Source organism: Lutra lutra, chromosome 4 (assembly GCF_902655055.1).
Source record: "Lutra lutra chromosome 4, mLutLut1.2, whole genome shotgun sequence".
Classification (NCBI taxonomy): Eukaryota; Metazoa; Chordata; class Mammalia; order Carnivora; family Mustelidae; genus Lutra; species Lutra lutra.
In genome coordinates this window covers 36,305,591-36,593,948 of record NC_062281.1, presented here as the reverse complement: position 1 = coordinate 36,593,948, position 288,358 = coordinate 36,305,591, and the positions used below count along the sequence as shown (strand labels likewise).

The 288,358-nt window shown below is 43.2% G+C and overlaps 1 protein-coding gene and 2 pseudogenes across 6 annotated transcripts; 2 read left to right on the top strand and 1 right to left on the bottom strand.

The window, feature by feature from the left end:
• Positions 1-5,199: 5,199 nt before the first annotated feature.
• LOC125099418 (uncharacterized) lies at positions 5,200-5,319 on the bottom strand (annotated as a pseudogene).
• A 78,878-nt stretch (positions 5,320-84,197) lies between these two features.
• Positions 84,198-93,785, top strand: LOC125097244 (40S ribosomal protein S15-like; annotated as a pseudogene).
• Positions 93,786-123,779: 29,994 nt separating this feature from the next.
• GRHL2 (grainyhead like transcription factor 2) lies at positions 123,780-285,985 on the top strand. 6 transcript variants are annotated; one of them, XM_047725823.1, is made up of 16 exons: positions 123,780-123,867; positions 171,213-171,408; positions 176,800-176,867; positions 181,448-181,841; positions 193,107-193,162; positions 196,240-196,396; positions 200,913-201,024; positions 223,640-223,734; positions 243,898-244,056; positions 250,364-250,451; positions 250,896-251,035; positions 255,060-255,091; positions 267,180-267,274; positions 271,134-271,219; positions 280,931-280,995; positions 283,091-285,985. In XM_047725823.1, the coding sequence occupies exons 2-16, from the start codon at positions 171,241-171,243 to the stop codon at positions 283,203-283,205; spliced, it is 1,830 nt and encodes a 609-aa protein (XP_047581779.1). In that variant the 5' UTR covers positions 123,780-123,867; positions 171,213-171,240; the 3' UTR covers positions 283,206-285,985. The 6 variants fall into 6 exon arrangements, with proteins under 6 accessions (XP_047581779.1, XP_047581778.1, XP_047581774.1 ...); XM_047725822.1 differs by lacking the exon at positions 123,780-123,867 and adding an exon at positions 124,096-124,170; XM_047725818.1 differs by lacking the exon at positions 123,780-123,867 and adding an exon at positions 124,252-124,373 and having other exon boundaries at positions 267,183-267,274.
• Positions 285,986-288,358: the final 2,373 nt, after the last annotated feature.

Below are 288,358 nucleotides of genomic sequence, written 5' to 3'. Positions count from 1 at the left end.
TTTGCAAATTAATAAACAAGGAATTGAAAAGCACAGAGAGGTGTGCAGTTCCAAATCGGATTGTTTTTTTTGTTTTTTTTTAAAGATTTTATTTATTTATTTGACAGACAGAGATCACAAGTAGGCAGAGAGGCAGTCAGAGAGAGAGAGAGGAGAAAGCAGGCTCCCTGCTGAGCAGAGAGCCCGATATGGGGCTCGATCCCAGGACCCTGGGATCATGACCTGAGCCGAAGGCAGAGGCTTTAACCCACTGAGCCACCCAGGTGCCCCCAAATCGGATTGTTTTAATGGCCATTCTCCAAATTCTAAAAAAACCTCAAGGAATCTCATTCTGATTTTGTTCAGTGGATCCTCCTGGGACCTGGAGCACAAGATTCTAACGAGCCTTAATGACTGGGTGATTCACTTTTGTTTATTACAAAAACACGGTTAGCTTTGTGTGGCAAACTGCTTTATTTTGGAGCATCTAACCGGAAGTCTGGCTCTGACAGTATAATGGATTGAACTAATATGCATGCATGTCCCACCTACTGCAAACACATAGAAATGCTGGATAAAATAAAACCACCCGCTTCTCTAATTTAAATACACAGCTGAATGAATAGAGATGGCCTACTTGGTTTAATGCTCTGCTGTGGTTTTTTGGAACTCTTGATGCTGTTATCTCTGAATGTGTGCTTTATAAGTGAAGTCCGATGGGATCATGGGGTGTGCACATGACCAGAGGAGAAATATGGAAGAAAGAAAAAGCTTTATATTTTGGTATATTTAATACACTTTATTCTTGCTTCCTTTTTTTTTTTTTAAGATTTTATTTATTTATTTATTTATTTATTTATTTATTTGACAAAGAGTGAGAGTGCACAAACAGGGGGAGCAGCAGAGGGAGAGGGAGAAGCAGACTCCCCACTGAGCAGGGAGCCTGACATGGGGCTGGATCCCAGAAACCTGGGATCACAACCAGAGTCGAAGGCAGACGCTTAACTGACTGAGCCACCCAGGTGCCTCAGTTCCTACTTCTTAAGTTAGAGGCCGCTCAGTTTCGTTTTGCACTGGGCCCCGTGATCATGTAAGCAGTCCTGGGTTAGTTGCTGTGTATTAACTTAGATAGTAAGTATATAGGTGTTTGCTTTATTATTATACTTAAGCAGTTCATATTTGCTTTATAGTCACCTGTATATGTGATATTTTTTACAAGAAAAAAAGAAGAGAAAGGGGGAAAAAAGGTAAACATGCTTCCAAATCCTGAGACTCTCTTTTCTATAACTCCAATGAGGCTGGTCTTTGTTTCTTTGTTTCTTTGAGGGAGAGAGAGCATGCACGTGCTTGCAGTGGGAGTGGAAGGGCAGAGAGAGGTAGAGAGAGAGAATCTTAAGCAGGCTCCAGGCCACAGAGCCTGATACGGGGCTCCGTTTCACTACCCTGAGATCACGACCCCAACCAAAAATGATTGAGCCATCCAGGAGCCCCAAGTGAGGCTGGTCTTTCTTATGGAAAATGGATTGTATTTTTGGAAGCAGCCAAAAGTAATCTGGTGATGAGCCTGTTTGATGACTGCTAGACAATACCACCTTGATTCACATGTAAAATCATTACTATGACTGATTTTGTCATGGGGTTCACAAGCTAGTTCTAAAGAAACTCTAAAACAACTGTTTAAACATACTTCTTAATACGAAAACGTCACTGGATTGTTTAGGGCTTCCAAGTTGAATCTTCTGTTTGGAACAACAATCAAGAGTGTTTAGAAATTAAGCAAACTACTTTAAAGTAATTTTCCCACCCAGTCCTTGACTTCTGTTAAAGCACAACAAGGATATATTTCACAATTTGATCTCTTCAAAAACATTTAGAGGAAATTCGCCAGGCAAGGCAACATAAAGGCATCTCTTGCTGGTGAAATCGGTCTATTTATCATCTGACTAAAATTATGTGGGAAAAATGAACATGTGATGTCTAAGGTGTCCTAAATCTCAATCACACTTTACTTGTAGATTTAAGATAAAGTTCGAAGATAAAGCTCTTCATTTCTAGCTAATCAACACCTCTCCCCTGCTTTGTTTGGTATTTGGTAGAGCTCTAGATCTTTTTTGTTTTCTTTTCTGGGACAATTTAATTTTTCTTGCCTATTAATTTAGATCAAAATGGACAAGCAAGGCACTATGGCATCTGAATTCGAATGTGACTCCTACCACATTTAACTTGCAAACCCTGATCTGGGTAATGACTTCAAGCAGGGGCAACACAGTGGACGTAATTATGCACTAACAGCGTGCATGGGCTGCATTTTCCATGATGCTGGTGGCTTCCTTTCTCTGGAGAAGGAGTAGGACAGAAGAGTCAATAAGGTTGTTAAATAAGCTCCCCACCACCACCACCACCACAAGAGCTGTCATTTGTCTGGAGGAATTTCCTGCTTGGCCTGGCCCCTCTCCCCCCCCCCCCCCCCCCCCCCCCCCCCGCCCTGCTCACCAGGAAAGGAAGGTGTGAAATTTTGGCACCTGTCGTCAGGGAGCCAGTCCCCAGGGCTCAAGGCTGAGGCGAGCTAGAGCCAGCTCATGCCAGCTTGCTAGAACTGTTGATAACCTGCTCTTCCTAGTTCAGTGTTGAGCGACTGCACTGTTGGAAAGCTTGCAATCAGCCCTGGTAGGTTTATTAGCAAATACAAAGCTTTTCTGTGTAGAGAGCTTGTTGTGAAGATGTTCACCAGCAGCACACCAGTGGCTGACATCCTGAGAGCTGAGACCAGGGCCGCTCAGGAGTGGAGGGATGACGGGCCTTCAGTCATGAGTTAGTTGGTCACACTTGCAGGCCAAAACCTAACACAAGGACCCACCTGGCAGGACGGTTCAGAAGAGCACAGACCCGCAGCTTGGCTGATCTTATGATGCGCAGGGTGGCAGGGTGAATGAGGTGGGTTAAAATAGCCCTTCGTTTTCCACCCAGTGGTTTGGGAGAAGGGAAACACTTGTTCTAGATGCAGGTCTGGCCTCTGTTGAGAAGCAAAAAGATGTCAGCAGGTTTCCCAGAGTAGAAATAATGACCGCCCTCCCACCGCACTCCCCTCTTTTTAAAATGAAAACCGGGGCGCCTGGGTGGCTCAGTGGGTTAAGCCGCTGCCTTCGGCTCAGGTCATGATCTCAGGGTCCTGGGATCGAGTCCCGCATCGGGCTCTCTGCTCCGCAGGGAGCCTGCTTCTTCCTCTCTCTCTGCCTACTTGTGATCTCTGTCTGTCAAATAAATAAATAAAATCTTAAAAAAAAAAATAGGCACTCTGCTTTATCCAGCATCCCTGTTCCTTTCTTTACAATGCTCATTTCTCCGTCTCCAAGAGGACTATGTCTTCCTCTTTAAAAAATAAATAAATAAATAAATAAAATAAAATAAAATGAAAACCGTGTGATCCCTGACATTTGACATTAATGACTAGTTTTGAATGGAAAAAAAATTGGAAATTAGAGAACTCAATTTTACTTGAAGAAGAAAACCTGAATCAGAAGTGATCTAGGAAAAAAAGGTTTGCCTGGCATTTTTTTTTTTTATGTCCTTATCATGTTGTGAAGGTGTGTCCTTAATTTTCCACTGGACTTTGTGTGTGTTTATATATCCTAGCAGAATGTACAAATGGAAACCCTCACGAATGATAAAGTGCTGTCACCTGTGGGTGACATATCTGCTAGGAATATCTGCTGTTTGAAGGTAAATGTTGAAAAATCCAGGGCCGGGTGTATATTGGATGGTCTATCCTATATACACTCGTTCTACCCCGCTGAATTGAAATCTCCGTGTCCTGCTTCCATTCCAGCTGACCACGTCTGAACCAAACAGAGAGGATGATGGATTGAATCCACTTAACAAAACGACATAGACAAAGTAATACCCACGAGTGTATTTTTGTCTCTGCGAAAATGAAATAATTTCTTTTTCTTATTTCAAGACTAGTATCCAGTTTCTAGATGCATTAAACTGTCATTTTTTAAAATCCCAAACTGACATTTCTGGTCACATCAATTTTATTCACTTTGAAAATTGTGAATACTAAAGAAATAAAAAGTTACTTAAAGTTTCCCACTTCAGAAATGTCTGGAGATTCTTTTTTATTTCTGTGTGAATACATATGAAGAAGAGTCTGGGCAAACAGCTGTAGGAGATGTGAGAAATAGGTAGCATTTAATTAAATGTGTTCTGGTTATTTGGGGAAAACATTCCAGGTTTATTCAACATTTAGGCAACTGCCATCTTTGTGGACTACGGTTAATTTTGCTCTCTGGAGAAGAAAGCTCCTAATCCCAGAACTTATTAAATGCTAAATACCTTGTTGAAGAAAGCTTGAGTCTAAAAATGTCAACTCTAAATGTCTCATGGCAATGTTAATTTGCTCTTCTCATAAGGCATTTTGATGTTAGCAAAAATATTGTTAACAGACCAGGAAAAGGCAGCTCCTTCTGAATCATGTTGAGTAAGTTCATCTTAATTAGCCTAGAGAATTCCTCCACTTCCTGGCTGGACCCAGAAAAGACCATCATGGAGTTGTAGAACAAGAAATAGAAATGGGATGGGACGCCTGGGTGGCTCAGTGGGTTAAGCCGCTGCCTTCGGCTCAGGTCATGATCCCAGGTCCTGGGTTCGAGCCCCACATTGGGCTTTCTGCTCAGCAGGGAGCCTGCTTCCTCCTCTCTCTCTGCCTGCCTCTCTGCTTACTTGTGATTTCTCTCTGTCAAATAAATAAATAAAACCTTTAAAAAAAAAAAGAAAAGAAATAGAAATGGGTAGATGCTATGGCTGGGAAGAATCAAGGGGAAGGAAATGTCCTCGGAAAGGCTCTGAGTTCAAAAGGGCCATGGCCAGTCACACACTGTTTTATCATGAAGCAAGTTCATGGTAATTGAATTTTATGCCAGCCCCATCCACTGGGAAGGAGGTGGCCTTGGGATTCTGGTGGTGTAAACCAGATGGTGAATTAGTATGTATAGAAGCTTTTCGATAATAAGATTATTATTTTCAAAACTAAGAAGCCATGGTGTCAGGACACAGAAGCAGGGGTTTTTCAGCCTCGGGACTGATGACGTTTGGGCGGAATGATTCTCTGATTGGTGGGGAGCTCTCCTGTGCCTGGTAGGATGTCAAGCCACATCTCCAGCCTCTCCTCACAGGAAGCGCCAGCAACACTACAACCCCCAGTTGGAATCTCTAAAACTCTGTCCAGACATTGACAAAAGTCTCTTTGGGGGCAAAATACTCTCCAGTTGAGTTTTCAATTAGCAATAATTGCGCCTTGGATAAACCTCATTGGCTACGATACTGCCACTGCGCAAATCTCCAGTTGAGAACCACTATATGGATGGGATGAGCATTTTGATGGAAGAAGAGAGGAAGAAGAAATTTTGCAACATAGGGAGAGTTAGAGGAGACAGGCCTGGATAAGGTTGGGTAGAGGGGTGTCGATACCCTTTTACTTCTCATGATCCACTCGTATCTCAGCCCCAGAAAACTGTCCTCCATGTTCTGAGAGACAGGGCCTCCTGGGAAACCACAGGGCTCTAAAGACAAGACCTATCCGTAGGAAATAGTGCCTTGCACCTGCATGGAAGCTCTGTGTCCTCCAGAACCCGACTGCTCTCCTCTTCTTCACTGCCTCCAAAATGTGAGATGTTGGGAAGTTAGGGCTTATTGTGGGAGCTGTTTTGCTCCCCACCTCCCCTTTGAAAATATTTCCAGGTTTTCATGGTGAGAAAGCTACCTCTTGTGAATGTCATAAATACGGGTGTTCATTGACACAACATTGTCTCATTTACCACCTGTGAGACCATAACACATGTTCTCAAAGTTTCTTTTTTTTCTTTTTTAAGATTTTATTTATTTATTTGACAGACGGAGATCGCAACTAGGCAGAGAGGCAAGCAGAGAGAGAGGAGGAAGCAGGCTCCCCGCGGAGCAGAGAACCCGATGCGGGGCTCGATCCCAGGACCCCAGGATCATGACCCGAGGTGAAGGCAAAGGCTTTAACCCACTGAGCCACCCAGGCGCCCCTTCTCAAAGTTTCTTAATTCTAATCTGCCCAATTCTAAAGGACTCTCTGTTGCTAAAGTCTACCCCCTCCCTCAGGTCCTTTTCCCACTTTGGAGCAAGAAACTTAAAAGCTATTTTCCAAGACTGTAACCGACAGTGTTTTATGTTTGTTTTCTTCCATGTCGTTCTCTTCACCTGAGGGTCGGCTTTACTCAGGTGATGGGACCCTCCGCCCCTCTCTGCAAGGAATAAGCAGCCAACACTTTGTCCCACAGGTCCGGGAGCCAGCATGCCCATGGACGCAGGCACTAACGCCCATCCCTGGTCCCTGAGACGTCTCTGTCTCCTGCTCTACCCTGTCAGCTTCTGACCCTAATGGGGCCCCCATGTTGCCGGGAAGGGCGCTGAGTCAACAACGCCCTGACTGAGGAGACTGGCTCAGATTTAATAGAGGCTGTGTGTAGGCCTTCGGTGCTCCTCGGCCCACAAGCTTTAACCACTGTACAAACTGATTTAGAGCACTAAAACCCGACTGTTTGTTCAGTGCCTTTATTGACTCAATTCCCGCCTCTAAGGCAGGTGGCCTCTGCCAGCCACTCAGTCATTGTTCTGATCCGTTCTCCTCAGTGACACGGTGGCCTCCCTGTTGAGAGTTCTTTTCTTTATTTCATTTTCTGGTCCTTGAGAAGTCGGGCAGTCAGCTCACACTTACAGGTGTAGTGTTTCATTTTTAAAGAGGCATCATTCATTCTCGCATGAATTTGCAGCTGTAGAATTGGGGTTGTTGTAAAATAGGGACTTTTCTACTTTCCTCTTGGAAAGTGAAGGGCCAACGGCCCTTCCTCCTCCCCACTGAGAGAAGTGTTACCCTTGTTCTGGTATATTAACTCCTTCTGACCCTCACTTGTAAATGGCTTCCAAAATGCCCTAACATATGATTAAGATGGGCCAAAAAGCTTCTGCAAACTTCCCATAGAGCCTGGCTCCACTGGAAGAGTTCGCGACTTGGCCCAAAGTGGCAGCTTGGAAGAAAGAAACAGGAATGTTTTTCTGCTTGTCTGTTGGAACAATAATATCATTTATTGTTTTTTAATTTAAATTCAGTTAATTAACATAAAATGTATTATTTGTTTCAGGGGGTACAGATCTGTGATTCGTCAGTCTTCTAGAATACCCAGGGCTCATTACAACACATAACCTCTGCAATGTCCATTTAATATCATGTATTAAGCATGTATTTTGTGCAAAATGCTATGCCTAATTTTGTTGTTGTTTTTAGGTCCTTTGGCTCCTATGCTCCTCCCCATAAACTCTGTGCTGGGTATTACTGCTCTCTTTTACCAGATGGCGAAGCTGAGGACAGAATGGTGAAGGCACTTGTCCACAGTCACTCAGGGTCCAGAGGCCCAGCGAGAATTTGATCCCAGACCCGTCGGACTCCAAAGCCTCTGCTACTCCCTCACTAGCCCCTGACTGCTCATCTAGGAGGAAAGGCAAACCCACAGGACCCCCGGTGGCAGGCAGTGTACACATGGAGCAGTCCTGGGGGTGAGGCCAGCCATGGCCCCAGTGGGTCTGCCGTGGTCTGGGCGGTCAGAGTCCACTTGGCAGTGTCCCCCAGTGGCTGACGTCCTCTCTTTTCTGTGGCCAGGGCTGTCCTTGGACAACTTCCAGGGAAACTGGGAGAAACATATGTACTCACACATTCACACACGCAACATGTGCACACACAAGGACACATGCACACGTATTCCTTCAGACACACAACACGCACACACTTGCACATTCACACACATTTGTGTGAATGCACACACACACGCATAGGTAGGCGCACGCCCCCCCGCCATAGGCACAAATTCATCCAGATACATTTCCACACACATCCACCCTCAATTCACTTGCACACTCATTCGCACTTCTACCTGCACACAGTCACACGCACACATAGCACACACACACTCACAAACACACTCATGCAGTCAAACCCCTCCAACTTGCGTAGTCACACCTGCCCACCCACAGACACCCACTCACATGCACAGTACTTGCACACACATTCACACACACAGGTACACACACACTCACACACCCACTCACGTGCGTATACCTCTTACTTCCAGCATGGAAGCTGGGTACAGGCTGTGGTACAAGACAGGACGCCAAAACCCAGTATAATAAACTGGAAGAGGGCGGTGTGCTGTGGGATTTTGTGACTCCAAAGCCACTTGACATCATCAGAGAGCTTATAGCAAGGCCACTGGCTTGGTTCTAAGGAAATGTGGTCTCTACCCTCCCTTTAATTACCTCCCATTTTCATGGTCAGGTTTTTGGCACCAGGCCCTTTGCTCAGAGTACCTGCTAGTGCAGCCGCCGTAGGTGAGTAGCTTCACTTCTCTTGGCCTCCATTTCATCATCTGTAGAATGGGGATAATAACGGTGCCAACTTTAAGAGTTAAGAGCACGGGGCACGTGGGTGGCTCAGTGGGTTAAGCCCCTGCCTTCGGCTCAGGTCATGATCCCAGGTCCTGGGTTCGAGCCCCGCATCGGGCTTTCTGCTCAGAGGGGAGCCTGCTTCCTCCTCTCTCTCTGCCTGCCTCTCTGCCTACTTGTGATTTCTCTCTGTCAAATAAATAAATAAAATCTTTAAAAAAAAAAAAAGAGTTAAGAGCACTAAAGAGACTAATGCATGTGAAATTCAAGGGCCAGGGGAAAAACACATATAGTTCAATAACAGGGGGGCTATGAGTGGCCCGGGTTTGGGTATCCAAGGCAGATGTCAGTTGAGACTTTGATATGGAAGCGAGGTCCAAGGAGAGATGTGCCAAGTTGTAAAGGCTTTCTGCCCTCGTGGCTGTAATCTAGACACGCTAACACTTGAGAAAGCTTCAGGGCAGGGGGGGAGCTATCTTTTCTGCTTCTCATTCTGAGTCTCCTTGAGTCCCTTAGACTAGTGAGTGATGACTCAGCCACGCGCGTCAGAAGGGCAGCATCTCAGAGTGCTCAAAAGGCCAGCTTTGCCCCTTATTGTCCACCCCCCCCGCCAGTTAAACTAATCCTTATCTTGTGAAAATTTTGTTAAACCCTTGGAGAAGGAGCCATGCAACAAAGAAGAATTTTACTTTTGTGCCCAGCTCACTTGCATGCAGCTAGAGTTTAAGAATTAGCACACTTCATCAGCAATTCCAAGACATCTCTTCCTGAAAGTTACAGAATAAAGCAGAATTATTTTCAATAAGAGTAGTTAAACCAATGACGCACCGTTCTGTCCTATTTCTTTCCTTTGGTCAGATTCAGGATCACTTTTCAGAACTTCCAAGTCTTCATTATCCCAGTCATCTTGCTCTCCCCAGGGCCTGTTTGTTCATCTCCCAAGGGCCCTCCCGCTCCGTGCGCGCCCCACGCCCCGCTCCCCCACCGTCCGCCCCACCTGCCCACAGTTTATGGCTTTAGCAACAGCTCTGGATCATACCTTCTCTTTCTTTCTTTGCTCTGTGACGGCCCACATCCTGGTTCTGTCTCCCCTTCAGATTGTCCCCACAGGGACCTGGGGGCCGTTCCTCTCCTTCCACCCCACCTTCCGCCTGAGGAGGCCAATGCTTCAGCCGAAAGGCATGATTTGCCTTAGAATTCCAACTATTTTGTTATCAGAACACTCATCTCATCAAAGGAACGACCAGAAAAAGTCGACTTTTTTGCAGTGTCCGAAAGCGCAAGTTCCTCTCTCCTTTGCCACAGAGATAAATGGAGATTTCCCAAGCAGTTTTCCTTTGTAATTTGTTTTTTAAGCTCGCACCCATGTTTACCAAATAATTTCTATCTATGCCTGAAGACTAATTGGAATGAGAGTCATTTAATGCTAATAATAATTAGTTGGGGAGGTGATGTGGGGTGATTTTTATTGCATATATTGATTCCTGCTTTGTACTGTTTCATACCAATTGACTTAAAATGGAGTCAAATCTTAAAAACATATACACAGCAATACAGCACAAATTTTTTCAAATTCTTTAAAATGCACCATTTTTCCCCTGCAGCAGTTTTTTTTCTTTTCTTTCTTTCTTTCTTTTTTTTTTATTTACTTGACAGAGAGAGAGAGAGAGAGAGATCACAAGGCAGACAGAGAGAGAGGGGGAAGGAGGCTTCCCGCAGAGCAGAGAGCCCGATGCGGGGCTCGATCCCAGGACCCTGAGATCATGACCTGAGCCGAAGGCAGAGGCTTAACCCACTGAGCCACCCAGGCACCCCTTAAAAATAAAAATCTTAATAACAACAAAAAAAGATACACCTTAGGGACATATCTTTTTTCAGGTATTGTTTTGTCGGATTTCCCTAAAGACAACCAACATGGTCAGTTGGGAAGAGTGATAGGGGGTTACAGTGTGCGGGTTCTTCCTGGCATCTTTAAAAAGAAAGGGGGTCCTTCTGTAAATGAACAGGAGTTTTCCCTTGGTGAGTACCATCAACTCCACTTTGGAAATACATTCTTGGGGTAAATTCTATCTTTCAATCGAAGTCTAGCTTCTTTCATTCAAACTCATGTGTACAGAATTCACCTAACTTTGTATACGATTGCAGGTAATTCATTTTCTCTGTTGTGTGAACATATTATGATTCATTTATCTGTTCTACCATATGTGGTCATTTGGGTAGTTCACAGTTTCGAGCTATTATAACCCGTGAGACTATAAATATTCTAGTACAGCTTTTAGTAAACATATGTTTGTATTTCTTTTGAGTATGTGTGTAAGAGTGACATAGAATATGAAAATGTTCAGCTCTACTAAACACTACTGAACAGTTTTTCAAGGCAGTTGTACCAATTTATATTTCTCCCCGACGAGTATGAGAATTTCAACAGACTGTCTTTTCCCCAAGATTTGTGATGGATGGTAACCCTAGGGAGAAACACTGGCCTGAACCAGCAGATGATAATGCACGTGAGCCCTTCCAGGAAGTCAAACACCATTCATTCTCACATTAATTGTCAGATTCAAACATCCCTCTGAGAGAAGGAGGTATGTTGTATGTCCTTCCTCTTGAAGCTGGAGGAAATTCTATGAAAGCAACTGAAATGCTTTTTCTAAAAGCCTTATTAAGCTCCATATCTCCCACTCTACCCCAAAGCTTTGATTTTAGGTCCAAATGCCTGTCTGTTAATTTCTTACAGGAATGTCCTGCTCATGCTAGCATTTCTACCATAATGTTACTAGTTGCAAATAACAAAGTCTAATGCCGTGACCCCTCAATATTTTCCACGCAATCAACCGGTAAAAAGGGGCATATTCGTAAACTCCAGGATCTGACCTTGAAAGTTTTCAGACAGTTTTAAATGGAAAAAGAAGCCTATCAAGGTTTCCTTGTCTGGCAGCTCATCAGACTCACCTGGGGAGGTTTCAAAATACAGAGTGCCCGTTCCCACTCTATAATAATTGAATGGTATCCTTTGGGAGTGGGACATGGGGATCTGCATTTTATAAAATTTTCAAGTGATTCTGATTTGACTGGAGACTACTAGTCAAACTTTGGAATCATTTTGTCTCCAGATAGTTTAAAAAAGAGAGAGAGAGAGAGATAATCATCCAATACAAATACAATAGCAAAATCCCAAAACTAGGAAGGAAAAAATGAATGGAAGGTCAGACCTTTTCCCCTTCTTCAAAATATTCAGTTGTGGGGGACACCTAACTGGCTCAGCCAGAGGACCATGGGACTCTTGATCTCAGGATTTCGAGTTCAAGTCCACACTGGGTATAAAGGTTACTAAAATAAATAAATAAACAAATAAACTTAAAAAAAAGAGAGAAGTGGATTTAGGGGCGCCTGGGTGGCTCAGTGGGTTAAGCCTCTGCCTTCAGCTCGGGTCATGGTCTCAGGGTCCTGGGATCGAGTCCCGAGTCGTGCTCTCTGCTCAGCAGGGAGCCTGCTTCTCCTCTCTTTCCCTGCCTCTCTGCCTACTTGTGACCTCTCTCTCCATCAAATAAATAAACACAATCTTAAAAAAAAAAAAATATTCAGTTGAAGTTGGCTCTGACTCCAGAGTGATAATAATTATAAGCAACAATTACATGGCACTCAGTAGTTGGCTGAATGGACTCACATATATTATTCACTTAATCACTCGAGAATTCCTTAAGGCAAAAACAATAATTCCCAATTTATAGAAGGGGATACTGAGGCTTAGAGGTTAAGTTACTCCTCTAATGATGTACATGCATTAAATGGGAGAGCCAAGACACAAATCCAAATCAGTGGATTCCCAATTTTAGGTATTTCTCACTATACTCCAGTACTCACAATCGTCAGAAAGCTATATGGAGGCCTGCAAGAGCTAAGTGTTCCAACAAGTCTGAATGGTGCCCATGAGCCTTACTGGACCCGCTTCCATTCTGCCCCCCACAACTTTCCTGGGATATACTTCTAATGTCTCTCATGTACCAAGTACCCTGCAACATGCTAGAGAATCAGAGATTTTTAAAAGTTCTCCTTCCAGTGGAGAGAGAGACAAATGCTTGTGCGATGATGCACTGAATGTCACAGTCATATCTAGAGAGAGGACAGGCCACCTCAATCAGGCCGAAATGGGAAGGGGAGAATATGCTCTGATTGCTTGTACCGCTGAGTATGTGGATTTATACTCTACTCAGGCAAAAGGTCCAAATGATTAAAGGTGAGAAGAACTTGCTTTGATGTATTCTCATTTCAAAAGGGAACTTTTATTTTGATTATTAGTAGACCCTTCAAACTGTGCCATTCAGTTTCGCATCTATATTCTATAACATGTGTTTACCCTCTCCTGACTAAATTTAGAAGCATGCTGTCTTACTAGTAGTTCATTCCTCTTTAAGGAATTACCGATGTTCAAAAGAGGTATAGAGGCCTTAAGTAAGTGTAGGGAGAAGCTCAGGCATTCCTTCCCAGGTCTGGTGCGTAGGACAAACAGCTTCCCATATACCAGGGAGTAGCTTTGCTTGTGCTCAGCAACTGGGCTAGCCAGACAGAGGAGGGCCGGGTACGTGTGTGTGTGTCCATGTGTGTGTGGCCCAGCTTGGGGCACACAGATATTTCCAACAGCCTATTTCAATAGTGACAATAAACTACCCACTTTATTTTCAAACACCTAAGAATTATTCAACAATAATCAATAGTTCTCAGAGGCCCAGTGATCACAACGGCTTCTTCAGCATGGAGTCCGCGGTGGTGAAGGAGACAGATGTGTTCCTGTCCACAGTCCCCACTTCCCAAGTCAACTACTGAGGACCAGTTAAACATTTCTAGAAGAGTGAAGGGGAGCAGTGCTCTTAAATCTGACACTTTACCTCATTGCTTCACCCGCTTGATGTCTCTGAAGCATTGCTCATGTCTGAGGGCTCATTTCCTGTGCTCTTGGTCAAACCCTTTGGTTTCTGTGTCTCTGTTCCAAGCCCTCATTTTTATGAGTGGTTGGTCTCCTTCTTGTCTTCATTGTGTCTCCCCTAGACAACCATGACATCCTCTTGCCTGCAGTCCCTGCTCCAAGGTCTCTAACTTTTGTCCCATCTTTCACTTTTTCATTAAAGTTGTATTTTGTTCTCCCCCTTTCCAACTCAAAATAATCATAACTAACAGCTGTGGGTGTTTGAAAAACATTTACAGAGAAAGCGCCATCCATTGTCTGAGTCAACAAGTACTCTTTGAGAGCCTTCTGTGGACCAGGCATGGCACCTGGTACTAACCCCAATGGTCGGTACTGAGGTGGGTCCAAGATATGTGACGGGCTTGAACAGTCTTCAAGTTCTTAATTCTGGGTCCTTCCATCTGCTTCAAGGTGGTTCCCTGGGAAGAAGGCCCTGAGATGATGATTAGAGAGCAGGAGGGTTGTAAGGAATACTCTTGGGACTGGAGTCTGGAGAAGGGAAGGGGAAGAAGTGGGATTGGGCAGAGGGAGAAGTTGGGTGAAATTGCAGTCTCAGAGAAGTCTTAGAGTTCTGAACAGGGGGTGGCTCTCCAGAATGGTCTGCTTTGAAGTAAGACTCACATCAGGAGAGGAAGTGAGTTCTTCAGTCCTGAAGGGGATCTGGGTGTTGCCTGTCAGCCTCAACCACACCTCCCACATTGCTACAATTCAATGTAGGTGATTGGTTCAACTTGTTGCCTTGAACTTTAGATAAAGGGCAGGGAGCTCCTGGAGAAAGAAAGCTGAGTTCCTGTGGCCAGGACCACTGCCTTAGGTGATAGTAGAGCAGAAAGAGGTTGGAAAGGGTCTGATCAAGTCCAACCAGATTAATGAGCAAAGGTCAAGGTCAGGCCAAGGTGGGAAACCCTATTTCCTGGCTCAGGTCTTCCTTTACAGATGCTGTCCCTTGGCCTGGAATGTTCTTAACTCAATCTTCAGGTCTCTGCTTACAGGTGACATCCTTTGTGCTATACCCTCAGACCCAGTCTAAATTAAAGTCTTGGAGATCCATTTGCTTAATATCATAAAATCTGCTTTTGTCACACCTGTCCCTTTATGGCCCATTGGGAGACAATTTATTTAGTATTTCCCCTGCATTTTGCTGAGAGTCTCATGAAGGCAGACAGTTTTGTTTTGTTTTTTTTTTTTTATGATATCTCTCATGACTAGTGGATGCCTAGCATGTAGTAGGTACTCAATAAATACTTTGTAAATGATTGAAATTGCAAGAGGATTTGCATCAGGGTTCTTTGTTTGCATCAAATGGAAACTGACACTGTCATGATTAAGCAAAAAGGGAGTTCTAGAAAGAGTATGGGGAACCTCCAAAGTCACAGAGAACAGGGTTGAAAACAGGTAATCCCCAGCCACTCTGCAGGGACTCATGGAGCAGGAGCCCCTGGACAAAGCAACCATTTTTAATCTCTGCCATAAAGCCCAACAATCAATTTCCACAGAGGAGAAGAAGTGTCTGACTGGTCTACCCTGGCTCATATACCCTCTCCTTGGCTGGAAGAGAAAAGAGAGATGAGAATGACCCCACCAGATTATATCCAAAAGGAAATTGGGGAAGTTGAAGGAGAAGAAATGGATTAATGGCAACCAACCAAACTGAACCAGACCCTCCCATATTAGGAGCCAGAGTGAGGAAGGAGTCTTGACGACCTGGGGGTATCAGGGAAGAATCAATGATGGCAGGTAAGAGTCCCCCTGCTTTCCTCTGTCACAGTGCCAAGCTTTATGTCTGCCACCCGGCAATGTGTTAAAAATCTACGTGTTGATGGTTTTCCCATTGTAAGCATTTGGGACTCTTGTCCCTGGACCATGCTTAGTCCATGGGTGGCCCTGCTGGAGGTTTGACACCCTAGAAGCCCCTTGCAGCGAATGACAGATGGGACTTGGTGGATGAATATCTCAATTTCCTCGCCCTTGTCCTACAGTTTCACCTGGAGGTCCCACTGTGATTGACCCCCAGCTCCCACAGCAGGAACGTGCTCTTTAATGCACGCTATAGACTTCCTTCTCTTCCTTGCCTCACTTCCCCACATCCCTACTGGTGCTTCCTAGAATTACTTCCTGAAAGACCTACTTGCCTCCAAATCCTTGTCGCAGGTGGGCTTCCTAAGACAGGTAAGAAGGTGGGGACCTTGAGGAGGGGCTGGCTCTCAGCAATGACTTGAAGATGAGCAGCACGGTCAGGAGGCGTTGGAGAACATTTGGTCTCAGTTTGAGTCATTCCTGTGTTCTTCCCAACTTTGACCATGGTCACGTGCAATGATACCAGTGGGTATGTACTCAGAATGGTAACCCAGTTTGCAGAGAGTCTGAGAGAAACGTAGTCACACAGTGTCTTAGCGATTCGGGCGGCTGTAACAAAACGCCGTAGACTGGGTAGCTTACAAACAACAAATATTTCTTTCTCATAGTTCTGGAGGCTAAGAAATCCAAGATCAAGGCACCAGGGCAAATGCAATGTCTGGTAAGAGCCTGGCTTCTAGTTCATAGATGACCATCTTCTGTCTTCGTCCTCACATGCTGGAAGGGACAGGGATCTCTCGGGGGTCTCTTCCATAAAGGCACTAGTCCCATTCACAGCTCAAAACGCCACCTCTTAATCCAATCACCTCGGAGTTAGGATTTCAACATGTGAATGTGGGTGAGGGGGCAAATATCCAGTCTACAGCAGGTGGATAAACTGCTGTCACAGCAAACCCGTGGGCACTGCCGAAGCAGACTGGCCATGCTCTGGGATTTTTGCCACCTGGGGGTGCCTATCTTGTGCCCCCTCCCACTCTCCTGGGATTTCTACAGCTCCTCTCCCAAATGATGGCCCACATCACCCCTAAAGTGTGAAATCCCACGGAATGATATCCCTTCAGAGTCAGGTCAAGGATGGGGACCCTGTCTCCCAGTGATCTTTCTTAAACACAGATCTAGTCATGACCTGTGTTTGGTCCAAACAATGACTCCCCATTGTTTGTCGGATGACCTTCAGATTTCGAAGTGCGACTCTTCTGGCTGCTCATACATGCTCCCACCAGGCTCTCTAACACTTTCTTCCACCACTCCTCCCTGTGGCCCTGGGGGAACCATGCCAGGCTGCTCTTCTCACCATCCTGCAAAGGGGCAACCCATTGGTCTATCTCCGCTGCTTGGCCTCTGCTGATCCTGACTCTGGAATGCCCCTCCCTCATCTGGATCTGCACTGTCTCTTCTGTAAAGCTATCCAGAATGCCTCTTCCGGACTGAGCTGGAAATTGGGGCTCTTTCTGTCACTTTTTTTTTTTCCTGTTAGCAAACTACTGCAGTAGCTGCATGCAAATCTGATTTCCCTAATAGAACAGAGACGCCTTGAAGGCCAGGTTTGTGACTCCTGACTCTGCATGCCACTAGAGCTCCGTAAATACTTCTCTGCTTTAAATGAATAACAAGAAGCTCTTTAAAGACAACCTTTCTCCTTCCTTGTTATCATCTCTTTCAGGAAGAATAAGTTAGAGAGAAACCATTTCCACTGAGAAATCACTTTACTGTAAGTCTCCCTGAGGAATAGCAAAATTTTGCCTGAAAGAGCAAAATTGCAAGGAGCATCAAGAAATCCTAGATATTTTCCTGGTATGAACCCGAAGGCTTCTGGGGAGCCTAGCTGGCTCAGCCCGTGGAGCATGTGACTTTTGATCTTGGGGTCATGAGTTTGAGTCCCATGTTGGGCTAAGAGTTTACTTAAAAAAAAAAAAAAAAAAAAAAAAAAAAAAAAAAAAGAACAAACATGAAGATTCCACAAAGGAAATGAGGCTCCCAGTGCCAGGATCTTGGACAATTTCCTGGGATGATCTCTCTCTCAGAAAAATTTTTTAATTAATTTATTTATTTTTGAGAGAAAGAGATCGCATGAACGGGTGGGGGAGGGGTGGAGGGAGAGGGAAAGAGAATCGAAGCAGACCGCACTAAGCACAGAGCATGGAGCCTGACATGGGCCTGGATCTCACCACTCTGAGATCACAGCCTGAACTGAAACCAAGAGTTGAACGCTCAGTGGACTGTGCCACCCAGGCTCCCCTCAGAAAGAATGTTTAAAGGAAAGAAAATATTTCAAATGAAAATTCCAAATACAATCAACGCATATATTTAATTCCTCAAAAGGCACTTCACAGCATCCCTTCTGCTGATGATACCACCTTTGGCCAGGAACCCTTGGCAACTGCAAATTCAATAGTCTTCATTTTGCTCTGAGAAACTGGTACGGCCTCTGGAACAGCTAAGAGTGTTGGCACCAAAGAAAACCTAGGCTCTGACAGGACAAGCAGGTGCTTTGCTATGCAAAATGACCTCAACATGTTCATAGTCAACTTCAACAAGCATTTAAAACATCTTGCATATGAAAGCAGAATTGGCCTAAGCTACATTATAAATATATCTTCAAAGTTGGAGCACCTGAATGAACATTTGAGACCAGGGTCCAGAGGAGGGAGGGCTGGAGAACCAGGGAAAATGGCGGAGAGGGACAGTAGGGTCCACCTGGGGCTCCAAGGAGTCACCCAACCACCACAGATCATCCTTTCTTTGAAATAAGAAAGAACATCATAGGGGCTGCTTGGAAAATCCAAGCTCCTTCACTTGAAAAAAGTAATGGTACATGGATTTATAAGCATTTTCTTTCCAGTTCTCTTCTTTCTGAAAAAGAAATCATTTGTTTTTCCTATCCATTGCCTAGCTTCTGCCTCACCACGTGTTTTTTGTTGTTGTTGTTCTTGTTGTTTTGTTTTTATTCTGCTCCCTTAACCATGCTATAGATGGTCTCTGTTTAAACAGCCCCAGTCTGTTTGTTGGTCTCCTCAGCGTGATCTCCTTGTCCCCACCCCCACCTCCAGTTAAACCATTGTTTTAAGTGGTGGCCTCTTTCCTATTGTGGCCTGTGCTCATGGCCGGTGCTCCCCACATTGTCCACTGCATCCTCCTTTCCCACCTTCAGCCCACCCATGCGTGGGGCTTGGTCCCTGTGGTGGGCTGTTGGACCAGTGGTCCTCCAAATCATTGCCACCTGTGCAGCCCCTCCTACATTGACCCTGGGGTGGGCCAGGCAACTTGCTGTGTGAGCAAAGAGGAAGCAAGCAGAGGACCCATTAGTGCTTCCCCATGGAGGCTTCCATTCTGGCAGTCGTCTGCCCCACTGTAAGGTTGCCCGAGCGAGAGCAATGCATATGGAGAGAGACCCTGATGGATGAGATGCCCCCTTCGGCACCAGTCCAAGCCAAGTTCCCAGTGCAGGCAGCCATGTGACGTCTGCGGCAACAGGTGAAGCAGGAGACGCCCACCTGAGCCTGTTCAACCTCAGACCCATGAAAACACAGTTCCAAGCCACTAAGTTGTGCGTTGTTTTATGACACAGCAACAGAGAAAAAAACAACCCCCCTCTGATTTGGTTCCAAAGCAGACCGGCCAGGACATCGGCACACCTGTGGCAGGGTCAGATCCTGGGTGTCTCCCACCAAGACCTGCTGAGCCAGCTGCACCCGAACCTGGGGCGCCATAGGCAACGGCTCTGGGACAGTTGTGCATCTGGGCTCTCTGAGCAGGAAACCGATTCAGAGAAAACCGGGTGTACAAATATTCGTAATTATCACGCTGTGTTGGACTTACGTGTGACTCACCTCATTCATTCCTAAGACTGTATTATATGTCATGATGCTGAGTCATTGTTTGGAAATGAATTCAAATTTGCACTGTCTGTCAGAGGAGGAGCACAATACTTATGGTTTGGGGTTTGTTTGTTTCAAAAATGCCCTCTTTGTAGTGGTGTTGTCTTTTGTGTTGCTTTTGTCCTCCCCACATCTTTTAGGGTAAGAGCCGGTCCACAGCTTTATTATTTTTTAAAATTATTTCTTAAAGGATAACTGTTTTATTTTTTAAAGATTTTATTTATTGATTTGAGAGCACACAAACAGGGGGGAGTGGCAGGTGGAGGGAGAAGCAGGCTCCCCGCTGAGCAGGGGGCTCCATGTGGGGCTCCATCCCGGGACTCTGAGATCATGACCTGAGCCAAAGGCAGACGCTTAACTGATTGAGCCACCCAGGGACTCCTTAAGATTATCTGTTTTAAAACAACTTAAAATTTTTTTAATTTAACTCCAGAAATAATTGAGAAAAAAAATGATACTTTTCAGTAATAAAGCTACATTTTCATTTTTGAAGGGCTACTTGCAAGTTCAGGCTAAGAGACTTATTTTTGGTCCATTAAATGTGCACTACAGGGCTCCGGAATTTCGGAGGAGGGACCTTCATTTGAGAAGTGGTCACCCTGTGGCCTGAGTGATGGATTGCCAAGGTCCCGGTGAGAGTACTGGCAGCCATGGGCACAAGGGCAGAGGTCATTGGTGTCGTCTGTCCTCTATTCTCAGCCTTGGGCACAGTACAGGCACTGAGGTGTGCTTCATAAATATTTACTGCCTAAGTGAATAGATTATCTCATGTATGAGGAATGTGGTGCCTTGTATTCAATTTTCTATAGAAAACCATTCATCTTGATAAGCAAAAAAAAAAAAAAAAAAAATCGGATAAATGAAGCTGGTGCTCCAAACTTAGCAAAAACAAGTTCAGTACTTTCCTTCAATCCCTATGTCAAGTACTGATGTGAAAATAAGTTCAACGCATGAGCAAATGAACTCTGCAGAAGAAGGTCAGTAAGAAATGAACCGTATGTGTGCTCACCTTGTATTTCATTTGAAATAGGAAAGGGAAGGCGACATTTTGAAAGCAAAAGATTTGAAGTACCACTATTCTGATTAAAAGGAATAGTTGGCTTCATTTTTAAAAATACAGATATGTATAAGTGAACAAATAAAAACTACTGCTACAAACGACAAAAACAAATTCTTGTCTATCCCATGCACACATAACAAAAGTGAGCTTATGTTTTTGCAGCATGTTCTATTTTCTTATCAACGTGTCCTGCATAACTTCATTTTGTTAAATATTCCTTTGTTATCTTTTTAAAGATTGATTGATTGATTGATTTGACAGAGAGAGAGATCACAAGTAGGCAGAGAGGCAGGCAGAGAGAGAGAGGGGGAAGCAGGCTCCCTGCTGAGCAGAGTCCCAGGCCGGGCTTGATCCCAGGACCAGGAGATCATGACCCGAGTCAAAGGCAGAGGCTTACCCCACTGAGACACCCAGGTGCGCCCCACCTTGTTATCTTTTTAAGTGTTGTATTGTGTTACTCCATTAAGTGTGGGTACTAAATTATTATAGCCAATTTTCTAATTTGGGATGTTTGTAATTTTTTTACTATTATAAATAGTGCTATTTAAACAAACTTAAAAATGAATCTTTGCAAATATTCCAGATTTTTTGTAGCCAAATTCCAAAAAATGGATTTCCTAAATTAAGCAGTGTGCATTTAAATTTTTTGATACATACTGTTATATTGTCCTCCAGAATAATATTGTACGTATTTCTCTTCTCCCCACTTAACAGCTGGACATTCATCACCACTAATTATTATGAGTGTTTTTGTTATCTTTATAAGTATGATAAACACAAAATAAAAACTCATATTTGAAAATTAGCTTATTATTAGTGACATTGGGCATTTCTCTATTTCTCTGATTATTAGTGAGATTAGATATTTTAATATGTTGAGGGACCATTTATGCTGCTTCTTTTGTCAAATACCAATGCACTTCTTTTTTTTTTTTTTTTTTTAAGATTTTATTTATTTGACAGACAGAGATCACAAGTAGGCAGAGAGGCAGGCAGAGAGAGAGAGAGGAGGAAGCAGGCTCCCTGCTGAGCAGAGAGCCCGACTCGGGGCTCGATCCCAGGACTCTGAGATCATGACCTGAGCCGAAGGCAGCGGCTTAACCCACTGAGCCACCCAGGCGCCCCACCAATGCACTTCTTACAGCTATTTTTTTCTACTGTAATGTTTGGGGTTTTTTGGGGGGGGGAATGATATTAACTCCTTGTTATGTGACTTGCAAATATTTTGCCTCTGTGGTCATTTGTCTTTTAGTATTGCTTAATATTTTTACTCCTTTCTAAGATAATGCAAGAATCTTAGAACAATGTTCATGTTTTTGGTAATATCATTTGGTCTTATTTTACATTGAGTTTCAGATATTGTATATGCAAAATTATAGAATAATTTCAGGCCTATGAAATTATAGAAAGCATATGGTCCTAACAATCCAGGATCAAGCTAATCTAATTCTTGAGTTGGAGATGACTGGAAATTTATCAGTGTGAAGGCTCATCTATTTCCACATTCTGTCCAGATCAGATGGACCTTGCAGGATGCCAAACCAATGCACGGGAATTTACTAGAAGCTTCCCTTTTCAATTATCCTTGTACTCTAATTTTTGCCCCCTTCACTCCTCAGGGCTCTCAAAAGGGATGTTATAGACAACCTCTCAGCCACCTGCTTTGGAATTAGCTAACACTTTTTTTTTTTTTTTAAGATTTATTTATTTATTTATTTACAGACAGAGATCCCAAGTAGGCAGAGAGGCAGGCAGAGAGAGAGGGGGAAGCAGGCTCCCTGCTGAGCAAAAAGCCCCATATGGGGCTCGATCCCAGGATCCCGAGATCAGGACCTGAGCCTCAGGCAGAGGCTTTAACCTATTGAGCCACCCAGGCGCCCCCTAGCTAACACTTTTAGGAGTAAGGCATCTCCACATGCTAGGTTTATACCCCTCAGTTTCTTCCTTCCTTTAGACCTTGGTCATGCCATTCTTCATGGGCTTTTTAGATCTCAGATGCCGTCAAGCAATTGTATTTTATTTAAACTCTGTTCAGTTTTTAAAGTTTTTTTCAGCAGTATGATTGATCTCAATTGCTTAATCTGCCATTGCTGGAAAACTGAAGTTCTTTTGAAAACATTAATTCAGTTGGAATGTATTTAGTTTTAGGGTGAGTTATCTTTTCCTTCCCAGTATAATTCATCGAGTAGTATTTTTATGACATGAACTATCACCATTATCATACTGTAAATGATTATATAAATCATGGTCATATAAATATTTGGGTCTATTCCTGGACTTTCTATTCTGTTCTATCCTTTTGTATATTTTTGTACCAGAACCATGTCATTTACTGAGTACAGTCAATTGCTCTAATTTTATAATACATCTTAATATCTGCTGAGAGTTCTTTTTCCCTTTTACAAATTTTTTTGGCTTTTCTCATGTCTTTGTTCTTTTGAGTGAATTTTAGAATTTTTAAATTACATTTCCCCCAAAAAATCTCATTGAAACTTTAATGAGAATTTTAGTAAATTTATATATTAATGTGATAATTCACAATTTTTAATATTTAATTCTTAATGCAGAAGCATGGCATAAAATCTATCTAGACTGGTCTTTCAAAATTTATCAAAGTCTATAAGTAAGTTGTCTTTTATTCCTGAGCTTTCTTAATATATTTCTGTAGATACATTGCCTGGGGTTTTTCAAGGAGTCATTGTCTGCTGGTAATGATTAATTTATCTCATCTTTCTCAGTATTTATGCCTGATTTCCTTTTTTTTCTTTTTTGTCTTATTGCTTTAGCTAAAATATCCACTATCCAAAACAATGTTAAATAGTGATGATGATAATGGACATGGTTGTATTCTTTTTTTTTTTAATATTTTATTCATTTATTTGACAGAAATAGCAAAAGCAGACACACAAACGGGGGAGTGGGAGAGCAGGGAGTATGGAGAGGGGGAGTGCAGGCTTCCCACAGAGCAGGGAGCCCGATGTGGGGCTGAATCCCAGGACCCTGGGATCATGACCTGAGCCAAAGTCAGATGTGCAATGCCTGACCCACCCAGGTTTCCCAACATCATTGTATTCTTTCTGATTTTTAATTGGATTGCTTGTAGGCTTCTCTCGTTAAATATAATGTCAACTATTGATTTGAGAGAGCTACTTCATGGAATGAAGTTTTGAAAATAAATATTGGTGAAAGCTGAGTGATCTCACTTAAAATATAAGATGTAAGATGGATTATAGCTCATCTGCTTCCTATAGCTTGTAATTGCCTCTTAGGTTGGGGTATATTAGCTTCTTAGGGCTGTTATAAGAAAATGTCACAAACTCTATGGCTTAAAATGACAGAAATGTACTCCTTCACAGTTCCAGAGACTAAAATCCAAAATCAAAGTGCCGGCAGCCTCAGTTCCTTCTGGGGGCTCTGAGGAAGAATCTGTTCCATGACCATCTCCCAGCTTCCGGCGGCCATTAGCAAGCCATGGCGTTCCTTGGCTTATAGATGCTTCACTCCATTCTCTGGCTCTATTTTCTCCGTGCCTATGTCTCTATGTTCAAATTTTCCTCTTCGTAGGGAGGCTGCAGTCATATTGGATTTAGGGCCCCCTCTCATCCAGAGTGACCCACATTCTAATTGGTTCCATTGGCAAATAAGGTCACCCTGACAAATCCCAGGTAGACATGAATTTTTCCAGGACGATATTCAATCCAGTGCAGTTGAGTTCTCCAGAAGCAGCTCTGAGAAGAAGACTCTGTGCAAGTCATTTATCTAAGGAGTGGTGACCACTCTCAGAGGAAGCCAGTAAGGTGGGGAAAAAGCAGAAGGAGCCAAGCAAGGGTGTGACGGCAGGTCAGCTTTTTTGGAGAGACGGTGCTTTGACATCATCAAGGAAGATCAAGTCTAATAAAAATTATGCCTCACAATTGTCTCCATTTGAGGCAAGGGAGCTGGACTGTTGTACCTCTGGACCGTGTTCATCATGAGTTAAAGGCTGCCTGGGAAGGTGGAAAATCCCAGGAACTTCTGTCTCCGAATATGCAGTAAAGTCCTCCAGTAACGTGAGGCAAACATTCCAAAGCAAAGTCATAGCCACAAGCTGTTAGAATAAAAACTCAACAAAACTAGGTGAAGGGTACATAGGGATAGTGATGAAGTCCCAGGAAAGTCATCAGTATCTGCCACAACATGTGACTATTTTTGGTGTGAGTAGATTCATCAGTCGGGAAATTTCATCATGCATGTCCATTATTTTTTCTGGAAATCTGCCAAGGCTACTTAGTGTAGCTTCTAGCGTTCTTTCCTAGGTAAGCCTTAGATCCCTCCAGTTTCCTTCCTCCGTAATTTAGTCACCATTTGCAAACAAAGTATTACAAACCCTGCTTTACTGTACTCACTTGTAACTCTTCCCACATGTGTACAACCCTAACCCTAAATGTATCCAACAAAGCTCTGACATATGAAGTGACCAGAAGTCGTCAAGTAGAAATATTGGCAATGATAAGAGAGCATTGGGAGTGAAGGCAGCCAGCCGAGAAGGATACAGAAGTGGTGAGAAACAGATACTTTTCCATCAAAGTGATGGAGGCAGGGACCTTTCACAAGGCAGGAGAAAAAGAAGCAAGGATTACACAAATTCCGTTACACATCCCCCATAGACACTTACACACACACACACACACACACACACACACACACACACACAGAGCAAACGTACAAACAAACGAATCCACAAAATCCCCCAAACCAGAATATGGTAGGCCCAGTTTGGGTTTTTGCTATAATCACTCTGGAATCTAGACATTTTGTAGAACCCACAAGAAGACTCTTTGAATGAAGTCTTGTAAGGAAGCATCCATCTGAAGAGATAAGAAAGGCAGGCTCTCCCAGTGTTAGAGAGGAAGCACAATTTTATAGATAGTATGTCACAGAGCTGGTTCTTCAGCTGAGGGTTGAGTCCAAGTTCAAAGGAAGGGAGACTGTGGGTAGAAAATGAATTGACTTTTTCTCACAAAAAGTGAAATGTGACGATGGGAGCACTGGGCAGCTCTGCACAGGTACCCCTGTAATGAGGATGAGGGATTCTTCTGAGCAGACTAGCCTGGATACTTCTGTCTGCAGCAGGCATGGCCTCATGTCAGCACAGGGCTCTGATGTCTTGTGAGTCCCATAGCATTGGCAGAAGTGGGTGTCAGGGACCCCACAAATAGTAGCAGATGTGGTGCTATAGTAGGAGACTTTGGGACCATCAGAGGCTATGGTGCCGCCATCTCCCCAGGAAGCCAGGGCTGGAGCAGGAGGGATGACAGCCCGTATCATGTAGCCCGTATCGGTGAACCCATGTGAGACCATCCAGGAAGCAGCCAGGAGTGGGCGAAACCAACGTTAAAAGAGAGCAGGGTGGAGGGTCCTGTGTCTGTGCAGGTCCCCCGAGAAGCAGGCATCGCACCAGGTGAGATGTTAAGGGACCGACTGAGGACAAAACCTGCGAAGGGAAAAAGATGGGGCCGGCGAAGGCAGGGAGAGCCTTCAGACTGTGCTGCATGCCCAACCCCCATGAAGGAGAAGTTAAATAGGAAGAGTCTCGAATTGCATGACAGTCCTCAGAACGCGTCGGCCAGGCTGAGGGGAGCTCTGGAGCCAGGGTCGAGGAGCCCTGGGTCTGGCCAAGCCCAGGAACTCTGTCATGCTCAGTCGCTGGCTGGGCGCAGTCCATGGGAAACATGGCCGTTCATGACACATGTGTGATGGTAGCCCCACAGAGGCCGCGGTTGGAGCCGTCAGACAACCCTGCTCCTCTCTTCATGACCACCACAGTCCCATTCTGGCCAATGGTGCCACCACAGAGAGATATATGTCACAGTCTGTGAGGTCTGTGTGACCTACATGGAGAAACTTGGGTTGCAAATGGTTACACATTGTAAAACTCTTTGGAGCTCAAAGAGTTATACTCATAGTTATCTGGGCTCCTTTCTCCAGAACTATGCCCTTGTTCCCTCCTGATTCCTGTTAACTCTGGTGCATCTATAGTAGATAATATTAGAAGGCATCAAAGAGATTCTGGAGTTACCGATAACTTGTGCAGACATGGTCAGACAGAGAAGTTTGGGCCTCAGAATACCAAAAGATAACAGAATTGTTTGCATTTCTCTAAATGTACACAGGGTTGGCTAGGGCGATAAAAGTGAGTCTATGTGAAGGAACTCAGGTAAAAGAGAAACAACCAACAGCCCAACTCCAGCTGCTCAGAATTCTCCAGCTGTTCAGCTGCCTAAGGAATAGAAAGAATGTTTTACATGCCCTAGCTTTCAGAGCACCACTGAAGGGAAGGTCTTTCAGGGGACTGAAAACCTGACCCAGTGTGCATCCGCAATGATGCCGTTTGTCGGGACTGTCAGTTCAAGAATTATTTGTTCAACTGGTGCTTCTGCCAAATCAGGTTGAGCTTGTTCACCAACATACAGCACCTAGGGGTTCCCCCTGGAATGTGTGAGAGGTAAATATAGGACAGGGGGAAAAAGGAAGTGCCCAGTGCTAGCAACTTACTAAACGAGTTATGTCAAGAGGTGATGACAGCCAAAACCATGAATAGCATCACTGTTAAAACGTTTAGATGAGTTTTTGCCTGACAGATGATTCGCTGTGATTTGAGGGTACCCTGCTTAGGTCTTTAGAGGGTGACATCAGAGTGATTGTGCTGTTTGGGTCATAACCGTATCTACTGGGGCCTTTGTGAAAGCCAGACTGGGGGACCAGATGTATAATGGTTCTCATTTAAACATTCTCAAGTAAATGAATGAATGTGAGGAAATTCTAAGGCAGCTGCTGACTTCTAGCTTCCCATCACCACACTTTGGGCGGTGTTGCCAGGCTTTTCATCCAAGAAGACATTTTCATGGGCACCACCCAGATATCTTCATCTGCTCGGCTCTAGAGGATTCTGGAGCCCACCTAGGTTGTGAGTTTCTTTTAACACAAACTGTTGGACTAGAGGCAACAGCACCTGGATGAACAGAGGTTGTGGAAACACTTTTATTTTATTTTTTTAAAAGACTTATTTTTTATTTTGGAGGAGAGGTGGGAAGGAGAGGGAGAAAGAGACTCTCTGCTGAGCACAGAGTCCAGAGGGGGCTCGATCCCAGGACCCTGAGATCATGACTTGAACTGAAATAAAGAGTTGGATGCTTAACTGACTGAGCCATCCAGAGGCCCCTGTGGAAATCCTTTTCAAACCCGTGATTCCAACCCAAAGAAATGGAGCAATTCTGGTTGAAGAGATGGTTGGGAGAGTATCAGAGATTGAGTATAGACAGCATGTCACCCACGCCCATCCTCATTCACTATGTCTAGTGAAGTCCTCGAGACCCCTCTTATAGGGCATGTGGCAAAGGAAACAAATGTATTTAGAGTTGTTGAATTGGATGCTCTTGGACTGTATGATTACAAAATGCCACACCATACCTAGCAATCAGAGTTTTCTGGTGAATGTCGATGGCCTTTTCTGACCTGGACTTTAGACTAATAGACTTTAGAGTCAGAAGACTCAGATTCTGGTGTTGACTCTGACACTAGCTTTGTAACTTTGGCTAAGAAATTCTCCAAGTTTCACTTTCCTTGCCTTTATGATGGGGAGAATAACATCTCCCTCAAGGAACTCAAAGTGAGTTGCCCACATTGCCTTGGCCAAGAAGGGGTAGTCTTGCCCACATAAACATTCTGACAGCCTTTTGTACCTTGATTCCCAACATCCCCCTCAGGGTTCCTGTCCTTGGCCATTTGCTCTGTAGATATCACTGCAGTCCAATACCAGTGTTTCCTGGGACACAATCCTGATATCACCCTTTGACTCAACCTACCATGGCTAAAAGGCATCAGAGCACTCCTTGGTCTAGCTTTGCAGGATGCTGGCTGCTGGAGAGGAAGGCAGTAAGTGGGCCTCAGACTCTAAGGCCTGCTTGGTTTCTGAACCAGCACAGAGTCGGCCTTCCTACTGGGACTTGGATTCCCAGCACAACCCCAGCTGAAAGAACATGCAGTAACTTCACCCTCCAAACCTTCTGCCAGTTGAAATCAGGCAGCCTGACCCTTCACTCCAAATAAACATCTGTCTTGACTGTAAGCCACAGGGGGAAATCTTTAAGTCTGCAGTGGACAGTCTGCACAGAGAAGACCAATCATTAGCCAAAACCAAAGAGTAAGAAGTTGGGCTCACCCTGAATGAGTCCTGGCTGCATAGAACAATCAGAAAAATCACCAAGGAGAATCTACTCCAGCCATGATGCAACATGAGCTCTGAAGAGGCAAGAGTGGTAGCCTGAGAGTCAGGAGGCCTGGGCTCCTGTCTTGACTTGGTTAGAATCCAGCTGTCACCATAGCTCCTGCCTTCCTCATCAATAAAATGAAAAAGTTGGATGAAGTCATCCCCTGGTCTTTTTTAGGAAAGACTCTACGAATGCAGGGATTGAGTTACATGTATTATTTATTCCCCAGTGGTGCCCCTCCCCCAGCCCCATATGGACCCGTAGGAAAACGGAAGGAAAGCCAAATCTTCCAATCTGGCTTATTTGGGAAAAGAGGCCCTCAGTTCTTAAGAAATTGAGTAGAAGCAACACCTTGGCCTTATCACAATTTATGCTAAATGATGCACTACTGATCTCCATAACACATGTTCTTGTAACTCCTGATCTCAGGAGATAGGCTCCCTTCTGTTCATTGTGAGGGAGTTAGCAGAAGTGAAAGGATGTGGGTAGCAAGTAGTAGGGAAAGCAGGTTCGTCAGGCCCCATCACCGTGGATGCCTGGGAATTCAATCTGGGGAATATCAGATAAGTAAACAAATCTGTTAATGGTAGGAAATGGAGCCCAGCTCTGCAAACTAAGAAGAGACTGGGCCAGAGAGTAAAGGCCCCTTTCCTTTCCAGAGGCCATCGTTTCCATCTTCTTACTGATAAGGAAGAAGAGACAGGAGCCTACGTTTTACCTGGAACACGAGGTGGTACTGTAATCGCATGTTCCAAATGTTGAGCAGCCCGACAGGAAACCAGAATAACAGAAATTGGCAGAAGGAAGGTGGGAAAGTAAGACGCCAGATCCCAGTGATTCCAAAGGAGAGAATCGAAGGAGCCAAAAGGCATATCTCCTCTGGGATCGGCACTGAGAACTCTGGGGTCGGAGGAGGTCCCCAGCCAGTGGGGAATGCCCAGTGGGTCCTCTCCAGAATCTTGCTGGCACCTGCATCCTGTCTCTTAGCCGATCGGGGGAATTTCAGGACAACTCAAACCCATTTTACCGCTGTTTGATCAAATCATTTATGTGAAAAGTCTTCATACTGGGCCTGCCACGTATACTCCTTATATCATCAGGCTTGCTGTGTTTCAGCCTGCCTTCAGCATATTTTAGGGAACCAATAACTAATAATAATGACCATAATCATGATCATCATCCAAATAGCTAAGTGCTAGAAACTCTCCCACGCACTTTGAGTATATTTTATCACTAGGGTAAGTATTATTATCACTGTTTTACAGATAAGAAACCTAAAGCTCAAAGAGTTATTTCCTTGAGGTTCCAAGGCTACTCAGTGGTGAAGCTGGAACTCTAACCCAGAATTACTGGCTCCTATATCCATATTTTTCGTAAGCCCATATTCCCAAAGAGGCTGGACGATGCAGCCAACATCGAGCAGGGGGCATTCAGTGAGCACTCAATAATTCTCATATCTCCCACACACGTTCTGTCGATAATCTCATTTAAATATTCATGGAAGCCTACAGTGTAGGTACTATTACCATTCTTTTAAAATTATTGTTATTGTTACAGAAGACAATGAGGCTTCAGAGTTTCAGTAATTTACCTGGGATTACACCTGGGAATCCAAGCAGTAGATTTCAGATGCAACCCTGGACAGTCTGACTTGTACACTCATGCCGTTAGCCACGGGGTTATATTTAGAGAGAACCCTTCCAATTCACGGATCCAGCAACATGTGCTGCGTGTTGACAATAATCAGAATTTCCAGGGTGAATCCCGTCTGTTCTGCAAGTTCAATTTCATATTTTACCCGTTTAGGGCTCTTCCCACAAGGGAGATGTTTGGTACCTGGCTGATCACCAAAAGTATGGATCTTGGGGCAGTTGCTTTGCTCCCTGATTCGTGCATGGGCTAAATAAATAAATAAATATTTACAGCACATCACCAGTAACTTCCCAGGCAAAGGAAATTGTCTTGTGTGGAGTATAATAAGATGATGAGCTTTATCTCCTCACGAAACTTTGTATAAACCTTCCTAAAATCGATCCATGGCCAACTCCACACTCCATCCTGCCAGGCCATGAGCCCTGTCATTAGTAAAGGCCAGGCTCTCAGAACTACACTGGCTCTTCTACGAAGAGCCTCTGTGTCATAAAGGGCTTTGGGATTTTCCAGCGCTGAATTTCTATTTGACCAAAAGTTCTAATCTGTTCCAGGCCTCCTTCCCCCAGTCACCATGTCCAGACCTCCAACACTTTTGAAAAGGCCCACTAAAGCATTTCTAATGTTCACCTTCATTTCCTTCAGCGAGTTTGGAGGTAAGTTTCCAAGAATCTTATCAGCAATGAAAAATCTTGAGCCGGTTCTGGTGTGATCCGCCCACTTCCCCAATCCCCCACAGGAATCCATTGTAATCTGATTCCAGATTAAAAAAAACAAAACAAAAACAAAAAAAAAAACAAAAAAAAAACAATGATTCTGGTTCTTCCTTACAAGTAAAGGCAGGGTGCTCCAAGGGCTTCCCAATTTCTTTGTCCTTATCTCTTGTGTAACACATTATCCATTGCCATTTGAGGAAGAAGTTTCTTTTGCTTCCTTCAACTTTTGTTTACTGTTCATTGTGTTTGTCCCTCTGGATGCTTCCAAATGGCCAAATGCATCTTTCTATAACTATGTTTTTTCTTTTTGAACCAAAACTTGCCCAACCTTTAATTTCCTCGTCCATCAAGCAGTTGGACTAAATTAGGGCCCGCAACCTTTTAAATGTAAAAGACTATAGTATTTTAGGACATGGTCTCCATGGCAACAACTCGGCTCTACCCCTGTAGCGTAAAAGCCACCATTGACAATACACAAGCAAGTGGGAATGCCTGTGCTCTAATAAAATTTTATTTATGGTCACTGAAATGTAAATTTCATCTAATTTTCACCTTTCCTGAGATGCTATTTTACCAACCACATCAAAATATCAAAGCCATTCCTAGCTTGCCATTTACAAAATCAGGCAGTGGACCTAAACTAAATGCTTCTAAATTTCCTCCTTCTTCCAAGTACCATGGCATTTTAGAATTAGAAGTTATCATATCCAGTCACCCTGTGTCCCACAGAAGGAAAGAGTGTCCCTGAAAGGCAAAGGGACTGACTCACACTTACACAGCATGCAGGTGAATGATAGTTTGGGACCATCACGGGAGTCTGTTGGTTCACAGTCTGGGTCACCCTACCACTGCGCCCTGCCTATAGCATGTAGACAGACCTCCTGGGTTCCACTTATTAGCAGAGGAGATCACTTTAAAAAATTACAAGTTATAGGCACCTGCGTGGCAGGTCAGTTAAGTGTCCAACTTTTGGTTTGGCTCGGATCGTGACCTCAGGGTCTTGAGATCAAGCCCTGAGTCGGGTTTTCAGTGCAGAGTCTGCTTGAGATCCCCTCTCCCCCTTCCTCTGTCCCTCCTGCTTGTGCTCCCTCTCTCTCTCTCTCAAATAAATAAATAAATCTTGAAAAAAAAAAAGTTACAACTTAGGGTGCCACTCTTTACTCTTTCCTGGAAATTTTATATCCTAGTATTTAAGTGAAAATGTAACTTTGAACACTTTATTTGAATAAATGTATAAAGTACTCACTTCTAATAAAACTCTAAAGAATTTGTGTAGCATATGCTTTTTATCGTTGCTGTTATAGTTTGGGTCAAATTAGACAACGGCTTAAATCAACATTTGTGACACTTTGATTTAAAAAAAATAATTAAGTAAATGTGTCTAGAAATTTCTCTTGGGTGTTTTGGACTGAATATCCACACATAGACACATGAAGAAGGAAAAATTTTGACTTGTCCCCTCAAAGACATAATATTAGCACAACTAAATTAAAAACTACCTTAGATGAGCTGTATGGGACATGCCACCTCTACCCTCCAAGGAGACCTACAAAGGATTAGTGACAAAAGCCCTGTTGTTGCGACAAGACTGAGCTGATCACAGCACAGCCAGCCTGAACTAGGAGGCCTTATTATAAAATCTATCATTCTCCAGCCAGATGGATTGACCAGGCAATAAGATAGGTCATCGAAAATGCCACATTTTCCTTTCTCTTTTCTTCTGCTAAAAATGGATAAAGTGCTTTGGAGAGATATCTGTGTGTGTGTGTGTGTGTGTGTGTGTGTGTGTGTGTGTGTGTGTGTTGGAGGGGGCAAGAGGGCAGCTGTTTTAAAAATTCAATGTTCTCCCTTCCCTTTTGGGTGACCAGGAAAACAGGAAGCTGAAGTTGGGAAAAGAGGGAATTTCATGAAAAAACAGCCTAATAAAACAAGTTTTGAACGGTAGTGGAGGGAGAAGGAGGTGGCCCAGAAAGAGAAGCAATTGTTCCAGCAATTGTTCCAGCAATTCCCATCTGGAACCTGGCTTACACTTCCCGATTCTTCACACAAAGCCTACAGTTTCTTAACTCCCAGGAGGGTCCCTGCCTTAGCAGCCAGTCCCAGCGAGTGATCCAGGGAAAGACAGTATCGCCAAGAAAGAGATGACAGACACTCAGGTAGCTTTGCAGACGGCCCACATCTTTCTATGCTCACACCGTTGTGAACTGCAGGCTCACTCACCTTTCTGAACCCTTTCCTGAGGCTGTCTGCAAACCACTGGGAAGAAGAGGGATTAGGGGTTGGAGCAGCATCAGCCCCAGATGATGCAAGCTCAGATCTCCATGTACCAGACATAAGGCTGATCTCATACCTAGTCAGGCCGTGGTGATTCAAGAATTCAGCAAAATGACCTGAAACCCCCAGTCAGGAGACTGGGATACATTCTTATATGTAGAACCTGATTTTACAGGTGCTAAACCATTACCCCTCTACTCCCCAGACCTTTGGAGAGCTCAAGGCTTTATTCCACAAAAGGAAGGGATCCAGGCTTACTTTGCAGAGTTAAGAAATGATTGGCTTAGTTTTTTCTCTAGGGCCAAGTGGCCCTTGGCCTTGGTTTACCATCTTGAATGTGGTGGCCTGCCTTCTCTGTTCCCTCAGCCACACGTACCACCCAGTCAACACCTGGAAAGTAGAATCTGGGCATCTCACATCCATTCAATCAGAAGTCCTAGATTTTTTTTTTTTTTTTTTACTTTCTGCTCACCTGGCTCCATTTTTGGACATATTTGACCCCTCACCTCTCAGTGCTGTCTTCCTTTTCCTACCCACTTCTAGATCTGGGGACCGTGATTCATGTTTGTTCATCCATTTATTATGTGTTCTGCCACCAGTGCTGGACACCACCATGTGCAGACATGGCGCCAATGCTGGCGGAGAGCAAGATAAAGAAGGTCCCGGGGTGCTGGGGACGGAAAGCTTAGCGATGAACAAGACAGCTGAGAAAGAATACCCAGTACTTTTACAGCCCTTCCATGTGGTGAGTTCTATGAAGGATATCAACTCACTATTTATAGAGAACCTACAAGAGCCAGGCAGGGGACCCAGTGGTGATCCTAAGGAGACCCTCCCACCCCTGTTTTCATGAAAACAGAACATTAATTTAAAAAAAAAAATCACACTCATGAAGGCCACAAATACAGTCGGAGTATCTAGCAGGGCAACTTAGAGTCCTGGACGGACGGCAGGGGTAGCTTCTAGGAGGAAATGTTGTTGAAGCAGAGACCTGAAGGGAGGGTGGGAGCCAATAAGATGCCCCTAGCATCGGGCGTGTGCTAATTAGCGGCCATTCACTGAATAGTAATAGTTCATATGAAATAAGTAATTTGCATTTCTTTGATAACTCTCTGGTCCTCTGGGTGGGGGTCCCCACTCATATTATTCTCACAGTCATTGGCTGTCTGGGAAGAACTTATTGCTAACGTGCTTCTCTCTGCCTGAGCTAATTACTGCCCACAAACGTAAGACCAATAGTTAATTTATATTTTGGCTTCCGGGGTGGATGTCTCACCACTTTGATGAACTTAAACCCAGAGCAGTTCCATCCTTCCTTGGCCTCTGTTTGTACAAGCTGGAAGATTCAACTGGAGGAATTGGCATAGCCTGATGGATTTATAGCAATAGGAAGCTCAGGGAGCGAGCAGGTGCACAGAAATGTGGCCATGTACTCAGGGCACCACTTGGGTCACAAGTCCTCCTCTCCTTCCACTGCTTGTTCTTCAGTGCTCGCTCTCCTGAAACACAGGCCAGGCTCGGGGAGCTCAGAAACACTCCCAAGCCCCAGGAACACAAAGTTCTTGTTTTAGGTCATCTCCCAGGGGGTGTCTCTGAGCAAGCCACTTAGTGACCTATTGTACCTACCTAGAAAGAAGAGTCCTAGGACAGCTCTGAGCTGATGTCCCAGAGCGTGGAGAGGAATCCTCATTAAGATAATTTGAAGGCACTTAGCAAAGATGAAGTTCAGGGTCAGTTCTCAGTGGCTCGTAATAAAAAACCCTTGGAGCTTTTAGGAGAGCTCTTGAGGAAAGGAGGAGATGGGTAGCAGGAGGGGAAGGGAGGACAGTGCCTGGCCAGGAAACTGTCACCTGTGCTCCCTGGGACAACATGGCCCAGCCTCTTCTCCCATTATTTCACAGCAGTATTTCTGCAATGGGAACAGGCCACAAGATCTGATCCTGCTCAGAGGTCATCCTGTTCTCCTGGGCTTTATTGAGAGGCTGTAATTCATGTCCCAGCCAGCAGGTGGGTGTCCCCTTTGATGCTCACAACCACATCCTCTGATGGCCTTCCCGGGGCCCCAGTTCCTTTTATACATAAGATCTGTGATGATTTGAGGGCCTCACAGAAACTACCCAAACTGCTCAGATGTGAGCTGTAGGAATAAGAATTGTTTTAAATTATCTGCATAGGGGCGCCTGGGTGGCTCGATGGGTTAAAACCTCTGCCTTCGTCTTGGGTCATGATCCCAGGGTCCTGGGATTGAGCCCCGTACCGGGCTCTCTGCTCAGTGGGGAGCCTGCTTCCCCCTCTCTCTACCTACTTGTGATCTCTCTCTCTGTCAAATAAGTAAACAAAGTCTTTTAAAAACAATTGTCTGCATAAAATAGCCATGTTTTAGAAATAAAATAGGAAAAGAAGAGGGAAAATACCCATGATTGCATTAACCTAACATACTACTATTCCTATTTTGATGTATTTTTCCCAAATACATTTTTTACTATGCTATGATCATGTGCATTAAAATCAGTGTTCTGTTTTGCTTTATGCTTCTATGTAGTCATCATAATAATCAATTTGAATGGTTAGATACGGTTCATTGAAACCACAATCATATTTATCTTATTTGCTCCTTATGACTTCATATTTTCTCATACCCAGTTGTCCGGTATGGCTCCGGTATAGGTCCAGGAAAGGGCCCTGAGTCACGTGGTGACTCTGCTGAAGGCTGACTCAAGTCAAGCATGCCTTCTTGGGTATCTGGAGTGAGGCTAATCACATCAGTCAGGCAGCGCTCCATATTATAGATAAGAAGACTGTTCTGGACCCTGGATTTGCAAATTCAACAGGAATCTTTCCCATTTCTCATGTCTACAGGTTCTTGCTTCATGCTCTGTGCACTTCCTTGAACACATAGTGGATGGAAATGGCCACTCCTTAGTTCCTGGGTTCAAATCACCATTCAAGAGACATTCCTAGACTGACTTCTGTCCTTTAATCTCTACTCCAAATTCCAGAGAGGGAATCTGATGGCTCCATTTAGGACTGATCTATCTCTCCTCTCTTCTGTCAAATACAAGCTAGGAGGTAGAGCCACTTGGTACCCACTAGAGGTCTACAGTGTTTCTACGATGAACACTGGGTCCCAGCCCCTATCCCAGGCCATCCTTCCAGCTGTGCCCTGCATCCTGTTCCGTCTCAAAGTCGTGACTCCTGCAACCATCCCAGCCCTCTCTTAGGTCTCTGTTTTCACATCATTCATGTCATTTTGGGGATCAGAAAACATGTGCTAGTATCTTTTGACTTCAATAACAAACTTCCCGGAGCGCCTGGGTGGCTCAGTGGGTTAAGACCTCTGCCTTCGGCTCGGGTCGTGATCCCGGGGTCCTGGGATCGAGCCCCGCATCGGGCTCTCTGCTTGGCAGGGTTCCTGCTTCGTCCTCTCTCTCTCTGCCTGCCTCTCTGCCTACTTGTGATCTCTCTCTCTGTCAAATTAATAAATAAAATCTTAAAAACAAAAAACAAACCAAAAAAACCCCCCAAAAACAAAAAAACAAACTTCCCTTGGCTCCATGTCTTTCTCCATTTAATACCCAATCCCTCTGCTCCTATTAGCTGATAAGATTCTCGGAAGAGTTATCTCTTTTGCTGTATCCATCTCCTCATCTTCCATTTTCTCCTCAGTCAGTCCCTTCAGCTGGACTTCATCCTTCCAGTCCCACTAAAATTACTCTGGTGAAAGTCACCAAAACCTCTATCTTGGCATATTTCTACTCTCCTCTATGCCAGCCTTTCAGAAATATTCCATACACCACTCCTTTCTCAAAATATTTTCTCCTCTTGGACTTGAAGTTACCACATGTAGCAGATGCTCTGGTGTGTCTCTCAGACTCCCCCAACACGGCCAAGCAACTCATTCTTCTGGTTGATAGCTCGAGGCTCAGCCCAGCTCTGGGAATTGCTCTCAGATGAACAAACTACCTTGCCCAAACTTAAGCCCCTTCCCAGGGATAGCCCATACCCAGGGACTGGGCTGATGGTGAGCTGATGTGAAGGTGCACAGTTCAGGCCGCTTGCCTCAATTTGGGACAACTCTACAGGTCCCTCCCAGCTCCAGAACTCTCAGCTGGGCTGGACAGACTAAAGCTACTGCAGCATCACATCTTAATTTCTCCCTCTGCCCAATCCTGCTTCCCTCATTTCCTTAAACATGTCGTTCCTGAAATCTCCTGACTCTCCATCTCAGGTTTTCTTTCCACAGGACCTGACCTAGGAAAACAAAGTCTCCTGATTTTCCTCTTACCTCCTTTTCCGCCACCTGGATGTCTTCCAAGTTCATTCCTGTACATCTTCATTCCTGGTTTCTTCTCTGCCTCAACAACTTAAAAAAAAAAAAACACAAAAAAACTTTTTCTTTCTTCTCCTCCCTCCCTCTGATCTCTCTTTAGCCTTCTTCTTTGCTGTGTTTGTATTATCTGGTTGTTACACAGGTGTTAAATAGAGAACTGATAAGACAGCAGTCCCAGTCTACCAGTTTTATTTAGAAATCACCACATTCTCCAGTGGCTGTACTCGGGTTGTCTGAAGCTAAGGGAGAGAGAAACCGCAGGATGGATTTTATCCGCTGGGTCAAGTGAAATGAGTGTGGCAATATTTATTCTTCCATACTTGGTTAAGTAAATAGTATTAACCCCTGAGCAGACATGATAAATAAAATCAAACCAGGGATGGTGAAATTATGCACTTAGCTGCTATTCTGTTTTAAGCGCATCTCATTCTTTCTCTTAATTCTGTAATATAGAATTAGATAGAATGACAGACTTACAGAATTCTATAGAATTCATTTCTATAATAAAGAAGAAAAGGACCAAAAGTTTGAATTTGCAATGGCTGTAAATTTCCAGTGGGGCCAGGGGACATAGAACACTTTGTCACAAAGAACTTCCCAAGCTGAGGCATCAAGAGGAAAGCAGCTTTCTGGACTATTATGTACAAATGAAATCACGTAGCAAATTAGGAAATATCCATTACCTACGTAGCACTCACGTGTTCTGCCCATTGCAAGTATGCGTATAGGTCGCGTGGATCTCTTTGCTCTGGCCAAAGCACCATGGTTATGTAAGATGCTAACATTAGAAGCAGCTGCATGAACAGTATAGGGGAAGTCTCTGCATTAGCGTTGCAACTTTTGGGGGAATCTAAAATTAAAAGTCTCAGTAATATCCAGTTCAGTCTGTAAGTCCAGTTTGATTAGTCCCTCTGTGATGCTGAAACTGGGTATTGGGTGACTCCAGCCATTTCAGGCTATTGCTGTGAATACTGAAATCAGAGAAAAAGGTCTTCACGCAGCAGAAAGCTCTCATGATCTCACAGGAAAGGTGGAGGTGTCCTCAGGCCCGCTTACAGCAGCTGTGCACAAAGATACTGAAAGGACTGGAAGCTGCTGAGAAGTACCTTCCGTAGCAGGCACTGCTAGAAGGAAAAGTACTGATAAGTGCCCAGCTGGCCAGGGACATTTGGCATACAGGCAAACAGAACCACATGTTTCATGGAGTGTGACTGCATTATAATGCATTTCAATGGAGGACATTCATGAGGATATTCTTGGATGACAAAGAAAGGGTGAAATTATTTTTGTCTCAGACAGACATGCTTCTTAGAAGGTCCTGCCCAGCTCTGCTCACACACTCTCCACCCAGGAGAAGTGCAGTGGAGAAGGAAAAACATGGGCTTTGGAGCTAATATCCCACACCACCTGACCTTGGGCAAAGTTCTTCATCCTTTTGAGTCTTCGTTTCTCCATCTATAACATGATAGATAATCCTACACAGGTTGCAGTGAAGATTCTATATTAAAAATCTTTATAAAACAGGAAGCCTGGCATTCCAAGGGCATGAAGGGTTCAGGAGGTGACAAACATTTATTTGCACACCTGACTGTGTGAGATTTAGGGTTGAAGCTCAGATCAGCTGTGGCAATTTGGGGCTCCCTTGCTGTGTGATCTCTGGGGATAGGAAGAACTGATATGGGTCAGGTCAACAATGTTGTCAAGTTCCAATGATGACGGTAAAGCTTATGGGCTGAAGAGCAAAGAGGTTAGGAGCCCTGGCATTTTTGTGGTCTTGGCTTGACTCTGAGTCATCCTCCCTCTGCATTCTTTCTTACCCTCGAAGTTCCCATGAGGCTGTCAGAGTAGATGGGTCTGGGACCGCCATTACCCTCCAGCTCTAAGATGGTGGTGGGTTGCTCATACCAGCTCTCTTCTGAGCCTTCAGAAGAAGCACTCCTCCTTTGGATTAATTGTTTCTGACCCTTTTCACCATAAGAGTGATAAGATCCAGGGAGCCGTGGAAGCCATTAGCCTGATTTTAACTGAGGTCAAAAGAGACCTCTCTGCTCTATGAAGTCCATCCCCATTTGTCAGAGCCAAAGGCTCCAGGTGGTCATTTGGCGCCAATGTCTGGAACAGAGTCTTACCTGTGGAGCTCCTTCAGAATCCTCAATGTGGAAAGAAGTAGAGGGTTCTTTCCTGACTAACATGGTTCCTTGAACTTCATCAATCTACAGATATTGCTTGATGTCCTAGAATGGTTATCTTTTTGCTGTTTTTTAGGACCTGTCCACATCCCTGGTTTGGGCTGAGCTCTGGTTTACCAGTGTTCCCATTCTATCCTCTAAGTCTTGCTGCAAAGAAGCTTGTCCCAGCCTCATGTTTTGTGTCTATGATATAATGCCCTGACAAGAAGTGCATACCCTATGCCTTAGAAAGATAACTGTTCAAAATGGCTCAATAGACAAGGACTGACAGTCAAAGAAGAAAGTGCCAGATATAATGAATATTCATGTACGTAGATGTCTTATGGATCCAGATGTTACTGAACACACAGTGGCCAAGCATATTTTCCCTGACTATGGAAAGCAGGCAATTTAGAGGAGTTGCTCAAATTCTTTGGAAAGTACCTATCATTTCCCACTTCTCACTTTGCTACTGATTTCCCGAGTCCCTGCTCATATGCCCTTACCTTCTCCACCTCCTTCTGGGACTTAGAATTGAGGTCAGGTCAATCACTTCCCAACATGCTTAAAACCAATTCTCAGCTGCCAGGCTCTCATTTCTGATCACAAATGTATGTCATCTTTTCAGGTCTAAACATGATAATAATAATACGTAAGATTTTGTTGATAGCAGTGTCGTGGTACCGTGGAACCGTCTGTAAAAAGAGGTCAAAATCCAAATGCACTGGCCATGAAGTTGTGATTCTTGTTTCCTCTGGAAGCTGCTGACATTCAAATTATTTCTTTTGAAGAAGGATGGAACAGGTTCCCATTCATTTATCACCTTGCCTCTCCCCTGTCAGATCTATCCTTGTCAATGTCCACAGGTATCTCCTCCTTATGTTAGTGGCTTCCTCAGCCCTGTCAGTTCCTTTCACTTGCTCTTTTTCCTTCACGTTCATCCTAACAGTATCACCCCTGCCTCTTCACTGAGCATAGTTTCTGAGATCTTTGGCCTTCCAGATACTCTTGCCATCACCCACCTCCCCCTGACCCGTGGGCACCATGATAACTAGTCTGGAAGGGGTAAGTAAATAGGCTTTTCTCTCTCTCTCTCTCTCTCTCTCTCTCTCTCTCTCTGAGAGGCAAGTGTGGATAATGATGGAGGGAGTCAGGAATTCTATTTCAGCCAAGCATCAGGCAATTGTCAGTGCACATTGAAAAGGTGAACCCAGGGAGCCTGAGTAACTCAGGTTTTGATCTCATAGTCATGAGTTCAAGCCCTGTGTTGGGTTCCATGCTGAACATGGAGTAAGAAAGAATGAAAGAAAGAAAGAGGAAAGAAAGAAGGAAGGAAGGAAGGAAGGGAGGAAGGAAGGAAGAAAAGAAAGAAGGGAGGGAAGGAGGAAGGAGGAAAGGAAGGCAGGAAGGAAAGAGAGAAAGAGAAAGAAAGAAAGAAAGAAAGAAAGAAAGAAAGAAAGAAAGAGAGAAAGAAAGAGGAAGGAAAGAAATCTGAACCCTATAAAAGGCTTTAGAGCATCCAACCCCACAAGTGTAAAATCAATCTATGGGAGAATCCAACTACAAACATAAAGAAATCATTTTGGTTTTTGTTAAGATGATAAGAATAGGGGAAAATGGACAGAACATGCTTGTCTTTAGCATTCCTTTCTTCACCTTCCCGTATCCACTCTTCACAAGATTCAGAGCTCTAGCTCAACTCCATTCTGCCTGCCTAAAAGCTGGACCAGTGGGATCACTTTCACAATGGAAACAGAGACTCCAAACATGTGGTAGTGTTTGAAACAGAGGAACAGGTTCCTAATGGAGAATTTAAAAGATCCTAAGTGTTGATTTATTTGAATTAAATATGGACCATGAAGATGGGAACCAGGCTTTCCTAGCCTACTTAATTATCGCATGCTGACTGTTGCTGATATCTTCTATGTAGCAAACCAGCCCAGGGAAGGTAACAAGTTAGACACATGTAGAGACATTCCAGGGTACCAAATCATTAAGGTGGGACTTTCTGAATCTTCACCCATTTTCGTCTTGTTTCCCCAATCTTCAGATGGGTGGATGGCCAAATAAATGCAAGATTCCAGGTGCTAGGGAGAAAAATATGGCTAAGCCACATTTCTGCCCCTGCAGAAAGCCGGCATTTTCATGAGAACAGATTCAAGAGAAAGAGCTCAAGACAGGACAACCACAGGAAAAGTAGAAAAAGAGATGACCAGAAGGAATAGATGTACAGGAGGGTTCTCTGCTCCAAAATATCCCAAGCCCAGCTCAGAGAATCTTGGGTTCTGCCCATCTAAGCCTCCAGAGATTCCTGGGTGGGGTGGGTGGGGGAAGAGGTGGGATCTGGTAGAGTCTCAGCTAGTTTCTTCAACTTTTCTGGGGGAAAATTCTCTCAGGGAGGCCACTTTCTCACTTTCTCTTTTTCCCATTCAACCATGTGAATTCATAGACATCTTGGCCTCTGAGGCTTGCTGTGATTCTGCTGGGGGTCGACTGACCCTCTCCTCAACACCTAGAGTTCTCAGAAGACACCAGGGCATCTTTCAAGAACATTCTATATGAAAGCTGAGCATCTCAGTAAAATAACAACCCCGTCTTTCCAGTTGTTCAAGGTAAAACCCTGGGGTCATCCTTGACTCCTTCCTTCTCTCACATTGTACCTTTAATCAGCAATATCCTTTTGGTTCTACCTCCAAAATATATACTGAATCTGATGTCTTCTTTCCATTGTTACCACCTTGACTAAGCCACCATCATTCCTCTTTTGGATATTTGGAGAAGCATCCTAACTGGTTTTCTGACATCATTGTTGTCCTTCTACAATCTATTCTCAACACAGATATCAGAAGGATCTCACCACTCCTCTGCCACAAATGCTCCGATGCCTTTCATGTTACTCAGAGTAGAAGTCAAAGTGCCACAGGGTCGTGACCAGCCCAACCCAATCTTGCTGACTTATCTCCTCCTTCATGGCCTCACCAGCCTCCTTCCCATTTCTTGGAAATAATAAGTACACTTCTGCCTCAAAACCTTTCCCCATGTTCTTCCCTTGGGTAAGACAATCTTCCCTCAGAAACCAGCCCAGCTCCTTTCCCACTTCCCTTGTGACTCTATTCCAATGTTGCCTAATCAGTAAAGCCTTCCTTCATCACCTTCCTTCACCACCACCCTGACCATGATTTCTTGTTCTCCTTAGCACTTATTACCTAACATATATTTTGGTATTTGTATTTGGTTTGGTTTTGGTAGTCTTACCCACAAGAATGCTAGCTTGGTGAAGACAGAGATTTTGTCTACTTGATTTTCAGCTGTATTTCCAGGGCCATGGACAGGAGGCACCTAGGAAGTATTTTTGAATGGCTTAAGTGAATAGACATTCATTGGGACACTGTAAGGTACAGTGAAGTATGATAATCTAGTATGATGTATGAAGTAGAAGTATGATAATCTAGATGTAGATCTAGATCTACAACCCTGGTTTTCAAACCTTCCTTAGCCGTGGAATCCCTTCTTTAAGTGAAACAAAAGGGTCGAAGAATGAGGGAGAGTAGAGGCCCATTCATTGCTCTCCCTTCCCACTCCCTGAGGAAGTCCCCAGCATGCTGTGGCTGAACCCACAATGGTCTGAGGAACACAATTTGAAGACCAGGGATCTAGGAGATAATTTTAATATTGTGACTGTTTGTAGTGGTTAAAAAATTATTTGTCTTTGGGCTATAATTTGGGCATATATATATTCTTGCAAGAGGTTCTATAATTAAATACCTTTACTTCAAAAGAAGCTCAATTTGCTTTGTAGTAATCAATTTTATGAGGCGGTCTTCTAGAACACTATGTGGTGAAAAGCAGGGACTTCTTGTGATGGTATTTTGGCAAGGTCATTGAGGTAGAACCCAGGAGAAAAGTTTACATTTGACCTTTTGGTCATAGGCAAAGAATCAGAAACCAAGGTATTTGTGTTCCAATAAACTCTCATTAAGTAGCCATCTTGGGCCAGGCTAGGTGCTGGAAACTCAGTCAAGAACTAGACAGAGTCCCTACCCCATGCAGCTTCCATTTGAGAGGGCCAGATGGATAGTAAATGCATACACAGAACATGAATTGCTGATTTTCAGTTAGCACTGCATTGTTATAAAGAAAGGAAATCAAGACCATGTCATAGAGAATATGGGATCTATCAAATAACTGTAGACTTACTAATTATTCAAAAAATTAATCAGGCTAGTTTCCATACCTCAAAACTGAATAGTAAAACTTCATGTTCAGAATGATTGCCCAGAAAGCCAGACAAATTATTTCCCTTATGCCTTTTAAGAAGGAAATGAAAGAAAATAGGAAAGAGAGAGGAAGGAAGGAGAAAGGGAGGGGTAAAACTATGTTCTAGAAAAATTTCCTGCAAGGTTGAAAAAATGCAGTTAACCAAAGCATGCCGCTCCTGAAGAATTCCAGCCAGTCAAGGATTTGTTGAACCAATTAAAACTGTATCTTATTCCTTTGGCTATTTAGATTGAAAATCTAGGAAATAGTGCTTGTGTTTATTTTTATTTCCTGATTTTTAAAAATTACTTTCTCTCTTTAATAGAGGAAATCCTGGTGTGGTTTTTATAAATGTCATTTCAATTTCAAGTATATCTCATTATTTAATCTAACTCCTTTTAGATTTACAAATAACATCCTAATCATCCATAGTCTTTATATAACTGGAAAGAATCATGTCTGCAAAAGCGACACATTTGTAAAAGTGACGATCTTTTTTAGATCTCTTCTAGATCGATTCAGTTTTTTTTTTTTTTTTAATTTTATTTAGTTGTCAGATAGAGAAAGAGCAAAAGCAGCGGGAGCAGCAGGCTCCTTGCTGAGCTATGATCTTGATGCGGGACTTGATTCCAGGTCCCTGGGATCACAATCCAAGCCAAAGACAGATGCTTAACCAACTGAGCCAGCGAGGCATCCCTAGATCAATCCAATTTAATTCAAATTGATTCACGTTATTGGTGACTTTGAAAAGATTTGAAAACACATACTAAACCATACAAATTGCTTTCATTTTTCTTGACTGACAGATAAAAGACAAAGGCATCCTTCTCAGAACAAATTCAATTAAATTGAGTATGACATGGGTCTGCATGGTTTAGATGCAATTCCCTTCCCATCCATAAATATAGCTTTTAAAGCCAAGGATAAAAAACATGACAGGGACATGAGCTGATATTTTTCAAAGCAAATTTCTGTCATACTGGGATTTGTGGAGAAAACCAAGTGCTTGGTCACAGTAGAGGCATTCTGGAATGTTCCTAGATGGTGGTGGTAACACTAATGTAGGAAGATCTAAGATCAGAACAGTGTAACCAGTAAGTTCTAGACTTTTAAAAATGTGGTTCCAAGAGATGCCTGGGCTATAACTGGAAGTTGGTTCACCTTCTCCTCCACCATCAGACACCCTTGTAATAATTGCTAACTTCTGAGTGCATAGTAGGTACCACTTGTTTTATTCATTGTCTCATGCAACTGCCTTGCCAGGTGTGAACCATTAGTATACTCACTTGCAGATGCAGAAATTGAGGCTCAGTTGGATAATTTGGACAATCTCACATACTAATAATTGAAGGAATTAGGAGGCCAACTGAGGCAAGTGGCTTTAGCAGCTGCATCCATAAAAACTCCACTTTAATCTCATTGCGTGTTGGCATCTCTTGTAAAATTTTGTTAAAAGAGAAAAAAAACATTGTGTCGTTAACACAAACCACCTCCTCCCCCTACTAAGTTTGAAGACCACCCACTTAAGAATAATCAGAACGTCTCCACTCACTGCAGCGGTACCTTGCAAATAGGGGTTAACGGTAACCTCCAAAGGGAGGCAAAAATGACCTGGGGAGAGGTCTTGGAGTCTTCTCACTGAGCCCAGATCCCTGAAAAAATAATAACAAAGAGGAGACAATGGCAGTAATTAACAACACCCATCATGTGTTGGGTGTTTGCTCTGTGCTAGGCATTAAGGCCGTATTCCAAATATGTTATGTGGATTATCCCAATTGATTCTTCCCCAAACCTTCTGAGGTCAGTACTACTATTATTCTGAATTTTAAGAGGAAGAAACTCACACTTAAGCCCTGTGCCCTGCTCAAGGTCATGCAGGACTCCTATGTGACACATATTTGAAACTTCATCTATCTGATTGCAGAACCTGTGTCCTTAACTCCTAAACTCTATATGGCCCAAAGTCAGACCAAGTTGTGCCATGAAGAGTTGGGGTCATGTTAATAGCCTGAGTCCAAAATAGACAGATACGAGCCTGCTAAGAAGAAAGTGGAGTAAGGTATAGCAGCTCAGAACGTGTATTCATCAATGTATGGATTCAATCTATTATTCAATAAGTATTGCCTTATTTTATTTTCCTTTATTTTTTAGTATTTCCTTTTTTTTAAATTAAGTTTTCATTTTAATTCTAGTATTGTTAACATACAATGTTATATTAGTTTCAGGTGTACAACATAGTGATTCAGTAATTCTATACATACTCTGTGCTCATCACAATAGTGTGCTCTTTAATCCCCACTTCCTATTTCCGCCATCCGCCCCCACCTCCCCTCTGGAAACCATTCATTTGTTCTCTATAGTTAAGAGTCTGTTCCTTAGTCTGTCTCTCTGTCTCCTTTTTTTGTCCCCCTTCGCTCATTTGTTTCGTGTCTTAACGTGCACACATGAGTGAAACCATTCGGTATCTGTCTTTCTCGGACTGACCTATTTCACTTAGCACAATACTCTCTAGCTCCATCCACGTTACTGCAATTGCAAGATTTCATTCTTTTTTACAGCTGGGTAATATTCCATTTTATTCCCATATATACTACATCTTCTTTGTCCATCCATCTTTATCCATTGATGGACACCTGGGCTGCTTCCATAATTTGGCTACTGTAAACAATGCTGTTATAAACATGGGGCTGCATGTATCCCTTTGAGTTAGTGTTTTATTCAACACATATTTCCTGCGTGCTCACTATTGGTTAAGCTGAGCTGGTTCTGCTCCTGAGCTCTTTAATTCGTTCCTCAAACATGTACTGAGTGCTTCATCCTGGAAGATAAGTAAGTCCCTGTCCCCAGAAGCTCCAGCCCACCAGAGAAGTTGTGTCGACAAATCTCTAAGAAAATAATCACTAACTCAGACAAACAAACCAAGCCCCACCGACCAAACCCCACTGCTTTCTGGATGGCTCTCTTCCCATTGATGAAGCCTGGTGTCTGAAGGAGTTACCCCCCTCTGCCTATGTATTTGCAAACTGATTTCAGAACTCTTGCTATTGATGTATGTTGCTAATGGGGACCGATCTGTGGGAGATAGCACTTTTTTTCAAAGATTATTTATTTGTTTGAGAGAGAGGGAGAGAGAGAAGGAGAGAGAGAGAAAGAGAACATGAGCTTGGGGAGGGAAGGGAAGAAGGAGAGAGAGAAGCAGACTCCCCGCTGAGCAGGGAGCCTGAGTCAGGGCTTTATCCCAGGACTCTGGGATTATGACTTGAGCTAAAGGCAGCTGCTTAATGACTGAGCCACCCAGGTGCCAGGAGATAGCACCTTTTCACTCATTTGTGAGTTCTGGATACTCAAAAGTAGACCCAGATCTTAGGGGAGGGGATGCAGCCCCAAGCTGTTGTGCACAGGGAATTGACAAGAATTAGGGCTGGTGAATGAAAGGAAGGCGGGCTGTGCAGATGGGGTTCGGGGTGAGACTCACGCCATGACAGGCCAGACGTCTAAGGAGGCTCTCTGAGGACAGGGAATGGTTGGGAGAATTTTAGGACACTTTTGCTTTTAAGCTGCTGCTGATATCATGCTTGGGGGCAATTTAATCCTCCTCCCCCCGCACAAACTTTAAGTAAAAGCTTGATATGTTGGTGTTACTGGAGGGAAGCGGAGGGCAGTGCCCCTCTGAGGACCCAAGAGGCAGCAGGAACCTGGGCGCAAACCTACTATGGGACCTGCAGCCCCCAAGTCTGCTCAGAAACCATGAGGAGGGAGCTTGACTTGCCAGGCGATAAGGAGCACATGTGGCTTGGCAGTGGCTGCAATGGGACTAGAGGCAGGAGGGCAGACTTAGCCACGAAGTCAGACGCATCTTGGAAGTCTAACTGACTCCAGACTCTACACCTGGGGGTGAGGGGAACTTCCAACATGAGGTCTTCCTCGGCTGGGCTGCGAAAAGTAAGTGCATCCCTGCAAAGACAGGGGGCAGGAGCATTCTGGGCAAAATGGAGAAGCAGGAACAAAGGCTTTGGCCAAGGATCAGCTCAGTCTGCGGGCGGAGGAGGCAGGTGCTCTGCATGGCTGAGTCTGGGCCAGGGTGGGGGACAGGTGGGAGGAGGCCAGCGCCCAAGGCTGAGCATCCTGGGGAAGTTGGTTATTCATTCACAGGCCCTGGTTCCTAAATGGTCTTTCATGATGGAGTTCCCACAGGCTTTGTTGAAATGAAAAAATTATGGACAACTGTGTCATTTAAAGAACTTTTTTTCTCCCTTACATTATGTCTATTTTTTTTTACCGTTTGGCTATAACGACCTTTCTTTCATGAAAAAGCAGCCATCATTAAATAGTTATTGTTTCAAATGACTTACTTAAGGAAAGAACGAGTTGGCAGCTCTACCTGGCTCTCCACTATTATTTTATTTTACTATTTATCTTATTTTGCTTCGCCTTAGTTTCTCCTCAAGTGCCCTATAGAACCCAGATGTTTGGGAACTGGGGTCCAGGGGAATCGGGAGGAGTTTAGCAAGAGAGTGACACAGATCTGCATTCTGGAATGACAATGGGTCAGGAGATCTCAGCCAAAGGAGAGGTGGTAAGGGCGGGATGGACAGAGCAAAGGCAAGAAATGTGTGGGAGGTACAGCTCTAGGAGCTGAAGGGCCTGTCTTGTTCATCTCTAGGTTCCTGATGTCTGAAGTCCTGCCTGGCCCAGCTGATGACCACGCCTGCTTGCTGACCATGGACAATTTTGGAGATTAGTTGAATGCAGGAAAGGAGGGACAGAACGGGTGGCTCGTGGTTCCTGGCCTGTGTGGCTGGGTCTATGATGAAGCCCACAGCTAAAGAAGGAGGAAAATAGGAAGACAGGCAGGACTGGGGGAGATGGTAACTTCGGAGGTGTTGGATGTTAAGGGTTTAGGGGATATCCAAGTGGGGAGGCACAGCAGACAGGCTCATTATAGGTTGGAAGTTCCTGGGAGGGGTCAGGGCTGGAGCTGAACTTGAGATCACGTCCTAGGACCCTGCCAGCTGGGGGAGAGGGAGGGAGCGCTACCGAGTGATATCCTCTGAAGTGACCGTAAGCCGGCAAGCTAAACTTTATAGAACATTCCAGAACACATCAGTGTGGGAAACACCTGCTCTCCCGTTTCATCTGGAAGTACAACATGGTAATATGGTATCATTGGTGATATGTAGGGACTTTGGGATGTACTCTACTATCCTTGTTTCAGATACTCAAAATCTTCATTGATATATCTATGATACACCCAACATCCTATAGCAACTTCAGTGTTTCCTAGTTTTGCTTATTATGAATTTCAGAGCTTGAATATACACAAAAGTCTTCCAAAAGATGACAAAATATTCTAAATAATTAAGTTTATACATCGTAGGCTTTATCAGACACATAGTTTGAGCAGGTTAGAAAAAAAAAATTGGGATTGTGGGACTGCCTGGGTGGCTCAGTGAGTTAAGCCTCTGCCTTCAGCTCAGGTCATGATCTCAGGGTCTTGGGATCGAGTCCCGCATCGGGCTCTCTGCTGGGCGGGAAGCCTGCTTCCTCCTCTCTCTCTCTCTCTCTCTACTTGTGATCTCTCTCTGTCAAATAAATAAAATAAAATAAAAAGTTTTTAAAAAATTAAAAAAAAATTGGGATTGTTCTGTCCTCCCAAATTCAGACTCCCTATAGGTTAACCTGGCTTCTTCAAGGTTGATGCAATATTTATTCTAACCTGCCTTTACTGCAAAACTTAGAGGCAAAAAATAAACAAGTTCATAAGCATTCGGGGTGGGAATGAGGAAGGACAGGTTGTTTGGAGCACTCAGTGTTGGACGAGCCCTGTGCTTGGCGCCTGGAATAGGCTTTCTCCCTGAATCTTGCCACATGCACTTCGGGGCAGCACCATTTAGCCCTTACAAATGAGGGAACCAGAACCTTCCAAACTTGTCCTCGTCGCATGCTCAGTAAAGTGGTAGAGATTAGGTTGGAACCCAAATACATCTCTCTAAAGCCCTTGGAAAATCCCAGCCTATACTCTGATTTCACATTTGCTATTTGCCTCGGGTCCTGTTGGTCAAGCCCTGAATCTAGACAGAGCTGTGCCTTGGGCTTATTAGGGCTTGATGTCAACGGTCACCAGGAAGGAATCCTTTCCCCAAATCCTCCATCATCAGATTATCCTACTGCACTCGAGGAAAGAGGAGATGGACAGAGAGAAGAAAATCAACGGAACCCAGCGTGTTTACATCCTGACAGCTCTGAGCCAAGAAGGCAATGCTCAGCCTATTAGGACACCTTGATTGTCATTGGGCCAGGAGACCCACAGAGGGCACCCGGATCAGGGCAGAGGTGACCTGTCCAGGCAGATAACCTCCTCACAGAGGTCACCGCAGGATCTCGGAGGGACCCCAGGCAGCGATGGAGTAGCTGGGTCACCACTCAGCATGCAAGCCAGCCACCTTGGCTCACTCGGCAAAAGAGCAGGGGAGGGAAGAGGTTTTTGGAGAAATTAAAATGAGGCATGCAGCCAGCATTTGGGGAAATACTGAAGACCTGGGCTCCAATACAGTAAAACCTATTGCTGAGGGCTTATTCACTCAACTCTTCAACAAATATTTTTTGAGTGACTGTTTTGTGATGGACGCCGGGGCCACTAGAGGTGAGTAAAACAGACACAGGCTCTTGCCTTTGTAAAAGCTTATCATCTGGACGAGAGGGCACAGACTAAACAAATCCGAACTATAAAACTACCAGTTGGCATCATTGCTTTGTGGGGAAGGTGGTGTCAGACCTTTGGGAGTCTTCTGTTCAAACTGCCATCTTGGGGAGGCCATTCGGTGGGGGATAAGTCCCCCAGCAAGAATCAGCTTGCACAACCTGGGCACTAACAGGTCTAGAAGAGACCTTCTACCTCTCGTGCTGCTCTCAGGCAAGTATGCGGGTTGGAGGAATGTTCATGAACATGAGGGTAGTAGATGGCTAATTGTTTAAGAATATTCATGCCTCGGGGCGCCTGGGTGGCGCAGTGGGTGGAGCATCAGATCCTTGGTTTCAGCTCAGGTCATGATTTCAGGGTCGTGAGATCGAGCCCCATATCAGGCTCTGCACTCAGCAAGGAGTCTGCTTAAGACTCTCTTTCCCTCTCCCTCTTCCCCTTCCCCTCTAAAGTAAATAAACAAATGTTAAAAAAAAATAAAAAAGAATATTCCTGTCTTCCCTTCCACCTCCATGGTAAGAGTACAGTTCCCTCTCCCTTGACTTCAGGATCAACTGTGACTTGGCTCGGTCAGTGGGCTGCTAAAATGCAAGCCCAGACGGCTGGGATTGCCCTTCTGCTCCTCAGTCAGGCCATGTTAAGAGCCTTCCCTTACAGCCGCTGCCCCTTTGGCTTGGACCCCAGAGAGAACACACAGACGGTTCAACCCAATCCACAGGAGAAGCCCAGTCCAGCCGGAGCTGGAGCTCAGTGCCGTCACCGCTGAGCCACGCAGACTTGGGAGACGCGCAGACTTGGGAGCGTGAGAAGAAAGGCCTGCAGTTGGAAGCCATGAGGTTTGGGGTGGTTTGTTACACAACAGTATGTGGCAATCGCTCATTGATACAACCGTGAGCAGTGCCAAGAGGTAGTTGGGAGAATTAAGCTCCTCTTACTCAAGCTATCCCAAAACAAACAACCCAGCTGAAAACAATGGGTATACTATGCAAATATAGCACCCAGTTAAAAAAAAAAAAACCCTCCGTTAGCAACTGCCTTCCTACTATATTCCAGCTCTCAGCTCCCACAGCAGCTCTGGAGCCGCCACTGTGGACCAGAGCTTCTGCCTCGGAGAGTGGGCATTGCTGCCTGGGCACTGCCATCACCCAGGGCACAGGTGACTCTTTTCCTGCCTCTCTTGGCCTTCTGGTTGCTCTGAAATTTTAGGGTTAAAGGCAGAAGCTTTCATTTCCCCCCAGCCTCCACTGTCTGTCTCTCTCCTTTCCTTCTTCCCACTCCACCTAACATTCACTGAGTAGACTCCGACTGGTTCTCTGTGGGTAAGAGAACACCTGTGGTCCAGTCAGCTGGGCCCAGGTTACAAAATCAAGTTCAAAGAGCATGACTGCAGGGAGCCAGCTTCCTGCGAATGAGTGTAGAGTGGGAAGTTCAAGGAGCATTGCACGTTGAGCCCAAAGTCCCAGAACAGTGTATTTCTGGGCAGGCCATCTCTGTTGTTTCTTAGCCCCATCGCAGACGGGGCTAAGCACACGTGTGAGACTCCCAGAAGCTGCATACAGACTGACTAAAACTAATAAGAAAGTATTAGGGGACCAAGATTTCTCATCATCCACAGGTACCACTGGACAAAGAGCCAGTTAAGTGATGACATTGCAGTCCCAATGTTTTCCCTCCAGAGTTTTAGGGCAACAGCTGAACTGAACCCCAATCACCCCTCTCAATACCCTCTGAAAGTAGCACGTTTCCCAGAAAGTCAGAGGATTCTGTTCCCCATACCCGCCCCAAGTAACCGTTACAAGTACCACTCCTCTGCTCTCAGGTAATTTTATCTATAGCAAGAGCCACTTACAGCTAAATTATATACTTAAGGAAGGCAGGCAGTTCTTGCTGCAAAGGTGTGATGGAGGGTCATAGCTTAGGTTTGCCCTGGGGTAATAAGGCCCAAATCAAGCCATGGGTCAAGGGAGCAATCAAAATCTGAGTCAGATCTCCGGCTGGGCTTCCAAGTGGAGCAGCGTTTCCCAAAGTGTATGCCAAGAAGCACTGGTTATAAGGGACAGGATGAGAAAAGCAACAACAAAAGAATCTTGTGGTTCACTAAGAACTAGGAGATCAGAATCCGCTTGCTGAGCCAGAGACTAGAAGACGGAAGCTCAGAATCCAGAGGGAAGGAGAAGCTCCAGAGGTCGGGCTCCATGGGCAGAGTAGAATGACAGCCTGGCCATGTGAAAACTAGAGATGGAGACCAAGGGCTAAAGTAAGAAAGTACTGGGAAGGGAGAGATGATTTGTACCAGGGAGACGTAGGACAATTTCCCAGATTGGGCCACAGGCCTAGCATGCAGTTGGCATTCGTGTAGAATCAGTGGTGTAGATGGGATTTGGGCAGCCCTGGAAGAATGGCCAGTAGGGAGGTGGAAAGGTCATGCTGGGCAGAGGAAACATTTGAGCAATCGCCCGGAGTGTAGGGTTAGTTCTGCTTGCAGGTGGTTGAAAGGGGGGCATGAGGCTTTAGCTTTGTGCATTCTCAGATCTCCCCAGGGAAGGAAGAGCGACTTTCAGCCTCGTGCTGTTCCAGGGCACAGCCTTGGAATGAAACAGGACCCGCCACCCTCATCAATGCCAGCTTTTGACTGAGATTGGGCCAAGACGGGGCCAGGCAGCCCCAATTCCCGCCTGGACAAAGCAGACACCCAGATTCCCCTGGGGTGCGCCACCCGTGCTCAGCAGATCGGAGTGTCCATTACTCGGAGTGGCAGGCTCCCGGGCAGGGCCCCAGTGGCTTTGTTCAAGGCCGGGCCTCTGAGCGAGAAAAGTGGTGGTGCTAGGATCTCGGCCACAGCCCAGACACTCCTTTTGTTCTGCAGGACAGCTCTACCGTTGTGCGCTCTGTCACCGGCCCCTAGGTCTTCTTCTCAGCCCACACTGCGGGCCAAGAGAGCAGGAGATGCTCTGCCCTCAGTTTAAAAGGCTTCAGAGCTCTTGGTTAGGAAAGGAGGGTGGAAAAGGATGGTGATTAAGAATGTCTATGGCAAGGGGCACCTGGGTGGCTCAGTGGGTTAAGCCGCTGCCTTCGGCTCGGGTCATGATCCCGGGTCCTGGGTTCGAGCCCCGCGTCGGGCTTTCTGCTCAGCGGGGAGCCTGCCTCCTCCTCTCTCTCTGCCTGCCTCTCTGCCTACTTGTGATTTCTCTCTGTCAAATAAATAAATAAAATCTTTAAAAAAAAAAAAAAAAAAAGAATGTCTATGGCAAGTGCAAATGTCCGGCACTGAGCCTTTTGGGAAGACTGTCCATAAAACTTCACATTCAAAATACAGCATAAAACAAAATTAGGAAGCTTTCCCTTCATTCGGTGGTACTTATGAGAAACCGAAGAAGCCTAAGAGACATGAATCAGAATCATTTTCTCCTTCAGTGATTGAACATTCATTGAATTTCTTGGCCATCTTCTGAAGCCCCTCATAGCTTTTCCTGCTTACAAAATGGACCACCTCAGGTCACAACGCACGCAGCTCATGTGACCTATGATGAAGATGTTGACCAGGCATCTCGGAGAAGATAAGCACAGCTGGGGAAGAGCAGGGAAACAGGAGGGAAGGGCTCCCCTGCAAGCAATCCTACCAGGAATACACCAGGACTTAAGTCAGGGAGACTTTCTGAGCAGCAGTCCTGGCTCTCCCATCGAACTGCTGCTCAAACTGGGTCGAAGTACTTATCTCCCCCTTCTGCCAAGTGGGGATAATCACATCTACTTAACGAATAGTTGTGAAGATTCAGTGAAACGATAGGTAGAGAGCATTTAGTGCAATGCCTGTGCCTCACAAGTGCTTGAAAACTGTTAGCACTTCCGTGTGAAAATCCACTGCCCGACCTGTCAAGGCTGTCGCTTTTATACTAAACAGGGGGTACACATATTCGTAGCCCTTGATCCCGCAATTTCCCCTCCCAGAACTTTTCCTTAAGAAACTGTACAACAAGGGGTGTCCGGGAGCTCAGTCGATCAATCTGCTCCTGGTTTTGGCTCAGGTGGTGATCGCAGGGTCATGAGATCGAGTCCTGAGTTGGGCTTCATGCTCAGAGCAGAGTCTCTCCCTCTTTTTCTGATCCTCCCCCGTTCCTTGGGCATGTGAGTACGCATGCTCTCTCAAATAGATAGATAGATAGATAGATAGATAGATAAAATCTTAAAAAAAAAAACCACAACTATACAATCAAGAGGAAATGAGGTACAAACATAAGGGTATTCTCTGCAAAGTTAATAACAATAGAAAAAAGCCTGGAACAGTTAAATGATGAAGTACACTTATTATGAAACATCCATTTTATGGACTATTCTGTAACTATTAAAAAGTTTTACGAAGAATAGCCAAAAGATTGGGTTATGGACATTGGGGAGAGTATGTGCTATGGTGAGTGCTGTGAAGTGTGTAAGCCTGACAATTCGCAGACCTGTATCCCTGGGGCAAATAATACATTACATGTTAATAAAAATAGTTAATAATAAAAAAAAAGAATAGCCAAAAGAATTTTGAAAAAGAACGAAGTTGGAGAATTTACACAACCTTATTTCAAGACTTACTCCAAGGCTACGGAAATCAAGACAGCATGGTATTGGCATCAGGACATGAATGAATCAAAATTGAGAGTCCCAAAATACACTATTATATTTATGGTCGACTGATTTTTGACAAAGGTGTAGAGGCAATTCAACAGAGAAAGGATAGTCTTGCCAACAAATGGTGGTGGGACAATCGGATAGGCACATGCAAAAAACAAAACACTTAAGCCTCACATTATACCAGACACAAAAATTAAATCAAAATTGATCACAGGCCTAAATATAAGAACTGAGACTGTAAAACTTTGGGATACAACAGAGGAAAAATCTTTGTGACCTTGGATTAGGCAAAGGGTTCTGAAGTATGATACCAAAAACATAATCTGTAAAAGGAAAAAAAACAAAACAAAAACAACTTGATGTTAGACTCCATCAGAATGAAAAAATGTTTCTTTTCAAAAAATACCACTAAGATGGGACGCCTGGGTGGCTCACTTGGTTAAGCGGCTGCCTTCGGCTCAGGTCATGATCCCAACATCCTGGGATCGAGTCCCACATCAGGCTCCTTGCTCGGCAGGAAGCCTGCTTCTCCCTCTGCCTCTGCCTACCACTCTGTCTACCTATGCTTGCTTTCTCCCTCTCTCTCTCTCTGACAAAAAAAAAAAATACCACTAAGAAAATGAAAAGAAAAGCCAGATGGGGAGAAAATACTTGCAAATTACATATCTAACAAAGGACATAATTCCAGAAGATATATATATATATATATATATATATATATATATATATATATAATTTTTTTAAAGATTTTATTTATTTATTTGACAGACAGAGATCACAAGTAGGCAGAGAGGCAGGCAGAGAGGGAGGAAGGGAAGCAGGCTCCCTACTGAGCAGAGAGCCCGATTCGGGGCTTGATTCCAGAACCCTGAGATCATGACCTGAGCCGAAGGCAGAGGCTTTAACCCACTGAGCCACCCAGGTGCCCCTCCAGAATATATTTTTAAAAAATCACTTATAACTCAGGAACAAGAAGACAAACAACCTACTTTATAAATGGGCAGAAGATTTGAAGTCATTTCACCAAAGAAGACATATAAAAGGCTAATACACATGAAGAAAAGTTCCACATCGTTAGCTATTAAGGAAATGCAAATTGAAACCAATGAAATACCACTTCCCTTCAAAGCTACAATCAAAAAGAGAGACAATAGGAGCCCTACAGCACGTGACCTTTGATTTTAGGGTCGTGAGTTCAAGCCCCACAGTGGGCATGGAGCCTACTTTAAAAAAAAGAGAGAGAGAGAGAGACAATACTAAGTACTGGTGAAGATGTGGAGATATTGGAACTTTCATACACAGCTGGTGGGAATGTAAAATGGTGCAGCTACTTTGCAACAGTTTGGTTGCTTCTTTAAAAAGTTAAACAGAGCTACCATATGACTCAGCGATTCCACTCCTACTTATCTGGACAAGAAAAATGAAAACGTTGTGTCCACACAAAGACATAGGTTCGCAGCAGCTGTGTTCATAACAGCCCCAAATTGGGACCAGTCCAAAGGTCCATCATCTGGTTGAGTGGATAAATGAAATATCCATACAATAGGATATTATTCAGGAGCAGACTACTGACACCTACCACAATGTGGATGGACCTCCAAAACATTTACTAAGGAAAATAAGCCAGACACAAATTTATATAAAATTTCTAGGAAATACCGATCTCTAACACAGAAAGAAGATCAGAGGTTTACTAGGGCAGGGGATGAAAGCAGGAGCTGCAAACAGGCACAAGGGAATTTGGAGAGTAGTGGAATTGTTCTAAAACTGGATTTTAGCGATGGTTGCACAAGTGTATAAATTTATTAAAAATTATTTAACTTTTAAATGGATTAAAAGTCCTAGAAATATACACTAAATTGTGTGGATTTTATGGTATATAAGTTACACATCCACGTAATACTTTAAAGGTTGTGTAGCAACATGAACAAATTATGATATGTTAAGTAAATACGAGAAAGCTAATGCAAAATATGTAAGTATTTAAAATATGTGAGTGATTACAACCAAAGGATGAATCATAATAAAGACAAAGAAACTTTGGAGCAATAAAATGGGAAATTTTGTGTGTGCGTCTTTTAACAAAATGTCCCTTAATCACTTTTTGTTATTTTAAAAAAGATAAAGAGGGAGACAGACTGGTTTGTATTTGGTCCTTTAGCTTTGCTGGCGGGGGTGGGGGCGGGCGGGATAATAGTTCTCTGGTTCCTTTCTTCTGCATTGCCAGAGAGCTTTACAGACATTAGCTCATTCATCCTCAACAATCCATGGAACAGGTAGAGAATAATATTACCTCCCCTACCTTGCTTATTCTGATTCATTTAATGGTAGAATTTATTTGAACTTAGGATGGGGGCTTTCTGTGAAGTCATTTGTAATCATATTTTTATAGATTCTGAATCTCCATGTATGTAGACCCCAGAACAAATGGATTACATTTGAACCACCTCCTCTCACCACGGCCCCTTCTCACTGTCCTCTTAACCATTCTGAGCTAAAGCTTCGGTGTCTTGTTACCTTAGCTTCAAAACAGAAAACGCTTGGCATGCCGAGTGCTTCTGGTGGACCAAAATGAAATATCTCTTTTTGGGATATCCTTTTTTTTTTTTTAAAGATTTTATTTGTTTTGTTTATTTGTTTGTTTTTAAGATTTTCTTTATTTATTTGACAGACAGATCACAAGTAGAGAGGCAGGTAGAGAGAGAGGAGGAAGCAGGCTCCCTGCTGAGCAGAGAGCCCGGTGCCGGGGCTCGATCCCAGGACCCTGGGATCATGACCTGAGCCGAAGGCAGAGGCTTTAACCCACTGAGCCATCCAGGCGCCCTTTATTTGTTTATTTGATGGAGAGACACAGCAAGAGAGGGAATACAAGCAGGGAGAGTGGGAGAAGAAGCAGCAGACGTCCCAGGACCCTGGGGTCACGACCCAAGCTGAAGGCAGATGTCTGATGACTGAGCTACCCAGGCGCCCCTTTTTGGACTAATCCTTAACTCATCTGGACCACAGAACTGAACGTTCAGGTACCAGCTTAGCCAGCTGATGAATGATGTCTCACTTTGTTTTGGTCAGGACCTACTTTATAGCCACTACAAACAAGTGGGATCCCACGTTTGAGAACAAATGATCCCCAAATAACAAATCCCGAAGAAGGTCCTTGTTCCACAAGAACTCCACTGCGTGTGCTGTGGCCCCTCATTTACTAAGGCACCTTCCTTGATCTTTTCAAGCCTACATCCCGTTATAACCCTTTCCTTTCTCTCCTTTGCTTCTTCTCCTTAATTACCCTCTCCCCCTCCATACTGAGAAGCACTTGTCTGCACTCTTTAATGGGTACAGACCTGGATTTTTCTCCTTATCAGGATGCATTATGAAGTATGTTTGCTTATGTGCTCATCTCCCTCTATTAGATTATGAATTCATTGAGAAGGAGTTAATGGTGTAATCATTTTTGAATCCCAGTGCAGGGGGACAGTGGTGATGGCGATGATCATGTTAGTCTACTAGGGCTGCTGTAAGAAATACCATAGACAGGGTGGCTTACACAATAGAAATTTATTTTCTTACAGTTCTGGGGACTAGAAGTCCAAGCTCAAGGTACGGGCATGGTTAATTTCGCACTCTTTCCCCTTGGCTTATAGATAACCATCTTTTCCCTGTGCCTTCAACATGGTCTTACCTAGTGTACATCTGTCCTAATCTTTTCTTCCTTTTTTTTTTTTTTAAAGATTTATTTATTTGTTTTAGGGAGAGAGAGAGTGAAAGAGAGAGCATACACAGGGTCCGGGGTAGGGGGAGGGGCAGAGAATCTCAGTCAGATGCTATACTGAGTGCAGGACCTGGCATGGGGCTTGATCTCACAACCCTGAAATCAAGAGATGGGCATGTCGCCAACCTCACCTGTCCTAATCCTTTCTTATAAGAACACTAGTCATATTGGATTAGGACCCACCCATATGACATTTTACCATAATGACTTCTTTAAAGGTCCTATCTCCAAATGCAGTCATATTCTGAGGTACTGGGGTTTGAAACTTCAATAACGAATTACAGGGGTAGGGGGGAAGATATAATTCAGTCCATAAGAATGGTGATGTAGAGAATGGTAACAGCTGCCATTCACTGAGTGCTTACTGTATACCGGACACTTGACTTTCCCCCTGCTTTTGCTTTTAATCTTCTGTAATCCTATAATTATGATCAATATTTTGTCATTCCCAGTTTTATAGATAAGGGAACCAAGGAGATTCCCTTAACTTACTTACCCAAGGTCAGAGAGCTAATGTGTAGTGGAAATGAAATTCAATCTCAAGTTATTTTGCCTCCAGAATTATACTGCCAGTCTCCATGTCCCGCCACGTGATGCTAAGAGGAGTGCAGTGCATGTCTGAAGAAAGAACAGAATAAGTGAATGAAATAATAAAGAACACGGACATGCGACATTTAGATTCAGTTGTACCACAGACCATGTCATAGTTCCAAAAATTTAAGGAAATTACCCCCGTCAAAGTTTTCCAGATGGTCATCCTAAAAGGTAATTCATTCTTGTCTTCTAATAACAGATTTTTTTAAAAGGAATTCTGTTAAGTTTAAAATTTAACAGTTTTTTGCTTAAGAAAAAAAAAAAGGCTGGGGTGCCTGGGTGGCTCAGTTCAGTGGCTAGTTAAGTGGCTGACTCTTGGTTTTGGCTTGGTCATGATCTCCGGGTGCTACAATGGAGCCCCAGGTCTGACTCCCCCCTCAAAGCAGAGTCTGCTTGTCCCTCCCCTTTCCCTTCCTCCCCCACTCACACTCTCTCTCTCAAATAAATAAATGAAATCTTTAAAAGAAATAAATAAAAAATAAAAGCTGAAATCCTACCTTCAAAGAACTATAGAGCCCCAGAAGTTTCACACATCGTCAGTTTCAAATTCTGTCTTTTTCTTTTTTTTTTTTAAAGATTTTATTTATTTATTTGACAGAGAGAGATCACAAGTAGACAGAGAGGCAGGCAGAGAGAGAGAGAGGGAAGCAGGCTTCTTGCTGAGCAGAGAGCCCGATGCGGGACTCGATCCCAGGACCCTGAGATCATGACCTGAGCCAAAGGCAGCGGCTTAACCCACTGAGCCACCCAGGCGCCCCAAATTCTGTCTTTTTCAACTGAGGAAAGGAGCACAGTGAGGTCAGCTGACTTGCTGTTACTTTTCTAGACTGACTGATAATGCATTAATTATGCATTATTGTTCTTATTATTTATCATCACTGTACTCTTAGGTGTGGAGTAATCAAATTAGGTTATCTTTTTCCCCAAGATCATTCCAGAGAAGTGGGAATGTCAGACATGTCAGGGGGTGATAATAGGGGCTAAATCAGAAACCCTTCAAAGCCACCTTCCAAATTCCTTTCCCCACTTGCCTTCCCCCCAACCCAAATGCAAATCATCCAAACTAAAGAAAGGAGGTTTTTTTCTCCCATCCACTGGCTGGGGGAAGTATTCCCTAACCATTGCTAATGAAAAGAAAAGCAAAGTTCTGCAAAATTCCCAGGAAGATTAAGCATGTACTGGAGAGCTGCCAGGAAACCGACTTCTGCTCATAGCCACCTGCTCTCAATAGCGTCTCCTACCGCGGTGCTGGGCCCCGAAACAGAATCACGGAAAAATCAGATTAGAGACAGAAAGGAACTCATTGCCTGTTTAGTCCAACTTCCTTAAAGGAGGAAATGAAGTTGTAGGGGGTAAGTAACTTACCCAAGATTGATCAGCCAGTTAATGAGAGTATTGGAACCAACTAGCCTCTTCCAGGAAAGAATGAGGCAGACTACGGGATTCCCTTGCACCCAGCAACCTCCTTAGAGCCAGGCGGTATATTCTAACATGTGGTCTGCATGCCACTCGTGGTTACATGAGATGTTTTTACATACCTTTTAAAATGGGCCAACACTTTTTTCTTGTGATAGCTATAAATTTGTTTCAATTGAGAGGGAGGAGTCAAGATGGCGGAGTAGCAGGCTGAGACTACTTCAGGTAGCGGGAGATCAGCTAAATAGCTTATCTAAAGATTGCAAACACCTACAAATCCAACGGGAGATTGAAGAGAAGAACAACAGCAATTCTAGAAACAGAAAATCAACCACTATCTGAAAGGTAGGACTGGCCGGAGAAGTGAATCCAAAGCGACGGGAAGATAGACCGCGGGGGGAGGGGCCGGCTCCCGGCGAGCGGCGGAGCAACGGAGCAAAATCAGGACTTTTAAAAGTCTGTTCTGCTGAGGGACATCGCTCCAGAGGCTTAACCAGGGTGAAGCCCAGGCGGGGTCAGTGCGGCCTCAGGTCCCGCAGGGTCACAGAAGGATCGGGGGTGTCTCAGTGTCGCAGAGCTTACCGGTATTAGAACGGGGAAGCCGGCTACAGAGACAGAGCCGAGGAGTGACTCTCAGCTCGGGGTTACCTTGAACCGGTCGCAGGCTCGGTCAGCTCGGAGCGCGGCCGAAGGCCAGGGTGACGGGAGTAATTGGGTGCTGTTCTCTGAGGGCGCACTGAGGAGTGGGGCCCCGGGCTCTCGGCTCCTCCGGGCCGGAGACCGGGAAGCCGCCATCTTCACTCCCGTCCTCCAGAACTCTATGGAAAGCGCTCAGGGAACAAAAGCTCCCGAAAGCAAACCCAGCAAACCCGAGCGGATTACTCAGCCCGGCCCTGGGTAAGGGCAGTGCAACTCCGCCTGGGGCAAAGACACTTGAGAATCACTACAACAGGCCCCTCCCCCAGAAGATCAACAGGAAACCCAGCCAGGACCAAGTTCACCTACCAAGGAGTGCAGTTTCTTTTTTTTTTTTTTAAGATTTTATTTATTTGTTTGACAGAGAGAAATCACAAGCAGGCAGAGAGGCAGGCAGAGAGAGAGGAGGAAGCAGGCTCCCCACTGAGCAGAGAGCCCGATGCGGGGCTCGATCCCAGGACCCTGAGATCATGACCTGAGCCGAAGGCAGCGGCTTAACCCACTGAGCCACCCAGGCGCCCCAGGAGTGCAGTTTCAATACCAAGGAGAGGGGCGGAATTCCAGAGGAGGAGAAAGCAAAGCATGGAACTCATGGCTTTCTCCCCATGATTCTTTAGCCTTGCAGTTAATTTCATTTTTTTTTCTTTTTCAATTTTTTTTTCTCTTCTTCTGCTAAATTTTTTTAACTTTTACCATTTTCTTTTTTAACGTTTTTTAAATAGTTTATCTAATATATATATTTTTTTCCTTTTTATATTTTTATCGGCTTTCTTTTTTTAATAGTTTCTTTTTTTTTTTTTTCTTTCTGAACCCCTTTTTATCCCCTTCCTCCCCCCTCACGATTTGGGATCTCTTCTGATTTGGCTAAAGCATATTTTCCTGGGGTTGTTGCCACCCTTTTAGTATTTTACTTGCTCCTTCATATACTCTTATCTGGACAAAATGATAAGGCGGAAAAATTCAGAACAAAAAAAAGAACAAGAAGCAGTACCAAAGGCTAGGGACCTAATCAATACAGACATTGGTAATATGTCAGATATAGAGTTCAGAATGATGATTCTCAAGGTTCTAGCCGGGCTTGAAAAAGGCATGGAAGATATTAAAGCAACCCTCTCGGGAGATATAAAAGCCCTCTCTGGAGAAATAAAAGAACTAAAATCTAACCAAGTTGAAATAAAAAAAGCTATTAATGAGGTGCAATCAAAAATGGAGGCTCTCACTGCTAGGATAAACGAGGCTGAAGAAAGAATTAGCGATATAGAAGACCAAATGACAGAGAATAAAGAAGCTGAGCAAAAGAGGGACAAACAGCTACTGGACCACGAGGGGAGAATTTGAGAGATAAGTGACACCATAAGACGAAACAACATTAGAATAATTGGGATTCCAGAAGAAGAGGAAACAGAGAGGGGAGCAGAAGGTATGTTGGAGAGAATTATTGGAGAGAATTTCCCCAATATGGCAAAGGGAACAAGCATCAAAATCCAGGAGGTTCAGAGAACCCCCCTCAAAATCAATAAGAATAGGTCCACACCCCGTCACCTAATAGTAAAATTTACAAGTCTTAGTGACAAAGAAAAGATCCTGAAAGCAGCCCGGGAAAAGAAGTCTGTAACGTACAATGGTAAAAATATTAGATTGGCAGCAGACTTATCCACAGAGACCTGGGAGGCCAGAAAGAGCTGGCATGATATATTCAGAGCACTAAACGAGAAAAACATGCAGCCAAGAATACTATATCCAGCTAGGCTATCATTGAAAATAGAAGGAGAGATTAAAAGCTTCCAGGACAAACAAAAACTGAAAGAATTTGCAAACACCAAACCAGCTCTACAGGAAATATTGAAAGGGGTCCTCTAAGCAAAGAGAGACCCTAAAAGAAGTAGATCAGAAAGAAACAGAGACAATATACAATAACAGTCACCTTACAGGCAATACAATGGCACTAAATTCATATCTCTCAATAGTTACCCTGAATGTTAATGGGCTAAATGCCCCAATCACAAGACACAGGGTATCAGAATGGATAAAAAAACAAAACCCATCTATATGTTGCCTACAAGAAACTCATCTTAAACTCGAAGACACCTCGAGATTTAAAGTGAGGGGGTGGAAAAGAATTTACCATGCTAATGGACATCAGAAGAAAGCAGGAGTGGCAATCCTTATATCAGATCAATTAGATTTTAAGCCAAAGACTATAATAAGAGATGAGGAAGGACACTATATCATACTCAAAGGATCTGTCCAACAAGAAGATCTAACAATTTTAAATATCTATGCCCCTAACATGGGAGCAGCCAACTATATAAACCAATTAATAACAAAATCAAAGAAACATATCAACAGTAATACAATAATAGTAGGGGACTTTAACACTCCCCTCACTGAAATGGACAGAACATCCAAGCAAAAGATCAACAAGGAAATCAAGGCCTTAAATGACACACTGCACCAGATGGACATCACAGATATATTCAGAACATTTCATCCCAAAGCAATAGAATACACATTCTTCTCTAGTGCACATGGAACATTCTCCAGAATAGATCACATTCTTGGTCCTAAATCAAGTCTCAACCGGTATCAAAAGATTGGGATCATTCCATGCATATTTTCAGACCACAATGCTCTAAAGCTAGAACTCAATAACAAGAGGAAATTTGGAAAGAACCTAAATACATGGAGACTAAACAGCATCCTTCTAAAGAATGAATGGGTCAACCAGGAAATTAAAGAAGAATTGAAAAAATTTATGGAAACAATGATAATGAAAACACAACGGTTCAGAATCTGTGGGACACAACAAATGCAGTCCTGAGAGGAAAATATATAGCGGTACAAGCCTTTCTCAAGAAACAAGAAAGGTCTCAGGTACACAACCTAACCCTACACCTAAAGGAGCTGGAGAAAGAACAAGAAAGAAACCCTAAACCCAGCAGGAGAAGAGAAATCATAAAGATCAGAGCAGAAATCAATGAAATAGAAAACAAAAAAACAATAGAACAAATCAACGAAACGAGGAGCTGGTTCTTTGAAAGAATTAATAAGATTGATAAACCCCTGGCCAGACTTATCAAAAAGAAAAGAGAAAGGACCCAAATAAATAAAATCATGAATGAAAGAGGAGAGATCACAACGAACACCAAAGAAATACAGACAATTATAAGAACATACTATGAGCAACTCTATGCCAACAAATTTGACAATCTGGAAGAAATGGATGCATTCCTAGAGACATATAAACTACCACAACTGAACCAGGAAGAAATAGAAAGCCTGAACAGACCCATAACCAGTAAGGAGATTGAAACAGTCATCAAAAATCTCCAAACAAACAAAAGCCCAGGGCCAGATGGCTTCCCGGGGGAATTCTACCAAACATTTAAAGAAGAACTAATTCCTATTCTCCTGAAACTGTTCCAAAAAATAGAAATAGAAGGAAAACTTCCAAACTCATTTTATGAGGCCAGCATCACCTTGATCCCAAAACCAGACAAGGATCCCAACAAAAAAGAGAACTACAGACCAATATCCTTGATGAACACAGATGCAAAAATTCTCGCCAAAATACTAGCCAATAGGATTCAACAGTACGTTAAAAGGATTATTCACCACGACCAAGTGGGATTTATTCCAGGGCTGCAAGGTTGGTTCAAAATCCGCAAATCAGTCAATGTGATACAACACATTAATAAAAGAAAGAACAAGAATCATATGATACTCTCCATAGATGCTGAAAAAGCATTTGACAAAGTACAGCATCCCTTCCTGATCAAAACTCTTCAAAGTGTAGGGATAGAGGGCACATACCTCAATATTATCAAAGCCATCTATGAAAAACCCACCGCAAATATCATTCTCAATGGAGAAAAACTGAAAGCTTTTCCGCTAAGGTCAGGAACACGGCAGGGATGTCCGTTATCACCACTGCTATTCAATATAGTACTAGAAGTCCTAGCCTCAGCAATCAGACAACAAAAGGAAATTAAAGGCATCCAAATCGGCAAAGAAGAAGTCAAACTATCACTCTTTGCAGATGATATGATACTATATGTGGAAAACCCAAAAGACTCCACTCCAAAACTGCTAGAACTTGTACAGGAATTCAGTAAAGTGTCAGGATATAAAATCAATGCACAGAAATCAGTTGCATTTCTCTACACCAACAACAAGACAGAAGAAAGAGAAATTAAGGAGTCCATCCCATTTACAATTGCACCCAAAACTATAAGATACCCAGGAATAAACCTAACCAAAGAGACTAAGAATCTATACACAGAAAACTATAAAGTCCTCATGAACGAAATTGAGGAAGACACAAAGAAATGGAAAAATGTTCCATGCTCCTGGATTGGAAGAATAAATATTGTGAAAATGTCTATGCTACCTAAAGCAATCTACACATTTAATGCAATTCCTATCAAAGTACCATCCATTTTTTTCAAAGAAATGGAACAAATAATCCTAAAATTTATATGGAACCAGAAAAGACCTCGAATAGCCAAAGGAATATTGAAAAAGAAAGCCAAAGTCGGTGGCATCACAATTCCGGACTTCAAGCTCTATTACAAAGCTGTCATCATCAAGACAGCATGGTACTGGCACAAAAACAGACGCATAGATCAATGGAACAGAATAGAGAGCCCAGAAATGGACCCTCAACTCTATGGTCAACTCATCTTCGACAAAGCTGGAAAGAATGTCCAATGGAAAAAAGACAGCCTCTTCAATAAATGGTGTTGGGAAAATTGGACAGCCACATGCAGAAAAATGAAATTGGATCATTTCCTTACACCACACACGAAAATAGACTCAAAATGGATGAAGGATCTCAATGTGAGAAAGGAATCCATCAAAATCCTTGAGGAGAACACAGGCAGCAACCTCTTCGACCTCAGCCGCAGCAACATCTTCCTAGGAACATCACCAAAGGCAAGGGAAGCAAGGGCAAAAATGAACTATTGGGATTTCATCAAGATCAAAAGCTTTTGCACAGCAAAGGAAACAGTGAACAAAACCAAAAGACAACTGACAGAATGGGAGAAGATATTTGCAAATGACATATCAGATAAAGGGCTAGTGTCCAAAATCTATAAAGAACTTAGCAAACTCAACACACAAAGAACAAATAATCCAATCAAGAAATGGGCAGAGGACATGAACAGACATTTCTGCAAAGAAGACATCCAGATGGCCAACAGACACATGAAAAAGTGCTCCATATCACTCGGCATCAGGGAAATACAAATCAAAACCACCATGAGATATCACCTCACACCAGTCAGAATGGCTAAAATTAACAAGTCAGGAAATGACAGATGCTGGCGAGGATGTGGAGAAAGGGGAACCCTCCTACACTGTTGGTGGGAATGCAAGCTGGTGCAACCACTCTGGAAAACAGCATGGAGGTTCCTCAAAATGTTGAAAATAGAACTACCCTATGACCCAGCAATTGCACTGCTGGGTATTTACCCTAAAGATACAAACGTAGTGATCCGAAGGGGCACGTGCACCCGAATGTTTATAGCAGCAATGTCTCCAATAGCCAAACTATGGAAAGAACCTAGATGTCCATCAACAGACGAATGGATAAAGAAGATGTGGTATATATACACAATGGAATACTATGCAGCCATCAAAAGAAATGAAATCTTGCCATTTGCGACGACGTGGATGGAACTAGAGGGTATCATGCTTAGCGAAATAAGTCAATCGGAGAAAGACAACTATCATATGATCTCCCTGATATGAGGGAGAGGAGATGCAACATGGGGGGTTGAGGGGGTAGGAGAAGAGTAAATGAAACAAGATGGGATTGGGAGGGAGACAAACCATAAGTGACTCTTAATCTCACAAAACAAACTGAGGGTTGATGGGGGGAGGGGGGTTGGGAGAGGGGGGTGGGGTTATGGATATTGGGGAGGGTATGTGCTATGGTGAGTGCTGTGAAGTGTGTAAACCTGGTGATTCGCAGACCTGTACGCCTGGGGATAAAAATATATGTTTATAAAAAATAAAATATAAAAATTTGTTTCAATTGATACTAGAAAAAAATAATTAGCTCACAAAGCTATGAGGCCACACATAAAACTGACTTCAAAAAGATTAACAATTTTATTTTTTAAGTATCTTATTTATTTATTTGACAGGGAGAGACACAGCCAGAGCGGGAACACAAGCAGAGGGTGTGGGAGAGGGAGAAGCAGGCTTCCCGCCGAGGAGAGAGCCCGACGTGGGGCTCAATCCCAGGACCCTAGAATCATGACCTGGGCCGAAGGCAGATGCTTAAGGACTGAGCCACCCAGGTGCCCCAACAATTTTATTAAAAATATACTCATTCAGGTTTTTCTTTTTAAGTGAATTGGTTTAAAGAAAAAAATCCGGGGACACCTGGGTAGCTCAGTCAGTTAAGCAACTGCCTGCAGCTCAGGTCATGATCTCAGGGTCCTGGGATGGAGTCCCACCTTGGGCTCCCTGCTCAATGGGGAGTCTGTTTCTCCCTCTGCCTGCCCCTCCCCTGCTTATGCTCTTTCTCTCTCTCTCTGACAGATAAATAAATAAAATCTTTAAAAAAAAAAAGAAAGAAAAAAGAAAGAAAGAAAATAAAAGAAAAACATCCACAAATAACATTACAGACAGGATGATAAGACAACAATTGTGAGGTAGTGTGCAATTTGTTGAAATGTAGGAAATGCTGAACAAGAATAATTTCCTCCTTTTTTAAAAAAAATTATTTATTTGACAGAGAGATAGAGAGAGCACAAGTAGGAAGAGTGGCAGGCAGAGGGAGAGGGAGAAGCAGGCTTTCCACTGAGCAAGGATCCTGATGTGGGGCTCAATCCCAGGACCCCGGGATCATGACCTGAGCAGAAGGCAGACGCTCAACCAACTGAGCCACCCAGGTGCCCCTAATTCCCTCCCTTTCATAAACATACTAACTGGTGGGTGGAGAAGAGATGGTATCTAACCATAAATACAACAAAAATATTTTTACTTCTACTTCGGGGATTTGATCTTTCCCTGTCCTCCCAAATAAGCACCAGGACTGCTCGTTTCTGTTCACAGGTTGTGGGATTACAATGCGTTGAACGTGGCCATTGGACAGAATGTTTCCTCTCTTAGATGAACTTTGTAAACATATTGTGAGAACAGCAGCTTTATTGAACTTTTATTGATACACGTTTGGCGCTAAAATGATGAACCAGAAAGATCCTGCTGCAAATGTTCTCATGGTGATCTGTCACTTATCAGATCCCGGTCTTTTATCTGAAAATTGGCAGATCGGACAGCAACCAGTCTACACTTGTCTACACGGCTGCCGTTCTGACATGTTTACTGTGAAAAAATACACTTTGTTTTTATAGGGAGAGTAATAGCCTCAAAGGGCAACTTAGGTTTCTCATTGCCCAATTAAAGCTGGTCCCAGAGATCCTAAGCCTTTAAGTAATCCCTTTCTTTATTCAAAATGTCTTGTTAAGTCCTCGAAAATCACAAAGCTGAGTAATGAGTTAAGGGAAAGCTTTCTGCAGAGTTTTTCTGGGGCTGTATTGTTGTTCACAGAATTCCCACCTTGAAGAGTTGTGTCTAGAACATTTGGAATCAATGAGCAGAGGCTTTATCGCCCACCCCCCCACAAGAGGAAGAACAAGCATTAAGCCTCAAATTTGAAGTGGGTGGGCCCCAAATTCTAGACCCAGAATCTTCTTCTTAAGCCCAGTCCCCGGAGGCACATGGGTAATCCGTCAAACCTCCCATTCCTACAGAGACTTATGGTAATGTTTTCTTAGAGACACGATGTCAAAGAAGGATCCCTAAACATTTGGCAAGATGTGGGTCCAGCCCTCTGGTCAGATCTCACAAGCATCTGAACGGCATGCAGAACTACAACAAATGTTGCTCTACAACATTGTAGGGCAATCCCTGGGCTGGCTTTCAAAACTTCTCAGGGAACATTATGTCCAAGGGCCCTTTCAGAATGTCGTACTCTCCTTTGTGTTAAGTATGGTTTAAGACATTTACCTGGATCCTCTTTCTTACCTCTGAAACTCCTTTCCATCCGAGGCCATGAGACCATCACAGCTAAGACCTTACAAGTGTTTAAAGTGAATACAAGCCAATGATTAGAGCCTCACGAGATGAACACAGCTCCAAGGCTGGAGAGAGCTTACATGTCTGGTACATCGCTGGTACTCCACACGGTCATGGGGGCTGAGCCCTCACCCAGTCCCGCTCTCTCATTCTACTGACTCTGTACTCTTTTCCCAGTTTCACTGTTGGCATTCTGGGACACACAGGGAAAGCAGCAGCTCTTGTCTGGTTTGTGGTCTTGGCTGGCTTGCCTCTCGCTCCTCCCCAGCTCTCTCACTCAACTCCCTTATTACTGTTATCTTCTCCCCACTCCCATGGCCTGAGGTCCTCCTTCCGCCTGCCCTCCAACTGGAAACCAGAGCCTTTTGGCTGAAACACTGCCATGTTAGTTCCCTGTTCGAATTTTATGCAACACATCTGAAGCCCCGGTGGCCATTCTTATTTATATTCACCACTGAAGGGAAATGTCCATATTCTCACAGGAGATCTTCTGCAAGGGCAAACCACATGATAAGGAATTTGGGTTGGAAATTTTCGTTAAAAACTGGATGAACATGGTAGAAAAATATACCTTAAAGGAGATGTTTAATATACAAGAATGCATCTTGTATTTTGGTATCATCAGAGGTAAGGTACCTCTTAGTGGATATTGCTAATGCTTCCTGAGTGGTCCACATCTCCTGCTGTGTGAGGCTCACATGTAGTCTATCTCTCCAGACTCAGCTGATTGTACCTGGTGAGAACATTGGCCTCCAGGATGACCCATGGCTAACCTGTGACATCACCTGACTCAACTGTCAGTCAAATCCTTCTCTCAGGATTTAGGTAAAGACACTCAGATGGAAGTTAGCTATGGTGGCTGGACCTGGATGACCATGCAGATTTGGGGACCAAATGGTTATTTGGGGCTATATGTAGGCAAATAACCAGAAGTAGTCAGCTGTCAAGGAAGAAGTTAAAGGAGACAATATACAGAGAGAGACTTTGTTGTGACAAGGAGAGTTGGAAATGCGAAAAGAACATCTCACAGAGCTGCCTTGATTCCTGCCTTTCCTGCGGCTGAGTTCCTTGGCTCCTTCAGGACTCCCATGCCTATGTGTTCTTTCAATAAACTCCATTATTTCTGGAATAACATAACTGAGTCTGTGTTCCTGATTAGGACAAAATTGGTGGTGGGGCATCTGGGACTTTCACCCATGGCCAAGTTGGTTAAGCATCTGACTCTTGATTTTAGCACAGGTCATAATCTCAGGATTGTGAGATCAAGCCCTGTGTTGGGCTCCATGCTTAGTGGGGAATCTGCTTGAGATTCTCTATCTCTCCCTCGGCCACTCCCCCCTTTCAAATAAATAAGTCTTAAAAAAAGTAAACAAGACAAAACTGGTGGAAGCACTGAATGAGTTAGTCTATAGGACGCTAATGGGTGACCATCAGAGCTCTCTCCAAGAGCAGGTTGGTTAGTGACCTCTCCTCAATGTTGGCTTGGACATTGGCCAATGAGATATACCCAACCATGTTCCATCCTCATTCCAAGACATTTGCCTCTGCCATTTTGCTTTAAAAGAGCACATCTCCTGCACATCCAATGCTCAGTCTCTCTAGTGTAGAATCACAGACCCTCAGTGTAAGAAAGAAATGATGCGGGGGCCTGAGTGGCTCTGTCAGTTAAGTGGCTGCCTTCAGCTCAGGTCATGATCCTGGGGTCCTGGTATTAAGCCCCCAACATCAGAGTATCTGCTCAGCAGGGAGTATGCTTCTCCCTCTCCCTCTGCTTTTGCCTCCTACTCATGCTTGCTCTCTTTCTCCCTCTCAAATTAATTAACTAATTAATCAATTTAAAAATAAAATTAAAAAGAATGAGATGATGCTATCATGCCCAATCACTCATCTCATGGTTCAATCATCTATGTAAATCTCTGGTCAATCATTTTCCAGTCCAGACTTGAATACCTCCAGTGATAAAAAGTTATAAGTAAATCACTTCCATAGCTACCATTTACTGTACTATTTACTGAGCACCTGCTCTGTGCTAGTCACTATGGTGATGCTATTCTATACGCATCTTATTTTTTCTGCCAACAGAAAATATATGTTTTAAAGGAGAAAGAATAAAGAACCAGCATTTATTGAGTACTCACTATATGCCTTTCCCTTTAGAGTGCTAACTCTTGTTATATTCTAAAAACCACTGGGATCATTTTCAAATGAGGGCACCAGGGTTCAGAGAGGTCAAATCATTTCCCTCAATCACAGCCACACATCTGGTCAATGATTGTGTCAGTTAGAACTTCTTGCTCATATTAAGAAAACTCCTACTAACTTAAGCAAAAATAAAGTTTATTAGGAAGACCTGAGTAGCACACGTAATTGAGAGAATGCTGAAGAATAAGGAACAGGAATGGTAACTATTCTATTCTTCAGGCAAACCATGTCACAAGGAATTTAGGTTGGAGATACAAGCCTTGATGATTCTCTTTATTTTGGGAAGTGGAGGAGGGGCTCAACTTAACTCTTTTCTTTCTTTAAAAATAATTAATTAACATATAAAGTATTATTAGCTTGAGAGGTAGAGTTTAGTGATTCATCAGTTGTATATAATGAACAGTCTTCATTACATGATTATTTTCTTTAAAGACCGGAAGCAAATAGTGGGAAAATATAACTTGAAGGAGAGGCTTGTTATATAAAATGTATCTAGTATTCTGGTATTCTCATTGGTCAGGGCACTGCTCAGCGAAGAATCAGCTCTGGCCATTTCCCACCCTCATAGATGGAGTCCTGGGGAAAAGAATCTGGCTGGGCAAACGTGAGTCTCATGCTCAACGCTGGGCCAGGGGTAAATATTACAAACTGATTGATTGTCCCAAGACTGCTGTCAGGGAAATGTCATTTCTGCAAAAGAAATAAGACCATCGCTTTTAGAATAAAGAAGAATGGACTCGGGAAAGTAAAACAACAAATGCTTACCACAGCGATGGAACAGGCATTCAACCACTCTTTCCACCACTTTCTAGTCTATGGAACAACAGACTTGCCTTTATATAGGGTCAACACCTGTTTCCCTCCAACTTCTCATTGGTCCTGGGTTTCCAACTTGGAGCCACTCCACACCAGCCTATTCTTCCTTGCATCTGACGGCCCTTCAGTTATTTGAAGGCCATTAGCATGCCCTCCTCCCTGCTCTGCCCCAACACCCCAGTCCTGGACTCCTCAAACCTGGCCATAAATATTTCTGGTTCCATAAACTCTTCCTCACATGACATAATTTGAGGAGCTTTCTCACTTTTGGGTCTCCTTAAAACCTGCTACAGATTTTTTTCTTCTCCCACTTAAAGCATGAATTCCAGAGGAACACAAGGTTAACACCGCTGGTATGTGTTGTTCAAAGCAGAGTAGAGAAGGAGCATCTCAGAATCACAAAACCTTGAAGACCAAATGGTCATTTGCTTCTCCATTCTGGCTGATGCAGAACCCCCATTAGTGCCTACTGGCCTAGTTCTGGATATTAGCCTTGCCTTTTGTTAGCTGTATGACCTCCCATGAGTTATGTATGCTTTGCAAGCAGGCTTTCTTCCCTGGTACCTGTAATCCTAATACAAACCCATGGCCACTGTAGTTATTCAAGGAGATGATGTATGTAGAGCATTTGGCACAGTGTGCCTAGCCCATAGCAGACCTTCCACATACTTACTATTATTACCATTTATTATCATTACTCTACCCCAAGTAAGTGGCCATTCAGCCTTTCCATGGCCACTGAGAGGGGTCATTGCCAGAGAAACCACGTCTGTCCTTCAGAGTTTGTTCAAAGGCACACGAAAGACAGACTGGTCAAAGAGCACAAAGTTCAGAGTTTATAGACACTATCAGAAGAAAATACCAGCGGGGAAATAAAAGTGACCTTGTGGGAAAAGGCGCAGTGCTGCAGGGTAAGGAAATTACTTTACACGGCCCTTTCCTTTGGATAAACTGCAGGCTAATTTTGCTTTTTGTTTTGTTTTGTTTTCAGGACTCACCAGAAGCAGTCATTCTGTCAGGATCTGTGAAGATCAGGTTCTAATTATCGAGAAGTAAAAACTGACATGGTATTGATAAAATACTTAGTGATTGAAGGGGCTTTCAAACTTGGATTTAATGCTGCCACATGAATTAGGCAGATAAAACAAAGCAGGCCTAGAGTAGACACGTAGTGTATGCCCTAGAAAGTGGCCATAGTCCCTTGGCGCACGATGACGCTGCCACTGAGGGTGTCTCGGCCTGGCTAGGAAGGGCAGCGGGGGCAGGGGAGTGGGGCGGTTGGGGCGCGGGGGGAGGCAGTAGTGGTTTCTGATATGGTGATCGGTGGAGCCAGACACAACTGCAGCCTTTAAAGTGTGTGCACCCATAAGGGTCCGTGTAGAGGACAGGCAAGAGAATAGATGTTGTAGTCAGAAACAGTAACTAGATTCTGTGACTTCTAATACATCCACGAAGAACCAACTCTAAGACTTCACCACGGTCTTGCAGATCCCTGGCACGGTCCCTGTCTCAGAACAGGAGTTCGAAATGGAATGAATGGATGAACTGCCTGAGTTCGGATCCTCACTCTGCACCTAGCAACGGTGTGATCTTAGACAAATTCTGGAACATCCCCACGTCTCGATCTTGTCTGTAAAATGGAGATAATAATAAAACCTGTCTCAGAATTGTGGCGGAGGGGCGCCTGGGTGGCTCAGTGGGTTAAAGCCTCTGCCTTCAGCTCAGGTCATGATCCCAAGGTCCTGGGTTCGAGCCCCACATCGGGCTCTCTGCTCGGCAGGGAGCCTGCTTCCCTCTCTCTCTCTACCTGCCTCTCTGCCTACTTGTGATCTCTGTCAAATAAATAAATAAAATCTTAAAAAAAAAAAAAAAGAATCGTGGCAGAGATTAAATGAGAAAATGGGGACCGTTTAGAGCAGCACATGTCACAAAATAAGAGCTCACGGACCGGCAGTTGTCACTGTTCTGACTTTCCGTTGTGGTCACCACCAACTTTTGGCCAGACCTGGTCAGTGGTCCGCACACAAGAATCTTCACATTACACAGAGACCTAAAGAGTTAAATAGCCAGAGTAGCAGCTGTTTTACCACCAGCAATAATCAACAATGAGACTGGCTAAGGTTTTGTTTGTTTGTTTGTCTCTGCCAATTGAATTTTAAGATCCTTTGCTTCACTATAATTAACTCTTTGAACGGGCAAAGCTCTTTCTGTGTAATCACCAGCAGCCAATCCTTCCTCGCCCTCCCATCTCACTATCAGGACTTGAGTGGTGTGCAACCAGTGGTGGGGAGTTTGGGGAGCACACAGAGGAAGGGGAGGCCCCCAACATTTATGTGGAGGTGACTTAAATAATTTCTGCAATGAAAAGAGACAATGTGAAAGAAGGGGACGTTTCTTGTTGGTTTTTAAAGAAATCTAACCTGGTAATTTTTTTTTTAAGATTTTATTAATTTATTTGAGGGAGAGAGGGAGAAAGAGAGAGTGAGTGCATGAACAGGAGGAGGGGCAGAGGGAGAGGGAGAAGCTGATTCCCTGCTGAGCAGGACCCTGAGATCATGATCTGAGCCCAGGAGCCCCCCAGGCTTTCCTCACTTGGCAAATTTTGAAAAATTAATTACTTGGAGGGGCACCTCGGTGGCTCAGTCTGTTAGGCAACCAACTCTTGATTTCAGCTCAGGTCATATCTCGAGGTCAAGGATTCGAGCCCCACTTGGGCTCTGTGCTCAGTGCAGTCTGCTTCCAATTCTCTCTCCCTCTGCCTCCCACTCACTCTCTCTTTCTCTCGAATAAATAAAATCTTTTAAAAACTTAATTACTTGGGGACACCTAGGTGGCTCAGTTGATTAAGTGTCTGCCTTCAGCTCAGGTCGTGATCCCAGTGTCCTGGGTTAGAGCCCTGCATCAGGCTCCCTGCTTAATGGGGAGCCTGATTCTCCCTCTCCCCACTGCTTGTGCGCTCTCTCTCCCTCTCTCTGTCAAATAAATAAATAAAATCTTTTAAAAGAATAAAAATAAATGAATTGCTTGGGAATTTTCAGAGTTTTGAATTTGTTTTAGCCATGTTCCCTGTAACACTGCAGTCAACTTTCAGGTCTCAATCTTCCTTGGCTGGATTCTCCCCTTTCTCATCCATGATAGATATGATACAGGGAAGTTAAAGTGATATACCAAAAACCCCTGGGAATCAAAAGGGAGTCATGTGATGCATGTGGGTCTATGTCTGGGTAGGCCCCCCATTACACTGTATATATTATATATATAATATTATCCCAATCTCCTATTATTTTAACCACAAACTTACTTTCTTTAAGTATGTTTTATCAAAACAGTATTTCTAACTTTCAAGATATACAGAATATGTCCAGTTTTTTGAGGGGAAAAAAACCCAGAACTTTACTCTCCTGGGTTTCTTCCACAGCTATGTTAATGAAAGTAGCAAACGTTACTAGACTGTCCCAAGCCAGACACCATCCTTCAAGGAGCCTATGTTTTGCTCTTAATACTATTACAGCCTCTTTAAAAATTAAAAGGGGGGGGTAGTCAGGGGAGGAGGGAATGACTTTTCACTTCTATTATCTTTGGCATTTTGTACTAGTCCAGGGTTTCTCAGGTCTATGAGACAAGAAGCGCATATTCACTTTAGACATTAAAAAAAAAAAAAAAAAAGGCCCGAATGTCTTTACAGTTTCTTCCTTGAGCTGTCTGGAGGGAACTATTTATTTTGCCTCTTTACCTTGCAAATAGCTAAAGGCTTGCTTCCAGCCAGGGCTCAGCCCAACCCTTTTGTGCCCTGCAGTCACCGCTGTGTCTTTAAAAGAAAACCGATTCTCTGGAATGCTGTGCGTGCACATGCCTGTCCGACCAGGCAGGCCCCACCTGCAGAGCAGGTAAACCGGATCCTCCTGCCAGCCTCTGCGGCCACATTCCAGCTCGGCAAGCTCCCGCTCTCTAATTGTTACCTGTCAAACAGGTCAACCAGACACTTGGGTCTGGTCCAAACATGCATATATGTTCCCACGAAACCCTAAACCTGCAAACCTTTGACCTTTGTATAGTTCCCCAATTTCCTGGATTATTTTCACCAGGGCTGACTTAAACCCCAATGATGACTTTTGCATGGGCACGGAGGTTCCATCCTCCCCTCTCACCAGGGATGGCAAAGCTGATCGTGCACCGTTTGGGGTGTCTGGACGAGCACACCGTGGTGATTTATGTTGACCGGAAAGGCAGAGACCGGAGTACCAAAGCTCCGGGGATGAAATCTGCTAGCCCTAAATCATTCATGGAAATCACAGGCTGTCCACCCTGGCCAAATGGAGAGTGAATTCCCTAAGGTGGATAAAAATGGAAGAGCTTTCCGGATGAAAACTCCCTTCCTCTTCTTTCTGGCAGTGGGCTGGCAGCAGAGAATGTGGCCTATGGGCTCAGTCTCAAACCTACGACCAGTGAGTGAGACCTTGAGTAAGTCGTGGGAACTCTTTGGGCTCAGCTTCTTCTCTCTGGTAAAGAGTGGAAGGAGGCTACACAGGTTCTCAAGCCTCTTCCAGCACCGCTCAGAGCAGGGGGATCCTGTCATAGGAATGCTGATGCTTCCTCATCCTTGCTCTCTGGGGCTGGGTGGGAGGCGTGGGTGCTGCTAGAGGGACCCCGGTTCAGCTTGGGTCCATTCTGATGAGGTTACCAGGTCTGGGGACTTTGCTCAGATGTGGGCTTCCTCCTTGGGACATCTGGATAGAATACAAGGCAGCCTCCTTGTCATCTAGTGAGTTCAGTGTCTTTTAGGTGGGAGAGGTGATTCTTTGGATAGCTTTGATAGTAGACACTACCTTTTTTATCCTACTGATAAGGAATTGAGAACCAAAACTAGGGGCTCACTGAATCCAAACGCTTCCTTTTGCAGATAAAGAATCTGAGGCCCAGACGGGGGTATGAGCCACGAGATGTCCCTCAATCAGTCAGGCTTCACGATTAAGGGACTGTGGGGCTGGTGAATATTGGGGGCTAGCAGAATCACTGCCGGAAACGGACATCAGAAGATGCTCCCTCTCCAGACTGCTCCAATTAAGGAATTTCAAAAATCCAGTCAAAGAACACAAGCTCAATGCTGAGATGGGCGGTGCTATCAGGCCAGTTTGCTGGGGCTGAGGCAGTGTTGGGGAGGTGGGGGCTGGTAGGTTGGGCTGGACAGGTTATTCTACTAAAAGCTCAGGATCTCTGCGTGCAGAGCGGGATCTGGCACTTTCTACTCATTCATCCAGCTCAGACTTGTCTGCCAGAGCCAAACCTGCAGGGCTGGCTCCCAAGAGAGAAAACTTCCTTGAGGCTCTGGGATGGTGCGGAGTCACACCGGCCGCTCCCTTCAGGGAGGGCAGAGTGCATGGGCTCAAGAAGGGAGACTCCAGCCAGAAGCTTGCCTGGCTTGATCCCTGGAGTGCCTTCACTCCTGAAGGCTGTTCCTCGCCGTGGGAGCCTTGACCCCCTGGCCCACCCCGTGCCCAGACACACGCACACACACAATGGAGAGAAAGGGCCTTCAGAGGTCAAACTGGACGGACGGACACTTTGCCTCCTTGTGAAGACCTTTGGGAATGTGTGCACCCCTCTGTGGTTGCTTTAAAATAAACATTACACGGTATTGACACAACAGGCCTGATTAGCATTATTTTCTCATTACCAGACACAAAACTTTCCACACAAAATGAGCTGCCGAGCCATCAGCTTCTACCAGACACCAAATGTCCTCATTCTCATGCTCTTCTTCCCGGCTTCACTGCACCGTGTGCATTGGCCACAGAACCTGAGCCGGGTCCCCCAGCTTCCTGAGCCCCAGCTTCCTTCTCGGCACACTGGGAACAGCGGTCCTACTTAGGGCCTGGCTTCACGGTGCGGAAGAAATGAGACAGCCGCGCTTCCTGCTGGGTATGCGGCCTCGCACCTAACACGCATTTAATATCAGCTCTTCTGGTGGTTGTTACCAACGCAAAACTTATTAAACCAGTGACCCACGTGGCCCAGTTTCAGAATGGTAGGTCTAATGACCAAAAAGTAACTTTGAAATAACTCAGAGTTCTTTACTTGTCATTCTCCAATGCTGGGAAGGGGGGCGGGCGCTCCTCACACACCAGAGCAGTTCTTTTTTTTTTTTCCCCAAAGATTTTTATGTATTTATCTGTCAGAGAGAAAGAGAGATAGACAGAGGGAGGAGTGGCAGGCAGAGGGAGCAGCAGCCTCCCTGCTGAGTAAGGAGATCAATGCAGGGCTCGATCCCAGGACTCTGGGATCATGACCTGACCTGAAGGCAGACGCTCAACCGACTGAGCCACCCTGGGGTGCCCACACCAGAGCAGTTCTCTGTCCATGCCCTGCCTTCAGTTCCAGGCCCCTTTCCCAGCTGCCCCTCATGCTTTTCCATGCCTCTACTTGCCATCTGTTGGTAAGGGATCAGGGGTTTTAAAGAGGTTTTAGGAGCAAAGGATGCAAAGCATGAATGTGAAAAGGCACTCCGAGAGAGAGGGTTCCTCCTCCGTGGGCTACCGCTCATCCAAACGACCACATGGCAGTAGCGATATTGGGTGACTGTCCTTCTCTGACCCTTTCGTTAGGTCACCACACCGATCACAAAGCAGGCTTTCAGAGAGAGGACTCTACAGGCTGAGCAATCTTCCAGCTGGGTAATCAGCTCCCAAATCCTCACGTGTTGACAGCTCGCTTTAAAGCCCTGCCTTTTCTAAAATCACAATGGCCCACGGCTACCCCAAGCACACTCCGCTGGGCAGGGTCAGAGCCCTGCCCCAGGCCAAAGCCAGCCTGGCCTCTGGGGATGGATGAGGAGGTTTGCTGGACATTCGGCCTTAGAGTTGATAAGGAAGTAAATCAGTCAAGGTCCTCCCTGGAACAGAGGGCGTGCTCAACAAACAGGTGCTGGATTGGGGATGACTGAACCTAGGACATCCAATGAATCACCAAATCCTCTCAATTCGACCTCCTAAATCCCTCTCAGATATACCCACTCCTCCACATCCTCATTGCTGCAGACTTCTGCTTAGGACCCTGAGGTTTTGCATTTGAATTAATGTAACAGCATCCTAACTGATCTTCTAAGAATGCTTTATGTGGCTGGCCTTTGGTGGTGGAGCCCGGATTCCTCTCTCCAGCCTCCCTCCTGGCCGCTCCCCAACTTTGGTGCAGGACACGCTGCCCCTGCTCTTCCCTCTGCCCGGGACACTCTCCCTGCCTAACCCCTACCCATCTCACAGGTCTCTGCTTATGCCTCTCTCTCTTCAGGAATGTCCACACTCCACCAGAACCAGTTTGTAGACCCCTCCCAGGCTCTCGGCAGTCTGAAGACAGACATGGTTTCCATCCTGGTCACTACCCCAGACTGTCTGGTGGGCCGTTCGGTATCTGTTTTCTCATCGAATCTGGAGACCCATCTCAGAACACAGGTGTGACCATGCCCACTTGATGGATGAAGAAACTGAGTTTCAAGACATGAAATAACTCGCCCACAGTCAGCCAGCTGAGACAGAGGCAGAGTCTGTGTTAATCCAGATCTATGGGGTTGAGGCCTACGCTTTTAACTTCTACAAGAAGCTGCCCCAAGAATAGTCAATCCACTCTGTAATTAGACAAGTCAGAGGTCAAATAATTAGTTAATGAGGCTCTGAGGCAACAATGAAAGAGATCAGAAGATTCTCCCGAGCCTCAAATTTTAAAAAAAAAAAATCAAGTGAACACGTGACCTTTCAAAGGCCGGTGTGTGGCCCCGGGGGAGCAGTTGATTTTTGAGCCCTTAGATTGGCCATTTTCACTCCCCTAAGTGTTTAAAAGACACTTTTACCACCACATTCTGAAGAACTTTTTTTGAAATGCTTAGAAAAGAATTCTGGGTACAGAGGCACGTTTTTGCTTTTAGTTGAGACTCTAGCAGTTAGAAAGTTTTATGAGAGAACGAGGTCTGGAAATCTGGGCTCCGAAGGCTGAGATTCGGGGAGTGGCTGGAGGGGCCGGAAAGGAGGCCACCCTAAGCCTGGGAAGCGGAGCTTGAGGGAGAATGACACCCCGGAGAGCTCTGGGTAGTGTGGGGGACACAAGAATGCCAGGTCCCTTCCAGAGACCCCCAGAGCTCCCAAGTTCAGAATGGGACGCAGAAGAAACAAGACCATCCTGGGCCTGGTGGCAGAGACAGAGCCGGGGGAGCTTGAATTTGAACTATTTTAACCAGCGTGGAAAGGACACAGCACAATTGAGTGAACCAGATGTTTTCTAATGTCTCACCCGGGTATTCCTAAGAGGGCTTCAGGACGAAACGTCTTGAGTTAGTGCCGAGAAGGACATGAGGACATTAGCTGATCTGGCCTCCTGCCCTTACGGAGAATAAAAGTCAGCATTCTTCAGCCACAGGCTTTGGTTAGAAATAAATACGAAAGGGAGCGGACAATTAAGACTCTAAGTGTGAAGAGAGGAGTCACATCTGGTCACTTTGGCTCCTTCGTGTCCTGCCTGCGCTTTGCCCCAGAGCCCTCGCCAGCCTGACCTCTGGTTTCTCTCCAGAGGCTGGGGTTCAAGATCCTGAGAATTAGACCATCAATTCAAAACTCAGAGAAGGGTACAAGATTTACTAAACAAATGATAGGAGAATGTTTTTGCTTAAACAAGCCATCGTAAGTCCTTCCTGAGACAAGGTAAGGTACAAAATAATTGAATAAAATAAAAATTAATATTGAAGTTAAAAAGGGAGAGGTGGCACCAGGGCTTATAAAAATTCCTTGGGTGGAGGAACACAGAACTACAATCCACCAAGTCATTGGTAGCACCCACAGAGTGGGCTAAAGCGAAAGTCACATCAGGAGGGGAAATAGGGGGTCGTGGGGAGAGGACATCTTCACAGAAGGCACAACGATGGTCTGCAGAAAGTGGCTTGTGTGTTAAGAGTGAGCATCATAAAAGAATGTGCAGGCCATCTCCCCACATGGAAAGTATTGCTCCTGTTTATGGAAGAAATACGTTTAAACTTGAATGTCAGAAAAGTACGTGAATCAATTAGTGGCTGAGTGAAGCAATTGAAATGCATCCAACTTCCTACCTGTAAAAGGTAATAATGTTTCATAATAATGAATGATAATGGCCTACAACGGTATGTGAGCACTGAGAGTCTGAAACGCCAGGGTAAAAGGGAAGTGTGTGTATGTTCAAACAAACACACGCATGCACAAGGACTCACACACACCAGACAGGATTTGTGCTGCTCAATGACTTCAACAGGAAGTCCTTCCACAGAAAAAGTAATAGGACTGAAGATCTATCTGCGTCCAAAGCAAATCAACGCTTGGGAGCTTGGGAGAAAAAGAAACCATACCAGCTAAAGCTGCCGACAGAAGAACACTAGCCTAACTCCTCTAGGGAAGAGAGAAGGAAAAGCTACCCTATTCAGGTTCCATTAACACATTTATACACTATATTAAAAAAGTACAATTCTTATGCAAGCCAAATTCAAAAGGACACTGCAGATTTATACAGCAGCATTCTACCAATCTGTTTTGTGTCCTTGAACTTGCCAAGGGCTTTCTGAGACGACATCATTACTTCCCTCCAATTTTATTATGGTTTCTTAAAATTTATTTTTACTTTTTCTTTTAAGTTTTTATTTAAATTCCAGTTAGTTAACATACAGTGTAATATTAGTTTCAGGGGTACGATATAGTGATTCAGCCCTTCCGTACATCACTCAGTGCCCATCACCAGTGCACTCCTCAATTCCCATCACCTACTTCCCCTATCCCCTCCCCCACTTCCCCTCCGGTCACCATCAGTGTGTCCCTCTATAGTTAAGAGTCTGTTTCTTGGTTTGCCTCTCTCTCGCTTCCCTCCAATTTTAATCAGATTGCGTACATAAAAGAAATGCATATCAAAGTCCAGGCTGTCTACAGCAATGGATGAGTGAAGGGAGTTTGTGTGGTTTAGTGCCTGGGGACACAGGGAGTCAGAGAGCAGAAGAGCACGTGCTATGGGATTAGCTAGAGAAGGACAGTCCCATTAAATAAATGGACCTCAAGAAATTTCTTAGACTTGAACTGCCCCAGCTCTGACCAGGAGGCCCAAATAATCATCACAAAGATTCTTGCTAAGTATCTCCAGGGCCTTATACCTGCAAAGTTCCTTACTGGTGTTATCCTCTTTAATCCTGCCACCACCACCAAAAGGCATGTCCTAACGCCATCCCTGCTGTTCAGGTGAGGAAACTGAGACACAGAGAGGCGAATCACCTTGCCTTAAGTGACAGAACTAGGAAGCGGCCTGTGATATTAACCCCCACTCTCTTATTAGCTGGAGAGTAAATGCTCAGTAAGGCTTCCAGTCAAGCGGAAAAGCTATTGGAAGTGTCAGCATTAACCGAATACTTCTGTGAACGTAACAACTGCTTTGGAACACAGATATTTGGTTTGGAAATCTCAGCGATATATGTACAATCCGTAACACAGCAATTACACAGAGGATTTTCAGGGAATTACTACCACTCAGGATATTTGCTGATTAAATGTTAAAGGGTCTTCTCTAAACATCCCATTCAGTTTATAACGCTCATTATAAAAAGCAGAGTTTTGGCAACATTTTTCTTTCCTAAATAGAATGTCTGATTCTGCGTAGTTATGTCAACAGAGGTTAGGTTTGATGCATACAGCCTGATTTCTGGATATGGTTTTTGCCCCTTCTGAACCTGCAAGAGATTCAGCTAACATCCACAGGAGTAGGGCGTCTTACGCAGGGACATTTTGGAACAATCCAAGAAAGGTTTACCTTTCACTGAGGTTTCATTTAAAGGGATCCAGTGGTCCCTGCCGGAGACCACCTCCTGGACTGATCCCCAGCCGGATAGAGTATCGGGATGAAGTAACACCAAGATGCCAAGATTCCCAGCTCTTCTTGCGGCATTAGGAATGTGCTATATCATTTTCTTAGAGCCACTCACACATCATGTTTGGACCCCATTATTATCGTTCATATATTACATAAATGACTTGGATTTTTCTTTTTGGTATATTGGTATTAAAGTATCCATTATGAAAAACACATAAGTAATGCAATCTAAAATACACAGCTAATAAACCAGAGAGAGTCCTTACCCCAGATAAACTCTCACGTGGGTACACAAGGGAACACACCCATGGATGGCTCTCTGCAGCACTGTAGTGTCTGGGACCTGGAAGCAATGTGGGTGAATAGCGCTGTGGGTGTGGACAGGAGAATGTGGTGGAAACACAGACTGCAATACTGCGTGGCAGACAGGAGCAACAGATTGGGTGGAGTGAAACGTGGATGGAGTGAAAAATTAACTACCGGAATGAGGTGCGATGCATTTACATAAAAAAAGTCCAGGCAAAAAGAGCAGCAAAACACATTTTTGTAAGAAGCCATCTGAACACGAGGATATATTATACCCACATTCAAACGTATTAGGATGGTTGCCCGTGACGAAGGTAAGGAACTTGGAGGGAGAATGGAGTAAAATGGAATAAATAAATAAAACGAGAGAGGGCCTCGCATGGACCAATGAAGACAATGTATTATGAACTGAAGAGTATGACAACCCCAGCTCTGCCACTGAGATCTAGAACCCAGAGAAGTACATTTAACCCAGAAAGGTCTTAGCTGTGGGTGCTCAGCCCTGTGGCTCCTGAGTGAGGTGTTTGAGAGCAAGGTTAATGATTGCTGGGTGGGTTTCTTAAGCTCCTTGGATGTGCTTGAATGCTCTTTAGGCCAGAGGCTCTCAACTTTGGCTGCCCAGGAGAAACACCTGGGGAGAAGTAAAAAAATCCCATGCTGGCCCTCCCACCCCCGTCCAGAGCTCCTGTGATGGGCCTGTGGTGAGGGCCCAGGCATCTGTATTTTTCCAGAGCTCCCCAACAAATTCTAAGTCGTAGCCAGGATTGAGAACCATTGCTTTAGGCTCTTGCCTTTACCTTTCTAGTTGCAAATGTTGCATTCTTTGGCACTGGAAAAGAGACTACTGAAATCAGATAATTTTCCTTTTGCCAAACATTAATCTCATGGTTAAGAGAGAGCACCAAAGATAGCATAATTCACATATTCATTTGATTATACAATTAAAACTTTTGGCTGGGCCACTGTGTGTGCTTAGGGTGGGTATACTGCATAATTCTAGGGGATGTGCACTCCATGTAGTTTATGCAAATGGAATGCCTTGGAGTTGACCAGTGCACAACCTGCTCTGTTATACATAGCAACCCATGTGCTATGCACTGGGCTAAGTGGCCTGGCTACATTGCTGAACAAGATGACACGGCCTCCAGGGATTTGTGGGATTTCCACAAAGTATGGCTGTGCAATGGTGGGAGAGGCATCTCAGGAGCTCAGGTCCGGGTCCCTCACCCAGCCTAGGGGTCATGGAGGGCTTGCTGGGGGAATTGAAATTTGGATCAAAACCTGAAGGATAGGGGTGCCTGGGTGGCTCAATTGTTAAGTGTCTGCCTTCGGCTCAGGTCATGATCCCAGGGTCCTGGGATCGAGCCCCACATTAGGCTCCCTGCTCAGTGGAGAGTCTGCTTCTTCCTCTCCCACTCCCCTTGCTTGTGTTCCCTCTCTCACTGTGTCTCTCTCTGTCAAATAAATAAATAAAATCTAAAAGAAAAAAAACTGGAAAGATAAATACGCAGGATGGTCAGGAGTGTGGGAGAAGGACAGTGCTGTCCACCAAGAGGAACATCCATGAAAAGGTAGAGAGATTTTACTGTGCTCATAGCATAACAGAGGAGCTGAAAGAAAGAGACTGAGTCTGATGGGTAGGTGTAAGAAACAGGTACTCCAAAGGGAAGCAAGGTCTGGCTACAAAAGGAGTTGTGGGCCAAGTTCAGAAATGTGGGCATTATCACATGGGTACTGGAGAATAAAATAATCAAATATGAGACTTAGATCATTCTGGCAACAAGTACAGTTGAGGCTGTAGGGAGGCAAGAGTAGGCACAGAGGACTAGTTATGGGACTACTGTGCAGATCAGGGTGAGAGAGGGGGTGGCTTGGACAAGGCCTGGGAAAGAAGAGAATTGGACACATGTGAACAATATCCCAGAGACAGAGAGGATATGGACACTGCCCAAGGGAGAGGGGTTGGTGCTAGACAGAGGTGAGGCCATTCACTGAGTTGAGACACAGAAAAGAGGAGAAGATGGGGTGGAACGAGGCAGGGAAAGATGGTGATTTTGGTTGAACATGTTGGTTTAGGAGGCTAGTCTTACAGGCTCTGTTCCTGGGAAATAGGCTCTGATGAAATTTGATGAGTAGGGTATTTCTTAGGGTATGCTGTTGAGCACAACACAGAAAGGAGGGGGAAGAAACAGGAGTGTGCAGAGGGAGAGACTGAGCTGTAAGGCAGGCCTAAGGACAGCCTTGGCTGTGGCAGAGTATATTTTCCAAAGATGGCCACACCAACTTGTGGACCATCCCAAATGTTCTTCTTACAGTGAGCTTGATGCTCCTCTATTAAGAGGTGGGGTCTACAGTCTACGTTCTTGAACTTGGGGGTACTTTTTAAATTTCTTGACCAGAGTGATGCTGCATGACTTCTGAGGCAATATGGCTTCTGCCTGGCTTCCCCTCTTGCCATATGCATTTTAGGAACCCTGAGTCAACAAATAAGAAGTTTGGTTTCCTTGAAGTTTCCACGTTGCCATTATCTAAAGCCATTACACTTTGGGATAGTTTGTAACACAGCATTAGAAAACTGGCCCATCAGCTCACCTCTCAGGGAGCTTTAGAACTAGGATGGCATTTCAGAACTGTTCCAAGTTGGGTCAAGATGGTGGAGTTTTATATACCACACTGATTCTTGATGGGATGTGGTGGCCAGACAAGAAGGGTCTTTTCAACCGAGACAATCCTGGAAGGGGACATAGCTGAAGGCTGGATGTGGACAGCACTCCCTGCAGCTGGGGCAGAAAGTACTTCCCTGAAGGGGCATCTGGGCAACACCTTCTTGTGACAGCCAAAGCCAAGGAGATATCAAGCCAACTACACAGTCTAGAGCGTGGAAGGACGGTATTGGGAAGTAGTAACCTGTGGCACAGGTTTCTGTGTCTGTGGTCTGAGAACTGAGAACACCCTGTACTGAGTATCTGAAGGCAGCCCCCTCCCCTGACCTGACAAGTCAGCACTCAGGGTGATGAGCGGTCTCCTTCCGATCACTAACATTGAGAATCTCTGGATAAAGATGATATCAGAGCCACGGGGGAGTAGATGAGGTAGTCCAGGGAGATCACATAGAATGAAATGAGAACCCTGGAACATCACCATTGGCCAAGAAGAGGGGTAAGAGTGGGGAACACAAGTTGTTTGCAGAAGGAGCGGGCACAAGTAGCAAACACAGATGCAAGTCCAAGAAAGGTGAGACCACTGGAGTATTTATTGGATTTGGCAACAAGGAGGTTCTTGTTGGCTCTAGCCAGGGAGTCAGGGTGGCTGTTGATCACGTGGGAGAGCTGTGGTGAGATGAGCTGCTTTCTGGCTAAGGTTCCTGGGGCAGAGGAAGGGACCAGAACTAAGAAGGACTCCTAGAGAATTAAAGGGTTGTCTTGGGATGGGCCCTCTGCTCAGAGCAGAAAGAAAGGGGCTGGCAACAAAGGCAGCACAGAGTAAGATAGGAGAGGAGCTAAAGGTAAGACCAGAACCCATCAGGAAGATGAAGGTCCGGGTAAAGGAGTTAAACCTAGGAAAATATTTATTATCAAATACTCTTCAGGGTTTACACAAACCAAGGCAATTCAGAGAAGGTGCTCATTTAAATAGTTCCATTTACAGCCAAGAGAGCAAATGTGTTTGGAATCAACAGAATTTGGTTGGGTTCCCAGCACACCAAGGAGTATCTCCTAGGAAAGCCATTTAACTTCTCGAAGCGTTCATTTCCTTATCTGTAAAATGGAGACAATTATGCCTGACACGCTACTTAGCTGCAAGGACTGTGGCTCATCCGTTCATTCAGCAAGCATTTACTAAGCTTTGCCGTGGGCCAGACAGCACACTAGACCTGAGTTCTGGAACAGGGACCAGCACAGGCCGGCCCATCCCCTCCCGGAGCTGGTGCTCTAGTGAGAAAGATCGGCATTAAATTTGTAACCACATTGACATCACAGCAGTTGTGGTCAGTGCCACAAGGCAGAAGAAAGACAAAGGACGGGAGATGCAGAGTAGAGCCTAAGACACAGCCAGAGCCGAAGGAATGGTATCGTGTTCCATGTTCCCGCACCACGCTCGGAAAAATTGGCAAAGAGATATTTTATATTCAGCGTCTGCAGCTTCCCTCTCTCTGCGGTTTTCCTCTCCTTTCCCTCCCGCAGAACTGTGGTATTTCACATTTTTCTTATCAAAATTAGTACTTAGTTAGCACTATTAAATACTTCCGGGAAGACATGAGCAGAGCAGAGCAGGACAGAGGGCGTTGCTTCTCGGCCTTCGCAAGTACTGGTGAAGTTGGAGGCTGGTGTCACTTGAAATGTAAACTTGCTCTTGACATTTTTATACATAAAAACGAAGGCTTTTAAAGTGTTTTCTCCTCATGCTTTCATTTATTAGAAACAGCACAAAGATGCTTGCTTGTGATGGTCATCTGTGCAGTGTATTGGCGTCTCTTTTAGGTTTTTTTTTTAGTTTTTGAAGTAATGTTGACATAAAGCTGACTCATTTGGCAGGAAAGTTTGCCAGTGTGAGTCAGGAGTGAGTAGGAGAGACATTTTACAACTTCTCTGCCAGAAGAGTCACTGTTCACAGCTCCCAAAGGGACAGCATGTTCACACCTTGCAGCGGATTTGATATTCTGCACAACTCGGCGACATACTAACTCCATTTTACACCTAAGGAGATCGAGACTCAGTTTACAGAGCTTGCCCAAGGCCTCAGAACTGAGACTTGACCCAGGCCACACATTTCCCGAAGCCCAGTCCACCACACCAAGCTGCGTCTGGAAACGAAAGAAGCTGGAATGGGGCTGCGATGCTGGGTGGGCCCCGTGAGGAGGTCAGCTGAGGGGCTCCCACCTTTCACCCCGACTGCCACTCACTCGACACACGCTTGCCCACTTCAGCAGCCTCCAGTCCCTCACACATAGGTGACACAGAGTCAAGGACAGTGCGACCAGGCTCTGAGGAAGACAGCAGGGTGGCTAAAGTGAGCCTGGGAAAGTGCTGACTGGGCTGGGCCCGGAAAGGAGCTTGGGCAGGTTTGTACAGCTGCAGCAGCCTTGCCAGAAGTATCTTGTGCAGGTGAGAGAGAGAGAAAAAGAGAGAGAGAGAGAGAAAGTGTGTGTAGGAATGTGTGTGTATGTGAGAAAGCGCTTGTGAATGGAGGAGTGTTCTGGGAGCTGGTGAGTGTTCCGCACATGGATTTGTTGGAGAGTCCGTGTGCCTAAGACTGGTCCCTGCGTTTGTCCCTGCGTCTAAGTGTCTGAGGGCACATGTGTGTGACTGTGAGTTGTGTGTGGCAAGTGTGTGTGTGTGAGAGAGACATTGTGTGTGTGTGTGAGAGAGAGAGAGACTTTGTGTATGAAGAACACAACTGAAAAAGTCCAGAAATCAAGGTGTTGTTTAGCTGCCCTGGGTACCTCAGAGGCCTACTCGCTCCGTAGTGGCGAGGACACCACTTTAATGTTCTTCAAGGGGGAATCTGAAGGAACCGAATCCCAGTGTTACCTGAGCCACTAATCCCCGGGAGTGAAATTCCTACACACCAGCAGGTATTATTTAGGGCCTTTCTCAATTAGCAATCATAACACCTGAAGCTTTGAACAGTTGTTGTATGTTTATCTTTCTCTTCAAGTTCACTCTGCTGGCTCTCAGAGCCAGCCAAGTTCAAACAACCTTCTGTCTGGCAGTGGTGAACACAACGCCCCCAACCCCCACCCCAAAGCAGTTATAACCAGATGGAGATTGGAACTGATTTCCGTGATCTCGGTGTGTGTTCTTCTGTCTTTTTATTTAATTGTGCTTTAAGATGTGCTCACTTCCATCACGGATTTGAGGTAGCTTACAACATTAAAAACACACACCCGACAAAAATGCTTCAGAAACACAAAAAACTCAGATCTAACCTCAAGCCACAGGAGAAGAAAGGTGTTCCGGGGTGTGTGTTCTGGTGCTTAATTTTCACGGATGGTAAAAGGGACACATCCAAAGTGCAATACTGGATCATGGCTAAGACTGAGTCGCCAGGAGTTACCCTGTCTGGATTTTAATTATTGTGCTGTTCGCTTCAATTCTCCAAGCCTTGCTGTCCCCATCCCTAGAAATGGGGACAACGATAGGACATAACTCTTCGGATTAAAAACCAAATAAGAAAATGTATATAAAGTGCTTAACACGGTGCCTGGCACACAGTAAGCAATCGATTCACTTGCGTTGTCATTTTTACTGCCATTGTGGAATTTTAATTACCCACACTGCCTCTCTTTTGGGTTGTGTGCCCAGATCCAGGTGGGCCTTCTCTCTCTTTGGCCCCCTGGGAAGACAGGTAACTCGAATGTATTACTGGAGTCCTATCACCGAGTAACCCCAAAGTGGACACTGCAGACTGCTCCTGGGCATGGCAGCAAGGTTTGGCTCTCAGGCTCTGCAATCGCCAGGTGTGCAGCTGAGCTGAGCTGAGTTGAGATGATGCCTCGAGCTCAGCTGCAGCTCAGGTCCACTGAGATTATTGCAGGAGCATAGTCCTAGAAGACCCACGGGCCTCTTTCTGGGCCAACTTGAGTTCTGTTGCTCTCTGAGAAGCAACTGCTCTTCAGAGCAACTAGTGTCAGAGAGCTCTGGTAGCCTCTTTGGTGGACACAGCCTATGGCACAAATGCCTCCATGTGGGTTCTGCACTCCACCCAAAATACCTAGACACACAGCCATCATGTCCATTATTTTTATTATCAGTGGCCAAGTGAGAGATGATCTGTTACTCCTCAAATATAATTAAATACTCAGGAGAATCCAACTGAGCCCCCCACCACCTCCCAGCTAACCCTTGGCTTTGCCTCAGTTCCCCAGATTCCTGAGGCCAGGGTCACCTGGACAGGCAGGGGTGTAGAAGTTACCCTAAGAGCTAGCCATCAAATCCTGCCCGGTATTTGTTTTCCATGTAGATGTCTCCCATTCTCCCCCTCTGGCCAGCAAGATAGGCTCAAGGGCTGCGCTGGTTCATTTTTTATCTCTGTGTGCTCATCCCCATCTCTCACCCTCTGGTTTACTTAGTGCCGGGCACGTGGTAGGTACTCTATAAATGTCTGTCGAATCAGAGTGTGAGTATAAAAGCAAGTAACCAAAGGAAGGAACATTTTCACAGAGAAAATGTTAAAGCAGAAGTAAACCCTAGAGGGGCACCTGGGCGGCTCAGTCAGTTAAGTGTCTGCCTTTGGCTCAGGTCATGACCTCAGGGTTCCTGGAATCGAGTCCCACATTGGGCCTCCTGCTCAGCAGGGAGTCTGCTTCTCCCTCTCCCTTTGCTCCTCCACCTGCTTGTGCTCTCTCCCTCTCAAATAAATAAATAAAATCTTAAAAAAAGAAGAAGAAGAAGGAGAGGGAGGAGGAAACCCCAGAGGCCATGAGGTTGAGCACCCACACGTAACAGGCAGGGACATGGAGGCTGTGGTTCCCAGAAGATATGCTGAGCCTTGGCAGCAGGACTGGGGTCTGGGTACCCCACTGTCTCTGTGCTGCTTCTTATTCGCCTTCTCAGTCTTCATTTCCTGTTCTTCTCAGAGAGACACTCCAGGAGTCTGGGGGGTGTGGGATCTGTCAGCCCCACCTCTCCCTGAAGATACCAGTTCATTAACTAGCCTACAACTTAGCCTAGCCTTGTGACAAAACCAAATCAATAAATATTGATTGAATGTCTACTATGTCACCAGCCAAGTGAGAATGAGGGAACGTAGGAAGCACAGAAGAGAGAAGCTGTGTGCAGTTTATCTGCCTTATTAATGGTAGTCAGACACCCTGGTTCATATTCATGAGACAGTCCTGAGAAAGCAGCAAGCATGCTTGTGGGCTTTCAGCTAGGAAAGATAAGGTGGGGAGGTCTCGACTGGCTCTGGAGAAAGCCCCTTTTTCCCTGAGGCAAGACAGAGTAGAGGATGTTGTGTAAATAATGAGTCCAAACCTACACCCTGCTCGTGTACTAGAATTCCAAGAATGATTAAACCTGACTATAGCTCCAGGATAAACAGAAATTTAACGTTGCAATTGGCCACGCACTTTCTCTCTGTCTCTGTCCCTCTCTGTCACACAGGCATGCACACCCACAATGTGGACATCTGCTATCTCCTAGCCGGTCCGTAAGGAAGGCAGTTTAGTCTGATAGAAAGGTAACACTGGGTACACTCAAAAGAAGTGAATGCTGCTCCTGCCTAGGGACTCGTTCACTGTGGTCCTGGCTTCCTAAGCGCTCCAGGGCCCAACTTGTCCATTTTTTAAAAGTATAATATCAATATCATTATTCATCTGCTTTACAAGGATGCTGTGATTACACAGCCTCATAGATATAAACAATCCTTAGAAGCTGAACTACTGTATGCTCCACACAGTTGAAGTATTCTTCGAAAGGTGACTGTAGACTTCAAGTGATTGATAGGATTGGTGTCCTTATAAGAGGAAGCACCAGAGAGCTCACTATCTCTCCTCCTTCCCCCCTCTGTCTTTACCTTGTGAGGACACAGTGAGAAGGCAGCACTCTGCCTTTGGCTCTCACCGAAGCTAAATGGGCCAGCCCCTTGATCTTGGACTTCTTAGCTTCTAGAACTGTGGGAAAATAAATTCCTATTGTTTAAGCTACTGTCTATGGTGTTTTCTCACAGTAGCCACAAAACAAACCTCAATAAATTAAAAAGGGTAGAAATATTACAAAGTATGTTTTCTGATCACAATGTAATGAAATTAGAAAGCAGTAGCAGGACAAAAATTGGGAAACTCACAAATATGTGGTAATTAAACAATACACTCCTATATAACCAATGGACCAAAGAAGAAACCAAAAGGGAAATCAGAAAATACTTTGAAGTGGGGCACCTCTCTGGCTCAATCAGAGGAGCCTGCAACTCTTGATTTTGGGGTCATGAGTTCGAACCCACCTTGGGTGTGAAGATTACTTATATAAGTAAAACAAACAAACAAAGAAAAGAAGATACTTTGAGGTGAATAAAATGAACACACAACATATCAAAATGTATAGAATTCAGCTAAAGCAGTGCTTATAAGGAAATTCATAGCAGTGAATGCTTATATTAAGAAAGAAGGATCTTAAACCAATAAGCCAATCTTCCACACTGAGATACTGGAAAAAGAAGAACAAAGTAAACCTAAAAATGAGCAGAAGGAAGGAGAGGATAAAGATTAAAGTGGAGGGGGCGCCTGGGTGGTTCGGTGGGTTAAAGCCTCTGCCTTCGGCTCGGGTCATGATCCCAGGCCTGGGATCGAGCCCCACGTCAGGCTCTTTCCTCGGCAGGGAGCCTGCTTCCTCCTCTCTCTCTCTGCCTGCCTCTCTGCCCACTTGTGGTCTCTGTCTGTCAAATAAATAAAATCTTAAAAAAAAAAAAAGATTAAAGTGGAAATTTAGGATGAGCTGACAAGAGGGCAGACGTGGAGCAGAAGAAGCAGCGCATCTTCCGTGAGCTCATCTGCTGGGGTGGACCTCGACCAGCCACTGGACTTGGCCTACAAGCAGTTGAGGCAGCTCTACCGTGCCCAGCAGCGGTGAGGCTCGGCTGGGTTTGCGGAGGAAGCAGTGCTCGCTGCTGAAGAGTGTGCCCAAGGCCAAGAAGGAGGCCCCTCACATGGAGAAGCCAGAGGTGGTTAAGACACGCTTACAGGACATGACCCATCCTGCCAGACATGTGGAGCCACATAGTGGATGTCTATAATGGCAATACTTTCAACTAGGTGGAAATCAAGCCCGAGATGATTGGCCATTACCTGGACAAGTTCTCCATCACCAGAAACAGGACAGGCCAGGCATCAAGACCATCCACTCCTCACACTTCATCTCTCTCAAGTAGCCTGTTCCACCAATAAAGACACAGGCTTCTCTAAATTAAATTAAGTGAAAATTTAATAAAATAGAGACTCGAAAAACCAGAAGAAGAAAATCAATGAAAACCAAAAGCTGATTCATTGAAAAGAACAACAAAAGAGACAAATACTTAGCTAGATTGACTAAAACTCACCAATAAATAGAGATTTAAACAGACTTTTTACTATAAACAGGGCCCTCAGACCCCTACTCTTTTACAATGGCCCAAGAGGCTGAACTTTTAAGAGCTGGTGGTCCAGCCAAGTCACAGGCAAGACTAGAAACCAAATGTCTTGATTCCCACCCGGGGCTTCTGACACTCTAACCCCTTATCTAATTTCTCACACAGTATCGAATGCTTGTAGGTCAACTCATATTTGAAAGGCAATAAGAAAACCAGTGAAGGGAACTTAGTCATGACATAAGCTGAGAAATACCCTTGAGTAAGTCAAATCACTGTCTCCTACTTTGTCTTTGCAGAAGTCAACAGGTGTCCTAATTTGATTCATTTGAAGAAGGGATTACTCTTCCAAGCGTTGGACCTATTTTCTCTGGTTGTTTAAGAACAACCCAAGGCTATAATAGATGTGGAAAGAGAGAATTTAAATCATGCTTGAATAAACAACTATTCTCTTTCAGGGTCATAGTGACTCTTTTGGGATTATAATCCTGGACAGGAAAAAGTTCAACAGTTGAAAAACCACGATGTGCACTTTATTAGAGACTACGGCCTATCTGGGGGGCAACAGAATCCCCAGAACATTCCCTGCATCTCTCATAATATTTCAGAAACACTGCCCTAGGGTGGGGAAGGGGTGCAAAATCTGCGATGACCCTGTGCTGTGTGATTTCGGAGAGAATGCTTGATTCTTTTCTGAGGAAAGATGAGTCTAGAATTACTTCCAAGAAGAAAATCAAATCTTGGATGCTGCTCTGATGGGAGTCCCTAAGTTAGTCTCCCTACTGAGCAAGCATTTTATGGCAGCCCCTATTATCCCATGCAGAGGCACGGCCACTCTCAAACATCTAGACTTTGCCCCTTTTAAGTGAGATTTTCTTGCAGCGTCCCAGGGACAGACATGCCTTCAAAATACCAGACGAGCTCGCTCTTCTCCTTGATAGGAATTTCATTCAGCTAATGAGAGAGTAGAACCTGAAGGCAGGGAGAGGGTTTTAGCTGCAGTCAAATAAACCTGAGTCAAAGGAAGGAGTTTTGCGGTCATATTAACAACAAATATTTACTGAGTACTTGCCATCGCCAAATCATGTTCAGAGTACTTTTTGTCGATTAACTCACTTAATCTCCAAAATTCTGATACAGGTACTAGTATTGACTCCATTTCATAGATAAGAAAACTGAGGCAGAGTAGTTAAGAAATCTGCCCAAGGTCGCAAGAGGCTGGGCTCCATTAAGTCTTTTTTTTTTTGGGAAACCATGCCACATAACCAGCCTTTTGAGGGAGTCGGCTTTAATTTGGCTATACCAAGTACTATTTGGAATCATCTAAACAATACTTCTGTCTTACAGTTGAAAAGACTGAGGTCTAGAGCATTTGCTAGTGTTAATGATAGAAGAGTTAATTACATAAGGCACAATCATATAGCTCTGGCTTCAGCAGACCACCAAAGAGCTCACTTGAAGAGCTTTATAAAAGCACTTATGCCTGGGCCCATTGAATCAGAATCTCCGGGGCAGAGCTGGGACAACTGTATATATATTTTTTTAATCACCCAGGGGAAGGCCACGCATAATGACGGTTGAAAACCACTCACTTTGCCCATATGTGCTATATTCTTGCTGCTTGGCCACACCAACACTCTACTGAGTTAAGAGCTCATCTGGAGAGGGTGAAACAGGGTTGGGGCATCTTAAAAAAGCAAAGTCAGGATGGCTGTTGGTGTCTTGAGTTCTTTCTGTGAATTAAGACTACTCACATAGCATCCAACCACTGTATTCCATATAAACATGACATTAAGGTAAAGAAGGTACGTGCTCGGGCAAACACAAGCTTTTGGAAGTAAACTGGCTTATGTCTGTCTAATCCAGAAAGGCATCAGCAGACCTACCTGATAGCCACACATATCTTAGCTTTGGCCTTTCCCTCTCTTGGCTTGCAAAGGCCTGAGGGTCCCAGACTAACTATCCGGCCTCAAAGCTAAAATCAGGCTAAAATCTAAAGTTACTCAGTTATTAAAGGAAAACAAAACAAAAAGTAAAGTGTGGGCCAAAGGAAGGACAAGCAGTCTCTCCCAACAGAAAAAAATCAGCCTGCTTGCCCAGAGGGCAAGAGCTAATGCACAGGACCAGAGGAAAGAAATGGGAAGGGAACAGAATGCCATCTCTCCAGCCTGCCCCACTCGCCCTCCGGAACTACATAAACAAACAGTCATTTGAATCACTTTGCTTCTCCTTTTTTATCCTGCACAATGATGAAGACCATCCCTGTGGCGTTTTTAAGGTTAGTTATATAAAACTGCATTTTGTCCGTTTGAATAAGTCAATTTGAATGAATCCCTTTTTTATTTTTTAAGCCTGAAATCAAACAGACGTGAAGGAAAGTGGGGAGTGGGGTTAAATGATCCATTTGAGATGCCTGCCTTGGGTTACAAGAGAGGGAAAGCAGAGCGTGCGCCACAGGGCCATGCAAAGCAGGCCTTTCCCCGCTTCCCACAGCATCATACAGCAAGAGGAGGCACAGGCTTACCCCCATCCCTAAAGCACTCAAGGCAGTACGTTGAAAGCCAACTCCCTTTCTAAGGCAGAATTAAGCTGAAGACGTGAGTTAATGAAAGCTCTCAGATGAACAGTGATGAAGCAGGGTCCGAAGAAAACAATTACAAATGGAAAAACAGCTGAAATTGTTTCTTATGTTTGTCAATGAATTACAAAGTGTGTGCTAAGAGCATTGAATGTCTCAGCGAGTTCTACCTGTGATCAACTTACCTGTGAGCAGATACTGAAGACAGACGACGTCATTAAAATGGTCACAGTAGGGGCGCCTGGGTGGCTCAGTTGTTAAGCGGCTGCTTTTGGCCTGGGGTCCTGGGATTGAACACCCCCCACCACCACCACCACCTACCCGCAACGGGTTGTCTGCTCAGCGGAAGGCCCGCTTCTCCCATTCCCCACTCCCTCTGCTTGTGTTCCCTCTCGCTGTATCTCTCTGACAAATAAATAAATAAAATCTTAAAATAAAATAAAATGGTCACAGTAGCACACTGGTGAGCCTTGCTTCAAATTCCAAAACCCGAGAATTTTTATTTGTTCTCTCTTTTGCACATTTCATAGCATGTGGAGGACTGAACTGCAACACCGTCATTCACCACCCCCCTCCCCCCACCCCCTCATCTTTCCTTTTAAGTTTTGGCCCATATGCTAATGACAAAAGGAGCACCGGGAGGGAGGGAATTCCACTCCAAGATCCTTTGGTGCCCAGCATGGGCTGGAGTCAGGGAAGGAGGGGGTTCACCCCGACCAGAGACAGAGCGTCTCAAACAGGAGCCTCTGCTTTTTTTCTGAGGGGGAAAGCCTTCTTGATGAGGCTGATCATAAGGGAGATAGGGACACTGCTGGCCAAGGTTTCTTAACCCTCTTTATTTCTGATTTGCATATTCACCGACAAAGATCCTTATTGTTGATAAGCTGACTGAAACCTTTTTATATGCATTTAACCAAAATGAATTTGCTTTCTCTAATCCCTAGAAGGAGGAAGAGAATCACTATTTATTAAATTTTCAAGTACGCCAGGTGCCTTACAAACTCTCTCATGTTAAATCCTGTTTACCCAGTGAGGTCAGCATTACTAGTTCTCTTTTATAGAGATAAAGAAAATAATGTTCAGAGAGGGGAGATAAGTTTTCCAAGGTCACACAGTAAGCCAGTGTTGGAGCCAGGTTTCAAGCCCCAAGTGTGTGGGGCTCTGGAATCCTCACTCTTGCTCTCTATACTAGGTTAAGTGCTATTTTCTTCTTTCTGTCCATTGTTATCCTACTCCAATTCTCTAGCTTCCTGTCCTAAAGGGTGGTTTTAGCAAGGACAGTATCTTCCCCCACACTCTCCGTATTCCTAATGGCAGAGCAGTTGCCCCTGACCGAGATCCCAGATGGCCTTACCTTACCTTACCACGAGTGTGGGAATTTCGGAGCAAGAGCAACCTTGAAGAACTTTTGTAACCAGAAGAAAGGATAAATGATAAGCCTGTCTTCTGATAACCCAATCTTGTATTTCTCTAGCTCTCCTCATGCTCCTTCTTGATAATATGGGCACATTTCTGTTCCAGCTTATGTCATAAAGGTTAAAAGCTTGGGCTCTGGAATAAGATAGACCCAAGTTAAAATGTACTGTATGGCTTTGTGTAAGGGACTTCAAGTTTGTAACATGACAGTGTTCGTGGGATTTTGTGAGCAGTACACAAAATAACACAAGCCAGGAGCTTCAAACGGCAACTGGCACATAGAAGGGGCCTTGGTAAGTGTTTTTCCTCCTCATCCTCAGTGTCCTCCACCTCCTTCTCCTCTTCATCCTGCCTTCCCTGGAAATGGGAGGCAGGGCAGGGGTGCAGAAGTGTTCCTCTGCCACGATGGCTCAGTCTGGTCTGCCAGCTCTCAGACATCAGCAGGTTCTCAGGGGCTAATAGGGAAGCTGAGTAGGAGACAAGGGGGAATGCAACCAAGGCAAGACCTCTTGCTTTGCCTTTCCTCTGGCTCCCTGGTAACATGATTAAGAACTGGGGCTGGAGGTTGGGGGACTGTGGGGATCAAAACAGAAAGAGCTACCAAGATTGGAACTTATGTGAAATACAACTGTATAAGCACAATGGAAATAATGTGGGTGTGGGATTTAACCAAGTATGCTCCAATTTGCCTTCATTGCTGTTGAGCATTTCTACCTTTGGGCACATTAGTTCCTCTCTCTGAGTCTCCATCTCTCCATCCTAATGTTTGTCCAGCTGCTTCATATGCCAGGCACCTTACTGATCTCTTTTCATATATACGAGGACTCACATTCACATGTTACTGATATCATAGTCTATCTTATGCCACTGCCTAGTGAGTATCTCTTGGGCAATATATTGTGCTTAAATGGGGATGCAGTGGTGAATAAGACGAGCATGCTCCTTGCCCTTATGTAGCTTGAATTCCGGGGGTGATTTCAGGCATAAGTGAGTTATGTCTAGCACACCGCGTTACTTTAGTAAATGTCCGTTCTCTCCTGCTTTGCCATCATTCACCTCAGGAGTTCCACTATCAAGCTGAGCACATAAAACTGACAGTTTTTGGATCAAAAATGGTTAAGGAGCAGCAATTGCGTATGGTCTAACAGCATGGAAGGGAGAAGGCCTGCCTTGATTTAAAGCAGTCATAGTAGCAACAACCTCCCTGCTGATGCTTGAATGGCACTATTTTCCTTGACTTCCCAGGCAGACAATTCTACTCCTTGCTTTGTTAAACCTGGTTCTAAAAGCATGGCATCAAAACAAACTGTTGAATGCTCACTGAGGTAGAAAACCAGAGCCTAACAGCAGTGTCCCACACTAGGAGCCAACAGATGGGAACAAGGGAATGGCAGGTCAAACAGCAAACAGAGGCAGGCTGGCTGGCCCGCTGCCCACCTGGACAGACTGACAGACCAGCCAGTCTTAACCCAGAGCAGGGGAATGCTGCCGGCCTTGCTCCCTGAAGCCAATCTAACCAGGAGACAAGCACTCCAGAAAAAATAGTATCGCGTTGAATCCAGGCAAGGCATTGTCAAGGGGGATGCCCAGAAAAATGTACTCTGCCCCACAGTAATGTTCCTTCTGCAAAAACTGGGCAGCTCAAAGAATTTGACTCTTTTTTTTTTTTTTAAAGCTTTTATTTATTTAACAGAGAGACAGCAAGAGAGGGGAACACAAGCAGGGGAGTGGGAGAGGGAGTGGGAACAGGGAACCCAATGTGAGGCTGATCCCAGGACCCTGGGATCATGACCTGAGCCAAAGGCAGACGCTTAATGACTAAGCCACTCAGGCTCCCCAGAATTTGACTCTTTTAACATCTAAATGCATTTGATTATCACAAGCACTTAATGATCAAATCTCATTAATAGTGCTCTCGAGGACAATTATCTATCATTATGGATGTATTGCTTTACCCTTTTTAATTAGGATGATAATGCCCAGTGTAAATAAAGGCTTCTTTGCTAATTTCAATTGTGCACAACGAATAGCCTTTTATTCTTTTCCTTTTCCCCCCTTTTCCCCTAGGGTTCTTTGGACTGAATTTACTCTGGTTCCTGAAGTGTGGAAAAAGTAAACAAGGTTTTGTTTGGATTCTACCCTTCAATTTCTCTGTACTAAAACACACTAAAGTACCAGAAAGTTATCCCAATAAACATAATTGTCCTGTGGTATGAGAATAGTTTCAGAAAATGGTTATAGAGCAAAAAAATCCAGAGCTTTCTATAATTAAAGAGTTGGGTGAGGGGATATTTGGCCTATTTCCAATCGCTTTGTATTGCCACAGAAATGTAAACAATTTAAAAATTCATGTTAAATTTTATCTACCTGGATATTTAGGTCATTACAAAAGGGATCCCACATGGTAGGTTAAATATTTCACATGATTATATCAAATCATCTGAATACAAGAACTTAAAGTAATCCATATAAAATTTCTGAAAGAGGACATGAAACAAAGGACACACACACACACAAGGAAATAAAAATCATCAAAATAAGTGACTTTAGTCTTTCCTTGTGGCCCCTAGTGATCTTAGTCTAGTGAGTGAGAATTGATTTATCTCTGGGGAATGTGCTACTGGTCCCCAGGGTACAGATGTCCCTCACCTGACACAGTCAGCTTGTCTCTGGAGAAACCCCTGGCCAAGGGCAGTCAGGAATGGACGCCACGCCTCACTTATGAGAACAAGAACATCTCCCTGGCCTGTTCTGAATGCTCTTCTGAGGCTAAAAATAGGGCAAGGCTTCTTCAAGGGTTTGACGTTCTAGAGTGGAAAATAACGTGTAACAAAAAAGCCAACAGTTAGGTGGTTAAGGTTATGAGTGATTATTGTATTTTCTTTCCACAGTGATCATTGAAATGAATTATTTTACTTTTGTAGGAAAAAATTAGGAAATAAAAAAATAAGGGATCCTATAGGGACAACTGGGTGGCTCAGTCAGCTAAGTGTCGGGCTCTTGGTTTGGGATCAGGTCATGATCTTAGAATCACGGGATAGAGCCCTGTGTGGAGCCCTGCACACAGCGAGCAGTCTGCTGGAGATCCTCCCCCTCCCTCGGACCCTTCCCCGCTTGAGAGCTCTCTCTCTCTCTCTTTCTCGGTAAAATAAATAAATAAATCTTTAAATATCTATAATATATATGTTTATCTAATATATATGTTTATATAATTATATAACATATAATATATGTTTATATATCTATAATATGTATGTTTATATGTGTTTATATATGTTTATATAAATATACATATTATATATTTATTATATATGTGTGTGTATATATATGTGTATATATATATATATATATATATATATATATATGGAATGTAGGTAACTTTTAAAACTACCATCTTGGGGTGTCTGGGTGGCTCAGTTGGTTAAGCATCTGCCTTCAGCTCAGGTCACCATCCCAGGGTCCTGGGATCAAGCCCTGCATTGGGTTACCTGCTCAGCAGAGAGCCTTTTTCTCTCTCTCCCTCTGCCTGCCACTCTGCTTACTTGTGCTCTCTCTCTATCTCTCTGTCAAATAAATACATAAAATATTTTTTTAAAACCCCTACTATCTTAATTGGTCCATTCAAGGGGTTTTATAATGGTTGGTTCTTACCTCAATTGCATTTATATAGAGACTTGCTTAATGTAGGACAAACCCTAATGGCACTCCACAAATCTATAAAATCTTTCTTCTATTTACCATTATAAAAAAATAGATTTTTTTCAGGAAGCCTGGGTGGCTCAGTGGGTTAAGCCTTTGCCTTGGTTCAGGTCATGATCTCAGGGTCCTGGGATTAAGCCCTGCATCAGGTTCTGCTCAGCAGGGAGCCTGCTCCTCCCCCACCCCTGCCTGCCTCTCTGCTACTTGTGATCTCTCTGTCAAATAAATAAATAAAATCTTTTTAAAAAATAGATTTTTCCTATTTTTTAAGTCTCTTTTACCCACAAAATCCTTGAAAATTATCTCTATTATATTTCTAACAAACATCAAAAATATATGGAGGGTGAATAATGTGTAAATAAACCTTTAAAAACCTATTGATTATAAGAATATAAGCTCACAAAAATTTTAGAAACGATAAAATAGTACCTAAGAAAAATTACCCATAAAGGTAACAACTGGAATCAACTCTTATCAGTATTTCTGTATAACAGGCAGGAAGCCCATCACAGCAGGGGGCTCCTTTCCAAGAGAATCTGACCCCCTCAGTTAAGGGGCAAGGATGCCAGCGCTCTGTTGTTTCTGTCACCAGACCTGTCTCTGCCCCTTGTAATGGAAGTAATTTACTTGAACATCAGGGAAATATGAGTGAGAAAACAAAGAGAGTCTCTATGCAAACTAGATCGAATGTTTTGGAAAGATTCCACGGAGGAATGATTTTTTTTTTTTTTTTTTTAAGAGAGAGTAACAGGGTGGGGGTGTAGAGGGAGAGAGGGAGAGAGAATCTTAAGCAAGCTCCATGCCCAACACGGGACTCAATGTCAGAACCCCGAGATCATAATCTGAGCCAAAATCAAGAGTCAGATGCTTAACTGACTGAGCCACCCAGGCACCCTGAGGCAAGATTTTTTTTAATAAAAGGGATTCTGCACTCAAGTTGCCTGGAAGGGGTCTGATTTCAAATTGAGATGGAGCTCTTCTCAGGCACTGTATTCCATGTTCCAGAACAGCCGTGGACAAGCCGGGCACACTGTGGCTGAGCCAACCACAAGCATCACTGTATACTGGGGGCCAGTCACTTTGGTCCAATACCCCAGGATCTGGAAATTAATACTGTGTGGACTTCGGCTTCCCAACCTTTGAGATAAAATCACCTGACTGGAAAACTCCAAATCCAGAAGACTGGAGAGGCTCTCAAGGGCATCTTCTAGTTCCATACACTTTTGAGGATTTACTCCCCATCCCTCAGTTGAATAACAGTTTATTTATTTATGTATTTATTTATTTTCATATACCACAACCACGTGGGATTTATTCTAGGTATGCGAGGTTAATTAAACATTCAAAAAGCAATTAACAATCAACCCATCATACCAACAGGCTAAAGAAGAAAAATCATACGATCATATCAACAGATGCAGAAAAAGCATTTGATAAAATCCAACACCCTGAATAACAATTTAAGTTAACTAAAGCTTTAACTGAATACCAGCTCAAGTTTCCCCGCTGCTGCCCCAGGGAGAGAAACCCCATCTTCCCCTCATTGCTTTTCTTTTTGGTTTTCATGATTTAGAAGGTGCTCCAAAATGTTTAGGGATGAGTCAAACTCAACCAAAGCTGTATTGGTCCAGACTCCTCTACTCTATTTAAGAATATTGGATAAAAGGAATGACATTCCTGGATGGAGTACCAGCTAGGTACCTTGGTAAGAGGCAAGAAGAGGCCTCCCAGAGACTTTTTGGCAAGCAAAATGAATGGCCTGGACAACAGCCAGCTATTTTTCCATGTGCACCTCACCTGATGGTCCAAAAGGCTCTTGCAGTAACCTCTGTCGGCTTGGTCTATTGGGACTATATTCTCTTCCCAATATTGCTGTGGGGGCCTTTACCCTTGTCCCAGTGGATGCCATTTGTTGGGTCTATCGGTCATGATGCTGGGGTGAGCAGGCAGGAGGCCTTTTGGCCAGAGCTATGCCAGTTAGATGTCTTCTCTCTGGAATCTGAATCTTGAGCTAAGGGGCAGAAAATGGTGCGCCAGCATCTTGAGGAGACCATCAATTCATGCCTGCTGACTCAGAACCCGAGAGTAGCCCCAGTTCCTGTCCCTCCTTTGCCTGAATATTCAGATTCCTCTTTGATCCTGTCAGTTATCCCTATGTTTCCACTGAAATCGGTTTCTGGCTAAAGTATCCAGAACTACTTTCTTCTGATTGAATTTTGAGGGATATAACTCATTCAGTATGTGTGTGTGTGCGTGTGTGTGTGTGTGTGTGTGTGTGTCCGTGCCGTGCGTGCATGTGGGCATGCATGTGTGCATGTATGTGTGTATACATATGTACTCATATGTGTGTGTTTTGCCCTGGAAGCAGGGTCTGTACATTTTTACAGTCAATCATATAATGAATACACATCTGGTTTACTACATGTATTCCTTTAACATCTAGGCCACTGAGCTAGGGACAGAAAGTAGAAAAGGGAGTAAGATTCAATGTTTTGCCATGAAACTGTGGTGTGTGTGTGTGTGTGTGTGTTTTGCTAGAAGAATCCCACAAACTCACCACACCACATTTTAGAAGATACCTATTAGGTTATGAGCCCAGTCCTTCTAAATCAGTGGGGCAGGGTGGGGGGTGTGGGGAATGGGAACTATTTCTCCTGCATGATCCTGCCTTCCATAAGGGGAACACCTGATCTAATCTAGACCAATCATATTTTTCTCCTAGGCACTTAGAATGGGGAAGAGGCAAGAGGGGTGGGAGGGAAGGAGAGAGACAGAGAGAGGGGCTGAGAGAAAGGTTAGGAGAGTGAGTTAGCAGGTTTCTCCCATGTGGGTCAACCATAAAAACTTGAGTGGAGTGGAAGCCATCTTCTGCCATTGAATGGATAAGTAGCAAAGAAAGGTAGTTTGCCAAGAAAGAAGAATGGCAGGACCATCAGAAAGAAACCAAGACGAGAGGCATTGAGAGGGTGCTCTGAGCTCTGTGACCACACAGCTGTGGGCCACAGCTCCTTTCTGAGACCTACCTGCACATCTGTCTTTGGATCCTGTGAGACCCCTGGATCCTAATATTGTATTCCCACTGGCATAACCAGTTCAAATACTTACAACTCAGCATCCTAACTAATACAAACATGAATTCCAAGGGCTGTGGGACCCCAACCTGTAGAACGACATTCTCTAGGGGTGAAAAGAGACTCTACAAGGCTGCCTGGATGTAGTAGGTACATAGTAGGTACGTAGTAGGTAGTAGGTGGTAACTTCATGACCTCTTCCATTAGAACCATATTTCATTCCTCTCTCATTAGAACCACAGAACATTCACCTTTCCTTACATCCTTGAATGTTACCATACCCCTTGTATTTCACATTGTGCCACTCCACTGAATCCTCTGAGATTAGATGAATTCTGTTTCATAATGGAAAACAATTATGTACAAATGTAGGTTCCTTTTTTGATATTTAGAGTAACTACTCCCAAGATACTTATAAAATTAGATATTCTGATATTGACATATCATGCTTTTGTTGTCGTGTTTTACTACAGTTCAATAGCCTCCATTTGTATGTGCCACGAACATAGAACATAGTCCCACCGCAGACTAAGATTTTAAGCAAGTCTGCCATTCACACTGCCCTTCTACAAGGACACCATCAGAGATCAGACAATGAATTTTACCAATGTAGGCTGATACTGCACAGGATGTAAAACCAAATCCCTTCCTGTGACAGTTGCCATGACCAAGAATTCCTTGATCCCATCTAAATTTTCAATGACATCATTAATAGATCTACTTAAGAGGGTACTGTTCATACCTGTACACATATCTGTACACACCACTGATGATTTTATTTTTTTTAAGATTTTATTTAGTTACTTGACAGAGAGAGAGAACACAGCAGGGGGAGCAGCAGGAAGAGGGATAGAGAGAAGCAGGCTCCCTGCAGAGTAAGGAGCAGGATGTGGGGCTCTATCCTAGGGTCCTGAGATCATGACCCAAGCCAAAGGCAGACACTTAACCAACTGAGACACCCGGGTGTCCCTGGCCTTTATATTAATTAATTAATTAATTAAAATGTTTTATTTATTATTTATTTGACAGAGAGAGAGACAGCAAGAAAGGAAAACAAGCAGGAGAAGTGAGAGAGGGAGAAGCGGGCTTCCTGCTGAGCAAGGAGCCCAATGTGGGACTTGAACCCTCAACCCTGGGATCAGGACCTGAGCTGAAGGCAGATGCTTAACAACTGAGCCACCCAGGTGCCCCTAGGCTCCATCTTTAATCTTTATTTTGGTTCTCTCCTTGTTTAGAACCTAGGTGGGGGAAAAAAGTGCAATTTTCTGGGGGTTTCTTTGGCAACCCCAACAAAACATTCCTTTCATTTTTCCAGTCCTGTTTTGCACATGCTGAGTTCCAGTTTTTCTCAGTTGCTGGCTAGGTCAGATATATTTTACAGCATTCAATCAATACTTTCATAAACTCCCATCTGTGAAGGGTTTACACCTCCTGACGTCAAATTCATAACTGCATTCTGCAGCGACTTCATTGGCTTTCTTCACACGTTAAAACAAGCTCTTGAAATGTGTATCCTCTTTTTCAGTTTGGCAATATTTTCACCCTGTATGGTCTCATTTATCCTAGTTCTAGTTTTGGGTTTTTTTTTTTTTTTTAAGATTTTATTTATTTGACAGACAGAGATCACAAGTAGGCAGAGAGACAGGCAGAGAGAGAGAGAGGAGGAAGCAGGCCCGATGTGGGGCTTGATCCCAGGACCCTGGAATCATGTCCTGAGCCGAAGACAGAGGCTTTAACCCACTGAGCCACCCAGGTGCCCCTAGTTATAGGTTTTTATGACAATTACTAATTTGTGTTCTTTAGGTAGTCATTCTAGATAGATAAAAAGCACAGCAATATACATTTCTTGTCAGAATCCTGCCTAATCCCCCAAGGGCTGCTAGTTTGCCTATTATCAGAGGCAACAAGGAGCTCGCAACGTGGCGGGCGCCTGGATGGCTCAGTCAGTTAAGCGCCTCCCTTGGGCTTAGGTTCTGATCCCAGTTGTCTTGGATCAAGCCCCAAGTTGTGTTCTTCGCTGCATGGGAAGTCTGCTTCTCCCTTTGCCCCTCCCCTTCCCCCTGCTCGTGCTCTCTCTCTCTCACTTTATGCACACTACTTCTCAAATAAATAAATAAAATCTTAAAAAAAAAAAAAAAGCAAAAATAAAAACGGAAGCTCCTAACGCGGTTGGACACAGAAGGCGATCTATACCATGAAATTTGTTGGGGTCAGGTTTGGGGCCCCTCATTGGGACAGGGTGTCTTCCTTTCACAGGGCTGAGATGCCTGGAGCAGGGAACAGAGTGGGTAGGGATGGTGGGCTGAACCTGGCTAAGGACGCATTTTGCATTTTGCCCCCAGGGCAACAGAGGCCGCGGGTGACTCACCAATCCTATCTCCCAAATTCCACTCTCAAGACTTTCCCTCCCTTAGCTTTTCTTTCCCTCCCAATCTGCCCATTCTCCCTGTTTCTATTTTTTAAACTAGAGAAATTTAGTCTCAGTTCAGATTCTGTAGACTGGTGGATACTGGTGAATTCTTACCAACTGGGGGACACAGCTAACAGCTGAAACAAAAAACAGTGGAATTAGAAAGGGAAAATGCTTGCGGTAAAATATATCAGCCAGGAAAAAAACAAAAAAGGATTTCAATTATTGTGGAGAACATCTAATCATTACATAATCCAGAGTGAAAGCTACTCTTTATAAGAGACTTGTAGAATGCTCTAAGCTCCCTGTAAAATTGATTTGAGAGACGCCTGGGTGGCTCAGTGGGTACAGCATCTGTCTTCGGCTCAGGTCATGATCTCCTGGTCCTGGGACTGAGCTTCTCCCCCTCCCCCTACTTGTGCTCGCTCGCTCTCTCTCTCTCTCTCTCAAATAAATAAATTAAATCTTTAAAAAAAAAAACCTGTTCAATTTTCTGAGAAGACCTATGCACACCTACTTATTACACAGTGTGCTCACACATGTATAAAATTTTACAAGCCTTTGTTTTAATAAATTATTAAAAACAAGTCTTTAAATCTATTTTTTATGTTTGTTGATTATTTGAATATTCACAATTTGGAATTGCTTATTCAAGTTTATTGGCTCATTTCCCATTGGATTGTCTTTGTCTTATGGATTTACACAAATCTTTCTTTTTCTCTTTCCCTCTTTCCTTTCTCTCTCTCTCTCTCTCTTTTTTTTTTCCTTTTGGTCTACTCCAAGGTCATGAAGGTGTTTTTCTGTGTTATCCTCTAGAAGGCTTATCGTTGTTTTACTTTTAACATTTAAAAGTACAATCCACCTGGAATTAACTTGTTTTGTGTGAAGGGGTCAAGTTCCTTCCTTAATTTAGAAATCCTATTGACCCAGTTTCATTTATTGAAAAGACCATCCTCTTCCTACTACACTGCATAGAGCTTTGTCATAAATGAAGAAGTCTTCTGTCCACTTGTTTTTCCAGTTTGTTTGTTTTTCCCTAAGCTTTAAAAATTACCCATATGTGGAAGGCAGCATCTCAGATGCCCCAACGATCGCCACCTCCTCACATTCATATCCTGGTTTCGTTCTCTCCCACATTGCATCAAGATCGGTTTGTGGACCAACAGAATGCAGCAGAAGGAATGGCATGCCATTTCCAAAATGAGGTTATAAAAGATGGTGATGTTTCCTTCTCCTTCTCTTTCTCTATCACTTGTTTAAGAGAAACCAGATGTCATTCATTGATGATATTCAGACATCCTTGTGGAGAGATTCACATGGCAAGTAACTGAGCCCTCCATCCAACAGACCATGGCACAGCCATGTGAAAGAATTTGGAAAGAGATCCTCTAACGTTTGGATGACTGCAGGCCCAGCGAATGGCTTGACCACAACCACATGAAAGACCTTGAGCCAGAACCACCCAGCAGACCTGATCATGGATTCCAAACTTTCAGAAACAGGGTGAGATAATGTGTTTTGTTTTTTATTAATTAATTAGTTAATTAATTAAATTTTAATTAATTTTTTTATTTTTGATGTATGATTTTTTATATATTTTTATCCCCAGGGGTACAGGTCTGTGAATCACCAGATAATGTGTTTTTTTGGGGGCTGCTATATTTTGACAGTTTGTTACACAGCAATAGATAACGAATATACCATTGTTTTATTTAAAAATGCCTACGTATTCAAAAATACAAAGAGAACTCCTAAAATTGTACTTTTTATGAGTTGCTTCTGTTGAAATGTCAAAGGCATTTTTTTTTAAAGATTTTATTTATTTATTTGTCAGAGAGAGAGGGAGAGAGAGCAAGCACAGGCAGACAGAATGGCAGGCAGAGGCAGAGGGAGAAGCAGTCTCCCTGATGAGCAAGGAGCCCGATGTGGGACTCGATCCCAGGACGCTGGGATCATGACCTGAGCCGAAGGCAGCTGCTTAACCAACTGAGCCACCCAGGTGTCCCTCAAAGGCATTTTTAAAGCAGAGAATTGTCTAGTAATTAATGCCTGATGCTCCATAAAATTCCAGGCAGCTCTGACTTTGAGCACACCATCCCTACAGAAAATATGTGGTAGCAACTGACAGGATGAGAAAAAAGCAAGACTAACCTAAGATGCCAGGATAATTTCTGGGGATCCTTCCTTCTGGACTATTTATGATTCTGGTGGAAGCTTAAGAAGTCTATTTTCTTTAAAATCCTTAGAATCAAGAGCAATCACCTTTCTTCTTTCTTCTTTTCTTTCTATTCCCATACTGACAGTCTTTTTAAAAATTAATTCATTTATTTATATTTAAGTGCTCTTTATGCTTCTATGCCCAATGTGGGGCTTGAACTCACAACCCCGAGATCAAGATTTGTAAGTTCTACTGACTAAGCCATCCAGGTGCCCCTACAGTGACAGTCTTGAGGTACTCAAATTAAACTGCTTTAAATACCCATGGAAAATTCCATGAGTACTTGAGACAATGTGCACAGCAGTCTGGAGCAGAGTCGATGAAGAGGACTGTTAGAAGGTAAGGCTGAGAAAAGTTAAGCTGATGTCCTTTCTCTCTTGGTCCATAGAGCTGGGATTAGCAATAAATGATTCTCCATGGGTTGACCTTATTTTCCCCAAGTCTTGTGTGTTCATTCTCTTCATCTCTGACTCCAGGGCTTGACCATGAATGTGCCCCTGGAAATTCGTGAGGCTCCTTTGTTTCTGAGGACTTACCTGGCTTTGGGGAACCTGTTTTCTCTACCAGTTTCTTTGTGCTCCCTTTTCTTTCTTGGTTCGGGCATCACTTGATACTTTGGGAAAGGAATTCCAGGCTGCAAAGCTGGTCCTTAGGAACCTCACCCTTAGCTCTATACTCACTGACTCCCAGTAAAGAATTGTATCATTTTGCTTAAATATCGTACTTTCAAATTGAGTGCCCACCCCAATGCATGTGCACACATTTGTGCAGGCATGCACACACATACACACACACATAGATTTCCGTAGCTCTCACCAACTCAGGGGCCAAGGAAGCATGGAGACCTCAGCTGGTTCCACAAATTCTGGTTCTTGAAAGCCTTGTTTAAAACCCACCATACCCACCTCCACCTATCTGCTCCCTTCCCTGCAGCATTTTAGTCAGACAAATACGGAAATTAAGTTCTGGATTTTTTTTTTTTTGCTTTTTTAACAAAAGTTTTGCTTATAAAAACATTAAATTCACACAACAAGTAGAGAAACAGTACAATGAATTCTCTTAGACCCATTTACCTAAACTGGATAACTGTAAAAGATTTTGCCACATTTGCTTTATCTATTCTTTCCCCCCTTTTGTTGAATTATTATTATTATTATTATTTTAGATTTTATTTATTTATATGACAAAGAGAGAGATCACAAGTAAGCAGAGAGGCAGGCAGAGAGAGGAGGGGGAAGCAGGCTCCCTGCTGAGCAGAGAACCCGATGCGGGGGTGGGGGGCGCTGGATCCCAGGACCCTGAGACCATGATCTGAGCTGAAGGCAGAGGCTTAACCCACTGAGCCACCCAGGTGCCCCTTGTTGAATTATTTTAAAGTAAATTTCAGATATGTCATTGCATCTCTACCTATTTACCCATACATTTCTGAACTGTTAGTTGTCTAAATCAAGATGCAAACCAGGTCCGCAAATTACATTTAGTCATCTGTCCTTTAAGTCTATTTTAATGCAGATTCCTCCCCTCCCCATCCCACAATCTTTTTTCATGTCATTGATTTGTTGTAGTAAGTCTGTTTCATATTGGCTCCCCAATAGTCTAGATTTGTCTATTTGGCTTCTTGGGCTGTCCTTAAATTTGTTTTCCTATCTTCCTTATTTCCTAAGGCTTAATAAGATTTGGCTTCATTTTTAGGCAATAACACCTCAAGAGGGATGCCGTAGACTGTGGTACTGCACTTTAGAAGACCTGCAGGGAGGGTCTGGTTGTTCAACTTTTAGTGATGCCAAGGTTGATCAATGAGTTTAGGTGGCGACCACCTAAGAGCTCATTCTAAAGTTTCCCATTAACCATTCATCATATTAGTTTCATCCATTGATGATCCCAAGTGAGTTTTGATGAGGAATAGTTGCCTTAATAACAGACCTGGCCCACTGGTTACAATTTGCTTACAGCAAACCACTATCGAGTTGCTCCCTGAGAACACAGGTTTGAACTGCACATGTCCATCTTATGCAGATTTTTTGGGATAAATACAGTATAGTACTATAAGTGTATTAACTCTTCGTATGATTTTCTTTTTTTTTTTCAAGATTTTTTATTTATTTATTTGACAGACAGAGATCACAAGTAGGCAGAGAGGCAGGCAGAGAGAGGAAGGGAAGCTGAGCAGAGAGCCCGATGTGGGGCTCGATCCCAGGACCCTGGGATCATGACCTGAGCCGAAGGCAGAGGCTTTAACCACTGAGCCACCTAGGCGCCCCTCTCCTTATGATTTTCTTAATGACATTTTCTTTTATCTAGCTTCATTTGTCATAAGAATATAGTACATAATGGGCGCCTGGGTGGCTCAGTGGGTTAAAGCCTCTGCCTTCAGCTCAGGTCATGATCTCAGGGTCCTGGGATCGAGTCCCACATCGGGCTCTCTGCTCAGCAGGGAGCCTGCTTCCTCCTCTCTCTGCCTTCCTCTCTGCCTACTTCTTTTTTTTTTTTTTTTTTTTAAAGGCAGCCGCTTAACCAACTGAGCCACCCAGGCGTCCCGAGAGAAGCCTTTTTTTTTTTTTAAAGATTTTATTTATTTATTTGACAGAGAGAAATCACAAGTAGGCAGAGAGGCAGGCAGAGAGAGAGGAGGAAGCAGCTCTCTGCCTACTTCTGATCTGTCTCTGTCAAAGAAATAAATTAAAAAAATTAAAAAAAAAAGAATATAGTACATAATAAAGGTAACATACAAAATATGTGTTTATGTTATTGGGTTTCTGGTCAACATTAGGCTAAAAGTAGTTAAGTTTTGTAGGGAGACAAATGTTATACATGAATTTTTGACTGCAGAGGGGGTCGGCACCCCCCATCTCGGTGTTGTTCAAGGGTCACTGTACTTCTTTGCCCTGAACCCCCAGAAGATACAGCTTCCATTCATAGCTGTATCTCCATGCTCTAGACAAGTGCTCATAAATATTAATGTGCATATGAATCTCGTTAGGATGTAGATTCAGTTCAGGAAGACAGAGACTCTGTATTCCTCATAAGCCCTCAGGTTATTCCAATATTATTAATCTGTGGCTACATGAAGCAAGGCCCTGGGGCACTTCTAACACCTAATATCCCACAGGAGCTATAGGCCACTTCGAGATTTTCAAGAAATTTCCTGATAATATATGGCAATGGCCCTAAGGATTAGGGAGAACATCAGAATTGGACAACACTATAGGGCTCTCTTCCTGGCCAATCTGCCCTCTTCTAACATGGAAACTACTACATGAGGACCAGTCATGGCCTCAGAAGCCTTCCTTTATATGGCTTTTTCCTCTAGTGCAAGAGCCCATGACCATCCCCTTGCTGCTGGGCTGGACCATCTAGACTTAGTCATCTCCTCGTCCTCTCTTCATGCACATCTCTGCGTGAACCCCTGCAAGTGGAGATGGAAGAAGTACAGTGAAAACTATACTATGCTCTGGTTTTCTCCAAAACCTAGGATACTGAGAAGAGTATGGAGCAGTATGTGCCACAGAGACCTACCTACTACCTCCTCAGTACCCGAGAAAAGGTCAGGACTTTCTGCCAGAGCCACCCAGGAAGAACTGAGATCATATGGTGCAAGGGATGGAGGGAGCTGTATCAAGATCAGGGAAGATAATAAAGGTAAATCATCCCATCGAGCAAATGCTACAGATGCTTGCCCTAAATTTTTTACTGTCTGACACTCAATGCTCCCAACTGGCTTTTACCCATGCATATGCCTTGGCTTGAGATCCTAGATCCATGGCCTAGTTTTAATATCACCTTTTGGCCCACTTACTTAAGTTTCCTCCAAATACCCTTCTGGCATTTTTGCCTCACCTTCTGATTTTCATTCTTGGTCTGTGACTTTGCTCATACTCGTGATTTTGGAGTCCCAAGCCTTGGATGAGGACAGTTTTGTCCAGCCTGTAACTCTGCAGATCTCACATCAGACCATAGTCAACCCGAGTTTCCTTAGCAGAAGACCAGTGGGGCTGGATTCAGGCAATTGAAGTTAGATTGGGGTAGGTCTCGATTCATAGATAAGATTAGATTAGACTGCTCCATGTGTACTGAGGAATTGCTGAAGGTTTTCAAACAGGGAAGGGACAGTCTCATGATACTAAATTATTTGAATATATTTTTCCAGGTTCAGACATTTTCAAGAGTATACTGAAGCATCAACAGTGAGCATGCCTCATTAAAAATCTCAGAGAGAACATTCTGTTCTGCTATAGCCCCAGCCATGGTCTCTGGGTTCTCATTTTGGCATTTTCCCTTGGGTAAATGTCACCTCTTTTCAGTTTATTTATAGTTCATTTAGACCATTAAAGCCATAATCATTCCCCAAATAGGGAGAGATGCTCTGATGATCAGTGGAAAAAGCCTTTTTATATGAAAGTGAAAGTGAAGAGAGCAGTATTACTATGATACCTGACAACTACCCTCTCATTTTCTCCTTGTGTTATTTCAACTTGTGTTACTTCCTTCAAAACCTTGCCTAAAGTGTTTTTCTTCTATGAAGTCATTCCTGACTAAATCCACCACATTTTGATACAGGAAGAACTTCTTCATATTCAAGGCTAGGAAGTGGCATGGCACAGGTTTTGGAAAAAGGCAGATCTAGGTTTGAATCTCAGATCTGCTATTTACATTATCCAAAATGAAGGTCAATTAAAAATAAAGATTTTACTTATTTATCTGATAGAGAAAGAGACAGAGAAAGAGAGCATAAGCAGGTAGAGCAGCAGGCAGAGGGAGAGGGAGGGAAAAGCAGGCTTCCCACTGATCAGGAAGCTCGATGGGGGACTCCATCCCAGAACCCTGGAATCACGACCTTAGCAGAAGACAGATGGTTAATGGATTGAGCCACCCAAGTGCCCCTAAAATGAACATCAAATTTACCATCTGTATTATGAAGCTATCAGTACTGTGGTATCTGTTAATATTTTTTTACTTTTTAACCAAAGGCCAATCTCCCATTTCTTTCTTGCTAAAATAACCCTTATTTGTTCAAATGTTGAATGGAGATTCCTTGATATCGTGCAAGGTGGATACAGCTCCTGAGTTATACTGGTCATGTGACCCAGTGCTGGCCAATGAGATATAAGAGGAAGTTTGATGGCGGATTCTGGGAAAGGCTTTCATGCCTGAAGAGAGTGCCCTATTTTTTTCCTGTTTTTAAGTTTGGTTGTGTAAGATATGATACTTTTTACTTAAGAGGTAGACAAGCACAAAGACACTGACCCAGACCTCTGAAGAGTGGAGTTGCCAATTTGATGCCAGCAATTCCTTCCCCCTCTTTCATCCTAACTTCTTGTCATGTAAGATGAATTAACCAGGCTTGGGTAAATAGCCCCTGCTAGCTGGCTTCTCTTTGACTTGCTGTCAAAAGCGTTCTTAACTATTATCATTAGCTATCTCATAGGGCACCACTGAAGCTTAAATGAGGAATCCAGTTTAGCACCTAGAATAGAGAAGGTAGTCCGTATATAATCCTGGAATTAACTTATTTATTCAACAATCATTTTTTTTTTAAGATTTTATTTATTTATTTGACAGACAGAAATCGCAAGTAGGCAGAGAGGCAGGCAGAGAGAGAGAGGGAGAAGCAGACTCCCTGCTGAGCGGAGAGCCCGATGCGGGGCTCGATCCCAGGACCCTGGGATCATGACCTGAGCTGAAGGCAGAGGCTTTAACCCACTGAGCCACCCAGGCGCCCCTTATTCAACAATCCTGATGAAAGTACTCAATTTGATGTTTCTCTCAATTGAAGTCCCCAGAACGACCATGGAATAATTGTAGGATGGAAAGGGTGTACCTAATTCAGAGTATTTGTCATTTACTCATTTATCACATATTTCCTGAAGGCTAGGTAAGGTGTTGAGACCTGGGGAAACAATGATGAGCCTATAATAGGCATAATCTCTGTCCTGGAGCTTAGAGTCTAGTGGAAGGGGTTGGCCAATAATCAAACACTACTCAAGTAAATGTGAAATTACAACTGTGATGAGTGTTTTCTACAAGAGGAGCATGTTGCTACATGGATAAATCATGGAGAAATGTATCTTTCCAATATAACAATCCCTAATCTGAGAGAGCCAGAGCACCTTCCTTGAGGATGAGATGATGAGGGGCAGTTAGGAACTAGTTAGATGAGGGAGAAAAGACAGCCAAAGTTTAGGGAGATAGAGTAGTAAATTCAAAGACCCTGGGCAAGAGGGAACATGATTTGCAGTTTGCTTTTTTGTTTTTAAAATTTATTTTGATTAAAATTGTATAAACATGGAGACGTGTGCATAAGATACATATGTGTATAAAACGATATCCATAGTTCTAAAAGTCAAATAATTAAGTAATAATATAGACTATAACACTGATTAATGCTATTAAAAAATAGCAGTCCATGCCTCACTCCACCCCACGGTCCAATCCCACTTTTTAAAAAAATATTTTATTTATTTATTTGACAGAGAGAGATCACAAGTAGGCAGAGAGGTAGGCAGAGAGAGAGGGGGAAGCAGGCTCCCTGCTGAGCAGAGAGCCCAAGGTGGGGCTTGATCCCAGACCCTGAGATCATGACCTGAGCCGAAGGCAGGGGCTTACCCTACTGAGCCACCCAGGCGCCCCTGCAATCCCACTCTTAAGAGACAACCTATTTTTATGAGCTTTCTTTTTTAAAATTCTAGCATTTACTTCCATATTTCTAAATAATATGCTGATTGGCTGACCCAGAATACATTTCTCTTTTTTTTCTTTCTGCCTGCCCCACCTTAGAGTTTGGGAAAGCTAGATACGTATTTTTAAAGCCTCCCTAGCAGAGAGGGGTGACTGTGTGACCCAGTTTTGGCCAAGGGCAGGAAGGCATCCTGGAGGCTTCTAACATCAGTGCTGGAATTGTTTTCCTGATACATGGCATTGCTGAGGCTCACACCAACTCTTTCCCCTTCTTACTGCCTTACCCATAGACATAATGGCTGAAGCTGAAGGGATCATCTGTGTCCGCAAGAAAAAGGACAAGAGAATCTCAGAGATGCTGAAACTGAGCACCAGAAGCAGCTGCTAACTTTCAAATCTTTTGTTTTAAAGTGAAGAAAACGAAATTTTATTTTTCTAAACCACTGTTAATCAACCTTGATGTAACTAACAGCTCGAAGCATTCCTGACTCATTATTTATGTCGCTAGTTTTTGATTTATGAGATTTAGGCAACAACTATTGACTTTCAGTTATAGTATATGATGATATCACCCTCCGTCATAACCTTCCACTTCCTCCTCTCCCACATGACACCACTATCTTCCTCCTTCCACCTTCCTGATTGCATTTTATCATCAGTTTTAGTAAATTATCATTCTGTAATTCCATTATTACGATTAAATGAACATCATCTGCTATCAGACCAAGTAGGTACAACGATTAGTATGATAGTATTTCCACTCTTGTATGATTTCTTTCCTCCTGGAGCTACTGAATGCTATCTATGTACTTAGTTTTCTCTGTACCTATTGCTAAGACTTTCCACACCCTCAAAGAATTTCTCAATATAACTTTCCACAATGTTAAATATAATCTTTGGATTCCACCCCTACCACCACTCAGAGACCTCTGTTGAAAGAGTTTCACTGCTCGCTGAGCCTGTAACAAGGCCACCATTCTGACCTCCCTTGAACTGCTCCTCCTGTTTTCTGAGTCTTAAAGACCACCTCTTTCTTGGTTTTGCCTTGTTCTCCTAATTTCTAGTGGAGCACATTGTCCAAAATCTTTCTGAGAAAGAGTGCACGAGAGGCACTTTGAGACTCTGCATTCCTGGAACTGAATTTTATTCTACCTTTATACATTATTGAGAACTTGTCTAGGCATAGAGTTATTCAAGGGTATGGCTTTCAGTATCTTCAAGCTAGCAATGTTGTTGAGAGAGCTAATATATTCTGATCCTTGAGTATTTGTGTCTGAGCAGTTTCTCTGCTCTTTTCATTTTATTTTTACTCTCTGGAAAGGTCAGCCCAGAAATTTAATCATAATTGCTTAAATTTACATCATTTAGAATCCACTGTACTGAGCACTACATGGTCAGATCAATCAGAAGACATGCTTGAGTTCTCAAAACCAGTATTTTATCTTTCCTCTAAAAGCTTTCTTCCCAACATTCTTTCCATTCTTTCTTTCTGAAACACCTGTTAGTCACATATTAGGCCTTCCTGACTAATCCTGCAATTTTCTTACCTTTTCTCTCTTATTGCCTATTTTGCTGTCTTTTTCTTCTATTTTCTAGGAGGTTGCTTAGATTTATCAATAAAAAGTTCTATTTCAGCTTTTATATTTCAATGTCCACAAACTCATTTTGGATCCCTGGCGATTATTTTATTGTTTTTAAATAGTATGCTGTTCTTGTTTCATGACTGTAATAATTTCTGGTATACTAATTATATAATCTTTATCCTACCCCTGCATTATTTACCTCAAAAATCACTCTCATTTTTGCTCTGGTCTTTATACTTCACGTTGGAGGCTTCTCTCACATGTGTGGTGATCCCTGGCCTCAAATATGTATTTAAGAGTGTGCCATAAAAAGCTTATTAGGAGTTCCCTGTGTGAGGATGGAACTTGCTGACTGATGGGGGAGGCGTGGGTGATGGTGTTATAAGTTAGGCTCCAGGTTCACTAAGCTGGGTGGAGAGAGCTAGGAGATGGTGTCTCCCTGATGAGTGTATGGCCTTTCACTTAATCTCCTTGCTATTAGGTCCAATGCCTCACTCTTCGATTTTGATTTTATTTGTTTATTTGTCAGAAAGCTAGCACAAGCAGGGGGAGTGGCATGCAGAGGAAGAAGCAGGCTCCCCACGGAGCAGGGAGCCCCTAGATGGGACTCCATCCCAGGACCCTGGGATCATGACCTGAGCAGAAGGCAGATGCTTAAGTGACTGAGCCACCCAGGAGTCCCTAATGCCTCACTCTTGATGGATGATGTCCCCTAGCCAAAAGTCTGCCAGGTTCCACCTGACACTTCTGTCTCCTGCCAGCATGGAGGAGGGATGGGGTTTTGGACTGAGCTGTGTCTTCCCTAAATTCATATGTTGAAGTTGTAACCCCCAGTGCCTCAGAATGTGACTGTATTGGGTAACAGGACTTTTAAAGAGGTAATTAAGACAAAATGAAGTCATATGGCTGGGTCCTATTCCAATATGACTAATGCCCTTAAAAGAAAAGGAGATTAGGGGATGCCTGGCTGGCTCAGTTGGTGGAGCATGCGACTCTTAATCTTGGGGTTCTGAGTTCCAGCCCCACACTGGGTGTACAGATTACTTTAAAATCTTAAAAAAAAAAGAAAAGGAGATTAGGACACAGATACGCATTCACAGTAAAAAGACAGTTTGAAGACATGGCCTCAAGATGGCCACACACAAGCCAAGGAAAGACACTTTAGGATGAAACCAACCCTGCCAAAGCCCTGAATCTTGGACTTCTAGCCTCCAAAACTATGAGGAAATAAATTTCTGTTGTTTAAGCCACATAGTCTGTGGTACTTTGTTATGGCAGCCCTAGTAAGCCAATACAGATGGGAGCTTGATTATGCTGCTGGGGCTGGGGACCTAGGGGCCTACCAGCTTTGTATCCGGATTTTGAATCCATCCCTCTGCTTTCAGCCCTACCACCTACTTCCATCTTCAATGATAACGGGAAACTTGATCACTCTACCTTCATGAGGTTCTGCAGGCAGACCAGGCTTGATCCGCAGGGTCTACAGATGCTCAGATGCTCGTTTCATCTTTCTTAGCTCAGCTAAGTCTCTTCCTCCTTTAGTCACTTTCCACTCCCCAGGTTTCGTTCTCATCTTTAACATTCTCATCTCCTCTCTTATTCTTCTATCAGTGGGACTGCGGGAAGAAGTAGAGATAAACACTAGAGTTCAATACACCCTGTTTTAACAGGACCACTTTTTTTTTTTTTTAAACTAAAGACTAATTGATGGCCAGTCCAAGAAACAAAAACATATGCTATCCTGAAGGAAATATGCAAACCTCAGCTGACTGCTAGCTGAATTCCACACTACTAGTTCAAGAGCCTTCATGGAATTGGTAAAGATCCAGGCAAATACATCTATCCGTGCAACTATGGAAAACAGAAGTGGCCCCAAACTGCAAGGAAATGGCTCTTTGATGCTCAGCTGGTTAAGTTATAAATGTCTATGTTGATTTCAAATTCAGAAATTCAGGTACATTTCATCCTGCCCAAGGTTTCTTCTTGGGGATAAGAGCCAATCAAACAAGTTAGTGTTTTTATAGTGTAAAACAATATGGCTCTGCAGTAGATTCAAAGACAGTCAAGCTGTAGTGGGCAAACAAGCAGCAGCTAGACTTGTGTCACTAGAACCATAACCCTTTAAAACTTGAGATTTGTGCCCAGATGCTGCAGAAGTGGCCCCCTTCTCCCAAAGTCTCACTATAAAAGATTCACCATTCACCATAGGGGTGTCTGCGTAGCCCAGTCGGTTAGGCATCTGACTTTGGCTTAGGTCATGGTCTCAGGATCCTGGGATCCAGCTGCAATGGGCTTCTCCCTGAGCAGAGAGTCTCCTTGTCCCTCTTCCTTTCTCCCTGTCTCTTCCCTTGCCCCTCCTCCTGCCCCTCTCCCTGTCCCTCTCCTTGCTTGTGCTGTTTCCATCTCTCTTTCAAATAAGTAAGATCTTTAAAAATAAAAAATACAAGATTCACCATAATAAAGCAACAATTTAGTATCAAATACTAAACTTTTTTACTTTAGGAAAGTGTAATTAACCATCATAATAGATGCTAAAGATTACTACTAAAATGATAATAAAAATAACTCTTTTTCTTGTCTGTGAATTTAACTACAACTTTAATCTTATAAATGAAATAATTTAGTTTATAAACAATACTCTTCTATGACTAGCTTTTTTTGTGAAAATTTACTTTGTTGTTGCTATCTAAAGTGACCCTCAAACTCTAAATGGTGGGGAAAATTTAAAGTCCTCAATGAATACTGTCGCACATTCCAGACTCATTTTTTTTTTGATGTCCTAATTGCTCCAATTAAAGACAGTGGTCAACCATTATATAAACAATCACTAGCTTGAGAATGGAATAATGTTGGAGAAGAAGAAAGGAATCTTGACCATCACAATGACCAATAAAAAGAAAGGTTTGGCCATAAATGCTGATTTTGTTTGCACCAACAAATTTGGGACTGACAAATTTGATAAAAGCTTTCGGATAAAATTTTTTTACAAAATATATATCTTTTAAGATTTTATTTATTTGTCAGAGAGAAAGAGAGAGAAGGCGCATGCACACAAGAAGGAGGAGTGGCAGACAGAGGGAGAAGCAGGCTAAGAGCCCGATGAGGGACTTCATCCCAGGGCCCTGGGATGACCTTAGCTGAAGGTGGATGTTTAACCAACTGAGCCACATAGGCATCCCTGGATAATTTTTTAAATGGCTGCAAATTAAAGATGACAGATTGACTCACACTAGTTTATCTTCATTGTTTCCTAAAAAGGACAGTAAAGGAACATAAAAGATAAATAAACAAGAACAAAGGGCATGAAGGAGGGATCATCTGCAAAACGTGTATTTCAACACAAGTCTGCAAGAAGGGGTGGATGGAACAGTAGAAACTGGTTTAACACAATAGCAAAAGCTACACTCTAATGTTATCCTAGAGGTCACTACAGAAAGAGCTTAATATGCTATCAAGCTTCAGAGTGCCCTAGGTCCAGAGATCATCAGAGGGAGATGTTGATGAGAGACCCCAAAATCCCAGAAGTGGAGAAGAGGCGAAAGACAGGGGCCTGAGAGTGAATGTGGGCATTTGGAGTTGTTAGATCTTCGGGTCACCAGTCCCACTTCTTGAAGCCAGGTGATTACCTCCAGCTGGAGAAACAGCAGAGAGTCTTGTATGCCAGGCACAAAGAAAGGCAGGTAAGGCACCTACAGGAAAGAAAAGAACATGAAAAATTGCATAGTAAGTAATGACTCACCTGGACCCCTTTGCCCGAACTGCTTCCAGAATATCGGGTGCCAGAATGTCCCCTAAGGCAAAAGATTGCAGATATTTCTCCTTGGAAAATGAAGAGCCCAAAAGAAAAGAAGAACCTATGGAAAGAAGAGCTTCTACCTGATCACCATACAACAAGCCCACTCCTTCCCATCTTCATACATAAAGTTTCTGGTGAGGTTTTATGACCTCATTCTTAAGTATGAATGGAGTGTCTCAGGTTTGCAGACCTTTGATAGAAGCCTTCAACATGGTGAGATTTTAGAATAGTAGAGAACTAAGGAGCATAATTATGGCATTCAGAATATTAGAATTAAAGGGACTCTTCTTCAAGTTCCTAGAAAGAAAAATTCCAGGTCACAAAGAAATGGGAATCAGGATGGCACTGGAATTCTCAATAGAAACACTGGCTATTAGACTATAAAAGAGCAATTTTTATCAACTTTTGAACGAAAAATTTCAACTTAGAATCCTACCCTTGGTCAAACTTTCCATCAAAAGTAAGCGTTGAATAAAGCCATTTCAAGTTTTGCCTTCTGTACCCTTTCTTGGCTTGTTACTGGAACATGTGCCATGAAAAAAAAAAAAAATGAAGCAATAAACCAAGAAAGAAGGCCCAGGGCAAAGCAATGGGGTTCTTGCTCTGCAGATGAAGGAATGTCCCAGGAATGACAACTGGATAGCAGGTCCTGAGAGAAATTCATCTCCTTTGGAACAAGAGGACTGGACTTTTAGAGGGATGTTTGGGGGGGAAGGTGGGGAGTGGGAGAATGGAATTGTTTGATCATTTGGAAAATAAATTTGATTGTCATTTGATAGATATGTGGTAGAAAAAATATAAGAATGGGTGCATAACAAGCTAACTAAACAGATTAAAGATTTTATAAGAAAGAAAACAACCACAGTACACTAGTTGGCTCTGTTGTCACTGGTACTTGCAGTCACCAGCTATGTACTACCCCTAAACTGGTTAAGTTTTTGTTGGAAAAATGGTGGAAGAGAAAACTGTATGCGGTCTGAAAGAGCTAAATCCTTATCTAAAGGAGGCAACAGATGGTCGATGGTCAATATCTAAATTGATAAATCAAAAGATAGCAGTATAAATTATTTGGAGACAGGGAGGTCGGGGCCCCTGGCTGGCTCAGTCTGAAGAGCATGCAACTCTTGATCTCCGGGTTGTGAGTTCAAGCCCCATGTTGGGTGTTGAGATTACTTAAAAATAAAATCTCTAAGAGAAGAAGAGGAGGAGAAGGTGGAGGAAAGGGGGAGACCAATGGCAGCAGAAATGGCTAAAAGTGGAATATGGATGCCTCTAGAAAGGAGATTAAGAAGGTAGAGAAAAGGTGGGTATTGTTTTGTCTTAAAATATTATATTATCTCTAAAAAGTGTGTGCTTATGCTTTAAAAGTTAAGCATAAAATTTTTAAATTCATTTGCTGAGCATGAAACATGAAACAACCAAACCTTGTCTCATAATGTAGTTTTCAGGAAAATAGCTGATCCATAAAGATTAAAATAGAAGTTGGGTATCATCTCTGGCAATGTAGTATTAACTTGAAATAAAATATGATATACCTTCCATGCCCTCCTTATTTCTATGATTCACATGTGTGGACTAGACTCCTGTCAGACCTTTCACCAATATTCTTTAGGAACAAGTGGTTATAAATGAAACCTTTGATAATTTGTGTTGTTCCCAACCAGGAGACACAGAACCACAAACTGACTTCAATAAGTCAGTTTCAACCTGAATTGTTTCCATAGCAACCATATTAGGCTGGAAGGATAAAGCACCTTTGTAATCGCTGCTTCTATTGAATTACAATGTAAATGTTGATGTCTGCCTGGAAACGTCAAATGACAACAGGTTTATAGAAGGGATTCAGTGGTTGTTTGCAGCTCTGGAATCCCAGGCTAGAGTTGAGATAGAAGAGACAGGCCTGGGCCATCTTACTGTCTCTTCCCCCCAGATCTTCTCACGCCATCAAAACCATCCCACTCTCCATCTGCCCAGCTCATGAGAGGATGCTCCTCTATGTGAAAATCTGTAATCTACCTGATATCTTTAACACATCGGGACACGAAAAGTGTTTGCTCTGGATAAGAATGTTAAAAATGCAATTACACAACAGACTCGGCAATCTTTGTGTCCCCCCACCCCCGCCCCCGGAGAGCACAAAGTAAACTTCAGTCCCTCACTCTTCTGACAATGTCAAACGTCCTCTTAAAGTGGGTATTCAAAGCCTTGCGGTCATGCTGCGCATTTGATTTCGGTTGGCTTGGGGTACCTTAGTTCAGCTCTCCTTAGGCCTTCCGTTTGACCCACAGTCCCTAGTGGTTGCAAGTGTTGCTTTTTTCCAAGCCCATACCCTCCCCACACACACACCCGGCCGGCCTCCGGGAAGAACGAAAGCGTGGCGTGAAGTCTGCTCCTAGCCCTGAGCCTCAGCTCCCACGGGCTGCTGCACAGCTGCAAGCGTGCCGCCGCTCCACTCAGGTAAACTGCGGAGTGAGTTACCTGTACTTGGAGAAGGGCCTTACCTGAGCGCGCTTCTGCCAATGGCAGCTCACCTGAGGGAGCTTCGCAGCCAATCACCGCGCAGCTCGTCCCTCGGGCTTGTATCCTTTAGTGAAAGAATTCAGCTCCTTGCGAGAAAGTTACCTGTGGCCGCCCAAGTCCGCCACTTTCTGCTCTGTGGCTGCCCATTGCCACGATCCAGGAGGACTCCGCGCCGCCCGGCCGCCTCCGAGCTCGGGCCCCATGTGAGGGGGCCCCCCCTTATCCCACCTTTCCGGCTAGGTGAGGGCGCGAGCGGGCGAGCGAGCGAGAGTGGTGAGGGGGGACGGAAAAGCAGAATTACCTGTAGCTCTTGTTCTGCCATCTCGGGCGCTCTCACACACCTTCACCTGCACAGACTTGAAAGTCCAGTTTCACCAGAGGCTGAGGCTCCAGGAAAAGGGGAGCGAGTTCATTGGATCAAACATGTCACAAGAGTCGGACAAGTAAGTGGATCACACGCGCCGGCTGCTTCTACTACCACTTTGGGCTGATGGCAACTGGTTTGTTATGTTTTTGTTTTTGTTTTTGTTTTTTAAGTTGCTGTTGTTGGTTTTTTTTTTTTTTTTCTTTCTTTCTTTTTTCTTTTTCTTTTTGGTGTATCCCGACTTTTCCAGATCATGTTTCTACCCTGGGTAAGGGGAGAAACCCTACAAGAATGTGAATGTTTAATACCCCCTTTGGGCCTTGATAGTAAAAGTAGGTTTTCCTCTTAACTTCCTCCCTTGCGAGTGATCTCAGCTCCCGCCTCCCAGGGCTAATACTTGCATATTGACAGGGGTTTGGGGAGACGAGGGCGGGAGGCCTGTTATTCTCCCTCTCTTGAGTCGCTCCCACCGCTTCAGGCTTCTGAGGCCATTTGGAAATTCATCTGAGTTCCTTCGATTTGTGCAGAGGGCCTGCGAGAAGAGCGGGTCTTGGCTGCTTTTGTGTGAGCGCAACAAAGAGCCTTTATTCTGGAGCAGAAACGGCCATCTTCCCGTCCTGGGGCAGGAGAGTGCGTGTGTGCGCGCCCGCGTGTGCGTCCCCGTCGGGAGGCGAGGCGCCGGGCGGCCCGGGTCGCGGGGGGTCGCACCCCCGCCCCCCACTCCCCGCCATGCCCCCCCTCCCGCATTGTTTGGCCGCCTTCCTCAGGTGCGGGAGCACAGGGCCCTACGGAAGTGAGGGGAATTGATTGGAGGCCCCGAGTTTGCACCTCGGTGGGGCGCGGAGAGGCCCCTGGCCCTTAGCGATTCTCCCACGTCGCGACGACGCGTGCACGCCCCCGGGAGCCCTCGGCCCTGCGCTGCCCGGCCGGCCCAGGCGCTCCCCGCCGACGGCCACCACCTCGGGCGTGGCTGGAGGGGCAGCGTGGGTCGCGCCGGGCCTTCTCGAGTGACCGGGATGCCGAGGCGGAGGGCCCGGGCGTCCACGTCCGGCTTCCCGCGCTTCGAAGGCAGCGCGGGCAAGCACGTCCTTTCCGTCCGGGACGGGAACCCTGGGCCCGCCCGGGATCAGCGGCCCTCCCGGCCCGAGCCGCGTGGGTCACCCGAGACCCGGTCCCGTGGCGTCCCGGTGGCCTCCCGCAGGCCTGGCCCCCGCCTCGGGGATGGCTTTGTGCTAGCAGGGGGAGGTGGGGCCAAGGGCGGGCGCGGGAGGGAGCCGGAGGTGGGTCGCGCGGCCTTTCTTGGGATTGAGTGGCGACACTCCCTTCCCCCATCTCGGGCGCGCTCGGGGCCAGGAGCTGGCTGAGTCCTCTTGAGAGCGCGAATGGGCCACCTTTTTGCTTTCCTAGGTAACTTTACAGTGGGGTTGTGGCCACCCCAGGGAGGCCATTTCGAGGGTGTCTCCGCCGGGGCCAAAACCGCTGGTGCCTCTCCTGAGTGGCTCGAATTGACGTACTGTGAGCGGGCAACGGGAATGCCCTGAGGCCCTGCCCAGGGGTGGAGGGGTGGACCGTCCTCAAAGTACAGCCGCAGGTGGAGTAGGCGTTTCTGGCAACACAGGCTGTCATACTTCAACAACAACAACAAACCCCAAAGACCACTACCAGTTAAGAGTTTTACCCACCAACGGAAAGGTCATTGCTTGGTGCGCACCGGAGGGGAAGAACTAGTGTTAAAAACGCTGGAAGAGGGTAGGAGTAGTGATAGGAAGGTGTGGGATTGTAGGCGAATACTCGCGCCCCCCCGCACCCCAACATTCTCCGTAGCCTCGGAGAAATCAGTACTCGAGCTTGAAAACTTCAGTAGCCAAAAGCCGGAGATGACAGCAGGATTTTTTTAAAAAAATTTTTTGATTGTTTTGCTCTTCGTGTGTCAACAATGGTTGCAAACCTAGTGAATATCGGATAAGACTTCTTGCAATTCCTTGATGAAATCGCACGATTAACGTTCCCTTGCACTGGTTAGTTTTGTAGTCCAGCGTGATTCAGATGAATTCCGAATTAAAACGGGTCGATTTTTATTTTAACTTGTTAAACCTAGCACCAACAGACAATCTATTTAGTATTGAAAATAAGTTCTGCGTTAACAATCTGGTTTCACTACGATGCGTTACTTAGTTTTTATGCGCAATAACTATTTGGGATTACATATACTTCTGTTTAATGAAAGTAGCTTTTATCTAGTCATGCTTTCCAAAAGTTAATTTTGTATCCTGGGAAAAGGAATGCGAGTAAGACCAATACCTACAAAAGACTGTGGGACTTGCCTGTCTCTGCCTGGACTATTGAGAAATGCTTGAAATTAATAAATGATATTTGGATTATTTTTGGGAATTCTAGCTTTGTTTTCTTAGTGTTAATATTCCAATGGAGGGCCGGAGGGTGGGTCTGGGTTTCACCCGCCTGAAGCTTACGCAATTGTGTGTGTGTTAGGTGGGGTGGGGGTGTGGGCTTTTCGAAAAAGAGCAGGAGAACAAGTTATTGGGGCTTCCTGTGGGAGCGCGGAAAGAGTCCTGAAGCTTGAGCTTGCTTTATCAGCTTTATGGTAAATCCACCTAGAAGTCCTATCTGTTTTCGAGAAGCAACCTAAAAGAATACACACAGGATATTTTTCCAGAAACCCCTCAAAGTTAGCTAATCTTTCGGATAGCATAGGAAGATCATTCCAGGTAGCAAGTCTGGACTGAAGTAGCATCATCTTTTTTGTGGTTGTGGACTTTTCAGATTGAAACGTTCTGCTTTTTATGTTCTGTAATGTTGATGCTATCAATAATTAAAGCAAAGTATTTTTAGGACAGCTTGTCTTTGTACATATTTGAAGATTGTCTGTTCCCCCTTAAATTTTATTGAAGATTTATGATATTGGTTCAGCAAGCTTGTGTATTCAAGCAAGGCAATGAGAGATTTAGAAACTTTTTTTTTTTAACCTGGCAAAATATATAAAATATATTTGGGGAGAATATAATGTTACATATATGAATATAATTTTATATGCTACCCACAGGTATTGTTCATTACACAAATGTTTTCTGGTTACAGACTATTTGCAACACATTCAGATAGGCATTATGAGAGAGTAAAAAGATGTATGATGTGAGGCATGTCCTCAAGGGGCTCACACTCTCATGGAAGGTGAGACATGAACAGACATAAGTAAATATAATGATGTATTCATCAGATCATGATATCTCAGTCCTCCTCCCTACTCACCATACTTTTTTTTTTTTTTTTTTTTTAAGATTTGGAGCGAGAGCGAGCACAGGCAGAGTGGCAGGCAGAGGCAGAGGGAGAAGCAGGCTCCCTGCCAAGCAAGGAGCCCAATGTGGGACTCGATCCCAGGACGCTGGGATCATGACCTGAGCTGAAGGCAGCTGCTTAACCAACTGAGCCACCCAGGGTCACCCTACTTTTGCCTAGGACAGTTTCTTTTAGTAAATCTTACGTGTTTTAAGGAGTCTGGCCATTATTCTAGAAAGGAAACAGAAAATGCTCAAAGTTATAGCTATTTTGTATGGTATAAACTTTCAAGTAACGGAATAAAACATTTTAATTAGACTTTCTACTCTTTAGTTTTATATATGCATATTTGTTTCCATTGGGCTGTAGAAAATATATTTTAATATCACAATATTAAGTAATCATATCTTCCTCAAATCACTAAAAATATCTACCCATTTATTCAGCAAATAAATCTTGAGTGTTACTATATATCAGGCATTGATCCTGGCACTGAAATTCACTAGCAAGGGGTGTCCTGGGTGGGTCAGTTGGTTACGCCTCTGCCTTTGGCTCAGATCATGATCCCAGAGTCCTGGGATCCAGTCCCTTGTTGTGCTCCCCACTCAGTGGGGAGTTTGCTTCTCCCTCACTCTGCTCATGCTCTCTCTCTCACTCCTTCTCTCTCAAATAAATAAAATCTTAAAAACAAAACAACATAGTGGCTTAAAACAACAATTTGTTTAAAAAAAAAATCACTAGCGAATAGAACAGAGTCCTTGCCCTCACAATGTTTACATTCTAGTAGGGGGAGAAACAGATAGTAAATCAATCAAGAAGGAATAGGTAACACCTTAGAGGGTGATAAGTGATAGGAAGGAAAGCAAAGCAGGCTAAAGAGATTAAGAATAATGGGAGCTATTTTATATAAGGTGGAGGGATGGCCTCTCTACTGAGCTGAACTTTGAGCAGAGACCTGAAGGAAGAGAGAGATCAAGCACTAAAGATCCGTGGGACAAGAGTACAGGCAGCTGGAAGAGCAGGTGCAAAGACCCTGGGGTGGGAAAATGCTAAGAATATTCAGAAACAAGCCTGTAAATAAGGGACATAATTAAGTAAACTAACGAAATCTATAGTCTCCTTAATAGTCCAGGTATTTGTATATTCAAAAACAGACAAAATTATACTTATAAATGGATAGGTAAGTAAATAATAAGCTAATGGCATTAGTCTTCTCTCTTTCCTGACGTATCACCAGTTTAATGGTTAAGGTCTTGTGTTCTCTTCCCTACAATGGATTAAATTCTGCACACTCCTTAACTTAGAGATGAATAAGTACACACATCCTAGAAGACTGCTGGGAATTAGAACTGAAGAGGGGGGATCAAGTACAGATGGTGTTTGCTCTGTCACCCTGCCTTCATCGAACCTACCACTCTAGCAGCTGTCTCAGCCCTTTGATGGTAGCCTCCTGCAAAATGAAGCTTGCCTTTTCTTTTCTGCCTTCTTCCTCTTGCCCTCATTCAGTTTCTGCAAACTTGTATCTTTCAGAGAACAGACTTATCCACTGTGTTTGGAAGTAGGACACCACAGTATGCTTTGGTTAGCTTGGTATTGTCAATGAAGTAAAGTTATATACAGGCAAAGTTAAAACCTACCTGAAAAATAAGAAAATGCTAGTCAACACGATGAAAATTTGGATTGACTTAAAAAAAAAGATGAGTTATACATGTACCATATGTACATATGTGCCTAAAAATGTTTATATGTGCCTAATAAATACACTACTGTGTGTATGTGTATTGTGCTTAATAATAGAAATCTCTAAGAAATCCTTTAAATCATTGCTTTTCAAACTCATTTGATTACAAAAATACCACCTGAGGCATTTGGTAAAACTACAGATTCCTGGGTCCCACCCCAGAGCTGTGAAGCCTGAGGAGATAGAGCACCTGAATTTAAAAATTGTCCCAGCTACATTTTAATGTACCTTTTATGATAGGGTTAGTTAGTTAGATCATGCTTTAAGTGAGTGCTCGATGTGACTTTTTCTTTTTAAAGATTTTATTTATTTATTTGAGACAGAGACAGTGAGAGAGAGCATGAGAGGGGAGAAGGTCAGAGGGAGAAGCAGACTCCCCTTGGAGCTGGGAGCCTGATGTGGGACTTGATCCCTGGACTCCAGGATCATGACCTGAGCCGAAGGCAGTTGCTTAACCAACTGAGCCACCCAGGCACCCTCAATGTGACTTTACATAATAAATTCAGTTTATATGCTCACTTCATAGGTGTTTATCCAGCATGTCAGTGAAGTGAAACCTGGAAGCTTTATTTTACGTTCTTTGTGCTATCCTGTTGAAGCAGCTTCTGATATAATTTTAACGTGGCTTTAGAATGCTTTGGCGTCCTGTCAGTTTTGTTTGCTTTCATTGTTTTGCTGAACTGCCCCTTCTGGAAAAATGGGGTCCTTTTGACAGGTCATATATTTCCAGAGCTGCTAAAGACCTGATTTGGAATGATGTCACCCATCTGGGCCTCTGCTAGGCCGGTAGCTAAGGGTCAAGTTCAGATTTTAGGCTGGAGCCCACTCACTAGGGAGGTAGGTTAGAGTTAGAAGGTCAGCCTTGACCTTCTGCAGTTTCACATTAGAACATAAACCTAGTGTTCATTTTTCCAGGGACTGTCATTTCATTGAATTTAGAATCTATTTTGTAGCACAAAGTAAAAGGTAACAAGTTCCGATCTGATGTTGGTCCCTGGTGAAATGATTTAATGGGGTGATGGCTGCAGTTTCATTTCTGGGACTAATGGTAGCTTTAAGTATTACCCTGATAAGGTGGTACTAGACCTCCTATTGTCCTGTAATTAGGTCCTGTTTTAAACTGATTGCCAAGATCAGGCCACCCAAATGGGCCCAGTGCCATCTGATTTAGGAGGCTTAAGAAGAAGTGTTGGATCAGCTAATGAGGAACTATATCTAGCAATTTCTGTTAGACTCTGCAAAGTCAAAAGGAGAATTTAAACAAGTGGTTAGGTTAGTCAAACATACATAGGCACATTCAAACAACAATACTCAATAACCTAAGAACTATGTGTTTGAAATCTATAGATAACTTAATCAAGATTATTATTTTGATGTTAGGTTTTTAAATTTTTTTTTTTTTTTAAGGCTTAGGTAATTCAAGCAAGTGCTTCAGTTCTCTTTGTGACTTTGATATGACTGGGCATACATTTCTGGTTAAGAAGTGAACAATTGGGATAAAGAATATTTTCCCTTTTCCTCCCTAGTCGGAGCCAAACATTTTCTCCCTCCCTGCTTCCCAAACTTCCTTCCTTTCTTCCTTGGTCTATCTCCTAATGCTGCTTTCTTGATTTTTTTTTTCCTCTCATATTACTTGGTGGAAATTGACACATGCACAGCTTTTATGCATTGAAATAAATGTGAATCTGATTTTTGGTGTTATTTTTTTAGTCTGTGAACTTTGCTGCATTCTCTTAGCATTTACTCTGAGCATCAGTACCCCAACCTTGCTACCTGAGCTAAGAGTTAAGGTGGCAGAGATGATGTTGCCTTATCTAGTTGAAGTCAGCTGAGTTTAACGTTGGAAAATGAAGTTTACTTTTGAGTTATTCTTAGTATAAGAAAAGCCTTATCCTAAGTTACTTAGAGTCCTCACTCTTGATACCTGGCCTCTTATCAGGGTGTAGACCTTCTCTAAAGGTATTCAGGGATTGCCGCTTGCTGGATTGTAACAACTTTAAGTCTAAACTGAATGGAGTACTGATTGGTTTGGCAAACTTGTCCAGGAAAATTCCTTAGCGAGCAGCAACAGGTTGAATAGGAATTTTTGCTTTGGCCCAGGAGGACTACTGGTTGCTTAGTAACAACAACATGTACCTGGGAGTCCCTCAGACAGCTTCGCAGGTCCTGGGAAGGCCCCCAAAGTTCAGATTCACCTTTCTCTCCACCTGTCCTGTGTACTTCCATCCTTTAGAGAAGTCCCAGCCCCTCGGTTCAAATCCATCCATCCGTCCATCCATCTATTCATTACTAGGAAATTACATTTTATTCTGTAAGTCTTTTAATGGTAAATGGTAAAAAGGACTTGGACTATAAACAATTAAATGGGATAGAAACAAGAAAGTATCTCTTTGAGGATCTACCTCCCAACCCCCACCTAGCCCCACTCATTTTTAGTGGGAAGAGTGTTTAAAAGTGTTTAACTTGTTGCGTTTTGGTGACTAGCAGGATTACAGTAACATTATTTCTAAAAATAGCACATTCTGAATTGCTATATACCATACAAGTACACCTTTTTAGGGTTCTTGGGATAATAGTAGAATAGCTGGTACATTTCAGGGGATTTCAGTGTACATTTCAACAATAAGTCAGGTTATGGAGATTGTTCATGCATTTGAGTAGGCATTAAGTGGAAAGTAATGACTGCTTGCGGGGGATGAAGAGCCTTATTTTACTTTGTAATGAACGTGGCAGTGAACTTTGTGGGGAGCACTTTTAAAGTGATCTGACTTCACATTCACTTCCAAGGAAATGCTTCCTTTACAAGTGTGAATGCAGACACCCTCCAGAGCAGAAAAAGAAAGCAAGAGTTGCTTGCTGCTTCCTTTTACTTTGGCGTCAGCCTTTCGTCTGAACGCTGGATGTACAAGTATGGCTCACCCCCCTGGGTCACAGCCTTGTTTTTTAAGGTCTCTGAATTTAGATTGGAGTTTCAGGAAAGGCGTTGAGGGTGAAGAATGGAGAAAAGAGAGGAAGAGAAAGAGCAGGAAGAAAGCGTGCTTTAGCCACTGTTGAGCTGCCAGAGTTTTTCTCAGTAGGAGAGTCGCTTCCCGCCTGAAATGTAGTGTGGGATGATGTGACTATTTGCCCTTCTGGGGAATTGATACTGACTTTAACTTGAAGCCTAGAATCCTAGTGCTAGGATGAGCTGTAGAGATCACACAGGGCATGTGAGTAACCAAGCATTGGATTTGGAGCTAAAAGTTTGGTTTAAGGAGAAAAGGGCTGTGCATTCTTTCCTCTGTATTGCATGTTGAGGTTGTAAGTATGAGTTGAAAATCTGAAATTTTGATTAATTAAAAAAATATGTTGTCTTTTGTTTGGGAAGGGAGATTGGGAATGGGGGACACATTGCTTGTTTACTTCTTGAAATAGAAACATGAATATATGAACACCTGTTTAAGATTCTGATAGTGTGAGTTGGAATGGACTTTCCTTCCCACACTCACCCCAAATCATTGTTTTTACTTCTCAGTTCAATGAGCCCCATAAAATAACTGCTTTCTGTACTTTCTGGATCTAACTTTTCAAATAAGCAAGGAACAAAGGTAGCTTTTGCCTCTTTCCTGAATTGCCAATAAGATAATTAACATAAGATCAGAGAATTCTTTTTTCTTTATTTTTCATCTGTAAAATGAAGTTGAAATAAATGATTTCTGAGGATAACCACCTGCTGCAACGTTCTGTGAGTCTCATGTTTTCCCTCCAGAGGGATCTGGACTGGTGGCAGCTCACAGAAACAGTGATGGATGTTAGCAAGATAGGAAGCACAGTGGGACCTTCTTCTACTCCCCCCGCCACCCCATGCCACTCTCACCCCTTTACCAAAATAAAAGGTGGTCTGACTAAGATGGCCAAGAAACAGACTTATATATAGCAGGTGGGAGGGATTTGGAGGGCCACATGAAATTCAGAAGGGCAGCTAGGAAGGAAAATCTGGTTTACCTAGGGGACCCCGGCACAGCTTTACTGGGCTGGTAGATAAAGGGTACAAGAAAATCAGATAAAAAAGGGCTGGCAGGTACACTGAGAATTCTTTCCAGAGAGAGCCTAGGAAGTGGTTTCCTTTGGGCGGGCTTGAGGAGTGAGAGTGAGGCAATATCGGAATGGATAGAACATGGAGTAAAATTACAAAGCTGAGAACCTTAAGCTTTGTAATTTTTGTAATGGGTAACTTCTCCCCTCCCCCTCCCTCTTGCTCCGTCCCCCCTCCACCCCACCTTCTCCTTTCTTCTTCCTTTTTCTTCTTCCCCTTCTCCTCTTCATTACTCCATTTCCTCTTAATAAAACATAATTCAGGGACATCCATTTCCAGACGATATTACCAAGCTGGTAGTTTAGTAAGTGTTCAGAGAAGGTATTAAATAATACAAGAGTAAGAATAGTATCTACGGTTTCACTTCAATTATAAGGTAGTAGATTATCTCACATTAGGCACTTAATGACCATTCATATAGGTGTGGAATATAACCTCCTTCTCTGGTAGCTTACTGTTTTATATATATAGTATTTAAGTCTCTGAAGTCAATTTCCTCTGAGGCCAGTACTGGTACCAAGACAAAATGTATAATGGATTGTAGCCCTTGGAAGGTTTTCACGGTGGAAGACTTTATAGGTTACATGACACTTTATGTACACTTATACTTGCTCTGCAGACCACAATATTTTAGCTGCTTTGGAATTTTGGTGTCTACTTTGCAAAATATGTATATCTTAAATATTTTTGAAAGCATTTTAGTCTACGGCCATACCACCCTGAACGCGCCCGATCCCGTTTGAAAGCATTTTAATAAAAGACAGATGCCTCAATAGAAATATGGTCAAAGAACATGAGTAGATATTTCACAAAAGCTATAAAAAGTTGGGTTTGGGGAAAATACATTTCTAGGAGGATTATAAATTATTACAAACTTTCTGGAAGGCACTTTGGCAAAATCGACTCTAATGGGCCTGCATGTTGACATCTCTCCTGAATTCCAGTTGTAGGGATTTGTCTTAACGAAACAATCAAAGATCAATTAGCATTATTTTTGAAAGTGAAACATCAGAAAACCCCTGAAGTGCCCAGCTACAAAGGATTGGTTTAGTAAATTGTGCTCAGTGAGATGGTGGGCTAAATCATATTATGGAAAAATACTGAACAGCAGGAGAAAATGTTCAGGGTGTATTTTACTGGAATTTTAATAAATAAAACCCAAATAATAACAACAACCACCACCACCACCCCATAGTAGGTTAACAGGGGTTTGCTTCGTGTAGAGAAATTGTAGCTACTTCTGTCTCTGATTTGTGCCTCTCCATGTTTTTCTAGCTTGCTTTAGTGAGCTTGTACTGCTTTCCTAATAAAAGAGAAAAATTTAAAGGTTATACTTTAAAATAGTCATTCTGCCATGGAAACCTTTAAAAATAACACATACGTACTCTAAATAAAGGGGAAAAGTCTGCCTGCTCGCTTGTTCCAGGTAGAATTGATCTGATTCCCCAACAGACGTCCCTGCCTCTCTCCTGATCCTGGGGTGTGCCTCCCTGCCCCTCACTGCTGGTCGGCCCCGTGTGTCTTCTGCACTGTGCTTCGCTCACCTGTAGATTGCTCAGGTTTATGTCTTAACAGCCCTGTATTTTTGCATTTGTCCAATTACCTGATTCCAACTATTCTTCAAAAATGCACAAATGGTGTAGGAGTCTCCAACCGTTATAGAATTTGAAGCTGGGGAAGGACTAAGGAGGAGAGAAACTCCTCCTACTTAGTAGGCTGTTTGCACCTGCGTAGTTTCCTTTGAAGAACATTGTAGAAAGGCAGCCTTCGCTCAGACTCAACCCGAGTGTTCTTGGGAGACACTTGGTGGTGAGTCCAGTTGTATTTAATCTTTAAGAGTAATAGGGAGAACCCAGAATACAACTTCCTTTAAGAATAAAAATTAGTGGGAGGCAAGTTTGAGTTTCTTTTTCTTTCTTTCTTTCTTTTTTTTTTTTTTAACAACAGTTTATTTTTTCCATAACATAGACTTGCATTTTCCCTGGAGGGCCGAGTGTGTGATTCATCTACCTGCTTCTGCAAGCTGGTGCATGGATCATGCCAGATGCACGCTGGACTGTTAGTTAAGCTCTAGGAGATGCATCACTGGATTTCCTGCAGGCTCTTTAATGGAGTCTGTAGAAAATACTAAATGATTTGCTTATCAACATATCCAAGGAGCTTCCACAGCAGGGGAACAAGAAGTACACGATAGAAACTGGAGAGAGAAAATGGCCTTACGGAATCACTGAAGTTACCTCAGGGGGGAAAAAAACATAGAGGGGAGGCAGGCTTAAAATATGTAAATGAACTTTGCAAATAGGAGCAAATCAAAACAATGTTTGGCTGTGGGAATCAACACAAGAGTTTGTGAAGCAGAAACTCACCGTAGGTATACTTCTTGGTTGTGGATTCCAAAGTGAAATTTGCTGTTGCCCCTTTCTCTTCCATGCCTGTTTTCCCCTCCTCCATACGTTTCTTCTTACTGTGCAGAAATTCATCAGATCTCAAATATGGTCTTACATTTGCTAAAATCATTATTTTCTTTAAATGTTCAAAGTCTAAGTTAAAGGACTTGTGGGAAACATGAACGAAGGGCTTGTTTTTTATCCTGTATTTATTTTCAATTTTAGTAAACACCCTAAAACACCTGGCTTGTATTCTGTTCAGCCACACAAAACCACAAATTTGGTTTTTGAATTTGCCCACACGTTTTGGGACACAATTCATTTGGTTGCTTCTAATACCCTGAAGTTGAAATGAACTGGAGTAGGGCTTGTTTTTCCCTTTCCAAATTTAAAAGACCCATATGCTTTTTTTGTTTTGTCTTCCCCATCTTCCTAAACAATGAAATACGGGTACATAGATACCGGAGTATGTTTAATTATAAGTTGCAAGATTTTCTACTGCAGCATACCCATGCTTGGCCAGGTGAATAAAATCGAACACTCTATTCAGAGCTTTCAGGACTAACCAGATTTTGTTGTTGTTGTGTACCCAAAATTCCTGGAATGTGGAGGAAATTGAAAATGTTATGATTCTGGGATTTTTATTTTACTGAACATGCGATGAACTATTTTATAAATCATTGTTTTGCACTATTTCTGAATGACCCACTCAAGTGCTTCCAAGGCCCTCTCCCAGGCTGACTTTCATTGTAACTATTTTATGAGGCACTTTTTCATTGGCATGTGTGTTTTTTTAAAGCACCATCTCTTGGGGAGACTTTTTTTCTGATTGTGAACATAATATATGGTCTTGAGGAAAAACCGGAAACTAGAGAGAGGTAGATAGAAGAAAACTCACTCATAATTCCAGTATCTTAACACTGTATATTTTCTTACGGTTTCTAATAGGTGTCTGCATATGAATGTGGTCATAAAAGAGTATACAAATTATGATCCTTCTTTTTTGCATCATTCATGCCACTCTGGGTTTTCCATTTAATGCTATATTATTAGCATTTTACTTGTCTCTTAAGTATTCTACAGAACACTTAAAGATGAAATCAACTGTCTTCTATTTTTATGTAGGTTGCCTTTTCATTATTACAAATTATGCTTATATGTAAATGTTTGTATCTCTGTTTATTACTTCAGAATGGGTTTCTGGAAGTATAAGAATGAAAAGACATAAATATTTTTAGGTTCTTGATTCATAATTTGAAAATGACTTCTAGCAAGATTGAACATTTTTTTCTCCCAACAGTGTTGGAGAGTATCTTTTGCACAACCTGTCATCAGTAAAAGAGAATTATAATTTTGGGGGGTCCGTTCAAAAGGCAAAATAAAAGTGTATTTTTGTTGTGATTTTCAGTTTCATAATTAATGAAGTTAAACATTTTCTCAGATGTTTATTGGTCATTTATACTTCTTTTTATTGAAGGTCCGGTTCTTGGCCTTAGCTACTACATATAGTTGTGTTGTGTTCTGGGCAAGGGGACCTTGGGGCTGAGATCCAGCTGTGCTTCCCTCTGGCCCCTGCCCAAGAAAAAGGGCACCTTCCAACATCTGCACAAATGCACCATATGGGTCAGCAGTGCCCTTTTCTTATTTTTCACTTATTTAAAAAAAGAAAAAAACCATGATGCTGGTATTTTTATTATCGATATGTGGGAGCTCTTTACATACCTATAATCATTAACCCTTTTGTCAAAATTCTGGGTAAAGTTTCCCCAACTTGTGTCATTTAATTTCATGATTTAAAAAATGTTCAGGGCTTTACATTTTTTGATATCAGATAATATAGCTCTTGTGTGTATGGGAGTGCTTGCGTGGCTCTCCAATCATGACTTGCAAATCTGAGGTCAAACTTTAGGGATTTAGCTCATTAAAATTTTTTCCTTTATTTTAGCCTTAGTTTTAAGGTTATTTAAAGACCCTTGGGGAAAAAAAAGATCCTTGATAAGGTAACTAATTCATACTTAATTGTAAAAACATTAGGATATACAATTACTTTCAAAACTACTACATAGAGAGGTGTTAAGACAACCGACACTTTGACATCTGTATTTCTATTGTCTTTTCTATGTATGTACATACAGATGTGTCCAGAGATGAGATAGTAATTTACATACTGTTTAGTAACTTATCTTTTCAGTTAATATTGATCATGGATAACTTTCCATGATGATATTTTTAATGGCCTCATAGTTCTACATGGAATAGAAAAGTCCAAATTAGCCGGTTCCCTGCTGTCATACATTTGGATTTTTCCCTCGGTTTTCTACTATTAAAGTCAATATTTGGATGATTATCCTTAGAGCTAAATCTTCATGTACTTTTTAGTTATGTCCTTGGAAAGTGTTCTAGTGAATAGACATTCCTGATCAGAGGCAGGCTCTTTTTTTTTTTTTTTTAAAGATTTTATTTATTTATTTGACAGAGAGCGATCACAAGTAGACGGAGAGGCAGGCAGAGAGAGAGAGAGAGGGAAGCAGGTTCCCTGCTGAGCAGAGAGCCCGATGCGGGCCTCGATCCCAGGACCCTGAGATCATGACCTGAGCCGAAGGCAGCGGCTTAACCCACTGAGCCACCCAGGCGCCCCAGGCAGGCTCTTTTTAAAGACATTTGGTTCATATTTCCAAATTGCCATCCAGATATTTCCTCCTCATTAACACTCCCACCAACAGTGTATCTGAGGGAAAGATTCCTTGTTCCTTTCCCAACAATGCATATTATCCTCTTTATAATCCTTGCCAATTTGATAAGGTAAAAATGGTAAGTTATTTGGAACTGTATTTCTTTCCACTTACTCAAATTGTGTTTTCTATCTCAGGAGAGCTTTATGTTTTGTTTTTAGTATATGTGGTATTTTGATTTCTTACAAGCTCTTGTTGGGATTTTTTTTTTTTAAAGATTTTATTTAACAGAATGAGAGAGAGAGAGAGCACGCACAAACAGGGGGAACAGCAGGCAGAGTAGCATAGCGAGAAGCAGGCTCCCCACCGAGCGAGGATCCCAATGTGGGACTCCATCCCAGGACCCTAGGATCATGACCTGAGCTGAAGGCAGCTGCTTAACCAACTGAGCCACCCAGGTGTCCCTCTTGTTGGGATTTTGTAGAGAGGTTAGCGCCGGTAAAAACAGTCTGTTAACAGAAGGTCCAGCCATGGCCTCTCCTCTTAGTACAAGTCATCGGGTCTGAGAACTGTCCCTAATTCACCGCTCCCATTCTTTGCCAATGAAAGCAATGACCCAGGTCTGCACTCAGTCTCCCTAATTGAAGACCACAAAAGTTCAGGGAACTGCATCAAAGGACAAGGAGCCTGTATCTCCAAGCTCACTGATGATGACTGAGAGTACAGGCTGACTATATCAAACAACAAATAAGCGGTCACCACACACATCTATTCCACTTGTGATTTATCGAGCGCCTGCAGGCCAGGCACAGAGCTGGGCACCATGCCAGGTGCCGAGCCCACAAAGATGAAACAGACTACTAGCGTAAGGTCTGAGAATCGTAAACAATATAATTAGGAAAAAAAGTAATTTAGAAAAAAATGCACATTTACCTTCCATTTGGGAGTAATTAGTTGTGGGAAAATTGGAGGCAGGAAGGTCCAAAATAAGACAAAATAGTGCAAGTCTTCAAATTTTCTGCTTTATTTTGATTTGAAAAGACCTGTCGCGGTTTTTCATTTCTCTGGTTTGGTCAGGCTTTCATCCATTCACATTTTGTTGGGGGGGGGTTGTCTATGATTAGAGGTTTAAGAAACACTTCGGTCTATCTAAATAGTTGGGGCTATTTAGAATGGAATCACTTTTCCAAGATAAATCTCTAGGGCTCCGTAATTAAATTTTTTTAAAAGATTTTATTTATTTATTTGACAGTGAGAGCGAGAGAGGGAACACAAGCAGGGGGAGTGGGAGAGGAAGAAGCTGGCTCCTTGAAGAGCAGGGAGCCCGATTTGGGGCTCAACCCCAATTCACTAGGATCATGACCTGAGCCGAAGGCAGACACTTAACGGACTGAGCCCCCCAGGCGCGCCTCAAATTTTCTTGAAGCTGTGAATTTAAGAATTGTTTCATTAAGAAGTCGACCATTTGCAAGATACAAATAATGGCCTTCTCCCTTAAAAACCATAAAGCACTATGTCAAGGAAGGGGAATGGGTCATATCTCATGTTTTTCTCTTTTTTTCCAATCTAACCATAGAAGTATTTGTCCATGATTTTATGATTTTTTTTTTCTAAATATTTTAGTGGCTACAGAGCATTACCTGTGGGTTTGCTATCATTGACTTAGATTTAGGTTACATGTAGGTCGTTCCCATAGTTCTCACTGTTATAAAATCATACTTTTATTAAAAAAAAAAACTTTCAAGATTTTTAAAAAAGATTTTATTTATTTATTTGACAGAGAGAGAGAAATCATAAGACAGAGAGGCAGGCAGAGAGAGACAGGGAAGCAGGCTGAGCAGAGAGCCTGATGCGGGGCTCCATCCCAGGACCCTGAGATCATGACCTGAGCAGAGGCTTAACCCACTGAGCCACACAGGCGCCCCCTTTCAAGATTTTTAGATCACTTTCTAGAATTAATTTCTGTAAGTGGAATTTGCTCGATTAAAATGTGTGGATATTTTTAAGAATTTCATTACTCAATAATTATACATTTAGGCAGAAAAAAAGACAAGTACCCTTTCTTTCTCTCGTAGCATTTTCAGCAGAATTTTTATAGTTTGTTGCATAAAATCCTAGATGTGTTTCTAGGTATTATATCACATATGAATGTTACGTATTTGAGAGTTTTAAAAATTTTCATTTTTTCTATATAAATGATTTTATACATGTTGTTACATGAGTTTTCGATTATTTCATGTCAATATAGAACACTTTTTTTAAAATAGTTGCACAGTATTCTACAGTATGAATATGTGTGTGGCTAAGGGATGAATTCATAGAGGTGGGGCAAAGGCTATGCATATTGAAATCTTACTTTGTTGCCCCCAAAATACTACTTTTATTTATATTCTAATTTATAATGTTTGAATATACCCAATTCTGCCTACCCTCAAGCAATGGATCTTATCAGTCTTCACAATTTTTGCTAACAATTTTATCTATTTTATCTATTCTCTTACTTTACATGTCTTTAATTCTATTTATTTTTAAAGATTTTATTTATTTGAGAGAGAGAGAGAGCACAAGGAGGGGAAGGGCAGAAGGAGAGGGACAAGTAGGCTCCCACTGAGCAGAGAGCCCAACATGGGGCTTGATCCCAGGACCCTGACATCATGACCTGAGCTGAAATCATGCGCTTAAGCGAATGAGCCACCCACGCACGCCTCATATATTTAAAAGCTACTTGTATTTTTTTTCCCTGGTGGACTGTTAATGCTCTTTGCCTATTATTCTATTTTGTGGTTGGCCTTTAAAAAAAAAAAAAAAGCTTTGTTGGGGTATAATTGATACACAAAGAATTGCATATATTTAATGTAACATTTGTACATATCTTAATGTACAATTCAGTGAGTTTGGACATATGCAAACACCTGTGATACTGTCACCATAATCAAGATAAGAGACATATGCAACACCTCCTCTAGGCTTTTGTGTTCCTGTGTGTGTGTGTGTGTATGTTAAGAACACAACATCAGATTTACCTTCTCAACAAGTGTTGAAGTGCATAAATACCATATTGTTAACTACAGGGACTATGTTGTATAGCAGATCTCTAGAATTTATTCATTTAGTATAACTGAAACTTTAAACCCATTGTGTAGCAACTCCCCATTTTTCCCTCTCCCCAGCTGCTGGTACCAATATTGTATTCTCTAATTCTTCTTCTTCTTCTTTTTTTTTTTTTTTTGTATTCTCTTCTTCTGTGAACTTGGTCACTTTAGAACCTTCATATAAGTGAAGTCATGGGGTATTTTTCTTTCTGTATCTGGCTTATTTTACTTAGCGGAATGTCCTCCAGGTTTATCCATGTTGTTGAAAATGGTAGAATTTCCATTTTTAAAGGTGAAATAATATTCCCTTGTATGTATACACCACATTTTTCTTATTCATTCCTCTGTCAGTGGACACTTGGTTGTTTGTATATCTTGGTTATTGTGAATAGCCACGTGATGAACGGTGAAGTGAAGATAATCTCATTGAGATCCTGATGTCAGTTCTTTTTGATAATATACCCAGAAGTCAGATTACTAGATCACATGGTACTCTTGGTCTTTTCCTATGAATTGTAAGAGCTATGTATGTATCCAGAGATTAGCCTGTTGTCTACCACTTTGTCATGTGTCTTTTGACTATGTTGCGTTTTTGGCTTTGCAGAGATTTTTAATTTTTAGGTAGTTGAATTCATGTGTTTTCTTTTCTTTTTCTTAAGATTGTATTTATTTATTTGACAGAGAGAAAGCACAAGCAGGGGGAGTGGCAGGCAGAGGGAGAAGCAAGCTCCCCACTGAGCAGGGAGCCAGAGGACATTGGGCTCAATCCCCAGAACCCTGGGATCATGACCTGAGCTGAAGCCAGACGCTTAACCAATGGAACAACCCAGGCATCCCTCTCATCTGTTTTCTTAAACGGCTTCTAGGTTTTACGCCTTACTTAGGAAGGCTTTCGCTTTTTTAAGTTCCACACAAACAATCCCTCCCCTCCCCCAACACTAGTTTTTTCCAAATTTTATTCTGCCATTCTGTGACTTACGATTTCACATTTCCACTGAAAGCTTTGATCCATTTGGAATTTACTTGGTGAAGAAATGAAGTAGGGTTCTTACTTGATTGCTTTTCTGGATGGCCACCCTACTGTGTCAATACCACTTACTGAGTAACACAGACTTTCCCCCCCTTAATTTAAAATCCAGCTTTTACCATATATTAAATATCTATATGTTTTGGGACTGTTTCTTCACTCTTTATTCTGTTCCACTGACCAAAACGTTTATGCTTCAAAAGCGATTATGTACCTATTTATTCATTTATCTCTATAAAATATTTTCATATCTGAAGTGCTGGGCCATCTCATTATTCTTCTTTTAAAATATCTTCCTGGTTATTCCCTCCCCCCTTTTTTTTTTCTTTTCATTTTCAATATAAACTTTAGAGTCAGCTTCTGTAGTTCTCAAGAAATCCTGATTTGGAAATGGAAAGAAAAAAGGGAATATATTAAAATTTAGGGACAACTTTTGTATAGAGTTGATATTTTATTAATTTTATGATTTATTTTTTATTAATTTTGTATCCTTTATTAACTTTAATTTTACTGTTAATATCATATTTTCCTATTGAAGAGCAGAGTATGTCTTGCTTTATTTATTTAAATCTTTGATGTTTCTCATCAAGGATTTGCGCCTCTATTAAGTTTACTGAAAAAAAATTAAGTTTTCTCAAAAGTATGTTAACTTTTTGGTACTGTTGTAAGTGGAGTCTTTTCTTCCTTTACATGTTTTAACTGGCTATTTTGATATAGGAAAGATACTGATTTTTAAATGTTAGTTTGTATCTAGCTGCCTTATTTTATTGCGATTCTCTTGGATATCAGTCATGAGGTCATAGTGTGTGCAAATGATGTTTATTGATCTCTCCCAATTTGTATACCTTTTATTCCACTCTCATGTCTAAGTGTATCAATTTATCACTATAGAACAATGTTAGCTTATACTAATAGGTGTGAGCGTGGACATCCTTATCTAATGTCTGTAGGGTTTCAGCATTGAATATGATGTAGTCTTTGAAAAGCTCTTGGTTTTATGTGATCTTGTACTTGGCTATACATCTGAACACCTCTGTTCTATTATCTATCTGTTCATTCATCTCCTTTTCCCCTCTAAGTCTCAGATTATCCATTAAGTAATTATGTTATCTACAAAAAATGATTTTTTTCCCCTCCTTTTCAGTATTTTAGATTTCTTAAATCTTTTCCTTATTGCATTGCTCAGGATGTCAAGTATGATGTTGAAAAGTAAGTAGCAGAGGACATTCTATAAAGGAAGTGGTTTTAATGTCTTACTTTTAAGAATGATGGTACTGTAGGTTTCTTGGATCTCAAAAATAATTTCCATATTGTTATTCTCTTACTATAGAGATATCCATTAATACATTTCCTAATTGTTTTTGGAGCAGTCTTACATCCTTGGGATAAGTCTTGTGTGGTCACAGTGTAAAAATACAGTGATAGATTCAGTTCATGAATATTATTTTGGAGGATTTCATAGCTATATTCACCCCAATCCCACTGCTGACTAGAATTATGACCTTTGTGACCTTGGGTAAGTAACTTAGTCACTCTCTGCCTCAGTTTCTCCTCCTTAAAACAGGAATAATAGTAAGAGATCTTGCCTCCCAGCATTGGGATGAAGTCTGTAAGTCCAGAGTACGTGGTAAACACTCAGTAAATGTCAGCTGTCCTTACATCATCATTGTAACTGATACTGTTCTCTTGTTTCGTGTGTGTGTGTGTGTGTGTGTGTGTGTGTGTGTAGGTTCATGCAGTCTTTCGTGTTTTGATATCCATGTTATGCTAGTTGATTAGAATGAGTTGGGAAACGTTCCATGTCTTACTATGCTCTGCTGTAATTCAAACAATGTTGGAATGATCTATTCCTTGAAGGTTGCCTGTGCCTGGTGAAGGTCCTTGACTAACCTTTTAGTTTCTTGTATGCTTCCTTTGTCTGTTCAGGCTGTCTGCTTGAAGCCAAATTTTAACATTTATATTTTCCAGGAAATCATTAGTTTCTGATCTCTTCTTTTTCAGTGGGATGTCTTCACATTTCTTAGACTTTTTTTGTTAATCAGATTTTACCTCACCTACCATTACCTTCCCTCCAGCCCCCCCCCCCCCCATTATGTACACATTCACACCCATATCACACACACACAGAGGATAGCTCATCATTGCCTTTATGGATAATTCGACTAGAAAAAAAATGGGGCCACAGGCAACAAGACTTAGGCAGTGGTTCATGTAGATAGAATGGGACCAACAGCTAAAAATGAGGTTTAGTCTCATTTCAGGTAGAACATACATAAGATTTGGCTCAGTTTATGTGTAAGTTAATTCAGATCCTCCAAGAAGCCATCACTAAGATGAGATTAAATAAGCAAGAACTTTATGAAGGGAATGCCTTATCCCAGATCTTCTGAAGAGGGGTAGAGTGGGCACTGGGTAAGGCAGGGAGAGCCAGGCCCAGAGGCAAGTCTGACCCTGAATTTGACGGGGTAGAAGCCTCTTGCCTGCCCAGCAGTCTGCGGAGGTTTCCTCAAAGCCTTAGGAATCCTCTAGCTTGTGCCATCTGAGCCGTTCTGTAGCACCTAGGCTGGGGTTCATCACTGGCAGGGGACAGTCTGTGGGACGCCTGGCTTCAGGGGCAGCTGGGCCCTTGTCCGTTCTCTCTAGGCTGCTGGAGGTCTTCAGGGTGCACTTGACTGACTATCACAGAGTAAAAGCTTCCCAGCAGTGGAATGAATCATTTTATAAGGTAGAGACTTCTCACTAGAGGTGTTTTAACAGAAGAATGTTGGGCGCAGGGGTGGGATGATTTACATTTGAGAGAGTCTCTGTCTTCCAGTCCCCTATCCCAAGCCTTCTTTTTCTCTCTCCTGTTCTTTTCCTCTTCCTCCACTCCCTGCTCTTCCCACCCTCACCCCCAATCCTTCTCATCCTATTCGTTTCCTCTTCTCTTCGTCTCTTTTTCTGTCTTTCTCTGCACGCACGCACGCACGCGCACGTGTGCACATGCACTCTTGGGGTGTTGTAACCACTCTTCCTACTCCTTAAGCTTTGTTCACAAATAAAAAATTTCTTTTAATACTGGAATTAAACACGTCAGCACCCTGCTGCCTTCCCCCTCCACTCAGACTTCCTTTCTCCCCTCTCTCTCTCCCAGTGTCCTGTCTTTTCATTAAGTTCATGAATCCTTCTGATGAGGCTCCGGTGAGAAACTCCTGGTGGGGCAACTTGGCTGACTCAAGAGCATGTGACTCTTGATCTTGGGGTTGTAAGTTCAAGCCCCATGTTGGGCACAGAGATTACTTAAAACAATATATATTAAAAAAAAACAAAAAAAAAAACCAAAAAACTTCCTAGAAAGAAGAAACGCCTGGTTTCTCTTGCCAGGCGACTGGCAATGGGATCACTTCAGTCGATCAGGGATGGCTTAATAATTTCAAACCTTAAAATGTTAATGTTAATAGCTAAGGTAGATATAGTGCTTTACTGTGCCACAGGGAGTAGTCTAAGTGTGCTACATGTATTAACTCAATTATTTCTCAAATCAGACCTCTGAGAGTTGATGAGAAAATGGGGCACAGAAAGGTTAAGTGATTAGCCCAGTGTGCCAGAGCCAATAGGCAGCGGAGCTGGGATTCAAAGCCCTGTGGTCTCTTTCTGCTTTAGTCTTCATGCTTCCTTCCTTCGAAAGGGAACAGGCTCAGGGTCCTGATCCCTTTCTCAGGAGATTCCCATGCGCAGTCACCTACTTTATCTCACCAGAAACTTGGTAGTTTTGTGGGTGAAAACTGGCAGTCATGGGCTGCACGTATTTTTAATTTTTATAAAAAAAAATGTATTTGGTTTAAAATACCTAATAATACTAAAAACGTTTGTGAAAAATAGCAGTGTCCTGAGACCCACTCTCCTCCCTGGATTGGGGTCTCCAGAAGCAACCATTCTGAACTTTCCCTTTGTACTGACCTCTGTATGTCTCAGTAATAAACACTGTCATATTATCTTTGACTTCGGACCAAAGAGATTTTTTTTTTCCAGCCAAAATAAAGAAAATAGTGTTATTAATTCTGGTGTCTCTGAAGGAAAGAAAAATAAATAAATAAATAAATAAATAAATAAATAAATAAATAAATAAATTCTTCCATATTTCAGTCCCAGGTGCAGGTCAAGGGGCTATCCCTGCAGGCAAGGCAGGCCAGAGGCCAGGTCAGTCCTGCCCAGGGCTCCAAGAGGGACCAACCATGGGTTTGGTTCCTCAGGCCTGACTGGGAGGCTGCCTGTTTCAGTTTGGGGGAACGAAGGCTCAGGACTAAGAAGGAGAGACAAGGTCAAGGTCAGAGGTCTGGACTACTGAGTTCTGGTGTTCTGGCTGCAGCCAGAAGTCAAGGTTCCCATGTGGAAGCCAAGTGCAGCAGAAAGGGCCAGAGGTCAGGGTTACTGAATCCTGGGTTGGCATCCAGAGGGCACTAGGCCACTCAGAACTGATGCTCTGGCAGAGGCTGGGCAGCCTGGCCTTGGGCTCCTCAGCAGGGTCAGGCCACTCTGGGGAGCCCTGCTGTCTAAACCGGGACTGTCCTGGGCTGCTCTGGGAGGTGAGGCACTGGTGCTGATACCTGGGCTGAGGCTAAGGTTTAGGGGTGCCTGAGATTTGGGGGGTGCCTCCTTTGGGGTTCCCTGAGGTAGGTTCCCCCCTCAGATTCTCCCAGGCCCTCCTGACCCTCAAGGATCTACTTCCCACTGGGACCTTCAAAACTGAGGAGACCATGGTCAGGGGGCCTTGAAGGCCAGAACCCCTCAGTGGGGCCCAGAGAAGCAGGGAGCAGACCAGGCCACCGAGGGGGCTGCCGCTGCCACAGAGGAGGGCACCGGTCACCATAGCCACTTAGGGAGGGCGGGGGCCCAGCCAGGCCTGGTCGCCAGCCCCTGTTCTGGGTCAGGGAGTGTGCCTAGGGGGTGAGTACTGCGGAGAAAGGTAAGGCCGCCTCTACCACAGTCCTCGGCACCGTGGCAGCCTGCTCTGGGCCCTTCTGAGGCCTGTCCAGGCAGGCAGAGGCCAGTGGCCACGGTGGTGGCCGCCGTGGCGGCGGGCCAGGCTCAGGAGGAGTGGTCACGGGGCGGGGGCGCCTGCAGGCCTGCGCACATGACGCTGCTGCCGCCCAGTGGGTCCTGTGACCCCCTGTGACCCGGGGCTGTGGTGGTGGCCACGCCTGTGCACGACAAGTTACGTGCAACAGCGCGGCTCCTGGGAGGGTTCTCCTCGGAGCTTGGTCCCCGCGCTACCTCCCGTGGCTGCTGGAGAAGGGGTGCAGGACTGGAGGTACGTTTGCCAGGCCTCGCCTGTCTTAAAATGTAGTTTCTCTGCCATTGTCCTGGATGGACAGTGTGGTTAGATGCGGAATTCTTTATTCTCAGAATTTCCAAGGCACTGCTTCCATGGTTGCTAGATTCCGAAGAGGCTGACCCTTTGCGTGCGACTTTTTTTTTTTTTTTCCCTCTCTGGAAGCTTTTAAAATCATCTTCATATCCTTGGTTTTCTGAAGTTTCATGATAAATGTCTTAGTGAGCTCCCCACCCCTCCGCTCCCGCTTTTGTACTAGGTATTCCATGGACTTTTTGATCTGGACATTCAGGTCCTTCTGTTCTGGAGCATTTTCTAATGTTATTTCTGTGATCATCACTTTCTGTTAAGTTCTCTTTTCTCATTACCAGTTCATACTATTTTCCACTGGGCCTCTTGGACTGATTCTCCATTTTGCTCACATTTCCCCTCCTATTGTCTGTTTTTTTTTTCACTCTGCTGTCTGGATTTGCCTTCACCTTCATCATCCAAACTTTCCATAGGATTTTTGACATTTTAGTCATACTTCTTTAAGTTTACAAGAGTTCTAGCTTGCTTTCCTTTTTTTTTTTTTTAAATAGTCTCCTCTTTTTAACACATGAATGCAATAATCTCTTTTTATCACTCTGATATTACATTTATTTTCCTGTTTTGTTTTGTTTTGTTTTGCAGCGTCTCTATTACCTGAAACTTCTTGTTTGTTGTAGCTTGTTTTTGTGTTGACCTCCATGATTCTTGCCTCTCTGTTGAGCTGTTCAGTGGCTCCGTATTTGATGGCTGAGTGCAACATACTCACTTAATAGCTGGCTGGAAGGTTTATGTTGGGAGTGGAAGGGAGGGCAACAATGGGCCAGCTCCTTGACTAGCTCATTTCCCTGGGGGATAACCAAGCAGTGCCTTTTCTTTGGGTTACCCCCAGAAGTCAGTATCTCTAGGTCTTTACTCCGGGACCAGTGACTGTTTCCAGAGAAGGACCCTCTCCTTCTTCTTTGTTTTTTTTTGTTGTTTTTCTAAAATTAAATATTTTATTTATTTATTTGATAGATAGAGATCACAAGTAGGCAGAGAGGCAGGCAGAAGTGTTGGGGGTGGGAAACAGGGTCTCTGCTGAGCAGAGAGCCCAATGCGGGGTTCGATCCCAGGACCCTGAGATCCTGACCTGGGCCAAAGGCAGAGGCTTAACCCACAGAGCCATCCAGGTGCCCCAGACCCTCTCCTTCTTAGTAAGGGGACGGGAGTGGGGTGAGGCGAATCTTATGGTTTATTACGTTGTCTTGTCACGTAGTCCCTCTATTTTCATTCAAGGGCCTTATCTCTCTTGGGTGCTTGGTGCCCCCAAACCCAGGGCCTTTTGGGTTCAGTATTACCTTCCATCCATGCTGAGATGTCAGAGAGGTAGATGCCTGGTCACTGGGGGTTGGAAAAGAGATTTAGGGGTGGGGCGCCTTACTGATTTAATTTTAACCAATCTTCTTGTTTTCAGCCACTCCCCAAGTGCCTACATTCCAAGATCCCTAATGCTTCCAGTTCCTCAAGCTTTCCTATTTGGTACTATATGACTTGCTTCTTGTATATCCCTCTGCATGTCTTTAAGCTTCATGTACTCTACTATGCTGGGGCAGTTGCCACTCTTCTAGTTTACATCTCTCCCCTAATTAATTGATAATCTGGTAGGCTTTTGCCTCCTCTCCCAATTCTTTGATCTTTTTAACTACCAGTATAATGGGGTTTTGGATAATGTGTTCAACCTGCCATATTAAACCAAAAGTCTCTCAGCACTCTTTCAATACTGTTTCCTTTTTCTTCATTTGGTGTTCTACTTCTGGAATATTTATTATCTCCACATTTATTCCTCTTTGTCCCTGATTATCTATAATCTAGTGACTCTAATTCCTGTCTCTCTTCTGTATTCACTGTGATTATCTCAAGCCTTTCCTTGGTCATTAATCCATTTTCATTTCTCTTTTTGTACTACTAATGCTGTTGTTTTGGTCTTCTCTTTTCTTAGCTCTGCAGTTTCCCTTTCTACCTAATTCTGTTTTGCCATCAACTTGTACTTTTGTCTTATTGAATTCATGTTCTTATATTCTATAGTGTAAAGCAACTTATGGGAATTCTCTTCTTTTTCAGGGGGGAGAGGTTAGTTCAGTTTTCTTATGCATACTATGATGTTCTCTCGTTATTTGTTTGCTATCCTATAGTATTTTTTGCCCAATTTCTATGCCATTTCTTTTGTTCGGGCTTGATATGTTCTATTCAGACCTTGTTTTGTTATACTGTAGTTAAAATGAATGATTTCCTTAGTGTCTTCCCACCATCTGAGCCCTGTCTGCATGCCCTTTTATTTGTCTATTTTTAATATTTTATTTATATTTAGAGAGATTGAGAGAGAGAATGAGCAAGGGGGAGGGACAGAGGGAGAGAAAGAAGCAGACTGAACAGGGAGCCTGACCCCGGGGCTCCATCCCAGGACTCTGAGCCGAAAGCAGAGCCACCCAGGTGCCCCACATGCCGTTTTAAAGCCAGCACCCTTGAAGATGTAGCAGGGTGGGAAAGCTCAGCTTGACCTTGTGTAGCCTATGAATGAATTGGTAAAATGCTCTGTGTGACGTCTACCTCTGCAGGAAGGCCTCCTTTTCCTGTGTGTGTGGGGTGCCTTTGGGTTTTACATCAGCCCCTTCCTTGGCCATGGAGTACTGGGGCCTCTGCTTTTGCCGGAGAAAGTCAACCTAGTTGTTCGCATCTCTCATTTCCGTTTTCATTCAGGTCAGTCACTTGGTTTAAAAGAAAAGTGAACCAGAAATGTTGGCACCATCGTTAGTAATGCCCAGTGGAAAATTGTCATGAACTTCATCTAGAGCTTTTAATGGTCTCTGCTCCTTCCCCAGTGTTCCCTCCTTCAGAGAGTCTTACTGAATTTATCTGCCCTTTAGTTTTCAGTTCTGTTAAGTTCCTCTTCACTACTGGGCATATTGAGCACTAGTTCCTTCTTTCACTCTACCTAACCCCTCTGGCTAGGCCAGAGCCTCAGGACAACAAAGTCAGCAGAGAAAGGGTCCGGACAGCTGCCACAATAATCTTAGCAGGTCATAAAAGCCAGCAGGACAAAAGACTGTGCTGACTGGCACTCCAGTGACCTCTTCCTGTTGAAGAAGTCAGGTTGAGCACTGTGCTTGATTGAATTCTGCAGGACACTTTCATTGCGCGGTATTCTAACAGTTGTGGGGGAATCTGTATAATTTTGTAAAATGCTCACTTTCCTTAGCTACAAGACGGGAAAGATGAGGTTTTCATAGAGGGTCAGATAATATCAAAATGACCACATTGACATTTGTCTTTTCTTCAGACTTTCAGGTACATTTGCAGTAGTCTGTTACAAGCTTCACAAGCGTTGTGATTAAGCAGCTACGGTTCCTAGAAAGCTTTATGTGTCCTGCAACCCCACCTCTCTTTCTGGCTGGCTTAGCAGAGTTCAGCTAGCATCTGCACTGTATGACTGAAGTCAGGGAATAGAACTAAACGTTTGCATGCAGCGGTGATGTCCTGTAGAAGAGGTAGGGCAAGTCGGATTCACTAACACCTTGCTTAGTCACGCTGACCCTGTCACATGGCCAGCAGAAGAGGCAGAGTGTCTGCAGAGTCCTAGATTTGTCTAGAGCTTCCAGGCTCAAGACGATCCTCCTTGTTGATAATGCGGGTTTGGCCCCCGTGAGTTCTTTGTCTGTAATATAGCATGCCCTCTCTGAGCTCTCTGGTATGGTCCTACTATCACTTATTAAACTTCCATGTGACTTTTCCCATTAGAAAAGCATACTTTGCTGGGGCACGCAGGAGTAGTGCCCGCACTTCGCTTGGTGGAGCCCCACCGAGTTCCGGTTGCTCCTCATGTGTTTGGTCACAAGAACATAACCAGTTTGCAGGCTCCTGATCTTTATCTTAGGTATTTCTCCTAGTGCCTCCCTGCTCGTCTCTGAAACAACTTATCCTTCTATCAGTGTCCCTTCAGTACAGAATGATTCACTCTTAGCCAACCACAGTTACATGGCCGAAATCATTCTGTGTTTCTTTTCCTCTTCTCTCCCAGACTAGAAAGACCCCAGTGTCTTTTCATCTCTGCTAAAGACTGATGGTGGAGGTAATAACTTATCTCAAAAGATTTTCCCAAGTTATTATTCACCTGTCCTTGGGCTTCTCTCCATGTTAGGGAGATATTAGTGAGATTGCTCCATAAATTTGTTGCTTTAACTTCTGTCTCCTGTATTGCTCTGGGCCAGGCACACTGGTCCCAGAACCTTCTGTTTCTTCTCTTTAGCACCATCTGTTGGACTGTAGGACATGGCATTGTGCTCCTTCACTGGGGAATTTCTGAGATACACACATCGCAGCCCCGCTTCTGTGTGTTTAACCTGAAATCCCTACATGGTTTTTTTTTTTTTTTTTTAAGATTTTATTTATTTGAGAGAGAGAGATCACAAGTAGGCAGAGAGGCAGGCAGAGAGAGAGGGAAGGAAGCAGGCTCCCTGCGGAGCAGAGAGCCCGATGCGGGGCTCGATCCCAGGACACTGGGATCATGACCTGAGCTGAAAGCAGAGGCTTTAACCCACTGAGTCACCCAGGCGTCCCCCTACACGTTTTTAATGTGTAAGTGGTCAAAGTTATCTATTTTTTCTTCATAGATTCTTCCATCGTTTCTGTGCTTAACAAATTCTTCCCAAATCCAAGAGCAGATTAAAGATTCATTTATATATTCTTTGATATTTTTGTATGTGTGATTGAATATTAAACAGCACTTAAAAATTGTCTGGAACATATTGTAATGGCCAAGTAAAGGTCTAACTACACAGACACACAGACGAATAGAACACCTCATCTGCTTGCCTCGACATTTTTATTGCAAGAGTAATTCTTTCAGTCCCCTTCCTTCCTTCCTTCTTCTCTCCATCCCTCTTTCCCACTCTTCTTCATTTCTTTTCCTTACTCTTCTTCTTCTCTTTTTCCTTCCTTCTTTAAAAATTTTTTACATGTATATAATTTTATACACACATAATTTGCATAAATGCACAGAGTGATTGTATTACAGATAGTGTTTTTTGTGCCTTTCTTGCTTTCCTTTTCTTGCGGCTTCTTCCTATACTCTTCCCCTTCACCCACATCACACACACCACACCCCTAAAACCCTTGTGTTTTTGTAAAGATCCATGTGTGCATATATGTGTATATTCATATTCATTCACATAATGTGTACAACTCTAAGATTAGAGTATCCTTTAAAACTTCAAGCACAGGGGCGCCTGGGTGGCTCAGTGGGTTAAGCCGCTGCCTTCGGCTCAGGTCATGATCCCAGGTCCTGGGTTCGAGCCCCACATCGGGCTTTCTGCTCAGCAGGGAGCCTGCTTCCTCCTCTCTCTCTGCCTGCCTCTCTGCCTACTTGTGATCTCTCTCTGTCAAATAAATAAATAAAATCTTAAAAACAAAACAAAACAAAACAAAACAAAAACTTCAAGCACAGAGGGATACCTGAGTGCCTCTGATAATTTTCCAGAAGATGAAAAAAAGTAATTGGTTCTTATTTTTCTGATGGTGTTCTCAGAAGCCCATCTAAATTCTAATAAGGCAAACCAAAGTTTCACTGGTTTTTATTATTCCCAGCATTTTAATTTTAGGTGACGTTTATTACATAGTAAGGCCTACTTATTTTCCCTATTTTGTTTTAAAGGAGGAACATCCTGTGTAATCAGTGTGTTTAGCATGGACTTTGTATGGGCTTTCTCATTACTTCCGTGTGTAACGTATATGGGTCTGCAATCTATTTCCATATCTGTTAAGGATAGAGGTATAGTCTAACGTTTTTACTATTGAGTATTTCTGTTAATTTTGAAGCGTATGAACTAAATCACGTCTTATTTGAGATTACAGTTTGAGTTAGATGTGATACCCATGTGCATAAGGATGGTGAAAGTGAAGACTTGCACCTAAATTAAAAATAAGGCATAAACTATCGCATGCCTGGAGATCAACAAAAGGCCATGAAATATTAAGGGAGACCCTATGAAATGATTTTTTTTCCCATTAGGTCCGAAAGAATCCTTAATTTATCTCTTTACTGAACCATTTCAGTGGACTCCTTCTTGATTTCCTAACACTTCTTTTTGATCCGTTTACTACAGTCCCAGTGATCTTTGTAAAGCATGCATTTGATCAAGTTGTTCCATTGCTCAAGACCTTATCTACCTACGCCATGCACTTAGAAAAAAGTTTAAAATTCTTGAATTAAATGACAAATTCTTGCATAATCTGGCCTTTGCCCATCTCTGAGGCTTCACCAGACCCTGCTTTCTTCCTTGTTGAGATGTTGCAATCCAGTTACACACTGCCCTCGATTTAGTTCCTCGGCTGGGAGAAGGTCCATCCTGCCTCAGGGACCTCGCACATGCTGTTCCTGCAATGCCCTCCTTCACTTTTCCTTTTCTTCCATCTGACTGATGTCTCACTTTTTTTTTTTTTCCCCCAAGAGAAAGAAAGAAACAGAGGAGGGTTGGGGTGAGGAGGGAGGGGAAGAGGGACAGAGTGAATCCTTTTTTTTTTTTTTTTTTTTGGTTAAGATTTTATTTATTGATTTGAGAGAGAGAGAGCGCGTAAGAGCACAAGCATGATCATGAGGGGCGGTGTGCAGAGGGAGAGGGAGAAGCAGACTCCCCACTGAGCAGCAAGTCCAACAACCAATGGCTGGATCCCAGGACACTGAGATACGACCTGAGCAGAAGGCAGATGCTTAACTGACTGAGCCACCCAGGCACCCCAGAATCTCAGTTCCCCAGTAACCCAATCCTAAACAGTCCATCTCAATCTAAACTAGGGTCTGTGTTAGTCTGCACTTTTCTAAGGTGGGGGATTAAACATGCAAGGATTTCATTAGGGCAACCACCTGTGAGAAAACACAGGGAGGGAGCTGGCAGCCATGGGAAGGGCTATCAGATGGCCCCCAGCAAAGGAGAGAGGGAAGGAATGTTGAGTGGAAGCCTACAAGACTCCCTTGCATTCTAAGGAAGGTTTGGCGGCGGCCAGGGAAGTCTTCTCCCCGAAGTCCACCGTGAGAGGAATCCCCTGCCTTCCAGGACTGGGGCTGTTCTGGAAGTCCTGCCCTGTGCAACGATTGGCTAGGAGCAGCCCATGAGAAAGCATGGCTCCCACGCGAATGTCATGGTAGATTTTGGAGTTGGCGGTGGGCTCCTTGGTCCTTGTGCTTTTCTCTGGGTGGAGGACTGTGAAGTGTTTGTGGCCACCACAGGACCCACATGACAGATTCTCCCATGGCACCCTCTGCTTTTGCGTCATTAAACTTTGTCACACCTGCAGTGATGTGTTCATCTGCAAAAGCTTCCCCAGGGCGGAGACTGCGTCTGGGGTTCATCACCGCGTCCCAGTAGTCAGAGCAGTACCAGCCCGTAGTTGGCACTCAGCTAACCCTGTCAGTCAATGTGGTCTTCATTGCAGAGTTTGTAAATAGAAGCACCTCTGTGTGGAAACACATGCCTTCCGCAGTCCAATTTTCTGTTGCATCTTATACCTGTTCTCCTGTATCTAAGGATTGGAGCCTAATTGTGGAAAAAGGACCTCAACTGTGAGTACCGGGATTAGATTTTTGTTGGCTTCTAGTGGAAGCTCTGGTGACAAGATTACTGGTTAGAAGTGAGGAAAGACAGAAGGAAGGAAGAAATAGCTGCTATTTTCTTTCTTGGTTGGTGCTGTGTCCCCTGTTCCTAGGTCAGGGCCTGTTACATAAGGAGCTCAATAAAGGTCTGTTCAGTGAATTGAGGGAGAAATTAGAGTCAGGGGTGTGGGTGGAGGAGGGAACTTTTTTGTCCAAGACGGATATAATTTTCACTTTATCCTCAAATAGAAGAGTGTTTATGTGTCCAGAAAGCATTACAAATTAACCAGTAGTGTATATGTTTTCCTGTAACTTGTCCTCTAATCATTTTGATGTTAGTAGAGACACCTGTGCAGTCCTAGGGAAGGGCTAGGATCTTTCTGGACCTCAGTTTCCCCATTTGTAAAACGAGAAGTTTGGAGTGGATAATAATGAAGATCTCTTTCAGCACTTACATGCTGTGACTCTCTTCATAAATGTGGAAATGAGTTTTACCTCGGGCCATCGGCAGCCCTTACAAATACTAGATAGATACGTAGATTATATCTAGTTCTGAGTGGTTTTGGAACAAATTGCTTAAAATATGAGATGCTTTTTAAAACGTCATTTCTCTTCTAAGTAGACCTTTTGGTTACAAACTGGGATAGTTCACAGGGCGGAAATCTATTCTGAAAGGAATCAGAGGGAGCTTTTCCGTTTGGGTGAAGAGGGAAGGGTGCAGAGTAGAAGGCTCATACTTTGGAGTGACAAGTCAGATAAATGTTTCTGTGACCCGATTTTATGTGTGAAGCAGAGAAAAGGAAATCAAGAAATCTGGATGCCACAAAGAGGAAAATGCCCAACTTATTAGTTCCCTCAAGCTAATTCTGTCAGTCCAGTACTGCTCTATCAGCTAGATGGTCTTTTCTTCCATTTATATTTCTTCCATTTATATGCATAAACAATATTAGATAAAATCTACTAAATAGAGACATCACTCACAGTTTCATCTGAAAGTGTTGTTTTTATTTTTCTAATTCTTAACCTTATTTATTTACTTATTGACTCACATGCTTATTTGTTACACACTTTTTTTTTTTTTTTAAAGATTTTATTTATTTGAGAGAGAGAGCATACTCACACACGAGCAAGAGGCAGGGGTAGAGGGAGGTTAGAGCAGGGATCCTGATGCAGGATTCCATACCAGAACTCTGGGATCAAGACCTGAGCCAAAGACAGACGCTTAATGGACTGAGCCACCGAGGTGCCCCTAAACACTGTTGATACAATAGTCATCAGTAGTCAAGTACTTAGCAGAACGTCCCTCCATTTGCATGTGTCTGAGGTTTTCCCCAGGATTAGCCTGGAGTTATGGATTTTAGGGAAGAATACCACAGAGGTGGAGTGTCCTCATCACATCTTGACATCACTAGTCATGTCATCCTTCATCATTTGGTTAAGTAGCAGCTGACAGATTTCTCCACTGTAAAGTTACTGTTGTTCTCTTTCCAAATAATTGAATCAGTTTTTGCTATATTTTTCTAGAAATGTTTCTATTTTCTCTAAGTTTTCAAATGTGTTAGCATTAAGGAATTCAGAAATTCTTACATGAACTGCATCTGAAATTATGTCTTCTTTTCCTCCCTAACATTTGATTATTCTTTCCAGTTTGTTAGTTTTCTTTGTCATTTCAAAGAACTTTTTTTTTTTTTTAAGGATTTTATTTATTTATTTGATAGAGAGAGAGCACCAGTAGGCAGAGTAGCAGGCAGAGGGAGAGGCAGAAGCAGGCTGTCTACCAAGCAGGGAGCCCGAAGCGGGGCTCAATCCCAGGACCCTGGGATTATGACCTGAGCTGAAGGCAGACACTTAGCGGACTGAGCCACCCAGGTGCACCAAAGAACTGACTTTTGATTAAAATTGTCTATTATCATGCCTTCATTAATTTGTTTTATCTTTAGTAAATACTTTTTTCTTTCTTTGGAGTAGTTCTATTATTATTTTTTAAAAGATTTTATTTATTTATTTGAGAGAGAGAGAATGTGAACAGCGAAAGGGGAAGGACAGAGGGAGAGGGAGAAGCAGACTCCCTGATGATCAGGGAGCCTGATGTGGGACTCGATCCCTGGACCCTGAGATCACGACATGAGCTGAAGGCAGACGTTTAGCTGACTGAGCCACCCATGTGCCCTATTATTTTTTACTAATATTGTGTATACTTAGCTCTTTGGCTTTTAGCTTTTATTAATTTCTGATAAAAGCGTTCAAAGATATAAAATGCTTTTTATCTTTAGGTGCTAATTTATGTATATCCCACAATGTGTAAGGTGTATTTTATAATTTAGTTTTGATTTTTAAGAATTTCTCTTAAGAACTATTTTGTGACCTGTGAATATTTGGAAGAGTGTTTTGAAATTTCTGTTTACAGAGTGTTTAAAATCCACCTTTTTTGTTGATTTAGAATTTAATTATGTGTGGTCAGAGAATTTAGTTTGTATTATAAGAATCCTTTTAAATAGGTGATCTTGTTTAATGGCCTGATACAGTGTCAATTTTCTTATGTATCATGAATGCTTAAAAAAATATGGTTTCTTTCGTAGTATTAAAATTCAGTTTAAAAGTATCTATCTTTTAAAGGCAGAGTTAATTCATTTTCACCATTGCAATTTGCTGATACATAAGCTCTTATTTTTCCTGTATTATATCATCATTTTTATTCTTACTTTTCTTTCATTGAAGGATATTTCTTTTTCTGTTATTTTTCTCTAGTGATTTTCGAGAGTAGTGGTTCTTAAACATTTTGTTCTCAGAATCCCTTTACACTCTTAAATTATTGAAGTCCCTGAAAAGCTTGTGTTAGTGTGGATTTTAGATAGATAAATAGATACTAAGATTTGCCATATTAGAAATTAAGGATGAGCAATTTAAAAAATATATATTTACACCTTAATTAAAATAATAATTATAAGCCTACTACATACTAACATAAAGTGAAAAATTAAATTTTCTGAAACAAAAGAATTTAGTGAGAAGAGTGGTCCTGTTTTACATTGTGTAGTTCTCTTTAATACTTGGCTTAATAGATGAAGGCTGGATTCTCATCTGTTTCATTCAGTTTGTTGCAAAATGTTGTTTGGTTGAAGTGTATGAAGGAAGTCCTGTTTTACACCTGATAGTTGGAAAAAGAAAAAAGCGTTTTTATAGCCTTTTCAGATAATTGTAGATATTCTTTGATATGGCCTCAAAATTTGACAAAGTGATCGTTTCTTAAAGGTCAGTTGCAGTGTGGAAACCGAAATCATGCAGTGAACTTTCTGTATTCTCTGTTACATTAAAATTCCTGGGTTTGCCTTGCACTTTGAATAGATATTTTACCTGTGTGTGATTTCGTCATGTCATGCATTGGCATTTGGAAATAGTGGTTGACTTCGTTATTCAGAACTTGCAAATGTTAACATGTTTCATAATACATTAACAGAAATAATCACATCTATTAATATCGCCATTGATCTCTTTGGAAATCCTTAACTATTAGGAAGAGATCAATAAGGGTGGAGGCAGGTTTTCAAAAATTATAATTTTGGTTTGAAGCTCAAATTTTGCCATTGGCAACAAATACTTCCAGTTGTTTTCCTTGAAGTGACAGAGTCACACCTGGTTTCTTTTTGAGAAAATGTCAGCCAAACACACAAGTCTGAAAGCATAATCTGTTAATGTGAAAATTAAGTGGTTGGAAAAAAAGTAGCTAGTTCAGCTTCTACTCAAACAATTGCACAAATGTTTTTCCTCGAGGCAGTCATTGTTCTTCAGTAGGCAGAAGTGCCTTGTTGGTACTGCCCACTTTGACACAGAATATTAGGAAGATGTGTATCCAGAGTTTGAAATTAATAAAATTAGTATTTTATAACTGCTTCATCAAGGACATTCCCAAGTAGTACTTTTTGTTTGTTTGTTTGCTCAGTTTGTTTTTATTATATGTGTTGTGGTGAGAACACTGTGACTCAAGGACAACTTTATGTCACTGCCTTGTTTGATGCCAGGAGTAAAAACTTTCACCCACAGTTAGCTTTGTACCATCAGTGCAAATGTCAACAGAGTGAATAAGACAAGTCATGTTGTAGTATTATTATGAAAATGATTTTGACCTCTTGGATCCCTGAATTATCTAAGAGACCCCAGGGTTCTGCAGACCCTGTTATGCAAACTGCTGTTCTAAAATTTCTACATCCTATTTTTATCCTGGTAATTGCAATTATGGAATTTTTAATAAACATATTTAGTTATGTTTTCTATCAATATCAAGAATTCATCATTCATTATCCATTACTCTTCTTCCATACAAAGCAAAGTTTTCTTTGTCTTTTTATTTAAAGATTTTATTTATTTGAGAGAAAGAGAGAGCATACACAAACATGGCGAGGCAGAGGGAAAGGGAGAAGCAGGGAGCCCAGTGTGGGGCTCGATCCCAGGACCCTGAGATCATGACCTGAGCCGAAGGCAGCTGCTTAACCAAATGAGCCACCCAGGCTTGTCTAAAGTAAGATTTTCAGTATACTTTTAAAATAGCCACTCTCCTAGGTTCAGATATTTCATTTGAATTTGGTTTAACTTTTTTTTTTCTTGGTGAGCAAAATGAATACTACCGCTAATAATCCAAAGTGATGAATTAAAATGAGAGTTTTCTCATCACAAAAATGTTTTTTCTCAGATAAACTTTTTAAAAAAAAGTTTTAATTTAAATTCCAGTTGGTTAACATATAGTGTAATAATTAGTTTCAGGTGTATGATATGATTTATCACTTCCATACATCATTTGATATTATTCTTAACAATCCTTTCTTAGTGGCATAAATTTCATTTCTGTGATCTGAAATTATTTACAATGAATTTAACATTTTATTTATTTATTTTTTTAATACTCTCATTGCTGTGTCACTTTTCTTCCCTGCCCATGAATGCCTTTTTTAACTTTGAATTGAGGAGGAATAAGTTTCTTCAAAAAGGATGTCTGAGTAGAATAGGTTTTGGATCCTTTCATGACCAAACATGTCTTTATTTTGCCGACGTCACACAGAATCAGTCTTTTGCTGTGTTCACAGTTCCACGTTCAGATTCCTGTCTCTTCTCTAGTCTCACAGAATATAGTGATGCAGACAAAAAGTTGACCGGTTGACTGTTGTTTTTTTGAAAGTTACTTAGTTCTTTTTCCATTTGTAGCATTTTCCATTTAATCTTTAACAAAGAAGTTTTGGAGGATATAGGATAGATGTATGTCTTTTTATCATCCTTTCCAGCACTCTGGAGCCTTTCATTCTCAAGACTCAAGTTTTTCTTCAGCTGGAGAACATTTTCTTCTATTATTTCTCTGATTATTTATTTTTCCTTTTCATCATCTTCATTGCTTTCTTCTGTCACTCTTGTTAATTGAACATTATACCTTCTGTATGCCTTTTAACTATGTCTCATAGCTTCCTTTTTTTCTTTAAAAATGGGCAAAATTCCTCGCTTTGATCTCTCAGGTTATTAATTTTTTTGCTCTTTTGAATTTAATCCTATATAATTTTTTTTTGATTTCTGAAATTATGTATCTTGTTTTGTGGTTATTTCCTTTTCATAGTAACCCGCATTTGCTTTGTAGATGTTAAATAACCTTTTTTTAAAAACATTATTTTTTGTATCCAGCATTAATTATTTTCCTCATCAATAAGCTGTTTTATTCATTTTGAGGTTCTTTTTTATTCATGTTAGGTTTCCTTAAATATCTGGTGATTTTAGTTCTATTAAAAGTGAAGAGTTTGGGGGTGCCTGGGTGGCTCAGTGGGTTAAAGCCTCTGCCTCTGGCTCAGGTCATGATCTCAGGGTCCGGGATTGAGCCCCGCATCTGGCTCTCTGCTCAGCAGGGAGCCTGCTTCCCCCTCTCTCTCTGCCTGCCTCTCTGCCTACTTGTGATCTCTCTCTGTCAAATAAATAAAATCTTAAAAAAGTGAAGAGTTTGACTACTCATCTGTCATAGCAGATAAGGTTTGTTAGCTGAGTGGAGTGTACTCTTCCCCGGGCTGGGCTGTTTTCTTTAGTGGCAGGAGTGGTCACAGGTGCTGAGGGCACCTGGAAGATTCCTTCGGACATGCACAAGTGAAGTCTAAGGGAGTAGGATGGGGATTGAACACATTAGAGGATTTTCTTGTTTTAAGCTGAATTTCTTTTTTTTCTTTATTCTCAGTTGGTAGTTTGAAGTTACTCTAGGCATTTAACCAAGTTATTTCTCTCTCTCTGGTCCTAGGGTCCCCCAAAGCCTGACTCCTTCTATATTTAAGAAGGAAATGCTGGGGTACCTGGGCGGCTCAGTCGGTTAAGAATCCAACTCTTGATTGCAGCTCAGGTCATGATCTCAGGGCTGTGAGATGGAGCCCTGTGTTGGCCTCCGCAGTGGGCATGGAGCTTCCTTAAAGTTCTCTCTCTCCCTTTCCTTTTCTACCCCCTCTCCTGCCTGGTTTGCATGTCCATGCTTGAGCACATGCTCTCTCTCAAAAAAAAAGTGAATGCTGCATCTAGTTCCTCTGGGTACACTGTGTAGGGACTGCCTTGGTCATGGATGCTGAAGACTCTGTATTAGTTTTCTGGGTTCAGTGGGAAAACCAGTTCTCACTTTCATATTAACCCCTTTTGCACCAGATTTTGGGTGCAACCTTCTTGATTTTGGTTTCTCCTCTATTCCAATCTCTTTTGCTTTCTATCTTCTAGAATTGCACTAAAATTTCTGTTTCCACTTTGGCTATATACGTGATTACTTCTCTCGCTTCAGGGAGATCTTTGAGGTAGAAGTACACGCATGGAATGATTTGAGATGGAAGTCTGTCCTGCAGCCTTTATAGAGGCTTTTGTATTTTTTTTCTGCTAGAGATTTGAGCATGGTAAGTTCCTCCAAAGAATTGATTCTCTTTTTAACTTACAAAATTAATTTGGTTTAAAAATGATTTTTCCTTTAAAAATTGTATTTGGGGTTGCTGCCTCAATATAGTGTGTCTAATGTAATTATCTAATTTATATTTCTGTCATCTCGATTATTTAACATTTCTCACAGGACATTAAAAAACAGACGGCCTCTAGCTATGTCAAGCGGAAGATGAATAAGGAGGAATTGCTACCCTTCTTCCCTCCCCACTAATTTATTTGTGTTGGTTGATATGATACACAGCCCGCAGAATGTTTTAGTACCTTGGAATTCTACAAATAATTTAAACATATATTGTCTTTTTTTTTCAAGGACCTTATAAACTTCCCCTTTGCGCAGTTTTTCTAGTACTCCGAATTTGAACATCCTCTCATTTACTTCCATGTAAGAAATCCGGAGACTTGGGCGCCTGGGTGGCTCAGTTGGTTGAGTGACTGCCTTCGGCTCAGGTCATGATCCTGGAGTCCCGGGATCGAGTCCCACATCAGGCTCCCAGCTCCATGGGGAGTCTGCTTCTCCCTCTGACCTTCTCCTCGCTCATGCTCTCTCTCTCACTGTCTCTCTCTTCTCTCAAATAAATAAATAAAATGTTTAAAAAAAAAAAAAAAAAAAAAAAAGAAATCCGGAGTCTTACATCCAGTCTGTTTTCTAGCTCCCTCTTTTCAAGTGACTTTTTCTTTTTCTTTTTTTTAAAAGATTTTATTTATTTATGAGAGAGACACAGCGAGAGAGGGAATAGAAGCTGGAGGAGTGGGAGAGGGAGAAGCAGGCTTCCTGCTGAGCAGAGAGCCCAACTCAGGGGCTCCATCCAGGACCCTGGGATCATGACCTAAGCTGAAGGCAGAAGTTTAATGACTGAGCCACCCAGGCGCCCTGTGACTTTTTTTTTTCTGATTGTGAAAGTAGAGCATAGTCAAGAATTGGCAGAAAGGAAGGATGCATAAGAGCTCACTCTCTGGGATGCAGGTCTGGTGTAAGCTGACTGCTGTATGACCCTGAGCAGGTGACTTAGCACTTCCTGCTCAGTGTGTTCATTTGTGCAAATGGCATCATTACCATGCCTGACTTTAAGGCTTTTGTAAGGAATAAATGGCTAACCCATGTTGGGGGCTTAGAAAACTTGTATCTGGCATATGGGAGGTGCTTCGTAAGTATGTGTGACTTATCACTGAACACTATTTGAAAAGTGTAAAAGTAGAAAGAGGCAAATAAAAACTCACCTTCGATTACTGTTAACTTTTTTTTTTTTTAAGATTTTATTTATTTATTTGACAGACAGAGGTCACAAGTATGCAGAGAGGCAGGCAGAGAGAGAGGAGGAAGCAGGCTCCCTGCGGAGTAGAGAGCCTGATGTGGGGCTCCATCCCAGGACCCCGGGATCACGACCGGAGCGGAAGGCAGAGGCTTTAACCCACTGAGCCACCCAGGCGCCCCACTGTTAACATTTTGAATTTTGATTTACACACAAACAGATTAGCCAGTTTTAGTTGTATCATAGATTGAGTTTTCTGCCAGTTCTTTTCATTTTGTAATTCTTTCTTGTCCTCTTCCTTCCCCTTCCCACTGAAATATCTTTCTTCTCACAGTTGTTTCTGGTGCTCTGTGCTGTGTCTCTTCTGCTTCTTAATTATTTTCCTAATCCTCTCCATCTCAGTTCTGGATTACTTAATAGGTGGACTAAAGGCACTAGCAAAGCTGGGGCACCAGTGAGAGAGGGAGAGAGGTGGATGGGGGGAAGGAAGGAGGAAGGGAGGAGGAGGGAGGGAGAGGTATTATGTGTCAACCAGTGAGTCAGCATATTTTGTAATGAGTATATCTAAAATGAAGCCATCTTAATTTCAATAAATGTAAGTTTTGTTTTACAGTTTATTATTTTTTAAAAGCTATGCATTTTATGTAGTGGAGGGCATCATACTATGTTCACTGAGTTAATTGAATCTTTTCTTTTTAAAACATAACCATCATGAACATGAAGATTATCAGTTATCACCCCAGGTTTGTGGATTCATTTCATTTTCCTCAAATTCTATATGGATTAGGTCAAGGACTAAGGTTAGAGTCATTAAGAACAAGTGCTCAATGTAGATACTTCCTAATAAATTTCAGCTCTTGTTCTAACATGGAAACTGTCTGCTATCTCTTGTAATTTCCTCTAGCAAGCACCAAAAGGAGGGTTATTACTGAAGGTAGACAGCAGTGAAATGACTAACATTGTTGGCATTTAAATCATGACATTAACCCTGGCTAGGATGATTGGTTCTTCAGTTTCCATTTGCAAGTATTATTTTGTTAATGGAGAAAATGCCAAGATTCAAAAAGAAAGACTAATTGTTACTTCTTGAAACTTGACTCTTAAGAATATTGCTTCTCTTCCCCTTCTACCCCCTGGGAAGCTGAAGTGATTATGTGCCAGTAACCAGCTACAATAGATCAGCTACAAAATATTGGAGTAGATGAAGACTAAACCCCAAGTGCTGAACACTCAGAGTATAAGATAAAATATACTGTGTGGAGAATAGAATTTGTATCATCTCAAAGGCTGTGTGTGTCTGTGTGAGAGAGAGAGAGAAGAGAGAGAGAGAACAAGAAAGAAATGAGGATGGGGGATGGTGGGGGAGATTGAAGTAGAGGATATAAAATGAAATCCTGAGAATTCTAAATTCTATAAAAGCTGCACTTCTGAGAAAGAGGGAAGTGGTTTCTTGTGGGTGGAAAGTCTTTTTGCCCCCAACTCAGTCAGTGTTGAGAATGATGGACAACAGGTAGGAGAGCGACCCATGAGTATTGGACCTTTACTGAATGGATTTTATCCTTCCACCTGTTTTGCCTCTGGTCTGCATGTAAATCTGCTTGAAGCGGTTTCCTAGTGATGTGGTTCACAGGAATAGAAGAATGAATCCTTAATTTGTTTAATTTGAAGGTGAGAATTAGGAGGTGAGAGAAAGATAGTTTTTTTTTTTTTTTTTTAAGAGTTTATTTGTTTATTTGACACAGAGCGAGAGAGAGCAAGAGCAGGAACACAAGCAGGGGGAGTAGAAGAGGGAGAAGCAGGCTTCCCATGGAGCAGGAAACCTGACATGGGGCCCGAGCCAAAGGCGGAGGCTTAATGACTGAGCCACCCAGGCGCCCCTAGGAAGATAGTTTAGATATGATCAATGCTTGTTAAATTTATAGTTATGCTTCCTAAAATTAAGGCAACTTTTATTTGTGTAGCACTTTGTAGCTCACAACCAACTTTACAAATATGCTATAAATTGATTTTATGAAAAATATAGCTCTCCCCATTCCCTGTATTGTACTTGAAACTCTGACTCATACTTAGGTGTTCTAGGAAGATTATTCTGCAGGGCCGCAGTGTGGATCGAAGGGGGGAAAGTTAAAAGATAGGGAGACTAGCTAGAGGCGTGAAGAGAGAAGACAAGAGCTGTGAGGCTGGATACGGTAACAGATTCTGTAGAAGGGACAGAGAGCAATAACAATGGGTAACACGTATGCAGCTTTCACACTGAGTCTGTATTTAACTCTGACAAAAATACTAGGGAGTCGATACTATTATTCTAATTCAGTTGGGGGTCTATCCCAACTTTACAGGTGAGGAAACTGATGTACAGAAAGATGAACTAACTTGTCCACGGTTACACAGCTAGTAAGTAGTGCCTCCAGGATTTATGCCTCAGCTATATGGCTCCAGAGTCTGTATTTTAAACCAGTACACAAGTTTGATTCTAGATGACCAGGGACAGATGATGGTGAGGGGAACCCAACTGAGAAATGATGATGAGCTCAGTTTGGTTATGTTGAGTTGAAGTTTACAACAGAGCATCTCCGCAGAAAGTGCAAAACTGGTTCTCTGGTAACATACATCTGTCAGTTACCAGGGTAGAGGATCAATGAAAGTCAGAAGAATCAATAATGGAGATAAAAGAGCAAAGGCCCCAGGACTGTCAGAGTTAGAAGAATAAGAGGAGAGTTGAAGTAGAATAAAAACTAGAAAAGACTGATGGGCTGCAGAGGAGAACCACCTTCATACAATGTCTTGGAACCAGACAAGGCAAGATTCTAGAAAAGTAAGAAATATCTGAGGAAATTCAAGATTAAAAACTGAAAACAGTCTATTGGATTTTGAGCAGAAAAATAATAGAATCATTTCTAAAGAGAAATAATACTTTTAACTATTATTAATTGAACTATTTATCTGTAATGTGCCAGGCACTTCATCTCTAAATATGTGAGTTGTTCCTTCAGAACAGCTCTGAAAGGTTGATAACATATTACAGATGAAGAAATGGAAGCTCAGAGAAGGAAAGTAACTCATCTAAATTCCGTAATTGACAAAACTGAAATTAAAACTGAGATTTATTCAACTCTAAAACCACCCTTCCTCTGGATTGACACCCCCCCGCCCCAGGCCCCGCTGCCAAATAACAACAAAATAAAACAAAACAAAAAAGTACAAAACCCAGCAACCTCGTAGGAGTTACAAAAGAAATGGATGATGAGAAATGGATTGAAAGTGGTAATTTGTGTGACTATGTCATGACCTCATTTTTGTTTTGTGGTCCCTGATGCAATAGATTTATGTCTGGATTTATTGATTATTACTACACATATTTTTAGAAGGTAAAGACGTCGTACACTGCTGTTTCTATGCTTCTCCCTAGCAAAGCATTCCTGCATCAGACTCTTGTTAATGCTTATGGGGGATGGTAGGTTGCCTCTGGTGAAGTGATCTGGAGCTGTTCCTGACTCTCAGTCACATGACTGCCCCACCTCTTTCCCTGCTTCCGCTGATGAGTCATCTCTCAACTGTTCTCCCAACATCCACTGAAGTGAAGTAGTGGATTAAAGAAAAAAAAAATGAGAACGAGAAGTTATATGCGTGGGAAGGTGCCTGGGTAGCTCAGTGGGTTAAGCCTCTGCCTTCAGCTCAGGTCATGGTCTCAGGGTCTTGGGATCAAGCCCCGCATCAGGATCTCTGCTTAGCAGGAAGCCTGCTTCCCCCTCTCTCTCTGCCTGCCTCTGTGCCACTTGTGATCTCTCTCTCCTAAGTAAATAAATAAAATCTTAAAAAAAAAAAAAAAGAAGTTATATGTGTGGCCTAACACGGCCTTTAGCCTTGCTGTGAATGCTCTCAGGTGTTAATCTAAACTTTTCTCCAAAGAAGGACCAAGGATCAAGTTTATAGCTGCTGTTTACAGCTCTGTGTTTAAGGCTACCCAGAACACGCCATACCTAAAGCTACAAAAAGAATATTTAAAAGGTTGACCAGAGCTGAAGCAGAGCTACCATTCCAAAAGAAACGATGATGAAACTCAGCTTCAGAATGTGTTCCAAACTTTGGTAAAATCTGGTCTAGGAAATTTTCCTTTCTTTGTAAATCTGCATATTTGCTTAGTGTACCAGAGATTATTCTGTTTTTATTAAACCAAGCTTTATTCAGCTCTGTACTAGAGAGATTATAATCTATGAAGCAAAAAAACCCAACAACAACAACAAAAACCCACACCAAAAACCAAAAAAAGAAAACAAACAAACAACAACAACAACAAAAAAAAAAAAGGAAAGAAAAGAGAAGAAAGAAAATCAAAGTCATTATGCAGTTAAAGGAAAGAATATAAAAGGCTCCTTTGGTCACCAAAAATGTGCAAAGAAACAACTAGTAAAGTTGTGCTTTCCCAGAATATTTCTTTCCACTAATCATGTAAGGATTCATCAACAATTTCATCATAGGGGAAAGGCTGATGAATCCAAATTTATGACTAAACCTGTGTGCTAGGAACCGATGAAATCAGCAATCTAGAAGACTCAGCGAGGGGTAGGGGCGGGGAGTAGGGTCTTTAAAGAAGGAAGACTTGAAGTGAAATCTCTCCAGTGAATCAGGATACCACTTGGTGTAAGTAAACCAGGAGTTGGCCCTTCTCCTTCAGCCTGGTACTTCCTGCTAAACTTGTGGAAATTAGCCAGGGTTGTAATTAACACCTTCCTTCGCCGGGCAATATGTGCTTCTCTTAGTCATTAAAGAGAATATGATCCACATTTTTTTTTGATCATGAGGTCACTGCAAATAACGTGAAACCCTTCCTTCCTTCCTTCCTTCCTTCCTTCCTTCCTTCCTTCCTTCCTGTAGGACTGAGCATTTTAGGAAGTGTGCGTGATGGGTGGACCCTCACGGGCACAGATAAGGTTTCAGAATTTGCTGCTTACCCCTCTAAGTGGTGGAATCACCCAGGGTGCCCAGCTAAACAACAGGGAAGGCGTGGTGGTGGGTGACCTTCCCACACCCGGGCTGACCACCTCTCTTGGTTCTCCCCAGAGGCCTCATTTCTTCCACTGATAGGCTCTCAGGATGTCACCCACATTTCTGTCCTCAAGTCCAACCCTATCCTGTATAAATAAGTAATTTTTACAAGAAAATGCTGTTTTACTATTAGATTAGAATATATGAATTTCCATAGCTGACTCCAAAATGAATACGACTGTGCTCCTTTTGGCAGAAAATTCCATTATTCTGAATTACCAAAATGTTCTTCCCTTTACAAAATATTTCCCACATCTGCCCATTTCAGCATGGACTGACAACACATTCCTACCTTCAGATCTCTGTCAAAACTTGGGCTCCTCTTTGATCCTCTGGATAGGTTGGTCCCCTCTGTCCTGTACCCTCATGACACTGTCCATTTCCCTTTCTCACATCTGTTGCTCTTGTAATGGTGGTGCCTTCTCTCCACCGGGCTGCAAGCTGTATGGACAGTGGGACAGGGTCTGTCTTGTGCCACCATGTCCTCAATGACAAGCATAATGCCTGGCACCTGTCGAGTTTGCAGTAAATACTTACAGAATATTGCTAAGTGAACAACTTCAGTTTCCCTCTGAAATGGTTGTCTTTAACACCTTTCAATTATAATTGACTTTACCAAAAAACGGTGCACCCACAAACTTCGAAGGAACAAAGAACCGTGCCGTGATCATGGTACCTACTGTTTGCATAGCATGGCGTGGTTTGCAGAGCTCTGTTTTCTCCGTTATGGTATTTGCTTCTCACAATCACACTGTGAGCTAAACAGGGTGGGCATTGCTGTCCTTCTGTAAGGTGTGAAAAAGCTGAAACTCAGACAGTTTGCATGTCTGTAAATGGTGAGCAAGGATTCACTTCTAGTACCCGCTGCTTGCCCATGGCACCACCCTGCCTCATGGTTGGTAAACCCTTCCACTAGGGTTTCCCCCCTATACTTCCAGAAACATCATTAACGCTTCGAATCCACTTCATTTGCAATTGGGTTAGTATCGTTTCTTTCCTCCCAGACTGTTGCATCAAACCATGGGCAGAGTGGAAATCAGGGGCCTGGTGACCGTCAGCTCAGAATTGCACTCCACTGAATGTGAAATTCCCACCCTCATTCCCTGCTCTTACCAACAACGAAAACACTTGTGCCCCCAGCACAGCCTTTGTAGACCGTGCACCCCAATTCTCTATCACAGAGTGAGCTGAGACCGTCTCCCATTGGAAGGGACCATAGTCAGCAAAACGTTACCTCTTTTAGAGCTGAGTCATGCGGAGGACCCGTGGTGGCTAAATTTCCATTCATTAGTTCAGGTGTTAACCTTCTCCAGTCCTGTCACTTGCCCATGTTGTTCTTATGAGTTAGAGCTGTTATTGAAATACAATATGTCATCGTTACATTTTGGTTCTGTTTCAATGGACAAACAGTAGAGGGCCAGGAGACAGGTTCCAAAGCCTCTCCAGGCTCCTTTACACCAGAGGCCCCAGCCCAGGGAGCTGCTGAGGATTGTCATAGTTGTTGGGTATTTGAGTCACTGTCCCATCCTCTGCAAGAAATTGCCTTATCAGTTGCTACTTTACCCAAGTTTGGCTTGGTTAGGATTAACAAATGACTCCAGCCACTTTCTGTCTCTACTGAAAATTCTCCAGATGCTCTGCTCATTCTCCATGAGGATTTTATAACCTGGAGCTTCTGTGTCATTTAAGTACAGTATGATCCTGCGGCAACATGGGATTCACAGAGTCTTGGTGTTGCTAAATATCCTTATTAGGCAGCGTATCAGCAATATGGCTTATTTACAAAGTAGCTTCTACCGCCATTTTTAAATTAAGAGACTTGGATTGGTCTGTAATTTGCAAGCAATTTCAAATGTGGATTAAATTTGATAAAAGTTTTTAGTATTGGGGCGCCTGGGTGGCTCAGTGGGTTAAGCCGCTGCCTTTGGCTCAGGTCATGATCTCAGGGTTCTGGGATCGAGTCCCACATCGGGCTCTCTGCTCGGCAGGGAGCCTGCTTCCCTCTCTCTCTCTGCCTGCCTCTCTGTCTACTTGTGATCTCTGTCTGTCAAATAAATAAATAAAATCTTAAAAAAAAAAAAGTTTTTAGTATTGATTACATTTAATGTATTGCACATATTTACTTATAATTACAACTCAGAGTTAAATGAAACCTGCTTCCTGCAGGTAATATTAATAAAGGACAGTCAGATAAAAATGATTTGGCTCCTAGAATGACAATATGAAAAAAAATAAACTGTGAAGGGGATCAACTTACAGTACTTAATGTCGTAAAGACCATTTTTACTTCTGGAGGCATAGTGGCTTTATAAATGCAGTGTGGCAGCATTCCCTTCCTCATTCCAGGGGAGTACAGATGAACCATGCAATGTGTGTATTTTTGGCGGAAAAAGGAACATTTCCCTGATAATGAACCTCACATTTCTCTTGCTTTCAAAGTAATAAACGACTGGTGGCCTTAGTGCCCATGCCCAGTGAACCTCCGTTCAATACGCGAAGGGCCTACACCAGTGAAGATGAAGCCTGGAAGTCGTATTTGGAGAATCCCCTGACAGCGGCCACCAAGGCGATGATGAGCATTAATGGGGACGAGGACAGTGCTGCCGCCCTGGGCCTGCTCTACGACTACTACAAGGTAGATCCGGCAGCCCCGCCTCCCTCCTGTGCCCGCCCCCAGAGACGCCCCTCCTCGCGGGTGGGAAGAGGGGAGAGAACAGTTTTTCCACGCTGGCTGTGGAATTCAGCCTGCTCCTGTTCTCGCTGCCTCCCTGCTTTCCCATCAGTGGAGCTCCCCTTCGCCATCCGCCCGGACGAAGTTTTCATTTTGGGATCTTTATTTCTATGTCCTCTGTTGACGTGCACGCATATTATCTCCTGCTTCATACCATATTACAAATATATCCTTGCTGCCATTTTTCACTTTATGATTTTTGGTGAATAAAATGTTACAGGGGCACCTGGCTGGCTCAGTGGGTAGAGCAAGTGACTCTTTGATTTCAGGGTGAGAGTTTGAGTCCCAAATTGGGCGTAGAGATTATTTTTTAAAAAATTACATTGCATGACTATACCTTAATTTAGTCATCGCTCAATTAGGGGCATTTAGGTTGCTTTTAGATTTCTTATTTTATAAGAACATTCGGGGTTTCTAGATTTATTGATTTTTTTCAGTTTTATCAGGAATATTCCAGTGAGTGTTTTGTGGTCAACTTCTGCAGTAACTCCAAAACCTAATTTTGTTATAACCCTGTTTCCATTTGTTTTGATGGGTACTAAATGTTTATTTTGAAAAACCTTTAAAACAAAATGAGTATAGTTCACTTACCTTACAAAAATACCTGCCACACAATACCTTCAAAATAGGAGTGTTTCAGGAAACCTAACGGGAAACACTGGTCTGTCTCTTAGAAAGGTACGACCTGCTCCTGTAGCACTGGTGAAGTGTAAAAAAATCAACACGTATTTACTGAATGAGGAGCTTTATTGCCCGCTTTGATTCTAAACACCACTGGCTTATGCTGGGAATTGGCGCAAAGGTGAGAATGGCTGTGTTTATTTTCCTGGTTGGGCACAGTGAACGCTTTATTTGAGAGTAAGAACTCCCACTCTTCCTCCATCATGAGATCACCCAAGAGGAACGGTTCTCCTTTTAGTAAGCTTTAGTCTCTTCTTCCTGTTTTCCTCCCCGTTTCCTGCTTTCTCTGTCCTTCCAGCAGTCTTCACGTTTGCAAGTCTTGTTTCCTGTCTCACTCCTAAACCAGAGTTCTCATACTTTCCAAAGATCCCTTACCATTCATGTGACCCTGATGTAATCACTTGGGTCATGACAACTTCCTTTTATGGCTTTTCTAACTATAATAAACTAATATGTTAGTTAATAGTTTTGTAAAACATTGAGGAAACATATCAAGATATATTTTGAAGACATATACTGTAATTTAAAAAAAAACAGATTTTATTCCATCACTGTGAAATGGACATCATTTCAGATGTCTGTATTAGATGGCAATTCTTTTGTGTTAATGAAAAGAGAAGTATACTGCAGAACAAAATACTTAGTAATTTATGAAAGCAATGTATTTTATTTCCCCATACATTCAGAGGATAATTGTTAGTAAATATGGTACCTAGCTACCTCTCCTCTTGGATGTTTTTGGTATTTAAAAGATAGTTGAAACATTTCTGTCTGTAAATGTGTTGAGATGCAGAATAGGGCATTTATATAAAACTCAGTTTGTTGCCAAGTCTATAACTCTTTCTGTTGAATTAATATTTTTCAGGATTAAATTATTACTTTAGGATATAAAATATTTAAATAAAATGTTTCCTGAGACTGTGTAGATGAGTAGAGTTACATGGCTCTTTTTATTTCACACAAACTTTATTATAGTTTTGCTTGAAACATTTTAAACATTAAAGAACTAGTCTTGTTTCCCAAAACTGTGTGCAAATGATCATTTTCAGGCCTTAGTCAGATCTCTGACCATCACGACATACCTATGATGGTATCAAGTTAAAACAAAGTTAAATCTACTTTGAGAATAGACCTTCCTTCTGTATGAAGTAAAATACTAATGAAACAAGAGATTGTATTTTTGAGTATGCTTTGGGAAGTTAAATTATTGTAACAATTACTGCTGTCTTATCACTTAAATTCTATAGATTTTTTTATACCTCTTTGGAAGTGCTAAATGCACCATTCTTCCACACTCCTGTGGCTAGACCACATCACCCCCTGGGACAGTAGGGGGCTTTATAAGAGAGAGGATGTGTGACACACAGCAGGTACTCAAGAAATGGTGATCTCTGTCGTTGAGAACTGCAAAGGCATATCTTGCTATAATACTTCATACATTTCAAAGTCTTTTCATGTACATTTTAAAACTGTCACCATAGCATCACTGCAGTGAAGCCCATCAGGTTTCATATTTTATAGTTTAGGCCACTAAGTGGGATTTCCTCAAGGTCACAGTATAATCCTGTACATTTCCAGGGGCGCCTGGGTGGCTCAGTGGATTAAGCCGCTGCCTTCGGCTCAGGTCATGATCTCAGGGTCCTGGGATGGAGTCCCGCATCAGGCTCTCTGCTCAGCAGGGTGCCTGCTTCCCTCTCTCTCTCTCTCTCTGCCTGCCTCTCCATCTACTTGTGATCTCTCTCTGTCAAATAAATAAATAAAATCTTTTAAAAAAAAATCCTGTACATTTCCTAATTCCATTCCATTATGCCATCTGTGTTAGTCTGTGGGGCTGTCATAACAGAATACCATAGACTGGGGGGTTTAAACAGCAGAAATTTATTTTCTGACAGTTCTGGAGGCGGGGAGGCCCAAGATCCAGGTCCTAGCAGGGTTGTTTTCCAGTGAGGCCTCTCTTCCTTCCTCCTTTGCATATGGCTGCCTTCTGGCTGTGTCTACATATGTGGGTGTATATTTCTCTGTGTATTTCTCTGTATATTTCTCTGTATTTCAGTCCTGTTAGATTAGGGCCCCACTGCTATGACCTCATTTAATCTTAATTACCTCCTGAAAGGCCCTATCTCCATGTATAGTCACATTGAGGGTTAGGCCTTCAACACATGAACAGGGATTTGCAGGGATACTTTTGCAGAAATACAATTCAGTTCATAACCTGTCCACCATTAGAAATTGCCTTTAAAAAAAAAAAAAAACTCCATTCAAAGCATATTAAATGGGAATTCTCAAAATTTAGGGAGTCAGGTATAAGCTTAGTTTTCTATCCAGTTCAAGCTACTTATCAATAGCAGCGCCAAAGTCAAGTGTGAACCTTTGGTGAATTTCAGGCATGACAGGAAAACAGGACAGATTCCATTATTTAATGCATTTTAAAAGTGGTTTGACTCACTTTATCTTACTTCATTTTCCTCTGAGGGAGCTGGTGGTTCATCATTATTTGATTCTAGTTCTATGAAAATATGCTTCTTTGGCTAATGTGTTCCCATCTGTTCTGTGGAGTGCTGGAAACCAGTTTGTTGGTTTGCTTGTTTGTCCATTTATAAAGCCATCTAAATATCTGTCTGTCCATCTGTATATCCATCTGTCTGTCCGTCCATCCATCCATCCAACAAATATTCACTAATTAGCTATGACCGTCCAGCAATGGGGATAGTTACAGAGGTGGAATGGATATCCAAAGGCAGAGAAAACTTTGATGGCTCTGCTAAGAGGAGTGTTGCATGTTTGAGATACAGTGTGACTATATGCACTGAATTGATCCCCCCTAAGTTGAGGTGGGAGATTTTTGGAGCCGTGTTTTCAAGAAATGGAAAGCATTTCTTGAAAAATTTCAAGTATGAGCATAATGGGATTAGACTTGCATTTTTAAAATCAGTCTGGATCTTCTTAATGGATCCAGAATGGATTTGTTGGGACAAAGTGAAGGAGAAGGGAGACCAGTTGGGAGGCTGATGCAGTAGCCCAGGCAGGAGATGTCCGAGGCTGAAGCAGGAGGCAAACATCCGGAGGGAAGCGGGTGGATTTGAGTCACATGGGAGTTAGCCTGAATGTCTTCAAGACTCATATTAGAGCATGTATCAGAACTTCATTTTTAAGGCCGAATAGTCTGTTGTATGTTTATACCACACTTGGCCTATTCATTATCTGTAGACAGCCATTTGGGTTGTTTCTAGCTTTTGGCTCTTGTGAATAATGATGCCATGAATGTGTATGTTTCTCTGTCATCTTCAGTTGATGGTAGGAGCTATGTTTCATTCGGCTCATTTCCATCTAGCACTTAGCAATGCCTGGCACATTGTAGACCCTCAACATTGACATGTGAACAAAAGACTTAAAATTGATTTAATTTTATTTAACCAATACTTATAAAGTACCAGACACTCAGGTGCTTTGAAAAAAATTAACTCACTTAATTTTAGTAAAAACACTGTTAGCCATAGGAATGCCATTAAGCATGGTTTACAGATGGGAAAAATGAGGCAGAGTTTAGTTAGTGGTAGAGCTGAGATTCTAACCCAGACATTCAGGTTTAGGTGTTGACTGGTAGCTCTGCTGCCTTGCTGCCTCCCTCACCCCGCTGACTGGGCTTGCATATATATATATCCAGGTGAGTGGAAACCATAAGAATTTCTAGAAGAATCTAGAAGAGGGATGCTTCTCATTAAGGCTCTTTTATGTCAACATAATGAAGACTGCATTTGGGTGCAAAGGAGTTTGACTAGCATGAAGATTTGGAGATGTAGCAAAAAAAACACAGAAATAACAAACAAAACATCCAACCAACCAACCAACCACACAAATAAATCTAAAACTACTGTTCATGTGTTTGAAACTATGGCCGAGATAAGCGAATGATCCATGCTGCCGTAAGACGATTGGATGGTGGTCAGAAATGCAGCTGGTAGGAGCGCCTCTTCTCTCTAGCAGCACTTTCTCACTCATCTTTCAAGTAATGTGTTGGCATTGTGGTCTCAAAGACAATAAGGAAAGTGCCTTTGAAGAAAAATTGTGGAAGCAAGGCTATAAGCTATGGAGGGGTGGTGGTTAAAGGCTAGTCCTGGGGTACTGGCTGCTGTTCTCCTGTTGCACACTGCGGGCCCGTACCCAGGTGGCTCCCCTCTGGGTCAGCACCAGAAGTCCCTCATCAGAGTGGAGGGTCTGTCCCTGTTCTTTGAGAGGATGCTTGTTGTAAATCCAAGATGATTTCTGTCTGTTCCAGGATCCAATTTCAACCTCCACTCATGGTGCTCCTTTCCCCTCATTCACTCCCAAGGTGGGGCAGGCTTTGGGGTAGTCAGGTCCAGTCAGAGCTGCCCATATCAGCAGGTGCACAGCAGAACCGTGATCATCATGGCTTTCTGTTTATCATCACCCCTTTGTGTCTGATCCACTGTCATCACCACTCATGCTACTCATCTTTAACCATCAGCTGCCTACAGTAAATCTGCCCCCTTTTCCCAGAGAACGTTCCATTTCAGGTGCTTTGCTTCTGCTGGTCTTCTGCTTAGTCACAGCTGCATCTGTGTAAGTCTGACTGATGGTTGGTGATATTTCTAGGTTCCTCGAGACAAGAGGCTGCTGTCTGTAAGCAAAGCAAGTGACGGCCAAGAAGAGCAGGATAAAAGGTATGGCGTTATGTAAAGGAATATGCCGGCTCCCCCAAATAACTTCTTTTTCTGTGTTTTTGAAAACAGCCGTGCTAAGCTGTAATTTTTGTTCTTGAGAGGAGATGGGATCAAGAAGTTTAGCTTCTTCTATCTGTCTTATATAGAGTCTGGACCAAAACTGGATCTTGCAGTAGGGAGAGCAAACTGCATAATTTGCTTATGCATCCAAAGGGTCTTCAGCAGGCTCTCGATAGACCGTCTTCCAAGACAGCTGAAAATCCTTGCTTAGAGGTGAAATGCTGGCAAGATAGCCTACTTAGGGGTGAGCTTTTTCTGATCAGTCCCATGGCTGGATAATTGTAATCAAGCCCTTGAGGGAGTGAGCCATGGAGAGATTGTTTTTGATGAGGAAGAGAGGAAGGAGGCTGGACGGTCTCTCACCCCAGGAGGCCACTGGTAGAGATACATGAGTAGCAGCGGATGCCATGAGGGAGCAGGGGCAAGAAAGATGTTAGGAGATCTTTATGTGACACCCCTTTCCTGCAATCCTGAATTAAGAACCAATTGAAAAACAAGACCCAAACAGATTGAAATTAAAAAGGAAAAAACAAATCAGTTTTCTTTCTGATCAAGACCATAGAGAATGAGATTTTTGAATCTGCAGTTTGTGACATGTCCATCCTGATTTAGATATGTCTACTCACCCAATCGGAGGCAGGGCTCCAGGCCTCCCTGAAGGGACAGGCCACTGTGATATGGCAGCAGTGACTGGAGTCTTCTCTTTGTGGCCAGGATGATCCAGACCTGAAAAGGGAACCAGAAGGGACTGACCCACTTTACTGAGCTATTTCTCCCAATCCCATCAATCAAATCTATCTCTTTCCTGCAGAGGAATGGGGAGAAGCCACAGTGTTTTCCTATTACTGACTTTTTTCATATGGAAATATGAAGCCAGGAGAAACAAAATCCCTTGCTATCACGAACATCAGCATCTTACCTGGCCTTGAGAGGAACTGCTTATGACATGATCTTGTTAGATGACCAGCAGTGGGAGCCACCCCCAACCACCGGTCCTGGGCTGTGCATCACCTCCAAAATATACCCTCAGCAAAGATACAGGCTGTCTGCTTCTGATTTGCAGTTGCAAAGGGATCTTCTAATGCTCCACACTGTCTTGGCGCCCTGGGCCCTGGGCCCTAGTTGGTAGCGGAGATGACAGGGAGAAAGAGCCTGACACTCTTCAGGTCCTGTGACTTGCCCTCCATTTAGCCACCATTTATTAAGCTGAGCATGTGCTGTCTGCTAACTCATATATCAGTAATCATAGGAGGGTCAGGGGGAAACATACTTAAGATGTGTGCTCTGTCTGTGTCATAATGGACAAAAGAGACCATTATTTTTTGTAGAAGTGTCTTTTAGAACAACATGAAAGAGCCCCCCCATCATATTTTAATGGTTATGGTTGTGATTTCAGTGGTGCACCTTCAAAAACACTGGCAGTGAGGTGTAGACACAACCGCCACGTATAGACTAATTTTGACTCAGTAGACTTCTGGTTGAGTGTAATTTGGAAGGCTCTCATTTGATCTGCTGTGTATTTATGAATGATGGTGCCATGTGCTAGCAAGCTATCATCACAACTGACTGTATAAAGAAGTCGGTGCTTGGAAAAATAACTGAAAATCTCAATGGCGTGATGGAGATTTTTAAAAAAATTATATTTAATGCACCATGCTTAGTGTTGCATTTCTTTCTCATGTTGTAATATTCGGTTCAATTTAAAATAATATTGCAGATGAGTCAGTAGCTCCCAATAATTCTTACTTTGTTCTACTCATCCATTTTTTGGACGTCTTTCTGAGGTTTTCTAGCTGCTAAAACTACTGCTCTTCCACAGAGGTGGGTGTACACGTTCCAGAAGGGTGCTATATCTCATAGTCCCTCTTCACATGGTACCGATGAGTGGACTAGGTTTACACAACTCTGTAGTTCACTTAGGTTTGTTCATAAAAATGCCCCAAATATTTTGACTTGAGTTTCTTGTTTAGAATTCATGTGTTTTGCATGAATTAAAGAATTAATAAATTTGGCCTGAAATGGACTCCAGCTATAGAGGAGTTGGTTAACTTTGAGTATTTTGGCAATGGCAGTAAGTCTGTGCTTGTGCAAAGTCCAGAGGAATGGAAACTGGATACTTGCTTTGGGAGCTAATCAATATAGACCAGCCCCTCTTACATCCAACAGGACGTTATCCACAAGTATTAATAGTTAATCTTCCACAAGAGAGTTTGGGGTAAAATGAGTTTGGGAAATTCTGGGTTATAAATTAAACAGGTGAAGGAATGCCTGGGGGCCTTTACTGAGTTCACAATGTTTGTGGCTCACACAGGCTCGTTTTGTTATGGCAATTTAAAAAAAAATACTGATTTTATCACAGACTCCTTTCTTTGAGGAACATCTATTAACATTCCATGCAGTGTTCTAAACAATGAAGCTTAGGAAATGCTGACATAAATGGGTGGTCTGGGTTTGGCATCATCTAGCTAACTGGACTCAGATTAAACATAATTTCTAAATTTTCACTGTGTCTCATATACAGAGTCACTGTACTGCTATGACCATGAAAGCAGGTTATTATTTAAAGCAGAATGATTGTAGGTTTGCAGTTTTATTCTTTAAAGGATTACTTTCTAGAATGATTTCTACAGATTTGTGATAGACTCCAAGAAGTTTAGGTATTTTTCTGTTGGCTTTATTCATGTGAAACCATTCTTTCCTCAAGCTTCATTCACTTTGAGGTTTTGTCTGAGAAATCAAAGCTAGAAATACATACATAGTCCTGCTTTAGACTTAGACAAGCTCAGAGGAGCTAGGAGAGCTTAAGTCTGGGAAGAACCACTTTTAGTCAAATATTTCTGTCTCTGTGAGAGATTCTAGTTAGCCCCAGAAAGATCATGCTAGTTTAAAAGGCGGGGGGTGGGGGGGGCAGGGGGAGACAACAAAACCCAAAACAACAGACATTGGGGGCAGGGCTCCACACAAAATATGTATTTCTTTTTGTCCATATTCAGAATAATCCATATATTAGTGAGAGGTGACCCCAAATTTAACTGACCACAGGGACTCTGCTAGTAAAATCATGGTGCTATTAACCATACTCTTCCATTGACTAATTTCTCTTTGCTTTTTCTCTTTCCCAGAATCCTATAGTAGAAATGGAAAGTATTGTATCCCAGCCCAGTGAGAATTAAATTTCCAAACCCTGTCCTTTCTTTTTGTACCAGCCAGGAGGTCTGAGATCTGAGAGATCTTGTTTTACATAAGCCCAGTTACACCACTCCCTCAAGCCCCAAAAGTAATTCAGTGCTAAGGATATCGGTGAGCTCATGTTGTTTTCGGTTTAGTGAAAATATATTAATGATAAATTCTCATTGCCTTTTTTCTTGGAAGGAGTTTAGCCCAGAGAACAGTGTAAAATATTCTTCCCACTGCCCCCCTTCAAATTATTGTCTCACTCCCACCTTTTTCAAAAAGCTGTTTCCTTGGAAAGTTTTCAGACACAGGGCGCCTGGGTGGCTCAGTGGGTTAAGCCTCTGCCTTCTGCTCAGGTCATGATCTCGAGGTCCTGGGATCAAGCCCCACATTGGGCTCTCTGCTCGGCGGGGAGCCTGCTTCTCCCTCTCTCTCTGCCTACTTGCAATCTCTCTCTCAAATAAATAAATAAAATCTTTAAAAAAAAAAAAAAAAGAAAGTTTTCAGACACATCCAGGAGTAAAGAGAACAGTATAATGAACCCCCAAATACCCGTCCAGTTCTGTAGGTTCAGCAGTGGTAACTTTTTGTTATACCTGCTTAATCCCTACCTTTTCTCTCTTTCCCTTCTTTTTTCCTTATTTTAGTTATCTTTAAAATAAGTTCCTGATATCCTGTCATTTCATCTGTAACTCAACTCCTTTGTATCTATAAATAAAAAGGAAGTTTTATCACATAATCTCAAAATCATTATCACACCTAACTAAATGAACAATGCTTCCTTAATATCACCTAATTCCCTGTCCATATTCAATTGCCTCAAAGATCCTATTGTCTTATAAATGGCCTCTTTGGTTTTTCAGACCAGGATCCAGACAAGATCTACTCATCCTATTTGATTGTTATGTCTTTCAAATCTTTTAATCTAGAACAAGCTTCCCACCCTCCTTTCTTTTTTTCATGCCTCTAACTTATTGAAGAAACCAGGTCAGTAAGATGTGCTACATTCTGTTTGTATGATTGTTTCCTTTTGATGTTGTTTAAGTCATCTCTTCCAGCCTTTTGTATTTCCTGAGAGCTGGGAGTTAGATATGAAGGCTTGCTAAATTTAGGGTTATCCTCCCCCACCCCCCACCAGTTGCACTTCACAGGTGGGCTCATTGCATGGTACTGGGAAACACATGTCCTACCTGCTTCCCTTGTGAAGTTTACCATCAACTTTTCCCCTGATGGCTTTAATGTCCATGATGATTGCTTGCCTCAGTTATTTTATCCCGAGTTGCAGGTTGGTGACTTTTCTAATTCTGTTTTTTTTGTGTGTGGGGGGGATGGGTTTCAATATGCAGAAACTGTCTCGGCACCAATGAAGCCCAGAGTAATTTGAGTGGAGGAGAAAACCGAGTGCAGGTCCTAAAGACTGTCCCAGTGAACCTTTCCCTAAATCAAGACCACCTGGAGAATTCGAAGCGGGAACCGTACAGCACGAACATCTCCGAGAGCCCAGCCATCATTCCCGTATCAGGAATCACAGTGGTGAAAGCTGAAGATTTTACACCCGTTTTCATGGCCCCTCCCGTGCACTATCCCCGGGGAGACGGCGAGGAACAACGTGTGGTTATCTTTGAACAGACTCAGTATGGTGTGCCCTCCATGGCCAGCCACAGCGCCTACCTCAAGGATGACCAGCGCAGCACCCCAGACAGCACTTACAGCGAGAGCTTCAAGGATGGAACCACAGAGGTGAGTCCTAGCTCAGTCATCTGCAGCCAGGACCTAAACCCAGAAACTCCAGCTCGTTTTGTTTCTGTTTGCTTGTTAAGTGGGATAAATTAACTAAACTGGGGGGCACCTGGGTGGCTCAGTGGGTTGAACCTCTGCCTTCGGCTCAGGTCATGATCCCAGGGTCCTGGGATCAAGCCCCGCATCAGGCTCTCTGCTCAGCAGGGAGCCTGCTTCCCTCCCCACCCTCGCATGCATCTCTGCCTACTTGTGATCTCTGTCTGTCAAATAAATAAATAAAATCTTTAAAAAGTTAATTAAACTGGGAGCATTGGGTTTAAAAAAAATGTAGCTGTATCTTTATAAAAAGGTTTTAATAAATCTTTGGTTTGGGTGTGTGGAGGACTATTTCTATTCTTCTTGACCCTTGGGTGCCTTGGTGACTTAGTTAAATATCTGACTCATTATTTTGGCCCCTCATCGTCTCAGGGTTTTGAGATTAATCCACGCTGGGCGTGGATCCTGTGTAAGATTCTCTCTTCCCTCTGCCCCCACCCCGACCCCACTTGTGTGCTCTGTCTTTCTCTCTCCAAAAAGAAAAGAAAATAAAAAAATTTTTTGATCCTTAAATGACATTTCTTTGTTTTAGTTTTAGTCTTAAATATTTATGAGGAATAAAGAGCTGTTTGTGTGGAAACTTGCTACTTTGTAACATTTCACTCTGACCTCTTCTAGTTTGTAACTTTTTAAATGGTAGCTAAAGATGTTGCCTGTGTAATTTTTGAAACAATGTAACTCTTTAAGGCCTACAGTGGATACTCAAGAAAAAATGTTTACTATTAATACACTTGATCTTAGCAAAAAGGCCAAAGAGGCAGTGAGAATTTGTACTATTAATAACCAACTGTTATATAGACATACATTTTATACTTTACAGGTAGAGATCTGGTATTCTTTTCATGTACCTGTAGGACAAGGTTCTTGGATTGCTTGTTTTATTTATTTTTTTAATTTTTAAAATTTTTAAAAGATTTATTTATTTACTTTAAAGAGGGCAGAGAAGGACAGTGGGTGAGAATCTCAAGTAGATTCCATGCTCGCTTGATCACACGACCCTGAGATCATGACCTCAGCTGAAACCAAGAGTTGGACACTTGAACAACTGAGCCACCCAGGCGCCCCCTTGCTCATTTGTTGTAAATTCACAAGTTTTAAGTGATATTTGAATATTTCGATAATTGTATACAACGTCAGAATCAATAGAAATTTCCTTCACCCTAAAAGTTTTCTTGAGCCCCCTGCATTTGGAACCTCCTCTGTCCCTTTGGGCAAGCACTGATCTGCCCTCTGTCTGTAGTTTCACTTTTACTTTCACTTTTTGAGATTCTGTTTTGTTGCTTGTATGAAAAGATTGTATTATTGACTTGCTAAATATTATGCCATGGTAAGCATATATCACAATTTGTTGATCTGTTCACCAGTTAATGGACAGATTTGGCTGCCTCTGGTTTGGGCTCTTTTGAATAATGCTGCTGTGAACTTTCACGTGTATGCTTTCATGAGGACATGTGTTTTCATTTCCTGGTTAAATATCTCGACTGGAATTGCTGAGTCATGTGGTCAATGTGTGTATAACTTTGTAAGATACTGTGGTACAATGTTTCAGGGTGGCCATGCCATTTTCCTTCCCACTAGCAGTATGTGAGGGTTTCTGGTTTTCTCATCCTTTCCCAAACTTGGGGCTGTCAGTCTCTTTAACAGGAGCTATTTTAGTGGATATGTGATGGTGTCTTCTTGTGGTTTGAATTTGCTTTTCTTCCATGCGTAGTGATGTTGGACATCATTTCATGTTTTGTAATTGGCCATTCTTACAACTTTTGTGAAATGTCTCTTGAAATATTTTGCCCAATTTTTAAATTGGGTTATCTGTCTTCTTTAATTAAGTTGTTAAGAACTTCTTAAGTAATGTGAAGTCGTTATATGTTTTACAGTCTGGTAGCTTTTTTGTTTTTTTAACTATGTCTTTCAAAGAGAATCCATATTTAATATCGATGAAGTACGCTTAATCAGTTTTTTCTTTTATAGTTGATGCTTTTGACGTACTGTTTAAGAAGTCTTGGTTCAATAAGATGGGATCGGGAGGGAGAAAAACCATAAGAGACTCAATCTCATGAAACAAACTGAGGGTTGCCAGGGGGAGGAGGGTATGGAGAGGGTGGTTGGGTTATGGACATTGGGGAGGGTATGTGCTATGGTGAGTGCTGTGAGGTGTGTAAGCCTGACGATTCACAGACCTGTACCCCTGGGGCAAATAATACATTATATGTTAATTTTTAAAAAAATTAATTAAAAAAAAAAAAGAAGTCTTGGTCCAACCCAGTGTCACAAAGATTTTCTCTTGTTTTTTTCCCCTAGGCTTTTAATAGTATCTATTCCATATAGATTTCTGATCCATCTTGAGCTAACTTTTGTAATGGCGTAAGGGAAAGGTAGAGGTCCGTATTTTTTTTTTCTTTTTTTGTCATATCTATATCCAGTTGCTTCAGCCCCACTTGTTCAAAGGACAGTCTTGTCTCCATTTAGTTGCCTTGGAATCTTTGTAGAACTGGTGTAATCGTGGATTAATTCTCCAAGTTTTGACCCAGAATATTTAATGCTTTTTTTTAATTGGGTCAGGTCAGCTTTTTCAGCAGTTAGGAGCAGTGCCTCTGTATTTGCGACTTTGGTCATTGGCTTCCCATTGTTTTGTCCACCCAGGACAATAAAAGACAATGGCAAAAGGCGAAACTTGTGTATTCTAATTTCCTTTTTTTTTTTTTTTAAAGATTTTATTTATTTGACAGAGAGAAATCACAAGTAGGCAGAGAGGCAGGCAGAGAGAGAGGAGGAAGCAGGCTCCCCGCTGAGCAGTAAGCCCGATGTGGGGCTCGAACCCAGGACCTGGGATCATGACCTGAGCTGAAGGCAGCGGCTTAACCCACTGAGCCACCCAGGCACCCCGGATTCTAATTTCCTAAAGAGGAGTTAGTGTGGTGGCAGCTTGCGAAACACTTGCAGCCTGCTGCCCACTTAGTTGCCACTGGACAAAATGCAGCCGCCAGAGGTTGAGATTGCATCCCAAATAATAATATTTAAAAATCATAAACATTTGGTGACCCGACTTACTGTAGGCTGGACATCATCCCGAGTGAAATGTATTCATTTCATCCTCACAAAGCCCCTATTAGGTGTGTACTATTTCTGTCATCTCTATTTTCCAAATGAGGAAACTGAGGCACAGAGAGCCCGCCAGTACCCGTGGTCATTCTGCAGTAAGTGGCAGAGATGAGACTCATCACAAGCTCTCAGGATCCAGGACCAATAATATCCTTCCCCATTATCGCTACACTTTCAAGAAGACTGTGCAGGGTCTTCTAATCCTCAGTAGTTCTGTTTCTAAACACAGTGAGTGACTCACCCAAACGTTCTTTTTTTTTTTAAACTGAGTGCCCTTTATCAATGTCATTAGATGCTTCTTCATCTTTCAGATGGGCAGAAGAAGAGCAAAGGGACTCTCTCTTTGCAGTGTTGGCGGAGAGTTAGGTAGACAAGCTGCTCTGGCAGCCCTTCCTCTCCTGACTCTAGCCATCCTGAGTTCCCGCTGTCTTCTCTGAAATCGGGGAAAAGCAGAGTGAGACGAGATAAATTCCCAGCCCTTCAGAGGGTGCCTCATTTCTTGAGTTCTGGTAGCTTTATAATCAGACTCTTAATGTCCTTGTCATAAAAATGTTGTCTTAAACTTAGCTTCCTGGGCCATATTGCTGGAAATAGTTAATAGTTAATTGTTCAAGTGCTTCTGTAGGAAAAGCACGTTACTCCACATGGGAATGTCAGACGCATGCTTTTTCACTAAAAGTCTGCCACTGAAGTTTTTCTTACCAGGTGTGGAAATAGTTCATTAGTCACAGAAGAGCCCATGGATGTGGCCCAATGTCAGCAGAACCATCATGCTGTTTGGGGAATGTGTTATCAGTTGTGTTTGTGTTGTAGATAAGGAGGCTTATGAAAAGAAACTATTGTATTTTGGGTTTTATTTGGAAGTAGATGAGAAAGTAACTTACCAGAAACTCAGTGTGAATACTGTTCTCACTAAATTTAGCTTAGCTGTCCTCCTAGTCTTGGAAATCAGTGTTTATGTTGCATATTGTATTCAAATTGGACATAAATGGAACGATCTTCAGTCATGGCATTGTTAACTGGTTATAAGATTAGGTGAGCTCAGAGTAATTTCAGCAAGTAAATTCCATTAAAAAATTTTTGTCTAAAATCTAGCCCTTCTTTTAGGCAAACTATTAAAATGCCTAGGATTCTTGTTGAATTAGCAAATTACCCTTTAAAAAAAATTATTTGAGAGAGAAAAAGAGCACAAATGAGGGGAGGGGCAAAGGGAGAGGGAGAAAAGCAGATCCCCTGTTGAGTGCAGAGATGCAGGGCTCGATCCCATGACCAGAGACCGTGACCTGAGCCAAAATCAAAAGCTGGACACCCAAATGACTGGGTCACCCAGGTGCCCCAGCAAATTTCATTTCTTATCAGAGACTGATTCTTCTATATATGTATGTATGTGGGTATCAGAGAAGGGAGGAGCAATTTGGCTCAACTCAGGCTTTTTATTTGTTTTGTTTTGTTTTTAAGATTTTATTTATTTATTTGACAGAGAGAAAGGGACAGCACAAGCAGGGGGAGCAGCAGGCAGAGGGAGAGGGAGAAGCAGGCTCCCCACAGCAGGGAGCCCGAAGGAGGGCTTGATCCCAGAGCTCTAGGATCATGACCTGAGCAGAAGGCAGATGTATAACTGACTGAGCCACCCACGGGCCCCTGAGCTGGGTTTTTTTTTTTTTTTTTTAAGACAGTGATAACATCGGGACGCCTGGGTGGCTCAGTGGGTTAAGCCTCTGCTTTCGGCTCAGGTCATGATCTCAAGATCCTGGGATGGAGCCCTGCATGTGGCTCTCTGCTCAGCAGGGAGCCTGCTTTCCCCTCCCTCTGCCTACCTCTCGTCTGCTTGTGATCTCTTTCTCCGTGTCAAATAAATACATAAAATCTTAAAAAAAAAAAAAAGACAGTGGTAACATTAAGAAGTTCTGTAATGGATTGATTTTAGCTAATTTGATTCACATTTTATTGTACAGCTCCTTTATAATAACGTTTGGTAAATATTTACTTCTGCTGGTGTTAGGTGCTGTGCTTGATGTGGGAGTAGAGGACAAAAGGAAGGTTGCTTTGACTTTTGTCCTCTGGAAGCTTACTATCTGTCTATATTTGTGAAGAGAAATAATGATAGTTGTCACTTATTTTGTAGTACTGTGTGCCAGCCACTGTGGCTTCTGCATTTTATTTCTAATCCTTACTATAATTCCAAAAAGGTATTACTGTTTCCATTTTACTGATGAAAAGGTAGAGAGGTTCAAGGAGGTTAAGAAACTTGCCAAAGGTCACAGCTAATAAGCAAAAGAGTATCACTGATAATTACACATTAGGCAGGTATTAATACCTAAGATGTTATTAGGAAACATGTAAATCTTAAGGCATGGAAGGAAGAGATTTTATAGAAAAATTATATATATATAGTTATAATAAGAATCAAAATAGAAGCAAGAATTTTCTTATTCTGTACTATAATTTTGTGTCAGTTAACATTAGGCTGTATGAATAAAAGAGCACCAAGATCTCAGTGATTTAATACACTAAAAGTTTATTTCTTGTTAATAATAATCCTGATACATGTCTGCAAATGTTTTTTCTTATTAATGACTCAGAAATCCAGGTTCCCTCCATTTTTATGAAATTACTATTTCTATATGTGGCTTCTGGGTCACACCCATGGAGAAGTACAATCATATGATTGCAGACTAACTTGTAAATACTTTGACCTAAAAGTGACATGTATCACTCTTGCTCATATGTCATTGGCTAGAACTAGTCACATGGTCTTAACTAGCTGCAAGAGGGCTGAGAAGTTTAGTCCTGCCATGTACTCAGGCATGAGCAGAACTTTATATGGGCAAGCACCAGATATTTCTACCATGTATTTCGTAATTCAACGCCCTGCGTGTTCCTTGGCAAATTAACATAGTTTGCAGAGAATCTTCAAATGAAAGCAAAGAATGATTATTTGTTATACTCAATAGACATATGATGGTTAGTCTGTTGATTTTATATTCATCTATAGACTGATACTGGAAGTTATCTTGAATTTAAGCCCTATTCAACATGATTAATTTTTAACTGGGAGTTCATTTGCTCCCACACATTTAAATAGTAAAACCTTAATAAGAAAGATATGGCATATCACACACACATACACACACTGGAATAATAAACAATCATAAAAAAGGATGCGATCTTGTCATTTGCAACAATATAGATGGACCTAGGGAGTATTCTACTAAGTGAAATAAATCAGAGAAAGACAAATACCATAGGATTTCACTCATATGTGGAATCTAAAAAACAAAACAAATGAATAAACAAAAAGCAGAATGAGACCTATAAGTACAGAGAACAAACTATTGGTTGACAGACGAAAGAAGAGTGGGGAAATAGATAAAATGGGTGAAGGGGAATGGGCTATACAGGCTTCCAGTTATGGAATGGGGATAAAAGGCACAGCATGAGGAATATAGTCAATGTCACTGTAAAAGCGCTGTGTGGTGACGGATGGTAGCTACACGTGTGGTGAGATAACGTAACAGAGAAGTTGACTCACTATGTTATACAGCTGAAATTAATGTAACATTGTGTGTCAACTGTACTCGGATGAAAAAAAATTAAAGAATAAAATCTTAAAAATGTTGACTTGAGTACTAAATTGGAACATAGCTTACCTTGTGATTAATGCCCTTGATTTTACTATGTTTATAGTGCATATGGTACCATCAGGCTTCTATCATTTTATTATGTCAGTTTGTTTTTGCATCAAGCAAAATCTTGGAAAATCCTTAGCATATGCATTTTATACTTTAGGAGATTGAGATTTCTCTCTCTGCAGTGAAATTTGATGAGATCGGATGACCCGTTGTTCAGAGTCATAGTAGTCCTCTTCCCACCTCATGAATAAAATGGCTGTGGAAACCCCACATGTTAAGGCTGGTACCTTGCACCACCGTTTGATAATTTGGTCACTCTTTCTTCTTCTTCTTTTTTTTTTTTAAGTTTTTTTTTTTTTTTTTAAGATTTTATTTATTTATTTGACAGAGAGAGAACATGAGTAGATGGGGAGGCAGGCAGAGAGAGAAAGAGAGAGAGGGAAGCAGGCTCCTTGCTGAGCAGAGAGCCCGATGTGGGACTCGATCCCAGGACCCTGAGATCATGACCTGAGCCGAAGGCAGCAGCTTAACCCACTGAGCCACCCAGGTGCCCTGGTCACTCTTTCTTCTTAATGGTGCTCTTGGCTTCATGTCCACAGCTTCAGTTATCATGTGTATTCTAAAGACTTTCAAATTTTTATTTATTTATTTATTTTTTAAAGATTTTATTTATTTTTGAGAGAGAGAGAGAGAGATAACACAAGCAGGGGAGGGGTCGAGGGAGACTTCTTGCTGAGCAGGGAGCCCGATGCAGAACTCGATCTCAGGACCCCAAGATCATGACCCGAACCAAAAATGGATGCTTAACCATCTGAGCCACCCAGGCGCCCAAGACTTTCAAATTTTTTCTCCAGCCTAGTTACCTCCTCTTTGCTCCAAACCTTTATGTCCAACTGTGTATGACTCTCCACCCATTCCAGATCTGATTTATAATCTTTCCTTGTGTTCTCCACCTTAGTGGGTACCATCACCATCCTGGTTTAAGAAACCAGGATATTTTCTTCATATTTTGCTCTCCCCTCATCCTCCAATTCTGGAGTATTACTCAATTCTGTCAGTATTACTTTCTAAATATCTCTCAGATCCATCCATTTGTCTCCAATCTGCTTCTACCTTGTTGGCCCAATCTATCATTATCTCTGGCCTATAACAATGCCTGCTTTTGTACACAGTACCAGGGATGGTGTTTTTAACATGCTTATCTGATTATGTCACCCCTCCCCCCAACTTAAATCCCATTGCTTTTGGGATTAAGATCTAAATCCTTAACTGGTATACAAAGCATTGCATATTCTGCTTCCCATTTTCCTTTCCCACCTCATCTTGTACCTCTTTCCCCCTTTTGCTGTCTGCTGTGGGCTTCATTCATTTCTGTGAACCTGATATACTTCCTCCTGCCTCAGGACCTTTGTGCATGCTGCTCCATATTCTAGAACTGTGCTGTATAATGCTGTCGTTGCTAACTACATGTGGCAATTAGAATTAAATAAAATCAATAATTTAGTTTCTCAGTCCCACTAACTACCACTGTAAGTGCTCAGTATGACTGGGGGCTATCATACTGGACAATGAATATGCAGAACACTTCCATTTTTACACAAAATTCTATTGGACAACACTGTTGAGGAATATTCTTTGCCAGCTCCTACACCCTTCCTCCTGTGTAACTTTTTCAGGGAAGCCCTCCCTGTCCTCCCTTCAGTTCCTAGTAGAGTCGATTTTCTTTGTATCTAAAGTCTCCCAGCCAAAGACTACCATGAACACATCTGTAATCAGGATTACATTTATTTAGCCTGCTTTAGCAGGAGACCCTTAGGGACGACTCAGTAACACAGAGGTGGGAGGAGCTCTTCACAGTGTTTGGGCTTATACTGGATAAGTGTAAGGAGGGATTCCAGAAATGACAGCCAGCTCTGGACTGGATATGAGAAGACATTGAGGCAGCCCGGAAACTGGGTAACCATTGTTCAGGAAATGAAATGAGCAAAGCAGGACTGAGGATGCCTTTGTCAGGAAAGCAGCAGCCACTCAGAAGGAAGACGTGTTACTCACTTGTGTGGCTGTGTTACTGTCTTCTGGGCTTCTGCTGGAAACACTCTTGTTCGCCTTGTCTGTGTGCCACTGAAAGTAGTGGTAGTCAGTGGGACTGGTTTTTACTTTCTCAGTTGTGCTGTGCTCTCCTAGGGCTCTGTTGCTCTTCTCCAGAGTGCTTGCACACAGTCTGTAACTTTTTGAATGAATGACTTTTTAAGTAATGTGTTTCTTCTCCTAGACCAGAAGCTTCATGAAAGCAGAGACCTCTTTTGGTTCACTTTGGTACCCATAGCACCTAGCACGCTGCCTGATACAAAATAGATGCTCTGTCTTTTTTTTTTTTTTTTTAAAGATTTTATTTATTTATTTGACAGAGATCACAAGTAAGGCAGAGAGACAGGCAGAGAGAGGGGGGAAGCAGGCTCCCTGCTCAGCAGAGAACCCGATGCGGGGCTCGATCCCAGGACCCTGGGATCATGACCTGAGCTGAAGGCAGAGGCTTAACCCATTGAGACACCCAGGCGCCCCAGATGCTCAGTCTTTATTGGAAGAATGGATGAATAAATAAATGAATGATAAGACCTAAAAAAATTGGTGGCTGATCAAAGTCATGGAATCAGAAAATCCCAGATTTTTTGACAGTTGAAGAATCATTTGTCTTTTTATGGTAGATTCTTAGCAGATGTCTCTTCTTCCCACCCAAGAAAAACACTAGAACTCTAATATTTAAAATTTAAATATAACATTCTAATACTGCCTGATATCTCAAGTCCTTTCAGGGTAGTCATTAAAATATATGTTACCATACCTTCTTTACTATCATTTTTCTCAGTGCAAATGAAGAAAGGTATGGATGCATTATATCAAATCACAGTAAGGTATAGTGATGTTGGCTGTCTGCCTGGGTTTTGGCATCCTACAAATTATATTAAAAGGTTTCCAAGCAGTTGGTAACTGTAACTGGAATGACCCAAACACTTTGACTATAATTCTCAGTACTAAATCACATAGAGCCAGATAACCTCTTAATGTGATCAGGTCTCATAAAGGATTGTGATATTTTCCAGGTGGAATAACTTTATTTTTTTTTTTAATTATAAAGACAATATAAAAGGATTCAGGATAAAATTTTGAGCTTGAAGGGCACCTGGGTGGCTCAGTTGGTTAAGCCACTGCCTTTGGCTCAGGTCATGATCCCGGAGTCCCGGGATCGAGTCCCGCATTGGGCTCCCAGCTCCGTGGGGCGTCTGCTTCTCCCTCTGACCTTCTCCCCTCTCATGCGTTCTCTTTCTCTCTCTCTCTCTCTCCCTCTCTCTCTCTCAAATAAATAAACAAATAAAATCTTTAAAGAAAAATTTTAAGCTTGAAAAAAGCAATATCCACATTGGTCACATGTCTACTATTTTTAGTTTTTCAGGTTCTTGTCCAAATGCAGTCATGTTTATTAGAGTAAGATTCTTTACTTTAGTCAGTATATAGTTGAAAGTCTCCTTGAATCTGAGCAGTTGTGGTATATCACACCTTCTCACACCACCTGGGGGATTAGAACCATTGAATTTATAAATTCACTATGTTGTAGTGGGCAAGCCTACCCTTAGGCTTCAGAATTCTGTGGCCTGGACAATAGATTCACTGAGGGCCATGTTTACTAGTACTGGTGCACTGTGTGTTGTTATGGGTTTACTGCATGTTCCTTCAAAGAAAACCTTGGAAGTGCATCTCCTCTATCTCTTCCTTAAATGCCCTTCTTTCTCATCATGCTACCCTCCTACTCCAAAATTTCCTAAATCTTAACTCTACTAAGTGTAAATACCTTTTCATCGATCAGCCCTGTCCAATAGAACTTTCTGCATTTTACAGATGGGGTAAATATGGCCCTTGTCTCAGTTTATGCAGGTAGCAGGTAAAAGAGTCATAACTTGACACTGGACAGTCTTGCTCTAGAAACTATGCCCCTAACCACTCTGAATACCGCCCTGTGCTGTGTATGCTGTGTCGACTCCCTGTAATCAGTGTTCCATTAACTCAGAATTTGTGATTTTTGGGAACGAGCATTAGAGATGATAAAAAATGGACGAGATGTCTTCTGTGTTTGAAGAAACAGGTTCCAGTACCTGCAGACACTTTTGGAACACCTGCAGGACATGTGAATATGGACATGTGAATAATATGCAAAGCACAAATGCCTCTTCTGTTGAGTGTAATTCTCAGTGTGCATGTGGTATGCAAGTTCTATGCACAAATGGTAACTATTTTTGTTGTAGAAAACACAATACTAAAAAATACATTATCTTCCTTTCTGAAGTGAGGATAAAACAGTTCGGGCACATTTGTCACTTTCCTTCCTGTTTTTGCATGATGACTTACCTATTTGTTTTAATTTGATAACTTTTAAATTTTGCAGAAATTCCGGAGTGCTTCAGTTGGGGCCGAGGAGTACATGTATGACCAGACATCAAGGTAGGCTGCCTGGAGGTGTCCCTAGAAACTAATGAACTGATAACACTTGAAATGTACCCCTGAGTTACACTTTTGAACCTTTGAAAGAAAAATCTTTTCTCTATACAGTGACTTCTAAATTACTGTTACCTATAGTCTGAGGCCCACACCCTTTTTCTGTCCTTCTGTTGGTTAGATCGCTCTCCTTGGGGGGTTCTCTGAATCTCAGACACATGGACCTCCCAACACAGCATGTGAAAAAATGGGAACTCTTTGCCTTTCTTTTTCTTTTCTTTTCTTCCTTCCCCACTTCTTTCACATCAGCTCTGCTTTTATTTCCTGTTGTGGCTAATGGCGTCACAATGCCAGCTACCCATTTGAGAGGTGTCAAGATCTGCCTGACTTTGTGCTATGCTTTCGTCACACTTGGCCAGGTGCTGAACATTCTGTTTTACCTGTCCTGTCCCTTGCAACTTTCTCTTGTTCCTGTTCTGAACTGTTGTGACGTAACTTGATCTTCCCGCCAACACCTTCTTTTCCCTTCTGTTCCACTGTATGTACTTAGCTACCTGCTATCATACTCTGCGTTGCCTTCCATGTACAAGCAATGAGAGAGGTATGGGAATACGATAGAACCTCTCCTTACAAGAGGCCCATAGACTTTTGGAAGGGACAGATGTAGTGGACAATTGTAATACAGTTTGCTCAGTGCTGCTACAGCGGTACATAAACAGAAAGCTGAGAGGACTTAGAGGTCTCTGTGTGTGTGGTGGGGTTTGGGGTGGGGGTGGGGGAACAAAGCTTGCAGGGAGGGGCATTTGAACCAGATGTTGAAGGATTGTGAGCCGGAGTTTTCCAGGGAAAGAAGATTAAGAACATTTTAGGTAGAGGGGCTAGATGATCAAAGACCTTGGTCATGAGCATGCTCATAGACCGGAGAGAATGGCAAGAAATGAATTGATCTCTCCCGTTTTACAAAGCTTATCAGTGATGTCACCATTTCAGACGGGATTATACACAAATTACTCAAGACGGTAGTCAGGGCCTTTACGTGCTAGTTCCTTTTTGCTTTCAACCGTGGGTCCCACTGTATTTATGGCTTCTTTGCTTTTACGTGTGTGGCCCTCTTCTGTTCTCTCTGTTTCCACCTGAAGTCCTCCTAATCCTTCAGGGTCTTGCTCCGACCTCAGGCTGCCCAGTCATCCTTCCCAGATCACCCGAGTCAGAATTTCAGTGTGTGGTGAGGTGGGGAACATAGAGTTCCAAATCACCTTCTAAAATGTGGACATGCATATATAATTTGCATGCTATAAACCCCAGTCACCCTGTAATCAGCTGTCAGGCTGGTGAAAAGAGCTTTGACCTACCAGTCACTTGACCTGCCTTCTCTTCCTGCTGCTGTCATTGTCCACTGGAGTGAGCAAGTTTCTCAGCCTCTCTTTACCTGTGAAATGAGGAAGGTGGTTTTATTTCCCGTGTTATGGATAGGCTTGGGGAGCATGAACCCCCCAAAATTATGTTCAAAACCATTTCTTTTCATATGTGCTTTTATCTGGAGAGAGGGTTCACAGCTTTTCATGTTTTTGTTTGTTTGTTTATTCACTTTTTTAAATGCAGCCTGCACCCTAGATAAGTTCCTGGCTGCTGATGTAGGTGATTCCTAATATCCTGTCCAGGTCTCAAATTTTATGATTCAGTGGCTATTCTGAAATTGCTTTTTTCAGGCAAAAGGACAGTGAAGTTGGTTCTGTCTTGAATGATTTATTTCCCACCCTGTTCTAAGATACATATTCTGGAATTTGCTTAGTTTCTCAGCTTATGAGTGAGGTTTTTATCATGAAAAGAGGAATATTATTGTGCTTTACAATTTCTTTCTCCTCATGAAAGTTATAAAAAATTAAACATGATAAGAGACTTCCATAATCTTGTAAGCAGACCATTTTAAGAGGTGAACTTTGAGGCAGTTTTATACCTAGCCTTTCAAAGACTATGAAATTAAAGAGCTAAGAAAATAGGCCTAGTGAAGAGCTTCTGATGATTAAAAAGGTTCATGAAGCATTGGTTATTGGATTATCACTAGGAGCCATCCTGCACTATAGCAGAAATAAATATTTCTGAAAGAACATATTAAACTTTTTGTTTCTTTCGTTTTTAGAAGGATTGTGGTTCATACCTTTTATTTTAAATAATTGATATATTCCTCATGGCTGGGGAAAAATCAGTGTTTTTATTTTGTAAATTAAGTAACATTTTCAAAATATTAAGGAAATTGTGTAGAGCAGGGATTTGCAAACTTTTTCTGCAATGGGTTACATAGTGAATATTTTAGGTTTGGCACTTTATAGATCACAACTACTGAACCCTGCTGTTGTAGTGTGAAAGTAACTGTAGACAAGCCCTAAATGAATGAGCATAGCTGTGTTCCAATAATTGGAACACAGGGAGGTGTTTACAATAATAGGCAGGGCGCTGGATTTGGCCAATGGAACAAACCTTGTTTGCAGACTCCTGATTTGGAGCAGTAGTGACCCTTTCATGAGTCCTTTTGCCGTCTTAAAAACAGAAAACAGCAAAGCCAACAGTCTCTGTTATGGAACTAGATTCTCAGTAATGAATGTCTGAGTTTTAGACATTTTGAAATCTTTTGAAGTGGGATATCACTGTTTGCAACATCTTGGTGATACAAAAAGAGGGTTAAATATAGGTACAAATTGCACGAAAGCTTTCACACATTTGGCTTGCTGCCAGCATGAAAGTGGCAATCCTAACAATTCTTAAGCCTCAGGCATTACTGATTGCCATCTAAAACCTAACAGGTTCTCCTGGCACAGCCTTGCATAATTGGACAGGCACCTCGTGGACTTTCTCCCCTTCTAAACCATCTGGTTTATGAGCCACTATTAGAGATGTTGTATACATTGTATTAGCAGTGACCTTTGGTTCCGGTCGCATCCCTTTTGCCATATGCTGTGTTTTGTCTCTGAAGTAGAGTAAATAGTGGTTCATATTCCTACAAAACTCTGTAAATGTGAAATTGATTAGGAAGGCAGAAGTGTCCGAGCGAGTGAATCTGACCACTGTTTGCTTTCTGTTCACAGTGGCACATTTCAGTACACCTTGGAAGCCACCAAGTCGCTGCGTCAGAAGCAGGGGGAGGGCCCCATGACCTACCTCAACAAGGGACAGTTCTACGCCATAACGCTCAGCGAGACTGGAGACAACAAATGCTTCCGACACCCGATCAGCAAAGTCCGGGTATGGGCCTCATGTCTCAAATAAAGAGCAGAGGGATCACGTGAAGGGAATTGCTGCCTCGCAGTCTTGTGGAAGGGTGTGGAAAAAACTCCAAAATAAATAATTCTAGAACAAATATCAGAGAGTTGGAGCAGGAGAACTTACTGGCTTACAGTTTATCATTTTAATCAGTAACCAGTAAATGCCAGGGAGGGGACATGGTTGGGACATGCTTTCTGACCGTATCCAAGGAATTTTCCCAACTTCCTTCATTGCCTTTGTGCTACTTAGTTGTTGTTCTTGCTTTCAATCAATTGATCTTAATTTTTCAAGCAAGAAGCTGTTAAGTCCGAGCTTATTTGTGGGCAGGGAAAGAGCGGCTGCTGTCTTCCATACGGAAGGTGTGATTTATCCTGTGCCCCTGGGTCCTTTGCAGCTGGGTTTAAAAAGCCTTCTGCAGCCCAGTGCTTGCTTACTCAGGAGTCAAATGAGGCAAGATACGATCCCTACCAGGACTGACTCGGTGGAATTTTCACCTTCAGGAGTATTAGTTCTGCTTGTGGGAAATGGAACTATGCTGGAAGCTGACCAGCTTTTGGCATTCTTGCTGCCGCCAAGAAGGGAGGAAACTGGTCATCCTTCTCTACAGAAAAGGAAAATCATAGCAGAGCTCTCTGAAAAGAGGTTGAAGGGCCTTCCTGCCCTGTTGTAAAATGATTTATTCTACATGCTCTGTACGTGGTGCCGACCCTACCGTATCTTGTCCGTAGCTACTGCCTCCTCAGCCCTTCAGCACATTGAGACGAATGCGGTGCTGTGCCTAGAGCATAGGGAGTTTACCCCCATCCCAGACTTCCCTGCGAAGGAAACAAATGAAGTAGAAGAGAAAGAAGAGCTTTGGGGCCCCTGCTGGCCAGCTTGTCTGTTACTGGCTTTAGGTAAAACAGCTTCAGTGGTGATCTCTGAGACAGCTGGGGTTCCTGGCTGTGTTTCAGTGAGAAAGACAAGCAAGGATTGCTGCTCATTCCTCAGCCCAGCAATTCTTCCTCCCTCCAGGCTGTCCTAGTCCCAGGTTAGAGCTGTAGAAGGTGGGGCTGTTGAGAGTGAGAAAGAAGATGTGGAGCTCATGTCCCATGCAAGGCTGAGCCTGTTGCAGGTGGAAAGGTGCCTGGTGTGTTGTGTGCCTGCCAGGGAAATTGATGTATTCCTACCCTGTGGTCAAGGCTGTAGCGGAGGGATGCCTTCCTTCTCCTCCTCCTCCTCGACCTCCTTCTCATCATCATCTTAATGGTGGAAGGATATAATAACAATAACAATCATAATAGTAATAACAACAATAACAATGGCAGAGAGATGCCATAATAATAACAACAAAAGCCACAAAATAACAACTAATGTTTATTGGGTATATCTTCTATGTGCCAGGCACTATGTCAAGTGCCATATATCTAGCAATTCATTTGAAACTAACACAACCTTATGAAATAGGCACTGTTTTTATAATACTATAGATGAGGAAACTTGGTCTTTTAGAGGCTAGTAACTGGTCAAAGTTACACAGCTAAAATGTGAGGGAACCAGGATATATCCCAGGCAGTCAGATTCTTGGATTTATTCTCTTACTCACTAAGGTACACTGTGTTCAGAGACATAGAGGGCTAAAAGCCAGAGGCACCATTTTAATTCACCAAGAGTGTTAGATTGAAGTCCTTAAGAGAAGAGGGCTCATTGTAGCCAATATGAAACAGATGGGATGAATAATAAATTATCTACATGATTTCAATGAAGCAGAATTCTTTTTTTTTTTTAAAGTTTTTATTTATTTAACAGAGAGATCACAAGTATGCAGAGAGGCAGAAAGAGGAGGAAGCAGGCTCCCCGCTGGGCAGAGAGCCCAATGTGGGGCTCGATCCCAGGACCCTGAGATTACAACCCTAGCCGAAGGCAGAGGCTTTAACCCACTGAGCCACCCAGGCACCTGAATCAGAATTCTTGAAGAGTCCCTGTACTGTCGTGGCCTTAGAATGTAAACCATTCACTGTCTTTTCAGGGTGCCGATGATGGTACTGTTAAGAGGGTGTATATGAGATATACATTTCCTTGTAATTTACAAGACTGTTTTTAAAAAAAACTAAGTTTATCCAGAATTTTCTTACCAGGCATCCACATGTGAGGGTATAGGGGTGTGAAGTCCAGCATATATATCCAGAGATGGATCCCAGGCTAAAATGCCTCTGGCTTTTGGGATTGTTCTTACTCCTCAGCTCTAGGAGAGTGAGCAATCTGGAGGAAAGAGGGATGCACTTGGAACTTACCCGCATTAGTTTTAGAGCACAGTGTTTTATTCTGAGTTGAAACATGTATGCTTGGTAATATAGCATTTTCAAACTGCCTTTCTTTTTATCACTGAAGATAGAAATTTGCAGACCAAGAATATGCCATTACTTAGGCTGATATAGTCATTTGCTAGAGAAAAAAAACCTGTTATTTTTAGTTGGAACAGAAGGAAATAAACACTAAGAGGCCATACAGTGAACTTTTACATATACAGTAGTCCATCCTCCCCCCTTATGTGCAGGAGGTACATTCTAGGACCTCCTAGAGGATGCCTGAAACCGTGGATGGTACCAAGACGTATATATGCTATTTCCTCTCCATACATCCCTATAATAAAGTTGAACATATACAATAGCACAGTAAGAGATCAGCAACAACAGTAATAAAAATAGAACAGTTACAATACACTGTCATAAAAGTTATGTGACTGTGGGATTCTTGGTCTCTAAGTATCTTATTGTACTGTACTCACCCTTCTTCTGGTGATGATGTGAGATGATAAAATACCTATGTGATGAGATGACATAACATGACGACACGGGTGTTGTGACCCTAATGTTAGGCTACTACCGACCTTTGGATGATAGATCAGAAGGCACTCATCTGCTTCTAGATTATGGTTGACCAAATGTGGGTAACTGAAACCACGGGTAAGGGGGCAACTGTAAGTGGCAAAGTTTGGGGAAGCAGGAGAGGGAAGAATGGAGAGCTTGGAGCTCATAGTTCTACCAGCCCAGAAGCGGTTCCCCCTCTTGTCACTTCTCCATGTACCTTTGAGGTTCCTGCTGCTTGTGAGTTCGAATAATATGGATACGTATTTCTAAACTAGTTTTCCTAACAGACATCTGCTTTCTTGTGTAACAAATGCTCACACGTACTTTGGGAAGAAGCCAGATTTTGAATGGACAGTCCAACTGCAAGCATGTATATGACATCTATTATTTGTCAGGCAGTGGGGCTGTTGACTGAGTAATTGTAAATAATTAAGTAAATGGAGAGGGCGCCTGGGAGACTCAGGGGGTTGAGCCTCTGGCTTTGGCTCAGATCATGATCTCGGGGTCCTGGGATCGAGCCCCGCATGGGGCTCTCTGCTCAGCGGGGAGCCTGCTTCCCCCCACCTCTCTCTCTTTGCCTGGCTCTCTGCCTACTTGTGATCTCTCTTTCTCAAATAAATAAATAAAACCTAAAAAAAAAAAAATTAAGTAAATGGCTCTAAGTGTGCAAAATGCCACGAAGGAGAAGTTAGTAAGGAATGGGAATCAATGAAATACTCTGGAATAGTAGGAAAATATCTAAGAAATATTTTGGTTTTGGAATAAGAAGGAGAGCGCCAGTATCCCTGATACTGCAGTTAAAAGGATTTTGGGGAGTTCATTTGTGTTCGTAACTTCTCTTATCTCATAAGTGACAGTCAGTTAATGTGTATGTAGTTTAATGAGGGTTTTTATGATTTAGAACCAGAATGGGCTTTGGATTCTTATTTCTACAAGATAGAATTAGTTTTTCAAGCAAGTATATCCAAACTGTGTGGAAATAAATAAAATAGTTGACCTTGTCTCTTTTGGTCTGTGCAATATCTGTAGCTGAGATCTGTGTTCCTCAGTATGAACTTAGTTTGTAGTACTTCTCTCATTACTCCAGCATTTCAGCCTGAGGCACTTAATTAGGCTAGAAACAGATGCTTGCTTCTTTACACATGGTACCAAATCCTTCGTTTAAGAATACAAAATTTCAAAAATGTGTTTGTTTTCAGTACAAAAAAAAAATGTTTTTGGTATTCCCACTCACCTCACAAAACAGTAAATGTGCTGTTAATTGGTTAATTTGGTTGTTATGACTCATGGTAAAAATGACGTGGGGGCGCCTGGGTGGCTCAGTCGGTTAAGCCTCTGGCTCTTGATCTCAGCTCGGTCTTGATCTCAGGTTCAAGCCCCGTGTTAGGCTTCATGCTGGGTGTGGAGCCTACTTTAAAAAAAAATGATGCAGGATTCTTTTTTCTGTGGACTGTTCTCATTCTCCATGCATTTTTTAAGTAGACCCGTTTTTAAACAAAAACTGTGCTGCTGAGCTTGTCTGGGTTTTTGTCAAGCAAGATAAGCAACATCGTAGAAATAACTCTGATAGAACTACTGGAAGTAAAGGCTGTGAAGCCACAGAGGTGCCCAACAGAAAGTAAGACGCATGGTTCTCCCTTCTGCAGAGCGTGGTAATGGTGGTCTTCAGTGAAGACAAAAACCGAGACGAACAGCTGAAATACTGGAAGTACTGGCACTCGCGGCAGCATACGGCGAAGCAGAGGGTCCTTGACATTGGTAAGTTGACTTTGACCTCCCTGTGTGGTCTTAGGTAAACTGACATGTTGTCATGCTGCCCAGCACACAGCTCATAGCTGGGACCCACGAAGCTCTTGGGAAGATATGCCAGGCACTAGTCTGGGCACTTTTCCTTTGTGAGTACGTTTAGTACAAATCAGGCAGAGATGGCAAAATCAGACCAAGCTGAGTGCGGAGCACTGTTTGTTCTATGGCCGCTGGCTGTGACTCGTATAGTAATAGTGAAACATTTGGATTTGCAAGGACTATGTCAGTTTCTAAAACATGTTTCCATGCCCTAGACCGGATGCACTCCTGTCCCCCGGTGACATGAGTGACCTCAGGATCATTTGGCTCTAAGGTACTTGTGAAGGTCCCATGACTGCAAAGCGGGTTCTGGTTCTCTTAATTCTCTGTATAGTGTCCCTTTAGTGCCAACACATGCCTGCTGCTGATAGTACTAGGTGGTCTGGCAAATGAAACCTTTGAGAGATCTTTTCCAGCAGTAGAGGAGGAACGGATCAGCAAGTACATTTTCTCGGTGTATTCTCAAACACAACGTTCGTTCTCTAGAGCCCAGGAGTCCCCTGGGTGGGACTCCAGGTTCGGCCAGAAAGACAGAGTCCACGCCAAGTGGTCCCATGGCGGGAATTTGTTACAAAGATTGGGAGGGCTGAAGGCACTGTGACACTGTCTGGAGATGAGCAACAGCAAGACTGCGCTGCTATTAGCTGCAGGCCTGGAGGGTCAAAGAGGAGGTTGAGGGTGTTGGGGAAGCCCCCCAGCAAGAGCTCGAACCATAGTGGGGATTGCCTCAGTAGGAGCTGGGACCACAGACAGAGCAGCTTTGCAAGAGGAGAAAGAACAACAGAGGAGTCACTGCCAGACACACCTCTCAAAAGAATGCCAAGAGGGAGGAGGAGAAGGAATGCCCTGTGTTCTCCCTGTCTCCCCCTCTCCCACCAGTGCTTCCCAAGGGCCGAATGTTCCCTGAAGCTACTGGGTACATGATCCTAGCAAATGTGGTTTGCAGGACTCACCCTCTGGGATACAGAGTAAGACAAGGGAAGTCAGGGATGGAATCTTAAAAGTTTCTAGAGATTGCTTAAAAATGCTGACAGTAATATATGTGTTTCTAAGTAATTTTAACGCTTTATATGCTGTTTTTATAAGAAATAAGTAATTTTGCATCTGTGGGCTTTCTTACCTCGTTTTGCAAAGCAAAAGGCTGCAGTCCCAGGGAGTATAGGCAAAGTAAAGGTTTCCCTCCTGTCGGGTATCAGAAAGTATTACTGAGCCATTAAAAGGTATTACTGAACCATTTCTTGGACTTCTTACACACTGCAATGATGGATTTTCTCAGCCCTTCCATCTCATCCTTGCCAGTGTCCCTTGACCAATGGCAGAGAGGTTAGTGATTACGTGAGGGTTAGAGACTCACAATAAAATACTTTGAATCTAATTGTTGGTTTATCCTGCAAGATGGCCACACCCCTCCCTGCCTCAGTGCATGCCCTCGCGCACGTGCCCCCCCACACCCTTCCTATTAGCTAGTCAAACATGTTTATCTAATAAACCAGCAAACTGAGGCCCGGTGAGGCCCACTGATTCACTTTTCCAGGTGATTTATCCTCAGATAATTAGTGCAAGAGCTAGGATAAGACAGTCTTCTTCACCCAGCTCATATACAGAAACTACAAGATCAATTGACTAGGACAAGGGAGTGGGGATACTTGCCTTGACCTGTTTGTAGCCATCTACATAGAACTCAGAGGAACAATTTTACTTTATTTGAAAAGTTAGCCTTATAATTATTACCCAAGAAAATGAGAGGAGCAATTAAATAGAAATATGGACTAGATCCAAATAAGGTAAATAATAAAAGCATTTTACTGGCTTAGCCGTTGGTTCAGCTTTGATATTGTTATAAGGTTTACTTTTCTTAGACCAGAATGATTTCTCAGCTCACCCAGGGCTTCGTATCTTATCTCTCTTCTATTTTGCCTCTTGCCTGCCTTCAGACTTTCCTCTATAACCCTTTACACGTGCATTTGCACACACATGCACACACATGATTTATCTTTGAGACTTAGGACTTTCACTAAGAAGCTTTGTGGCTCCTTGGGCCACCTGCTCTGAACCTGAACCCGAGGAGTATTAAATCAGTCCTTTAGCTTCAAAGGGCAAATTGATTTTCTGACTACAACCTCAACCTGACAGAGGATGAAGAAATACGCAAAAATCTTATATAATTCATTCCTCTGTTAGACTTATCAAAAAAGCAAGCCATGTGTTCTTCTGCCAGTGGTGGTTAATACCATCTCCAGCATAAAGAGGGAGCTGACTCCTGGGATGGTGTGTACATCTGTGTGTGACTCACACCCTCTCAGCGGGTAGCTCTGGAGTGCGGTGCTGAGAACATTGGTAAAGGCTCTGCCTTGCTTCCACCAGGGGTTAGAAATGCCTGCTGACAGTGGAGGGAGGTTGAAGGGTGCCTATGCCCGTAGTTGTTGGTGTGGGTTGAGAACTTTCTAGTAACTAAAGAAAAAAAGGAAGAGTCCAGTGTTTTAAAATGTATTACCTTTCTTAACTTCCACGAAGCTGGAGGTTACAGTCAGGGCTCGTGGTTGCAGTTTCCAAATCTCCACCAGTCACTGTGGTCCCCAAGTTCAACTGGACCCTCTAGGTAGTGACCTTGAAGCTGGAGTTAAAGACTGAGATAGGGCTCCTTTCACTAGAGGAGAGATTCATAACCTGTGGTCTTCAGAGTCTATGGGTGGGACTTAGGGGAAACTCCAGCTTCTAAAGTTACACACAACACACTTTTGTGTGTAGAGGTGTGTGTATTCTTTCTTCTCATTTTTCAGGGTTCCCAGGATAACCAGCCCTCCTCTAGTTCTCTGTCTACCTCCACTCCAAGCAAAGCCCAGTGGAGCTTTCACCTCTCTCCGTATCTTTCCTTGTTCCACATCCCCTCAGCACTCATGCTTAAGGATTGCTCTGTGGTCTCTTGAACCCTGTAATGACGGCCGGTGAACATTCTACATCTTTCCTGACATACATTTCTCTCACTCGGATTAGAACGTTGGTTGTTCTTCAAGGCTGCTCCTCATCTCCCACATACTTCTGACCCTCTGAGTAGCTCTGACCAGCCAGTACTGCTGGTTGCCAGGTTGGGAGAAGCCCCTCAGTGTCACTGATGGTGTCCTTTCCTTGGGTCTATGTAAAGGAGAGTGGGAGCCCGAGGGCCTGGGGTGTAGGGAAGGAGGCTGCTCTCAGAGCACGTGGAGCCTTGGCTCCCAGGTTCTCTGTATCCTGATTGACGTTCCCAGCGAGGCTGCTTCTGCATCACACCAGGCCTGGCTCTTCTTGGACCCATACTCACACACTACCTGGTTTGTTCCTCACATTTGCAGGTCTTTGCTTATTGTCACCTTATCAAAGAGACCTTCCCTGTCACCTTAACCTAAAAAAAGGCACACCCTCATCACTCTCCAGCCCCTTAACCTTTATTTCACAGCAGACATCACTACCCTACATGGTACATACGTATGGATGTTTCTGTTTCTCAGTGTGCCCACCCTCCAATCAGAAGGTAAAGCCCATGAGGGCAGACCCTTGTCTGGTTTAGCACAGGGCCTGAGACATAGTGAGCTGTTAATATTTCCTAAATGAATGAGTGAATGAATGAACCAGTGTGTGGATAAAACTCTTACTACACTGACGGAAGTCAGTCCTCTGGAAGGAGTGAACTCTCTTAATGTTACCCATGTGTTCCTTGTCTTCTGTGTACCAGGCTCTTTCTAGAGATCATATATAAACGTCTGTCCTCAAAACTCATTTTGTTGTTCAAAAACCGAGGTGGTGAACAGTAAACAATTTTACCCAAGGTCGTGTACCTGGTAAGTGGTGTTGTTGGGATGGAACCCCAAGGGTGCCTGAGTTTGCACTCCTCGTTTTTTATATTTCTCTGTCCTCGCACCACTGTACGTCGTCTTTATATGGCAACCCCTAGGTAGTCTTGGCCCCAGTAGGCCCTGATGACTTGTAGAGTGACTGCAGACATCCGGGACCTGACCGTGCGTGGACGTCCTGTGTCTCCCCGCTGTGCCTTCCTCTCCAGATGTTGGGAACGTTTTGCAGTCTGGGGGGTGGGACTCTTGGCTGCTGCTACTTCTGACGTTTCTGAAAGCCAGTTCAGATATGTGGTTCTTGTACATTAGGCCATAAACTATTTCGTTTGGGGGAGGGGGGAAGGAAACATTAGCAATTAGTTCTTACTTGATAAAAGTAAAACAAACAGACCTTGGCCCTAGTGGCTTCTGCTGCTTTTCAAAGCACGAGCAGAATTCTCCAAGCCTCACAAGTTCTTTCTTGTGAGCTCGTTGAATAACAGCAATTATTCCAGGTCATAAATGAGTTTACATTCTGCAGCCCAAGGAGCATTCCTGTGCCAATTAGACCTGAGACCTCCTGTATGGAAGGAGCCACTTAGCCACTTAGGTTGTTTCTGTTTTTGCTCGTCTCTGATTGTGGACGTCCCTTTTTAAGGACATTGAGTTAGTGCTGGTCCCATGGTGCCTTGTAGAAAGGCATAGTTACTCCATATTCATTCAGCAAACAGGCCAGACCTTTTATTAGAACTAGTGATTCAGAGGTAATTAGGACAGGACCCCTGTCCTCAAACTGCTCGAATCTGGAGGCAAGACGATGAGTGGCTAAGATGTCACACAGTGAGTGGTGTCTTGGAGGGGCACTTCCCTGAGGAGATGTTTCTGAAACCCTTCCGAAAGGACGACAAGAGCACGCGAGGTCAACAAGGTGGGGGTGGGTGCTGCAAGCCAAGGAAACAGCACATGCTCGTACAGGAACCAGGGCAGAAGAACAAAATGAGATTGGCAGATAAATTTTATCAAGTCTGATAAATTGTTAGAAATTGTTAGCACGGATGGGAGAGGGTGGAAACTGTCAGATGTACTAGTGAGAGCGTTCCTTGATGGAGCTAATATGGACAGTAAGGTGAAGGAAGAAGTCGTGAGTGGAGGGGATAAGGAAGAAGGGTTTAGTAGCTGTGGAAAGGCTTGCTTTTTAAAGGGGAATCGGAGGGGTGCCTGGGTGGCTCAGTCGATTAAGTGTCCAACTCTTGGTTTCTGCTCAGGTTGTGATTTCTGGGTCATGAGATCGAACCCCATGTTGGGCTCCTTGCCGAGTGTGGAGTCTGCTTGAAATTCTCACTCCCTCTTCCTCTGCCACTCTTGCTTGTGCTCTCTTTCTCCCTCTCTAAAATAAACAAATCTTAAAAAAAAAAGGGGGGGGTATCGTAGGGTGACAGAGGTGTGAAGCATAGATGGGATTTGCTGGTCTCAGGCTCTGAAAGAAGTCCTGAGTAAAGCTGTTTTCCACGTGGTGCAGGCTGAGACTCTGGGCCTCCTATGAGGGCTAATCAAGCCTAGCAGGGCATGTGGGGTCCAGGCCCTGGAAGGCTATAGGCGTTAGAGGGCCATTGACTCATGCTGCCTGTATCCCAGTGGCAAACCTGCCCCACAGCAGGAACGTTTGGGAAATGCTAGCTCAGTGTCTTCCCAAAAGAGCAACACTGCAGCCTCCTCCCAGATATTGAGGGTGATGAAGCTCAGGCTTTTTCTCCCTTGGCTGCTTTAATACTATTTGGGCTTCATAAAGCCTAGTTGTGCAGTTTTGTCAGGGAGACAGTCAAATGCGTGTGTGTCTGTACTTTTTTACACTGAGCTGTGGCATGCATACCTAGTTTTAGTTAATCCATGTTTTTCTGTTGTTGAACCGAGTGGATTTTAGAAAGCCAAGAACACCTAAGAGCGTGATAATAAAAATTGTACCTGCGTGTCATCATTCATCCAAGTGGGTATAGTCCATCTGTACCTCCGTCTTCCCAGATTGCTGATAAGTACAGTTGGAGGGGACTGTGCGTAAATAACAAACAGATGGGATATTGTAATGAAATGACATTTCTCTCTAATGAGGTGCAGGACTTGAACTCAGAGGCTTAGGATAGCCAGGGAGGGTTTTGGCCGCACTGTGGAGGGACGATATCTGTACGTCAGAGGGGTGATTCCAGGCCAGCGAGGGGGACAGGGTGAAGGGAGGGAGAGTCGGGCAGTGGGAAGACCAGTTGGAGCCAGGTGAGTGACGGAGTGCACCCAGAGGAGTGCATTGTAAAGGCGGGGACGGGGCGGGGAGGGGGGGTGCGCAGTGTGGGGGGATGCAAAATTGTCCCAGGAATAAGAGACAAATTCTAGATCTGATAGATCCTTCGTGATGACTGGCTTTGGATGACTAAGTGGGGGTCCTACTGATGACTAAATTGGGGTCCTACTCCTAGGTAGGGGTGTCCAGAGGAGGGACGTGGCCAGGAAGGGCACGCTGGCCAGGGGCAGTGTTCAGCCAGGGGCAAGAGGACTTGGAGGCACCGTCTGTACACAGAGTAGGTGGGACTGACCCACGACTCGTCTGCACATTAAGGTTATCCGGTTCTGTGCAGTGTGAGCCATTTAACAAAATATTCCAAATGAACCACAAATGATAAAATGAACTGGACTACATATCAAGCTTCCTCCAACAGTGGATAATTGCAAAACCACTATCTGGGGGAAGGCCCATTTTTCCTTTTTTTTTTTTTCTTTCTTTTGTTTTCCCATTTGTTTCCTTTCAAGGAGGGAAGGAAAGTTAGGAGGTTCAGCAACTAAAATTAACTTTATAGAAGGAGAGCCAGAAGCTATGATAGATACATTGAAGCATGGTCACATACAGTTTCTATCTTCCGAACAGAATTAAGGCTTACTTTACTACCACTTACTTTACTACCTTACAGTGCAGATGTTCCAGAACAAGAACTGTGGTTTTTGCATCTTGCCAGTGGGTGGTGTGGATTGTAATGTGATGACGCTGATCCCACAGGCCTATCCGGATAAGCCTCCTTACTTTACAGTCACATCCATGAGCTGTTATTGATATAAATTTGTAGCTAATTGTGAAACCAACTATTTGCTCTTCATTCCGTCTCTGTCTTCAGTTTCGACTCACAGTAACCTATCCCTGTATCGGGATGTGTCAGTTCTGTTGTTACTATTAATGCTGTAGTTTTCCATGGTAATTAGCAGGCAATTATAGTTCATCTCCGATTATTAGCGTGTGATTATCGGATTTTCATCTGTGCCCTCATACGAATCTTTCTTTAGAGCCAATTTTTAAATTACCAGTTTTATGTTAAGGTTAAGCTTTTCTTGGAAACTTGAGTTCCAGCGAAAAGGAAACATTTTTTGAAGTTTAGTTCTCAATAGTTTTCTTTGGGGGTCAAAGATAAGCCTTTTGAAGATTCTCCAGCATAGAATTTTGCTGTGAATTACTCTGCTTAGCTGTTCTGTCCAGGCCTGGGAGTCTTTCAAATAGGAATTGTGATTAAAATGAAGTAACGCTGTTTCTCTCTCTCTCTTTTTTTGAGTTTTCTAGAGGAGGCTGGCTTCGGATGTGCCCTACAAGGGTGCTTTCTTTCAGGTCTTACCGCCAAACCTGGGCTGGGCCACCCAGCGCTGGGCAGAAACGTGGCAAGGTGGAGATTCGGGTGGTGGGTGGGAGGCAGCTGCTGACTCGGCGAGGGTCGGGTGAGGTCAGGTGCCAGGTCGTCTGCGTGAGGTCGAGGCCTAGGACACGAGAGTACCCTACAACTCGCCTTTCTTTTGGCTGGGGTGTCCCACTGACCATTTAGTTTTCTCCTGTGGAGGGCTCTTTCCAGAATCAAACAGATCTGCTCTCTTCCTGTAGTCAGGAAGATGTGGGTCTTCCCTTCTTTAAAGATAACTCCGTTAAGTGGAATTTCGAATTTTGATCCTGGATGATTTTCACACTTCTGAATAGATATGAAAAGTAAATTTGACTCAGAATAAAACAAAACCTCTTGAGAGCCCCTAACATTAAGAATGTAATCACAGGGCTGCTGCGGTCAGGGCTGTGAGTCAGAGGTGAGTTGGAAGGACAGCCTTGATTCCTGCTTCCTCCACAGCAGGGAGGAGGTGGGGAGGAGGGCCAGCACCACCCAGCAGGGGTCCTCCCCTCCCCCACTCTAGACGCATGTGTGGTACCTTCTGCTCTGAGCAATGTGTTGTAGCCACAGTGGCAGAACATTCTTTTTCATCTTCAACTTTGATTAGAAAAACAGTTATGTGATAAACGTGTAGGAGGCTAATTAAGGTTATATGTTTTCAAACATTTTAAAATGCAAGTACTCTTCAAAGTTTATTCTTAGTTCAGACAGAACATATTGATTTTCAGTGATCACGGAGCTACCGTGGGTTTTCATTTATTGCAGAGCGTGTCTCACTGTGAGTCCTAGAAGCTCATTCTGTTGGGGACAACAGCTCTGGGGAGAAGCACTTCCTGCTCAGCTGTGTGCTTAGTATGACCCAGGGGAACCCCCACCTTCCCACCAGCAAAGGGTCCAGAACAGAGCCAGAGCTCACAAACTGCCCATGTCCAGGCCCTGATTCTTGGAGCCTCCCTTTGAATTATTAGGTGGGTCTTCCTCTTTCTTCCACTCTATGTTCCATACCACTAATGTCTCTCCATCCAGTTCAGCCTGGCTTTTATTAAAATTTTTTAAAAAGATTTTATTTATTTATTTATTTATTTATTTGAGATAGAGAGAGAGAGTACCCAAAGAGGGGGAGCAGCAGGCAGAGGGAGAGGGAGAAGCAGGCTCCCCTCTGAGCAAAGAGCCCAACCTGGGACTCAATCCCAAGACCCATGACCTGAGCCACAGGCAGAAGCTTAACTGACTGAGCCCCCCAAGTACCCCTTATTAAAGTTTTTTAATGCCAAGTCTACAGGCCCTTTTTTGCCCCTCACTAGTTTTCCTGGTTACTTGCAACCTCTTCTTTGTTCCTCTGTACGGCCTCCTTGTTTAGAATGTCCCTCCCTCCCTCCTTGACCTGGCAGACATTTTACCCCTGAAGACCTGGCTCCTCAGTCCCCACTTGGATGGGATCTTCCTTAACTTTCAGGGAGAGTCAGTGGCTCCCACTATGGGTTTTGGTTTCTCTCTAGTCAATAGCACTTTGCTGTGTTTCACTTGGTTCATCCGTGTACATTCTGTCCATCTCACTGAACTTCTTGGGTGGAGAGAGAATTTTTAACCTTTCTATATACCCAGCACCTGGTACAGAGCCTGACATAGCATAGATGCTCACTAGTGTTGACTAGTTGATGAACACACTGCCACGTATGGTTTTGTGTTTAGGTAGTAACAGTTATGGTAAGCAGGTGAGGGTCTTGTTACATGAGAAATACAACTGGGGTGGCACTTTCTCCTCTTGCATGCTGAAAGACTAATTTTTGGTAGTATTTTTCTGATGTCAGGAGGCTAGATGTGCATTTGGTACCTTAATTTCTTAGATTTTTACATATTATTTTATTATACCACAGCCATTTTGATGAAACTAGTTTAATAACTAAGACTAATTGTTAACATAAAAATAGAATACATACATAATAAAGCAGGGGAGATGTCCCATTTTTAACTTAACTAGAAATTATTACTGTTTCCTGGAAGCAAACAAATAGGAAATTGTTTCAAAGCAAACTTACAAAAAAAAGTAGCTTTCCAAAAAGATTTGGAAATTAAAAAGTGTAACGAATGTGGCCCTGGATCATTTTTCTTCACTGCTCCTAGGAACTATGTTTACCTGGTTCCAGGACATTATTGTTTACTAAACCCTTCCCTGTAAGGGTTTCCTTACTGCTGACAATTTTAAAGTCATGAGTGGTTAACCAGAAGAAATGTTACTGAAAGGATTAAAGCAGGGGACCGATACTTAGAGACTCCTCTGAGAATCGTAGTAGACCCTCTACTTAATACCATAGAATGCTTTATTTTCTGTTTTACATCTTTTCCCCCCTACATTTACTAGACACTGTACTGTCTTTCCCCTACCATTTTCGGTATCTTCAGCTATGGAAGACCATGCTTTCTTGTCAAACATGTAATCTGTGCTTTTATTTGATTTCATGTCTTTCGTTTGTGGCCTCATTATTATTTTCTTCAGAGATGCTTTTAATAAGACTGCAGGTAACCTGAAAGTCTCATGTTTTTAGCATTATCTGATTGGCTTAACAATTGCAAAAAAAAAAGTACCTGGAGATACACTCTGATAGTTTCATGAGGCTCATCTCTATATCAAACAAACTACAGAGCTGGTATTGTCAGCCGTTAGCATTTACTAGAAGCCTCTCTCTGGCTGCACACTTCAGCAGAAACAAATTTACGTCTTTGCAATACCCCCAAGTGCGAAATTGGGCAAATCTAAAGTTTTCCTTCTTTGTTTACACAACCTAAAACTTGCCAAGAGAAAGTTTTTCCAAAATTAAATTAAGCCCTTTGAGGTTGGAGAAACCAAAATAAGGCGAAGCTAATCTGTAGAAAAGTCTCTGAACAGGCTCCAGGAATGCGGAGCTGCCACTAGTTTCTCTGCTCTCGAAAAGACAAGTATTGAAATGAGGGGGCGCTGAAGGAGTGAGTGTCTCGTCATTGGCCAGGGGTCCTGTGAGGTAGGTGCTGGTTTTCTCTCCATTTCGCAGATGGGGAAACCTGCTTAGAGCAGTTACGCAGCTCTGCTTAGGGGGTGCTGATGACCTTGAACCCTGAGCGCTGTCTCTGGATGCTGAAGTCCACACTGCAGCGGAGAACAGCGAACAGAAGCAAGAGCTTACCTCCTTCGAAGGGCAGCTTTATCTTCTTCAAGAACTCTGTTTAAGAGAATTGGAATTTCAATTTCAAAATGCTGTCTAAGTCTCCTAATAATTGGTGGAAAAGAAGTAAACAGGAGTAGCAGCCTGAGTAATTCAAGTAGCAGTTCATGCAGAAATCGTTCATGTAATGAACTAGAACAGCTCAAGCAGTGCCCCTCCACCCCACCCCCACCCCCTCTCACCCCCCACCCCCGGCATGCCCATCATGCACATAACAGACTCACCCTCCTGTGTCTGATGGGCAGCCACGGTCAGCGAGAGAGGTTGAAAAGGGAGGCTGATCTGGAAGGAACAAGAAGTGTTGGCGAGGATATGGAGAAAAAGGAACACTCATGCAGTGCTGTTGGGAATGCAAATTAGCCCAGCCACTGTGGAAAACAGTATGCACGTTCCTCAAAGAATTAAGAATAGAATTGCCGTATGATCCAGGAATCACGCTAGTGGGTATTTACCCAAAGAATGTGAGAACACTAATTCAAAAGGACACATGCACCGCTGTCTTTATTGCAGCGTTATTTACAATAGCCAAATATGGAAGCAGCCCAGGTGTCCATTGATAGATGTACGGACAAAGAAGATGGGGTGTTTGTTGGTGTGTATGTGTGTGCATGTGTATGAATATTATTTAGCCATAAATAGGAATGAAATCTTCCCATTTGCAGCAACATGGTTCTAGAGAGTACAATGTTAAGCAAAATAAGTCAGTCAGAGATAGACCAATACTATATGATTTCACTCACAGGTGGAACTTAAGGAACAAAACAAACAAGAAAAAACTGAGAAACCAAAAAACAGACTCTTAACGGAAGTGAACAGATGGTTCCCAGAGGAGAGGTGGGTGGGGCTGGGTGAACTAGGTGAAGGGATTAGGAGTACACTTACCTTGGGGAGCACTGCGTAATGCATGGAATTGTTCAATCACTGTATTGTACATTTGAAAGTAATATAACACTGTATGTTAACAACACCAGAATTAAAATTTTTTAAAAATGGAGGCTAATCTTAGTGGAACTTGAGCAGCTGGAGGGATTGGGTTTGTGGTTCAGATTTAGTGGAAGATAATCCGTGTGAGGATTTACAGTTCTTGTAATGTGTCTGTGTCCTGTACCACCAGTTACCAAAAAGTCATTTCTTTTATTTGAATTTTCTTTAGTCCACAACTCAAAAGTACAGTTGTATGTTTTTGAAACTTATTTCTACCATTGATAGCTGCTAGTAATAGCATGGGTCTTTGAGAGAGACTGGAATGTGTTCTCATAGAATGGCAATTCTCAAGTTTCTTACTCATGATACAGTGCCATCATCTGAGAAAGAGTTCAGTTTTCTGTTCTAAGAGTTGGTTTAACTGGGAATTTATAGTGTCTGGAAATACCTTCTGAGGTGGGAACATGTTGGGGACTTTGTCCTGGAGGGAAGGAGCCCCAGATCTGAGATGATTACGGTGGGTTGGCCACTGTGGGCAGGAACTTGGAATCCTTTGTGCCTCTTCTTGTCCCCACACCTTCCCGAAGAGTATTAGTATACCAAGTGAGAAGATGAAGAATGAACAACTAAAATTGAACATGAATAATTCATGCAGTATACAAAAATAAATTACTTACCAATGCACCTATCCATGCCTTCATGCATTTAGCAAACTGTCAAAAAGTACCTGTCACTATTTTTCAAGAGATAGAATAGTTTGAGTTAAAAATAGACTGAAGAAGTTAAATCTCACCGAAAACATAGACTAATGGGAAGAGCTTAATTTTAAGCCCATCCAAGCTTATTTAAATTCAGAGCCAGAAGCCATATAGGTACTATATAAGCATATGTATTTGTGTGTATATGCATAGGATAGGACCTAGTCTCAGTTTGAAATCAAGTTTACAGATCAAGACCAGCATTTGTAAAAACAAACAAACAAACAAACAAAAAAACCAGAGAGAGTAAAAAATACTAGCATACATGGAACACAGTAATAGGCTATAGTATAAAATGCTTTCCTTATGTAAGTTTATTGTGACTACAATTGAAAGCTAGAACATTGGTTTATAAATTTCTTTGCTAGAAGCAGAGGGGTGACTCAAACACACATAAAGTATTAGGTTTTGCTCAAAGGGAGAATTCCAAGGAAGATTCCTTCTTAAATGATGTTTGTGAAGGTAATACAGTCAACCATGAGAAGTAAACAGGAGTAGTATTTTAATTCCAGTTCTAATATCGAAGTCACTCAATACTGCTTACATTCTATGAGTCACAAATGATGGCTTCATAATTTCAGCCATTATTTTTCTAGATGGTGTGTGGAAAGGTGCTTGTTTGGAAGGTCATATGTCATAGAAGTCAAAGGGCTCTGGCTTTGTCTGTAGGCAGAACTTCTTGGGTTCCAATCCCAGCTTGGCCGCTTCAAAAGTAAGTTTTTATCAGGGAGGTGCTTAACATGTTAGCCTGTTCCCTATTCTATAGAGTAAGGAGAATTTAAAAAGCTACTGGTCAGCATGGTGTGAGGTCATGTTTGTGAAGTATGTACGTTTAGCACACACTTGGCTCTCAGAAACTGGTGGCTGACCCTATTATTTGCTCAGGGACCAGGACCAAATGGTGGAAATACATTCAGAGCGTCTAAAAATCAGCTCAAGTGTCAACATACTTAAGGAAACCCAGGTTACCTCTGACTAGGGAAAAGCATGATAAAGAATAGAATGGATAGTCATCCAGGCTTTAAGAAGCTGCTGCTTTGATTTCGAAAACCAAAAAAAACTCAAAACGTACTTGGACTAGGGTTTATTTATTCTACCTATTTTAAGTCAGAGTGAATGCTTCTAGAATGACCCTCAAGTGTTTCCTGAATTTGAGCTGATTCTGTTTGGTCTTTTTAGACATAGGGAAGCAGATGTTTGAAGAGAGCTGGGATGGGGGAGTAGGGACCGGTATCGTTCCCCTCACCCACTAAAGGACGAGCAGAGTTTGTTCTTAGATATTATCCCTCTCTTCTTCTTCTTCTTCTTCTTCTTCTTCTTCTGCTTTTTTTAAAGATTTATTTATTTTTGAGGGAGAGCTAGACTGTACATACAGGGAGGGGCAGGTGGGAAAGGGAGAGAGAAGCCCCAGGAGACTCCTGGTTGGTTAAGCTTGGAGTCTGACTAGGGGCTCGAACCTGTGACCTGAGATGGGGACCCGAGCTGAATCCAAGGACCTGAGCTGAAACCAAGAGTTGGACGCTTAACCGTCTGCGCCACCCAGGGACTCCAGATATTGTCTCTCTTTTGTAGATGAGGAAATAGAGGTTCAGGGAGCTTCCGTAACTCACTCAAGGTCACAGGGCTTGTTGAGAGAAGGACAGAAATTAAATTCTGGTTGGTAGGTCTCCACCCCCAGTGTCTTTTCTTCATATGCTTTGGGTACCGCCCTATAGATTGATCCCCTGTATGTCCCAACCCCACATATAAACTACCTCAGATCTTTGGCTTTTTAAAAACAAACAGAACATCTTCTAAGGTTGCAATGTAGCACACTGAATTGGCAATCGCGCCGTGAGCCATTTTCAGCATTCCAGGCTCATTATTTCACCAGTCCAGACAGAATCCACACCTTTCGGAAGAGCAACTATTTTTATATTAATTATCCCATTCCTTTTAATCTCCAACAATATACACAACAAATAATTAAAAGGGATAGTTATAATTTACCAAGCACGTGAAGCTTAATTAAGGTGAAGGAATTAAGCGTTCCTTTGACGGCGTTCCAGAATCACACTCACACACACAGAAGAGACTCAACCTCCAAGTCTGAGTTGAAAAACCCGTGAACAGACCACCGATTATATACCAAAAGTACAAGAATAAGACAGCAAAAGGATGCACCATCATGGTTTCCATAACAATTAAAATAGAGTTGAATCCCATAATTTCTCTGCAGTGCGTAACTTGCCAGAAACGTGTGGAAAGCACTGCTCATTCGCCCGTGCTAAGTGGCCCTTCCCTGGGACACCGCAGTCCGTCATCTCTCTTCCTCATACCTCCTATTTTCTCAAAAGGGCCAACTTTTTGAACTTTCAATCTTCACGGTGCCTTCAGGATATGGAGACGCTTTCTTTGCTTCCTCTCCACAGTAGCACCCAACCCTGCCCTGCTCTGTCAAGGAATTTGTGATGGTCCCAGGATGTGCACTCATGGAACTTCTCGTAGGTTCTTCCTACGATGTGCTGTGATTTTTCCCTACCAGGTGTTCATATCTGGGGATAATTTATTATTTAATCTGCAAGATAAATACAGGCAGTGATGAATAGTATGACCTTTAGCAGCAGACAGACCCGGATGCAAATGACAGGCTGGCCAGGTACCAGCCACGTGATTTTCTACAAGCCACTGAACTGCCCTCTAGGACAAGCATGCTAACACCTACCTCACAGAGATGAGGTCATGTTGGTAAAAGACTTGGTACAGGCTTGGCCCTCAGTAAGCTCTTGGTTTATGAGTATTTGCATTTTAATGTCACGAGATGATAATATCTGTATGCAAAGCAGTGGATGTTTCAGGATGGGATTCCGGGCATGAGTGCAAGCAGACATCTTGGAGCAAGTGGTACTCTGGGCTCACCATGTAGCTAACTGTGTGGTTTGTGTCCACCGGAGGGGAAATCTTTGAAGAACAGTCTGTCACATGGATTTCATCGATAACTGATAATGGACCTCAATGACAGATGTCTCAGACTTTAAGACTGTATGTGGACTGAATCAGGTACACCTGGAGGATCCAGTCATTCCCGTCTGCTGTAGAGCAGTGCTACCCAAAGTGTAGACCCCAGACCAGCAGCATCGGGACCATCTGGGAGCTAACTGTTAGAATTGTGTTAGAACGACACATTCTTTGCCACATCCCAGACCCACTGAATCATAATCTCAGAGAGTGAGCCCAGACCCCTACATTTTATCAGAGCCCTCCAGGTGATTCTGATGTACCCCAGCATTTGAGAAGCACTGAATGCTTGTACACACACAAGCCTGTATACTTTGGGAATCCAGAAATACTCATTCTGCATCTTTGGGGAGTCTCCGAACAGGCCCTAGAGAACGTGTATGGCTTTGCATTCCCATACACGTCACTTTGATATTCCAAGGACACACACAGCCTTAGAGAGGACCCAGAAAAGTTTGATTGTCACCAACCACATGACTTCAACAGTGAGATAAACTTCATTCTTTTTCATTAGATAGATTCCCATTTCTTTCATGGTTTCATTCTTTTTTGATGCTTCGGGTTGTATACTTTAGGGTTCTTCTGTGTATAAATTACTAAGAATAATAAAAACTATCTTTTTAAAAAAGATTTTATTTATTTATTTGACAGACAGAGATCACAAGTAGGCAGAAAGGCAGGCAGAGGGAGAGGAGGAAGCAGGTTCCCTGCTGAGCAGAGAGCCCGATGTGGGGCCTGATCGCAGGACCCTGGGACCATGACCTGAGCCGAAGGCAGAGGCTTTAACCCACTGAGCCACCCAAGTGCCCTGAAGAACTAACTTTAAAACTCAGATTAAATTGGCATACATTTTTTTGACACCTGTTTTAGCCAATTATAATATTGCTCCATGATGCTGAATTTTGGAAACATCTAAGTCATTTTCCTATTTATAGCCTCATTCTCACTAAGATGTTAGTATTCTTTGGATATTTACAAACCATGGTACAAAACATGTAGTTTTTATGTTGCCTTGTCATCTTTTAGGGGGAAAAATCCATTTAAAATGTAATATGTTCATAATTAAGTGCTTTATGATTTATTTATTTATTATTGATTGGGGTGATTACTTTTCAGCTGTGGTGGCTCTCATGCAAGAATAAAGCCAGACACTCAAGTCACCTGACTTGTAGTCATAGAAGGGAATCCCAAGTGCAGGAGGTTGAATGGTGACCTTCAGAAGTGATCTATGTCCTAACTCCCAGAACCTGTAAATAGGACCTGATTTGGGAAAAAGGTTTTTAGAAATGTGATTACATTAAGGTTCTCAAGATGATACCATCCTGGATTCGGGTGAACCCTAAACCCAATGACAAATCCTTAAGAGAGAAGAGAAGAGGGGAACAGACACAGAGACACAGAAGGGAACACCATGTGAAGACAGAGGCAGAGATTAGAGGGATGGGTGTGTAGGTCAAGGGACACTACGGATCACCAACAGCTGCCTGAAGCTAGGAGAGAGGCATGGAGCCTATCAACTTGCAGAGCCTCCAGAAGGAACCAACACTGTCAACACCTTGATTTGGAATGTGTGGCTTCCAGAACTGTGAGAGAATAAATTGCTCTTGTTTTAAATTACCAGGTTTGTAGTAGTTTGTTATGGCAACCCTAGGAAACGAAGCTTATTACAACAGCTCATCACAGTTCATTTTACTAGTTGAGTGACTATCAGCATTTACAAAATTTGGGTTTGGAAAACTTTCTTGAGGAAATAAGTTAAGGAAGGCTTAACAGCAGGCTCCTGGATTTCTGTTTCTATACCATGAGTCATAAGCCTTTAAGCCAGCATTAACACACTTTTCAGAAATGGGAGATATATCTATTAGCATTTTATTCATTGGACAATAAAGTGTGTGGACAAAGTAACATCAGTGTGTAGGAGCTGTTTAGTTTTCAAAGACTTTCATAGTTATAAATGATAGCAGAGCTATTTACCATTTGTAGGAATGGCTTAGAGACTAAAGATGAGCAGATATTTCTTATTTTGCCTAAGGTTAAGGAAGAAGGTGTGGGGCACTTGGGTGGCTCAGTCAGTTAAGCGTCTGCCTTCTGCTCAGGTCATGATCCTCAGGTCCTGGGATGGAGCCCCATGTCCTTGCCCCATCCCCGCCCCCCCGCCCCACTGCTTGTTCTCTCTCTCTCTCGCTCTCTCTCTCGTTCTCTCGCTCTTTCTCACTCTCAAATAAATAAAATCTTTAAAAAAAGAAAAGGAAAATCTGTGTCATCAGTCTCTTAGTTATATTTTTGGTTTAGAATGCTCATGGATACATTCATTCATTCACTATTCACTTACCCATTTATTCAGCGAATGTATGGAGAGCATTTTATCTGTATGATATTAAGCACTGAAAAAAAAAAGCAGTATTTAAGAGTGAATAGCTAATGGAAAATGCTGGTGATAAACCAGTAAACAAATAAATAAAATATTGGCACATGGTATAAAGGAAATCAACAAGCCTTTCCAGTCTTTTTGGTTTTGTTTTGTTTCATTACTGGCATAAAAAAGCTTATTAAACTTAATTGTGTTGTTCATTTATTTATTTGTCTACTTATTTATTTTCTCTCTCCTAGTGGACTATAAAAGCCACATGATGAGGGACCTAGTCTTGTTTCCTGCTGTTTCCCCAGTGTAAGGACACTGCCTGGCACATAGCAGACACACAGTACATATTTGTTCAATACATTTTCTGATGAAGTGAATATGATAGAAACTGACAGAGGCCCTGTGCCAGATGAGGGGACCTGGAAAGCATTGTGTTTGTATTTGTATTTGTAATGCATTTGTTTTTAAAATCTTTGGTCAAAGTGTGTGACCAAACCGCTTTGGTTTATCTTTATTTCTAAATATGAATGACATTTGCTTTTTTTTTTTTTTTAAGGATTATTCAATTATTTAATTGACAGAGAGACAGATCACAAGTAGGCAGAGAGAGAGGGGGAAGCAGGCTCCCTGCTGAGCAGAAAGCCCGATGGGGGGGGCGGGGGTGGGGCTCGATCCCAGGTCCCTCAGACCATGACCTGAGCCGAAGGCAGAGGCTTAACCCACTGAGCCACCCAGGCTCCCCTGACATTTGTTTTTTAAATTTACAATTGACCTAAAGCTATTTTAAAAATGCATATTAAAAACTTATTTAGGGGCGCCTGGGTGGCTCAGTGGGTTAAAGCCTCTTCCTTCCGCTCAGGTCATGATCCCAGGGTTCTGGGATCAAGCCCCATATCCGGCTCTCTGCTCAGCACTGAGCCTGCTTCCTCTCTCTCTCTGCCTGCCTCTCTGCCTACTTGTGATCTCTGTCTGTCAAATAGATGAATAAAAATCTTAAAAAAAAAAAATTTATTTAAAAGCTGTTGAACTGCTTATTGAAAACTACAAGACTGTCTTTTAAAACAAATAGGTATAAAGAATTAGGGAATCACTTCCTTTAAATTCTGCAGTCCACTTCTCCCTTCAGAATTTTAAGAGATTGGCTGGCCTGCTGAAAGCACAGATTTGCATTTAAATCATCCTAAATAAAGTCATAAAGCCTATTCTAAATTTGTAAGATTGTTTTCCTTTGCTTTCTATTTTAACTCTTAGCTTTAGATATTTACTTTAAAATCAATAAGAAAATTTAAATACTGTAAGAGAAAAATGAGCAGAGGATCGAACAAGAAGCTGTTGTGATAAATGAATAAATTTTTAAAACAGAGAAAGAATATAAAAAACACAAAGAGCCAGGGAGTAAAGGAAAGTCTGTTCTACCTCTTTTGCAATTAGGGAATTGAAAATTAAAATAATGAAGTACCACATGTTGCATATCATTTTGGAAAAAAACGGTTTGGGGAAACAGGAACTCATGCACTGTTATTGTGAATATGTATTGTTTCAACCTTTCCAGGAGCAATTTGACAAAATGAATTAAAAGCCTTAAACATACATTTGCCTTTTGACCTGTTAATTTCACTTCTGAGAATATATCTTAATGAAATAATGAAGTATGTGTGAATATTTAGCCGTAAAGATAATTAAATGAAGTACTCTTTAAGGTAGCAAAGTATTAGACATCATTTAAGTTACCAACAAGAGCAAAATAAAGTCATGGCACTTTTAAAATGCAATATAATTGTATTTGGCAAGTATAAGTATTGTCTACAAGTTTCTTTATTGACTTGGAAAGATGCTAAGGAAGTATTAAAGGGGAAAAAAGTAAATTAAAAGTAATTTTTATAAAAAAATTAAAAATAATTTTTCCAACATTGTGTAAAAGTACATATTTTGGAGAAAGGGAGATAGAGACTGAGGTAGGAAAGACATGAAGTCTATGCATGGATGTGTTTTTAGTGCTTGTTTGTGGATGAGTAGATTGTCTAACTATGGCGAATCCACAGGCTTTTGTATTATAATGTGTATGCTTTATTTGAAGTGTAAAGATACATAATTTTGCTTTAAAGTTTCCTTGGGTGCTAAGTCAAGCAGAGAGAGTCAATTATCATATGGTTTCACTTATTTGTGGAGCATAACAAATAGCATGGAGGACAAGGGGAGATGGAGAGGAGAAGGGAGTTGAGGGAAATTGGAAGGGGAGGTGAACCATGAGAGACTATGGACTCTGAAAAACGATCTGAGAATTTTGAAGGGGTGGGGGGTGGGAGGTTGGGGGCACCAGGTGGTGGGTATTGTAGAGGGCACGGATTGCATGGAGCACTGGGTGTGGTGCAAAAATAATGAATACTGTTATGCTGAAAAAAAATAAAAAAATTAAAGTTTCCTTGGGTGAACCAGTAGAAACGTGGACAGAAGCCATGAACAGGCAGTTTATATAAACAGACACCTGGTTAGCTATCTTGGATGTGAAGAGATGCTTGAACTAACAAGTGAAAGAAGAAATGCAAATATTACGTCAATAGGATATCACTTTGTATCCATTGGATTGGCCAAAAAAAAAAAAAAAAATTTTTTTTTTTTTTGGTGAGAAAAAGGACAAATAGAATTCTGATAGACTCTCTGTTGGTACAACTCATTCTTGGGAATGGGTCTAGAGGGCCATTCTGGAGAGCACATTAAGTGGGTTTTTTATGGGATTAGCCATCACTCCAGGTCCTGGGAATGAGAAAACCAAATCAACCTGACTTTATTTTATTATGAGTTAACGTGGATATGTTATTATTATGGACTTTGCTTTATTATTATTTATATCATGGATAGAAAAAGCAGATAGGAGTACTACTTCTCTTAACCTAATTCATACAAGCACAGTGAGGTGTATTACTAAAAGAAAGTAGTTAAAATCTTGATAATGGATCCAATGAACTTAGATTTTATAATAAACAAGGAAGAAATGGATTAAAATGATCAGATCTGTGAACTTGAGGAAGGCAGATTCCAGAATGGCCCAGCATTAATATAACTTCTTCAAGCCTCAAGAAGCCACCTGCCCTGGAGTGACACAGCAGCCTAGAAGGACACAGCTTGAAGAAATGACCATTGGGCCAGAACTATGTCAGATTTTGTAGACAATGACCACTGTATACATCCTGGAAGTCAGAATACCTGGCTCCTGTCCTAGCTCAGCAAGAAAAACATTCAGAAAGATTTTATAAACAAAAAGACCTCCAGGGATCATTAGAATTGAGTCTTCCTCTGGCCCCCACTGTGGGGCTGGAGTGTGAAGGGCACAGAGACGTGTCCAGGCCTGATTGTGAAGAACGTGAGAGGTCATGGTGTTAAGTTTTAGTCTCATAAAAAAAAATTACAAAAAGCACGTCATCTGAGTTTCATTTTAGAAAAATAACGATGGGAGCTTTGAGAGAAAGAACGTTTCTGATTACGTGACCACATTGTGAATGAACTGGACCTCAAAGGAAAGCAGATGGTCTGTACACCATGATGCCAGCCAGGCAGGACATGGCCAATGTTCATGTAGTACAGAATCGAGGTGGGCCAAAAGTTGGGGGGAAATCCAGATGGTAAGCATAAGCTAAAACACGCCAGACGTAGTGAGGATTAAAACTCTGAAATATCATATCCAGACCTTAATGCCGGGTAAGGTAGTGACAGTGGAGACCATGAAAAGTAAGGCAGTGTAGTCTGTGTACCAGAAAGCTGGAGACCACCGAAGGGTCCGTATCTACAGAGAGGGGGTAAGTAACTAGTGGCCGATGGTTACCATGGAATTCTTTGCAGCTGGTGTTAGAACTAAGCATGCACCAGCAATGTGATTAGATCTGAAGAAGTTCATAGCTAGAGTTCCCAGATAAAATATAAATAAAAATAAAAAACAAATTATATATAAAATAAATTATATATAAAAATATAAATAAAAAATAAAAATTAAATTTGAATTATTGACAAACAACAGGTACCTTATAAGGATAAATATATCCCAAATCATGGCTAAATCTGGCCACTCTAGCCATTTCACAAACACAGTTGCTGAAAATAAAAGCTATGCACACAGGCAAATCAACCCAACTTATTTTCTAAGAATATATAGCAAACACATTGACAGCTGTTGTGTTTGTGGGAGAAGAGAGTGGGGATACAAATGAATACATAAATATTACATAAACAAAGACACAAAAGAAGAGAGGGCTTTGAATGGACACTTGGTGATAGTAAGCTGAGTGTGATGAACTCAGCTCTGATCTGCCTAAGTCTAAGAGGAAGTGATAACCGTTTGCCTGCGCTCTCCCGGAATTTCTTCTCCGAAGTTCTGCTGACACTGCCCTGCTGACACTGCCCGGCTGATAAGCAGCTTATTCTGTTCTGCAGAGCAATCCCTGTGGAATACTCTGGCACTGGCAGCAAAATTAAGCCCTGGGAAAGTGAACAGGTGAGGGAGTGGGCAGGTGGTATAAGATTCAGGAGGGGAAAAAATTAATAATTTCATAAACCTCGTAAAAAAAAAATGAAACCAATAGATCTTCTTAGGAACATTGCTTCAGCTAGATTTTCCTTTTCTAATAGAGGAACATTCTTATAGGGTAACTATTAGTAAAAGAATGTCAGCAAGCACCAATCCTTAACTGTTGTCAGGAGTCACTGCGAGAGTAGGCAAATTCTCCCCACTGGCAAATGACAGTTCAGTCCATGTCACCGAGTCACCCTTACTTTCTTAAAGCCTTTTCCTTTTTTAATGTTACAGCTGATTACAAGGAGAGCTTTAATACGATTGGAAACATCGAGGAGATTGCGTATAACGCTGTTTCCTTCACCTGGGACGTGAATGAAGAGGCGAAGGTGAGTGGGAAAATAGTATTGATTCATTTCTCGTGCCTTTTGAATAATGCCACCATTCCCTGCAGGTGTTTCTTTCACAAAAGTCTCTGTAAGTAGGGGAAGACCTGTTAACTCGAGCCAGGAGAAAAGGAACTGAACCTCTTACCTTTCTCTCGAAGTTACGTACATTCAGTTTTGTGCAGTTAAATTGCCTTTCGGGGGTAAGGGAGAAAATGGGCGTGTGTGTGTTTCGCTGTGGCCTCCTGTAGGACGGGCCAAGCTGCATGTCCCTCCCAAATCCTCTAGCTCCCCATGCTTCATTTTAGCATGTGGGCTGGCAAGGCTGGGCCGGAAGACCTTTTTCAACTACACTGCAGGTTCCCCCAAACAGCTGTGATTGCTGCTTTCTCCAGAGGCAGGAAAGTGTTCAGAACTATCGTCTCCATGGGTAAGTGACTGGGCAGGCCTCTGGCCCCATGAGTCCTTCCAAGCATACTGTGGTTGAGGGAGAGGTACAGAAAGGCCTCTGATCTGCACTCCCTGCAGTATAGCTACCACTATGACCTTGAGCCAAGTCTTCCATGCTGACTGCTTTAGCTTTTCCCATTTTTCTCTGGTGCCAGTATGGTTAGAAAGGGTGGTAGTAAAATCTCTAGCTAGTTGTGCGCTGAGGACAGATGTCCACTACCACACTGATTTGGGTATAAAAAGTAAGACTTGCTGATACTCAGATTTGCTTTCCAGACACATCTCTGATTTTATGAAAACTACTGACTTTCTCCTCATACTCCATCCTCTGTGTTCTTGAGCTTCTGACCTTTGATCTTTGTTTTTCACTTAAGAGAAGGTTCCAGAAACCTAAGCTTATTTTCTGCCTCAGTTATGTACCATGAAGGAGGGTGTTAGAAGACTCTGTCTTCAAACTAATGAAAAGGTCAATGTAAACAGTTCCCTTCAATGCTTCATTGTCTGCCAGCAGGGGTAAGGCTGGGTGAGAAAGGAAACTGGATGGGAGTTTGTGGGCATGAGTTATGGAAGAAGAAGAATTGCACAGTGTCTCATTTCACTCAGGTATGAAACAATGTGAGCAAAACTGGCTTTAGGCCCAAGAAAGGTGACCCAAATGGGTAAGCGGCAATAGAGTGCCAGAACAGCCTGGAGAGTGTTCCAGTGGCTCAGTGCATGCAAGGAAGGAAGTAGGCCTTGAAATGGGTGGGAGTTCAGGTCCCACACAGAACTGTAGGGGAAGTTTGTCTCTGTGATCCACTCTGCCTCCATTTACAGTTCCTTGTGCAAACCTTGTGCTCCCTTTTCATGCCCCACTCTGTCAGAGGCTAGATGACTGGGCTAGATAATGAAAGGCTGTCTGTGCAATGACACCGTGGGGCGGGGGCTGGAGTCCTTAGTTAACCATCTGACCTCCCTGGGCTTCAGTTCCCTCCCTACACATACAAGTACAACACTGATCCAGTTGTCTTGGCTGCACCATGCGTTGTGCTGGGGTTACGATGGGTGAAGATCTGGTGCTTGGGAAGGAAGGACAGGGCATCCAGTTACCCTCCAGCAGTGTGAGGGGCCAGACACAGGCCCACTGCACTGGGGGGAGCACAGGGCTTGGGTGGGATCTTATCATTGAAAGTGTCTTGTCACTGTAAACCAGGCCATAAATGAGAGCTGCCGTCATAGCCCCAGTTTTGATCATCGGGTTGTCTGTGACAATGAGTGCCTGGGAGTGAATGTGTCTGTGGAGGCCTTTCACAGAAAATGCCTCGCCAGAAGGGACAGCTGAAATGATGGAAGCTCATGGTGTGGTGAACCAGCAAGGTAGTCACGCTGGGGTTGAACTGACCTTTCTTTTAAACCAGTTCAGACAATGGGCGCCTGGGTGGCTCAGTGGGTTAAGCCTCTGCCTTCGGCTTGGACCATGATCCCAGAGTCCTGGGATCGAGCCCCACATCGAGCCCCACATCGGGCTGTCTGCTCAGCAGGGATCCTGCTTCCTCCCTCTCTCTCTGCCTGCCTGTCTGCCTACTTGTGATCTCTGTCTGTCAAATAAATAAGTAAAATCTTAAAAAAAAAAACAAAAAAACACACCAGTTCAGGCAATAGTGCTCATTTCCCACAGATAGAAGCTCACTTCTTTCCTTATGTGTAGTTGTGCCCATGTGTTGTTCCAGGCTGACAAGTTTAAGCCCACATAGACTTTGACAAATGGCAGTGGGGAATACTTTATATTGCTTATTGGGGCAAAATTTGTTTGTTTAATATATATTTTTAGCGACCGTTACTTGGTTGTGCAGTTGTATGCAGTCTGGGTTTATCAATAAGTAATAAAAAAATAATAACTACTGGAAGGATATTTTTTAAAAGAAAAACATAAAAGTCAAATTCACTTCATTAAGGAGGCAAGAATATTTTTTTTGTTCAACCTGTAGACCCTAAGGTATTTCTTTAAAATATTATTGATTCTGGGGTACCTCGTGGCCCAGTTGGGTAAGTGACCGACTGTTGATTTCTGCTCAGGTCATGATCTCAGGATTGTGAGATTGAGCCCCATGGCAGGCTTTATGTTTGGTGGGGCGTCTTCTTGAGATTCTTTTCATCTGCCCCTCCCCCTGCTAGCACGCTTGTGTGCACACACACACACACACACACACACACACTCTCTCTCTCTCTCTCTCTCAAAATGAGTGAATAATTTTTTTAAAAAATAACATAAAGTATTATTGTTTTTAAAATAAGCAGATTGCAAAAACCAAAGTTGTGTGGTTGTTGAGGAAACAGTTTCAACAAAGCAAGAGGTAAAATCTTGCCTCCCACAGAAGAGTTGTGATTTTCATAACATGGACTTCTCAGGAGCTGTTGTGCTTCTCTTCAAGTTCCTATTTGTAACATCCACAGAGAAATCTTCTGTGGGTTTTGAGGCTGGGGCTCCATTCAGTGTCCCATGTTATTTTGGTTTACATGGCCAGAGGACACAAAATTAAGATCTACAGCTTTTTCATGTGGCCCAAAGAATGCGTGTGTGTGTGTGTGTGTGTGTGTGTGTGTGTATCATGCATTTATGTTTATATTTCAATTTAAAAATTTTTTGCCCAATAATCAGGGGATTCGGGTTTTTTATCTAGACTTTCAGATTCTTTTGGATAATGAAAGATTCTGGCATCCATGAGCCCAAGTGTTTGCAAGGCTACCGAGTGGCTCTTGTGAGGTAGTAGCTGTTCTTTTTAATACTTTTTTAGTCTTTCCCATTCTGGAGCTTTCCTTACCTGGGCCCCAAGGACATCTGAGTTTTTAATGCCTCAACCACACCCCCTCGAAAACTGAATGTGCAGTTTACATCTTCACTGGTTGTCAGAGTTGGGGAAAGTAGTGACTCAATGGAGGGTGATACGGTATGTCAGAGAGGAGTGGGCCAGGAGCTCCCCCAGCATTCTCTGGTTCCTTGGGCCAGGCTTCTGGCCGCAGGCCAGAGGTCGACTTGTGCTGGCACTGTTGAGAGAGTTGCTGTGGCCTGTTGAATGCCCGCGATGGAGGTAAATATTCTTTTCTTTTAAAGATTTTATTTATTTATTTGAGAGAGAGAGAGAGAGAGAATATAAGAGAGAGAGCATGAATGGAGAAAGGTCAGCAGGAGAAGCAGACTCCCTGTCGAGCAGGGAACTGGATGCGGGACTCGATCCCGGGACTCCAGGATCATGACCTGAGCCGAAGGCAGTCGCTTAACCAACTGAGCCACCCAGGCGCCCCGATGGTGGTAAATCTTGATCTTTGAAGATGTTTAAAGGAAAACATCAGAAATCACTTGGGTACAAGTATAAATACATATCAACAAGTTGGATAACACCACTCCATGGATAAAAATGAGATTTCTCTCACACAAGACCGGCTTTAATGACAGCAGTGTCAGAAGAAACACAAGAAATGTACTTTGAGTCACAGCAGCATCTGAGAAAACCATATGTTTTCCTATGGTAGTAGCTATGTTAAAGGATAGCTTTTATTTGGAGATTTAAGGTTTGGTACATTCATTTAAATAAAACAGTCTGGTATTTGGTAGTCTTACCACACATGTATAATTAAGACCCGATGATAAAGGTTTATGGCTTTTTCTAAGGCATGGTTCCTACTTCTTTCCTTTGTTGCCACCTTACATTGTATTTCTACTCTCCTTTAGCGTGAATAGAAGAAAGGAAACGTTGTGGAATTCTAATCGTTTAATTTATCTATGGGGAAAAGTTGGGCTAGGGAAGGTGTTAATACTGTTAGTTAAAATGAAGTCTGAGAATTAACTCCAGATTCCCAGTCTCGATCTCAGCCTGGTTCTGGCAGAATGATCAGTGTTCTTGTACTCAGAACCGGTTTTGCTGGTTGTGCCACAGTGTCCCTCTGTGCAGTGACATAAGCAGCAGAGATAGTCTTCAACCGGACATTGTTTTCCCCTCGGGGTCTATGCAGTCTGGAAGCTCATGTAACCTGAGCTGGTGTCCCTGGGTCCCGGGGAACAACTCAGTTGATACCTGGGTGGGTGAGGGTCTCTTTGTCCGCACTGTCACAGATTGGGAATGGAGGACAGGGTGATATAGAAGAAACTGCCCTAAAATGAAGTTCAGGCAGTCGGGGACCTGTCGTAGCCCTGGAAGAGTGGCTTTGGAACTTTCTCTTCCTGAGCTTCGGTTTCCTCAAGGGCAGATAGCAGAAAGGGGAACGAGGAAGGATTGACACAGTATTAAGGTTCAGTCCATATGATTCTAATGGGAAGATCACAGTGCTACATTCTTTCATGGGACTCCCGTTTACAAGGTCATTTCAATTCATTTTTTTTCCCCCTTAGCCAAACATTGGTATCTACAAAGTAGATTTGTTGCTCACTAATCCCCAGGATGAGGAATTCCCATGCAAGACCCTATTGAATTATGGAAGAGTGGTGAGCTCAGATTCCTGGCAGGGAGCACTGCTCTTCTCCAGGCGATGACATCACTCCCAGAGCAGGAGTGTACAAACCCTAATTACAGACTTCCCTTTCTCCCAGGTTTCTAAAGAGATTCTTGAAACCGGGCCCCTTATTTTTCTCTTGTGCCATTTTCTCTTTTCACTGTGATTTCAAGATTAAACCAAACTCGATGTGCCACAAAGGCCTCTCTCATGTGACCACAGACAATTACTTGAGCATTAAGATGCCACTTAGTGCTTTGAGGAACAAGTTTCTTTTTTGTGTCTTTCCTCTGGAACACCGTAGCAGTTCCCTCCTCCCCCATTTCTATCTTTACCCTTCTTAGGGTTTATTAACTAAGGTGAAGGAAGCTTCTTCCCATGAAGACTCTTTTAATCCCTCTGCATCCAAGCCTTTGGAATGATTATGATCCAATAAAAATGTTCCTCCTCCCTTACAGCCAGCAATGCTAAATAATCAAGCAGTCAGATGCACCCACTACTACCCTATCTCCCATCTCTGATTTTTAAAAGAATCTATAATAATGTAGTAATACGAAATTCTCTCTCTCCTGGGTTCCTCTTTGCTGCCTGTCACCTCTCTTCGCAAAAGCAGTCATTACCCTCCAGAGTGATGCCTGCCTACCCCATGCCTCCCTCCCCTCTCTATGCTGAGCTGCTTTTGGGCGATTGGCTAGTCTAGCCTTCTGCTCTGCCGTATCAGCAGTGAATGTCCTTCCTGCGTTTGGGGGTTCAGGGAGGAACTCTTAGACAGGAGTTTGTTGGCAATTTTAGGAAGGGTCAAGGACACAGATAAGGCATATGTTTTTATCCATGTTAACAAAGTTGGGTGGGGGGCAGGGTTGAGACCTGGTCTAGGTGGGGCGGGGAGCAGAGAGGCTATGAGACATCAGGGATCATTTTGCTGTTAACCTCAAGTTCTGATTCCACTAAATACTGACTTTCTACAGAGCAGGCATTGCAAGATTAGGCATGTGGACAAGGTGGGCTTTTTAAAAAAACATATGTCCCTCAGAGTCCACAGTCCATGCTCTTAATCATCCCAAGAGAGAGAAATCTGCATTTTTTTTTTTTTTAGACCAAAGCATACTATGATTTTCCTTCTCAGAGAAGCTTATGGAGTACAGGTCCAGAAAAAAAGAAAACAAATGATTAGCCCCATCTCCCTGAGCAAAGTAGCTCAGTCAAGTCACCCTTCCTTTGTCACTCTCTGTCCCTTCTCTTTACTGCCCACCAGTGAAGATGGTCTCACTGGACCAGTACTTCTAGCACACAGGTCTCTCTCCCTGTCCCTGCCCTTGGTTGCCCTGGTGTACATTATTGATATCATACGTATTATTGATTAAAATGACTGTGACAGTGAGGACTGTTCAACTATGTGTGGGTGGGTGTATATTAACCTAACATTAGTGATCTCATTTGCATAATTACTACCTCACTTTGTATTAATTAAAGATCAGCTCATGCTTTGTAAGGTACTCCAGGTTCCTCGCTACTCTGTAGCTCCTTTCTCCGGTGTCCTGAATTTCAGTTTCATACTCATTTACATGATTTTTGTACGCTTTTCTTTTATACTTTATCTTTTGTTATGTGTTATGACCCTATCATGAACCATGAAGACTGTTCTTTTCTTTTTTTCACAATACCATGCAGAAAGCACAACATAAAAAAATTCAAAGCAAGAATGGTAATTATTATTAGAGAAAATGAAGGTTGCAGAAGGCACACATTGGCTATTAGCTTTACGTCTGCAATGTAAGAAACCCAGTAAATGAAAGCCCACATTTTCGTAAACTCGTAGCAAATATTTACATGTAAGCAATATTCATTTTAGAGATAGATTCCTCTAACTTTGGGTCCCTTTGGATGCTTTAAATGAACTGGAATTACGGAAGGGATTTCCGTGTAACTTTTGAAATTGCGAGGAAATTCAGGGTGAGGGGATGCATGTTGATATTTCTTCTGGGCCCTATTTCTCTTAATTTTTGTGCCTTTTATTTATTGCTTTTGTGTCTGATTTTGCTCTTCCCAAAGGGATATCACATGAGAACTGAGAGCCAGTCTGAGTGATGGAAATATGATGTGCTGTGAGATGAGTCAGCTGATTGAGCCAGAAAATCCAAGTGGAGGTTGGGAGTAAAAAGCTACCTCCTGTATTTGTAAACCCATCCTTAAAGAAGAAAATGAAGTCCCTTTAATATCCCAGCATGGCCCTGCAGCTGCCCTGGACTTAAGGACATTTGGTGTGGCCTGTGTCACACGTTCCTTCATATTGTGAGACATAAATAGAGGTGTCGTGTAGGGTGACTTTGTCCATATGAAGCCCAGAGTTCTTCCTTTTCTCTCCAGATGGGTCAACCCTTTCTCTTCTGTCTTCTCAAGGTACAACTAGTGGTCAGCAAGTGAAGCCTAGTTCTTTGTTCCATTGGCTGCTAATGGGTGGGGACAACAGCCTTTCTCTATTCATCATCTCAATTTTAGTAGCTTGAAAGACAGCCTGGTAGAAACACCAGTGCTTTGATCACAGCCTATGTGAAAGTAGTAAGTTGGAGAAAATGTAAGTGTTCTAACCATCTTGTACATTGCAAATTATTTAGTCTCTTTTCTGAAAGATAGGCTTGAAATTCACCAGATCATATGACTCCATTAAATGGTCCCAATTTTATTGTATCTTTCCCTCCTTCCTTCTCTCTCCCTTCTAATACTTTCATTTAGTGTAAAATATTTAATCAGTTTTTATTGGACCACCTTACAGCATTTAGAAAATTACAGTCTTGATAGTCTTGACAAATCTTGCTTTCCAGGGGGATGTTTCTGAATGAACTCTGTTCTCTTTCTGCCAAATTCCAGTGCTGGACACCAATGAGAAGACAAGATATGTAAATATTGATTTTCAGGATGAAAAAAGAAACCAAAGGAGTGGGCAAAGAAGACCATATTCCTGATGTCCTGTGGGTTCATGACCTATTTCGTGCCCCTAACCCCCTACCAGCAGTCTGGGAGCTCTCTTTCTGCTTATAAGACAGTCTGGGATGAAATCAGGTTGATAGATATACTGATTAAGAAAAAGTTACATCCGGGGCGCCTGGGTGGTTCAGTGGGTTAAGCCACTGCCTTCGGCTCAGGTCATGATCTCAGGGTCCTGGGATCGAGCCCCGCATCGGGCTCTCTGCTCAGCAGGGAGCCTGCTTCCTCCTCTCTCTCTGCCTGCCTCTCTGCCTGCTTGTGATCTCTGTCTGCCAAATAAATAAATAAATAAAATCTTAAAAAAAAAAAAAAAGAAAAAAGAAAAAGTTACATCCCAGTTTTTTGTCTAAGTAGGACCCAATTTTAAGTAAGTCGTCTAATGGAAGATTAGAGAATATTACAAGGCATCTTTCATGGTCTCGAAAGTAAAGCAAGGTTTGGGGGAGGCTCCTGGGAGGTATCTTGCAAGGTCAAGATACACACTGCGAAGCAGGGCAAATAGCATTTTTATGTGTTTGCTGGGGCGTGGTGTGGGTGAAGGAAGTTTTAGAAGGGAAAGGTAAACATTTGCTGGAGTCTTTGGTATTGAACTTAAACAAAGCCATGCCTTTGTTCCAGTTTTATAAGGTAATGGATGGCAGGAGAAGCTATAAAGCTAGACTTAATTCCCATATAGAAGGAATAATCTGGGGAAGGGATCTCACCGAAGATTGCAACAGCCTGATCTTTTGTTAGGATGTGGCGTAGCCATGGTTTCTGGACTGAATTCTGGTTAGGGCTCTGTAACTTCCATGCATGAACTGTTGTATGTCTCAGAGAAGTAAGTTCCAGATTTGGACTTCACAGGCGGACTTGTGTGTGTGTGTGTGTGTGTGTGTGTGTGCGCGCACATGTGCACCGTGGCTAATGTTCAGTGGTTACTCTGCCAGCTGCTTTGTATGCATCATGCACTATTCGTATTTTAAGTGGACATCATTTTTCATTTAAATAATGAAGAATTTGAAGCCCAGAGAGGTTAGCTAGCTTAACTACAGTTGCACAGCTAATGCAAGGCAGAGGCAGAACTCCCATCTGGACTGTCTAAAGCATGTGCTCTTTCAACACTGCCTTTTTGTATGGGAGGACCTCGCAGTAGTATATTCTGCATTATCTCTGACAAAGGGGCTGTCAGTCCTTTGAAGCAGCTTGCCTGCTGCATGTCGTGTACTAGTCCAGGCAACGGACATTTGTGGACCGCTAAGCCAGGCAGAGTGTCTGCTCTCAGAGAACATACTGGCCAGGTTGAAAAGTAAGACACAGCTGTAAATGTAAGACACAGCTGTAAGTATGTAACATGAGGGGAGGAGTGACAAAGACTCTACTGAAAATAGAGTTAATGTGCCAGGAAAGTTCTGGAAAGGGAGGGAACTCTGTTTTTTATTTTAAGATGTTCCCAACTTCTTACTTTAAAAAAATCACAAATGAAAAGTTGAAAAAATAATACAATTGGTGCCATACACCCATCACTGAGATTGACTCATTATCAGTAATCTGCCAGATTTCCTTTATCTTTTCTCTTACACAGGCATGCGCACGCATGCGCGTGTGTGTGCACGCGCGTGCACACCCCCCCCACCCACTCCTTACTTCTAAATACTCCAACCCTTAGAGATCTCCTTTCTGTAGGATCAGGGAAAACATGGGGGAGAATTTGGCTTATGAGCTGTGTCTTAAGGTCAGCTGTAATTTAAGCATGGAGAAGTTGGAAAGAAGAGCAGGCCAGTTTGCCAAACAGGAGGCTGGGAGATGCAGAGTGGGAAGCCCTGGAAGGGCAGGGGATTGTGGAGCATAGGAGAGAAGGTCAAAGTTGTTTGTAAAGAGGGGAGAATAAAAGTTATGAGAAAGGAGGAGATTGACATACAGAGAATTGGGCTGTTGGCAAGAGAGGGTCAAGGATGGGACTTTAGACTCATCCCATTGAGGGACTATGGAAGAGGGACCAGGCAAGGAAGGCATGGTCAGTAGGAAGAGTGCGGAGGAAGAAAGGGGTGGGGAGGTGGAGAGAGAAGGAAGAAGTGCCCGTGAAGTCAGTGCTGTAGGCAGTGGTTTCTGAGAGCCTGGTTCTCCGAATGCGTCATCTGGGGAAGGAGTTAGAAATGCAAATACTTGGCTCCTTCACCTCAGACCTACTGAATTGGAAACTGTGGTGATAGGGCCCTATAATCCATATTTTAATAAGACCATATATAAAATATAATCCATATTCTAACAAATTCGAGAACCCCTCCTTATAAATTTGCTATAGAGAAGACTGACCTTGAAGCAAGCACTTTTAGTTAAAATAGTGAGGAAAAAAAGTCAGACTGACAGGTCAGGGACACGGCCTGTATACTGCCAATAATTTATATATATGCACATGTGTACGAAATGCATGTTGAAAGACATGTGTTGTGTCGTAAGATGAACAGACTGGAACAGCCCAGTGTTAAAGACATCATTATTCCGTATTCCCTGGCTCTTTTTTTTTTTTTTAATTTAAAAAAATTTTTTGAAGATTTTATTTATTTGACAGGGAGAGAGAGCACACAAGTAGGCAGCATAGGAGGCACTCTCCGCCGAGCAGGGAGCCGGACGCAGGGCTCAATCCCAGGACCCTGGGATCATGACCTGAGCTGAAGGCAGCGGCTTAACTGACTGAGCCACTCAGGAGCCATGAGGCGTGCCCCTCATGGCTCTTTTAAAAAAGAAAAAGCTCTCTTCAAAATGTATTTAGTAAAGTGAGATGCAGAACTGTATGTTTACTGTGGTACCATTTGTATAAAAAAGAATAATGATAGGTATTGCATAGCATATTTCTAGAAGGATACACAAGAAATTGTGAAGGACCCTCAAGATCCTTGCTTGTTGGGGGCACCTGGGTGGCTCAGTGGGTTAAGCCTCTGCCTTCGGCTCAGGTCACGATCTCAGGGTCCTGGGATGGAGCCCCACATTGGGCTCTCTGCTCGGTGGGGAGCCTGCTTCCCACCCCCTCTCTCTGCCTGCCTCTCTGCCTACTTGTGATCTCTCTCTCTGTCACATAAATAAATAAAATCTTAAAAAAAAAAAAGAATCCTTGGTTGTTGGTTGTTGAGGGAGCTATGCAGGGTGGAGGGGGGCTTTTACAGTTTAATTCTTTTGTGCTATAGTATTACAAACTCATTACAAGTTTTAAGTATTAAACGTGAACCATAAAGGATCAAAATAGCAACCAATGATCAGCAAGTTGAGTGAGTGACTCAGTCTATGCTTCCATTCTTCTTGTGAGCGGGAGCTCAGTATTTATGAAACAGCCCAACCCACTGTTGGGCAAGGTCCAAATTCGTCCTTTTCCTGAGGTGCTGTTTCACAAGCTATGTCCAGGTGACAGAGCAGAATGGCAGAGTCCTGCGATCTGAAGAGTAGTAAAGGTTCTGCTGGAGAGATTTCTCACTTGCTCTCTCCCCGTCAGAGCCTATGACTCAGCCCTCTAAAAGTGTGGTGCAGAGATAGATTTTCTGATTTTCAAATCAGTTCACCTCAATTAAATATCTTTTTGCTCAAATTAATGTGAGTCATAACTAACTTGCCTTTGCATCATTTGGCAATAGTATCACAGAGTGCCCTGGGAGAGAACCCAGAGAGGAAGGGGGTCTTACACTGCGGATCTGGGGACCCACAAAGAAGCAGCCTTGCAGGAGCAGTTGGGGAGACAAAATGGGTGGGGCCTTGTGGCTATGCCTTGGGGGTGAGGAAGGGCCAGGGGTCGGAGGGTGGGAGCAGTTGGAAGAGCCGATACCTGTGAAGGTGGACGCCATGGTGATGATGATGAGCTCCCTTAGATTTTCATAGCACTTTACAATTTAAAACATCATCTCTTAAAACATCATCTTAAAACATTTTAAAGTTTCGCACTACCGAGGTGATGATTGTTGTACCTGTTTAAAAATGAGTCCGAGGGGTGCCTGGGTGGCTCAGTGGGTTAAAGCCTCTGCCTTCGGCTCAGGTCATGATTCCAGGGTCCTGGAATAGAGCCCCAAATCCCTGCTCAGTAGGGAGCCTGCTCCACCCCATCTCCCCCCACCCCACCTCTGCCTGCCTCTCTGCCTACTTGTGATCTCTGTCAAATAAATAAATAAAATCTTAAAAAAAAAAAAAAAGTCCAAGGGTACACTGCTGGAATCTGCACCAGCTACATAATTTTGAGTTTCCAGGTTTTTGTTTGTTTTTGCTGTGCTTTCCTCTCACTTGGCTTCCAGTTTCAGAGAAAGTTCTGTCTTTTTTCTTACAGAACTTCACTTTTGAGTCATCCTACTTAATCCTTGCTCCAGGGCTCTTAAGTCCCACAGTCACCTTTCGGCAGCCTCTTCCATTCCTGCTCTCCTACCGTGTGAACACCTCCTCCATCTTGAAAGAACACCTGGGTTTGCCCCTGCTTTCTGGTACCCTGTTCCTGTTCCTCCCTCCTTCCTCTATTCCTCCTTCCCAGCTGAGATGCCTTCTGCAATCTAGCTTCCTGCCTGAGGCTGGCCTCTCAGAGGGGTGTGGATCCTCTTCACTTCTGAACGTGGTGGGCCTTTGCTCAGCGTCGCTCTTCTTGTCCTCTTTCTAACTTAGATGTTGGATACTGTAGCCAGAGTTCTATCCCGATAATACCCCCTTGGCCTCCTCAGGTGTTCATTGCTTGATTACAATGATGAATATCTTGGTTGGCCTTTTCCTCACCAACCCCTTCCTTCAGGCTCCTTCTTAACCTCTTCAACACAGATCCTCCTCTCCCGTTAGGCTGGTCTCTTCACTCTTTTCAGAGTCAGCATCCACCTCTCTTCCAGGTCAAGACCCCTGCATCAAAACTTCTCGGGCTGATTTTCTGATTTCTCAGTTTTTCATCAAGTCTCACAGCATGTATGGTCCGGGATTGTCAGTTTAGTATCTAATGATACACATTCCACAGTAGCGAAAACCGTTATGTCCCTCCTCTCCCTTGAGGATAGGGCCATACTGTATATCACTTCTGCCTCCCGGAGCTTCTATAAATAGTATCCTCCACGGCACATACACATGGACATACATAGATATATTCACACTGAATATACAGTTGTCACTCAATTTACATGTGTTGATATACAAACAAATTTTGAGGATAAATCTGGTCAGAGCGGCCAACTGTGCTGTGTTGTTTTGACGACTTCAGCTACTCAAGGCAGTTCTGGCTCCTAGAAGGTTTGCCTTATGAAGGTGAGAGCATGGATAAAGAGGAAAATGTGTATTTAGGAAGTTAATTCTCTCTTCATTCATTGGACAACTATTTGTTAAGTATCTATCATGGGACTGGCACTGGGAATAGAGTGACCTTGAGGCAAATAAGGACGTTCTCTTAGGAGCTCACAGCCTCATAGAGTGGACAGGTAATTAAGCACCAAACAGATAAACAATAAGATATATCCAAACACTGTGAAGTACTTTGAAGAAAATGGAGAAGAGCAGTGTGACAGAGTTTGCTTCTGGTCATGGGCTGAGGTGGAAAGAGGAGGAGGAAGACAACTCTAGAAGGGGTGGTCAAAGCTGGTGTTTCTGAAGAGTTGGCATTGGACTAGGCATCTGAATGAGAAGAAGGAGCTGGCAATGTGTGTGGCAATCTGTGGGGACAGCGTTGGAGATAGCAGGCCCAACAAATAGCCAAGACTCTCGCCTGGGAACAGGCTCTCCATGTTCTCGAAATGGAAAACGTTGAGGGCTAACAAAATATGGAAGACTATGATACACGATGTGAGTAAACCCAATGTGTATGTATGTATATACAGCTATATCCAGAGTATCTATAGGAGAAAATAAAGAAATATATCATCAGGTTTTAAATCATTGCCTAAAAGTGCTCTATAAATGGAGGAGTCAGTAAATCTAAGAGCTTCTTAGCTCCTCAGCAGAACGGCAAGCTCTCTGAGGGTAGGGAGTCTGTTTCATCATTCTTGTGTCCCACCATGTAGTGTAATGCCAGGCACAAACAGAAGATACTTGATAAATATTTGATAATTAATGCATGAAGGCAATGAATGAATTCCCACTGCTGAGATTTCACATGTTCATATTGTCTACTTTTAGGCTGTCTTTCTGTCTCAATTTGATATTGCATCTGCACCAAAATACCGTCATATAAAATGGAATAAAAATGCTGGTATTTAAGAAAACCATCCATATGGTCTTTAATAATTTTAAGAACCAAGAGGAAAACAGAGTGGGGAAATTGGCAAGAGCACACTTATATATTTATATATTGTTTGTGTTTTAGGCTGAAAATGCTGATTTCTGGGTGTAGGCTTATGTCGCTGTAATTTGGAGGTTAATGCATGTGCAGTTTCTCGGAAAAGAGCTCTTCAGAGTCTCAAAATAAGGAAAAAAGTAGCTTTCTTTGTCTTTAATCAGAAGGTACTTGAAAATGCAAAATACAGTTGTTTAAAGAGGAAAAAAATAAATGTTTTCCATCAAGTCAGGGACATTGTGATTTTTTAAAATCCCAAATCGTTTTGTAAAGAAAGATAGACCTGTTTATGTTAAAGGCAAGCTCTGGGGAAAAACCTTAGGAGTTAATAATCAAGTTAATGTAGTAATTCTAAAGCCCACTGATCTGTATTTATTTTAATAAATCTTACTACATGCATAGTACACAACTGAGAGTTATTGTAACCTGGACAAAGTCACTTGTCTTATATAGGAACTACAAAATGGAAATTGCAGTTCATATGTAAAAAAAGATTTTATTAAGAAATATCAGTTTTGGGCTGCCTGGGTGGCTCAGTGGGTTAAGCCTCTGCCTTCAGCTCAGGTCATGATCTCAGGGTCCTCGGATCGAGTCCCACATCAGGCTCTCTGCTAGGCAGGGAGCCTGCTTCCTCCTCTCTCTCTCTACTTGTGATCTCTCTCTCTGTCAAATAAATAAAATCTTTAAAAAAAAAAAAAAGAAATATCAGTTTTCATGAGACTGCCTCTGTTTCTGGAAAGGTCTTGGTGTACTTAGAAACTATCTGAAGCAATTTCTGAACCAATGACAAAATTTAAATACTATTTATTATCTGCTTAGATATACCTGATTTAATGAGTATTTTTCTAAGGAATAAATTAGGTACTGTCAGAATTATAGGAAAATTAATAACAGATTTTGAAAACATTATATGAACGTATGTAACATTCATAATTATTGGGTGACAGACCCAATTGTTCATGGCATTTATATGCTCTCTACATAATCAGGGCTCCTGCTGGAGTTAAGAATTTTCTGTGCTTGACATTTGGATGAGCATTTGGTGGGGGAAAGCATACCTTTTCCCTAAGTTTCTATAACACACATTTGCAAACAGTGCTTTGTAGATAAACTTCCAAGAAATTGGCTTTCACATTTGCCTGCTGTGCATGGAACTGGGACATGGTTGGGTTTACAAGATGAAACAAATGCTTATCAGTTCTCAAACCAAGGTTTAGTTAATGCCCTTCCATAGCTTCCCAACCCCTCTACCCCCCAACTGCAGTTAAAGTTCAACCATTTAGGTTTTGAGTGCAGCACAGCGAGACTCTGATTGATACCATCAGGCACTGAAACTCTGCTTCACTCTTGGTTCAGGCAGCCAGGCCAGAGGAGAGCAGTGCCAACCCTTTTATAAAATCCCTGCCAGTTAGGATAATTCTGGAAACTGCCAACCTAATGTAGCAGAGAGGGAGGATTCTTATGTTACTTACATTCTGTAGAATCAGGATGCCATGAGTCAGAGAGCCCACTGGACCTTCTATTAAGAATCTTCCTCTCTTAAAAGACCCTGATTTAAGTGTGTCCAGGTAGGATCTAGCGTGTTGTAGCTCATTTGACCTCTAAAGACCCTTGCCACTGGGTGGCTGACTGTTCCAGCTCCTGCAAAGAAGAGTTAGCCCCATTTCTCGTAGTTCTTTACCAGTAGATCTGTCCTACTCAAGTGGCCCTTGTAAGTATATGCATTCCATCAGCCCGGCTCTCTTAGTTGTGATTGGAGCTGACAAAGGCCCCAGTTAATATTGCATCCTGCCTGTCTGAGTGTGGTCCACTATGCGTGATGCATGGATAGTTCACTGACCTGACTCTGAATCCTGATACCTTAGGAGGTATGCCTGCATTGTTCTCCTCTGGGTTCTGTGGTGCTAGGCAGTGTTATGAGGGTGTGGGAAAAAAACAGTCTGCATGGATTACAGTCACTACAGGAAGATTTCTCTATGAAATACAGGGTCAAAGATATGGACAACTGTATAGCTCCCCAAAGTAATCACTGATTTGCTGACAAAAAGTTGCGTTTCATACATTCCGGCCAAGATGAGCCAAGATGATTACTTAGTCAGTAATAACAGTAACAGTAAAAGAAGTCAAGTGTTCCCAGGAAAGTTGTTTTTATTTGTTTGTTTGACCTTGAGATAGATCAGCATTTGATGAAGTTACTGTAATCTTTAGAACACCATCATATTGCCTCTCTCTCCCCATGTAGACTTTGATGTCTGCGATTATAGGACCGTAACTAGCGCATCTGAGCTAGTACTGAGCATAATCTCAGGAACACAGTAGGTGTTTAAAAATACTTGTGTTGTGCATGAATGTTCTCTGTAGCTAGGGCACCTCGAGGAGCAGCAGAGAGCATTTTCTGTCTGCTTTTACCCTGAAAGTTCCGGAGGAGAAACAGGCATGACATACTCGTTCTTAGTGCTCTCCATCACTCAACTACCCTGAATAACTTGACGTCTGCATTTTTAGTCATTGGTTTTCTCTCTCATTCCTAAATAATTCACAAGCGTTCGTGGAGTCCATTGTCTCATCCCAGTGTCTGCGAGGGTTTTGTTTCACACATACATGCCTTCCAGGTTCATACGTGCCTTCCAGCTGTGTTCTGTGTCCTCACTGCTTCCGTACACAGCTCTCTGTGGAGAGCCTTGACCACCCTGTGGTGCTTATAACTGGGTTACTCATCTGTCTTCCTCTTGGACTGCCCACTATGTGGGGCAGGGGTCTGGCTTTCTTCTGTCCCCTGTGTGTAATGTGTTTGACCCACGGTGGGCTTGTGTTGATGTTTATAGGATGAATGAATAAGCAAATGAATAGAAACACTGAATGAATGAAATGAATTTATCCAGTGTTAGATCATCTCCAGGCACTTGTTTTTAGATGGTGGCTGGAAAAGAGTCTGTGTTAACTAATGTGTCACTAAGACCTTTCATCTTAGCCTTATTGTTGATGTGGTGTTTTATACTGAGGTTCCCTCATTATCAAGTAAGAATTCAAAAACAAAATTCAAAATGATCTTTATACAAGATATAGCACTAAAAATGAGACATCTGCTTGTATAATTAACAAAAGCCTACAGGCAGTAGAACTTGAAATGAATTTGATCAGTTAGATCAGTCCTGGTAGTAAAATCAAAGATTTGAATGGGCTTTAAAATGTAGTTCATGCCAGTGGCTCTTTGCTTTTGCAGGGCTGTTCTTTTTGATACTGCTGTGACACACAAGGTCAAGAGTTTGAAAGTGAATGAAAATTTCAGTGGAACCAAATAAAACCCAGGTCACATAATGCATTGATGAAACGGTTTTTAGAATACATAACTGTACAATTTAAGAATGAGTGCTTTAAAGTTTAATGTTAAACAAAAATAATAAATGTGGTATAAATGAAAAAAAAAGCTTGGGTTTTCCGAGAGACCACTTCTTTTATTTTTTTTAAATTCTTTTTTTTCCATTTTATTTTATTTTATTTCTTTTCAGTGTTCCAGCATTCATTGTTTATGCACCACACCCAGTGCTCCATGCAATACGTGCCATCCATAATACCCACCACCAGGCTCACCCAGCCCTCCACCCTCCCTCTCCTCCCAAACCCTCAGTTTGTTTCTCAGAGTCCATAGTCTCTCATGGTTTGTCTCCCCCTCCGATTTCCCCCAACTCATTTCTCCTTTCCATCTGCCAATGTCTTCCGTGTTATTCCTTATGCTTTATAAGTAAGTGAAACCAAATGATAATTGACTCTCTGCTTGGCTTATTTCACTCAGCATAATCTCCTCCAGTCCCATCCATGTTGATACAAAAGTTGGGTATTCATCCTTTCTTTATCCATTCGTCCATTGAAGGTCATCCTGGCTCTTTCCACAGTTCGGCGACTGTGGCCATTGCTGCTATGAACATTGGGGTACAGATGGCCCTTCTTTTCACTACATCTGTATCTTTGGGGTAAATACCCAGTAGTGCAATTGCAGGGTCATATGGTAGCTCTATTTTTAATTTCTTAAGGAGTCTCCACACTGTTTTCTGAAGTGACTGCACCAACTTGCATTCCCACCAACGGTGTAAGCGGGTTCCCCTTTCTCTATATCCTCTCCAACACTTGTTTACTGTCTTGTTAATTTTGGCCATTCTAACTGTTGTAAGGTGGTATCTCAATGTGGTTTTGATTTGAATCTCCCTGAGGCTAATGATGATGAACATTTTTTCGTGCCTCTGTTAGGCATTTGTATGTCTTCTTTGGAGAAGTGTCTGTTCATGTCTTCTGCCCATTTTTTGACTGGGCATCTGATTTGTGTGTGTTAAGTTTGAGGAGTTCTTTATAAATCTTGGATTTCAGCCTTTTGTCTGTAGTGTCATTTGCGAATATCTTCTCCCATTCCATGGGCTGCCTCTGTTTTGTTGACTGTTTCCTTTGTTGTTTAGAAGCTTTTGATCTTGATGAAGTCCCAAAAGTTCATTTTCGCTTTTTGTTTCCTTTCCCTTTGGAGATATATCTTGAAAGAAGTTGCTGTGGCCTATGTCAAAGACAACTACTGCCTGTGTTCTCCTCTAGGATTTTGATAGATTCCTGCCTCACATTGAGGTCTTTTATCCATTTCGAGTTTATCTCGAATGATATATGATATAAGAGAACGGTCAAGTTTCATTCTTTTACATGTAGCTGTCCAATTTTCCCAGCACCATTTATTGAAGAGACTGTCTTTTTTCCACTGTATATTTATTGATGTACTTACCACATAAATATAGGTAAATATGGGTGCTGAATCCATTCCTTTATTCCATGGTAAATCAACTGTAAATGATACACCCACTATGTAAAGTGAGGATAAAGTTAGTCATTTATGCTCTTCTATTTCTCCCAACATTTTATGACAAATTATTATTTTTAGTTCTTCTCTTGGTCAGTGTTGTAATCTTTAATAATTTATTGTATTCATGTTATTTCTGTTATATCTCTTGATGCCCCTTGTTTTAAGATGAGGATACCAGTGAGTTTACAACATTTCCTCTGTCCTATTTTATGTCTTACCCTCCCTGGCTCTTCTTTTGCTTTTTTCAGTAACCTAGAAGTATTTTAGTATTTACCTTATGCCCTTCAGGGAAGGATTTTTAAAATGATTTAAAGAGAAAATTGAAAACCAAAGCCAATAAGTGACTTGTCTGAGACCCCTTAGCTAGTTAAGGTTAGAGCTGGAACTAAAGCTTAGGGCTTTCTGGGGGCGCCTGGCTGGCTCCTTTGGAGGAGCATGCGATTCTTGATCTCAGGGTCATGAGTTCAAGCCCACATTAGGTGTAGAGATTACTAAAAACATTAAATAAACTTGAAAAAATAGAAGCAAAAAAAATAAAGCCTAAGGCCTTTGACTTCCGATCTCTAGGGGGTTTTCTACAGATAAACTCACTGTTTGATTCATCACGTATTTATTGAATGTGTGACCTCTGCCACACACTACAGTAGATGCCACTAACACAGAAGCATAGGAAATGGTCTCAAATCTCAAAGTTACGAGTGACAGAGGAAAAACAGATATATGAACAAATCCCTGTTTCAGTGCAGTAGCATGCAAGGGAAAGTGCTATCTAGTTTTGTTTCTGGTTTTGTTTTAACTGCACAGCTCAGAGATTTGAGAAAGTGATAAAATTAGAAGTGACGGCTTTAATATGTTGCAGAGAGAGTGTAATTACATATCCGATTTATGCATGTTTGAAGAATAAGTAAGATTTTGCTGATACACTTGAAGGAGAGTATTGTTTATTTCTATTAAGATTTAATGCAAAAACAATTTTTATATATTTAAATGATAAATTATGTATTATATCATGTTTAATGGGCTCAACCTGTTGTTTCCGAGTATCCAGATAATTTTCAATTGTCCTTAGAAGATTGTGTAGTATTTTGACTCCAAGTCTAAGACTTATGCATTTTCTAATAGATCCTTTTAGTGGTGACATGTGAACTTTTTCATTTCTTTCTCCTACCCTCAGATTTTCATCACTGTGAATTGCCTGAGTACAGATTTCTCCTCCCAGAAAGGGGTGAAAGGACTTCCTTTGATGATTCAGATTGATACATACAGTTATAATAATCGTAGCAATAAACCCATTCATCGAGCTTACTGCCAGATCAAGGTCTTCTGCGACAAAGTGAGTAAAGATCCTAAAGGTATCTTTGTTACTAGATGTTACTTTTAAAGACATTTCCTCCTTGTCACCTTCTCTTTATAGTGGTGTCAAATTAATCACCTTGTCGAGCACACTGGGAGTTGTAACCTTTTGTTTTCAATTCCTATTAGATATCTAGGGAGTCATCAGTCGACTGTACTTTTTTTTTTTTTTTTTTTTAGTCAATCATTTTACTACTGATTTAATGGCTGATTGACATTGCACTGTGCTACTCACTTAGGTAAATGAAATAACAGATTAATAGTTTTTACTGGGTATAGGCCTGTCCCAGAGCATATCAGTATAACCTTTATTATTTTATGGGTTTTATTATTTTATGGGGTCTCATCCAGAGCTTTTTGGAATAGAAATGGCACCTATAAAATAAGTTCATTAGTAAACATGCACTCAGGAGGAGATACAGTTTTTTAATCTCTCTGAATCTCACCATAAGAAGATAGAGCAATTAGAATAGCAAAGCTTAAAATCCTGTGCTTATGCGACATGAGGTCCTTACAAATCCCAAATATGAGTGGGAGTAAACAGCAAGGAGTTTTGAGGCCTGTATGATATCAGCATCATGAGGTGGAAAGCAGTGGGGCTACTTGATAACCAGAGAACAGGAAACCTACAAGATTGCCCCATGGTACCCACAAGAGAATGAAGTGTGCCAGCTGAGGACAGCATGTGAAGCCGGGGTAGGAGAGTACAGATTTGTAGACTCCAGTTTGCTATTGCTGGAAGATGCAAAGGGATGGAACATTGAAGTGTTTGGGGCTCTAAAAACTCCAGAACGTTATAAATTAAAGTTCTCTTCTTTAAAGTTGTAAATTAAAGTTCTCTACGGCAAAACTCTGCTCTGAGAAAAAGCTCCCGGTAGTAGAATCCAACTTGAATTGGACTCCCTCCACTCCTCCAAAACAAGGGACGAAGGAAAGAAGTTCCAAATAAAAAGGACGAGGAGAAAGGATACAGAGTAGACAGATCTCAGGAAATACAGACTATTTCTTTTTTTGTCACTTTGTGAACACATTGGAAGAGAGAGCATGAGAGCCGTGAAGTCAGCAGAACTCTTGTTCCACTCATTTCACTTAAAAATAACTATCAGAAAAGAAAAACAGTTGAATCCCATACAGTGTCTCATGAAAAAAAGAGATTAAGATCTGCCTGACTTCCTCGGGGACAATGGGTACCTGCCCATGAAACAGATGATACCTGCAGCGGAGTGTTCCAGAATGAGCTAAATGAAATTAAGAGCATCACAGAAACCTTGAAGAGCAATATAAATCACGTAGAAAAATTCACGAGTTGTTTTGAAAAGAGCTGTGATAGAATTCAAGAGAGAATTCAGAAATAAAAGATTAAAATATTTCAGAAGTAAAGACTACATTAAAAGCAAAACAAGAATGAATAAAAATACCAGGGAATGCCTTCAGAGGAATACAAGTTGAAAGGAGAAAAATTTTTAAAATCAAAAGGAATAAAAAACGAGAGAAAAAAGAAAATAACAGGTAGAGGACAGAGGTAAAGAAGATCCGTTATTAGGAATCTTTGAGAGAGAAAACTAAAACAGTGGAGCAAAACAAATGCTTAAAATGATAAATCAGGAAAACTTTAAGTATAAACCATATGCATAAACAAATATGTGTATATTTAAGCAGCCTACTGCATACTCGGGAAAATTAACCCAGGATAATCAATACCTAGTTGTTAACCTATGAAACTGCAAAGATATTCTTTAGGCATCTAAGTAAAATAGACTAGACTAGACTAGAATAGAATAAAAAGCCACTTGCAAAGAAACTTTTATCATCAGACTTTTCAACAGCATTCTCAGGGTAGCCTCCCCAGTAGGTGGGCCTGTTAAGCCAGTAGACACAGTTGTTGTGTAAATGAGAAAACAGTGGGTGAGTTGCCAGAGTCACACAGCAAAAACTTAGGGGAGCTGGATGCAAATATGGGTCTGATTCCAAACCCATACTCCTTGAATGGATGAACAGCTGTACACATGGAAGCCAAAATGACAACTGATGATTCAAAACCTCAACCAAGAGCCAAGGTGTCCTTTAAAAACAAAAGGAAACATACAAAAATCAGTTAATATCTTCAATTCAGCATATTAAACATTAAAAAGCATTGTCAAATGATGTACAACGTGGAATTTCTTAAGTACAAATGGGACAGCATTTAAATAATTTGAATTCCCTCACTTTATTCCAAATACTTTAAGGGAGATTGTAGAATCCCACCTCCAGGAATCTCTTTCTTGGAAGTGAGGAGTGGGATTAGGGGGAAGGAGAAAGGGAGGGAAGGATGTGATAGAGACTGGGCGCAGTCCATTTACCTTTAGATTGCAGCTGGGATTGAACGTGGGAAAGAGAAGCTTTAAAGGATGCTCCTATAATTTTTTTTCAACAATGTTGATATGACAAATACTAAAACTCAAAAAAAAAAAAAAAAAAGGAAAACGCAAGATGGATAGAGAGTGTTAACCTTGTTGTTCACCTGTGCACTAGCACTCTAAGAAACTAGTGAAGTAAAGTGTTGCCAATGGGTGGTTTTAGTTTACTTACCCTGGTGTTAAGGATAAGGAAGAAATCTCAGGCAGGGTGTATTAACCTTAACTCCTAGTCATTTTTCTAATAAGGTAGATACAAAATCTTATGTTGTGATTTGCCGTATTTGCAGCTCTAATTTCAAAACCCAGGCAAAACTTCCTCCTGGGAGATTAAAAAGAGAAAAAGTTTAATTTTTCCACTTTTCAGATGGGTGTGTCAACGCAAATGATTATTTTGAATTCTTCTCTAACGCAAAAGAACTAAGAGCTGTTCCATTTTAAAATCATAAGTTTTCCAGTCACAGTCAAGAATCTTAAACAGATGGAAGTCTGCACTATTTATAGTTCTCCAGCTTGATTTATAATTAACACACCTGTGAGAATCAAAGACCTTCTCTAATTTTTTTTTTTGATATTATGATACCTCTATGGAAATACATGTTTTTGCCTTAAAAAAAATTTGGGATCTGTCTGTATATCTACCTATATTAATATCTATGTCTGTGTCTTTATATCTGTATTTAATTACTTCCATTATCTTTCCTGAAAAACAAGAATTATAGTACTATAAAAGTAAGTATGTATTGTACAAAACTTGAGAAATAAAGCAATGTTCTTTTTTTATAATAGTTTTTTTCCCTTTATTAATTTTTGTTTGAAAAGATCTTGGAGGTGACGACTATTGAAGATTATGAAAAGCTAAAGGTACTCCTGCAAACCATCTTGGTACCTTGGCCAACTTTCAATTGGTTATGGGCACATTTTTAAAATAAATTTAAGAGAAATTATTTAAGTATCCAATAAAACAAGGATAGCCATTATCTCTCAAGAGGTGGCAAAAATGATCACAATATAATCAGGAAATCTTGAGGCATATTTTTTCAATCTAACACTCCAAAGTGAGCATTTAGGTAGAGGAAATTATTTTCAAGTGATAAATCTGGTCTTTGTAGCAAATTATACTGTTCTGGAAGAACTAGACTTTTTTGTACTTTGATAAGAGTGGAAAGATCTTTTAGAAGCTTTAGGTCACAGATAATCAAAGGAAGTAAAGGAATTCATGGAAGGTCATGTTCAAGGAAACTTTTTCCATCTTAATTAAATATATCTCAGCTTCCCTGGGTCATTATGAAGTCAAAGCTTTATTTTAGAAATAGGATTGTGGTTCTCCTAAAGATGTTTGGATACTATCCATACTTGTTTTGTCATGCTGATATCTGAGCATTCTGGGCAGGTGGTATCTTATCTAGACATGGCACCAAGAGTAGGCAGTGTGGGAAGCCACTGTAGGTTTTATGTTAATCCATTTGGTTTGGCATATCCAAGAATGCCTGTAAAATAATAGGCAGGTAACTTTATTGCCTAAAAGTTGACACTGAACATATATAAGTCTTGAAACAAATTAATTGCAGGCTTTTTCTTCAAAGTAATAGTACAAAATAAAACACCAATTTAGAAATAAAACTGCTTGACCAACCTTGGGGTCTATCTTCAGTGAGTTGTAATTTATATAGATAGAAAAAGTTTTATGTTTTTATTTATATTAAATGGTATATTGTGCAGAACTCCTAGTACATAGAAAGATGTCTTATGGACCCAACAAAAAATGAGTAATAGGAGACTTTTGCTTTTATCTCACACCAATTTCAACAAGGCGATGTCTATACATTTAACACTTTATTTTCCCAAAATATTATATGTTATCTAGATACAAAAACTCTGCAAAACCTTAATATATCATGAAGAAACTTCCAAAGGATATATTTCTGTATTTTATCTCCCTCATGCTCTGGATTTCCATGGTTTATAATTATCCATGACCATTCAAAACTTAAAAGTGAAGCCCTATAAAATAATTACTCCCTTTTGGTAGTAAGAAGTTTTTTGACATAAAAACATATTTAAGATATCTGGTTAAACTATTATATCTGTCCAGATCTTATCTAGGTAAAGCTCTTAGAACTCACCTGGCACAGAATAAGTGCTGTGTAAATATTAGCTATAATTACCCATTTTTCAAGAATTACCTCTAGTGTTATCTCCTTATGATGCCTTCATTGCCCACAAATCTCCAAATCTCTTGTGCTGTGCATTTACTTCGGCCAGAATGGGGAATCTGCTTTTTTTTTTTTTTTTTTAAGCCAATTTTATAAAACATATGTCTCAGTGTTTTAATTCAAAGCTTTGTATGTCTTTTTCTGTGAAGTGCCTATTTCATGACTCTTGTCCATTTTTTAAATTGGTGCATTAGTTGTCTTTTTAAAGTTGAATCATTATTTATATTAAGGATTTAGTACTTTTTAAAAAAAGGTTTTATTTATTTATTTGACAGAGAGAGAGAGAGGGAGTGAGAGAGGGGAACATAAGCACAGGGAGGGGGAGAGGGAGAAACAGGCTTCCTGTAGAGCAGGGAGCTCGATGTGGGTCTCGATCCCAGGACCCTGGGATCATGATCCAAGCCGAAGGCAGATGCTTAATGACTGAGCTACCCAGGTGCCCCAAGGATTTAGTACTTTATATGATTTTTTTTTTGCAGATATTTTCACCATTTTGTCCTTTGCCTATTAATGTTTGTTGTTGTTGTTGTTGTTGTTGTTTGTTTGTTTGGGTTTTTTTTTTTTTTGCCTCACAGGTTTAATTTTTATATTTTCAAATTAACTTTTTGTGTCGTGGGATGAGTTGGGGCAACTTTTAGTTAGCGGTTGCCAGCCAGTATGTGCTTCTCCTGTCCTTACATGTACTGTCACAAAGGGCAGGAACTGTCAATGCATATCTGAAATCTAGGGGAGGAGTCTAGGCTGGGGTATCTATCTGGATGTCACCTGTCTAGAGCATCATGGAAATATGGGTGCAGGTGGACTCTTCTGCAGCAAGAATGGAGAGAAAGAAAGGAAAAGAAAACCTTTGGGATATAGGTATTGACGGTGAGAAGAGGAAAATGAGTTGTCAAATTTGACACAGAAGAGTGACAATAATAAGAGTCAGGGAATCCTTGAAGGCCAAGAAGGAAAGAGATGTAAGGTGAGAGTCGATTGGTTAAGTAGAGTGGGATCTGGCAGGAGAAGCCAATGAAAAGGTCAGTACTAGGAACAGAGGAGCAAAAAAGAGGTGAAGAGACCAAACTTTTTTCTACCTGGCTGAACAAGTCCATCTCCAAGCACTTATGAACACGTTAAAACAAAACCCCAAATCCTACTTGTATGTACGAAGCAGTCATGCATATTGTGTATTTCCTTAGGCCCTCCCTCATTTCCGCTACTGTAATGGTTTTTGTAAAAGTTCCATGACAGTGAGCAAAGGGAAAATTTTATAGGGAATTCACATTCAACTTTAATGCTCTCTCTGTGCCTAGGAATGATGTTAACAGGCCAATGCGTTATCTTAATGACATTTTATTATAATCACTAAGGTTACTTCATCGACCTCACTGGGGTAGGAACCTGGGCCTGGTCTTTCTGTGCGAATTCAAGATTGAAGTTGTATATATAGGCAGGATTTCAAAACAGGGGGAAATAGGGAAGAAGTGGGATCACTTGGAGGTCGAAATGTAGTACAGACTAAGGATCTGTTTCAGCCTTCAGAATCTTGGCCTGACCTCCCTAGGGGCACAGAAATGGGGCTGCCTGCTCTCCCTTTACCCCTGCTTTGTTTCTTATCCTACAGACTTGTCTATGGACGCTGTTTTTGCATGCTCTGATAACATAGCTGGCATTGTTTGCTTTTCCCTCTTAGGGAGCAGAAAGGAAAATCCGAGACGAAGAGAGGAAGCAGAACAGGAAGAAGGGGAAAGGCCAGGCCTCCCAAACCCAGTGCAACAACTGTGAGTGTTGCTGAGGGGGGGGGGTGGGCTCTGGCCAGGCCATGTCCCCTCGCGGGGACAGGTGGGAAGAAGTGGGTGGTGGGAGAAATGATGGGTGTGTGAGGGATGGCCGGCTTTTCCCTAGCCATGAAGACTGGGTGACTTGTCTCTGTGAAAAGCAAATGGGATCCCATGATCACAGATTGTTTGTGCTGGGAGGGACTTTGTAATATCACGGAGCCCAACATCTTCCTCCTCCAGATGAGGAATCTAGGCACGAGAGGCTCTCCAGAGTGCTCGCCCAGAGCTCACGCGCTTTCTGTTGGTTTGGCAGTGGGAAATGGGGCGATTGTAAAATGTGTTCACATCTGTGGCTTTTGGAAAGCTTCAGAGGGGACAAGAGGGAACTCAGACTAGGGCTTACAGCTGAGAGCTCCTAGTCACACATAACCCTCTCACGTCCAGCCTCTGATGGGAAGTTGGCGGCGCTGCCTTTACAGAAGAAGAGCGACATCACCTACTTCAAAACCATGCCCGACCTGCACTCACAGCCAGTGTTGTTCATACCCGATGTTCACTTCGCAAACCTGCAGAGGACAGGACAGGTAGGCTCTACCTGCTAACATCCACCTGCCCTCCCTCCCTGGGTCAGTGGAACCTTAAGACTGAATCACGTCAGGCAGTGTTGACCTTGAAAATAACCTTTGTACTGCACGTGCTGCCTGAAAAGCCAGTCATTCCCTAAGAAAATGGATTTGTATAGAAAGGAATGTCTCAGGAGAGGAAACTGACTTAGTAAGGGGAAGAAGAGAGTGAGCTGATAGTGGTGAAGTGTTGACAAAGCAGTGAAAGCGGAAGAAAGTAAGGAGGCTGATAAACCTAGAGAAGTTTTGCGCTGTTCCAGGCTGTCCTTTGGTCCTGTGGAATTAGCCTGGTGCAACAGAGCTCCATCTAATGGTGGAAAATTGAACTGCACCCAGAGCTTCAGAAAGTTGCCCAAGAGGAAAAATTTTTTGATTACATAAAACCATACCAACAGTTTTCCCCCTAGTAAATTAACAGTTCCCATTGAATACATAAATCACTCCACACCAAAAGAAAAACGAGATTGTAGACAAGCCTTTTTAAAAGTAATTCTTGTCTTCTGGTTATATCTACAAGCAAAGTTAAAGAGCTAAAATTAAAATAACATAAACACCCAGTAATCAACTCAGTATGGTAGCTCAAGTTGATGAAATATTAGGTGTCCACTAAAATTATAATTATGTAAATTATGTAGCAATATAGGAACTAGTTACAATAACATTTATTGCAAGAAAAAATTAGCATACCCTTTTGTGTCTATACTGTGATTCTAGATATATATCTGAACTTGAATGTAACAAAAATTGTAACATTTGATGTTAAGTGATGGATGATTTTTTTCTTTCTTTAATATTTTTAGTATTATTTTTTTATGTGATAAATTAGAGTCATAAAAATATGTACTTGCCTAGCATTAGCCTGATTTGTCCTTCAGTAAATCAGTTGGGTTTTAGTGAATCTTGTGTGGGTTAGCTTTCTTTTAAACTCAAAATCCTCCGAGGAAAAGTTTGTTTTGAGAAATGAGGCATACTGACATACTCAAGTTTTTCTCCCATTCTGAATGTTTCTCCCATTCTGAATGGAATTGACCTTAGTCAGGAGAGGAAATCATTATTAGCTCAACTTGCTCTTTCTGAAGAATATATTGTCCTTCCCCGTGTTGTTGCATTGTAGGTATGAAACAAAGCAGTTACACAAGCAAGGCTTCTTTGTTGCTGTTCATGACAGAACATGGTTACAAAATACATCTAGTTTTTTTCTTAGAGTACATTCCACTAAAAACTAATTTAACAATCTCATCTTGTCTTACTTGTTTGATAGGAACAAGGTCACAAGGGAGAAAGAAGAATGTTAAGATTTATCAAGCTATGAGGACCAGCACCTCATTTTAATTTATTTTTTTTAATTTCTAAGTGTTTGGTGATTTGTTCATTTACCGTCTTAGCCCCATAGGATTTTATGAAGCTGGGTATCCGTACTTTCCAGAAGAAGGGATAATTCAAATTGTTCTTAATGTTTACCGTCATGATTCTGGCTTTGGCTCTGTGTCAAAGCTGACAGCCTGACCTGTTCTCTTGGCAATGTTTCCCTGAAATATACAAAGCTGTAAATAAATCTTCAGAGGAAAATTGACCAAATCTGTGAGTCTTCTGGCCTCACTTGGCCTCTCCATATCCGAACTGGGTTCCTAGTCTGTGGCCAAATCAGAAGGAAAATGTAGCCCGTATAGTTTATTAGGTTTTTCTGTTTATTTTTTTATTTTTTTATTTTACAGTTTATTGGTTTTAGCATTTGCAGAGCAGCTCACTCAGCACCCCCAGGTCATGGGCAAAGTTCAGTTCTGCAGTCTGGGGCCACCCTGGCAGAGCCCTCAGGCTTCCCCTGTGGCCTTGGAGTCAGAGTGAAGGGGGTCAGTGAGGGAGCCTGCTGAAGCTCTGGGCAAGGAAGGAGCACAGTCAGCTGTGCTCTGGAACAATGCGAGAATAGTCCATGATTGATCGACTTACTTGGTTGGCCCAAGGACAGGAGCACCTATACTGTGGCTGGTTGGGACTTAAAATCTGCCTTTTCTTTGAAGAGCTAGAAAGCAGGGAGATGGGTCCAGAGGCAGGAGGGAAGCCGACAGTGCCCTGATGTCAGAAGTGGGTGTGGGGAGGTGGCTCATTTTGACATCCAAGACAAGATCCAGCTGTGGCAGGTCAAGTCCCAGATGCTCACTGGGGAATGCCTTTAAAAACAGGAGCTTGGGAGAAATTGTGAGATACAGAGGCATCATCTTTCTGATTGGACTTCCTCAAGGCACCTGAACCCAAGGAGGACTTTGCTCTTCCCTCATACCCTCAAGAGCAGTCTTCCCTGTTGTAGTTTGTAAACCACCTTTCCCCAAAACCACAGGCATGCTTGATAAGAATTCAGGTTCCCAAGTTCCATTCCAAGTGTTTTTAATCAAAATCTCTGAAGAGGGTTCCATACTTTTTATGCACTCTAAAGCTTGAGAAACGCACTCTAAAAATTAAATTCATATCACTAAGACCTAGAGCCTACAAGGAAGATACAGTGGGTCACTGTGTGAGAGAAGTGACAGTGCAAGGGCGGGGATAGGGACAGTGTGGTAGAGGCCATTCAGGAGGGCGGGAAAACTCTTAAGTGAAGGCTGCTTCCTTTTAGGGTCACCAGTCAACTTTGCAGAGAGCTCTCCATGACCCTGTCACACAGAGAGAGCAGATGCATTACGTTGCGTTTAAAGAAATTAGCAAAAGCAGGCCAATGTCAGGATCTTTTTCCAAAAAAATCCAGTTTTGTGGCCAGTGCTGTGGGCCAGGCTCCCTGGCTTATGTGGGCCATTCCATATGCACCTAAATAGACAGTCCCATTTCTAGAACATCACCAAGGCGGAAACTCCAGTGCCACATTGAAGCCTGGGGTATGGCGGAAGAAAACAGCTTACCTTTGCTACTTTCTGTTAAAAAGGAACAAAGTACACAATACCACAATAGACATAAACAGTTTTAAGAGGGTAAGTTCCCGGTGGAAATCTTACTAATGACTAGAATGGCTCATGCCCAAGGAGTCCCGGGTGGCCGGCTCTGTTATACCGTGAAGTCAGGGAGTGACAGCATCCCAGGCACTGCCAGGAGCCTTTGAGAAGTACATCTGCACCGGCAGAGACTACTGAAATTAAAATGTAAATGTCTGATGCTAACTTGGGTCTCGCCCTTCACCGGAACAAAGATGATCCCGAAACACGTAGATGAAGCTCAAGAAAGGCCTGCAGTTCATGTTCATAAATAATTGGCTCACGTGGACCTACATGCATACCAGGTCCCCTCTGGAGTTCTGTAGTTTCATAAAATAATAAAGATGCTTCATAATTTCTCTAAATCTGATTCTGCCTGCCACAGGGCTGACCACTGAAAGGAATCTGTTCTCAGAAGTCTTCTGGCCTGGAGCACCTCCTAGAGCTACATGGCATTTCCCCAGCCTGAGGACAGTCGACTTTAAATGTCTGTGGTTGTGGAATGCCAGAAAGGCCCAGGCCCTTTTGGGGAACCAACAGAGAGGCCTGGGGTTACTGCCACACTGCCCTGGGACTCTGGCTCCCGTCTCTTCCCCAGAGCATAGTGTCTGTAGTCAGCTCACCTCTGGACCCAATGGGATTGGCTACTCACAGGCCTTGCTCCAGAGCCTTTCTAAACAATGATTTGTAGATTCTGCTAAAGTAGATCTTTAATATCAAAAGCAAGGGCTGGCTTAGAACTGTAAGTAATCTGATCAGAATGACCTGAGCTAGAAATAATCAGATTTCCAATTTTACTTCCTTAAAATCTAAGAAATAACCCTAGGGAGAATGTGGGGTTAAAGTTGTATTTCCTTGGACATGCGCGCATGTGTGCGCACACACACACACGCACACACAGCATCATGACACAGATTTGCCTATCGTCTTCTTTAAGACAGAGTGAGAGCCTAGGAAAGTCCGGATCATGTGATATATTTCCATTTCTTGCGTCTGACCTACAGTAAGCCTATTGTTTCTTCCCACAGGTGTATTACAACACGGATGATGAACGAGAAGGGTAAGACACTCAGTCCTTTCGCCTTACGTCCAGAGTCAGTTCATGGCAGTAGAAATGGCTCTTGGAGCACAGGATAACCATGGACTTAGAGCTGAGAAATGAGAAAGGCTTGACCCTGGGGCTGTCGCAGAGGAAGGCTAGGGAAATGTTGTTCTCCTTCCAACCTTTCCTTATCTCTCTTTTTTCTGTGATCTGCCTTTGAATAACTAGCTATTTTTCTGAGTGACCCATCGCTTAGATTTTGCCTTTTCACCAGTAATCCAGTTACTGTCATCTCTGCCCCAACACAAGATCAGGGTGAGCGTGGGGTGGGAGCCAGGGAGACAGCCTGACCTGCCTAGTCAGTAGTGCTCAGGTCACCCACGTGGATCTCTTCAAGCCCTCACTGTGGGAGATGGCCCAGGGCTAGTGGCGAGGCTAGTGTGAATGAAGCTAGGGAGGCTGAGAACCTAGTCACCGTCCTTGGGATTGTCGGTAAGGAAGCGTTTACATGGAGTCACTAAGGCTCCTAAGTATCTTGCACATCGAGTTTCTGCATAGTGCTTTCTGTGCATTTGCTCATTTTATATACTCCTGGAATTTTAGAAACAAAAGGGAATCTTCGAGGTCATTTAGCTGACCCTCTCTTCTAAGCAGTGTAACACAGTACCCCCCATTTTTGATAGGGAGTCAGGCAGCTTCTACTCGTATACTCTCACTGAATGTAAGACAGCTCTGACACCATTGGACAGTGGCAGCTCTCAGAAAGTTCGTTTGTTGAACTGATGTCTACCTTCACCCACTGACTCTAATTCTGCTCTAGAGAAGCCCCATCCATTTCTCTTCATTCAAACATGGTTTTACATCTCAACATCCCCACTCCAGGAGATACCACGAAATTTTTTATAGTTTCCCTAGAACTGGCTCTCAGAAATAAATATCTGTTCTCAACCATATGAGATGGAGATTATACTGGGATAATTTCTTCTTGTGACCTGAACCCTTTTTCCTCTTAAAGCAACCTAGAACTACCTTCATTTTTCAATATCCTATGTTATATTACATTACCACTAAAATCTTGGTTTGCATTCTGTCTGTGTAACTGAAGTCTCCAGATCATTTTATTCAGACTATGATCAAACCAGGGCTTCCCTGTGCTTATGCAATTAGTATAATTATTTATAAAACATTTCTCGGTGAAGTAAGTAGAGCAGATATCACTGAGTTCATTTCCTAGAGCAGAGTTTGGTAAACTACAGCCTGAGGGCCAAGTCAACCCATCACCTGTTTTTGAACAGTCCATAAACGTTGTTTTTTCTTTTTCTTTTTCTTTTTCTTTCTTAAGTAGGCTCCATGCGCAGGGCAGGGCTTGAACTCATGACGCTGAGATCAAGACCTGAACTGAGATCAAGAGTTGAACATTTCACCAGCTGAGCCACTCAGGCACCCCATCTGCAAATGTGTTTAAATGGTCAAAAAAAAAAAAAAATCCAAAAGAAGAATAATATTGTGTGACAAGTAAAAATTAAATGAGATTCAAGTGTCTCTAAAGTTTCATTGGAACACAGCCATGTTAATTCCATTATGTCTTGTCTGTGGCTGCCTTCCTACTGCAACATCGGAGCTGACTAGTTGCAACAGAGATCTGTGTAGGCTGGAAAGCCTAAATATTCACTAATCTGGCCCTTTACATAGGAAAAAGTGTGCCACCCTCTGGTGGGTAGAGAAGTTCAAAGGACTCAAAGAATTCCCCAGCTGGTTAAGTGCAGAACCTTGCCCAGCACCTGACCTCTAAATTCAGAGTTCTGAATTTTCTAAATACCTAATTAAATCGTTCTTTTTATCTTGGCACATAGGTAATAGATCCCCAGTGGCTGGAAGGAGCAGAAAGATTAGCACTATCCATTCTCATCTGTTACCTACTTTACCAGGGACCATGTGGCGTGATGGAAAGAACAGTGATTCTGAGCTTAGGAAGCCCACGTTCTACTCCGGGGCCATGGCTTACCAACGTGAGGCTTTGGGCTGGCTCCTTGACCTTTGGCCTTCGGTTTCCTCAGCTGTAAAATGAGGCTCTTGGATGAGGTGACCTTCGAGTTCTCATCTAGCGCTCTATTTACTCTATTGTACTATTCCCTTCTCCCGGAGAAGTTAGCCTCGTCCGGGAGAAGTGCCTGAGACCTGAGTGCTGCCTCATGTGCACACCTCCCCTGGCACAGCCCACACAGCCCTTCCTAGCAAGCTGGCAACGTTTAGGTGGCCAATGACCTATTTCTAACTCGTCTGGCTTGGCCTCTCTGTAGGAATTACCCTCTGCTGTTGCATAATCATGAGGCCTGAGGCCTGAGCCTCTGTCTCTCATTCGTCTAGTTAGAGTTCGGTTGAGCACAGTAGGTGGCCTTGGAGCCCCAGTGCTAGTACAGGGTTGGTATGTGGCCATCGTTATATGTAGAAGTAATAGTTAACATTCACTAGCTGTCTTGGCTAGGCACTGTCCTAAGTGCTTTGTATGCATCGTTGGGTTGAAGTCTCCCAAAATTCCAATGGGGAAGATGCTGTCATGGCCTCCACTTTATAATGAGCAGCAGAGCTTAGGACCGAGAAGTGTCCTAAGTCTGAGTCACGCAGCTGGCAGTGATAGAGGCAGGATCGGAACCCCGCCTAGTGGTGCTCCACTCTTAGCAGGTGCTCCTGCTCTTAGTCATCAGGCCCTGTCACCTCGCTCTCTTAATTCTTGATCCGTGGCTGCCAGGGAGGCCCAGAGAAAGGCCCCGCCCCCTGTTGTCATTGCTTTCTGGTCTTGACCAAGGCACACCCTTGGCTCACCCTTTGGAGAGCAGGACCCAGACTGTGACAAGCCCAGGTGAGGGTACCTGGGAGAGGGGGCCAGTGCTCTGAGCCCCGAGGAGTGCCACCTGCCCTGGCACTCGCAGAGCCTCCATCACGGCTGTCTCTGGCCAGTTCAGTGCTCCCTGCCAAGCAAGAGCCGTTAGTATGACAGCATCTTGTTAAGAGCTGGGAAGCCGCGTTGGCTCAACCACAGCCAGAGGAGGTAGCACAGTGAGGCCCGCCGCTCCCTACCCTGGCTGCTCGGAGGCCCCCATGGTACGAAGACACAGGCTTGTTCACAAGCACAGCCCGGGGCCTCCAGTGCCAGCAAAGCTGGGTGTAATTAAAGCAGGAAAGTAGAGGAAACGCAGATGAGGTGGGAGGGGGAGCCATCATCAGTCACGTGCCCAAACGGGACAAAAAGGGGAACACCTGTTTGCTTCTGCCTCTCTGATGATAAAGTGAGTATGGGGAGGGTGACTTCTGGTGCTGAGTTTGGGCATCAGCAGAGCCCACCCAGGTTTGTTTCCTAGGCAGGGGATCCGAGTTAGATGCAGAGGCCCTGGACAGCACTTCTTAGCAGCAGGCCTCTTGCTGCAGTTTGGAATCAGCTGGGAGTTAAAAAATAACTCACATAGGGGTAGCACCCCCAGGGATTTCTATTTCATTGGCATGGGGTACAGCTTAGGTAGGGAGACCTTTCCAGAGTCCCCAGGTGATCCTGATGCCCGGCAGTGTGTGTGAGGTTCTCTGCCCTGGAGCCAGCCAGCCGTGATCTGAATCAGACCGTTACAAGCTCCATAACTTAGTATAACGACTTTGTGCAGTCTCATCTAAAAATAGCAAATGATAATACCTAGCTGGTAGTCTGTTGAATGTCCTAGCGTGTGGGAGAGGCTTTCAAGGGGGAAAAAAAATCATGGCTGTTATTATTGTGGCTAAGGTTCCTTTTCAAGCCCCCAGTAAATGATACTTAACTGAGAAATGGAAGAGAGGGGGAGGAAGAAGAATGGAAAGAACAAGCCAGACAGGAAGAATTTTCTGTGGAATATGGGCTCTTAACCAGGGATCCATGAAACCCTGGGTTTTTTTATGGGGAAGAGGAAGGGCTTTAAACCCCTTGAAATCATATGCAAATTGCTATGCAAATGTCACACATGGTGGGAAATGCTGTTCTAGTCCATTACTTCAGGGGATCTGGTCCCCATGCCCATCTGACCTCTAGTTCTTGGAAAACCATTCTTGCCTTAATCTCTTGTTCACAGTTGTCCCCACAGAGGGGTCCCCCATTCCAGCTTACAGTGGGGTCCCTTCAAGTCCAGCACCTTTTTAGATTTCACACTGCATTTGGGGCACAGGGACCCTTGGCAAGTGTGTCTGGAGGACAGTGGTTTTCCTCCAAGAATCTGCCATCACCATGGTGCTGATTGGAATCCTCAGACCACAGTCCTCTCCAAAAATTTCTCTTATCCCCTTGTTTCTTCTCAAAGGCACACCACCTTGGGGCTGCCTTGTATTATCTCCTCAAAAGCTGAAACTTCAGGAGAAGGAAAAGGTTGGGCAGGGCAACCACCACCCTGTGGATTGGTCCCATACCAGCTCAGGGAGAGAGCTGCCCAGGATGACATCACTCATCTTGCTGAAGGATGCCAGTAGAGGGCCTTGCCATTCCTCTTGCAGGAGGGAGAGTCCTGTAGATATTGCCAGACCAAACCATGAGCTTGGTTACAGTGTTGCTGAGAAGAGCCAGTTCTGGTGCTCATCTACCATGGAAGCAAACACTTTGGCTAAAGTTCAGGACCCTTGGAGAAGTTAGAGATTATTAACCAATCACCAGTGAATGCATTTAATCAACATAATATTAAATCTAAAAAGTCATTGCCCTGTGTTCATCTGCACAAAATAAAAGTCTTCTAGCATTCTAACTACTTTTTTTTTTAAGATTTTATTTATTTATTTGTCAGAGAGAGAGAGGGAGAGAGAGCAAGCACAGGCAGACAGAATGGCAGGCAGAGGGAGAAGCAGGTTCCCTGCCGAGCAAGGAGCCCGATGTGGGACTCGATCCCAGGACGCTGGGATCATGACCTGAGCCGAAGGCAGCTGCTTAACCAACTGAGCCACCCAGGCGTCCCAGCATTCTAACTACTTTTTAAAGGAACGCTTTCACAGAGCTCCAAGTGCTTTGCTTTGATAAGGTTCTCAGGGATGCTAAGCAAACTACGAAATCGTAGCAAGGTATACTGGGCTCACAAGGTGGTTAAAAATAAAGGACAGCTCCCCCCAGTTTCCCAAGGAAGAGCTGAAAACATAAATTAAAGCTTTAGGGCCAGTTTGAATCATTAAACCATATGGATATTGCCAAAAGAATCAATGATTTACTGGTACTTGCTTTGTTCATTTAATTAACCTACATTTAAAGAGTAACGTAATTTAGAAATGTCTGTTACATTTTATGAAACACTTTTTTTTCTGAGTTCTTTACAATTCATCTTTGACATAGGGTCTTTATCATCACTAAAATTAAATGTTTTGTGTCATCTCACACTATTTATCAGGGGAATTCTTTCCCACTACTGTCAAAATAGAGATACAGCACTTTTTAAATCCTTATCTTCAAGACTGTCCTCAGAAATTTTATCCCAAGCCACAGATACTGATTTTTATAACATAGAAATAACTACACAAGTGTCTGCCACAAATCTGCCTCCCACTTTCAATTGTTTTTAATTAAAATTTTTATTTCATGATAATAGATCCATATGCCATTGTTAAGAAGCCCACCCCCTTTTTGACTGATATATTTTTATTTTTTACTGTTAAGCATTGCATTAAAAAATTCACCCAGTAATTCTCAAATCTGCATCAGATAAGCAAGGGAGGTTTTAAAAAATATGTAAATTATTTTCATCAGTTTCTTACATTCATACCAGTTGTTCTTGCTTGTATACTAGTTTGCTCTTTTGCAAACTGGAAGATTTGAACTAAAGACTCCTTTTATAAATTTAACCCATATTAACTCTTTCCACTGCTCTTCATTTCTTCCTCGACTTCTCTGTTTTTCCTTGGGATTTTTTTTTCCTGCTGCCTGAAGAACTCTGTTTGACATTTTTGTTGCTATTGTTGTTGTGGAACTTTTGGCAAAGAAATCTCTCATAGTGTTTGTTTATTATAAATGCTTTTATTTAATGGTCAGTTTTGTAGGTTATTCTTGCTAAATACCAAATTCCAGTGTCAATTACTTTCTTTCAGTTTTGGTTTCCATCATTACTGTGGAGAAATCGTGTATCTGTCTTATTGTCACTGTTTCAAATGTGATTCCCATCCTTCCTCCCTCCTTTCCTTCTTTCCTTCCTTCCTTTCTTCCTTTCTCCCTCCTTTCCTTCCTTCCTTCCTTTCTTCTTCCCTCCCTCCCTTCCTTCCTCCTTTCCTTCCTTCCTTCCTTCCCTCCCTTCTTCCCTCTCTCCTTCCCTTTCTTATTGTTTGAGATGACTGCTTTAAAATGTTTTCCTTTCTTTTAGTTTTTTCAGAATTTTTATTAAGATGTTCCTACCTGTAGGTTTCCTTTATTTTTTTTCCTGCTTGGTATCTTATAGCACCTACTGAATCTGTGGGTTGATGTCTTTCATTAGTTTGGGAACAATATCAGCTATTATCTCTTCAAACAGTGCTTCTTTTTTTTTTTTTTAAGATTTTATTTATTTATTTGACAGACAGAGATCACAAGTAGGCAGAGAGGCAGGCAGAGAAAGAGAGAGGAGGAAGCAGGCTCCCTGTGGAGCAGAGAGCCCAATGTGGGGCTCGATCCCAGGACCCTAGGATCATGACCTGAGCTGAAGGCAGAGGCTTTAACCCACTGAGCCACCCAGGTGCCCCCAAACAGTGCTTCTTAAGTGTTCTCTCTCTGCACTCCTTTGAGATTTAAAATGTATATTAGAATGTTTTATTGTGTCCCTGTGTTTTTTATGTGCTTTTCTGAAACGTACATCTTCTTTGCTCACCCTTTGTCAACCTGGATATTTTCTATTGATCTAATGAGTTCTTAATTTCAGTTATCGTACTTTTTAGTTCTAGGGTTTACACTTAATTGGTTTATTTATTTTAATAGATTCCAGCTCTATATGTCTTGACACTTGTATTCATGACCACAATGACAATTATTTTTAAGTTCACATCTGGTAACTCACTAAGTGTGTTTTCTGTGGGCCTGTTTCTATCGCCTGGTTTTCTCTTGGTCCTGTTTATTATTATATTTAATAAGCATTAGTTGAATGGTGAACGATGTATATAAAAATTATGGAAGATTTAGCTGACCATGTTTTTCTCTTATGAAGGTTTTCCCTGTCCTCTGGTGTGCAGTCTGAATGAATGCAGATTACTACTCCATTTGGGACAGAACTGACCTTAAGCTAGGTTGCAATTTGTATTAGCCTCAAACTACTTCATCCTAACCCCAAGACTAGCTCTGATGGACTTTCTCTGGGCCCTCTTCCTTGGTGGGATCTGAAATCTGATTTTTGTCTCTTTCACACGGGGAGACTACTAAAACCTCCTCTATGATTTTCAAGGACTTTCTGTTTAATTTCTTAGGTTCTTGTCCTCTACAGTTTAGGGGCTTGGCAGGTATCTCAAAAGGAAGACTGCATTGTCTGGTTTGCTTCTCTGTGCTTGCTTACTCTCTGGAAGTTTTTCCATAAGTCCTAGATGCCTTTGCAGCCCCAAACACCAATTTCTATTTCTCTAACGCTGTAAGATTACCAGAAGCTGTGCAAACATTTTAATCCTTGCATATGGGCCTCAGCTGGGGTTCTCACCTTCTGTTCCCCGTCAAGAACTGGCAGATGCTCTTGAGGGGACGGTGGCTCACTGACGACCAGCTCATCTCTCTGCATTCCCTTCCCTGAGACCTAGGCTTCTCCAGCCCTGACTGCCCCATCAGCAGTCTCCACTACTTTCAAGAGGTCTTCTGTCTGCTGTTTAATTTTATACAGTTTTCACATTGTTCTTGGCTAGAACATTGGCTTACCACCAGCTGCGTGTCATCAGGACCAGAAATACCTGTATTTCCTCTTCAGACGACCCTACTGGGGCCTACTAACCTCATCATTTATTACTTGGCATTTTTGAGCTCTTAACTGTAGTAATCATTACTAAATCTAGGTGTGGCTTTTGTTTGTTTTGCTCATTCTGCTAGAGGAGTTCTGTCAATACCCCAGATTAGTGTTGATTAAAGTCATTTTGGGATGATTGCCCCAAGAGTAATTTGTTCCTGAAATTAATTGAGATCCTACTCCATACTGTGAGGGACCTTGGAAGACTTGAACACAAGAGAGTCTCCTCTTTTCCAAGGCTAACAGGGGAGGAAGCTCACTTTATTTGGGGGCATACATGGTAATTGGCACATGTAGATGTGAAATAGACAAACTGTGTCTCCATGGTGCCTGCATCTTGTTTTTGCACTTCGGTGCCTCAGCACTTGGCATGAATGGCTAGAGCAGCTCAGCCTGGCGGGTGTGGCCAGAGACCCAGGCTTTAGATCCGAACACCTTAGCAGTTCTTTGCTTCTATCTCAGGGACTCTCTTTCCCTGAGACTGACCCCACAAGGCAATGGCTTCATATGCTGCTGAACCCGGAGTCACCCCAATATTAGCCACATACGTGCCAGTGAGATAGAGACTGACGTCAGAGAAAGCGCCTTCTCCTGGTTCTCCAGTCCATCAGTGGTACAGCACAGCGTAATTGGACAGGACATGGGGAGACCTGAAAAATTTGTGTTCTTTTCATCTATCAAATGGGTCTGTCATACCTGCTCCTCTTTTCTTGCTTTGCTTTGAAAATAAATGAAACATTTGAATCCAGACCACACAAACTTATTGACTCCTGCGAGTTTTATAGATTGGAAATTGTAAAAAAGCATTTTTGAACTCCCAAGAGAAGTGTGGTTTATCCAAGATGTTATTTTAATGGCAGAGTTTGTCATGACTCAGAATGGGGTGCTATCAAAAGCCAGCAGGACTGGAAGAATATAAATAAATGTTGCTTGGTGAGAAAAGGAAAATCACCAGTTTAGGAACCCTCACACAGCATGAGAGCATGTCTGGTGATATTTCAGGCTATTTACCAGCTATTAACCTACTGGTTGCTGGCAGTTGTGTGAATTGATTTTTAATCTTCTGCTCCCAAGGTCATGGTCATCCCATTTCCAAGATGCAATGGAATAACATGACCTGCTTTTATGATAAGGTAGTGAGGTGAAAACACAGGGAACAGTGCCCTAACAACTTAGTACCACTGTGAACTGGGACTTGAGTTTGAGTTTTCTCTCTAGTTGTTTTCACAATTTGACTTACTTGGGAATAAAAGAGAATGCTGATTCCTTTTTTTTTTTTTTTAAAGATTTTATTTATTTATTTGACAGATAGAGATCACAAGTAGGCAGAGAGGCAGGCAGAGAGAGAGGAGGAAGCAGGCTCTCTGCTCAGCAGAGAGCCTGATGTGGGGCTCCATCCCAGGACCCTAGGATCATGACCTGAGCCAAGGGCAGAAGCTTTAACCCACTGAGCCACCCAGGCGCTCTGAGAATGCTGATTCTTAATATCATTTCTCATACCCTCACATCATCATGTCAGATTTCCCGAGCACCTTTATCATGAGGTTGTCCCTCAAAGCTGCATTCTCTAAACAGCCTATCTTACTTGTTAGCCACATCACCCTACCCTTGCACACACTGAGCCTGACTTTGGTTTTCACTAAAATAGGGATAAGATTAACTGTTGCCCTGGCTGGCTCACATGGTATTCCTTAGACCTCAGTGACCAAGAAGATTTCAAGGACTTTATAAAATGTGAAGTCTTTTTAAAAAACTGAGAGACCCCATGGGCGCCTGGGTGGCTCAGTGGGTTAAGCCGCTGCCTTCGGCTCAGGTCATGATCTCGGAGTCCTGGGATCGAGTCCCGCATCGGGCTCTCTGCTCAGCAGGGAGCCTGCTTCCTCCTGTCTCTCTGCCTGCCTCTCTACCTGCTTGTGATCTCTCTCTGTCAAATAAGTAAATAAAATCTTTAAAAAAAAAAAACAACTGAGAGACCTCTTCAGAGCACTAGGCATATGAGATGATAAATTAAAGCATTGTTGGTTTAATAATTTAATAATATTTAATATTTATTATAATATATTATATAAAATATATGTTATATTTATATAAATTTATATTTATATATTATATAAATTTATATATTATGTATTTGGAATAAAAATTTATAATTTAATATAATATATAAATTATATAATAATAAATAAATAAATAAATAAATTATATAATATAATTTAAAAATTTATAATTTATAAAATAATAAAATAAAAATTATATATACTATATATTTATATTTATATTATGTTTATGATATATTAAACATTTAATATTTAATAATTTAATAGATTTAATAGAAATACTTTCTGGACCGTCCATAGTTTTGCACCTTGTGCTCTTTGTACCACTGGACCCCACCACTAGCTTGACTTGAGAATTGACAAATAGCTTCTTCATGACAATGATGCCAGTGGGGAATTGTCTTTGTAGCGGGGTTTTGTACTCTCTTGGAAGCGTCTCAGCTTCCCATGCAGGAAGCTTTTCCAACATGGGTCCTTCAATTGCACCAAAGTGCACTCTTTGCTCTCTGAGGGTCCAGGGAAACTTTGGTGTCTTTCAAGCTCTCTGCCATACTTATTCTTCTCCATATCTTGCTTTCTCTGATCTCTCCACCTTTATTGTCACTGTCATCGTCCTCTCTAACACTTCGGTAGCACTTACCGTATATCCAGCAATGGTGTCAAATTTATTTAATTCTTTTAACAGTCTCCTTTTAAAGACAAGGGATCTGAGGCTCATGGCAATTGAGGAACTTGTCTGTGTTCCCATAGCTGGTAAATTGTAAAGCAGGGGTTTAAACCAAAGACGTCTGGACCCAGAGTTCATGTCTTAATAATTCTGTTGAACTGCCTGTCTGGCACTGCTTCCTGTGCCTAGTTCCAAGAATCTCCAAAGAGAGAAAAAAATTTCCAAAAACCTGGCAACTCCCTTGAGGGCTTGAAGAATGGCAAGACTCCGTGAGCATTTTCTCCATATCTAAGCCAGTTCTGGCTGCTCTAGTAAAACACCACAGACGGGGGTGCTTACACAACAGAAATGTATTTCTCAGAGTTCTGGAGGCTGGAAGTGTGAGATCAGGTGCCCTTATGGTCGGTGTCTCGTGAGAACCCTCTTCTGGCTTGCAGATGGCCATCTTCTCACTCTGTCTCACAAGGCAGTCCTTTCTTCTTGGGCTGTTAATCCCATCATGGCAGCTGCACCTTCCTGTCCTAATTACCTTTCAAAGGCCTCACCCCTGAATGACATCTTACTGGAGAGTGTGTTTCAACATATGAATTTGGGAAGATACATACATGGCAGGCCACAACACTCAGCACCAATGACTTCTCTTCAGTGGTAGTCTGTGCTTCCCGATTTCTGTTCCTCCCCAGGACTCCTCCCCTTCCTTGGAGGAGGGTACTTCCCTAGAGGACCTAGAATGGACAGGAACTTCCGGAGGAAATGCAAAACCACCAGCACTGGCTTCTGCGGGGACATGTGGGGACTCAGCACCATATGGGGGTCCTGGAGATACTGAGACCCCCCCTTCCCAAGGAGGAGGGAGGGGCTGGGTGGTCGAGGTCTGAGTGTCTGGGGGAACTCCCACCACTGCAGTCTCGTTTGCTCCAACCAGATGGAGCCGTAGGACAGCAGGAAGTCAGGGCAGCCTCAGAACTGAGAACCAGCCTGGGAAGCCCGTCCCATTGCCAGCCACCCCCACTGTGCTCTTCAGGGGCTGGCAAGAGAGTGTGGGACACTCAGGCCCTAGCTCAGTGCAAGGAGCTCATAATTTGGAGATCACACAGACCACATTCACTCCTGCTATCCCCATCCCGGCCCTGATATTTGGAGTAGGAAGGGGGTTAGGTGCAGGACAGGACATGTAAAACCCAGGGGTCTCATCTTTGTGGATCCATATGCAGTAATGGGCAGTATGTCCTTGGTCCATGCCCTAAAGATGTTGGTGTGTGTGTTCTGCCCCTGACAGGGATGACTTGCAACCTGCAGGGGAGAGGAAGGAGGTTGCTGAGTGGATCCAGCTGTAGAGAACTAGGGATGGTACAAATAAAGGAAAAAGACAGAGCCAGACATGTACATGAACCTTTCTTGTGACTCCCTGCATGCTTTACTAACCAATTTCTGCTCATCTTTTCTAGCAGCAGTGTCCTTGTTAAACGGATGTTCAGGCCCATGGAAGAGGAATTTGGACCAGCACCTTCTAAGCAGCTGAAGGAAGAAGGGATGAAGCGAGGTATCTCCCCTCTGGCTTTCCAGGGTTACCCAGCCTCCCATCACAAACGGTGGGGGTGATTCACACAGAAGCCCGTGCAGCCCAGCCCAGACCCCATGGTTCACGGCTGGCCTGGGGTTGGTTACTGACGCAGGAACGCCACAGTCGGCCCCTTCACTTCCGGCCCTGTCCTTTGAAGCACCTTAAGCAAACATTTATTCTTTCTGGGCACTGTTCTTTCCTTTGCCTTGGGAGAAAGCTGCCGAAGGTACTGATGAGCCAGCAGTGAGGTCCAAGGTCAGGAAGAAGCTTTTACTGCACATGAGACAGTACTGTCTCTGAGGCAGTAGCGGCTGAGAATCGTTCCAGAGATGCAAACAGATAAAGGAGCCTGTTTCCTGACATCACAACTTCTTCACTTTCTTCGCTTTCTCTCAGGCAAGGGTCTTACCACTTCATCAAGAGAGTAAGAGAGGAAGTCAGAATGGGTCAGTGTTTCACTCTGCCTTTCGATACTGTACGTGACTCGCTGTCCTTCCTTGGAGGACGAGGAGGGTGTGGGGAATGGCCATTTCCCCTCCTGTCCTGTGGCCAACGCCAAGAGCTTCCAGAGATCTTAGACGTCCCATGCTGGACTTCCAGTGAGTCAGGCTACCCTGTTAAATATGGTCTCCATCCACACAGACTTGACTTTTTTTTTTTTACCGAGAAATTATATTTCTTTTCTGCTTGTTGTAACGGGATTTGCATAATGGTCAAGAGCATCCCCTCTGTAGCCTTTCTCAGCTCTCCAGAGTGGTACGACCTTGGGGAGACCCTCTGCTCCTTCGAGTCCTTGGTGTAAAAACAGGGATGATGAGAGTACGTACCTGTGGAGTTGCTGTGAGGACTGATGGAGTTCAGTGTATGTTGAACACGTCCTCCGGGTGCCTTCCACACAGAAAGCACTCTGTTCACTATTTCAGCTGTGACTTTTATTATTAGGTCTGGATCTAGTTACGTCTGTTCATTGTGAATAAGCAATTAGTGTTTCAAAATGGAAAGAGCATAAATACCTGGGTGGTGTTAATTACATTAGCAACATTTAAACCTTTTGAAAATTGGTTTCACAGGCTTCCCATCAAATATTCAGGTGCATTTCGGGCTTCGTTCTTGCATGCTTTTTCTATCACATACTTTAGAACGAAGGAAGAATTATATGGAAATCAGGAATCACACAGGCAAAAGTAATTGTAGCTTGCATCCATATTTAGTGCATGCTGGCTAGCCCAAAGGTTGTGTTTTTCAGGTTATTTTGAGATTGTGAAGTCAGTATAAAAATTGCCACTGGGAATTCTATTGGGCTGTGACAAAAAACAAGTCTACTGCCTTTGAAACATCTAAATCACAGAGACACACGAGGGCGCTGCAGGCTGCCAGGGGCTGAGCACGTGGTCTCCTGGGTGTGGCTTTCCTTTGGAAAAGGACAGTGGAGTTACTGTGCCCCTTGCCTGGAGCTCCCAGTCAGAGCTGGTCCTTGCCAGAACAAGAGGGATCAGGGTCACTGATGGTTCCCATTGTTTATTTTCTAGAAGTTCTCCAGGAGAGAAAATGATCATAATTATCACCAAAGCTGTCCTTTGTTGTTCTGCCTTTGTAGCCACTTCCCTGGGTGGCTCTGTGGGAGTTACTGGGAGCCTGCCCCTGCGGCTGTCTGCCTTTGCCCTAACGTCTGGGGTGCATGCTGGCCACCATCGCTGCGGTGGCTACTGTGAGCAGACGGATGCTTGTGCGCACAAGCCCCATGGCCCCATGGTTACCGCAGCTGCTGCCCAGGGCAAGCTGGGGAGGTGCTCTGTGAGCCCAGCGGGGGCGAGGGGGCACCACCCTGCCAGGCCTCTCTGCCACAGGCCACTAGAGTGCCTCTAGCCCCTTACCCCGACATCTGTAGCAGGGTGTCAGCCATACCATTTCAAAGACAAAGAGTTTAAAAGAAAAAAATCTGTAAATCCAATGGAAGCAGTACTCATTTTAATAGAATATGTTTGGGGTTCCCTTAGGGTCAGCCTGCTGGAAGTGACATTTTTCCGTTGGGGCTTGTGGGGAGAACCTATAGAATGTTCACTGTGACAGCCACCCCTCTTCTCAACTAATTGTCCTCATCTAGTTGTAACTGAGGTCCTCTGGTCTAATTGTTCCTCGTTATGCCACTGACCTTGAGACCTCTTATAATGCGAGTAGGCCACTGGATCGTTTGAGCTGAAATGAAGACTAGAAATATTCCTCTAAATTTTGAAATCTTTGGAGACACGTTCAACCTGTTTATTAAATTGGTAGTTTATTTTTATACTTAAAGAGAAGAAACTTTGCAATACTTCAGGGTTTTTTTTTTTTCTCTTTTGTGTCATACACAAACTGAACATCTGTTGCCTGCAGAGAGAAAATGTAGGCAGAGCCACCGTGCACCCACGTAGACTTGGCCTTCATGAAGCAGGCAGCATTACCGAGGTCCCTGGGGCCTGGGGAAGAGTGCGGGAAGGGGCAGGAGTTTGGGTTAGAGCTGGTTTCGGTTTCCATCTCTGACTTCATTCTTTTGGCTTGGTGGTAACCATGGCTCCATTGGTGCCTGACTGTGGTCGGAGGCTCAGCAGGGTTCTTTGGCTGCACACTCGTCCTGTAGTAGCCAGGCGGGAGGGGGCTGCAGCCCTGGCGCTTTTCTTTTCCTCTGCAGTTAGAACCAGAAGCCACATCATTGGAGGAGGGAGAAAGTGCAGTCCGCTCAGGGGGCTGGAGGGTCTCATGTGAATGGCAGTTTCTTTCTGGGAGCTAAGGCTCGTGCAGTTGCTGTAAGGAAGGGTGTCCACTGAGAGTGTCTTCTCCTCTCTCGTGGTGTCTGGGGCCACTACCATCTCTCCTAGTCTATTCATCATCAACTTGAGACTGTTAAGTTAGAGACGGTTACATTACAGAGAAGTGAGCAAAAAGCCACATTCCCCTTCGCAGAGGGCACGAGAGCCACGCCAGTTGCCTCATAATGGCATCCGCGATGGAGGAGCGGGCTTGCTGTGTGCAGGGCACGGTGCTGAGTGCCCCACGTGGATGCTGTTCATTTAACCGCTGCACAAGCCTGTGAGGTAGATGATGACATTCCCCCGTAGTCCGGGGAAGACCAGTGCTTGGAGAGGTTTAAGAAAGCAGGGTCCCACAGCCGGCTGAACTGGGGTCAAGGTCAGGCCGGTTGTACTCTGGGTGCTGGGCTTCTCCCTCCCGCCCCTGACAGGCTGCCTCCCAGGCCTGGGCATGGTTAGTCTGTCTGCCTGGAGTTGCCTTCCCCGTCTTCTCTCCCCACGTCCGTGAAAAGCTCAGGCCCCTGTAAGCACTCTCTCACATCTTTTTCCTTCTGAACTCATCCAGCCCCGTCCGGCTGTCTGTCTATTCGAGGAATGCCTGCCTCTCTAAGGGACTACAAATTCCTTAAGGTCAGACCATGTCTTAATTCACTGCTGCAACCTCAGTTACTGGCACACAGCCTGATGGGTGTTTGGCAATATTTGTTGAACGATCCAATGAATAGGTAGAAGACAGAGGTCGCAGAAAGAGATGTCCTAAGGAGATAATGGGCCCGCCTTGAGCAATTCCAATGTGAACAGTGTGGGAAAGCGTCACAGTCCGCTCGGTGTGACCCACTTGTCTGTTCACTCCCTCGAAGGACCCTTAAGCCCTTGGCTGCGGGTCAGCTGTGGAGGGGTGGCAGTCACCCTTGGAGGGGTCGTCTGGGTCATCTGGGCTCCACGACCTCGCAGATACTGTCCGCCTCTGACATGTGTGTGACAGGAAGCGGCCTGGTAGCGGTCGGCCGTGTGGGCTCCTCGGTCACGCCTCCCCTCTGCTTCTCTTCCAGTGCTGTTGTACGTGCGGAAGGAGACGGACGATGTGTTCGACGCTTTGATGTTGAAATCACCTACGGTGAAGGGCCTGATGGAAGCGGTAAGCTGCTGGGCCTTTCAGGCTCCTGGAAACCTGCCTGCGTTCTCCTGAGCTGGAGTCCGTTCGTTAACATGCAGCCTTCCAGAGGGCTCTGGAATGAGCTTTACAAAAGGAAAAGAAAAACAGGCTTATGGAAACACTGATTTCCACACCATCCTGGCTTATTAGCATTTAAGGAGAAGGAAACTTGGAAAAGCTGCCAATTCCCTGTCAGCTTAAGGCTGATCGGAGCTAGATGCCGTAGAGGGAGGTTCATCTGTGAGTTTCCATTTGTCTCTTTGCGTGAAACCAAATTAGATACGCTTAGCTTCCAAATATGCGCAGAACAAAAACAATTAGGAAGTAGCTTGCTAGCTGTGATGGTGTAATCCAGAATAAAAATGTGACCTCTTTTGGTTAAGAAACACACACATACATACAGCTGTTGCTGGGATATGGTGATTTAAGTAAGATTCTCAAGTTCTACCCTCTAGGGCTCTAGAACCCCCAGTTTAGTCTCGCGTCGGGGAACCTGGGCTCAGGGAAAGTTATTTTCTATTTTATCCACATGTTATCCATCCAAATTTGACTCTACTTCGACTATTTCTCCCTCCCACTTCCCCCCCCCCACAACAGTGTTGTAGATCTGGTTATTCTATGGTGATGGAGACAACAGGACTCTCAAGGGGCAGTCCAGGACCACTTGTGGATCTGCAAGAGTGCCACATTAGAACAGCGTCTTGGGTTGTGGGGCAAAATGTTGAAATGCATAGGGTGGGACCTAGAAGTGGAATCATACAATATGGGGTCTTTTGGGGTTGGCACCTCTCACTGAGCATAACGTTTCAAGCATGGTCTAGTATAATCAGTACTTCATTCCGTTTTATCGCTGAATAATATTCCATCACATGGATATACCACCATGTATTGTTTTTACAAATTTGTCGGGTGATAGACATTTGGGGTTTTTCCATCCGCTAGGTGTTGTGAATAATGCTGCTCTGAACATGTACAGGTTTTTCTTTGAACCCTTGTTTTCAGACACTGAGTAACCACTGCCTGCACCTGCCCCCTTCCCCCCAACCACAGCAGAGTCGAGCTTTTGATCTCTCTTCGGGGAACTAGTTAGACCTTCCTTGCTTTGCTTGCCTGTGAGTGTGGGGGAGACCAGTGTGCATGGTATCCTTTGAGCTTATAGGCCCGGGAGAGCTAAGATGCCTTGGGGCAATTCGGACTTCATCTCCCCTTTATTAAACCCGGAAAGAAAAGGTTTTACTTGATGGACCAACACAAACTGTCTCCTTGCTTCCTGAGTGGGTCACTTGGGCAAGCAGGGCCCGAGACGCTCCTTCCCGATTCTCAGGTGACTTGGTCTGCTCGCGAGCTCCAAAGGAAGGACACAGCAGCCCCTGCAGTTTGGGGGTGACCGCCAAGGACAGCGGGTTCCATTTAAGTGAAGCCTTGAGCGCGCCGTGAAGTAAGAAGGCAGGATGCTGTCGTCGTATGCCAGGTTTCACTGGGGCCTGGTTGGGCTGAGAAGCGACTGTTTCCAAGGCATGCAGTCTCTTAGGACCGGCGCCTCACTAGTGGGTGGCATTTTACCATCCTGATACTTAGCAACATGCACGTGGAGAGACAGCGTAGCCTCGTGGGCTGGCACATGGGCTTTGGGCTCAGAAACCCACGTGTAGATCCTGATGGGCTCTTACTAGCCCGGTGAGTTTCTTAACTTCTTCTTCATCCCTCAAATGGAAATCACCATCGTACCCACCTCACAGGACTGCTGGGGGGATGAAATGAGATACCACACATAGAAAACTCTGTGTGGTTCCTAAGAACCCGGTAAAGCTTAGCTTTTGTTACGAAACCATTGTTCTGAGTGGGAATCAGAGCTAGCAAAGATTGCGTGAACAGTCCCTCCTTTTCCTCAGATTTTGGATTTCTCAAATAATCAGCTGCTCTATAGATACAGTCTAAGAGAAGGAAAGTTCTTTTGGCTCATCATTCTGTTCTGTCACTTTCCACTAACCTGGTGTTTTACTCGAGGCGTGGGGCTATGGAAATGGTGCAGGGGACTGCATCCAAAACTCTGGAGGTTGTGCAGGGACCTCCCCTTCTCAAGCCTAGAGACAAGTGGGCTCCCAAAGAATGACCTGTATGCCCCACTGTCCAAAACCTCACATTAAGCAAAACTTCCAGACGAGAAAGCAATGTGACTCTGTTCTCTATGCTTTTAATTTTAAAGCCGCTCTTAATTTTAAAATAACATCATTCTATGTGTGTGGGGGGGTATATTTTTTAACAACTTAAAATTGCATACAAAAAAAAAATCCTAACTTTTAAGAAAATCTGTTTAATCAAGAGACATTGTACTAGACATCAAGCTGTCACTTTGAACCCTGTCAGTGGTTGAAAGTGGCTTTCTATAAAAGCACAGTCTCCCACTCATTGTGGACCCAGCAGGTACTATGGGCCTAGGATGTTGCTTCTCTAAGTGGGGGATGTGTTGGCTTCTCCTAGGGTACTTTTCCCTGATGCTGTCCTAGAACCCTACACCTGACCTTCAGAATCAGGCTGTCTGTGGTGGGCGCAGGAATTAGGTTTGGTAGCTAACTCCCTGGTTGACTTGAAATCACACTGAAGTTTGGGAGCCACTGCCTGGTGTGTATGTTGGCTGGGAACTGATATTAGGGTCAGATTCTGCTTTAAGGTTCTACGTGCATATTCCCTCCAAATGGGAATAATCCCTCCCATTATCCTCTTTTCGGGCCAGGAGTCTTGCAAAAGTGGCTTTGAGCAGGCGAGTGGCCCTGCAGGCTCCTCCAGCCGCGAGACCCACATCTGTGGATTTGGGGAATTGGCCTGGGTGGGTCTGGGATACCTCCTTCATCCTCCGTCAGAGGTGTGGGAAGCCCACATCCCTTGTCTGTTGAGGAAGGCGCTCGCAGTCTTCCAGGGAAAGCAGACCTCACGACTCCAAATGTCCAAGTGTGTCTTGTGTGAAGTAGGTGTGTGTCTTGCAGTTTTTGAAATAGGAACACCTGCTTCATATCCATACTCACATTGTCTTATTCCCCTCGGGAACTAGTTTTGAAGGGTTGGCTCTGCCTCACCTTCCTCATCTGTGAAATGGAGACATCAAGAACGTGAATGAGTTAGCACAAGCACTGGGGAGCTTTCTCTGAGCAGGTGATGGCAATGACAGGGATGGTGATGCCGCTGCCCCTACAGCAGGGGGACTTGGGTTGCTTTCCGTTAGAGAACCTTCTCGTATTTCCGCTGTTAAACTCAAATCCCCCATCCTCAGTCAAGCGTTATTTAGATGTAGAAGAAACCTGTTCTGGGGGATAACTCCCCCCCCCACCAGAAAGCTTTGCATTTTTTTCTTTAAAAAAAAAAAATAATTATCGGCAACCTTTGGTGCAGTGTTGATGGATCACAGAAACAGACGAGAATGCGCTGGCCCCTTTCTCCACATGGGCTCGGAGCTCTGAGTCCGGCCGGCTCCCTGAGCACTTTGGAGATGGCGATGGTGCGCCTCCAGCCTGCACAGATTTCCTAGCGTCCGTACGTCAGGTCACTCAAGAGGATGGAGTGGTTCTGTTATCTAGAAAGTGGGCGGATTTCATGCTCATCAGACACTGCCGTCTCCCTTGAGTTGATGTGACTGTGTTTGCCTTAATTAAAGGGTCACACATCCCCCCCAGGAGCTCTGACACAGCGACATGAACAGGAAAGAACAGGCTGGCAAACGTCATTGAGCTCTGGTCACAACTCTGGTGTCTTGCGCTCGGCACTCTGAGAATCGTTGGCTTCCTCCCTTGCAGAATGTGGACCATGACTGCTTTGGAGACCTGGTTCCTTTGTACTCCACTGGCCCTCTCACTGTCTTAGAAAGAGCTCTTGACCACAAAAAAGAGGAATGGGGTTATTGTTTAATCTCTGCCATATTGGGTCATTTTGCTATGGAACTAGATAATTCTTCTACTGTCCTGAACCTCCCGTACCTTCATTTCACATGCCACAAAATCTTTATCCATACAGAGGTAGACACTGGATAGAAAAAGAAAAATAATTCTCTGTCAGTGGATGTTAATGCATGTTCCTATACTTGGAATCATTTGGATAAAATAGACTGTTTCTCTTTTCGTCTGCATGTTTGGTATCATGTCATCCAAGCCACTTATGTAACTTTGATAATTCACTTTGGCTTCTTTATTCTTAAAATCGGGTTTTATTATTATTATTTTTTTATTATTTAGAGGGAGGGTGAGAGCGCACAAGCGAGAGGGGCAGAGGGAGGAAAGAGAATGTTAAGGAGACAGGGCTGAGCATGGAGCCCCAGGCAGGGCTCGATCTTATAACCCTGAGATCACAACCTGAGCTGAAACCAAGAGTCGGACACTTAGCCAACTGCCTCACCCCTATAAATAGGTTTTAAACTTGATTACAGACAAGGATTTGGTGATGATGTGGTGGTAGTGGAGGTGACATGAGTTTTCAAAGTTTTTTTGGCTTTTCTATGTGATTTTACCTAGTAAATCCTTCATGTGAATCTTCAGCTGCTGTAGCCTCCTTCTAGTCTTTAACCACCCCCCCCCCAAGGTTTACTCATACCTCAGGGCCTTTGCACCTGTTGCTCCTTCTGGCAAGAGTGTTTTTCCTCCATGTGGACAAGGCTCTCTCTCATTTCCTTCAGGCCTCTGCTCACATGGCCCTTGCTGAGACGGGCCTTGCCATACCACCTACAGAAATGGAATCTCTATCACTGTCCACCCCCCGCCCCTGTGCTTTGCCTTATTTCACAGCACTGATCACTACTTGACATATTTAACATTTGCTAGACATTAGGTTTTTTTTTCTCCTTCCCAGTGGAGTGTAGAGCTCATGAGCATGGGGACTTTGTGTCTTCTATGTATCCCCAGATCCTTGAGTGTAAATATTTGACTGAGCCGAGCACCTACTATATACAGGCCACCGTGCTGAGTGCTGTGGGTGGCACAGTTTCATGTGCATTGCTTCCTTTGATCCTTATAATACCCCTGTGAACTTGGCAATGCAAGAATCATTATCATCATCCTACAGAGGTGGAGACAGGCCCAGGAGCAGGGTCTCCCGAGGTCTGATAGCTGCACAGAGCAGTGGACCCACTTAAGCCCTCAAGCAGTTCCGTCCAATGAGAGCAATGTCCACATATGAAAAGTTATTTCGAGAAGAATAAACTTTCCAGGTCACAGCTCACCACAACTGAAGGAAAGAAGAGAGGCAACAAGAAACCATCAGGCAAGAAGTAGTACGGGTAGGGGTTGATCCCACACAGTCACGGTTTAAATCCTGGCTCTGACACTTGGCGTGATGTGACTTTGGGCCAGTTACTCAATCTCTCTGTACCCCAGTTGCATTTCTTAAATGAGGATAGTAATAACATGGGATATTATTATTAGGATAATGAATGATAAAATGACATCTAAGGTTGTTGTGAAAATTAACTGAGTTCATCTACATGGCATTTAAAAGTAGCACGTAGAAATCCTCTGTACATGGATGGTAGGTAGGTAGGTACATACATACACAGATACGTACGTACATACATAGGAGATGACTGTAAGCACTACGGGGTAGGGAGGCAGACAGATTCCTCCAAGCCAAAGGGGCTAGAGAAAAGGGTAGAGGTGTTCTCTGTTGATGCAGCTAGTTGATGCACACAAGGGAAAAGTTTGCTCATGGACCCGGTAGCACCGCTTCCGTTCACCTGAATTGATCGTGTATGGAGTAAAGGGCATTACTCTCTGATTCTCTTTGATGGGTCAAATGCAGCAGCTGCCGAAGTGTTTGCAAGCAGGAGTTCCCTCCTTCTTAAATGTGTGTCTTAGAGCCTACGCTGAACTGTTTATGACTCCAAGTAAAAGTCATTGCCTTTGAGAGCAGGCTGTTCCGTTGGATGTCGCTAGACAAGCACGCTGAGTCCTATGCTGGTAAAAACCAGTGAGTCTCTAAATTCTGCCTGTCACTTACCTGAAGTGTCTGGGCAGAGAGAATGCTTCACCAAATAAAAGTCTAAAAGTTACAGATCATCAGACAACCAGTAACACATTCATGAGATACGTCCAAGATGGAGGATCCTCTTGGATGTAAAGGAAGTCTTTCAGGTCTTTAAAAATATCAGTAATGGGTTTTAAAAATTATGAAAGTGGATTGTTTCAGATAAATTGAAAAGCAGAAATTAAAAAGCAAGCAGTTCTGCTAATTCCCCCATTTGAGAAAACTATGATGTGGCATGTATTTCCTGTGCATAGAAGGGAGGGTTTAATGGGGGCTGTCATCCAGGTCCCAGCCTGAAGGAATCCTTCTGTAACCCACCGACAGATGGCCACTTTCTTCCACATGGTATCCTGCATGGTCTCCCTTCTTTCCAGGGTTCTGAATTTGGCAAAGCATTCTTCCTCGCCTGGCATGGAGGCAGAGGACGCCGTGTCACTGTGGCCTGTCACCAAGCTGCCTCTGCCTCTGACAGTTGCACAGAGGGCACAACTTTGCCCTTCAGCCTCACACAAGCCCATTTTCTCTAAGCGTTCAGAGTCTGAAACCAGACTGCCAGATCACTACCTTTCCAATCTGTCGCTGCCCATTACAGCAGGGACGGTACCTAGTGACCGTAAGCTCTGGCTGCCTCACCTGAGAAATGGCTCATAAAAGGACCTATTCCCCTGTAATGATGGGAGGATGGGGCAAGTTCATGGATGCAGAGTGTTAGGCAGGTATCATCATCCTTCAGAGGTGGAGACAGGTCCAGGAGCGGGGTCTCCCAAGGTCTGATAGCTGCACAGAGCAGTGGACCCACTTAAGCCCTCGAGCAGTTCCGTCCAATGAGAGCGATGTCCACATGTGAAAAGTTATTTCAAGAAGAATAAACTTTCCAGGTCACAGCTCACCACAACTGAAGGAAAGAAGAGAGGCAACAAGAAACCATCAGGCAAGTAAGCACTCAGGACATGCGAGCTGCTGCTGCTGCCGCCACCACTCCCAGCAGACCCTGGTCCAGACCAGACATGTGCGGGTTTTACGCCAGTTGCCCACTTCTGGGTGGGCGATTATCAATCGATATGTGAGCCCAAGTAGTTGTCATGGTTTGGGACACTGGGAGTCAAACCTCTGAAAAGACAAAGAATCAGAATCACTTTTCTTTCAGAAGAGGGGAGCCTATGGATAGGAGTCTGGCGATGTGGGGTAGGAAAATATTCCCATTTTATTTTTTTTTAATTTTTATTTATTTTTTAAATTTCTATTCAGTGTTCCAGAATTCATTGTTTATGCACCACACCACACCCAGTGCTCCATGCAATACGTGCCCTCCTTAATCACCACCACCAGGTTCACCCAACCTCCCACCCTATTTAAAAAGAAGTTTCGAGGGACGCCTGGGTGGCTCAGTTGGTTAAGCAGCTGCCTTCGGCTCAGGTCATGATCCCAGCGTCCTGGGATCGAGTCCCACATCGGGCTCCTTGCTTGGCGGGGAGCCTGCTTCTCCCTCTGCCTCTGCCTGCCATTCTGTCTGCCTGTGCTCGCTCGCTCTCCTCTCTCTCTGACAAATAAATAAAATCTTAAAAAAAAAAAAAAAAAGTTTCGAATGACACCAACCAAAGTTAAAAAAAAAAAAACAACTCTTACAGTCCAAGCAAGTCAGAACAATTAGGTGCAAATAACATGGACCCCAGGACTCCAGGCAGACAGCAAGTTCTGGGTATGGAAGTTCATTGGGGAATCTTCCTTTTTTGTGCCATGCATATCTTTGGTTGTGTGATAAAGTCTGTGGATGCTTTTCTGAATGTTTTTCAGTGTACACGATAAAAAACATAGGATTACAAAGGAAACCAATTATATTGATAACATTGCTGTCATAATAAAAAATGTTTGCGATATAGGAATATATGTGCTCCTTTTTCGTACATTAGCTATCATGATCTATAGACGGGATGAATAACCAACCATACTTCCGAAGTATGATGGATGCATGTAATTGATATTTTGAGATGTCCAAACTATGATTACTTTATATTTATAAAAGTGAATCACAATCATTGTAAGAGGGAAAAAATCACCACGGAATAAGAGAAAGAAGAAAGTGAAAGGATCTCCGAGTGTCTGTCCCTTTTTCGTTAGCCACCGTTAACAGCTCAGCAGGTCCTTCCCATAGTCTCTATTTCCTTACATACTTCTTAAAAAACACAAATGGAATCACGCTCTATGTACTGTTGGGCAGTTTGTTAGCTTTTTTCCCCCTCAGTGTGTTCAGGACTTTTTCCCCCATACAGTTTTGCTACACTTTTTGAAACGACTGTTGGCTTTCAACGGTGAAGATAACAAAACGTGCTAATGAATGGTTGTTATATACAGTTTTTTCTATTATGAGCAATGATGCTTTGAAAAGCTTTGCATACATCTGAGGGAGTATATTTCTGTAGACCAGATTACTAGATATGGGATATGTGGGTTAAAGGATATATGCTTTTTGAATTTTAGTAGCTTCTTCCAGATTTCCCTCCAAAGAAGTTGAGCTTCTTCCATTTATGGAATATGGGAGCCGATGTTTTTCGTACTCTGGCTATATTATCATTCTTTTAGTTTTTGTTAGTCTGATAATATAAAAGTAATGTTCTATTGTTGTTTTAATTTGAAATTTTTAAAAAAGATTTTATTTATTTGACAGAGAGAGAGAGATCACAAGTAGGCAGAGAGGCAGGCAGAGAGAGAGAGAGGGAAGCAGGCTCCCCGCTGAGCAGAGAGCCCGATGCGGGACTCCATCCCAGGACCCTGAGATCATAACCTGAGCTGAAGGCAGAGGCTTAACCCACTGAGCCACCCAGGTGCCCCTTAATTTGAAATTTTAAAATTAGGAGTGAGGCGGTATGTTTTTTTCATGTGTTTATTGTCCTATTGTGTTTTTCTGTGTGAGTTACTCCTTCATGCTGTGCTCTTTTCCTGTTGAATTGTTGGTCTTTTTCTGGATTTGCAGTAATTCTTTCTAACTCAAGGAAATTATTTCCATGCTTGTCATTTGTGTGGCAAAAAGGTTTTGTAGGGTATTATTTATCTTCAGCTTTCTATGGTGGTTTTTGCTCTGTTGGTATTTGTAATTTTGTGTTGTTTTATCAACCTTTTGACCTTTTTTCTTAGGTTTCATATCTTTGTGGGAATGATCTTCCTTCCTTGAAGATGATACCAATACAAAGAACTTTTATGGTTTCAGCAGTCACATGTAAATCTTTGATCTGAAAATTATTTTGATGTAAGAAGTAGATGGGGCACCTGGTTAGCTCAGTCTGTAGAGTGGGTGATTCTTGATCTTGGGGTCATGAGTTTGAGCCCCCCATTGGGCATAGAACTCACTAAAAAAGAAAAAAGAAGAAGTGGAGAAGGGCTCCAGCTTAACTGGAATTTTTTCCAATATGGCCACTTAATTAATCCAGCATCTCAGAGTCCATCTTTTACTGCTGATCTGAAATGACACCTTCATCATAGATTACACTGTCACATGGCTGAATCTTTTGTTGAATGATTTAAGGTCTGTCCAGGGGAGAGCCTCGCACCCCGGGCGTACTGGGAGCCTGACTCCTGAGTGAAGGACACTGACACCCAGGAGAATCTCCAAGAGAGTGAAACTGTGCTTTCCCTTCTGCCTCTGCTCGGCTTCCCCTTCCATGCTCACTCGCCTTTCTGTTACTGGTGTTACAGATATCTGAGAAGTACGGGCTGCCTGTGGAGAAGATCACAAAGCTTTACAAGAAAAGCAAAAAAGGGTAAGAAAGAAATAACTTAAACTGACTTCCAAATCAGAGCGGTCTACATAGTGCCTTGGGAAAAAAAAAAAAAAAAAAAAAAAAAAAAAAAAGATGGCGCCTACCTTATCTTCCTGACCATGGTTAGGCAGCTTGTGCCCTGAAGGCATTTGGGAGATCTCAGTGAGAGAGGGCGGGAAGGAGACTGCATTGTCCTGATGCCAGCGGAGATGTCCCATCCCGAGGACAGGGTGAGCCAGTGGCATAGAAGGGTCCAGAGTGGTGAGGACACTGGAGAGGAGGCCAAGTCGCCCCTCTGCAGCGGAGTTTGTAAAGAATCACACACTGCTCTTGGGATTGGTTCCAGGATGACACAGTAAGAACAGGAAGCGTTCAGGGTACAGAGAAGTCTTCTGAGGTAATTAGTAGCAAAATGATCTGAATGATCATTGGACCTGCTTGTTCTCACTCAGGGTTAAGAACAGCACCTCCTTTACTGGGTGTTCAGTAGTTTCTGGGCCCCTGCAGGCACTGTTAGTCCTCCCCACGCTGGCCTCCCCCGGCTTCCTGTGCAGAGGGCTCTAAGAGTTGAGGCTGAGGAGCCGGATTTCATTCCAGGAGACAATTTCCACTGAGTCAGCTTCTGGAGCTGCTATTCTACAAAATGCAGAAAGTGGTCTTTAAACGCTTCTTGGAGCCTCTGTCATAAAGGAAATGGATTATCTGAGATGCTCAGGCTTTCTGAGTGACGGTCCCTTGGTAGACTGGGAGTCAAACGGGAAACCTTTTCCGCCGGAGCCTGGTCGGCAAGCTCACTTAAATGCATGTGACGGTTTTCCCCATGGTCTGAGGGTGTTCCTTTGATGGGGAGGTTTGGGGGCCATCTCGAGGTCTGGCTCCCTCAGTGCAGACGTGCCTGCCGGTGGGGATAACGTTTCACTTCCATCGAGAACCGTGTCGGCCCTGCAGTAAATACATGACTCCTTACAGCAACTCTGTAGAGCGGGGTTGTTTTTCTAATTTTTGCAGAAGAATAAACTGAGGCTCTCAAAGACTAAAAAACTTGCCAGATGACACATAGCTGTCAGATGAGTCCGTTCTTCAAAGGCAAAGAGATCTGTTTGATTTCCAAGTCAGGGACAGACCCTGGAAGTTGTTGATTCTCTTAAAACCAACGCACAAGGGATAGCTGACCCGAGTAGGTCCCGTGGCGAAGTGTGAGCTTCCGCGAGAGGCAGAGCAGTTTCCAATCCAGCTCAGCCATGAATCGGCGGGAGGAACCCGGGGAGCTGATTTCACTTATCTGCACACGGTTTTCTCATTTGCCAAGCGGCCATGGTCACACCTCCAGGGCTGCTTGGAAGATTAAAGACAAGGTCTCGGAAGCACCAAAACAAATTAGGTGCTCAGCAAAGGGTAGCCACGCTTCTTGATTTTCCTCTTCCACCGTCTATGGAGTACTTTTTTATTTTTTATTTTTATTTTTTATTATTATTATTTTTTGGAATACTTTTTTTTTTAAAGATTTTATTTATTTATTTGACAGACAGAGATCACAAGTAGGCAGAGAGGCAGGCAGAGAGAGAGGAAGGGAAGCAGGCTCCCTGCTGAGCAGAGAGCCCGATGCGGGACTCCATCCCAGGACCCTGAGATCATGACCTGAGCCGAAGGCAGCGGCTTAACCCACTGAGCCACCCAGGTGCCCTGGAGTACTTTTTTAAAGTGCATTTTCAAGAGGCCGTATGGTTTAGTGAAAACAGTTAGGACCTGTGTAGGACCTGGCTCTGTGAAGAGCTGCCCTGTGATTTCAGGCTCACCTCTCTGGGCCATAGTTTACTGTTCCATAAAGCAAGGGGGAACGATCTCTGAAGACCCATTTAATAAGGAGTTGCAAGGTTGGTTCTGACAAATCGAGGCTTTGTTTTCCTCAAACTGGTTTCTGGGGAAAGAAAATATGATAAGGGTCTTTTTTTCCTGCCTTATCTCCTCGCTCCTCCATATCCCCCCCCACCAAAGAATGGCTCAGGGACCCCCCCACCAAGCTTGGCATCTGCCCTTGCACGCTGCGTTGCTGATGGCGTCTTTGTTTCTTACCCCTCACCCCACTCCCTGGTAGCATCTTGGTGAACATGGATGACAACATCATTGAGCACTACTCGAACGAGGACACCTTCATTCTCAACATGGAGAGCATGGTGGAAGGCTTCAAGATCACACTCATGGAAATCTGAGCCCTGCTCTCGGCCTCCCCTTGGCATCGGCCCTCGGTGCCTTCCTCCCCAGAGCGATGGAGGCCCTGGCCCGGAACCCGGACGCCCACCTCCCCCACCCCAAAACCACTGTTACAGACTGTGCTGGGAGCCGGGCAAGGCAAGGAGCCCTGTTCCTTACCGATGTGCTTGGCCCATCCACTGGCTCGTACTGGAGCCGAAGCCCGAGCCCCTCAGGAAGGGATGCTGGGCCTGTCAGACACTTATTTATTGTCCACCTTGCCCTGGAGCCCAGAGTCCAGGCCCGCCGGGACGCTGCAGGGCACAGCTGGCCCCACATGAGACTGTCCAGAGCCCTACCCTTCCAAGGGAAACACAGCCAGTCTGTTGGCCCTGAAGAGCCCGAAAACATCTGGGTCCTTCTGCTTCACCTCTGCTTCTCCTGAGTGGCTGGACCAAAAGCACTCCTGCCACTGCAGTAGTGAGGCGGCCGGAGGTGGACGCCGCTGCCTGGGCAGGAACCTACAGGTTGCTGTGGGGAACCCTCCCAGGGTTTCCAGCGAGTGGCTCACGGGCCTTGCACAGGAAGACATTCAACCACCGTGTAATGAGTGACCCAGAAGGTACGCCTGGCTGGCGTGTACATAGTGTTTATAATATGGCAATAATATATTTTACCTTTGGTGTGCGGGCGCGTTTACTGCCGCTGGCCTGGGGCAGATAGAGTCGGGACTCCGCTTCCTGCCAGAGGGCTGCCTCTGTGCCGGGCAGGGACGCGGCCTTCGGGGCGTCAGGGGACCCCGGGGGTGCGGAGAAGGACGCTGCAGGGCTGGGGGGCGCACCCGCCCTGTGGGCCGCTGCGCTGGTCTCCCGGGGAGGCCCCCGCCCCTCCAGCTGCGCAGGGCTAGGCGGAGAGACTGCGGGGCGCTGTGCAGGGCGCGGCGGAGCTCGATCCCGAGGACCTGAGGACTTGGCCGCACAGGAGCGCCTCACCGTGTACAACTGCGTCCTTCGTCTCACGTGCCTCCCCCGGAGGAGCCTGACTGCAGCTCTGCGAGCAGAGCCCGGCCGTCTGTAAACTTAGCTCCGAATCAAAGGCCCGGGGCCGCCTTTGCTCCAGGCTGCCCGATGCGGGGGCCCAGAGCGCTCTAGCTCTTCTGCGCTAAGCCTCCCGAGGAGGACTGGGAGGGCGGAGGTGTCGTCCTCCCACACGTGCCGTGGGAGACAAAGAGGAGAAAAAAACGTTTCCTTAAACGATCGCGGGATGATGAGCCGTCCTGGGTTGCTGTTCTCTTTGAAGGGACAGGTAGGTGATCTCTGGTTTGCGTTCAGCCTTGTGGGTTGAAGCACTAGCCTTCTGGTAGCCAGACATGTCCTCCCCCCAAGGTCCTTCACTAGGACGGATTCTGTGTACGGGCCTCGAATTGTTTGTGAAGCACTTTGACGTCTTGGGAGGGGGGTTTGGGGGTCTTTCCAAGGCCTCCCTGCCTCCCACCCCACCTGCCCTTGAGGCAGAGAACAGGACAGAAGGGCTGCTTCCAGCCCAGCTGTTGTTCCTGAGGCTCGGACGGGGAGCAGGGGCCGCACCTAGGGCGGTGTCCAGTGGTGGTGAGGGGGCACCTTTCTATGCGTCTTCTGTACACCTCACCCCTTCCCCTGGTGCCAAAGGTTTGCATCCTGGATTCAGTTCTGCTCCAGCCTGTTCCCTGGTCTCCCACTCTTGACTGCCATGCCCTGGACCAGCAGCCTGGGGACCCTCCTGGGTGCTGATGCAGCTCTGTTCTGTGATGGACAAGTTCAGTGTTGGAAATACACAATGTACTCTGCACTTCCCATGCTCCTTGAACCCGCAAGGGCGGGTTAAAATGTGATTGGCAGATGAAACTGCAGCTACAGTAGGGCTGGGGCGTAGAGTCCAGAGCAGGGAAAAGAAAAAATTGGGGGCAATCTGACACAGGTTACCGTCCCCTTCTTTCTCTAGCCTCTATAGGAAAGTGTTTGCTGGTCCTGCCCTAGGCAGAGAATGCCTCAGAGATGTTTTTGCATTTGTTTCCGGTCCCTGAGCAATCACTGTGGTGACCCCAACCTATCAGAACAAAGAAGCTGAGGCCAGTGCCACCAAAGGGTGGCGCAGAGCATCACTTCCCATCTGATCTGCCCCCCCCTCCCCACCGTGCCCTCTGCATTCTCAGAGTGCCTGTGGCTTAGCATGGATATGTCCTCCAACGTGAATGTCAGCAGAGCCTCAGTGAGCACAATTTTCTGAGCAGAAACACTCTAGAAAGATAGGAAAAACTGCCTCTTCTTCTTTTGTCCCTCAAATTAATCACACTCAAATAAATACACTTTAAAAAGGAAATCCATGTAAGATGAGGGACACGTAAAACAAGTACATGTCCTATATATACCCAAGTTGCTTAGACTTAACAGGTGTTTGGAAATTGGGTCCAACAGAAAAATGCAGTCAGATGTCATCTTGGACTTGGATCCTCAAAGACTAAGCCAGGAAATTTGGAAGCGTGAAATGAATCAAACATTTATTTTCCTTCTTATTTAAAATTAGGAAAATGCAACAGAAACAGAGGGTTTGTGCCAAATTCTGTGAACGGCCCTTTCTTAAAAACAAGCAAGGGAGATTGATAGATGGACAATTTGCTCTTGTGTTTAAAAAAAAAAAAAGGCAAATGTAACTTAATAGTTTTGTAAATGGGAGAAGGGGAATCTATAAACTATAAATACAGTTATTTTATTTTTTGTACATTTTTAAGAAGAAAAATAAATATTCATAACATCAGAGTAAATGACAGTGTCTGGTGCTTTCTGTGAGGTGGGTGTGGGGGCTTTTCACCTTGTTGGAAGGAAGCTTCATTGTGGCCTTGGGAAGATTCTAGGCTCTGCCTGGGCACCGGGTCCTAGGCTTCGACACAGCAGGTGTGTCCTCTTCCCGTGGATTTGTTGTGCTCCACCCAAGGTTACATGAGAAGAGAGCTAAAGAAATCAAGAGGCCTTCAGTGTGCCGGTGATGGGCCACTGGGATGGTTATTTTTGGCCAACACCTCAGGGTAGGGAGTAGGTTCTGTCCGCACTCACTCCCAATTCACTCACCCCCACTTGAGTTACCACAAGAACATTCTGGCTCTTTAGTTCATGTGTAGTAGCTTCTGCATGGGCTGAAAGCACCTGGCTAAAACTCTAGTCGTATTGGGACGGTCTCTTGCCCTGCTGCTCCCTGCTTAGCCACCATGCCCTTCAGCCACCATCCTCCAGAGAGCCTCTCTGTTCCACACAAGCAACATCTCACACTGTCCACTGTGTGAATCTTGGCTAAAAATTTGCCTTGAGAAAGTCTTCTCTGACAGCTTCAATCCCGGTGGCACCCCTGGTGGCAGCCCCAGCTGTTTTTATGCCTGGACCAGGGCACAGAAGAGGAGGTGGGGATAGGAGCCGATGGAGGTGGATTCTGGAGGGATCATGGGATTAGCCACAAATGAGCCATAAAGCCTTTTTGCTGTGATCCATGTTCCAAAGCATGCGTGGGCAGCCGAGGGGACTGCCAGGCCTTAGTAGATCTTGAGAGGCTGCAGTTGATCTCCATATCTGCTCTAAGGTAGCCCCTCCCTTGGCCCATGGCAGCCAAGGCTCCACTGCTCAGTGAGCTCTGGGGCCATGTGCGCCCCACCCCCAGCCCTGGTGTGGAACTCAGGTCAGGTAGGTGAGGATGACCAGCTGTCTGGGCCACAGGGTCCAGTCCTGGCTCTTGCCTTCTGCTCTCTGTGCTTATTCAGTTCGGTTACTGTGGTCTGGGCACTATGACCCAGGCTGGGGACAAAGAGGCAGGTTAGACACAGTCTGCCCTTCAAGGCAGTGGTGTATATGCAGAGTGGCCTGGCATCATTAGTACAATAATAAGGGCTCACCCTAGGAGAGCCAGGGTCCTCACCCCAGTTCTAAGGCACACTACCCCTCCTACCCTTAACCCTTGTATGACAGGAGAAATCACCAGTGTGAATTTCACTTTGAGAAGGCTGTCTACTTGAGTGTCTGAGCCCATATATCGGAGGGTCAACGGGAATGGGGGAGGGGATGGTCACTGGGTCAGTTCAAGTCTTCCAAGAAGCGGAAGCCAAAATGGGATTAGACATTCAAGACAATTATTGAGGGTATTCATGTGAGTGATAAAGGGGAAACGAGCAGGGGGAGACAGGGAGAGCATGTGGACTAATCCCTCCAAAAGGAAGGAAGGAAGGAAGGGAGGGAGGGAGGAAGCTTGAGCAGGAGGAGCCTCAGACTGCCTCAGCCAGGCCCTACATTGAGTCCTTGAGCGAAGGTCACCTTCAGGAAGAATCCCATGTGGGGCAAGAATGGCTCAATTCTAATAACCCCACCACCTGTAGTCACTGACTGGAGCAGCCCCAGAGAGTGTGACCTCGGAGTAAATGCGACATGGCCCCAAAGATTGCAGCTGGAGTCTGTCAATCAGCCAGCTGTGCTTCTAGCAGCAGGGGTCTCAAAAGGGAAGATCTGAACAGTTCCCTTTAGTGCCCACAGCCAACCCCTTCTAAAAGGTCTCCAGTAGAAATTCACTGGGGTCTATTCTCACAAGTCAACGTTCCCTGAATGGGTTTTCTGGTCTACCACCTTAGGCTGTTAAACCTTTTGTCCTTAAGGTCCTTCTTCCCTACACTTTTCTGTTCTCTGCTAAAGGGGTGTGTGGGTTAATTTTGGAGACTCTGGAATTCTAGGAAACACAGTGGGGGAACCTCTGAGCAGCCAGAAGTAGCAAAAGAGAAGAGATATTGAAAGGGCACTGAAGACAAACATTGCCAGCTTGCTTCCTGCCTAGCAAATACCTCTCATGCCGCACTCAGGAAAAAACTTGATTTCTGCTTTGCTGTAGACATAGATATAGATTACTTTGTGAATGTATTCAAGGTGCTGGACAAAACTTACCAGTTGAACTGTGAGCTTGGTCTCCTACTTCTTTGGTAATAACTTCTACCCCCCGCAACATACACACACCACCAAGACTATAGCACGTGGTATGGTGCTGGGTCACTATTGAGTGCTCAGTGTGAGCCAGTAAAGTGGTTAAATACTGGTACTGGAAAGATACGTTTTCTGAGTCTGTCCATCTGTCTGTCTGCATTGTAGGATACACTGGTAGCATCTGTGAG

Excerpts from the sequence above, each read along its gene's own strand:
- GRHL2 (XM_047725817.1), top strand. The coding sequence starts at position 124,354 with ATGTCACAAGAGTCGGACAA. Across the intron at positions 251,036-255,059 it reads ACCTGCAGAGGACAGGACAG|GTGTATTACAACACGGATGA; the intron begins GTAGGCTCTACC and ends TTCTTCCCACAG. Across the intron at positions 280,996-283,090 it reads TACAAGAAAAGCAAAAAAGG|CATCTTGGTGAACATGGATG; the intron begins GTAAGAAAGAAA and ends ACTCCCTGGTAG.